Here is a 272,792-nt window from a genome sequence, read left to right on the forward strand (position 1 = left end):
ATGGTCTTCTGGTTCTCCAGAATCTTCTTCAATATTTCCTCCACTGATGGAGGTACCTGTGGCTCTGTTGGGGCTGAAGACTTTGCTGCAACAGCACTGGATATATCAGTCAGCTTTGTAGTAGCTGCCTGCATCCAGTTGTTGAGACTCGCCAATGTCTGGAAGACTCACAGCACAGTCTGAGGATATGTAGATAAAGCCGACATTGATAATGGTACTGATAGTCTATCAGAAGCAGGTGGTCCGGAAGATGAAGGTGGCATGGCTGTTGTCCCGGTAGAAGTACTGGCTGCGGTGGATGGCTCAACAGCTGAAGCAGTAACCACTGCCGCTGGCTCCTCAGACTGGCCAGTGGGGTAGTAGCTTTACCCTTGAATTTCGGGTTATTAACTCCCTGAAGTTGGTACCAAGAGAAAGGCTTCTTGGCCTTCACCTCGGTGTCATAATGCCTTAGCTCCACCCCTTGGTCCTTGAAGTACTCTGTGAGGAAGTTCGGGTACAGGTAGGACCTTTCATCATTTTGGACAGCCAGAGTGATGTTTTTGGACATGATAGCACCCACATTAATTGGGTAACCATCCATAATTGAGGCTACCAATGCTGCACGGGGAAGTGGAAGATTGTTCTCGTTGAGGCATGGATCAATACGGCTACATACAAATGTTTGCCACCCTTTTGCTTCAAAGTTTAGGGTGGCTCGGACCATTGGAACTCCTGCTGTGAGCCACGGAAGTGCTGACCCTTGAATAGCCAGAATCTCAGCTAGCCATGGGCGAGCTGCGTCACCCATAGCCAGCTTCTCCAGGTATTGGACTACCTCCACTTCCTCAAACCCCACATACTTGTTCAAGGTGTAGGCATCAAACTTGATTTTCAAATTTTGAACTTTTGTCACCTTGGTACCCTTTTTGATATGAGAGACATTGACATAGAATTCCTTGACCAAATACTCATTGGCATCCGTAACGCTGTGGGTGAACCATCTCCAACCTTTTCGCTCCTGGAAATGTCGGAGGACATTGGGGTTGTGCTTGTTTAGATCTTTCATCAAGAACGGCCGCTCAAGAGTTAGTGACCGTTGCGGCCACCATTCCCTAAATTTAGCAAAGGCAGCAGCACTGACGAATCTGTCCTCCCATAGCACTGGCCTCTTTGATCTCTCCAAACCTCCTACTGTAGTATCCCCCCATCTCCCATCGTCTGGGACATCATCATCATTGTCCACATTAATTGGATCAGCTGGAGCATGTAAGGAAGAGGGCTCAAAGGCTTGACTACCCTCTTCCGAACCATCAGAGGAACTGGATGAAGAACACGACTCATCTACTAGGTGGAATCTACCAGGAAATTATTGTGATTGGGCTTCCGGCTGTGATTGCACGGAGTTACCCTCATAAGCTTCCCTAGATGGGACATACTCACTGGTTTCCGAGGGTTCAGGAGGTCTGTTGACAGTAGCTTTCTTACTTATAATCCTTTGAAGTGCTAGAGGTAGGTTGCTTTTACCTCGACCTCGACCTCGAGAGGGTTCAGCCCTCCCTTGCGATGCATCTCCTCTACCACATGAGCGAACCATTGTCTACAATGCATAAGGATAAGAGTCAGTTAGATTTGTAAACCACTGGTGCATGCATAACAATTGCAGTAAAGCAGTATCAGAAAGGGCAATGCGGACTACATAAAAGTGAGTGCGGCCGCAAAACTACCCAATGCGGCCGCATAACCAAAAGTGCGGACCGCACAAAAGTGAGTGCAGCCGCATAGCCCCAGGTTTAGACTACCAGGGTCTCTGATCTTTCATCAGTGCGGACCACACAAAAATGAGTGCGGCCACACAAGTCCACTACGGACCGCACAATTTTGAGTGCGGACGCACAAATCATGCACACTGATACCCTAGTTCAAAGAACTGCGGACCGCACAAAAATATGTGCGGCCACAGAAGCTCATGGTGTGGCTGCACAATTTGAATTCAGGTAGTATTGACTTAGGCTTCATGGAATTTTATTTACAAATTACTCAAGTTTTTAGCAATTAAACATTATTAGTCACTTACCCAAACCCCAATTAACGTTTAAAAAAAAGAAGCTACCCACATGATTCTAAGCACAAATAACTAACCATTGACATATTTAGGCATGGAAATAACCCTAGCCAAAAGAATAAAATTAAGGAAAAATCTAAAGAATAAATTAGCATACCAGTAGTGAAGATGCAGGTGAGATTCAACACTGATGAAATGAGGAGAGATTGAAAACAATAAGGATATGCACTGTGCTAGCTTAGCTTCGGGTTTTAAAAGAGCGTAAAGTATAAAAAGTTGAGGGAGGCCCTATTTATACTTTTACCGTCGGGCCCACAATTTTACCTGGAGTGTGGCCGCACAATTTTGAGTGCGTTCCGCACTCATTACCCGCCCTTGTGAAGAATTGTTGTGGACCGCACAACAATGAGTGCGGTCGCAGAATTAGTGCGGACCACACAAAAATGGGTGCGACCGCATTTTGTTAAGGAATTTTGTCAGGCCAAACTTCAGAGACCATGTATTTTTCATCTCCCAGTTGTGCGACCACACACAAAATTGTGCGGCCGCAGAGTGGCAGTGCGGTCCACACTTTTGTGACACTTAGCCAAATTGTTCATGCTCGGTTCCTGTAATTCACATCCATTCCTGCATACATTTCAAAACTAGTTAGTACAAAACAAAGCCTATCTAATCTAAAGAAGAAAAACAAGAAAAATAAAAAGACACATGGGTTGCCTCCCAAGAAGCGCCTGATTTAATGTCGCGGCACGATGTATGTTATCATCAATCACTTGAAATAGAGTAACGCCACAATGTGGCCATCATCAACCTTGACTCTAAACACCTCATCATTCTTATTTTTCAAATCTAGAGCACCAAAGGGTGTTACATGTACAACTTCAAATGGGCCACTCCACTTTGATTTCAACTTTCCCAGAAACATCCGCAACCGAGAGTTGAACAAAAGCACAAGATCACCTTCTTTGAATTCTTTGTTCCAGATATACTTGTCATGAAGGTACTTCATCTTGTCCTTATACAAGGACAAACTGGAGTAGGTATGGAACCGAAACTCATCAAGTTCATTCAATTGCTCCACCCTAAGATTTGCAGCTACATCCTACTCAAGGTTAAGCTTCTTCAACGCCCACATAGCCTTATGCTCAAGTTCCAACGGAAGATGACAAGCTTTCCCGAACACTAACCGATACGGAGACATACCAATTGGTATTTTGTAAGCTTTTCTATTAGCCTAAAGAGCATCGTCAAGTTTCTTCGACTAATCTGTCCAGTTGGCATTCACAGTCTTTGACAGAATACTCTTGATCTCCCGGTTAGAGACTTCAACCTGCCCACTTGCTTGAGGATGATAGGGGGGTCGACACTTTGTGAGTGACACCATATTTGGAGAGTAAAGTATCAAAAGCTTTGTTGCAAAAGTGTGATCCCCCATCACTAATGATGGCCTTTAGAGTACCAAACCTTGTGAATATGTTCTTCTTCAAGAAAGCTACCACACTCTGAGCTTTATTGTTAGGCAAAGCCACAACTTCAACCCATTTGGACACGTAATCCACAGCTACCAATATATAGGTATTCCCACATTAGCTCACAAACAGACCCATAAAATCAATGCCCCAAACATAAAAAATATCAATCTCTAGAATGGTGGTAAGAGGCATCTCATTTTTCTTGGAGATCCTACCGGCCCTTTGGCGTTCATCACAATGGTTAACGAGATCGCTAGCGTCCTTGTAAAGGGTAGGCCAATAGAATCCACAGCTTAGCACCTTTGTAGCAGTTCTCGCTCCACCATGGTTACCACCATATGGCGAAGAGTGGCACGCTTCAAGAATACCCAATTGTTCCTCTTCTGGTACACATCTTCGGATAACACCATCAGTACAAATTTTGAAGAGATATGGCTCATTCCATTAGTATTCCAGGCAGTTCCGTTTGAGCTTCTTCCTTTGGTTTGAAGAGAACTCATTCGGAACAATGCCACTCACAAGATAGTTGGCCATATCGGCAAACCATGGCATCCTAGTCATAGAAATGGAAATGAGTTGTTCGTCAGGAAATGAAGCATTGATCTCAAGGCCATCATGTGGCCTCCCCTCCTCCTCAAATCGGGACAAGTGGTTTGCCACTTGATTCTCACTACCCGAATGGAATCCTCGAGAATGCAAAAGTGCTATAGGGATAAGTGAAAATGGTCTTCTCTTGGTCTTAAGGAGCAATAAGAATCTGGTTATACCCTGAATATCCATCAAGGAAGCAATAATAAGCACGTCCGGCTAACCTATCCAATATTTGATCAAGAAATGGAAGCGAAAAATGGTCTTTCCGAGTAACTTTGTTGAGTTTCCTATAATCCATTCACACTCTCCACCCGATGATAGTTCTAGTGGGGATCAATTCATTTTTGTCATTTGTTATCACAGTCATGCCCTTTTTATTTGGGACACATTGCACCGGCGAGATCCACGAACTATCAAAAATGGGGTAAACGACCCCGGCATCCAACCACTTGATGATCTCTTTCTTTACTACCTCTTGCATGGCCTCATTCAATCGTCTTTGATGTTTCAAGGAGGGTTTGGCATCCTCCTCCAAAATGATTTTGTGCATGCAAAAGGCAGGGCTTATACCCCGAATATCCGCCAATGTCCAACCTATTGCTTTCTTCCTCCTTTGGAACACCGCAAAGGTGGAATATACCTGTACGTTAGTTAAGTACGAGGAAAGAATAACAGGTAAAGTGGAACACGGGCCTAGAAACTCATACCTGAGGTGTTAAGGCAAAGGCTTTAACTCCAAGGTGGGAGGCTCCTCGATTGAGGGCTTTGTTGGTGGAGTCTTTTAGTTTTCGATATCCAATGAAACTTTTTGGGGTTCATAAGTATATGATCTCATTCCTTGCAAAGCATTGACACAATCTACAAAGCCTTCCGTCTCATCCTCATCATGAATCAACAACACAGCTTCCAAGTTATCTTCAACATTTATCACAGCACTTGTGTCATCAACAATTACTTCGGTCACAAGATCCACGAACGAACACACTTCGTTGCTATTTGGCTGCCTCATTGATTTACAAATATGGAACACCACTTTTTCATTGCCCACCTGGAAGGTGAGTTCGCCAGCTTCCACATCAACTAAGGCCTTCCCTGTAGCAAGGAAAGGTCTCCCCAAAATGATTGGCACCTCGTAGTCAACCTCACAGTCAAGTATCACAAAAGCTGCGGGGAGGATGAACTTGTCGACCCGAACTAACACATCATAAACTATACCCAATGGCCTTTTCATTGTCCGATCCGCCATTTGCAACCTCATGGATGTGGGTCTTGGTTGCCCAATCCCTAACACTTTGAACACAGAATAGGGCATCAAGTTAATGCTCCCCACATTTACAAGAGGACACATTATTTACCACATATTGATTTGTTGTGTTGATCCCCCTGTAGAAGGTCTATTGGATCATGGCTTCGGTCATATCATTTTTCGGGCATTCTTTGAGACATTATCATGAGGCGGTCGGCCTCGCCTATTTAATTGAGGCTCGGGATGAACCTCATCCACTTGATCATCATCTACCTCCTCCCCCAATGGTAAATTTTCGAGGGGCTCGTTGTTAAGGGCCATTTTGTACCTAAAAGCAATTCACAAACAAAATTAGTGACTCGGAAGGAAAGAAAGACAAAACACACAAATACCTAGATATATAGCTAAATCTGTTTAACTCCCCGGCAATGGCGCCAAAATTTGATCTCGGCCAAACCCACACCACAATTAAGTAGTGAGGCGGTCAATGCAATAATAAACCCAACGAAGGTCGGGATCGAATCCACAAGGAGTTAGAATATGGGATTAGGTGTATATCTAAGTTAATTGCAAGTTTTGGCTCCAATTACACTTCCACAAACTTGATTGGTGTTCTACTTCTACTTTACTCTATTGTTTGCAAGTATAAAACTAAGGACAATATTTTTGGTTTTGAGTTTTTCAAATGATTAAAAGGGACTAGGGTTCTGACTTCTACCTAGGTGGTTATCTAATGGGTTGTAAACTCTAGGAAAAATTTGATTAGTTGGGGTCATGATGTAGCAATCACATCCGGGTATTCACTCTATACCTCTCGGTAGTTTGAGTAATTTTTTCCAATTTGACTTTCTCAAGTCCAATTGGGTATTTGCACAATAGAAGTGATATTAGCTCAAGTCGGGTATTACTATCTCTAGGTTTAACCCTTTAATTGGGGCTATCAATTTCTTGAGTTCACCCCAATTTCTTGTTAGCCAAGTTTTTCTAGACTTAGTCTCTCTTTCTCAAGTAGAGGCTAAGTCAAATAGGCATGAATCAATGTTTGCAACCATTGATTCTAGGGTTCAATCATGAACAAGGCTAAATATCACTAACCCAATAAAAAATAAGCCCTAAATTAAACACCTATCAAATACCCACACTAGGGTTGGGTCACAACCCTAGATAAAGATTTAGCTACTCATGAAAAATACAGAAATCAAAGAAGTAATTAAGATAGAATGCATATTAATTGATTAGGGAAAGAAAATCTAATGTATAGATGTTAATTTAGTACAAAAATCCTCAAAATAGCAAAGAAAACGGCTTTGATGCTCTTCTCCAACGTCACTTAACCTAAAAATGATAAAACGTTCTATTTATACTAAGCGGAAAATATCTAACAAAACTGCCCTTGTTATGCGACCGCATAATTCTGGTGCGGTCCGCATTCTTGGAATTTTGGGCTTGGAACTTCGGGGCTTCTGCGGTCCGCAAAAAAATGAGTGCGGCCGCGCTTCTGATTGTGCGACCGCATAAAAATGATGCGGTTCGCACTCCTTGATTTTGAACTTGAATCCAACTCTCTGATTCTTCACTCCTGCGGACCGCATAATAGTGAGTGCGACCGCACTTGATATTCTGCGACCGCACAATTTTAGTTCGGTCCGCACTCCTTGAGCTTGCCCAAATACTATTCTCTGAATCTCCTCTCTGCGGCCGCACTAGAATTGTGCAGTCCGCACTGCTGGCCTTTTTGCCCTGTTTTGGTTCTTGTTCACTTTTGACTCCTTTATGAGTTGATTTTGACTTCTTTGGCTCATATCCCAATATTCCTGCAACTAAGCACACTTTGTTAGTTTCCGAGAATGCCTTTAAGCATTTTTGAGCTATATCGCAGTTAAAAGAGAGCAAATAATCGGTCAAAATCCTTACTTATCAATGATCCCTACAAAGTCACGACAGTGGCAAGAAAATGGTCATTCACACTAGAAACAATGGAAGGAAAGCGACTCCCAAACAATTGGAACATTACACACCTCAAGTACTTCAACTTTTAAAGGACGAGGTCCCCAAAGTCGCACTCTTTTTCCCTCAATCGAGTTTTGTCCCAATTGGGTTTTCTCGAGAAGGTTTTTAACGAGGTGAGGATGGGGATACTTCAGGATTGAGGTGCGCACACACGAGGGCACTGGACGACTAGTTCATTGCTCGATCTCTCACTATTTTTCTAGTTCGACCAATGAAGAGACTAGATAGACTGGGACTGGGACTGAACTACCAGCCAGCACCCGGAAAATATGTAAATCTCTCCAAGAATATGAATAAAGCACAAGCATATGAAGTTTATCCCAGCTCTCCGCAAGTAAAAGTTATATTCGATCTCGTTCGAATTAACACCTTTTCCTTTTCGGCCCACGACCTCAATTAAGTAAATGTTATATTCAACCTCGTTCGAATTAACACCTTTTCCTTTTCATCCCACGTCCTCAATTAAGTAAAGGTTATATTCGACCTCGTTCAAATTAACACCTTTTTGGCCCACGACCTCAATTCAGTAAGGGTTACATTCGACCTCGTTCGAATTAACACCTTTTCGGCCCACGGCCTCAAATAATTAAAGGTTATATTCGACCTCATTCGAATTAACACCTTTTCCGCCCACGACCTCAATTAAGTAAAGGTTATATTCGACCTTGTTCAAATTAACACCTTTACTACCCATGGCCTCAATTAAGTAAAGGTTATATTCGACCTCGTTCAAATTAACACCTTGATGGCCCACAACCTCAATTAAGTAAAGGTTATATTCGACCTCCTTCGAATTAATACCTTTTCGGCCCACAGCCTCAATTAAGTAAGGGTTACATTTGACCTCGTTCGAATTAATACCTTTTCGGCCCATGGCCTCAAATAATTAAAGGTTATATTCGACCTCATTCAAAGTAACACATTTTCGGTCTACAGCCTCAAATAATTAAAGGTTATGTTCGACCTCATTCGAATTAACATCTAAGAGGCCCATTGTCTTAATTAATATAAGGTTACATTCGACCTCGTTCGAATAAATACCTAATCGTCCCACGACCTCAATTAATATAAGGTTATATTCAACCTCGTTCGAATTAACACCTACTCGGCCCACGACCTCACTCAATTAATATAAGGTTACATTCGACCTCATTCGAATTAACACCTACTTGGCCCACATACTCATTTAATTAATATAAGGTTACATTCAACCTCGTTCGAATAAAAACCTATTCGGTCCACGACCTCAATTAATTTAAGCTTACATTCGACCTCGTTCAAATAAACAACTATTCGGCCCACCCAAACCAATTTGTTACGACAGAGGCAATCAAGCAACAAAATAAGAAAAGCGCACCAATCCGAACAAAGAAAAGCAGCCATGTACGAATAACAAAACTAACACTTCATACCTAGAATAGTTTTTATAAAGGTTGCACGCCTACAAAAAGTACACACGTCCACATCTAAAACAAAAATAAAAGAGAACTAATCACCACTCGGCTCAGCAACACCACCCGCTTGATCGCCCAGACCGTCTTCACCTATCTCATCGCCTTCACCAACAGGATATTCATCCTCATACCAAGCATCCTGTTCAATCCGATCCGTGCTCGCACCTTCCTCATCATCGCCAACTTTTGGTGTAGCGGGATCATAGCCACAAGAAAACCGAGTGTTACATGCCTTAACACGTGTTTCCTCGAAGACGGCTTCTAAAACAGCCCCCACCCCCATCAGATCCCTGAATATATCTAGCTGAGCCTAGGCGTGAATCCACTCCTCGTATAAATCCCAAGGAACATCAGGAAAAATAGAAGCGCGGGAGGAGGACGACTGAGCTAATAATTGCACCTTTTCGGCCTCAAGAGCGGCAACTTAATCGCTAAGGCCCGAAGCTTCTTTTTCTAACTCCCTTATATGCTCATCAAGTTGCTCCTCTATGATCCTAGTCGTCTCCAAAGCGCAATCCCGCTCGGAATGCAGAATGCGGATAACGACCTCTAAAGCCTCTATTTTCCTCGCAGCCGATAACTAGGCTAACTCCGCCTTCTCCAAACCCGCCACCTTTTTGGTGACCTCGCCACTCAAAGTGACCACTTGGAATCGACACTCCTCGAGCTCGGCGCGCAACGAGACTACTAGGGCTTGAAGGTCGGCATATTGGGCCTCAACCCCCCTACTCATCTCGAGCTCCTCTTCTTTGTCCCTCAACGCCACCTCGGGTTCACTACATTTTCCGATGACCCTCACCAACTCGTCATCCTTCTCCTTCAGTTCGTCTCGGAGGGCCCGAAAATTACTACTCCCACCAAGCCGCCTGCAAAGCTCGCGGTGCTTATCATGATATTCGCGATATTTTTGCTCCATCTTATGGAAAATGGCCTTACGCCTATCCTCTCGGTGGGCTCTCTCGATCTCCAAGATCATGTTCTGAAAGAAAGCCAGAGCGAGTAAGAACAAAACTGGATTCAACATACAAAATGAAGATCAAAGGTTTATCCTAAGAGCAAGTCCAGCTATGCTCCTCGACAAAGTAGCGTCCTTCAGTTTCTCAAGGGTCTTACCCTCCACATCAGAGCATTAGGGACCAAGAGAGGGGACCACGTCCTCTGTATTAACTAGCAGATCCCGGTCCAAAGGGATCACAATAGTCTGCGTGCTCCCCTCCAATCTTACCTTGAGCAAGGTGAGTCCTTCCGCTATCATCCTAACTTCCTGGGAGTCCACATCGGAGTCCGTCTTATAACCTTCTTCGGCTACACTTTTCCCCTTTGTGTCAACCCGGGAAGAAGGATCCTCGGCTGGTAATAAGGTCGATGACTCGTTCCCTCATAAGGTGTCAGGGACTCTCGCTGATGGCCCCTCAAAAGCCATTACGGCCTCAAGGAGTAACGAACATCCCTCGGCCTCTGACGACGGCGGGATCATGGGTGGAAACTCGGCACCATCTCCAAGGTCAATGGTTGCCATTTCTCATACGACAAAATCCTCTGTCACCGACCCCTCCGTACTGGAAGTTCTTTCGCCGATATCTACATATCTCCTTTTGCGGAGAAGCGAGTTATCGTCATTCGGAGATGATTCTTCCTCATCATCCTCATCTATTAGATGACGCATAAGGGAAGTCAAAAGCGCTGCTGCAGTAGTCGATGAACGAGCAGGTCTCGCAACCGTAGAAAGAATAGAATCGAACTTTCTCTTATGGAATGCCGGAGCGGGAGCCTTTTGCCTCCTCGAAGGTCCCCGGGCTGCAAAAGAAAAATTAAAGACTATCACGTCATGCTCAAAATTGTAATGAGCAGGAAACTAAGAGATCAAAATGACATGAACAAACTCACCGGTCGTTGAAAGCTTGAGCTCGAATTTCTTGATAAAAGTAGGCCCTTCGCGAACCCCCACCGTGTGAGGCAAGACCAGCCTGACCCAGTCATGAATATCTGCAACCAAAGGAGGGGGTGAAGTCTCGGCTAAGCGAGGAAAAGACGGAATGTTAGATTACAATTACATCGAGCAGAACAAATGGTTGGAAATAGGCACTTACGGGCATAGTTCCAAGCCTTGGGGAATCCACTCGCGTTGGCCACCACGTCCTCGATTTTGATAAAGAAGTAGCTGAGCCAGAATTGACGATTTGCTTTATCGTCTATCTTCACTACCAAATGTTTACTTCCTCGGTAACGAAGATGCAACATCGTCCCCCTATAGAAATTAGGTACCAAGAGGTGCATCAGGTGGCGAAGAGAGATCCCACGGCCAATTAATTCCGCGTATTTTGTCAACATGCAGATGAGTTTGTAGATGTAAGGTGAAAGTTGGGCCGGGCAAATGCCATAGTAGTAGAAACATTCCTCCGCCAATGGGAGAAGAGGTAAAGAGTAGCCAACATAGAATGGATATGCGTAGAACACACAGCATTCGGGATGATTTATCTACACCATATCACGCCCCACCGGGACCAGATTTATGTGGGCCGGGATTTTGAACCTCGCCCGAAAATCAGCAAGAACGACCTCGTTCATCATCGATTCATAGGCCTCAGGTTCCTCCTCGGGTAACTTCGAAAAATCAGATCTAGGCTTTTCACTTCGAGGATTTGTTTCCTCCATCATAGGAAATCTATCATCCTTGAGGTCATCAGAAGCATCGTCGGCGTGAGGAGGCATACGTACCGCCAATGGGGTAGGGTTAGACTCTATACCGGAACCAGAGGTTACTTTAACCATAGTCTTGAAGGAGGATGTCTTAAGCACAGAAATTGGAAGCAATGGTCACTAGAATCAGGAGAGTGGGCACGTAGCGATGAAGCAGAATGGAGAATAGGATTCAATATGGAAAATGAAAGAGCGAAATGCAAGGGGTTCGATATTAGATGAAAGCAAAACAAGCACAAATGGCCTCAGATCCCTATTTATAAGAGTTCAAGCGCCAAAACCAAGATATCAGACCATCATTATCCAACGCAGCTATCAAAACGGTAGAGGCACAAGAAACGACATAAAGCTTTGAGAAAATGCGTCATAATGATGCATGATGTCATGACGTCATTCTGAAACGAATCCCCAAAGTTTGCAACTTGCTAAAAGTCATGTTGTCACCTCGCCTAAAGCTCCTCTACCCAACTTGCTCACCCAATTTCTTCAAATAACGAAAAATAGAGTCCGCACACCAAGGTCGTCCGACCTCGGCCAAAAATCTGCCTTTGGAATATTTAACATAAAATGGCATTAAAAACGTCATCGGTCGAGCTCACCCAAGACATACCGATATTAATGGACGAGGTGTCGACATGAGCCGTAGTCGAGACATCAATAGAGATCGCGGTCAAGATGTCAACAAGGGTCGAGGTCGAGATTGACTACTAGTGATAAGACTTGTAACGGCTAATTTGTCAGAATAGGGTATTAAAAGGGGAATATTCTAGTGAATATTCTTGATGCTTGTACTATTAGGGTTTCTTAAGAAAAAAGCCTCATATATATAGAAAGAAGAGACAATGATAGGGTCATGTAATATGATTGCTGATAAGAACACTTTAGAGAAGAAAACTCTCTCTCATGCACAAACACAAAGATTACCTTTTTACAAAGATTCCTATTCATATTATTCCCTACTTTTCCATCAGATCCAAGGGTTGTTCATACGAATCTTGGATCCATCATTCATACACCGTTGTCAGGCAAAATATTCGTCATGTCCATTCATTATTGGGTGAATCATTCTCTTTATTTACATAAAGGTCATTTATTGACATTTATTGCTAGATATATCTCACTTAATGCTCTTGTTGTAAGAGTATTTTACATTTATTGTCATCAACCATATACGAAATTTGTCTCATCTACCGTCCCTCTTTGTGCTTAATATCTTGAGTTATTATTCTTAACTAGATTTAGCCCTTCATCATATAAATTTAATAGTTTAACCGGGAATTATATTTTTTGGTCAAACAATTGTTGCTGTTGTTTTCCAGTGGCTGGAGATTGCCTAGATTTTGTATTTAACTCATGACGAACCGGCTACCCTTCCTTCCCAAAATCTTCCAGAACTTGTTCATTCATCAAAGCCTCAAACGAGTTAGAAACAGTAACATGTTTTGATGCACTAGTCTGAGTTTTGTGAACTGGAACATTGTTTTTGCTAAGTGAGGACTGTGTACGATTTACCACTACCCAGTCTCTTACTTTTGACTGATCCTAAACTTGAGGAGTTGCTATTGAACCAGATGGTTGTTTGACTAAATCAACACATTCAGTAGTAGATTTAACCACCCCGGTAGTAGCTCGATCACTAGTTACCTTCAATGCAGCAGTAGCCTCCAACTTTGAACCTACCGGAGATCCACGATCATCTCCAACTATTTGATGATCCTTTAGCTATTCCCAGCATCCTTCATACCATTTTCATGTTCATTAACCAAAGCCTCAAACGATTTAGAACACCTAATGTTCTCTGCTGCAACATCCTGATTTTTATGAACTGAGGAGACCTTTTTGTTAGGTGATTGATGTATATCCGACCAATCTTTAGCTCTAGATTTACCTTGGTTGGCAATCACCTGCCTAGCTACAGCCTTCGTAATTCCATATCCCTTTTAAGATTTGTTTACTTTCTCTTGCTCATTCACAGATGCAGCTGCAGAAAGAACTGATTGTTGACCTGCTTCACAAGCAAACAGTGGTGCAGCAGATGTATTAATCTCAAAGTTGGAACGATCTTTTAACGGTTGTGAGTGTTCAGTTATTTTATCAATATTAACTTCCTGAGCACCAGTTTCACGACTTAACACAACACCTTCATCAATCTGTCGACCAATATTAACCCCAGGAGCAGTCCTACCAACATACACGTCTCCATTTTTCCTAGTGTGCTAAGATTATTCTTGATCGTGCTTCTGCCTCCAAACAATCTAAAGATCTAACTGACACTTCTGTTACATCTGTAGGCTTAGAGATTTCCATCCTTTGTTGTTTCTTGGCATTCAAAAAATCCCTTGCATCACCTTGTAACTTTTCAACAACATGATCATCTACGTCACCCATTTCATCCCCACCTTGAATTGTTTCTACTGCCTTTCCCCTTAATATACAACAATCAATTTCTTCATGTCCTTGGTGTTTACAATGACAACAATATGAGGGTAAATTATCATAGATAATTTCTTGTAACTCTTTGTCATTCTTACCAATTTTAGCATTAACATATTGAAGTCCAACCTTGCTAGGGTGTTTGTCTAGCAAATCAAGAATGACCTTGACTCTTGTCGTGCTGGGACGAGACCTTATTTGTGTGGCCTTGTCGATTGCAATTGAATTTCCAACTGCAGCTTCGATGGACACTAGAGCCTTGCACGCAAACAAATCAGGCGATAAGTTTGGCATCGAACTCCAAATAGCTGCCTTCGAGGTTTCTTCCTTTGGATTTGTTGGGAAATTTAACTCCCACATAAATAATATTCATGGTATACGACTATAATAAATGCGGGTTACTAAAATACTGTAACCAACGGTAATAATAAGATAAACAAGGACACCAAAATTTTTACGTGGAAAACCCTTCTGAATAAGGGAAACATCACGGCCCGAGAGGAGCAATTGATTTCACTATAGCGAGGATTTTACAATTTGTGGTGCTGAGTAAAGTACTCCAAGAACACTAAACACTCAAAAGAAATAACCCTCTTTTGATTTTTCCACCTCACTACAATACCGCTCAAACTCTCTATATTTTTCCTCACAGAGTATTTTGCTTCTTACTATGTAAATCACTATCTTTATCTTTGTTTTGGTATGATTACAAATGAAGGTAGAGGCACCTATTTATAGTTGAAGAATTCCCATATTGATGTATGCAATGACATCAATATTCACTTCAAAAGCTAGTTGCCCAAATTGAACTTCTAAAGTGGTTGGCTTGATAAAACCAAAAAGGAAGCTTCATCTTCTTTCACATGTGCCATAGGATGGACCCAATAAACATCCCCCTCCAGTCCCATGCATGTAAAGGAGGTAACACCGGAGTTTCTAGTTTGAGTGCATGCCGACAAGTTCTTTGCATAGCTCGAACTTGTCTCTTGGTACCACCTTTGTCAGCATATCCGTAGGATTCTCACTTACATGGATCTTCTTGACCTGCATAGATCCATCCTCTATCCTTTCTCAAATCCAGTGATATCTCACGTCGATATACTTCGTCCTTGTATGATACATGGTATTTTTGCTCAGGTCTATTGCACTTTGACTGTCACAATAGACAACACACTCCTTTTGATGTAATCCAAGCTCTCGAAGGAACCGTTTCTGCCAAACCATCTCCTTGCCAGCTTCAGTAGTGAAAATATACTCTGCTTCAGTTGTAGAGAGTGCAACACACTTCTGCAACTTCGACTGCCATGATATAGCTCCCCCTGAAAAAGTGAACAGGTATCCTATAGTAGATTTACGATTATCAAGATCACCAGCCATATCAGCATTCGTGTAGCCCTTCAAGACTGGATCTAATCTCCCAAAACACAAGCATTCATCTGAGGTTCCTTTTAGATACCTAAGAATCTACCTCACAACTTCCCAATGTTCTTTTCCAGGATTATCAAAAAACCTGCTAACAATACCGACAACATGAGCAATATCAGGTCTGGTACATACCATTGCATATATCAAACTCTCGACGGCAGAGGAATATCAAACTTTAGCCATACTTTCTTTATCTTCCTTTGTTGTAGGACACATTGTCTTGCTCAACTTCATATGACTAGCAATAGGCGTGCTAACTGGTTTAGCACTCATCATGTTGAAGCGTTTAAGTATACGTTAATATACTTATGTTGTGACAGCAACAACTTACTATTTGTCCTATCTCGGACAATCTCCATTCCTAGAATTTGTCGTGCTGGACCCAAGTCTTTCATGTCAAATGACTTGGACAAATCTTCCTTCAACTTGGCAATCAACTTCTTGTCTTGTCCTACAATCAGCATGTCATCCACATATAACAACAAGATGATAAAGTCATTGTTAGAGAATTTCTTATAGTATACGCATGGATCGGAAAAAGACTTTTGTGTACGTTTGACTTCTCATAAATGAGTCAAACTTCTTGTACCACTACCTAGGTGCTTGTTTTAGCCCATAAAGACTCTTTTTCAACTTGCACACCATGTGTTTCTTCGCCTTTACTTCAAAACCTTCTGGCTGCTCCATATATATTTCTTCTTCCAAATCTCCATGCAAAAATGCAATTTTCATGTCTAACTGCTCCACTTCAAGATCTAGGCTAGCTGTCAAGCTCAAGATTGTTCAAATAGAAGTCAATTTGACAACATGTGATAAAATTTCATCAAAATCAATACCTTTCTTCTGTTCGAAACCTTTTACCGCCAATCGAGCTTTGTGTCTGACCAGCTTGCCATTTCCATCTTACTTGCGCTTAAATACCCACTTGCACTTCAGTGGTCTTTTGCCTTTTGGAAGTTCAACCAGTTTGTATGTATCATTCTATTGAATTCATCTCTTCTTGCATGGATTCCATCTACTAGATTTGTTCCAGATGAGATATCAGCTCCTTTGAAATTCTCTGGCTCCCCCTCATCAGTGACGAGGATATACTCCGAAGAAGGATACTTTGTGGACTCTACCTTCTCTCTTTCAGATCTTCTCAAAGGTTTTTGTCCTTCTTGTTGTTGTTGTTGCTCTCCTTCTTCCTCTTATGGACTAAGGTGCTCCCCCTACTTAGAAACCTCTTCATCTACGCCTTCCGTGTTCCATTCTTCATCTGTAGAAGGATTACGAACAAGTATAGTAGGAGTAGTAACAAAGTTAGTAAATGTACCATTATCAGTTTTGGTCCTTGTTGATTGATCACTATCAGTCCCGACCACATCTTCTCTGAAGATCACATCTCTGCTTCTGATGATCTTTTTCCTTTCTGGGTCCCACAATCTGTAGCCGAACTCTTCATCTCTATAACCGATGAAGATGCAGGGAATAACTTTGTCATCCAGCTTCGTTCTCTTCTCCTTTAGTACATGTGCAAAAGCTTTACATCCAAACACTTTCATATGGGAGTAGGACACCTCTTTGTTGGTCCAGACATTCTCTGGAATGTCAAACTCCAATGGAACTGATGGGCTTCTGTTAATCAAGTAACATGTTGTGCGAGCTGCTTCACCCCAAAATGACTTAGGTAGTTTTGCCATTTTGAGCATACTTCTCACTTTTTCAACAATGGTGTGATTTATCCTTTCAGCTACACCATTGTGTTGTGGGATTCCAGGAACTGTCTTCTCATGTCTGATTCCATGGCTTAAGCAGTAGTCTTCAAACTCCTTTGAAGTATACTCTCCTCCATTGTGTGTCCTGAGACGCTTTAATTTTTGACCTGTCTCCCTTTCCACCAGAGTAGGGAATTTCTGAAATACTTGAAATACCTGGTCTTTGGTTCTCAAGAAATAAACCCACAATTTCCATAAAGCATCATCAGTAAATATGAGAAAATATTTGTTACCTCCCATTGATTCTACATACATTGGACCACAAACATCAGAATATACTAAATCAAGTATATTTGATTTTCTTCCATGAGTTGCTTGAAACAATACCCTGTGTTGTTTTCCAAATAAACAATAATCATAAGAATTCACAGTTGTACCTTTTGCAAATGAGATGAGTGATGTTTTGGATAGGATCTTCAGCCCCTTCTCACTCATATGACCTAATCTCCGGTGCCATAAATCTGTAGGCATATCATCTACAGCCGCATGTAATCCATCTTCACATATCTCAGTGGTTGTCTTGTACAATGTGTAGGGAGAAACTCCTTTAGCAATCACCAATGATCCATTGGTGAGTCTCCACTTCCTATTGGCAAAGTGATTCTCGTACCCATATCGATCTAGAGAGATCCTTGAAATCAAATTCATTCGCAGATCTTGTACGCGTTGCACATCTTTTAAAACTAATGTGCATCTGACATTTGTCTTGATACAAATGTCGCCAATCCCCACAATCTTTGAGTGACTGTCATTTCCCATCTTGACCATTCCAAAGTCTCCTGCTTTATACCTACCGAAGAATTCTCTTACCGGTGTGGGATGGTAGGATGCAACTGTATCAACCACCCATTTTGACTCTTGGCTTGCTAAGTGCATGCATTCCTCCTCCTCGTAAACGAAGAGAACCACTGAATCATCATTGTGCACTGCAGCAGTTGTGTTGTCATCATTCTTCTGGACATTGCTCTCGCCTCGACCTTTCTTTGGGCAATCTCTTTTGAAGTGACCGGGTTGACCGCAACTGTAGCAATTTCTACCCTTTGACCGGTTCCTGGACTTTCCATGAGCTTTGGATTTATCACGGCTACTCGATGCTCTATAAAAACTTCTTCCTCTGTTTTCCATGATAAGAGCATACCCCTGATTTTCGGGTTTTTTCCTCATCTTATCATTGAGTAGGATGGCTGATGTGACCTCCTTTAAATCGATGGTATCTCTACCATGCTGGATGGTTGTTGCCAAATTATCATAAGAAGATGGCAACGAGTTTAAAAGCATGATATCCTTATCTACTTCAGTGATTGTTTCTCCAAGGTTTGCTAGCTATGTGATTAATCCATTGAACATATTTAAATGGGACAAGAAATTTGTACCTTCACTCATATGGATGGCATAAAGTTGTTTTCTCAAAAACAATTTGTTTGTTAAGGATTTGGACATGTATAGACTTTCTAGTCTTTTCCAAATACCACATGCACTATTTTCATCCCCGACATTATTTAGTACTTCATCGGACAAGTGTAGTCTGATTGCACTAGCCGCCTTCTTATACATATCTGCCCATTCCTTGACTTTTATGGTTTCTGTCTTTGCCTCTTTTCCATCTAGTGCAATGTCGCCATATGGAGAAACCGTCATTACCGTTGAATCTTGTTACTTCATACTTTACTCCTCACATTTTTTTGTCACAGAGTAAAATTGACTATAAATAATATTTCTGTGAATGAGCAGAACCTGTGTTCTGATACCAGTTATTGGGAAAATTACCCCCCACAGAAATAATATTCACGGTATACGACTATAATAAATGAGGATTACTAAAATACTGTAACCAATGATAATAATAAGAGAAACAAGGACACCGAGATTTTTACGTGGAAAACCCTTCTGAAAAAGGGAAAAATCACGGCCTGAGAGGAGCAACTGATTTCACTATAGTGAGGATTTTACAATTTGTGGTACCGAGTAAAGTACTCCAAGACCACTAAACACTCAAAAGAAATAACCCTCTTTTGATTTTTCTACCTCACTACAATACCGCTCAAACTCTCTATATTTTTCCTCACAGGGTATTTTGCTTCTTACTTTGTAAATCACTCCCTTTCTCTTTGTTTTGGTGTGATTACAAATAAAAGTAGAGGCACCTATTTATAGTTGAAGAATGTCCATATTGATGCATGCAATGACATCAATATTCACTTCAAAAGCTAGTTGCCCAAATTGAATTTCTAAATTGGTTGGCTTGACAAAACCAAAAAGGAAGCTTCATCTTCTTTCACATGTGTCATGGGATGGACCCAATAGGATTAAATCCAATACTCCATGGAAACACCTTGTATTGGTGTTCTTTCACATTATGCTGGAAATAATTCACAGCCCTTGACAAAGATATCACGTAATATTTATACTGGTCGCAACGAATCAGCAATTGACGATCAGCAAGAAGACCTAATAAACAGTGACCTTTAATACCAAAGATTTTTGGCAGCATGGTCCTTAAAATCGGCAAGTCTGGTGCGCCAATGGATAATTTCACCATTGTTGCTTGATGCAATCCTTCTTCCAATGCAAAAACTTCATGTTCATCCATAGAGAATTGTAGGGTTGGTACTCCATGAATAATTTTAGTAGGTTTCAAGATGGTTTGTGTGAGAGGTACGATTGTTTGTGTGTTATTCAAACTGGACGCACATGTGATTGAGGTGTTAGGGATTATTGAATCTTCCTTAGGGTTTTGATTAGGATCTCCCACAGTCAAAGGCTGGGGAGAGATCGTGGCTACCATGGTCTCCATGAATTCCCCCAAAGAGAGGAGAGAGGAGAGAGCACGGGGTTTGGGTTTAGGGTTTAAGATCTAAGAAACTAACGGTGGGTTTTTTTTTTATTTTTATGTTTTTGTATTTTACTCCCTCCATTTCAATTTATGTGAACCTATTTTCGTTTTAGTCTATGCCAAAAATAATGACCTCTTTCCATAATTGGAAATAATTTACCTTTATGCAATGATTTATAGCCACACAAAATAAATGTATCTCATTTTACACCACAAGTGCAAAAGTCTTCTCTCTTTTCTTAAACTTCGTGCTCAGTCAAATAGGTTCACATAAATTAAAACAGAGGGAGTATTATTTTTTACCATTTCTAATTCATATTTTAATATTTTTAAATAAAATAATATAGTCCACATGCTTTTTCTGCGTGAGTAACACACATCTTGCCCACATCAGCTCGTTCATGATCAACGGTCATAATGGTTTATTATTATGCAAGTGATGAGCTGAGATGTTCAAATGGGAAAGATAAAAGTTCATATACCAGGATAAAAAATCGGTGCAAGTTTAAGTGGCTATGAGGTCGTTTTGTTAGATTTTATTTTCACAACTTTTTAAAATAGGGGCAAAATCTAAAATAGTGGCCTAAAAAGGGACATTTGCGTAAATCAGCATAGATACTCCCTCCTGTTAACCTATAATTAGTCTAATAGGATAAACTAATTAATTTGAATTTTAGGGCACCAACAATTAATTTAACATACTTTCCGAACTATGATCAGCAGGAAATAACGGAAATAACAAATAAGGTAACAAAAATAATAAGTAAAAGGGAAGAAAATTCTTATTAATCAAAATAGTTCCTCTTTCATATCTCTTTAAGCTTCAGTAGCTGAAAATATAAAGCTATAATTAGAGAGCGAAATAATAATTTTTCTAGATGAGGTGCAAAGCTTGAAAAAAGGGGTACAAACCATTTGAACACATCCCTATCATATTTTATCAAATGACCATCCAACCACTCACCGAGCCACAAATTCCACTCATAGGGACACTACCGGACATATAAGTCCAAAAGGTATATACTTACACAACTAAAATCCCCGTGCTTAAGCTACCGTCAAAATCCAGCCTCAAGTCCTCCAGACTGGCCCATCATCAGCACACAGAAATCACATCCCGCACCTCATCCATGGAATCACAAGCCGTCGACGCACAGCGAATACTGAGCATGCGCATACGAGTGTGTGGATGGAAGTCAAAGAGTTACGCTTCAAGCTGAATCAATGTCCCACGATAAGGAAAGAAAGATGGAAAGTTTATCCTAAATGCCCTATAGCCTCTCGAATATAGGTATGGACGTCATCATACCGATCCGCAAGACTCTACTAGACACTTGTACATGACTCGTACAACCTATGAACCTAGAGCTCTTACACCAACTTGTCATGAACCCAAAATCCAACTAGTCGTGATGGCACCTAACTCAACCCGCTAGGTAAGCCAATTAACAACTATCCAATTTAATGAGAATTATTGAGACAAATAAATGATAAAATAAATGAACCTTAATACATTTCCCAAGGACTGGTAGTACAAATCATGAGCTTCTAAGATTTAGATTTTTACAAGACTAAACTGAAATAATTACAACATATGTTTGAAGTATAAATGAACAGAATTCGAATCTAATGCTACCAAGGACAAGTGATAGAAATAACTGGAACGCAAGTACATCTTCAGATCCAGCTCCCATTGTACGCAGCAACAACAACATCCAACATCTGCACGCAAGGTGCAAAAGTGTAGTATGAGTACAACCGGCCCCATGTACGCAATAAGTAAAAAACCTAACTTTAGGTTGAAAGTAGTGGCGAGCTGGGACAAGGGATAAGAGTCCAACTCCAATAACCAGTACCAGTTCATAACAATCATAATAAAAATAGTGTAAGAAAAATAACCCAGAGGTACGATGCTCAACTCATTCACAGTTAGGGGAAAATAGGCATGTTTTTCAAATAAAACAATAAAACCCAAATCTTTTACCGAAAGAAACAAAATATGAGTAAGTTTGTAAAACCGTGATTTTCTTCCCAAAAACTTTCAACAGGTAAATGTTTCATTATCAAATGGCATGAGTAAAGTACATCTCTATGCCTACATGTCAATATGTAAGAGAAGTCACGAATGACGTGATATCGTACAACATGAGGAAAATGCATCTTTATGCATGTATCTCAAGTGTGCTTGTCGAATATAATACAACATAGTGAACAACCATATGCATACTCTCAGAGTATCAATCCACTTAGTTCTCCTAATCACTCAGTCCTCCTAATTACTCAGTCCTTATAGTCACTCAATCCCCGCAGTCACTCAATCCTCCCAATCGCTCGGCACTTGCGCTCAATAGGTACATGTGCCCACTGTGGATGTGCAGACTCTGAAAGGGCAATTCCAGCTCAAGCACTATAATAAGCCAAATCATGGCATGAATCAAATAAACATACTGCGGCGTGCAGCCCGATCCCATAAATATCCTCACAATCAGGCCCTCGGCCTCACTTAGTCATCAATCACTCCAGTCTCTCGGGATCACAAGAATCATGATAATCAGTCCAAACAATGATGATATGATGTATAAATAAAGGACAATAGAGACTGAGATATGATATGCAAATAATAATTGTGATTGAGTATAAATTTCAATTCAAGCAATTAATTCAACATGTAACACGACCTTTGTGGGTCCAAATAGTGCCAGCATATGGCCAAAGCATGATTTCTAACATGGATCACAACCCAATTACTCTAGTACGTAGAGATTTCATGGTTACAGATAATATTAGGTAACTACACATTACCACAGAAATAACTGAGTCACAATTCACGCGGTGCACGCCCACACGCCCGTCACCTAACATATGCGTCACCTTAATACAAAACACATATCACGCAAATTCTGGGGTTTATACCCTCAGCACCAAGTTTGGAAGTGTTACTTACCTCGAATGAGCCTCATCCAATACCGAGCAAGCCAAAGATCCTTCAAAAATGCCATCACGAGCGTACCGACCTCCAAACAGCTCGAAACTAGCCAAAAGCAACTCAAATACATCAAATAAAGCCTAAGCAAAACATTTCAAATGATAAAGGTCGAATCTTTACTCAAAAACCCCCAAATCCAAACCCGGGCCCACACATTGGAACCCGACAAAACTCACAAAATCCGACAACTCATTCAATTACGAGTTCAACCATACAAGTTTCATTCAAATCTGACTCTGAATCGATGATCAAAACTCAAAAATTCACTCTATAAAACTTTAGACAAAACCCCTAAATTTCACTCTTGAAACCCTCAATCAAATGCTAAAACCGAAGATAGATTCATGATATAAAATCAAAAATGAGTAGAGAACACTTACCCCTATCCACATGGTGAAAGTCACCTCAAAAATCGCTAAATCCCGAGGTCCCCAACTCAAAATATGGATAAATGGCTCAAAGGTCCGAAATTGGACATTAAGTCCACTGCCCAGGCTTCCTTTTTCACGATTGCGGACATCCCTTCGCCATTGTGATGAACAAATTCTTCAACAGCGTTTTCCAAACTCTTCCCAGATAGCCTATAGTATAATGATCATAACTTTTTGTACAAAACTCCAAATGACAAATGGTTTGATTTATGAACACTAGACATCAAGGGCTACAACTTTCATTTTTGGATCATCTCCAAATTTCTTATAGATCGCAAGATATAAGCTTCCAAAGTCAGCCATGTGCAACAGACATTTCTCCTACGCGATCGCGAAAAGGCTTACGCGATCGCGATTCTTAAGGCCTCAAACTGCAGTTTGCTCTTCGCGAACGCGATGCACACCTCTGTTGCTAAAAAACAGCAATTGAAAATGGCCTAAAATGGTCTGAAACCACCCCGAAACTCACCCGAGCCCTCGGGGCTCCACGCCATACATCCACACAAGTATAGAAACATCGTGCAAACTTGCTCGTGTGATCAAATCACCAAAATAAAACCCGAAACCATGAATCGGACATCAACACGCATGAAATTTGAAGGGAGAACTCAAGAACTTCTAGAATTGTAACCAAGCGTCTGAATGCTACCAAACCGACTTCGAACGACCCCGAATTTTCCAGGAAAGTTCCAAATCATAACGCAGAACTACTCGATGTATCATATCTCACTTAACAACATCAAAATCACAAATCGCACCTCAAATTGACTTAATGAAGTTAATGAACTTTCAAAATGCAAAACTAACGGCGAACAAGCCTAAACATCTCGGATTGATCTCAAATTTGGCACACAAGTCATAAATGACATAACATACCTACTATAACTTTCTAAATCGAAATCCAACCCCGATATCAAGAAAGTCAAACCTCGGTCAAACCTATAAACATTTTCAAACCTTCAAATTTCCAACTTTTGACAATTAGTACCAAAACCTTCTAGAATTATCCAAATGCAAATCCGGGCATACGCCGGAGTCCAAAATCACCATCTGGACCTAACAGGATCATCAAAACTCCGATTTAAGGTCAAATACTAAGAAGTCAAACTTGGTCAACTCTTCCAACTTAAAACTTTGACTATGAAATTCATTCTTCTAAACTAACTCCGAAACACCTGAAAACCAATGCCGACGATTCACACACGTCATAATATATCATATGAAGCTACTCAAGACTTCACATATCTGAACGAAATGCAAATGCTCAAAACAACCAGTCGGGTCACTATATTTTCCCCCACTTAAATATACGTTCGTCCTGGAACGTGCCAAGAGTTGTTCCAAATCCATCATACTGTCGTGTAACCTTACCACGTACATACCCGGGGGTGATCCCACGTCACCCTATTCCATATAGGCCTGACAACACAACATAATTGAAGATCATTACTTCAACCTTAACCCATAAACCACAGAATCCAATTTCCAACATCCGGAATTTCCTATAAGAACTGAATCTCGCATGTACACACTGTATAAGTTTGAACAAGATGTATCAAGCCATAGCCATAACCCAAGATGTAATCACATGATATACCGCATAACTCGTGTACTTGTAGCAATAACTTCTGACCACAATAACTGCTCAAAACAAACCCGGTACCGGTAATAAACCTCATATCAAGCAAGACCTCATTGTAAAACCTTTGTACACTGCCGATGATGAAAGAAACATACAGAAATTCGCAACCACTTATCAGATCAACCAATCATGGAACTCTCTCTCCTTCGACAAGATCTATAGCAAATTTCTAAGCCGATCAACGACATTATCCTTTCAAATATACAGCAATAAAATCCAATAGCACCCATTCTAGGTCCAATGACCTTACTTTATCAAGACCAACTATCCTATTGACATGCCACACCAATACTACCTAGAATCACAACATGTGCAATCCGTGCACCAATAAGCAACAACTCAAATGTATTCAAACATGGAAAAATGACTCAAATGAGAGGACCGTCCCGCGAGCTCGGCAAGTACCACCACAATGCAATGCTAAGAATGCATCACACACCATAAGACCACAACACATGAATCTAACACAAAGGATCATATCTCGACATAACCCAGCTGCAATGCGTGATCCCATCCAAACACTGGTCCATATGAAATACCTCAAGCCACCATGCTCAAAATCCACAACCACGCGTAATTCGAAATCAAGTACCCCAAGTGCGTGACCATAACCACGAAGGAGCCAATAACACAATACAACAGTCTGGAAAGATCATAACCAAATGCGCAATCGATAATTCAACACCCTAATATCTATCTCGCTCAAATTCCTCTATAAGGCCCAAATAGAACCGCACCATGTGTGCATATAGCCAACAAATCACAACCCTTCATAGCATAAAAGAGTAAAACATAGATCATATCAGAAGACGAATAAGCTCAACTCTAACCGAATGACACACCCCTCAACACTAACAGTTCTGAGCCAACAAATTCGACCCGGTGTAGGATACACATCCTCATTAGGCCTAATAATGGGCCCCCAAATCATCCCAGGTCATTCACAAGTAGATAAATAACCCTCCCAAAAGTCCACAATGATCTAAGCATAACACGTGCTACCATATAGCTAACTTTGGCCACATCTTCACAGTCCGCAACCCGGAAACAATCTATTTTCGAGAACTCCCAGTCTCCAAATCCATAGAACACATAAATCACCATAGTCGATCCCAACTCCACCACGCGAACGATTAATACATATCTCATACACAATCATCCCCACGAGAGATATTTCTAAAATTCTTCCGTGCCACATAGAAAATTTGAACATCAGCAGTCGATCAAACATGCGAGTACCACAATACCAATGAAGCATTTATAAGTCAACACACAGTGCGCCTTCTGAAATGCGCACCCTTCTCAGGAATTACCAAGTAGTTATAACATTCATCTAAATATGTGAAACTGTCCATGCTGTTCAAAATTTATGACTTTCCCTCCAAATATGAACTATGACCTTGAACATGCAAATCTCAATCCCACACAACACACCACTTCTATCATGCCATAATATGAAAAGTACGAGAATCTCATAATCAACTCTAAGTCACAAGTAGAATACCTACCGGTTAGTCGGAAACCTTCCATTTGATCTCACCTAGGAGAAAATCACAATACGCAACATGCTCCTCTCACTAGTAGGAAATATCCATCTCAAACCATGGTAGAAACCATCGAGAACTCTCCGAAAACCTTTTGCACATAACCAAACTATCAGAACTGAATATCTCTAACTCAACCAAGCCACGCAGGTCGCCAAATCCAAGAGTATTGTCGCCGAGCACCTGTAAAGACTCACCACATCATAAGTACCCAAAGCACCGATCATATCTATTACCTTGCTGATCCAACCTACTACTAAGTTATACTATTTCTCTGAGTTCCTTCCAAATTATCCTCAAGTTGACACTCCTCCTCGCCATAATACCATGATCCTCAACCAAAACTCACCCACGAGATCCTATAATAAAACCATACCGCCCTAAAGCCCATAAGCCATTGTATTCTTTATCAAACATCCCAAAAGTACCACAATCGAGACACCCGCTCCGAAGAGTCCTTATGTGAACCTGAAACTACTTCCTTTACCTTTCTGATACTGAAATGTAGAATCCATAGTGATACAGAAATACCGCGAGTCCTGACACTATCCGACGTAAATCTCGAAGTCTAGACATATACAAATCCGAATAAATTCTCAATTGCTATATATAAATCTTGAATCCATTAGATCCTTCTTGAGAGTCATCTACTCAACTCAAATCTCGACTTTACCACCCAAACGGTCCGAACGACTTGTGCCCCATTAGCACGACAACACCCAAATAAGTAACCTCGCCTTAACGCAACCGAGCAAATTCCTACTCCAAATGCGTACTACATCCGTCATGAATAATAACTCAAATCATTCCATGATTTCCATATACCCATAATGTGTAATATAATCCGTATTTAGAAATTCCCTTACTCGAGTCATCCTCGATCTCAACCTCTGCAAGTCATAACTGATTCACAAGTATGCCTCAAAACGAAACCAGCACAACACATAACAATGCAACAAAATCGATGATAGCAGACTCCCCCACTTGGCTCAAATCCATAGATCAAAACACTCTATAACTCACAATATACATACTCCATTACTGCTATAATATCGCAATGAGATTCAACTAAATCCTTCCTAAGCTCGGGTAACACAAACCATCTAATATCTCAAATCATCTGCAATTCTCATTCATCCTTGTGACAGTCAGGTCTACTTTCTCAACCAATCCGAACTCAAATCACAACACCTATACCCACTGGTAGAAAAGAAATCCTCCACACAATACCATAAGGATCACACATCTGTAGATTACCGCGCTAGTGATAACCCACATGCTTAGCCTCAAACTGACATCTCTCTATCCCCTTTCACGGCCACAACTACTATGCAATCGCTTAATCTTCCTGAGTCTGAAATCATCAACAAGACATGAAAATTTACTTCGTTCCTCAATTAACAACATGAAAGATCCGTCACCACACTCATACCTCGAGACTATACGTCATAACAAGACAAAAATCAAGCACCCAATAGTCCTTTTTACATCTCAAGCAAACTCTTTTCGTCACATTCAAACCATCTGAACACATCCCACAGTCACAACATATTTCATCATATAGTCATCCAACCACTCACCGAGCCATAAATTCCACTAATAGGGACACTACCAGACATATAAGTCCAAAAATCATATACTCACACAACTGAAATCCACGTGCTTAAGCTACCATCAAAATCCGGCCTCAAGTCCTCCAGACTGGCCCATCATCAGCACACAGATATCACATCCCGCACCTCATCCATGGAATCACAAGTCGTCGACGCATAATTGATATTGAGCATGCGCATACGAGTGCATGGATGGAATTTAAAGAGTTACGTTTCAAGCTGAATCAATGCCACAATAAGGAAAGAAAGGTGGGAAGTTTATCCTAAATGCCATGTAGCCTCCTGAAGATAGGTATGGATGTTATCATACCGATTCACAAGACTCTACTAGACACTTGCTCATGACTCGTACAACCTATGAACCTATAGCTCTGATATCAACTTGTCACGACCCCAAAATCCAACTAGTCGTAATGGCACCTAACCTAACCCGCTAGGTAAGCCAATTAACAACTATCCAATTTAATGAGATTTAATGAGACAAATAAATAATAAAATAAATGAACCTTAATACATTTCCCAAGGACTGGTAGTACAAATCATGAGCTTCTAAGAGTTAGATTTTTACAAGACTAAACTAAAATAATTACAACATCTATTTGAAGAGTAAATGAACAGAATTCGAATCTAATGCTACCAAGGACAAGTGATAGACATAACTGGAACGCAAGTACATCTTCAGATCCCGCTCCCACCGTACGCAGCAATAGCAACATCCAACATCTGCATGCAAGGTGCAAAAGTGTAGTATGAGTACAACCGACCCCATGTACTCAATAAGTAACAAACCTAATCTTAGGTTGAAAGTAGTGACGAGTTGGGACAAGGGTCAGAGTCCAACTCCAATAAGCAGCAACATTTCATAACAATCATAATAAAAATAGTACAAGAAAAATAACCCAGAGGTATGATGCTCAACTCTTTCACAGTTAAGGGAAAATAGGCATGTTTTTCAAATAAAACAGTAAAACCCAAATATTTTACCGAAAGCACCAAAATATGAGTAAGTTTGTAAAATTGTGATTTTCTTTCCAAAACCTTTCAATAGGTAAATGTTTCATTATCAAATGGCATGAGAAAAGTACATCTCTATGCCTACATGTCAATGTGTATGAGAAATCATGAATGATACCGTACAACATGAGGAATTACATCTCTATGCTTGTATGTCAAGTGTGCATGTCGAATGCAATACAACATAATGACCAACCATATGCATACTCTCAGAGTATCAATCCACTCAGTCCTTCCACTCAGTCCTCCAAATCACAAAGTCCTCACAGTCACTCAGCTCTCACTGTCACCCAATCCTCCCAATCGCTCGGCACTCGCACTCCATAGGTACCTGCACCCACTGTGGATGTGCAGACTTCGGAGGGGCAATTCCATCCCAAGCGCTATAATAAGTCAAATCATGGTATGAATCAAATAAATATACTGCAGTGTGCAGCCTGATCCCATAAATATCCTCACAATCAGGCCCTTGGCCTCACTCAGTCATCAATCTCTCCAGTCTATCGGGCTTACAAGAATCATGATAATCAGTCCAAACAGTGATGGGATGATATATAAATAAAGGACAATAGAGACTGAGATATGATATGCAAATAATAGTTGTGACTGAGTATAAATTTCAAATCAAGCATTTAATTCAACATGTAACATGACCTCTGTGGGTCCAAATAGTGCCAGCATGTGGCCAAATCATAATTTCTAACATGGATCACAGCCCAATTACTCTAGCACGTAGAGATTTTATGGTTACAGATAAGATTAGGTAACTATATAATACCACAGAAATAACTGAATCACAATTCACGCGGTGCATGCTCACACGCCCGTCACCTCGACACAAGATACATATCACGTATATTCAAGGGTCCATACCCTCAGCACCAAGTTTAAAAGTGTAACTTACCTCGAATGAACCAAATCAAATACCGAGCAAGCCAAATGATCCTTCAAAAATACCATCACGCGTGTACCGACCTTCGAATGGCTCGAAATTAGCCAAAAGCAACTCAAATACATCAAATAAATCCTAAGGAAACAATTCTGAATGATAAAGGTCTAATCTTTACTTAAAAACTCCAAAGTCAACCAATAGTCAAACCCGGGCCCGCTCCTTGGAACCCGACAAAACACACAAAATCCGATAACCCATTCAATTATGAGTTCAACCATACAAGTTTCATTCAAATCTGACTCTGTATCGATGTTCAAAACTCAAAAAATCATTCAATGAAACTTTAGACAAAAAACCCCAATTTCTCTCTTGAAACCCTCTATCAAATGCCATAAACGAAGATAGATTCATGATATAAAATAAAAATGAGTAGAGAACACTTACCCCAATCCACATGATGAAAATCGCTTCAAAATCGCTAAATCTCGAGGTCCCCAATTCAAAATATGGATAAATGGCTCAAAGGTCCGAAATTGGACATTAAATCCACTGCCCATGCTTCTTTCTTCGCGATCGCGGTGAACAAATTCTTCAACAATGATTTCCAAACTCTTCCCAGACAGCCTCTAGTATAATGGTCATAACATTTTGTACCAAACTCCAAATGACAAATAGTTTAATTTTCTAAAAACTAGATATCAAGGGATACAACTTTTATTTTTGTATCATCTCCAAATTTCTTATAGATTGCAAGATATAAGCTTCCAAAGTCAGTCCTGTATAGCAGAAATTTCTCCTACGCGATTCTCAAGTCCCCAAACTTCAGCTTGCTCTTTGCAAACACGACCAAATGTTCGTGATCACGATGCATACCTCTGTTGCCAAAAACCATCAACTGAAAATGGCCTAAAAATGGTCCAAAACCACCCCGAAAATCACCCGAGCCCTTGGGGATCCACGCCAAACATCCATAAAAGTCTATAAACATCATGCGTACTTTCTTGCGCGATCAAATCACCAAAGTAACACCCGAAACCATGAACCGGACATCAACACGCATGAAATTTGAAGGGAGAACTCAAGAACTTCTAGAATTGCAACCAAGCATCCGAATGCTATCAAACCGACTCCGAACGACCCCGAATTTTGCAGGCAAATTCCAAATCATAACGCAGACCTACTCGATATTTCAAATCTCACTTAACAACATCAAAATCACAAATCGCACCTCAAATCGACTTAATGAAGTTAATGAACTTTCAAAATTCAAAACTAACGGCGAGCAAGCCTAAACACCTCAGATTGATCTCAAATTTGGTACACAAGTCATAAATGACATAACAGACCTACTATAACTTCTGAAATCGAAATCTGACCCCGATATCAATAAAGTCAAACCTCGGTCAAACCTATGGATTTTTCCAAACCTTCAAATTTTTAACTTTCGCCAATTAGTACCGAAACCTTCTAGAATTATTCAAATGCAAATCCGGGCATACGCCCTAGTCCAAAATCACCATCCGAAACTAACGAAATCATCAAAACTCTGATCCGAGGTAGAATACTAAAAAGTCAAATTTGGTTAACTCTTCCAACTTAAAGCTTCAACTATAAAATTCATTCTTCCAAACTAATTCTGAAACACCTGAAAACCAACGCCGATGATTCACACACGTCATAATACATTATATGAAGCTACTCAAGACTTTAAATAGCTTAACAAAATACTCAAAATGACTGGTCGGGTCGTTACAGACACTTACTGAGTATATTTGGTCAGTTTTGCTCATACTATACTTCTGCACTTCTTGTGATGATCCTGACATTGGTTCCTGACATTGGTAGGAGCGGAGTCCCGAGAGGTACTTAGCAGATACCAAGCGATGATTCAAGGTAGAGCTGCATTCCGTTCGCATGGCTTAGAGTCATTATTCTGTTTTCATTGTGTTGTTTCTATTTTATTTCGGGCATTGTTTTATGTTTTCCAGAATATTGTATTTAGTTTGATCTAGAAGCACAAGTACTTTTGATCCAATATCTTGGGTTATTTGCGTTAGACGTCGATTTTAAACTTATGATATTCTTATCAGAGATTGTCTTTACGTCTTGTTATTATTATATTATCATTTTTAATAGCTTTTCTTCTTATGTGGGAATGTTAATCCATCTACAACTTCATTATTGAATGTGATATTCTCTCCATCTAGGGTTTTTCAGGTTTATTTTTCGTGTGCCATAGAGACTTTCACAAACGTTTTCATTGTTGTGAATGTTATCCCATTAATTTCTTCTCCTCCAGTGATAACATTTATCGTCCTTTTTGGCGAATAAGGTCTAGAGGTGGATCTTCATTCTTTTTATTCTTCATGTAAGTTTGTTTACCTTTCTCACTGAACAACTCGGTAAGATAACCCCCTTTCAAGAGATAATCAACCTCATTTTGCAAAAGACGATAATTTGTTGTTCTATAAACATGATAATTATGGAACTCACACCGAAATCCTGACTCTATTTGTTGGATCTGATCTTATTTTATTGGGCCATCTTATCTTATCCTCCAAATCTCTTAACGTCGCTACCAACTCAAAAGTATTTACATTGAAGTTGTAATCTACCAATTTCGACATAAAATGTGAATCACTAAGTTTTGACGTGTCTGAATCCTTCCTAATTCTTTGAGGAGAATGATATTATTTTGCTTGAATCCTTGATTAACTTGTGTTGATTCTGGCTTTCAATCGTGATCATACTGTATTGGACCAATACATGGCTCATATCGATTCCTCGAACTTATGCGATCAGATTTGGACCTCCTAGGGATTTCTTTTGTTTGTTTATTGAATCTGTTTCCAACTTTTGATTAAACCATAATATCTTTCTATATTCGAAGCTTTGTACTATATCGGTTATAAATATCGTTCCAAGTAGTCGGAGAAAATTCTCGAAGGCTTTCTTTTAGCCTTCCCGTAGCCTTTGAGCTTCTTTCGTTCAAATTCTTTGTAAAGCTACTGCTGCCCAATTATCATGGGTGGTAAAAGCATCATTTCCATTTGAAATCGATCCATGAACTCTATGGATAATTTCGTACTTTCTTATAACATTTTAAAGATGTTTTCCATTCGTTTTTCTACCTTTTGTCCCCCAGAATAGGCTTTAATGAAAGCATTTGCAAGTTCAGCAAATAAATCAATTGAATTTTCAGGGAGAGGAGAGTACCATGTTAGCAGTCCTTTAGTGAGAGTTTCCCTAAATTTATTCATCAACACAGACTTAATTTCCTGCTTAGTCAAGTTGTTGCCTTTGACTCCCATGGTGAATGCTATCACATGATCTTGTGGATCTAAAGTGCCATCGTACTTGAGAATATCATGCATTTTGATTTTTTTCGCGATCGGCAACGGCGTTATGCTAGGCTTCCAAGGTTGTTGAGAATACTTCTCCATATCCACACCTTTGATTATAGGCGGAACATAGGGGATCTGGTCTATCTTTTTGTTCTACTCCTTGATCTATTTCTGCAAGGTTACAACTAAATTTAGTAATTTAAAATTACCGGGTGTACCTGATTCACCTGCTTTGAAAGTATTTGGCAAGTCCCTAATTACAGAATTTCTAAGTCTCGAATTAGGGGTTTCCATGATCAGATTACCTCTTTGTTGCGGAGTTCGAGTTCCGGTTGCTGCATTGTTAGTTAAAGCTCTCAACACTTCCTCGATTTGACTATTTCACTGCTTTTGCTGAGTGATGAAACTTTTCAATTCATCCTCTAACCCTGGTTGTCCTCATCCTTGCTAGTAGATCTCATTGGTGATTTCTCTTGTAAGTGACGTGGAGAGTTCACCGATGTAAGATTTTGCGAAACATGTGGTGTTTCCCCTGCCGTCGCACCTTGTCCTACCTGCTGATTAGTAGCATTAACTTGATCTATCTGCTGGTTAGTAGGGTTAACTCAAGACATAATTATTTTTATAATTAAACTCAACAAATGTAAATCGCAGATAATTTGTTGGAATTGAAGCGAAATCGACAAAGATTTTTGAAGAGAAAATAAACGATTGTTAGGGCCTCATGGTGGCCGCCAAATTATTTAACTTAAAATTAGTCTAATAGGTTAAATAATAAATTTAAATTTTAAGTCATCAACAATCGATTTTACACACTTTCCCAACTATAATCAACACAAAATAATGGAAATAACGAATAAAGTAATAAAATAATAAAGTAAAAGGGAAGAGAATTCTTATTGACCAAAATAACTCCTCTTCCTTATCTCTTTAAGCTTCAGTTGTCGGAAATACAATGCTATGATTAGAGAGTCAAAAAATATTTTTTTCGGATGGGGTACATAGCGGGGGGGAAAGAGGGGTTTAAACAGTAAAATTGTCTGTAACTGCTCCTTTGATAGCTCGATCACCCGTTACACCCATTAATTGTACTTTATACCCGTTATGCTAAGAATGTGCAACGGTTCACGGAGTTATATCAAATCCTATTTTATTCGGGGTTAGACCGATTCTTCTCTTTTCCGTATCTACGAAAGATTTTTCGTGCTAGTAAATGAATGATGTTGTTGGGAGTGATTCCGGTACTAATAGTCACGATATCAAATTTATCAGTACTGATTCACCTTCAACTTCAAGTGATATCGAACTTTAACTACTCTATAATCCTATAATATTCTTGACACATGTCAAAATACAATTAGTCCACGTGATGAGTCAGGTATTTACCAATACACCTCCCCCGGTTCCACATTTTGGCACATTTATTATTTGAAGAGTCAAAGCCTCAAAGATATTCTTCTTTTACCATATTTCTCTTAAATGTTTTTATAATATTTTGAGTTATTAACTATTTTGAGTTATATATATATCGTACTTTTTATGTAGTTTACGTCTATAAAAATTTCATTTCAATAAATTTGTAAAGTCTGTGTTTGAAATCACATTGAAAATTACTAAGTATTTTGATGATTCATATTTCGAGTCATGCCAAACAAAGTGAAATGGAGGGATTATTAAAATTTCATTTAATTAAGAACCCTGACTTTTCTCAAGTCTCTTCTGGTAGAACCATGAGGAATAAATAACCTTTTGCTGACGAACTAAGCTGATATTTGAACTTGTCTTTCTTACAATGTGAACAAAGCCCTATGTCCACTATTTCTAAATTTAGAGTATTATTCAACAACTCCTTTTAACTATTCTACGCTCTCCTGCGCTCACCAACTCGGAGTTTTGGTAATATTTGAATGTTGAACCCTCAGCTGAATGACAAATATTGATGGCTACCTCATAAATATTCTCATGAACGCTACCTTTTGACTTTGTCTCTTGCAAAGTTCAATGGCTATCTCTAATATTTCCCACCATTGTTATATCTTCTGACTTTATATTATTTTATTCTGCCTTTGAGTTGAATACCTACGTGTTAATTTGTCTTTGATTCTTCGTTATTTAATTCAGCTTTCCTATTTAATTTCAGAACGGATAAGTTATTTCACTAAATATTTGTTTTCTGAAGGATTAACAACTCTGCACAACAATTAATAAAAGATAGTATCATATAGAGAGGTGGAACTATGATTTTCAATACATGAGTGCACTTAAGGAAAAAAATGTATTAAGTGAGAATTAATCTCTATTCCTCGTAGTAATAACTCAACTTTTAACTAAGTGGTTCACTCAATTTTTTTGGAGCATGTATATCAACAGTTAATATTATACAAATATCTAATTTTGAGGAGAGACTATGAGTTCACTTGCCCTATAATCTCCTCTATAAATCCGTTCCTGACTATATATAGTACTTAGTTCATTTATTGTTGTCGTACTCGGTATAGTCACGGTTTCAGAAGCGATAATTTTGGAGTATGATACAAACAATAGAAATTATTTTTCGTAAAATGTGTTTTACGTTATTATCTCTCACATTTCTTAGTGTTTGGTGTCTTATTATTTGTAAATACCTCGATATAAATACTATAATGCTGGGATGGACGCGTTGAGGTAGCATTTTGAGGACCATTTTGAGTATTAAAGAAATCCTTAGATATTGATTAAAATTAAACAAGTAAAATAAAAAAAAGAGTCGGGATAATATTGGGAAAAATTAACTTATGTTCATCAAGTTAATTTCTCCCATTTTGTATCGCTTTAATTTTTCCATTTAGGAAAATGTTTCTATCCAATATTTGACATATCTTATCAGAGAAATATTTAACGAAACCTTTTTCCATTAAAAAATGCACCCTTTTAGTAAATTTCTTGCTAAAATTATTACCTAATAAAATGATTTGAGAGATCATTATATACTCCTAATTAGCAGTTGGGAGAAAATTAATGTAATCATAAGAATGGTTCGGGTTAATGTGGCACTTCAATCAAAGTCTTACGTCGTCAGTAATAATCTTTGGCCAATTGCCAAGTCGCCAAGCAGGAGTAGTAATTTTCATTATTGAACACACTTGTATTTATTGTGCCATATTGACCCTAATTAAAAATTTAAAAAAAAGGCAACAATATTTCTAGGAAAGCAACCAACGAAATAAGAAAGGCGCGTGGCACAGTTGCATGTAATATGACGATAACATAACATACGCATTGCCAAATAATTAGGCATTTCTAATTAGATGCAAGTAAACCCTTATTCAAATATTTTAGCAACAGTTGTATTAGTTTAATATATATAACGGGATTATATTGTTTGTTAATTCATATTCCTCTCTGTCTTTCCCTCTTTCATATTCCTTCTTTAGTAATCTGTGGGAGAAGAAACAACTCAACAAGCTAAGACAAGGCAGAGATGAAGACGGCGGTGCCATGGACAATAAGCGGAAGAGGATTTGGTTTAAGCTTCTACTCCTCCGCCGTCATCGTCATGTTTAGTCTACTAGTGGAGATAGCTGTAGCTCAAAGAAACACAACCAATGTTACCACCACTAATCCTCCTGAAGGTTAGCTAGCTGCGGCACCCACTCCCCTGTTTTTCTATATCGATCAACGTAACTAGTACTCTGCTTAAATTTTCCTTTTTCTTATTTATTTGTTTCCCTCTCAACTTCTTACAATCCACTGATAATCTTCGATTTTGGTCCGCTAAGTTAGGATATTTAATCACTTATGCCAACTTGAATTTGTGGTTAATCATGTGGTTGAAATTACAGAAAGTCTACTCCTCACTTATCCACGTCAACCTAGCAAACAGAGGGGGAGATATATTTTATTAAGTAGTAACAAATACTCTATTTGTATGTAGTATTAACTAAATCAATGGCAAATTCAAAATCTATCAACTTTTAAAAAAAAACTACCTGCTCTATTTCATTTTTGGCCTTCAATTAGATTGAAGAAGATAAAGTCGAGACATCATACGGTAACTAGATCAAGCATCCAGTAGTCTTTAGGCTTGAGAAGAGAACACCACATTGTGTGATATGCCGGTTGGAGTTGGTCGTAGTAAGTTGTTTGTGGTTGGTGATGCTTGGTAACCAAGGTTAGTCTAAACCATAGTTGCAGTCGGTACATGGGTGAATACTTGGGTGTGATGTGCCAAAATTTACCCTCTCTTTGTATTGGCATAAAATACATTAATTATATATTCATACGAAATTAAATTATTTATTTTTCAAAAAAGAGCTAATTAAAGTAAGAGTGTATATTGAAGTAGGATTTTATTTTTATTGAAGTAACATATGTCTTGTCATGCATATCACAAATATCCGTTGGAAAAGTTTTGTTTTCTCTTGGTGGTGTGACCTGTTGGAAGGTGTGAGGACAGCGAAAATTTAGTATCTGTGAATTATTGTACGGAGTAATAGGGAGGGCAGTGGGATGGATAACGACAGCTGTGTTGGTTAGCTGGGTCAATGGCTCGTTTCTGTAAACCTGGTCAACTACTTAAAAAATCTTAAACTATATTTTTCTTACAAAAATTTTATAATCATTTGGATTATAAAATTCACTTTCTAGTATAAATTTTTTCGATTCCCAGAACTCAAATTCAAGACATAAAATTAAGGTGAAACAATCCTATTCATGATCCATCGCACCACAACGTTAGTGGTTTTTTTTGTTATACCACATGTTCCTTTGGATTGTATCTTTGATTGTTCTTAATTTCAATTCCAATATGTTTCTTTAGAATTAACTTTACTTCACTAATAATATTATTTCCTATAATTTTCACATTTAAAAAAAATATTCTATTCATTTAATCATTTACTAAATCTTAATTTCTCAAATAACTGCAGAGATTAATAGAAATCAGCATGGGCTAGTGAATAAGATAAACTGAACATGAATTAGGGATGGGAAGATTTGATAATAGTCAACATCGTGAGAATCTTAGAGATCGCATTACGGTAATAATAGAATGGACAACAGAAGAATAACTTTTAAAGGTCATTCAGAAAGACGCTTCCCTAAGGCAAGCACTATGAGCAGAGTTTAGCTTAAGGGGCTAAGTGTGCCAGTTACACTAGGTGTCACCCTCGTGCGTAAGAAATTCAGTTATCGTTGGTACAGAAGGGTTACCGTAAGGCGAGTAAGAGTCAGTAACGAGGTGAAAAAAAGCCAAAGATGAAGAGGTCACTATGAATAGTAAAACTTCGGGGGTGTGACTTTTCCTTCTAGTAATCACGTTGGAGTCACCAACTCATTTTTCGAAATGAGGATATGACTTTTATGGCTTATACTCTTTTATTGTCTCAAGGCCTGTCACCTCTCGTCTTTTCCTTCACTTGATGATAGACTCTGTCATGCTGTCATATTTTGATTTACCGTTATCACCCATTTATCACATCTTACTCATAATGGTTCAATTACTCTCTTCTTATTATCCTGTTAATATTTTTGACTATTACCTTATTCTGAAAACTTCAACAAAATATTCTTTTGCTTTTAGTTCCCCTTGCTCCATCCACTGGCTCGTCGGGTCGCCTAACATTCTCTCTTTACTAGGGATGGGAGCAATACTAAGGTAAATATTTATCCCTTTTAGGATTCCACTGCATATCTTATCAATTTTATGAACTTTATAGTATTCATATCCAATTGTACTATTTTAGAGAGCACCACCTAGGTGTCTCACAAAGAGAACTATTATCACGTTGGCAATATCCTTCAGAAATATCAGCCAACGCTAGCAATCCATCCACCATTTTTGGTTATCTAAACCACACATGGATCCTGATATCCCATCCCTCTCTTAAACTATATATGTTAGCTCCCATAGGGAATAACTGAGATAGGTGTGTCCAATTGTATATACCTCTATTAGTATTGAAGGTAACTAGGAATTCTTATATTTCTCTACCTGAATTGAAAATACTGATAATCTTCACTAACTGGGTACCTCGTACCCTTCTTCACCTTGTTTCTGTTACTTGTTGAAACTTATACTTTTACCTTCTGATACTCCCATGGCCTGCTATTCGCGGGTATGTTTGATACTCTCGTTATAGGGTCTTAAGCAGGAAATTCGCACATTTAGTATGCACGATTTGATAGGGCCTCAAACTGGGCCACGTTTTCAAGAACTCTCTCTCTATTAGTGCCCTTACCTGTTGCTATATTAGCCCTCTGTCTATCTATAATCTTGCTAATTGCAAATATCTCTGTATCATTAGAAAACATAAGTCCAGACTCAAACTCTTATGACTCAGCTCTATAGCACGATTTGGAATTGAAAGAAGGGTAACAGACTCCTAAATTCTTTGTAGATTCCTGTTTATATAATGTGGTGCACAACACATTTATAAACAAGGCTCTACTAGCCATGGGTTGTAGACTCCCTAGGATAAAACTGCTCTGATATCAAGTTTGTCATGCCCCAAATCTGGGGAGGCGTAGCCGACACCCGGTGCCAAGTTTGGCCCGAGCGTACCACTCTGTAACTGTGAACTCTGGAGGGGTAACCCTCAACTTAGGACAACGAGGCCTACCTTACAAATCAAGGCCAACGAGGCCCCTATGAATGTCGATAACCAGCAATACCAAACTAGTATGTACACAAGGCTGGCGAGGCCATAATACTGATATACAAAATATACAGGACTCATCTACAAGACTTTAGAGATAATTGAACTATATCATGGTCGGGATAGGGCCTCGACCTACACATCAAATCTGTATATATAAAATGGACTCCAAGGTGTAGACGTGGTAACTCCAAGAAAGTGGAGCTTACCAACTAAGCTGATGTTTAACTCTGTCTACTGGGAAGGTCTATCAGGACCTGCAGGCATGAAATGCAACATCCCTGGCAAAAAGGGATGTCAGTGCGAAATAATGTATCGAGTATGTAAGGCAATTAAAAACTGGACTGATAATATAATAACTGAAAGTAATTGAAGTGAGAGCAAAGCAAGCTCTAGTGGTGGGTTGGGGCCTTCCATGATTGTTGACCTGTCTTGGACTGGGGAAGAAGTCAAAGATAATATGAAGATATGCTTACTTATTGATACTGACTCAACTCTCTCAATATATTAAGTAAAATAGTTGTCCGGCCCTATAAGGCTCGGTATGTGTAACTGCTCTGCCGTTGTAGGCTCGCTCATAGGTGCCCGACAATACTAGGCTCTGTATCTTGGCCATTATGGGCTCTCATAATACTCGGTCATAGTAGGCTCGATATATAACTTACCATCTGATCAGAGGTTGTCCAATAGAGACCTGCCCACCGTTTATTGCTCGGAGGAGGTGAAAATACTGTAATACTACCCAATAGGGGCATGCCCATCGATTATAGTTAGATGGTGGTGAAAATACTGTAATACTGTATATATATATATATATATATATATATATATATATATATATATATATATATATATATATATATATATATATAGATTCACTTCCCATCATTTATTAAATCTTATTTTTTGATTTTTGTTTCTTTTAAAAAAATACTACCTTTTTAAACAATATATTGAGTTTTTCTCTTACTATTACGGTAGACGGTAGTACCATTTGAGTATTTCTAAGCATTCTGTCTAGTCTACATACGTCATATAAAATAGGATTAAGAGTAAATATTTGTTCAATACTTTAAGCTAATACATACTAATGCTTCTCCATTTCAAATGGAAGGTTTTATTTAATTTCGGATGGTAATTAAGAGAACCGAAAATTTGAATGTCTAGTGCGTGCTCCATTCTGATTTTGATAATCAAACGAGTTCTTTTTTACCATAATTTTTTCATATATTCTTTAAATATTTTGAATTGTTAATTATTGTAACTTATAGTATTTTTTACATAGTTTTCTTAAGGAAAAATATTTTATTGTAACTCTCTCCGAAGGATCTCTCTGCAATTCTTTACTTTTCTACACTTCTCTACACATAAAATAAGTTACCAATACCCCTATTTATAATAGTATTAAATCTATTTCAACTAGAAACATGAAAACATATTCCTATATAATTCTGACTACAAATCCTATTTAGATATATATTAAATAAACTAGCAAATATCAAATACTAAATAATTTTTGGTTTTCTATTACAATTTTGAATTAGTTTTTCAACATTCTCCCGTAATTCAAAGTTGTATATGTCTTTTTTTGTTGTTGTGCACTTGGAGCACTTCTCTCTAACTTCTACTTTTGTCGATTGCCACCAATAACCAATTTTGTTGAAACACCTATCTTCAACTCCCGTTGATTCACTTTGTCATTAACTCTCAATTTTGTTGAAACACTTGTCTCTAACCCCCCGTTGATGCACTTTGTCACCAACACCTAATTTTATTGAAACAACTGTCTCCAACTTCCGTTGATGCACTTTGTCACCAACGCTCTTTGTTGAAGCACATGTCTTCAACTCCCGTTGATATACTTTGTCACTAACATTCAATTGATGATATACATGTCATCACCTCCCAAATTATTGATTCACTTCTAATCAACTTCCAATTTTTTCTTAACCTCTCTCCAACTTTTAGAGAAGAGTTTCTTCTTCTTGCGTACAATTGCTTGCACCTTTTTAAAACTTGCAATATTGATTTTTTTTAATCCACGTCTCTCGAACCTTTAGAGAATTAAGATCTTTCTTCCTCTTGTCCATATTTGCTAATGTCTCTTTGAACTTGAATTTATTCTCAATCTTTCTTACTGTGATTGTTTCCATGCATATATCATTGGCCCCGACGTTTGCCAATATACTCAATAGCTAGACAGGCGGCACACATTGGCTAGTGCCGTCAGCCGGCAGCGGAAGCTATTTGATTATTTCCCAAGATCGTAGAAGCTTTGATATCAATATGAAGAAAAAATATATTTTATTATAAATATCTCTGAAGGATCTCTCTATAATACTTGGTTTCCTACTACAACTTTGATTTAGTTTTCCAACATTTTCATATTACAAATTTTATTTCAAAAAACTTAAAGATTTTATGTTTGAATTCATGGTTAAAATTAAAAAAATTTGACTTCTGAAATCAGAACTATGACCATACACAAGGACAGAGGGAGTTACTTCTTTTTTGGTTTCTCACCCGATGTCTGCACCCCCATTGCTACTCAACTAAATTCAAATTTGTAACGAGAAGTCCCACATTTGGGGTAATTGAAGTGCTTCCTACTAGAGGTGGGTCTATACCCAGGACTCCAACCCCAGACATCTGATTAAGAATGAAGAAGCGCTTACCGTTTAACAACAATACATACAGTGGGTCTATAAAATCCTTATTGGTGTGTGTATTACTATATACATACATGCAGTGTCCACATGTGATATTTTTTTTTTTTTATCACAATACTAAGAGAAAAGTTGCATTTGAATCCGTAAAGGTATATAGTCTCGTCTGATTTTATTTTATATACATATCATATGGTGTGTATAACAAGTTCCTCTTAAGACAATAGACACTAGTTGAAGACTTTAAAGTGAGGAGATTCACAACTTGTTTGGACGGTTGTTGTGCATCGTTTTATAATTTATCATATAATATTATATTGTATTATTTCGTTTTGATATATATAATGATTGGATAAATTGTATTGTTTGCCGCGTCATGCACCAATAATATGAAGATAAAACTTACAATATTATAAATAAAAAGGTAAGGTACGAGGTAGAATTATTATGTAAAAAGGTAGCAGGGCAAAAGATAAAATATGATTTTAATAATAAGGAAGAACAAGATGAGAGGAAAAAATAAGGAAACGACGTGACCACCAAATCGTTCTTTCCTTAAAGTGACACTTTTTCGTCGTTACGTAACAACAAATTTAACAATATAATACAAAAAATTTAAGTAACAATCAAAATAAATATTGTATTTAAAGTAACAAAATGATAATTAGGTAACAACCATCCAAACAAGGTGTGACAATTGAAATGGAAGTACTAGTTCGTATTGTATGAACTTTATTATGTGGGATGTTTTCACCATTCTTAAATTTGTATTGGTACTGCAATTAAGCATCATAAGGAGCCTTTGTAAATTTTGACTATAATATCATATTTGTGAATTGTTTTGCCTTGACATTAATAGATTTCTCACATTTGTGAGTACATGCTGATACTGCAGCCCGTGCTTTGAACTCAATCTTCCAAAAATGGGGAATTTCTGCAACAAATCAATGGAACATTAGTGGTGAGTTATGCAGTGGAGCCGCCATTGATTCTACTGAAATCCAAAATTTTAATCCGGCCATCAAATGCGATTGTTCCGACAACAACCGCACTCTTTGTCATATCACTGGCTTGTAAGTCACTCGTCTTCCCTACTCAATCCAACTCCTAGTTTTAGCCTATGCCTTTTTCTCACTCCTTAGTTCTTTTTTGTCCTCATTATTCACTTTAATGACATTTGTCTAAGAGATGAATCTAAGATTCAAAGGTAATAAGTGCTTCTTTTAATATATGTATCTTAGATGCCCGAGCAAATACTAGTTACATGTTGCATCCTCTACGTTGTATTTGAATTTATTTTAATATTAACCTCAAAGAATCTTAGTCTAAGATGCGGAATTTGAACTTAATGGTGATGCTTCTTCTTCATATTCATCTGTAATTTACTACCAACGTGCATTCAGGAAATTATTGGAATAGGATGTAGTGTTTGGGATATTTACTTGTCATGTAACTGTCACAGCTTCTCTTTTCAATTATTCTGTACAGGAGAGTTTATGCAATGGACGTCGTGAGTGAAATTCCAGATGAATTATGGAGCCTTACCTTCCTCAATGATCTGTACTTGCTTCCTCTTAAGTGTTGTTTTATCTTATACTGTTCATGTATTTTCTCCCCACTACTGATATTTTAGTTATAAATTGCAGGAATGTTGCCCAAAATTTCTTAACAGGCACACTGTCCCCATCCATTGCCAATCTGACTCGCATGCAATGGCTGTAAGTCTACTCTATTTCAGTTATTTATACTCGACCGTGATATTTTTGGAATAATTTTAAATGTTTGGTGTCTGCAGAAGCATTGGCATTAATGCTTTGTCAGGGGAGCTTCCAAAGGAACTTGGGTTGTTGACTGAATTAAAATCATTGTATGTTCTCATTATGTTCTTTGGACCCTTGGTTTTCATGATATATCATTGATGTATGAAGAGCATCTTCATCATTCTTCTGCATTTATTCATCTCAAAGGATGTAATTTTCCTGTGCTGCAGTGGTTTTGGCACAAACAATTTCTCTGGACCTCTGCCTTCAGAGCTTGGAAACTTAACAAAAATGACCCAAATGTAAGTTATAATGCTTTGTTTTGCATCTTAAAACTGCTATCATGTCAAATCTTAATTGTTAGAGTTTTGCATTTTAAATGGGAAATATTTTATCTGTTTATGAATATCATATTGTATTGCGTGGTTTTAATTTATACATCAAACACAAGGCCCTGAAATTGTATTAGTAGAAGCAGGAAGTTGTCAATGATGATCTAATGCTGTCTGTGTTGTGCTTGCTGTATTTTTCATGCTAGCGGAGGAGTGTAGGAGTTAAATCTTTCTCCGGTTTTCTGTATAAAGAAATCATTCCTTCTCTCAAGAGTATGATAAGCTGTTAATATTTGTGGCATGTCTCATGAATTACAAAAGATGCAGAATACAATATGGCCAAGACATATAACTCTCATTCTATGTACGTTAGTATTCATCTTCCTTGCCCCTCTTTCTTTTTGTTTCTCATTCCATTCCATATGTTTGAATCCTTAAAATTTAATTTGAACTTGCAACATACAGAAACAAAAAGGAAAGATAGTATAACTTGAAATATATAGCACACAGTTGAGACATAGCAGATGCCAAACATAAAACATAACAAAGACATGAGAGTTTCCATCAAACATAGGATCAGTGGCATTCTGGATATGTCTCCAACAGATCTCATGTCTCACACAGTATATAACATCGATATGATAACCACTTAGGAAAAGCATCATATATATGTGGACAATGAAAAGTTAAATTTTAGGTTTAAAGGTTATTTTCTCCTGAATAGGTCCTTCTTTGATAGACGAGATTTCTTATGTTCATTCTTTTTTGAGAAGTATGAAACTGCTTTTCTGATAACATGAATATGTTGCATCTTTTGTATTATTTTTATTTTTAGTTATTTGTTATCCTTTCTGTAGCTTTATTTATTTATTTTTTCCTGAAAAGAATATTGTTTCCTTGCGTAGTTATTTCGATAGTGCTGGTGTTAGTGGTCCAATACCATTGACGTTTGCAAAACTGCAGAACTTGGATACAGTGTAAGAGCTCTCTATCGCATGCTCCTTCTCTAGCTTCCCAATATTAACTTGGACAAATTTGTCTTTTAATAAATCCCACCGGAAAATTAACTATTCCGTCTTTCAGGTGGGCTGCAGATAATGATCTTACAGGAAGGATTCCTGATTTCATGGGAAGTTGGTCAAAGCTTACTACACTGTGAGATCACAGTTACTTGCACTATATATGTCCAATTAGTGTCTTACTTTTTCCGTTGCAGCATTGCTATAATGCTCATTACTGCACCTCCTCTCTAGCATAATATGTGATTGGTTTTTCTAATGCCACAGGAGGTTCCAAGGAAATTCTTTCGAGGGCCCAATACCAGCTTCCTTTTCCAACTTAACCTCTTTGACCGACCTGTGAGTCTTAATGACTGTCTTATATTCTGTTCATAGATTAAAATCCATTTTTCTACATTTAGCATAATCTGATATTTCCTTTTCTACATAACTAACAGGAGAATAAGTGATCTATCCAATGGGAGCTCTTCACTTGACTTCCTCAGGAATATGAAGTCTCTAAGCAAGCTGTAAGGAACATGACATAGCACCAAATGCTACAAAGCTTGATATTATATTTCTTTTCTTCTTCTCTTTGTGTTTTCAGAATCGACAGTCTGACCAACTAAATCTGGTATTTCCAGGGTTTTACGAAATAACAATATTTCAGGTTCCATCCCACCTAATATTGGAGAATATCAGAGCCTGTCACTACTGTAAGTTCTGAGCATGATAACGTTCTTATCAACTTTTTAAGCCCTCACTAGTGTGAATTGAACTCTGATTATTTCACTTATATGGCCATGGCATGATATACTTCTAACAAGCGTTGTGCTACTGTATTCAACTTGAACTTCAGTGGAAGACATTGAACTCTCATTGATCATTTACTACTCCTTTGGTCTTACTTTTATTTATCTTTTTCTCAGGGATTTGAGCTTCAACAATTTGAGCGGGCGCATTCCAGATGCACTTTTCAATCTGAGTTCTCTGACTCACTTGTAATAGATGATCTAATGTTTGCTTATTTTTTATACCACCTTAACCATGTTCTCATGTGGTAACTCCCTTTTAATCATCAGGTTTCTTGGTGATAACAAGCTAACAGGCGTCCTGCCAGCTCAGAAGAGCGGGCCCCTCCAGACTATGTGAGTAACTCTTGTTTTTATATGATTTCACTGTCAACTTTTCCCTTTTTCTTTTGGAATGAATATGCTGAACTTTCAAACGTTCTTTCAATCTTATTAAGCAAAATGAAGGACTATTTCCCTTATTTTATTTCAGCATATTCCTTATTGAAACTTTGAAGCCTTATTGGGGGTGACACGGTCAGCAAGAAAAGCATATTAAAGTTTAATTATTATTTCTTGAATGAGATAAATGCTTGACATTTTCAATATTTTGCGGTCAAAAATATCTGATATTCTTAGTAGTTGTTGCCTAACATCTCCCATCTTTCACATGTAGAGATTTATCATACAATGGGTTGTCTGGAAGCTTCCCTTCTTGGATCAATGAGCAAAATCTGCAATTGTATGTATGAGAAAGCTGAAATTCATATAATGCTCGCCTATTCCCTTTCCCCCTATCTTTGGATATCATCATCCTAACGCCGAGACCTTTGTGGAACTCAACTTGCAGAAATTTAGTTGGCAACAACTTAACAATGGAACAATCAGACAGCAGGTAATTAGTACATTTCAGTTAGATTTGTATCTTTGAGCTTGTCTCTGTCTTCGTAATATTTAATTATCATAAGGTGCGGTCCTTCTCCAGACCCTGCGTGAACGCGGGATGCTTTGTGCACTGAGATCCCAGGTCCCACTAATGGCTAACCAAGTTCATTCATTATTTGTATTAAGCTTTCCTTGTCTGAAATCTAAGATAAATCTTGTTTGTATACATTGTTGCAATTATAGTTGCATGTGTATTTGAAGAACTTAAATGGATGGATACCACTTTTGCTTTCAGTTCTCTGCCTTCCGGCTTAGATTGTCTTCAACGAAACTTCCCTTGCAATCGAGGATCTCCGAGATGTAAGTTCTTCATACAATTCCTGTCGACAAATATCCTACTTCAGCTTTCTGGTTCTACTAGCATGAATAAGTTTGAAAATCATTGTCCTACATTTTTTGTCTATAAACCACCATGTAAGAATGGTCAATATCCATTTAGTTGAAATCATCCGTTTAAGGTAATATATTTAAGGGTGGGGATAGTACTGTTGTCTCTAAACATGATTATGCTTGCCCAAAAATCCTTGCTGTTTACCAAGAAACAAGAAAGGGGAAGGTGAAGTAGGACATGTGTTACTCTACTCTACTGCTAGTGTTCTGATATAAAGCTGTTTTACTGGTTTCTTATCTTCTCATGCATGTGAGTTTCATTATTCACAGGGTCCAGCTTTGCAATTAAATGTGGGGGACCTCCAATTACATCAAGTAATCAGATATCGTATGAGATGGAGAACCAGACTATGGGTCCAGCAACATATTTCATGACCAGTACAGGGAGGTGGGCTGTTAGTAATGTTGGTCTGCCTTCTGACAATCCAGATCAGGACTTCACAAGCTTCTCCTCATCTCAGTTTATAAACACCTTGGACTCGGAGCTCTTCCAAACTGCACGAATTTCTGCAGGATCACTTAGATACTATGGTTTGGGCCTTGAGAATGGTAATTACACTGTAAACCTCCAATTTGCTGAGTCACAAATCTTAAATCCCCCAACTTGGCGTAGTCTTGGGAGGCGTGTATTTGACGTATATGTACAGGTATGCACTATTTTCTTTTATATTTATATCTATTTTTTAGATAACCATCAGCTTGACCGGTTTACAATTGGGAGGGAAAAGAAAATATCATCACTAAGATAATCATGAGTAGTTGCTTGGTGTTTTCTCCTCAAACAGTAGGTTGCTTTCATTCTCTATTGCATGGAGCTATCAAAACACAAGATTATGATGCTCCAATGCTAATCAGGTTTTGTTTCTGACTTGGACTGCTAAACACCTAAGATTTCAGTTCTAACCATGTCCGTCTTCTCTATAGTTCTCAACAGTGTCATATTTTAAGGCTATAGAGAAACCTTTATTTGCCTTAAAGACATATTATTCATAAACAAAGCAATATTGGAATGATTTGGGTCCGAAACGAGCAACACTTTGATTTTGAGGATTCATATAGCCGACCCCAACTTTGAGGAACAGTAGATTAATTGAATGATGTGGATATATTGTCATCTACTTTTACCATCCCTCCAAAAGAAAATCTCCACTTTATTTCACTGCTTTGAGCTATTTAATACTGCTCACAACAAAAATGCATGTTTAGTAGAAAGAACTTTTCCCCCTTTCCTACCTTCACATCATAATTGACTTAATAATTTTATGGTTATCTTTTTCCAGGGAATTCGGGAGTTGAAAGATTTTGACATACGGAAGGAGGCTGGAGGAATCTCCCTTAGAGCTGTTCAAAAGCAATTTAAAGTTCAGGTTTCTGAAAATCATCTTGAGATACATCTCTTCTGGGCTGGAAAAGGGACCTGCTGTGTACCTAGACAAGGCACATATGGACCTTCTATATCAGCAATTAGTGCAACCCCAGGTATCCATGAAATACAGACATTTAGATTCTGAAAAGTAGGCACTCAAAAACTGTATTGAGACTCCTAAGGTTTTCTACAGATTTTATTCCCACTGTTAGCAACCAGCCTCCTACTACAAAAAAGAATCGGACCGGTCTGATTGTGGGCATTGTTGTTGGTGTTGGAGTCATAAGCTTCATTTCTGTATTTGCTGTCTATTACCTAATTCAGAAAAGAAAACGACGGCAGGCTCTTGAGGATGAAGGTAAGAAACAAAAGCTGATCTAGAATGGTTCTTCTGTTTTTTTGACTTTTAAGTGATTCATCTTTCTTTAGTTCTAACTGGAAGCTCTCTAAGACTGGATCCTACAGGAAAGTCGGTTTAGCAACACTTCCTTTCAAGATTCTTTTTTGTAAAAGTTTTCTGGACATGTTTGTGGTTCATTTCTTGTTTTTGACACTTCGGTTTAGACAAAAGTTAAGAGTAATAAGCACGAATTGAGAGCAAGAGGTAATAAGAGGAGTCAGCTCAGGCATTCCTTCAGTTTATTCAGCTTATGAAATAATGTATATGTCTAGTGAGTGAGCTCCACAAATTGATTCATTTGACTTATTTAATGACATGTTTCCCTTCAAATCCGCAGAGTTCCTGGGAATAGATGCTAGACCCTACACTTTCAGCTATTCAGAACTTCGAGCCGCAACTGCTGACTTCAATCCTTCTAATAAGCTTGGAGAGGGAGGTTTTGGACCAGTTTACAAGGTAGTCTATTCGTCCATATGAAGTCCTGAAGTAAATAGTGTTTCCTTTTTTGCTATGTTTGTTGCACCTATAGCTAGCTCACAGGTTTCTCAAATAGGCCTTATTCTTTTCAACGCCTTTCTCTTGACTGATTTCAGTACTTCCATTTGTAGATATTGTGGCCTAACATAACTTTATATTCCAAAAACACATGAAACATTGTATAAAACAGCAAATAAATTATCTGCATCTTTGCTGTCTAGAAATGTTTTGTGGCTAAATACTTGTGCATTCTTGTTTGCTTTACTTTTGTTATGAATTACGGAAAACACGAAATGATTAGTGAAATTGTCTGAACGTTGAACCAACTTTTATGGTCCATAGGGTACACTTGAGGATGGGAGGGTTGTCGCCGTTAAACAACTGTCTGTGGCATCACATCAAGGGAAGAGTCAGTTTGTGGCAGAGATTGCCACTATATCAGCTGTACAGCACCGTAATCTTGTGAAACTCTATGGTTGCTGCATCGAGGGAGATAAACGGTCACTTGTTTATGAGTATCTTGAAAACAAGAGTCTTGATCAAGCACTATTTGGTACTAATGAATACAATATCTTAGAAATTCTGACTTCCCTCATATAAGAGAAGAAGAAGCACTTTTTTAACTTTACTGATATTGAGATTTTGGCTTCAATTGGGCAGGGAGTGGATCTTTATATCTTGACTGGCCAATACGCTTCCAGATATGCTTGGGAGTGGCCAAGGGTCTGGCGTATCTTCACGAGGAATCTCGGGTCCGTGTTGTCCATCGAGATGTCAAGGCCAGTAATATTCTGCTTGATTCAGACCTAAACCCTAAAATTTCAGATTTCGGGTTGGCAAAACTTTATGATGACAAAAAGACTCATATAAACACTCGTGTTGCAGGCACAATGTAAGATCCTCAAAATTGAGGATGTGTCATATTGTTTCACTCCTTTCCTATAGTTTTGTTTCATGAGTCTAGTGAATATTTTCTTGTAGAGGGTATCTTGCACCAGAATATGCCATGCGCGGACATCTGACAGAGAAGGCTGATGTGTTTGGCTTCGGAGTTGTAGCTCTAGAGATTGTCAGCGGTAGACCTAACTCTGACTCGAGCTTGGAAGAAGAGAGGATCTACCTTCTTGAGTGGGTAAAGTCCCTTCCTTCTTTGCTTGTAGTGAGGCATTAGAACAATGAAACATATGCATTTATCCTTGCTTGTCGCTAGATGGAAAGAAAGGAAGATTAACCACTTAGATTAACCAAACGGAAGAATTTTATCCTCTTCATTCATACTTCTTTTTCTCTATTATTTCTTAAAAGTTTGACTTATCGCATTGTCCTGGGATTCCTATACGCACCATTTAGTTCTAACCATACTTATCACTGACTCCTGTGTACACTGCTGTGCTTCTAGGCTTGGCAGCTTCATGAGAACAACCGCGAAACTGAAATAGTTGATGCAAATTTATCTGAATTTGATGAAAACGAAGTGAGAAAAGTAATAGGGATAGCCCTACTATGCACTCAAACATCCCCAGCACTACGACCCTCAATGTCCCGTGTAATTGCAATGCTTACAGGAGACGCTGAGGTTGCGACTGTTACTTCCAGACCTGGATACTTGACTGACTGGAAGTTTACAGATACGACGACCTTCATGAGTGATCATTCTTCGCGAATGCCCAATTCATCAGTGAGTACAAGTACGGCTGCTGATACAAATTATTCGCCATTAGCTGCTGACAGACCGATGCTCCATGACATCATCGGAGATGGTAGATGAATTTTTTTGTTTCTCAGTCAGAGATCCATGAATAATCTATTTTTGTCCCTTATATTTTCTTTCTGCATGTATATTACATGAACTGTTTGTGTAGAGATTTTCGTCCAAGTAAGGAATACTAACTCTATCATTTGAAAGGGGAATAATTCTTCAAGGACTCAAAAACTGTTATGACTAAACAGGAGGGAAGAGGGCAAGGTGATGGTGGTGTTGAGAAATGCATATGCCACCAAAAGCCAAATATTAGTACCGGCATCCGATGGATAAAAAAACAGAGTAGCTTCTTGCAAAAAAGTAAACCAGTGAGAGTGAAAGGAGTTGCAGGGACATTCTAAAAACTACACTTGCAGTGTTCCATAAACCGGAACTGCAAACAACAACAACACTAGCATTGTAGTCACACAAGTGGAGTCTGGGGAGGGTAGAGCGTAAGCAGACCTTACCCCCGCCTTTAAAAAGGCAACCCGGAACTGCAAGTTGGCAGAAACAATCAAGCAGAGGGAAATAGAAAGTACTACTAATACACAGTTCTACAGTTGTATTTATCCACTATTAACACCCCGAAAATGTTAAAAAAATTTATTGCCAAATAAGATTCTGTTAACTGGAATCATACAAAAAGAATACCCCAAATAACCAAAAAGCAGAACAGTATATTCTGCAACTTCCGTTTACCTCCCATTAATCAATTTTCTTCAACTACTACATGATTAGAAGCCAAAAGCTTCAGACTTTTCAGTTTACAACTTGGCAAGAAAGAAGGGTACAAATGTTGTAGAGCATAAAAGAGAAGATGCAGTCAATGTGGTATCCTGTGAATTTCAATCACACAAAATGAGCCTAGTTAGGGCGAGTACGAGGCAAGAAACAGAGAAGAAAAATAGAGACACAAAGTCTCTAGCAGACCATTTTTTAACAACCTTAGTTTCAACCCTCAAACTCTTAGCCCTCCTAAGAGCATCAACCTCTTTCAACAAATCAAACTCCACCCCTTTTCTCTTCAATTCCTCCACACACCTAGCCAATAGTTTCCCGTCCTCTTTCTCTCTCTCCAACAGTTTCTCTAAGTGACTCTCCGTATCCGTCTTGTACCTAACGGCCCAAATGATACCCAGAGAACAGAGCAGAGAACACAGAGATGGGATCCAAGAACGGTGGCAGAGCCCAGTTTTAGAAGCCCATTTCGAGGAGGCACTAAATAAAAGCATAAGTGAAATGGAGTGGAAGAGAAAAAAGATGCAGTAGAGCTGGGTGATTTCGTTGCGAACCGAATCGATTTGGGTTTCTTTGGCGGCGATTCTATTGAGGATGAGTTCTTCTTCTTTAAGCCATTGCTTGAGAAGCAACTTGTGAGTTGGGGTTTCTGCTATTTGGTGAAGTGGGTGTAAAGGCTTCGATTCCATTATTGAAGTGTTGTTGCTGTTCTGATCGGCCATTGAGATTGATGACAAGTTGCTTTTGGGTCAGGGGAGAAAGAAAAAGGGTGGAGAGCGGAAAAACAATTAAGGCGAGCCTCCTTTTTAACGGTCCTCTCGGATTTGAAATATTGTAACGGTCGACTTTGTCAAATGACTGTATTTCTAGATCTACGGCTCCTAGCTGGATCCCGATTCGTTCGATTTGGAAAGAATATTTTATATATGTATCTGTTTTCTTTTCTGGAGAAAATGGGATCCTAGAATTATTTTTATAAAGCTACTTACTATAGTTTATTTTTGAGTTAATACCTCAAAAATCCTCTAAACTATACCCATTTTGTGAGTTTCATACTCAAATCATGGGGATTCTAATTACCCCCTAAACTACAATATACCCATTGTAAAATACCCTCTGGAGTGCCATGTGTCAAAAAAAGTAGTTTAAATCTACGGCTAAAAGGCGCGTGAGAGCTTAAAATTTTCTCCACGAATGTCCAATAGCTAATTAGTACAGACAAATAATTTTTCCTGATAGTTTGTTTAAATAAATTCTTTATTTCTATATCTCTTTTCTCTCCTCTCCTTTCTTCTTCTTCTTCTTCTTCTTCTTCTTCTTCTTCTTCTTCTTCTTCTTCTTCTTCTTCTTCTTCATTTTTTTCTTTTTTTGGACGAATTCATCTGTCTTCTTCATTTTCCTTCTTTAACCCAAACTCAACTGAGTTTTAAAAATTATAAATTTCATCTTAAGTTTCTTCATCCATTTCTTCTTTATTCTTCTTCTTCCATTTTCCTAATTGTAGTAAGAACACCTTCTTCAATACCTTTTTTCTTAATTTGATTTCTTCTTCTTTGAAAACCCATCAATTTTTTGGGGATGGAAATGAAACCTTAATTTGGGATGAGAAGGTATAAAAGAAATTTGACAATCATTCAATAGAAAAGCTCTAAATTTTGGAAGACAATCCCGAACACTTGAAAATTTCTAAATATGTAAGAATCCGTAGTATCTCATCCCATATCAGTATGTTTGCAACACACACAAAAAAAAAATGAAAAATATTAAATAACCCTATGAAATTAATCCTTCAAGCGAACTTGAGATCCAAGGACAATCATTTATATTGTGCATAGTTAGGCTTTGTTTAATTAGTTTTTTTAAATAATGGAACTAAATTCTGTTAATAGAAATAAATTCTATTATGTAGTATCTCATATTCCTTCCAGGATATTTTATTAAGGGGTTCATTGTAGTTCAGGGGTAATGGAAACCTCCCATAATTTAAGTACGAAACTTGCAAAATTAGTATAGTTTAGGGAGTTTTGAGGTATTAACTCTTTATTTTTCCATTCTTTTCTTTTCTCTTGAGGTTTGGAAGGCTACACTAAAGAAATAGCACGTGCAACTTTCCATAGAAGTTCAAGATGCTTAAGCTAGTTTATTAGAGACATACTAACTTAACATTCAATGTTTACACTAAATTGCAGTTATTTAATATAATTAAGTGATAAATTAATATGTTGTTATTTATTAATGTAATGATTCAACCGGTCGTTTGAGTTCTAGCATTTGTTCTATGATTGGAGACTTTCCAAAGCTTCAGTTGGTGATTTATGACTTGCCGGTATGGTTGGTTCAGATCCTGAGAGTTTCGGGAAGTATTTTGGTTAATGTCACGATCCAAAATTCTCAACCGGTCGTAATGGCGCCTAACTCACTTTCTAGGCAAGTGAAACATAACAATAGCGAAACATGGATACTAAATTAATAGAAATAGTACAAGTCTAAAACCAATAACATAAAATAACTGCGTTGAAATACAATAATCCCCCAGAACTAGTAAATATAGTGTCATGAGCTCTAAACTGAAGTACAAGTCTAGAATACAAATAGCAATAATGTCTGAATGTAAATAACAATGCTAAAGGAAAAGAGATGCCAAGAATACGGTCGAGATGCAGCTCTACCTCGTCTCTCCAAAGTTAAACTCAACAACAACCCTCAGCTACTGGTGACTCGGTCTAACACCTTAATTTTCACAATTAAATGCAGAGTATAGTATGAGTACAAGCGACCCCATGTACTCAGCAAGTATCATAACTAACCTCGGCAAGGTAATAGAAGCAGGAATTATTAATAATACTCGCTATTCACCTGAACAATTCATAAATCTAACAAGTATAGAACAATAATATGATCAATCCAGGAACCACAGATAAAACCACCTTAGTGCACACATTAACTTAACATACCCTGCTTAGTCAACAATCTAGCATATAAAGAAAATATGCAAATAAAACAGGTAAATAACCAAGAAAATTACAAGTAAGGAAGAAATGCAATAACCAAATCAAACACTTGCCAGTCTATTCTCCTAAACATGATAACCGAACCAAACTACTAATCAGCTTTTCCCATACCGAGTGTACACCATCAAGAGAGAAACATGATAGGGTGACCCTAGGGGGATGGATCCTTATCCACATACTACACGGCATAATCACGTGCCATAAATATCAACCACACAGCATAGTCAAGTGCCAATAATCACTATCGTACGGCGTAGTCACATGCCAATTGTAACGATTCAACCGGTCATTTTGAGAGTATTTGCCCCGAACCTCTATTTATTGCTCCCTATATTTCATTTTGTGATTACGTGACTTGTCGAGAGGATTTATTTTTGGTTTCGGACTGAAATGGGACACATAGTCCTTAAATTTGGAGTTTAAATTCTAGGAATTGACCATAGTTTGATCTATATAAAGACGACCTCGGAATAGAGTTTCGGTGGTTCCAGTATCTTCGTAGGGTGATTTTGGTCTTAGGAGCGTGCTCGGATGTTGAATTGGAGATCCGTAGGTCATTTTAGTGTCAATTGGCGAAAGTTGAATAATTGAATAATTTTTGGGAAGTTTGATCGGGAGTGGACTTTTTGATATCGGGAGCAGATTTTAATTTCGGAAGTTGAAATAGTTCCGTAATATCAATTATGACTTGTGCACAAAATTTGAGGTCAATCGGACTTGATTTGGTAGGTTTCGACGTCGAATGTAGAAGTTTTATATTTTAAAGTTCATTAGGCTTGAATCGATGCGCGGTTTGTATTTTTAGCGTGGTTTGATGTGATTAAGAGGCTCGACTAACTCTGTATGATGTTTTGAGACTTGTTGGTATATTCAGGCGGGGTCCCGGAGGCCCCGGCTGTGATTCAGAATGAATCCGGAAAAAATTTGGACTTGTGAGAATGGCTGAAGTGCACCAGTTCTGGTGCAATCGTACCAGCGCAAGATTGACCATAGGTGTGAGCTCGCAGAAGCGATCAATTAAGTGTTGATGCGGGACTGGAGGAAGTGGCATGTGGTTGCAGGTGCGACATGAAGGATGCAGAAGCGGAGTCACTTCTGCGGAAGAATGAGCGCAGAAACGGAAAGGCCAGGGAGGCATGTTGATTGCCGATGCGGACGAGGTCCGCAGGAGCGTGTGTGCAGAAGCGCTCTTTGGCTACAGGAGCGAAAGCGCAGAGGCGCATTTGGATCCGTAGAAGGGGACGTGCCTGGACTAAGTTAGAACTGCACATGCGATGGAAATTCCGCAAGTGCGGAGCCGCAGATGCGACTGTGAGTTCGCAGGTGAGACTTCGCTGGGCAGAAAAGGGCCAATTCCGAGGGTTTAATTTCATTCTCCATTTTTTAACCTAGAGAGCTCAGATTGAGGCAAAATTTCGAGGGTTTTTCAGAGAAAACATTTGGATAAGGATTTTTGATTTATTTTCACTAAGATATCATTTATTCTTCATTTAATTAAGGATTTGGGTTGAGAAATTTATGAAAAAGGTGGAAAAATCCTTATGCCGAATTTTGAGGTTTCGATCGAGAATTTTGGATTGTATTTGAGTAATTTTGGTATGGGTGAACTCGATATCGAATGAGTGTTTGTATATTGTGACTTTTACCCGATTTCGAGACGTGGACTTGCGTCGACTTTTTGGGGCGATTTTTCTATTCTTTGTTAAAGTCATAGATTTATTATTTAAATTAGTTTCTTGTAGTTGTATTTATAGTATGAAATTGCTTTTGGCTAGATTTGGGCCGTTCAGAGTCAGAAAGTCGAGGTAAAGGCATTTTTATCGACTGATTGAGCGAGATTTGAGGTAAGTGATTTATGTAACCTTGTGTGGGGAAAATCACCTTAGGATTTGGTACTATTGTAAAAAATTATGATATGTGAGTTCCGTGTACGCGAGGTGACAAGTGCGTACATGGACTAAATATGGAAATTCCAGTTCTTGCTGAGTAGTCTTCTTTTAATTCCTTAACTGAGTTGCCTTATGATGTTTGGCTATAATTCCATATTTTTAGTGCATTAATAACTTTACATTTAGGTAATTTAATGCTAAACTATACTATATGTGTGCTTAATTGAGTTTATTTTATGTGTAAGTACATTGGAGATAAAATTAGAGCAAAGTAAATATTTAAAGTGTAATTCATGCACTAAACAATGGGCTTATGATTATATAATGATAAGGTAGTGATTGATGACAAAGAAAGAACAAATGAGGAAGAAGAAAGAACAAATGAGGACAAAGGAAGACAAAAGAAGTTAAGGCAAAGAATTGAAAAAAAGGTAAAGAATGAGAAACGAAGCAAAGAAGCAGCAGGCATAGCGAGCTACTTTGCTCGCGTAAGAGCAGGCGACGCGAGAGATTTTGCTGGCGACAGAGCTCGCGATGCGAGGTCTACAACGAGGTGTTCGCGGGTTTCGGGTTTTTAAAGCCTATTTTGTCTCCTATTTGGTTTTGGACTTGGTTATTTCACCTAGACTTTTATCCTACACATATAAATAATCCTTAAACACAATTTTTAGGAGAGAGACGTTTTAAGAGCATATTCGACCTAAGTGGATGTTTTTAGAGGGAATTTTAACCTACTGGGGATTCGACCTAAGGAGGCAAGAACACACTAGGAGCAAGGCGGAGAATTCTTCTACTAGTTTTTCACTTCCGTCTTTCTATTTTCATTATTGGTTATGATTCTAGTATTGTAGTTTTGCATACTAGTATGAATAGCTAATTTGTTATCTAGAGTTTTGATAGAACCTTTTGTAGGATAACTTCTTGTTATGTTTTTATATAATTGAGCCATTGGATTTCTCTACTTGTTCAACTACATGTTTATTGTTATTGGTTGAATGTCCATCAATTGACCGTGCCTATTTAGTATGTATTGCTTGGAAAAAGGTACACATTTAGGTAGTTGTTGAACAACATTACTCCTGACGTATGTGAGAAATCAATACGAAGGGTTCAAAGGTGGGATTAGAAATAACGAAATCTTGGTGCGATCTTAGTGAGCAGTAAACTAGTGCCAGCTAGCATAGTTCGGAAGAATATGTCTAGTAAATTGTGGTAGTTGCTCGGAAGAGAATTATGACACCTGAAGTACTCACGATCGGTAGAAAATACTTAGGCGAAATTATAGAAGGCTTAGCGGGAAGTATTCTGATAATTGGGGAAATCATAACTCTAGACCTCCTTAGTCTTGTCTAAAATTTCATCCTTGTTAGTTGATAATTTTATTGCTTTATAATAGTTGTTAGTTAATTAGTTAGAAATAAATATTATAATCTATATAATTAGGAAATTGTTTGGACTTGTGTTTCTTAGCAATATTGAACAACTGTATCTAATCCTTAGTTCTCTGTGGGATTCGACTTCGGACTTGTAAACCGGATTATATTTGCAACGACCGCTTAGTTCTTTTTATAAGGCATAGTTGGGCGTGATCAAATTTTGGCGCCATTGCCGGGGAACTAACGGTGTAGCTGTAGGTGTACATATTGCTAGGTTTCAAGTTTGAACTTTATTTTGTTTAATTGTTTTTGTTTTATTTTATTTTATTTTATTCTACTTGTTGATTTGAGAAACATGACATCTTAGAATTATGGGAGTTTAGGTGTTGGTAACTCTACTATTGATCCTTATGCATATTGTGGAGGAAACCACCTATTGCAAAATTATCAAAATATTTTCAAGAGCGAGTTATGTGCACAAACTCAATCTTATATGTGGAATGTGTGTGATATGTGTGATAGTCAAGATGGTCACTTTCATGGTTGTGCTTATATGTCTTATCCTCCTCCAACCCCTTACTTTGACGGTTCGTCGTTTTCTTGTGAAGTTAATAGGAATAAAGAACCTAGGGATGATGACCTGAAAGAGATCAAGGATATGCTAAAGTGCCTTGTGCAACAAAATGATGAGAAACCACTGCAGATACAAAGGCAAGAGGAAACTATTCACAATTTAGAGGCTCAAGCGAATAAACAAATTGAACCTTGTAAAGCACAACATGCTTACAGTGTGGATAATAGCGAAGAAGAGCATGAATTGGCTGTAGAAATTGCCATTATAATGGAGGAGTTGAGAAGAGAATATGACCAAACCAACCAACTAGAATTTGATGATGTCGATATGGAATAAGTAGTACTGGAGTCAACTGAGGACCTTATAAATACAATTTTAATTGATTCCAGTTTGTGGCAAGAAGAAGAGGTCGATAACAAGTTGAATTTTCAATTTGAGCGCATTGGTCCTTACTCAATATTTTTCGACATTGTGCTCGGAAGGAGGTATGAAAATTGATCTATATAAGCCAATGCAAGAGTCAAAGGAAGAGGTGGATGAGCCGTATATTCTGAAATTTTCAAGGCCATCTAGGCAGGGTGACACTCCTCGGTTGAAAGCCAAAAAGCGCATAAAGAATCACTTAATTTTTGGCTCGCAACAATTTGTATCGCCCCAAGAGCATGATCATAGAACAGAATCAAAACTTGGGGTCCAATTCATAAGTTCAAGGTGGAGGCAAAAAGTAGTTCAAGTCATGCCGCGACGTTAAATCAGGCGCTTGTTGGGAGGCAACCCATCTTTACTGCTTTCTTTATTTTTATTTTTTTTATTTTATTATTGTTGTAGTGTTTGTTTTTGTTTTTGTTTTGTAGGATTATAAGCATAGGAGGTAAAGCCATTGGAAGAGTGCAAAAGTGAGTTAGATGGTGAGAACTAAGTGTGGGGTGCCCACACAAAGGACCATGCTTGGGGGAAGTATGAGTACCCGTAAGCCGCTATTACATCGGCCTTTGGCCTTTCAGGGAGTTTCTTGTCCACCCTCCTTATTGTTTTGCTTAATTTGTGCACTGTGGACACCGCACTCTTTTAAGTGTGGGGTGGGGGAATTCTCTAGATAATTAGTAGTAGTATGTTAGAAAATGTTAACTTCTTATTTTTGTTTTCGTAGTTGTGTAGTATGTTAGTAGCTCCTAAGAAAAAAAAAAGTAGAAAAATGAACTTTTCCCGATGATGGATTTCCTAGACAGTTTTCTTGAGGGATTTAAGTCTAAAGAAAAAAAAAGATTTTCGTTGTAGGTAGTGTAATAATCCCCCGTGGTTTTTCTTTGTATCTCGGTTCTTTTCCATAGGATGTAGTTTGAACCAGGTCTTAGTTTTTTATTTTTAGAGTAGAATAGGATTTAGGGAATAAAAAAAAGAAGATGAAATTCCTAGGCGCTTTTTGACTTGTTTGATAGTAGCATATTTAGGCTCTAGCATGTGTATTACCTTTCCTATAGTTTGAAATTGCTTATGATGCCTTATTGAGTCAGATAGCAGGTCTATTGACGCCTATGTCTCATTTTCTTGGCTCGTGTTCACTTTGTGCTTAATGCTTAATATTTTGTGGCTCCGTGAATACTTGCAATTATTTGAGAATTGAATGGAACCGTCCTTAGTGAGTCATGTTCCATGTGTGGTGAGGAATTGTATAGTCCGTGTCATTGCATTAGAGTCTAAAACTTGTCCGGCATGTGAGTTGAAGCGAAATTTTAGGTTTTGCTCGATTTGAAAAATGATTTTAGGCTTTATTTGATTTTTTTGAACTTAATGCTTACCACGAATAAAAATTATCCCTAGTCAAACCTTTTGAGCCTATAGACTTTTATTTGGCAACCACATTATAATCATATACCCCTTTGTTCGAAATTTTTATTATTTTGATCCTTTTACCTCTTAAAGCACTTTAATTGTAAAATAAGCGTTAGAAGAAGTAAGGACTAAGTGTGGGGTGGCGTTCGAGTGGAACCAATGAAAGAAAGAAGGGTGCACTTATTTTTTTCAAAGTAATACACCATTAGCAGAAACGGAAAAGGGAAAAACAAAAGTAGAAAAAAAAAGAGAAGAAAAGAAGAAAAAATATAAATGAATAAATTATTGTCTTGTTCTTGCTAGTGGGATATAAAGTAAAGTAGTGCTTAAAGAAAGAGGGAATATTTTTGGGGTGTGATCTTGTTTGTGAAATTGAAGTGGATTGAGGAATTTGCGTTTAAAGTTATTATGTGATGTGTTAAAGTACTTGGGAGGATAAACCACTAATTCAAAATATATCTTAATATTCCCTTAGCCCACGTTACAACCATAAAAAAGTCCTAACTGATTTTAGATTGAGCAAGCCTACATTAGTGGAGGTTTACATAATGGGCAAGCCTATGGTACTTTGTGCATGCATGTGACTTCTTTATGAGAGTGAGGAATTTATTTGATTTATCTGAGTCCTTAATATATTTGAGCATTTGATTCGAATGTGTGGACTCAACTTACTCATTTGTTCTTGTTGTGAGGGCACATAATTTCGCGAGGTATAGGTGACGTTATTAGACTTCTCTCAACGATGTTGGGTGTTCAAGCCATGAGTGCATTGTGACATTGAGTCGGTTTTTGAGGCTAGGATTGTTAGAAGCATGTTTTCTTTATTGTGAATATTTGTGAAGTATGGCATAAGAAAAGGGAAGTGTATGTGATTGCATATGCTAAAGTTTAAGTGTTGTTATAAACCATGGTCATTGGTGTAGTGTGCTTCAAAAGTGTTAAATATGTTAAGTGCTCAAAGATAGTGTGAGTTGTTGGTTGACTCGAGGAAGAGCAACGTTTAAGTGTGGGGTAGTGATGTTTGGCTATAATTACATATTTTTAGTGCATTACTTACCTTACATTTAGGTGCTTTAATGCTAAACTATACTATATATGTGCTTAATTGGATTTATTTTATGTGTAGGTATATTGGATATGAAATTAGAGCAAAGTAAATATTTAAAGAGTAATTCATGCACTAAAACAATAGGCTTATGAGTATATAATGATAAGGTAATGATTGATGACAAAGAAAGAACAAATGAGGAAGAATAAAGAACGAATGAAGACAAAGAAAAACAAAAGAAGTTAAGGCAAAGAATTGAAAAGAAGGTACATAATGAGAAACGAAGCAAAGAAGCAGTAGGCGTAGCGAGCTACTTTTCTCGCGTAAGAGCAGGCGATGTGAGAGATTTTGCTCGTGACAGAGCTCACGCCGCGAGGTCTACAGCGAGGTGTTCGCGGGTTCCGGGTTTTTAACGCCTATTTTGTCTTCTATTTGGTTTTGAACTTGGTTATTTTGCCTAGACTTTTATCCTACACATATAAATAGTCCTTAAACATAATTTTTAGGAGAGAGACGTTTTTAGAGCATATTCGACCTAAGTGGACATTTTTTAGAGGGAATTTTGACCTACCGGGGATTCGACCTAAAGAGGCAAGAACACACTTGGAGCAAAGCGGAGAATTCTTCTACTAGTTTTTCACTTCCGTCTTTCTATTTCTATTATTGGTTATCAATTCTAGTATTGTAGTTTTGCATACTAGTATGAATAGCTAATTTGTTATCTAGAGTTTTGATAGAACCTTTTGTAGGATAACTTCTTGTTATGTTTTTATATAATTGAGCCATTGGATTTCTCTACTTGTTCAGCTACATGTTTATTATTATTGATTGAATGGCCATTAATTGACCGTGCCTATTTAATATGTATTACTTGGAAAAGGTACACATTTAGGTAGTTGTTGAACAACATCACTCCTGACGTATGTGAGGAATCAATACGAAGGGTTCAAAGGTGGGATTAGAAATAACGAAACCTGGGTGCGATCTTAGTGAGCAGTAAACTAGTGCCAGCTAGCGTAGTTCGGAAGAATATGTGTAGTAAATTGTGGTAGTTGCTCAAAAGAGAATTATAACACCTGAAGTACTCACGATCGGTAGAAAATACTTAGGCGAAATTATAGAAGGTTTAGCGGGAAGTATTCCGACAATTGGGGAAATCATAACTCTAGACCTCCTTAGTCTTGTCTAAAATTTCATCCTTGTTAGTTGATAATTTTACTGCTTTATAATAGTTGTTAGTTAATTAGATAGAAATAAATATTATAATCTATATAATTAGGAAATTGTTTGGACTTGTGTTTCATAGCAATATTGAACAGCTGTATCTAAGCCTTAGTTCTCTGTGGGATTCGGCTCCGGACTTGTAAAGTGGATTATATTTGCAACGACCGCTTAGTCCTTTTTATAAGGCATAGTTGGACGTGATCACCTTAGCATGTGTAGTTATCATGTTTAGCCTAGTATCACATGTCCACGTGTCTTAACTCTTACTTGAAATTTGTGCAACATGCTTAGTTGAATTATCTGCTTCTTTGATTTTATATTCAGTCTTTAACTGTAGGATTCCTTACTGTAAACTCGTTGTTCCATAAGTTATGAGTTGTGTATTTACTTTTGGGACTATGAGGCGGTACCTCGCGAGCTCCCCGTTGCATATTTACTTTTGGGACTACGAGGCGGTACCTCGGGAGCTCCCCATTGCATATTTACTTTTGGGACTACGAGGTGGTACCTCGGGAGGTCCCCGTTGCATATTTACTTTTGGGACTACGAGGAGGTACCTCAGGAGCTCCCTTATTGTATACTTACATTCGGGACTACGAGGCGGTACCTTGAGAGTGCCCCTGTTATTTACCTCTATTTGTTGTGTTGTTACCTTTATGTAATTCCTCATTGTTAAATTCTCAGTCGTTCATTATATAATTATATCTTCTACTTTGTTTCCTTTTTATTCCAGTAGGGCCCCGACCTGACCTCGTCACTACTATACTGAGGTTAGGCTTGGCACTTACTGAGTACCGTTGTGGTGTACTCATACTACACTTCTGTACATCGTTTTGTGCAGATCCAGGTACTGCATACCAGACCAGGTACCAGTGAGCTAGGCCGTACGTGGAGACTTCAAGGTATATCTTCCAGCGTCCGCAGACCTAGGAGTCCCCATCTATCTTTATGATGTTGTTTCCTTATTTTCATTAGACTCTGATGTATAAAGACACTTAGCATTTTATCTTTAGAGCTTGTGACTTATTTCTACCGGGTTTTGGGAGTTGTATTTATTTGATTCGCAATTTCTTTTTATATTTCATGTGTCGAGGTTTCAGTTCAGTTTAAATTCTGTTGTTCCGCACAAATATTAGGCTTACCTAGTCATAGAGACTAGGTGCCGTCACGACATCCTACAGAGAAAAATTTGGGTCGTGACACCAATAATCACTACCAGTACGGCGAAGTCACATTCCAATAATCACAACCCGCATGACATGTTCATGTGACAATAATCACAACAATAATCACAATTCGCACGTCATGTTCACGTGCCAATAATCATAATCCACACGACATGTTCACGCGCTAATAATCACAATCCATGTGATGTGTTCACGTGCTACCAGTTTAATTCATATCACACAGAAAGTAGATATACAAGATTACATATACATGATCAATAAATATCAAATTTCATATTCATAGACTAGTACAAGTGACATGCTAAGGTGTATGCATGTGCGAAGTGTGTTACCACAACTCAAATCAGGCAATTACATCACGAAATTAGTAATTATCAGGTTCAATCAGGAGATTAACCTCTATATATTCTCAAACATGGTTTAAATAGCTCTTAAAAGGATACAAATATAAGAAACATCACAGCTTGAACCTTAGCAATCAATTCAAGGCATAACATAGCCTAAGCACTATACCGAGCATGAATAATACCCCGGTGCTCGCACATGGGCTCAACCCGTCACATGTGTGTCACCCATAATACGTAGCTATCACAAACAACTCAAGCAACTAGTGCCTCAACCAGGTTTCGGTAAGATACTTACCTCAAGCAGGCTAAATCAGTACTCTAAGAAGCCCTTCCCATGTGAATCAAACTCTGGACGACTCGAATCTAGCCAAAATAACTTAATATCATCAACAAAAGCCATAAAAAACAAGCCCAAACAAAAAAAGCTAAGATCTTGGTTTAATTATGCAAAGTCAACCCAAAAAGTCAACCCTGGACTTGAACCCTGAAACTCGACAAAACTCACAAATTTCGAATACGCATTCCAATACGAGTCCAAATATATGTGTTTCATTAAAATCCAACCTCATATCGACCCTCAAATCATCAATTTTTACTTTAGAAAAGGTTTTACTAAAATTCCCAATTTCTTCACTTAGATTCATCAATCACTCGCTAAAATCAAGGTTGGAATCATAAATAATAAATAAATCTGAGTCAAAAATACTTACTCCAATCCAAATCATAAAAAGTTCCTCTAAAATCGCCCAAATCCGAGCTGTATTTCTCAAATATGATAAAATAATCAAATCCTTCAAAATAGAGTACTTAAATGATTTGCCTAGGCATACACATAGCGATCGCGGGACCTACATCGTGATCGTGAAGACAAATCCCACGCTCATCTGCTGACCCTTCTACGTGAATGCGAGACCACCCTCGCAAATGCGATGCTCAAACCTGTCAGGCATACGGGAATGCGAAGACCAACGCGTGCCATCACCCCCAGCCGACCTCCCTCTATGCAAACGCGACTCCCAGGTGGCGAATGCTAAGGCCACAACCCCTCATGCCCCGTGAACGCAATCATATCTTCGTGAATGTGAAGAAAAAATACCACCTGCCACTAAAATACCCTCCGCGATAACAATGCACCATCCGCAATCGCGAAGCACACCGAAATATTAGAAACAAGTAGTTCCAAAACAAAGAAAATGGTCTGAAACACACCCGAGGCCCCCGAGACCCCGTCCAATCACACCAACCAATCCAAAACCATAACACAGACCTACTAGAGGCCCCAAATCACACCAAAAAATATCACAATCACAAATCGCACCTCAATTCAAGCCTAAGGAACTAATCCAAGTTTCCAAATTCAAAACTTACGCCGAACATGCCTAAACAACTCGGAATGACCTTAAATTTTGCATGCAAGTACTAATGATACAATGGAACTATTCCAACTCCCAGAACCAAAATTCAAACCTGATATCAACAAAGTCTACTCTCGGTCAAACCTATTAACCTTCCAAACTTTCAACCTTCCAGCTTTCGCCAATTCAAGCCAAAATGAACTAGGAACCTCCAAATCCAAACGTACGCCTAAGTCCAAAATCACCATATGAAGATATTAAAACCATCAAAATACCATTCTGAAGTCGTCTACACAAATGTCAAACTCTGATAAACTCTTACAACTTAAGCCATCAACCAAGGGACTAAGTGTAAGGCCCCGTAAATTATTTTCTAAAAATCCGGATTCCGTGATGCCGAAGTAGGCGTAGAGGTTAATAATAGTAGAAATTCTTATGCGAACGCAGAACTACTCTGCAGACCACAGAATGGTCGCAGAGTGGAGAAGTCTTTTGGGCCATTTTTAATGTTATTTTGTGGCCTATTATGCAACCGCATGACCATTTTACGGGCCGCACTCTTGTCGCATATCCCTCTTTGGAATTTTTTGGAGGGAGGGCGGGCCGCATAGTGACTGCAGACCTGGTCAGTTCCTTTCCAATTTAGGCACCCAAATTTCGCGGACCGCATAATCATTATGTGGTCGTATATGCGACCGCAGAACCTGTTCCAGAGCTTTATTTTTGGGATTTTTAAACCCGACCCTATTTCGTTAAGACACATCCTATAGATCATTTTAAGCTTATTTTTGATACCTTTAGAGTGAGAGTCCTAGAGGGAGAAAGTGATCTTCATAAAAAATTTCTCTTCAATTCTTACTTAAACCTTTGAAGATTAGCAAGAGAAGTACTCTAGGTCTTCATCCCAAGAGGTAAGAATCTATGCCCCAGCTCTTAATTTAAAAAATTTACAAAAAATGAGATAATTAGGGAGACAATTATTGGGTGTGAGGGTTGTTGTCTTGCATGCATGTATTCTTGAAGTATGTGGGAAGGTTATGAGCTAAAAATGGTAGATAATGGGTTGGGGAATGATAGAATCTTCCACAAAGGGACTTAAAACATTGATGCTCACCTAGTGTTTGATAATATGCTCAAGTGAGTTAGAACCATGATCGTTTTCCTAATTTTTGGCTCAATTTTGCTATATTGCTAAAATAGATTGAAGTTGCTAATATTCCTGAACATCTTAGAGTTTTAAGAAGCTCAATTGAGGTATGTTGGCTAAACCCCCTCTTCTTAGAATTTAATCCCATGGTATTCATGAAATCGATGCAAGTTCCAAAATGAACATCCTAGAAATTGCTATTCCGAATGTGCTTGTTTTGAAAATATATGTGCAATATGTATTCCTGTGCTTTTTTCATGTTATCTCGTCATCTAAGGAAAATTTTAAAACTTAGAATATGTGCTAAAAATGCCTAGACTTCAAGTCAAATTCGATTAAAGACTGTTACGCCAAATTGTGTGAAAAGCCTCTATGTGCCTTGGATTCCAAATTGCTCATATATGAATTTAATGTCTTGCATGGGAAGCCTTATTGTTGTTGATGATAATAATAATGTTGGAATACGAAAATGAACTTGAATCATGAAATACGGCCAAGCGCCAAGAATAACTTTATAATTGATGCCACTCGTACCATTGTATTGAAAAGATGGGAAAGAAATACGAAGTGAGATGACTGATTGAAAAAGGGTGATGTCTCAAATGAGATGGCTTAGATGATCGGGCCAAGATTGGACTCCGTGTAAGAACACGATGGTATTGTGGATAAAATTGTAAATATGGTTGATGTCTCAAATGAGATGGCCTAGCCGATCGGGCCGAGAACGGACTCTGTGTAAGAACACGGTGGTATTGAGGATTGTGGCATATTAGCACTAAAAACCACCCAACCTAATATTGCGGGGATTGACTTAAAAATCTTTGTGATCCTTAACTTGATGTTTTCGTGTTATTTAAAGCTCATATAGCACTCTTGATTGATTCCCCATGTATTAGTGTTCATTATTGAGACAATGTTTTAGTTTTACATACTAGTACTAATTGACAGTACTAATGTCCCTTTTACCGAGGGCGCTGCATCTTTAAATGGACGCAGGTGGTTCCATAGCAAACAGTGTTGATCACAGATAGTACTGCATCCTCTTCTCAGCGGACTCGGTGAGCCCCATTTCATTTCGGGGTCATGTATTGTACCTTTTGTTTATATTGTGGTCACTTTTTGAGGTATAGCCGGGGCCTTGTTGCCGGCACCATCTTTACTCTATTTTGTATCTTTAGAGGCTCCGTAGACACTATGTGGGTTGTATATAGGTGTTAGAAAGGTCAACGGATCATGTTGTGTTTTGGGCTCTTATTCCGCTCAGTCATAAGGTTGTATGTATTTTGAGACTTAACAATGATGTAACAAAATGAAACGACTTAGTAATGTATATATGTATGAACTTTCTACTTCCTAACTAATGAGAGCATGCCTTCTCTGGGTCATAGGTGAGTCGGGTAGATAGTGTCTAATAGGCTTGCTTAACTGGGTCCACTCGATTGAGCATCGGTCGCGCTTCCCGAGGTTGGGGCGTGACAAACTTGGTATCAGAGCCTAAGGTTTTAAAGTGTCCTAGGATGTCTCGGAGCCATGTCTGGTAGAGTCCTTCTTATCAGTGTGTTGTCGACCACATCTATAAGTTGGAGGCTACTTGGACATTTAGGAACAATACCCTTCTTTGATATTCTGGATCGTGCGATGAAACTAATTGTGCAACTGTTCCTCTTCTAACTCGTACATTCCCTTAACTTTCAGTATATGGCACCTAAGAAGAGAGAAAGAACTGGCCAAGGGGCCAATGCTGCTACAAGAGTGGCAGTTGACCCTCTATTTGATGATGCGGGTGAATACCCGAGGGGTGAGGATAATCCCCCCACTGCTTCACTGCCTGATTCCACTATACCTTGCCAAGCCACACCAGTCCCTACACCTACTGAGGGTGCGGCGGTTCCTCCACCTGATATTCCGATTCCACCTCCAGCCCCAACTTCCGATTCTGGTATTTCTGATGGGGATCTTAGGGGAGCTATTCAAATGCTGACTCAGATAGTGGCTTCTCAGGCCCAAAGGTCTAATGTTGCACCCACACCTTCTAGCCCACAAGGGGATTCTACTAGTTCTAGGGTGAATAGGTTTTAATGGGAAGTTCATCTCTTTGGAAGGTGATCATGTTCTCTTCAACTATCTTCCCGATGGTCACTGCCAATGCCTCGCTCATAGTGTTTCTCGGCACACTCACTCTACTTAACACTTTCATCAGGGCGTCTTTATGACTGTCAGAACTCATTAGTAGATCCATGATTGATATTTGCCCAGGGGTTTTCTTTAATTGTTCCTCCACAGAGTATTATTTAGTTGACATCTTCTTCCAAAATTCTGCAACCTCCAGATCTATTATATTCCTTCTCTGAATCTATTCTCTTCCTAGATTCCCTGGGTTTACTTCCTCCGGAGCGTAACACCTCCCTGACCTGGTCATTCCATGAGTCGCTGCAGAATTCGTCATCTTGCCTTTTCTCTTTTTGTTGATATGTCCACAGAACTGTTTTGTATTCCTGATCCTCTTCATCCCTAACATCGACAATGGACTATTACTGGTACGTCTGGACCATCACTGTAGGTTTTAACTGTACGGTGATCATTGGAGTCCTTCGAGGTGGAATCCTTGTAGCTTCATTATTTTTGATTGTGATGATGGTTACTTTCAAATCATACTCTTCATCCAAGGAGATCATATTAGCTCTTGATTCCGATGGTTTGGCTATGGGTTACGGTTCACATTGGGCGGAGCTGGAGCTCATTGAATAGCTCCACTTTTGATCAGTTGACTCAATTTTATTTTTCAGCCTAAAGAAATTCTCGGTATCATGCCCTGGTACGTTTGAATGGTAGACGTATCGTTTGGTTGCATTAAAGTATTTTGAAGGATGCTTAGGAATCCTTCCTTCTATCGAATGTATTTAGTCAGCTCTCATCAGTCTTTCAAACAGTTGAGCCAAAAGGCTCATCAACCGGGGTGTAGTTTCTGGGACCTCTTTCTTCAAAATTTGGGCGAGGTCGGGGGTCAGTTTTGATGAGTGGTAGTTTGAACTGGAGCGTATGGCCGTGGTGGATTTGGATTTGTATGGGTGTGATGTTGGTTATATTGAGGTTGGGGATTGTAGTATGGTTATGTATTGTATACTGGAGCATAAGTAGGTGGGTGTGGGGAATGGGTATTTGGAGAGTAAGAGATGTTTCCATGGTGTGGATTGGACTGGTAATAGGGAACGATTGCCGATACCTCTTCATTTTTCTTCTTTCCTTTGCCTATTGAACCAGATTGAATCGCATTACTAGCTGCTTGCAATGCGGCCATAGATTGTATCTTGCTGGACTTTATGCCTTCCTCTAAAAAGTCTCCCATATTAACAAGTTCAGGGAACTTCTGCCCTATCATGCCCATCATTTTCTCAAAGTAGATTCCTTCCTGAGCTCTGATGAAATACTTACTCAATTCACTGTCATCTAACGAGTATTGTGCTCTGGTAGCCTCTGACCTCTATCGACATGCATATTTCTGAAATGATCCTGACGACTTCTTCTGCAAGTTTACTAGAGCGAACCTATCATGGGTAATTTCTGTGTTGAACCGAAAACTATTCATGAAATTTTCTGCCATATCCTGTTATTCCCTCAAATTTCTGGGATCTTGGTGAGTGTACCAATTAAGTGCCTCCCCTGTCAAACTCCTGTTGAATAGATTCATTTTCAACTACTCGTTTTTTCCTACTCCAACTAGCTTATCACAATAGGCTCTCAAGTGTGTATGTGGATCACCTGTCCCATCAAACTTCAGAGGCTTGTGCCCTATCGGCATGTCCACATCAAGGTGTATACACAAATCCTCATAATCTAGATCCTCATAGTCTAGACTTTCACTCCCTCGAGCGACCTGAAGGTTCTTCATTTGTTTCCTCAGTGCCCACAATTGTTCGGATACCGACTCTTTCTCCTTATACTTAGCTTCTCTTTCCATTTTGGCATATTAATCAACTTCGTAAGGCAGCCTGACCATGATGGGCACTGTGAAAGTGGGTTCTAAAATGGTGTATACTGGAGGAACATATCGCTCGTGTGAAGAGGTATGTGTCGTGGGTATGTGCTGGTTTTGGTTAGTGGGGAGGATAAACCATCACGAAGAGGGGTATGAACTGTGTTGGTAGTAGCTGGTGGATTTTAAGGTGTTTGAACGTAATTTGGTACATAAATGGGTGTGTATATGAGAGTTCGGTGGGTTTACAGGGGTTACTGGGGGTATAATTTGGGTAGTAGGGACTGAAGTCGGGGTATTGTTTGATTGGTGAGTAGTTGAAGGAAAGTGGTCGGGGATCGAATCAAGAGAAGGAAAATGGGGTGGTTATGGGAGCATCGTCACGGCCAGATGTGAAAATTCCCAAATGTGTTGTACTTCTTCCCTCAATGATTCCATCTCTTGGGCCATCCTGGCAACTTGTTCATCATTCCGTGTATCATCCTTCTCTCCCGATCGCCCCGGGCTATCATCTATTATTAGACCGTGTTCGGTCGGATTATTTATCGTAGATATCTTCCCTTTCGATCTCAAGTTGTAGGGTGGTTCCGCCAGTTTTTAGGTCTACACAAACCAACCTTTTCTTTTAGGGGAATAATAAAGTAATAAAAGAAGAGAAAAGAAAAGAAAAGAAAAGAAAAGAATAGAAGTTAGTTTCAGTGTTCGGACAAATATGGGCATACGGAGTAGTTAGTTCACGTACTCAAGCAAATGCATTTCCTAATGTTCGAGGGACCTCTCTTTGTCGGAGGTAGGCCTAAGTCACAAATTTTGATAAATAATTAGATTCGACACATTTAGATCCGAAGCAAATTTGGTTTTTATTAATAATATTTGGATTGTAGCAGGCGGGAGCAAATGTTACAATATTATTTTCAACATTCATAAGATTACATGGGCTCACAAAACTTGCCCTTAGGGAAAAAGGGAAAGGGGTGGAAGAGTTTGAGATAAAATATACAAGGCGGGAAAAGGGGTGAAATCAACCAGCTTCTAAAAACCATCCCCAGAAGCATTCCCAATTTCTTCTTCTTCTTCTTCCAGTTCCTCTTCCGGGTCTTTTTCAAACTCTTCTTCATCACCATTGAACTCTGGCTCTTCCTCTAGGTCTTCTTCTAGTTCTGTCTCAGTATCGATTTGTATACACTCAACTACTCGGTCGTCATCCTCGGGAGGTGGCAGCATATGATCGATTGATCTTGGGACCACTTGACGGTGCATGGAGGTGGTCACAAGGTAGTGCGAAAAAATCTCATGATAGATTTGCAAAGCCATAACTACTTCTTCAATCCAGGTTATTCCCTCCCTGCTTGGTCGGGCTAACTCATCCTCTTCATTGATCCAGATATAATATTCCGGAGTGTACCACGAATTCTGACCCATTGGCATCATGATTAGATCATTTCACTCCTCTTGAAGCCTCTCTATCCTTGGTATCAGGATCTGCCCATTGTATTCGTCTTCATGCAGTATCATTCTCGTCCAAAGAGTTACATCGTGAATCAACCTGATCTGCCTGAGAACTCGTAGGGTGCATATGGTTAGATGCCCTCGAGTCCTATCAGCTTGATGAAATACTTTTGGGGAGTCCTTAGAATTTCCATGCCGCTCAGCCATGATAGCTTCCAGTTTATCCACTCTCTGCTTAGGTTGGTCAAAATCTCCCTCCATTTTTCATGTCCATGCGAGGAGATGCAATGCCTTATTCTCTTGTTGTGACTTTGAATCATGTTTCTAACGCCCACAAAGTAATCAAATGTGGCCTCTCATTGTAAGAAGTGATCTGTGACCCATATTTGGAGCAACAAGTTGCAGTCCTTGAAGAAATCATACCCCCGGGAACATGCAGACAATGCTCTGAGAATTTCTGCTAACACCATAGGTACCAAGGTGGCTTAGAGGTTGCCCTTGAATGTTGCCAAGACCACGGGTAGCAAATTGATATCTATCCGTTCTCTCCTTTGCGGGAAAACCAGCAGTCCTAGCAGCACCAAAGAGAAGGTTATGGGTCAGAGACTTTCCCAAGTATCTTGATCGCACTGAAACTCCCCTAAGTACTATTTATAGCTCTCACGATGTCTAAACCTTCCGAACAATTGGTCTAGGCTTACCCATCCATCTTCATTGTTCCTTATGCTCGGACTACCCGCCAAACCTAAAGCATCGAAAAACCTGTAGTCGGGCATGGTGACCAGTAGTATCGGCTTCCTCCCTGTAAATGGCAACTCTAAGAAGCTGGTAACATTTTCCAACTTGGAACCAACTCACAATCAGCGAACTTGAAAGCTACTTTGGTCGGATCCCAAAACTCTATCAGTAAATGGGTGAGCACCCTATCGGCCTGGATGTTCAGTAAGGCAGTCAATGCTCCAGGTGCATCCTAATTTTTTCTCCATGCTCTCGGCAGATATTCTTCTACCATTGCTTTAGCTTGTGCGGTGCTCCCATGACCATATTGATTTCGGGGATGTTCTGGTTGATTTTCATTTCAGAAGATGGTATAGAAAAGAGTTTAATAAGTTTTTGCTTCAGATCTTTAGTGTCTCGTCATAATTGGTTCATCTTTCCACAAACGTCATGTCGTTGGGTGCATGACCCGTTGACATTAGGGTGGATTTCCTAATTGTGTGTCGATTCCAAGGACCGACTCACCTATGGTTTATGCAGTGTGACTTATGTTTGCTAGAGTAGAGTGTTTCCTAGCTTTGAGTTAGACTGAATACTGTGAGAAATTATGCCAGTTGACATGACAAAGCCATTCTCTAAAACTAAAGTGTTTTGAAAGAAGGTTCAGAGGGGTATAAAGGACAACCCTCACGTGCCAATGTATGTGATGATGTACGACCAAGACTCGATAGGAAAGAGTGTGATGATAGTATATATAAAGCAGTAAAAAATAGTGGGATGTTAGTAATTATATTTAAAGTAAGCAGGTAAGTACATAATGAACAAGTAATGCAGGTAAGCACATAGTTGCAAATTAAACATAGTTAAAGAAGTGTACAAACATTTCAAAATTCCAAATCCAGTCTAAGTCTACTAAGGCCAGAACCTAAGTGTGAATTCCCAGCAGAGTCGCCATGTTGTTGCACCCTATTTTGCAAGAGTCAAAGCAAGATTCAACTAGTGATTTTTCTGTTGATAATAAAAGAGAGTTGCCACCTAATGCTTAAAGGTATACTAGGGTACCTATTTTAGTCATTAAGATCATTATCCTATTGGTCTACTAACTAGTGAGATTCAGGTAAAGGTTCTTGTTCTTCTAAAGGGAAGGTGTTAGGCACCCCTTAAAATTTATCTGAGATAATTCTATAGGACTTAGACTAGGTTTAAGGAATTAACTGTCTATATTCTACTTAGTTAGTGCTTAAAAATATATGGTTTACCCTATGTCACGTTTAAAGCTTATTACTTGAAAATGATGTATGTAATTTGGAAAGGAGAGTGTAGTTTTCATTTGTAAAGCTTTGGAAAGTGTTCATATTCATGTAATTGAAAGAACTTTGATAGTAGGTCTATAAGGTTTTATTTGTAAGCTTTGTAAGTATGGCTAGGTTTAAAAATACTTTACTTTTAAAACAAAAATGGCTATTTGTGCAACCTTAGTGAAATAAGAGTTATAGGAGAAATGAGTTTAGATATACCTTGAAAACTCATTTCTAAATTCTGCATCACAGTCTTAGAAGAAAGCCATTTGAATTTCTTTGATCGCGAGTGTGTTCATTTGGTTTTTGTAGAAAACTTGACTTTGAAACCATTTTTCTGATTTTGGCTTTCAAGAAAGAAAATGCTTGCTTTTAAAATCTATCTTAATCTTCACAAAGCTTCATGAAAATGGTTAGTATGAGTGAAAAGGGAAAATTGTATAGAAGTAACTAAGCAAGTTGAAGTTATTTAATTACTGAAGAGATAGTACTTCCTTTAGTTACCTACTGTTTTTAGCTTGCCTAAGTTTCTGAAGAATCAAAGAATAATAAAGGATAACACATTCACTCAATATTGTTAGTCTTATATACATATAAAAGTAACAACATATTTATATAAAAGTAGTGAAAGAAAGGGAATTTGACTCATGATTTGGGCCTGAAGAAGGTTAGGCCCAGCAGGCGGCAACAACTTCAATATCTCCAACTCAAGCTAGAACTTGGGCCTGAGTTCTTTGAGAACTCAGCAGGCCAGTCCGGTCATACATAAAAAAAGAAAAGATACATTAGATACATGGCACAACATGATACTTAAGAATAAGTGATATCAATGCAATGGCCTAACAGAAATGCAAAAAGCATTAGGAGTCAGAAAAGCAAATAATTGTGTAACAAGATCACAGTGAAGCCTTTTTCTTCATTTAACACTAAACCCAAAGATATTAATAAGTGTTAATGATTAAGGGCTTAAGGTTAAATTCCATTCATATTGAACACGCCCTTTAGACCCCTGGCACTTCAGAGTTCACAAGGGTCTCAAGAACTCCGAGCAGTTCTTGTGTCAGGGAGAGTATCTTAGCCATAAACTAAATCTCACTCCTAAATACCCCTAATCACTCACATTTACTCTTCTTGATAGGTTTAAGTGTCAACGAGGCATTCATTGTGAGTTTTAATACAACTGTAACAATAATACACAGGTTCAAGCATATGCATTTCTAACATAAGCTAAACAGGATATTTCATTGAACATGTAATAATAGATAACATCAGGGAGATCACAATCCAATCTTCAGTGTATATTTCACTATTAAGAATTACTAATATGCAGGAGGATACTCAGGGGAACTAACTACATGTGCAGTTAAGGGAAAAGAACAGCAACAGGTTATTTTAGTAGTTCAAAACAATTGAGCCATGAAACTTAAGAAGTAGAAGCGATACACAGTTCAAGTTTACATGAGTCTTCAAACTCAACAGCCTATATGTAGGTTAGTCAGGGGTTCATACATAGACTGAATCTTGGTTTCTAATAGATGCATGAATTAACAGCTTCATGTGGGATTACTAAATAATATTAGGAGAGGCACTAAAGCAAGCAAGGTTGTCTCAATTTAACAAATGAACATTTTTCTCCTTAAATAGTTCCTAGCCTCATGAAGGTTCATTTAAGTCTATTAGTCAGTCCCAGTAAACCTATAGGGGTTTAGCAAGGTTCAGTGTTCTCTATGTGATAGTACATCATGGAAACATAAGCAAGAGTGTGAGAGATAAGCAGGAACTTTGTTTAAAAAGCAGGATAGAGCACAAAAAGTCAAAGAGATGATGTACATGCACACATATAAAACATTCTTTAGGAAGGCAAGACTACAAATAAAATAGAGTGTCAGATGCCATGTGGCTCAGATTATCAAACTAATTATAGGAGTTCAGAATAACAGACTGTTTCACATTGAGTAAACATGCTTCAGTTGTGCAGGTTAAGTATGAAATTAATCATGATGAAGTTCAATTTAGCATCCTAGCACAACAGATAAATCTTAACATCACAAATATAGGTTAATCAGGTTCCTAAAGCATAACTTAGATTAGGTGAATAGCAGCTATCAGAATACACATAAGAACAAGTGAAGACTCAGTAGGTACTAATCCAATTGATTCATAACATGTTCATATAATGGAATTCCAGATATGATTACATATTCATGAAGGTTTATAGAAAATCATCACAAGGATCTTTCAGAGTTATAGAATCATGGAGGTACATTAGAAGGAAGGGGTCAACTCATATATGACAATCTAATATACTTTAGGACTATGATGACAGCCTTATATTTTCCCCTTAAGTATTCATGACTACTATAGTTAAGCCTGTCAAGCAAATAACTTCAGATGCATAATACTAATTAACAGATCATCACTAAGATGAAGGTTAACAGAACAAATATAATAGTCATAGCAAAATTATAATGGAAGTATGAGGTCAAAACAGATATGCAAGATCATTAAAGTTTCATATTCCTCTCTTGACTTTAGTTTATTAGGTGGATAACCTTAAGCACCCTAAAACAAGTCAACAAGTAATACTAAGTAAGGACTAGTAGTATGAGTAAGAAAGCCATAATCAAAGGTTATCAGTGAGGTATAAAGGTCAAACAGATGCACATAGCTAGTAAGGCTCTTTGCTAAGCACACATAATATATTAATTGAGATTACAATTGATCGACTAGTATTAGTTTAATTTCTAATTACTGAGGAAGACAATACTAAAACAATAATGTCAAATATGAACTAATAACAACACATTACAAGCAAAAATGATCAACATAATTAATAACAATACATTATGAGCGAAACTAAATAATAGAAAACAAGAGAGTAGGCATGAATTCAACTAAACAGTCAAAGGAAATAAAGGTCGAAGATCACTGACCTTCCTTTGAGCAGCAAACCAAATGAAGATTTTGTTTTAAGCAGTTTAGAAACTCAAAGCTCAAACAATCACCAGAATGCAGAACTGCAAAGGGAAGAGATAAGAAATTGATTAAAACCTAGACTTTTGAAACTGTAAACTAAAAGCTTTATTTTATGTCATTTTTTGTGTATTTATTCTATTGTTTGGTGAGAGCATTGAAAGTCCAATTTATAGTGGCATACAATGCCTTAGGGTTTTAACATATTCAAAAATGATAGTGGAGAGTGACGAAACTCAGATGATGCACGCAAATGAGTGAAAATCAACGAAAATCAGAGGGAAGATGTGAGAAGATTTACCTTGAGTGGAAACAAGATGTTGCAGGCAAGAGACTATCGGATAAAACCCCAATGTCTAGAGGTCACTACGTTTGACCTCTGGACAAATAATAATAGTGATGATGATGAAGAAATAGCCATGCATGGCATGGATTTAATAGCGCATGAGAGAAATCTGGAGATTTGATGTTGCATCATTGAATCTAGGATTTCAGATTTGGGCATTTGAATTTTGAGTGATGAAACAGAAAGAGAATTGGCGAGAATCACGGATGGGGAGACAGAAGAGATGATTTTATGGTTGATTCATGACCTTGCACGAATTCGTGCAAGGTTTGTGATTGATTTGAGTTCTGTGAGTTGAGAGAATAGAGAGAGGAAAGGAAAAGGGGCGCGGAAAAGTCAATAGATAATGATTAGGGTTTTGGGTAGGTTTGGTCGTCTCTAAGAGTTAAGAGGGGTGGGGTGATCTTGGCCGTTCGATCTTTAGATCAACGACCCTGATAATTCAGGGATTAAAGGTTTAGAATGAGAAAAATCAGTGACCGTTGGATTTACGGGTTTCGAGGTAAGGATTAAATCTGGGGTGTATTTAAATTAAAGAGAAAACGAGATAAAATATGGGCCGTTGATCAGATGAATCAACGACTCAGATGGAATGTGCTTCTTGTTTGAGTGGTAGAGACAGGTGACGTGGCACGATCTGTTTAGTTCATGGAGGTAGGGGTGGATTGCCAAGGTGGATTAGAGGATTGTTTGGATTGGGTCAGATTATGATTGAGCTGCTTTTAGTTTAGGAAATAACTATTTCGTGTTTAATTGCACAATTACAAATGTAGCCAATTGATCTCTAACCTTTTACAAATAAATTTAATTAAACTTAAATAATTTATATAAAAATATAATAGAAATTAAGATCATCCAATATACTACTAATTACTATAAATTAGCTAATTAATTGTTAAATGTCCTATTTTCTATTTGTGACATTAATTTCGAATTTATTTTGAAATAGTTTGCTATTTTGCCAAAAATAAGGAACAATCTTATTAAATTAATTATAAACTTATGTAATGAATATTAAAATTATTTTAATAGTTTTAAAGGTAGTAAAATAGTGAAGATAATATTTTTTTTAAATTATATAATGACCAAATTACTAATTAACACCACTAATTACTTAAAAATAAGTATTATTAATTAGAAAATATCTTTAACATATTTATTGGAAATTAATAAGTGTAAACAAATTAATTTTTAAAAGGAGGATAAAAATTGGTCGTCAACACTTACCACACTAGTATAATAACAGAATTAAGAACTGAAATAGTAGATAATGTCATGAATAACAAGAATCACAGATATCGACAGTTGAAAGGTATTAAGCATGTTTTTTCAGTACAAAAATAATCATAACGATGCTTATATATGATAATAAAAGATAGCATGCTAAATTAATGGAGTCGGGACTCCCAACTAGCATATAAGAATGACAAATAACAATTAACGGTTAACTTAATATTTCTAAATGAGTCAATAATATGAATGCATGCTCAAACTAGTACAAGGCCCATGTACCTCGATACACTATCCATGTATCAACATAATCCGATACAAAATCTATGTATCGACCCAGTACAAAATTCACGTACCGATCACGCTCACTAGGCCCAAGGTTACATGGGTATTCACCAGACTTCGGAAGGACAGATCCAAATCCAAGCACAAAGAGGAGCATAACAGCATCACTCATAAATCAATATCCGATCTTCGTAACTTGTGTGCCATAACTGTATCTCATCCGCACGCTTTACCTTTCATGCCAAATTCCTTTGTCAAAATTAAGTATCCTTATTCAAAATTTATTCATATGCTCAAGAATTACAAATAAAATGTGCACAAGGAGTTAATAAAAATCATACAAATATGTGCTCATAGAATCTCTATATGATTACGGATATATTAAGCAACTCAACATATCAAGAATAAGTTCACATGCCTTCACAAATAATCATAAGCCTATGCATGATTTTTAACATGAATAAAAGAACAAACGTAGTCACATAAACACCCATTTTAATACGAGTCCAAATATATAAGTTTCATCCAAAATCGACTCCAAATCAGGTTTCAAATCTCAATTATTTACTTTTCAAAGGTTTTGCCAAAAACCACCCAAATTTCACTTTAAAATTCAAGCTTTTAGATGTAGAAATCCATAAAACAAATCATGATATAAAGTCAAATCCAAGTGTAAATTTCTTACCTCCAATGATTTAGTGAAATAGCTCTTCAAAATCTCCCACTCTCGAAACCTAGGGCACAAATTATGATAAAATGGATAAAAGTCCCGAAACTCCAACTTAAGTACTCTTCCTAGGTATATGCATCACGACCGCGGGACTTACACCACGATTGCGAAGACCAAAAATGCTCAACTTAAAACTCCCATTCGCGAATGCGAAGTCATACATACGAATGCGATCCTGCACCAGCTAAGCCTACGCGAACATATCCCCACACCCACGATCGCGAAGCAATCCTCCTATCTTACCATAAGACTCCGCGAACACGGCTCCTGAACACGGATGCAAAGTAACAGATCCAAGCCCTCCGCAAACGCAATCTGTCTCCCACGAAGGGTGAAACTTCACCTCTCTCTCCGCGATCACGAAGAAGCCTTCTTGCACTAGAAACCAACAATTCATAAATAAGGAGAAATGGTCTAAAACCACCCGAATCACACCCGAGCCCATAGAGACCCTGTCCAATCCTGCCAATAAGTTCCAATAGCTCATCCAACCTTGTCCATCATCTCAAAACACCACGAATAACATCGAAATCAAGAATTGACGACCAAAATCACTCTCTTAAAATTAAAAACTTCTAACTTGCAATCGAGTGTCTGATTCAAGCCTAACCGATTCAAATTACATCTAAACTTTGCATACAAGTCCCAAATGACTGTAACGACCTGACGGGTTATTTTAAAAATTTGTATTCCATTTGGTGGTCTGAGGCCTTAAATAGCTTCAAATGAGGTATTATGACTTGCGTGTGTGGTCGATTTTGGTTTTCGAGTGGTTCAGGATTGATTTGGAAGAATGATTCTCTTTTAAGAAGTAGACCTCGAATTAGAGTTTTTATGGTACTGTTAGGTCAGAATGGTGATTTTGGACTTGGGCGTATGCCCGTATTTGCATTTGGATATTTCTATAAGGTTTCGGCTTTATTTGGCGAAAGTTAAAAATTTGAAGGTTTGGAAAGTTCATAGATTTGACCGAAAGTTGACTTTGATATTATCGGGTTTGGATTGTTGTTCTGGGAGTTGAAATACATTCTTTGTATTATTTGGAACTTGTGTACAAAATTTGAGGTGATTCTGAGTTGTTTAAATGTGTTCAGACGTAAGTTTGGAATTTGGAAATTTGAAATAGTTCATTAAGCTTGAATTGAGGTACGATTCATGGTTTTGATTTTATTATGCGTGATTTGAGGCCTCGAGTAGGTTAGTGATATGTTTTGATACTTTTTATGTTCAGATGGGGTCCCGAGGGGCTCATGTGAGTTTCGAGACAGTTTCAGACCATTTTGTTACTTGTTGGTATTGCTGGTTTTCTGTTGGTTTTTTATGCTTCAAGTGTTCTTCGCGATTGCGAAGGTGTAGCCGCGATTGCGTAGTGTTCTGGGGTTAAGCTAGAAGTTCTTCTTCACATTCGCAAAGGGTTAAGATTTGTTATTCTTCATGTTTGTGCATATTGTGTCACGTTCGCGGTGCGTTGAGGGTCAGAGGTCAGCATGGGTCAATTTCGTGAAAGTTCATCTGCGTTTGCGGAGCTTGGGGCCAGTTGACCATCGCGTTCGCATTCATCAGACCGCATACGAAGTAGTTCCTGGAGAAGTGTAATATTTTATGCATCGCGATCGCGTAGGTATAACCGCGATCACGTAGGGTACTAATTGGCAGTGCATATAAGTTGTTAGTTTTGGTCTTTGAACTCATTTTTTGATATTTTGAGATTGGGAGTTCGGATTTGAGCGATTTTTAGGCGATTTTCTCCACTTAGATTGGGGAAAGTATTTTTGACTCAGTTTTGATTATTATTCATAATTCTATCTTCGATTTTGGTATTTGATTGGTGAATATATAAGAAAGATTGGGGGGTTTTGTTAAAAACTTTTCTAAAGTGAATATTTAAAATTTGAATATTGATTCAGAGTTGGATTTTTGCAAAACTAGTATGGTTTGACTCGTACTCGAATGGATTGTCCGAATGTTTATTTTTGTCGAGTTTTGGGGTGCGTGCCCACATTGATCTTTTGGTTGACTTTAAGTATTTGATTATAAGATTTGACCTTTATCGTTTGGGATTTTTTCCTATGGCATTATTTGATATTTTTGAGTTGCTTTTGGCTAGGCTGGAGCCGTTCGGAGGTCCATTCGTGTGGGATGGCGCTTCTAGAGTATCAATTTGGCTTACTTAAGGTAAGTATCTTACCTAAACTTGGTTGAGGCACTAGTTTCCTGAGTTATTTGTGATAGCTATGTTGTAATGACCCGACCGATCATTTTGGGCATTGTCACTTCGTTCGGTGGTTTGAGGGCATGAGTAGCTTCGTTTGTATTATGACTTATGTGTATCATCAGCTTCAATTTTGGGTGATTCGAAATTTGTTTGGAAGAATGATCTTTATGTTAAAAGCCTTAAGTTGAAAGAGTTGACCAATTTTGACTTTTTTGTATTTGACCTCGGATCGAAGTTTTGATGGTTCTGTTAGGTCCATATAGTGATTTTGGACTTGGACGTAGGCCCGGATTTACATTTGGATGTTTCTAGAAGGTTTCTGCGCTATTTGACGAAAGTTAAAAATTTGAAGATTTGGAATATTCATAAGTTTGACCGAGAGTTGACTTTAATGGTATCGAGCTCGATTTATTGTTCCGGGGGTTGGAATAGATTTGTTATGTCATTTGGAACTTGTGTGCAAAATTTGAGATTATTCCGGGTTGATTTGATATGATTCAGCACTAGTTTTGGAAGTTGAAAGTTCAAAAGTTTATTAAGTTTGATTTGAGGTGAGATTCATAGTTTTGATGTTTTTATGTGTGATTTGAGGACTCGAGTTGGTCCGTGTTATGTTTTAAGACTTGTTAGTATGTTCAGACGGGGTTCCAAGGGGCTCGGGTGAGTTGCGGACGTGTTTCGAATCATCTTTCATTCATGTGTGATGGCTAGTCTTTGTTGGACCTGGTGTGACCGCACCTGCAGAATATTAGGCGCAGGTGTGGAGCCACAAATGCGGTCATGTGGGCGTAGAAGCGAAGTATGACTGAGAGCAGGATTTCCACAGAAACAGTACGTGGACCGCATCTACGTTAGGGCAGGAGCAGAAGCAGTGATCACAGAAGCGAGGATGTGCGCAGAAGCGCGGTTTCTGTCGCACCTGCGCTTGCGCAGAAGCGGGGCTTGTTGCGTAGGTGCGAAAGATCGGACTTTCAGTGATTTTCTCAGAAGCGGAGTTTTTGTCGCAAAAGCGACGCCGCAGAAGCGGCCATTTTGTTCGCAAATGCAAAAATAGTTGGGCAAAAGTTATAAATTGAGGTTTTGTTCATTTTTACACATTTTGAGTTGGGGAGCTCGGATTTGGGCGATTTTGAAGGCGATTTTTTTCACATGGATTAGGGAAAGTATTTTCTACTCGATTTTGGTTATATTTCATGATTCTATCTTCGATTTTGGTATTTGGATTGTGAATTTTAAAGAGAAATTGGGGGGTTTTATCTAAATTTCCCTAAAGTAAATTTTTGAGTTTTGAACATCGATTTGGAGTCGGATTTGAGTGAAATTAGTATGGTTGGACTCGTAATTGAATGGGTTGTCGGATTTTGTGAGTTTTGTTGGGTTCTAAGGTGCGGGCCCGGATTTGACTTTTTGGTTGACTTTGAGTAAATGTGTAAAGATTCGACCTTTATCATTTGGAATAGTTTCCTTAGGCATTATTTGATGTTTTGAGTTGCTTTTGGATAGCTTCGAGTCGTTCGGAGATTAATACGTGCGTGATGGCATTTCTAGAGTATTGTTTGACTTGCTCGGTATTGAATTTGGCTTGATCAAGGTAAGTAACTTATCTACACTTGGATTTGAGGGTATTTAACCCTGGGAACTATGTTATAAGAGATGTATTGGGGTGATGCAAATGCCAAGAGATGAGCGTGTAGGCATGCACCTGGTAATCATGATCCAAGTTGAGTATTAGACTATGACCAGACTTGTTTTGCTGTTATATCTTGTTCTATATCTGAAATTCCTACTTGTTTGAGTAATTGAGCTGTGATTCTTGTTATAAATCATGTTTAGGCTATGTACTTATTTGGTTAAACTTAATGAGGCTATTTCTGTTATTTTGAGTTATCTGTTTTAACTGTAATTGTATACTCAGTCATGAATTTTTATTTGCATATCATATCTCAGTCTCTATTTATCATTCATTATTACATCACATGTTATCATTGATTGGGCTGAGTGGTACGAGATTCTGAGCCTTTGAGACATGAGAGATTGATGACTGAGATGGGCCTGAGAGCCATGTTGTGAGTGTTATTGTGGATCGGGTTGCACGTTGCAGCAGGCCATATTGACTTTGTAACTGTTAGTGATTATTGTGGATTGGGCTGCACACCACATCATGCCTTATTGGCTTATTTATTATTGTGGATCGGGCTGCACGCCGCAGCAGGCATTATAGGCTTTACATTAGCGCTCGGGCAGGATCCACCCCTCCGGAGTCTGACATACCAGCAGTGAACGCATGCACAATGATATGTATACATGTGCTTGGGTGAGGGGGTTATGAGCCAGGCACCCATACAATGCTGAGTGATTGTGTGATGAGGTAGGAATTTGAGACAGACAACTTGAGAATATTGAGAGTGATAGTACCTTGGGATATCACCGTGAGATCATTAATTTGACATGCATACTTGGCATGTAGGCATTGCGATGCAATTTTCCTCATGCTAGACGGTACTGTGACATTCATGATTTGACATGTACATTTGACATGTAGGCATAGAGATGTATATTCCTCATGTTAAACGGTATATGGTAATTGATGACTTGACATGTAGGCATAGAGACTACTTTCCTCATGCTAATTAGTAAATGGAAATTCTTGTATGGTGTTGTGAATTAGAAATACAGTTCTTTTGATAAACTCATGATTTGTTGATTTTCAGTTGTAATATCTGGACTTGACTGTTATACTTGGAAAACATGTCTACTTTTCCGTAACTGTGAACGAGCTGAGCATAATATCTTTTGAGTTATTACTTATACTGCTTTCATTATATCATTATGAGTTAATTTTGGTTATTGGTGTTGGACACTGACCTTCTTCCGATCTCGTCACTGCTTTCAACCTAAGGTTAGGTTTGTTACTTATTGAGTACATGAGGTCGGTTGTACTCATACTACACTTCTGCACCTTGCATGCAGATTTTGGAGCTGATGTAGATGTGGATGACGGGAGCTAACATTGAAGATGTACCTGCGTTCCAGTTATAGCTGCCTCTTGTTCTTGGTAGCTTTAGATTTATAAATTTGTTTATGTATATTTCGAACAAATGATGTATTTATTTCGTACCAACTTTGTAAATTCCAAGTCTTAGAAGCTCATGACTTGTACCACCAATCCTTGGGATTTTGTATAGAAAGCTCAGTTATTTTATTTAATAATTCATGTTATCCTATTTGAGTTGTGTCGTCTATCATTTGGATTACCTATCGGGTTGGGTTAGGTGCCATCACGACTAGCTGGATTTTGGATCGTGACATACGTGCTATCAGGGGCGAAGCTACAGTGTAGCAAGGGTGGTCAGTAAGGGTGGTCAACTGACCACCCTTCGTCGGAAAATTAACACTGTGTATATCGGTAAAATTTTGGATTTACATGCATGTAATACATATTGGACACCCTTACAACAATGAATAATCATAGCTCAGTGGCAAAGGGTGGTCAAGAGTGCCTCATGGTCGCGGGTTCGAGCTTCACTCTTCGCAATTTTTATTTTTCTTGTTCAAGTTTGAACACCCTTAAAATATTTTCTAGCTTCGCCACTGCGTGCTATGGGTGGCGCACATGTGTAGTGTTGAGCACATGTGCGTGCACCGTGGTACTTTTCAGGCTCGGGGTAGAGTTTAGGTTATGATATGCCTTGGATTGATTGCTAAGCTTCATGCTGTGATGGTTCTTATATTTGTACCCATGTTGTGAGCTATTTGATCCATGTTTGAGGTTACATAGAGGTTAATCTCCCGATCGAACCTGGCAATTGTTACTTTCGTGATGTATTTGCCTGATTTGAGCTATGATAGCACACTTTGCACATACATACACCTTAGCGTGTCACTTGTGCCAGTCCAGAATTATGAAATTTGATGTTCATTGATCATGTACATATATTCTTGTATATCTGCTTTCTGTGTGATATGGATTAGACTTGTAGCACGTGATCACGCCGTGTGGATTGTGATATTGAGCCTGTGACCATGCCAGGCAGATTGTGATATTGAGCCTTTGACCACGTCGGGCGGATTGTGATATTGAGCTTGTGACCATGCCAGACGGATTGTGATTTTGAGCATGTGACCACGCTGTGTGGGTTGTGATATTAAGCATGTGACCACGTCAGGCGGATTGTGATATTGATCATGTGACCACATTGGGCGGATTGGTGATTTTTAGCACGTGACCACGCCGTGCGGATTTGAGATATTGATATTTATGGCACGTGAATACGTCGTGCGGTTGTGATATGATAGCATGTGAGTTGTCCATGCAGCACGTGGATATGGATCCATCCCTCTAGTTGATGTGGACTTTGGAAAAGTTGATCAGTGGTTTGGTTCGATTATTGAAATTTTGAGGTGGGCTTTAGAGCTGTATTGTGATTGTTATTTGGATCGAGTTGCGCACCACAACGGATTGATATTTGGTTATTGCATTTCTTCTCTACTTGCAATTTCCTTGGATGTATACATGATTTTTGTTGCATCTCTTCTTTATTTGCTAGCTCCGGGTTATATACATGCCTTTGTGCATATCTTCTTTATATGTCACCTTACTTGATAAGATGAGACATGATACGTATCTTCCCTATATGTGAATCCGTGTGACTTCACTTGTTTAATCATGCATATTTTCTCTATATGCAAGTTTGAAGATTTAACGATATTGGACGCATATCTTCTCTATATGCTAGATTATTAATTGAAAAAGCGCATGTTACATTATCTTTGGGCACCAAGGAGGCTTTATCTGTGATTTATAACTTAATAACATTTTTGCGGTGTACTTGTGAGATATATGAACTAAACAGGTTATTAGCGAGTATCATTTATTATTCTTGCCAATATTACCTCGTCGAGGTTAGTTATGATACTTGCTGAGTACATGGGGTCGGTTGTACTCATACTACACTTTCGCACCTTGGTGTAGATCTTAGAGCTGAGATGTTATGGATGACAAGAGCTGACACTGAAGATGTACCTGCTTTCCGGATATAACTACCACTTGTCCTTGGTAATTTTAGATTTGAATTCTGTTTATGTACATTCCAAATATATGTTGTATTTATTTTTATACCAGCTTTGTAAATCTAAATTTTAGTGGCTCATGACTTGTACTCTCAATCTTTGGGTTATTGTATGGAAATTCAGTTATTTCACTTGTTGATTTCTTATTATTTTCATTAGAATTGGGTTGATTGTTATTTGGCTTACCTAGCGGGTTGGGTTAGGTGTCATCAAGACTAGGTGAATTTTGGGTCTTGATAAATTGGTATCAGAGCTCTAGGTTCATAGGTTCTACGAGTCATGAGCAAGTGTCTGGTAGAGTCTTGAAGATCGGTATGATGACGCCTATACCTATCTTCGAGAGGCTACATGGCATCTAGGAAAATCTCCCATCTTTTCTTCTTTATCTCGCGACATTGATTCATCTTAAAGCATTTCTCTTTGATTCTATTCCATCCACTCGTATGTTATGTGAGCACTCGGTATCAGCTGTGCATCGACGGGTAGTGATGCCATGGATGATGTGCGAGATGTGTTCTCTGTGATGTGGAGATAGGCCAGTCTAGGGGACCAGGTTCAGATCGCGGCTTAGGCTCAATGGTTTCAATTGTGTGAGTTTGTGCTTTTGGACTCATATGTACGGTAGTGTCCCTAGGAATGGGATTGATGGAGCAAGAGTGGTTGGATAGCTATATAATGAGTATTGTGTGATGACAGAATGTGCTTAGATGGTACGGATGTGACGAGGAGAATTTTTCTTGGGATGTGAAGGACTATGGATGCTCGAATTCTGTCTTGATGTGCTGTAAAGTCTTGAGTTATGAGTGTGTTAGGGATCTTTCAGTTGCTCATTGTGGGATAAAGTTTATTCTTATGTCTTATTGACGAATTTAGACTCGGGAGGATTAAGTGATTGCATAGTGATTGTGGCCATGAAAGGGCATAGCGAGATGCCAGTTTGAGGCTAAGCAGGTGGGTTAACTCCTGCGGGATGTTTTGAGGTTGTGTGATCCTTAAGATATTTTTGTGAAGAGTTTTCCTTCTACCCAGCGGGATGTATATGATGCATTTTGAGTCCGGATCTATAACACCCCAGAAAATTTCAAAGTACTTAAGTGTAAAGCCCGGTAAAATTTGCAAAGAAAATAATGTTTCATGGTGCAGGACTAGACTTACGTGTTTGAGGATTGTAGAAATTCTTGGAAAGTAAAGGAAAACTTTTTGCGGAAAAGTGCATTTCTGCAGTCCATTATGCGACCGCAGAATCACTCTATGGACCGCATAATGGCCGTAGAGTGAGGCAGTTATGCGGTGCACTATGCGACCGCAGAACAGTTATTCGGATCTCATAGTGACCGCATACACCGACAGTTCTTTTGGCTATTTTGTAACCAATTATGCGACCGATATGCGGTCTGCATATCGGTTATGCGATCACATACCTTGTTCCGGAGCTCCATTTTTGGGTTTTTAAAACCTGACCCTACTTCGTTAAATACACTATTTTGGCCATTTTTGAGCTATAATCTGACATTTTAGAGTGTGAGAGAGTGCCCTAGAGTGAGAAGGTGTTCTTCAATAATTGTTCTTCAATTCTTGCTCAAGTTTTGGAAGATTAGAAGGGAAACTCACTAGGTCTTCATCCTAGAGGTAAGATTCTACACCCTAACCCTCAATTTCAAATTTTATCTAGAAATGGGTAATTAGCAAGATAATTTTTGGGCATGAGAGTTGTTTATTTTACATGGATGTGTTATAAAATGGTGTAGAAAGATTGTTGAGCTAAAAATGGTTAAGATTGGGTTGTGGGATGATGGAATCCTCCATAAAAGGACCTTGAAACCTTATGCACACCTAGTGTTTGTTAAAATGCTCAAATGAGCTAGAACCATGATCATCTTCCTAATTTTAGTTCGATTTGTTATATTTCTAAAATAGATTGAAGTTGCTAAAAATTCTGTAACATTTAGAGTCTAAGGAAGCTCAAGTGAGGTATGTTGGCTAAACTCTTCTCTTATAATTGAATCCCACGATATTCATGTAAATTATGTAAGTCCCGAGTGGTTCATTATAAATTTGGTTATTTCGAGTAAGATTGGGTTGAAAAATATATGCTCAACAAGTATCTCAAATGCTTTATTCATGTTATGTTACCAATTGAGAATGTGTTAAAATATGTGTTGTGCATTAATAATGTTTCGACTTCAAGCCAAGTCCAAACGAAGGCTATTATGCCAAATTTTGTGAAATATCTCTATGTGCCTTAGACTCTAAATTGCTCACATGTGTACTACACACCTTGATTTGAATTGTATTTGTTGTTGTTGATGATGATGATAATTGAAATCGAAAAGGTGAGCATGAAATACTAAATATGGCCAACGTGCCAAGAATGATCTCATAATTATGGCCATTAGTGCCAATGAAATGAAAAGATGTGAAAGTAATATGAAATGCGATGATTGATATAAAAAGGTTGATGTCTCGAATAAGACAGCCTAGCGGTTGGGTTGTGATCGGATACCATGCCGCACACATGGTGGTGATTGTGCTGGAAATTGTAATTGAAATTGTGATTGTGGTCGATGTCCCTAATGGATAGCCTAGCCGATCGGGTCGTGATCGGACACCGTGTTAAAGACGATGGTATTGATATTGAGAGTAATTGTGGTTGATGTCTCTAATGAGATAGCCTAGCGGATCAGGTCATGATCGGACTCTGTGCTAAGAGTACGATGGTATTGGTATTGTGAATAATGGTATTGTGAAAAATGGAATATCGATATTAAAAATCTCCCAATGTGAGATATGAAAATTTATTTGAACACTGTCTTGATCCCAAATTGAGGTTTGATATTGATTAAGGATTCCATTGATATTATGATATTCTTGTTTGTATTATTTGGTCTATTGAGAGGGTGTTTAGTTATACATACTAGTGCTATTTGACGGTACTAATGTCCTTTTTTGCCGGGGAGCTGCATCTTTAAATGGATGCAGGTGGTTCCATAGTAGGAGATATTGATCAGTGATAGCAGTACACCTTCTTCCCAACTGACTTGGTGAGCCCCACTTCATCCAGGGGTCATGAATCTTTTGTACTTTGTGTATTCTATTTGAGGTATAGTCGAGGCCTTATTGCCGGCATTATCATCGTACTCTTCTTTACTATAGAGGCTCCGTAGACATAGTATGGGTTGTGTATTGATGCTGGGAAAGTCAAATATGTTATGTTGTGGTTGTATTACTTGTCCATTTGAGACTTTAAAAATGATGAAACTATTGGTAATGAATTGCTATTGTAGACATGAACACCTTTTTGTCTAATTAATGAAAATATGTATTATCTCCATTCATGGATGAGTTTGGGTAGAAGGAAATCTAGCAGGCTTGCTCGGTCGGGTTCACTCGGTTCAGCGCCTGTCGCGCTCCTCGGTTTTGGGGCATGACAGGATCACTTAAGGAAGATTGCATGACTGTCACAAGGATGGATATGCGCTTAGCAGAAGATATGAGATATTCTATGGTTGGTGCTACATGAGCGTATGAAGGATTTAGTTGAATTACAGTTCGGGATTATGGCAGTTATGAAGTAAGGGTATTGTGGGTTATCGGATGTTATGTTCTATGGCTTCGAGCCAAGTGGGGGAGTCTGCTATCGACGATCAGATTGCATGGTCATGTGTTATATTAGTTTTGGACTGAGGCATACTTGAGGATCAGATATGACTTGGAGAAGGCTGACTTCGAAGATGGTGCAGGAAGGAAATTATCGGATGCATGATGTACTATACTTTATGGGCATATGACATTTTGGAATGATTCTACTTGGTTATTCATTGTGGATGTAGTGTGCAAGGAGAAGGGATTCACTCGGTTGGTGAAAGGTGGGGGTTACTTCTTTAGGTGATTGTGTGCTAATAGAGCATAAATTGTTATGCTTGTTTCAGAGGTGCATTGGAGATTAGAACAAAGTGGATGACTCTCGAGAAAGTTCTAATGAGTTCAAGATTCATATGTGGTATTTGAGGATTTTTCGGATTTGTGAATGGCTAAGATATGAGATTTACATTGGATGGTGTCGGGACTTGCGATATTTCTGTATCATTGTGGATTCTATATTTCAGTATCACAGAGGTTAAAGAAACAACTTCAGATCCAAAGAAGGTCTCTTCAAAGTGGGCATTTCGGTTATGGTACTATTGGCTGCTTAAGAGGAGTGGATTATGGTCCTTACCACGTGGTTTCATGCTAAGATCTCTTGGAGGGAGATTTTGGTTAAGGATCGTAGTGTAATATCTCGGAGAAGTGCTAATTTGAAGGGAAGTCGAGAGGAACCCTAAGAAATGGGTCAGCTTGGTAGTGGTTTGGATCAGCAAAGCAATAGAAATGATCGATAATTTCAGTGCAGTGAGGCTTTAAAGGTGTTTTGTGGAAATACTCTTGGTCTCACCGACTTACATGACTTGGTTAAGTTAGAGGGATTCAGTTCTGATGGTTGGTTTGGGCTAATGGGTTTTGAAGAGTTCTTAATGATTTCGATCACAACCTGGGATGGATGTTTTTGACCTCTGTTTTAAAAGGCGTTTTTGGGGCGAACCCCGGGGCGAGGCGTACCAAAAACGCCCCGGGGCGATGGTGTGGGGCGAAAGTCCCAAGAGGCGCACGCCCCGCAAATTGGGGCATACACCCGAGCGTTCGGGGCGTACACCCAGGCGTTCGGGGGGCGTTTTTTTAGTAAGGAGTAAACTCTAGAGACTTTTTCAAATTAAAACAAAATTTGTTGAATTAGTCCTTCATATAATACCCAAATTCTCAAAAGTGAGTTTGGCAATTACTCAAAAGGTTTAAAAAGGAACTCAAAAGTATTAAATTTAAAAGTAAAGACCTTTTTATTGATTTAAGCCCTAATTCATGGTTTTCCCAAATTTTTATCTTGTCCGCTAGTCTGCTAATATCTCCCAAAAGCAACGAATATTTAATTTTTTTTACAAATACAAAGAGAACTACATTTTTCTTCATACCAGCAAATTCAAAGTTCAAATTGCAGGTTAATCATCCTTTTTGTTCCTCCATATAGAAAACTTTATTCTTTTAGACTCAAATTACTTGTGCTTATAAGTAACGTATAATAGATTATTTTGATTAGTTTTTTGTGGGGATGGAGCTCACATATATATAGTTTTCTTTAATTTTTATGCAGTTTTACCTGTTTATAAATATTAATTGTCATTATATTATTTTATAAAATATTAAAAATTAAATACCTATGGGGCTTACGCCTCGCAGAGGCATATGTAAAATGCCCCGCCTTACGCCCATGCCTTTTAAAACACTGGTTTTGACAAGCATGGGGAGTATATTGCGTGTTGTGATTTCTCTTGGATGGGAGTCAAGTGGAAGGATTCTGGCTGATGAAATGTGTATCCTGCTTGTGATTCAGGGTTGATAATGGGGTCTCGTATTTTCATATGATGGCATGATAGGTGCGGTACGATGTGCGGGATTGAGATTGCATGTACGATTTTGTGGTTCCGTTCGAAGGGAATGACATGAGTTCTAGACAATATGGAGGGTTTCAAATGTTTAGAAGAATGTCAGCACGATATGGTATACCTAAGAAGGGTGATTTCAGAAGGCGCATTATGTTTTTGACTTGAAGATGCTTGATTAGTATTACGGTAATCACCGGGTTGTTGGTTGCCGATGTTCAGATATTTGCTACGTTACGTAGAATATCCATGGGATTATTTCTCGTGAGAAGATTGTGTATGAGGGATGTGTCTGTCATTTGAGTGGGGGAGTTGGGATCGGACATGGAGATTCTTGTATTCTAGGGATTTTGAAGACTAGGATGGTTCTAAAAGGTAGATTGTTCCTTGGTTGCGGATGGTAAAAGTATATTAAGAGGTTGACGACTGATTGCATGTGTTATGCATAGATTATTGTGGACTTTTCGAAGGTTATCTACCTATTTCTGGAAGACCAAAATTGATTTGGAGGCCACTGGTAGGCCTAATGAGAATGTGTATTCTACATCGGGTCAGATTTTCTTACTCAGCACAGTTACTGTTAAGGGGTATGTCATTGGGTTAGAGTTGATCTTATTCATGTCTAATATGTTCCATTTGTTACTCTTCTATGCTACCATGGGTTGTGAGATTTTTAACTATTTACACATATGATGCGGTTCTGTTTGGGCCTTGTGACAGAATTCGAGCGAGATGGCTCTTGGGGTATTGAATGGTTGATTGAGCCTTGGTTATGGTCTTCCTGTTTGTGGTATATTGTGTTATCTGTTTTTCTATTGTTATGGTCATGCACTTCGCGTGTTTGTTGTTGATATGCATATGGTTGTTTTTTGTGAACATCATGGCATGAGGTATTCTATGTGGACCGGTGTATGGATTGGGTCACGCATAGCAGCGGGATATGATCCTTCGCACTTATTTTGTGTGTTTTGTTTCTTCTCTGTGAGATGGGTTCATAGCATTGCGCTTTGTGGTGGTATATGTTGAGCTTGCGGGACAGTTCTCTCATTTGATTCACTTTCCATCATTGGGTACATTCGAGTTGTTGCTTATTTGATGCACGGATTGCACGGTATGTGGCTCGAGGTGGTGCTGGTGTGGCGTGTCGGTCAAGTAGCTTGTACTGGATAAGATGAGATTATTGGACTTGAAATAAATGCTATCAGATTGGATTAAGGTAAGTTGGGAGAATAATGTCATTAGTCAGCTCAGAATTTGGCAATGGTTCTTATCGGGAAAGAGAGCTGCATGACTTATTAATCTGGTGGATCATTATGAGTTTATGCATGTGTCTTTCATCATTGCCAATGTACGAAGCTTCAAAATAAGGTTTTATTTGATATGAGATTTTTCATCGGTACCGGGTTTATTAATGAGCAGTTATGGTGGTCAAAAACTATTGCCATATATGTATAAGTTATGTGGTATATCATGTGATTATATATTTGAATATGGTTATGGATTGATAGAGCTTTTTTAGATTATATGCAGTGTGTAGATGCGAGAATCAGGTCTTATAATGAGTTTCGGATGTTGAAAATTGAGTTCTACAGTTTATGGACAAAGGTTGAAGTAAGGATCTTCAGTTAGGTTGTGTTGTCAGGCTTATATGGATTGGGGTGATATGGGATCACCCATGGGTATGTGCATGGTCAGTTTATGCAGTGATTTGATGGCTTTAGATTGACTCTTGGCACATTCGATGATGAACATATGTTTAAGTGGGGGAGAATTTAACGATCTGACCGGTCGTTTTGAGCATTTTTATTTCGTTCGGTGGTTTGAGGTCTTTAATAGCTTCAAATAAGGTATTATGACTTGTGTGTATGGTTGGTTTTGGAATTTGAGTGGTTCGAGATTGATTTGGAAGAATGATTCTTATTTTAGAAGTTGTAAGTTAGAAGAGTTAACCAAGTTTGACTTTAGCGAATTTGACCTCGAATTGGATTTTTTTGGTACTGTTAGGTCCGGATGGTGATTTTGTACTTGGTCGTATTCCCGTATTTGCATTGGGATGTTTCTATAAGGTTTCGGCTCTATTTGGTAAAAGTTGGCAATTTAAAGGTTTAAAAAGTGCATAGGTTTGACCGGGAGTTGACTTCGATGTTATTAAGTTCAGATTATTATTATGGTAGTTGGAATAGGTTTGTTATCTCATTTGGAACTTGTGTGCAAAATTTAAGGTGATTCTGAGTTGTTTAGACGTGTTCGTATGTTTGGAAATTGAAAATTTGAAATAGTTCATTAGTGCGATTAGTGGTTTTGATTTGAGGACTCGAGTAGGTCTATGTTATGTTTTGGGATTTGTTTGTATGTTCGAACGGAGTCCCGAGGGGCTCAGGTGAGTTTCAAGGTAGTTCCGGATCATTTTGTCTCTTGTTGTTATTGTTGGTTTTCTGCTAGTTTCTAATGCTTCGGTTTTCTTCGCGACCGCGAAGGTGTAGCCATGATTGCGTAGTGATCTGGGGGGCAGGTTGGAGGTTCTTCTTCGCATTCTCAAAGGGTGAAGCGCATTCATGGAGGATTGAGATTTTTTGTTCTTCGTGTTAGAGCAAATTGTGTCGCATTCGCTGTGCGTTAAAGGTCAGAGGTCAGTGTGGGTCTCATTCGTGACTGTTCATCCGTGTTCGCATAGCTTGGGGCCAGTTGGCCATTGCGTTCGCATTCATCAGGCCTCGTTCGCGAACTATTTCTGGAGTAGTGTAACATTTTGTGCATTGCGATCGAGTGGGTACAATCGTGATCGCGTAGGGTACTATTAGGCAGAGCATACAAGTTGTTAATTTCGGACTTTGAACTCATTTTATGATATTTTGAGATTGGGACCTCAGATATGGGTGATTTTGAGGTAATTTTCTCCACTTAGATTGGGGTAAGTATTCTTGACTCGGTTTTGATTATTATTAATGATTCTATCTTTGATTTTGATTTAATTGGTGAATCTAAAAGAGAAATTGAGGTTTTTATTTCAAATTTTTCTAAAGTGAATATCTGAGATTTGAACATCGATTTGGAGTTGGATTGAGTAAAACTAGTATGGTTGGACTCGTATTTGAATGGATTGTTGGAATTTATGAGTTTTGAATGGTACCGGGGTGCAGGCCCGGGTTGACTTTTGGGTTGACTTTGAGTATTTGATTAAAGATTTGACCTTTATCATTTGGGTTTGTTTACTATGATATTATTTGATATTTTTGAGTTGCTTTTGGCTAGTTTCGAGTCGTTCGAAAGTCGATTTGTGCGGGATGGTTCTTCTAGAGTTTCAATTTCTTGTTTGAGGTAAGTATCTTATCTAAACTTAGTTGAGGCACTAGTTGCCTGAGTTATTTGTGATAGCTACGTGCTATGGATGGCGCACATGTGTGGGGTTGATCCCATGTGCGTGCACCGGGATACTTTTCATGCTCGAGATAGTGTTTAGGCTATGATATTCCTTGGATTGATTGCTAACTTTATGATGTGATGATTCTTATATTTATACCCCCGTTGTGAGCTATTTGAGCCATGTTTGAAGTTACATAGAGGTTAATCTCTTGATTGAACCTTACAATTGCTACTTCCATGATGTATTTTCCCGATTTGAGCTATGATAGCACACTTTGCACATGCATACACCGTAGCGTGTCACTCATGTCAATCCAGAAGTGTGAAATTTGATGTTCATTGATCATCTACATGTATTCTTATATATCTGCTTTCTGTGTGATATGGATTAGACTAGTAGCACGTGACCACGCCGTGCGGATTGTGATATTGAGACTGTGACCACGCCGGGCGGATTGTGATATTGAGTCTGTGACCACACCGGGTGAATTGTGATTTTGAGCTTGTGACCATGCCGGGTGGATTGTGATTTTGAATATCTGACCATGCCATGTGGTTTGTGATATTAAGCTTGTGACCACGCCAGATGAATTGTGATATTGAGCACGTGACCACGCCGTGAGGATCCGAGATATTGATATTTATCGCACGTGAACATGTCGTGCGATTGTGATATGATAGCATGTGAGTTTTTTGTGCAGCGTGTGGATATCGATCCATCCCCCTAGGATCACCCTCTCATGTTCCTTCTTGATTGTGTACACGCGGATTATGAGAAACCAATGGGTTTCTAGTTGATATGGACTTTGAAACAGCTAATCAGTGGTTTGGTTTGGTTATTGAAAATCTGATATGGGCCTTAGATCCATATTGTGATTTCTATTTGGATCGGGTTATGTGCCGCAACAGATTGATATTTGGTTATTGCATTTCTTCTCTAACTTGCAATTTCCTTGGATGTATACATGATTTTTGCTGCATCTCTTCTTTATTTGCTAGCTCCGGGTTGTATATATGCCTTTGTGCATATCTTCTTTATATGCCACCTTAGTTGATAAGTTGAGACATGATACATATCTTCCCTATATGAGAATCAGTGTGACTTGACTTGTTTAATCACGCATATCTTCTCTATATGCATGTTTGATGATTTAATGATATTGAACGAATATCTTCTCTATATGCAAGTTTGATAATTTAATGATATTGGACATACATTTTCTTTGTATGCTAGATTATTAACTGAAAATGAGCATGTTACATTATCTTTGGGCGCCGAGGAGGCATCTGTGATTTATAACTTGATAATAGTTTTGATGTGTACTTGTGAGATATATGAATTGAACAGGTTATTAGCGAGTATCATTTATAATTCTTGCCACTATTACCTCGCCGAGGTTAGTTGTGATACTTGATGAGTACATGAGGTCGGTTGTACTCATACTACACTTTTGCACCTTGCGCGCAGATCTTGGAGTTGAGATGTTGTGGATGACGGGAGCTGGCACTGAAGATGTACCTTCTTTCCGGATATGGCTACTACTTGTCCTTGGTAGTTTTAGATTCTAATTCTATTTATGTACATTCCAAACATATATTGTATTTATTTTCATACCAGCTTTGTAAATCTATGTTTTAGCGGCTCGTGATTTGTATTACCAATTCTTGGGTTATTGTATGGAAATTGAGTTATTTTATTTATTGATTTCTTATTATTTTTATTAGAATTGTGTTGATTGTTATTTGGATTACCTAGCGTACTGGGTTATGTGCCATCATGACTAGGTAGATTTTGGGTCGTGACAATGACAAAATGAACATATCCCAACTTTCGGAACAACAACCTGACTCAATAACCTCAAAGTCAACCATCGGTCAAACTTATGAACTTCTATCCTATCAATTGTCAACTTTCGGCAAATAGCACCAAAATATACTAGAAACCTCCAAATCCAAATTCGAACATACACTTAAATCCAAAATTACCATACCAACCTATTGGAACCATCAAAACACCATTCTGAGGTTGTCTACTCAAAAGTCAAATCTAAGTGAATTCTTACAACTTAAGCTTTCAAAATGAGACTAAGTGTCTCAATTCATTCTCAAACATTCCCGAAGCCAAACCAACCAACCCCGCAAGTCACAAAATACAAACACGCATACATGAAATATTAAATAGGGGAACGAGGCTTAAATACACAAAATGGTCGGTCTGGATCATTACAGCTATCAGCAATACCTAGATCTGCACATGAAATACAATATAGTCAACCGATTACATGTACTTAATAAGTAGCAAGCCTAACCTTGGAGAAAGCAGTGACGAGGTTGTCAAAGTCCGATGCTCACTTTATACAACCAACAATAGTCACATCAAAATAATGACATATAAGAAAAAGCATCTCAAATAATAATAGGCCCAACTCTAACACAATAGGAGAAATAGGCATGCTTTTCAGGTATATTAGTCAAGGCATCAACTTTTCCACAGAAATCACTTAGACAAAGATTTGGCAAGGTAAACTGTAATTTCAATCTTTAAACATCAAGTAGAGATATCAAATATCAATTAGCATGAGTAAAATACAACTCTATGCCTGACATAAGTCCCTCACTAAGAACATCTTATGTGCCTGCACTCATATGACCCAAAATAATATGGTTATCACTTCATTCCGTAGGGGAGGATCCAAGCCCAAGCGTTGATCGGATCAAAGTCAACGATCACTATCACTCAGTCCAATATGGGGCCTTGAAGTAAGTGTCACCTCAATATCAATACCAACATGGCTCTATGGACTAAGATAAGTCATCAATCTCCTCAAGTATAAATATGCCACTATCTTACAGTATCATAATCAAAATACCGCATGGAATATACCAACGTACCACAACCCAGCTCAAACTCATGTCACATATAAGGACACTAACAAGATGTGAAATAATATATAAAGCGTACACAGAGACAGAGATATAACACGCAGAGATAATATCTTGACTGAAAAATATGACTACGGCTAAGGCAAATAGCTCAACATAGCAAAAATAGACATGTCATGTCTCAAACAGATAAACAAATAGTCTAGGCATGATTTTTAGCATGAATAATAGCTCACATAATCATACGAGTGGATAAAATGTGGTATCAAAGAGGCATAATAGAAAAACAAGGCATATAATAGCCTAAGATCTACTTGGATCATGAATAACCACGGTGCACACATATACGCTTGTCATCCCGCATATGCATCACCCCCAACATATAACAAACATCAGAGCATACGTGGAAATACCCTCAATCCAAGCCTAGACAAGATACTTAGCTCAAACGAGCAAAATTAATACTCCAAGAACGCCTTTCCTTTAGAAATCACCCCCAACCAGCTCAAAACTAGACAAAAATAACTCAATAATATCAAACAAAGTCATAGGAATCAACTCCAAACAACAAATCTTCAATCTTTATTCAATTTTCAAAAAGTCAACAAAAGTTAATCCGGGCCCACAAAGTCAAACTCTGAGTCAAGGGTAGAACCCGACTATCCATACTCTAATGAGTCCAAATATGTGATTAGTTTCTAAAACCAACTCCAAATTGACTCCCAAATCCCCAATTTATACTCTCCAAAATTATAGACAAAATCTCCATAATCTATGTGTAATAATTCATTGGAAACAAGATGTATAATCAAAATCAAGTAGTCTAGGGTTCATAATATGAGAGAATATGCTAAAATTCTGAAATAAGAACTTAAATTAATCTGTCCAGCACTACCCTTAGCGATCGTTATAGGCCCATCGCGATTGCGAAGGCTAAACTAGCCACTGCCTCAAGAACTTCTTCGCGTATGCAAATTATATTTTTCTAACTCTAAAAGATGAAATTTAGTAGTCGATTGACAGAAGAAAGTGAAAAAAGGTGGAAAAAAAGAATTGAGCACTACTAACTCTCGGTTGGTCAAATATGAATAAACGCATGATTTCAGTATACGTAGTGTCATAGGTTCGGATATTCAATGTGTGCCATATAATAAGAGCGTGTGTTTGAATCCCACGAAGGATGTCTCCCTGAACTAACGATGGATACGAAATTATGAATAGTTAGACAGAAACAAAATTTGGTAAAACAAGTTGATTAGCTCTCTTCTTTTTCATATAGTCTTTTAGCTCCTTACGAGTTAGGAGTTGGGCTTATTTACTTGTGTGATATCCCAATTAAGATTCTAAGATTGATCATGTTGTGTGGTCCTTCAAAACTGTGTGTCAATGGGCATCTCCTTAAAGTAAATGGTAGAGTGATACTTGTTCAGTCTGTTAAAAATGTATTGTTGATTGAGGTTTATGATAAGTTATTTATGCCGCAAAAATAGAAACTAATTTCTTATTCACGTGGAAAGATTGTCGTGGTGTAACTTAAATTATGCACAAATTAAAAGGCCGGGCAAATCACGTGTTCTTGAACCTCGATCTCTTAGTATTTTATTATTTCTCATGTTTCCTTATTTTTGATTGAACTAAGAGTCCCAAAGGTCAACGTGCTAACAAGCGCCGTTAAAATAAAATTGATAAGGTTCTATAAAGTGCTTGCATGATAATTGTGGCATTTTATTGTTCCTGTTATATGAAATATCAAATTATGGTGGATGTCTACTCTTCCTCACAAATGCTTAATGACATATTTAATGACATATTTTCTTTATTTTTCATGCCTATATAAAGACCTTGTAATAGATAGGAAAATACACACAATTGAAGAAGAAATAAGAATCTCTTCTCTCTTTCTTCATATATCTCTTAGCTTATTTTTCCTTGTTCCATATTATTACTTTGAGTTATATTTTATAACACGTTATCAGCACAAGACTCTACCGTCTCAAGAAGCTCTTTGAGAAGACTAAGGTATAACTTTTCTCCTCTTTTAATTATGACTGATATTATGAAAAGAAAGTTCGTTGCCCTTGAAATTTCGAGTAAGAACTATATGACATGGGTGTTGGATGCTGAAATCTATTTAGATGCAATGGCTCTTGGAGACGCCATTAAAGACAAAAATAAAGCATCTACCCAAGACTGCGCTAAGGACTTGATTTTCTTGCGCCATCACCTTGATGAAAGGTTGAAGATAGAATATCTCACAGTCAAAGATCCACTTATTTTATGGAATGGCTTAAAGGAAAGATATGACAACTTAAAGTTGGTCACTCTTCCACAAGCACGATATGATTGGGCTCATCTGAGGCTCCAAGACTTTAAGTCTGTTTCTGAATATAATTCTGCGATGTTCAGAATTACTTCTAAATTGAAACTCTGTGGAGATACTATCATTGATTATGATATGCTTGAAAAAACGTTCACAACGTTTCATGCCTCCAATATGGTCTTGCAACAGCAGCACAGAGAGAAAAGTTTCAAGAAGTATTCTGAGTTGATTTTTCTTCTCCTTGTGGCTGAACAAAACAATGACTTGCTCATGAGAAATCATGAAAATCGACCCACTGGGTCTACACCATTGCCTGAAGTGAATGAGGTATAATCCCATTATTCTAAGCGTGGAAAAGGTCGTGGCCCTGTTCGTGGTCGTGGTCGAGGCCGTGGCCGTGGCCAAGAAAGAAATTTTTCTGGTGTTAATCACCCCCCAAAGAAAAATAACCACCAAAAGTGGAAAGGGCCAAGGGCAAATGGTTCAGAAACTGAATGTTATCGTTGCGGTGGAAAAGGGCATTGACAAATATTTATCGCATACCAAAATATTTGGTTGAGTTTTATCAAGCATCTCTAAAGGATAAAGCTCCTGAAACTAATTTTGTCTATGACAATGAATTTGACATCACCCACTTGGATGTGGCAGATTTATTTGAGCACCCTGATGGAAAAATAAACCTCTCGATCGGTGATGAATCTATGGTTAAAGATGATTGAGCATTTTGATTTTTATGTTTTCCTATTCGTAGTATCTAATGAATAAACATCTTATAATATTTATTGCACTTAATAATACTTCTTATGTAGTTTTTAAAAATATATGTATTTCCTAAATTTCATAAATTTCACAAACAAGGAGTAATATTTAAGTAATTAGTGTCCTAGTCTCACTGATTTTTTAATTCCTTTTGATTTTCCTTTACGTTACTTTAATTTTCTTTAAGAAGAGGTTTACAAGCACCCTGGAACAACTTTTGTTACTTCACCCTTAATTTTTTTTCATGTACTTATAATTGTATTATTTTTGCTGCGTAATTATTTGTATAATAATTAGAATTTGCTAGAAAATGCATTAAAATGTCACTATTGAATTATTGGTTTAACTTTATTTCTTTTCCCTTTTCTCTAAAAATACTAATATTTATTCATATACTTCTTTTGTATGTCAAACCATGGGAAGAAAATATGGATATCTTTTAAAGCAAACTTGGATCAAAGTTCAATTGTAAAAATATTTGCTTAATTGATTCATGTACAACACATACAATATTCAAAGAGAAGAAATATTTCTTTCATTTAAGTATGTGTAAGGCAGATGTTACTATAATTTCTGGTAGTAGTAATCTAATTGAAGGCTCTGGAAGAGCTAATATAACTCTGCCTAAGGGAACAATACTTATCATAGAGAATGCAATGTTCTCCTCCAAGTCCAAGAGGAACTTGTTGAGTTTTAAAGGTATCCGTCGAAATAGATTTCATATTGAGACAATAGATGAGAATAATCTCGAATATCTCATTGTTACCAAGAATGTCTCTGGCCAGAAAAGGGTTATTGAGAAATTCCCATCTTTATCTTATGGCCTGTATTGGACAAGAATTAGTGCAATTGAGGCACATTCTATCGTAAACCAAAAGGTTTCTAATTCCAATACTTTTGTACTTTGGCATGATCGATTGGGACATCCTGGATCAATTATGAGACGAATTATAAAGAACTCAAATGGGCATCCATTAAAGAATTTAAAGATTCTTTTAAATAATAAGTTTTCTTGCACTTCTTGTTATCAAGGCAAGTTGATTATTAGACCATTACCAACAAAGGTTGGGATTGAGTCCCCTGCGTTTTTGGAACGTATACAAGGGGATATTTGTGGACCTATTCACCCACCTAGTGGGTCGTTTAGATATTTTATGGTCTTAATAGATGCATTTTCTAGATGATCTCATGTGTGCCTATTGTCATCTCGCAACCTGGCATTTGCAAAATTAATGGTACAAATAATTTAATTACGGGCACAGTTTCCCGATAATCCAGTTATGTCTATTCGACTTGATAATGCTGCTGAGTTTTCATCTCGAATATTTAATGATTATTGCTTATCAATTGGGATAAAAGTGGAACATCCTGTGGCTCATGTTCACACTCAAAATGGCCTTGCAGATTCTTTGATTAAACGTCTGCAATTGATAGCAAGACTGTTACTCATGAAAATGAAATTACCCACTTCTGTTTGGGGTCATGCCATTTTGCATGCAGCAATGCTAATTTATCTCAGACCGACAAATTATCATAAGTATTCTCCGTTGCAATTAATTTTGGGTCATGAACCTAATATATCCCATCTAAGAATTTTTGGATGCGATATATATGTGCCTGTAGCACCGCCATATCGCACCAACATGGGTCCCCAAAGAAGGTTAGGAATATATGTTGGGTTTGAATTGCCCTCCATTATTCGCTACCTCGAAACATTAACGGGAGATTTGTTCACTGCTCGATTTGCAGATTGTCGATTCGATGAGGTATTTTTCCCAAAATTAGGGGGAGAAATTGGTGAAATCAAACGGAAAATTTCGTGGAAAAATCCATCATTATCTCATCTTGATCCACGTGCCTCTATTTGTGAAAAAGATGTGCAAAAGATTATCCATTTGCAGAAAATAGCAAATCAAATTTCAGATGCATTTACGGATCTGAAAAGGATAACGAAATCACATATCCCTGCAGAGAATGTTCCAATCCGTATTGATGTCCCTGTTGGAAAATCTTCTAGTGTCATAGCTAATGAGTCAAAAGCACGCCTAAAGCATGGCAGACCATTGGGTTCTAAGAATCAAAATCCTAGAAAAAGGAAAATAAATGATCAAGATGATACTATGAACGAGTCTCATAAAGAAACCTATGATTTAACCAATCCTGAAATTCATGAGGATATCGATGAGCCTGAGACTCGAGAAAATAAGGAACTATCAACAAATCCAATTGGTATTGAGATAAATTTGAATCGATTGAATATAGTGGTGGATTATGTCTTTGCATACAATGTTGCATCTAGCATTATGCAAGATAATGAGGATCTTGAACCTCAATCTGTTGGAGAATGTAGACAAAGACGTGATTGGCCAAAATGGAAAGAATCAATCCAATCTGAGTTGGATTCACTTGCGAAACATGAATTTTTTGGGTTTATAGTCCAAACACCTAATGGTGTTAAACCTATTGGCTATAAATGGGTCTTTCTACGTAAAAGAAGTGAGAAAAATGAGGTACAAAGATATAAGGCACGCCTTGTTGCACAAGAATTTTCACAAAGGCCTGGTGTCGATTATGAAGAGACGTATTCTCCTGTTATGGATGCTATAACGTTTCGTTATCTCATTAGTCTTGCTGTCCATGAAAAGCATGACATGCATTTAATGGATGTGGTTACAGCCTACCTATACGGCTCACTTGATAATGAGATATACATGAAAATTCCCGAGGGATTTAAAATATCTGACGTACATAATTCAAAGTCCAGGAAAATATTTTCAATCAAATTGCAAAGATCTTTGTATGGTCTAAAGCAATCAAGAAGAATGTGGTATAACCGCCTTAGTGAATATTTATTAAAGGAGGGTTATATAAATGATTCCATTTGTCCATGTATTTTTATAAAGAAAACAACATCGGAGTTTGTTGTACTTGCCGTATATGTTGATGACATAAACCTTATTGGTACTCCTACAGAACTCCAAAAGGAAATTGATTATTTAAAGAAGGAATTCGAGATGAAAGATCTCGGAAAGACAAAATTATGTCTCGGTTTGAAAATTGAACATTTGGTAAACGGAATTTTTGTCCATCAATCTGCCTACATAGAAAAGGTATTGAAACGGTTTTACATGGATGGAGCACATCCATTAAGTATTCCGATGGTTGTTCGATCACTTGATGTGAATAAGGACCCGTTCCGACCTCAAGAAAAGAATGAAAAGCTTCTTAGTCCTGAAGTACCATATCTTAGTGCAATTGGTGCACTAATGTATCTTTCTAACACTACAAAGCATGACATAACTTTTTCAGTTAATGTCTTAGCAAGATATATCTCTTCTTCTACAAGGAGACATTGGAATGGAATCAAACACATATTGCGGTATCTAAAAGGGACTACCGATATGGGCTTATTTTATGTCAATGAATGTAGTCCCGATCTTGTTGGTTATGCCGATGCTGGGTATTTATCTGACCCACACAAGACTCGATCTCAAACTGGCTATGTGTTTACATATGGAGGCACTGCAATATCTTGGCGATCGACTAAGCAATCAATCGTGGCTACTTCATCTAATCATGCTGAGATAATTGCTATTCATGAAGCAAGTCGAGAATGTATATGGTTGAGGTCTGTAATATACCTAATTCGAGATAAATGTGGTTTGAAATATGACAAACTACTCATAATTTTGTATGAAGACAATGCAGCATGCATAGCTCAATTGAAGGGAGGATTCATAAAAGGAGATAGAACAAAACACATTTCACCAAAGTTCTTTTTTACATATGATCTTCAAAATAATGGTGATATAAATGTGCAACAGATCCGTTCAAGTGATAATATGGCTGATTTGTTTACCAAATCTCTACCGGCGTCAACCTTCAAGAAACTAGTGTACAAGATTGGGATGCGAAGGCTCAAGGATATGAATTGATGCTCTCATCAGGGGGAGTTAATACGCGGTGTACTCTTTTTCCTTTATAAGGTTTTGTCCCACTAGGTTTTCCTTGTAAGATTTTTAATGAGGCAACCAAAAAGCGTATTTCTAAACATGTGTACTCTTTTTCCTTCACTAGGATTTTTTTTCTCATAAGGTTTTAACAAGGCATATTATCTATGGAAATCCAAGGGGGAGTGTTATAAGAAATATTAAATTATGGTGGATGTTTACTCTTCCTGCATGATCTTCATCTCAAATGTTTAATGACATATTCAATGACATATTTACTATTTTTAATGATATATTCAATGACATATTTTCTTCACTTTTTATGCCTATATAAATGCCTTGTAATAGATAGGAAAATACACACAATTGAAAAAGAAATAAGAATCTCTTCTCTGTTTCTCCAAATATCTCTTAGCTTATTTTTCCTTGTTCCATATTATTACTTTGAGTTATATTTTATAACAGTTCATGTCTTTCTTATCTTTGATGTACATGTTATTATTATTTTTTTCTAAGTGAAAAATATTATTAATAAAAATTAGGTGTTACAGAATAAATTTGGGGACCAAAACCACCCCCTCAAAATTATCTACAAAAGCCATAAAAATAGCACGGACTTGCCAGTTTTTGGACTGGTAATTGAAAAATAGCCAGCGTTTGCAAAGTAATTAAAAAATAGCCACTATTTTACTGCAACACGGAAAGTTCCAGCATAATATATTGGAGATTGGTGCACATGTGTATGAACTTTCAGCATATTATGCTGGAACTCAGCACACGAAAAGTTTCAGCATAATATGCTGGAGATTGGAGCACCTGTGTATGAACTTCCAGCATATTATGTTGGACCAGTATATTATGCTGGAACTCTAGTATATTATGATGGAGTTCCAGTATATTTATATTAGAACTTCATCATAATATACTGGAGTTCCAGCATAGTATATTAGAACTCCAGTATATTATGCTGGAAGTTCACATGTAAAAAATTTGAACTCCAGTATATTATGCTGGAATATTTTTCTGATTTTGAACAGTGTTTTAGTTCAAAATTATCTTTACATGAAAAGTGGCTAAATTTTGATTACTTTTGAAACTGTGACTATTTTTCAATTACCAACTGTAAATCTGGCTATTTTTGAATTTCACCCACAAAAGCTGGTAAAACAGAAGAAAGAGGCCCATGAAAAATTTTCAAACTTCTGGAAACGGGGCTTTTGCATCTATACCCAGTTTAGGGTCAAATTGAACCTATACCCATTTTGTAAAGATATTTGCAAGCCTACCCACTTTACAATGTCTGAAATTAAAAAAAATAGTTTGAAGTGAAAAATTACACTTCAGATGCACTTAAGGCCAAATAGGTTTAAAGTGCAACAAATGGTTTCATGCACTTAAGGCCAATAAGTCTGAAGTGAAAAATTGCAAGTCAGATGCACTTAAGGCCAAAAGGTCTGAAGTGCAACAAACGTTTTCCTACACTTAAGGCCAATAAGTCTGAAGTGAAAAATTGCACTTCAGATGCACTTGAGGCCAAATATGTCTGAAGTGCAACCTAGGTTTCACGTACTTAAGGCCAATAAGTCTGAAATAAAAAATTGCACTTCAGATGCACTTAAGGCCAAAAGGTCTAAAGTGCAACAAACGTTTTCCTACACTTAAGGCTAATAAGTCTGAAGTAAAAAATTGTACTTCAGATGCACATAAGGCCAAAAGGTCTGAAGTGCAACCAACGTTTTCATGCACTTAAGGCCAAATAGGCATGAAGTGCAAATTGCCCAGAAACAAAAATTTGTTCTTCGAATTTTAACAATCCAATATATTATTTAATACCTAAATCTACTCCAAATGAGCTCAAATTTAAAACATAACCTCCAAATACCATCAAGAACAAACTCCAATCATCAATTTGTCAAAATAACAATAAATTTAACGAACTCATTTTGCAATTAAGAAAAATAAAACCTAAAAAATAGTAAAAAATAAAGCGTCATAACAGCTCACCACTGTAAAATATTATAAACTACCTTAAAATATGTTCACAAACACCATATAAAATCACTGTTACCCGAAGAAGAAGAAGACGAAGAAAAAGAAAAAGAAGAAAGAGGATAAAAAGAACTGAAATTGTTTGAACAATAGGTACAAGTTAAAAAAAATTAAAAAGTGGGTACAAGTTAAATGGGAGTGACCAAATAGGGCGCCACTGCAATTTTTACCTGAAAACGTTAGTGTTATTATTAGCGTGATGCTAAAACGAAACTGGAATTAATTAGCTACGAATTTCGCCGCTAATCTATCACTAAATCACTCATCGCTAACAGAACTTCTTGATAATCTATCGCTAATATATCGCTAAATCAGATTAGTGACGGATTTTTCTATCCATTACTAGTTTCTATTTTTTATTAGTGAATTTAACTATTTAAGGTTGAATATTGTTCGTGCCAAAATTATAGAATTATTTATAGTGAGAAATTATTCGGTAAATTATTATTTTTATTCCTACTTGTTCTCCAATTTGCTCTTGTGTATATATATATATATATATATATATATATATATATATATATATGGGGTTTATTCCTAAAACAAGGTAAAAAATACAATACACTAATTTATATTCTCTCCACATTCGCTGTCATGGTTAGGGGTGTACAAAGAAAATCGATAAATCACACCAAACCGATAATTCGAGTCAAACCGAAAAAAACTAATGTGATTTGGTTTGGTATTGAAAAATAAAACCCGACCATAATTGGTTTGGTTTGGTTTTACCTAAAACAAAAGTCAAACTGAAACCAAACCAACCCGATAGTACATTTATATAATTTTTAATTATATTTTATACATATAAGTATTTATTGTAATATAATTTATAAATATTTCTTAAACTTTTTCACACATTTATCTTTTAATGTATTATTTCAAGTTTAGACTTAACATTCTTGAATGGTAAATAAATTTTATAGCCCATAAATGTAGTAACTCAAACAAAGTTCAAATCAATATTAATGCTAACAAAAAAAATTTGATTCAATACTAGGAATGGCGATAGTGTTGGATAATTATTTTAGTTTTACATTGGTTTATAATGAAAATGCATAACTTAGTTTATCTTTTTCTTTAATGCTTAGTTATGTAATTAATATTAGTACTTATTAGCTATACTTATTTTAGCATGACCTATATTGTATTTTTAGATTATATTAATTTTTATTATGGCTTATTAATTAGCAACATTTATTTTATGTAATTTTATTATTTTATCTTTGTTATTGAATATTTTAGTATAATGCTATGATTTATCTCATATTATTGTGTTAGTTTCTTGAAAAATACATTATATAGTTGTATTTTACTAGGACTTAAGAAATATTTGGAGTACAAATTACATATTTTATGCAATGAAGACTTTACCGGGAAAAAATACGAAAAACCCGAGATTGAAAAACCCGACTTTGTTGGTTTGATTTGGTTTATACATTTAAAAATTTAACACTATTGATTTTGTTTGATAATTAAAAAATCTGAACCAACCCGACATATGTACATCCCTAGTCTTGGTATCGGATCCCAGTGTTATTGTCTCCGGTCCCTAAAATATGTCATTATTTTATATATGTTTTATCTTTCTTTCTAATATCTGCTCTGTGCCATTACCTCCTGTTACCAACAGTTCCTTCACCATGGACAAATCCGATGTTGTTAATACAATAACAAATATTTCGACTGGCACCAATAATTATAACCTTTGGGTTCAATATATGAAAAGTTTCCTTATTGGTTGTAAACTCTGCTGAATTGTTCAGGTGATATCACTAAACCTAGCAAACAGAAAAATGAAACTGATTCCAAATTTGCTGACCATCTTGAAGATTGAGATAGCAAAAATATCAGATTATCACTTGGCTCAGTAATACCCGTGTTCCATCTATTCATATTCAATCCACTGATAATGAAATTGCCAAGGAAGTATGAGATTTCTTAGCTAATCGATATTGCATTACTGGTCTTGCTCATTATTATCAATTGTGGACTACTCTTCATCATCTAAAGCAAGAATTTGGACAATCGATGAATGATTTTTTTCCGCAAGTTCAACCAATTTGGAATCAGTTATCTCAATCTCGAATCATCTCCATCTCATTCAGGTTTTTATAGCTCTTCGCCTGGAATATGAAGTTGTTCGAGCATCCTTGCTTCATCACAATCCTCTTCCAACACTAAATAATGTTGTTTACCCGAAAAATCGGATAACGTTAAATTTAGGTATGGTTCTAAGAATACGTAAATTTCTTTGATACAAAAATAACAATACTAATATTTTCACTATGAAAATGGGGATGATGAACAGGGAAACTGAATAAGTTGAGACGAAACAAGCACAAAGAAATCTCAATGTATGTGAGAAAAGGATGTGTTAATTGTCATGTGCCTTTAGCTTACAAGGATGCTCCCTTTTATAATAGAGGGTCATTGCTTTATCTATAACAACATAATAAAATAATGCATATAGTGGAGGACCCATGATGATATATATCTTCCTCGGTTCTCGCCAATATTCTCTCCCTTGGTGCGGTTATAACGGCTCTTGTCTGCGAGCTTGGTACTGGCTTGAGCTCGGTATTAGATCGAGCCCCCAGTTTTGGTTCGAGCTCGATTCTGCCTTGGGGCATCGATATTCGGGGCGAGTGTTGGTTGGTCTAGGCATCTTCGATGAACTATGAATTGTCTCGTAGTTCGATTTGGATATGGGCTTGATAATGATACCGAGTCTTGTCGTTGATCGGTCTATTGGCTCGAAGTTCGACGTCCCTACTTCGGAATTCGACCGAGCTCATCATGTAGATATCCTCCGATCGAAACGTCGTCGTCTCGACCGGTCTTTATGACTGAGGATCGGTTTTGACCATACACAGATAGTCCCCTCGTTTCTCAGAAAAGGATGTGGCGAGAAACAATATGATTTCCCTACGGCTCGATCAATTTTTATGCTGTCGTTTTTATCGATCCCAACCATGACGTATGTGATAGCTGTCCCATCGGCTTGGTTTTACCAAGGTATTTAATACGTGTCAAATGGTGGTCGGCCACCGCTGATACTGAACCGTCAAGCCTCAGTCTATAAATAGCCTTTCCATACAACCTTTACCACTTTGGCGCCTTCTCTTCTTCCAAATTCTCTTATTTATCCTCTTCATTTCGTTGCTTCAGAGCCGCCCACACCAGAGTTTTGGTGTTGTCAATTTTGCACTTTCCTTTGCATTCTTTCCTCTCGTACCAATGGCAAAAACTTCGTAAACCGTATCTCAGAAGGAGAAAGCTTCTTCCACACAGTCGTCCGATGATAAGGCGCTGGCGGAGCCGTCCGTTCATGACTATGTTCCTGGCCCGTGCACTCTGAAGATCGACTTTAAGGTTGAGAATCCTTCATCCCTTCCGGGTCGATGCAAGCACGTGTCGATGTATATGTGCTCTATAACAGAGGATCATCTCGAAGCCGTCAGAAAAGACTGCAACTTGGGTTCCGAGGTTGTATTGCAAATCCCATCTCCCGAAGAGAACGTCACCACTCATATGGAGGGGTTTTTAAGTGTTTACACTTATCCCTTCACATTGGGACCTGTCGACTTGGTGATTATTGACTTCTGTAAAAGATATCAGGTCACCCTCGGTCAAATTCATCCCTCTTTATGGCGTATAGTGATCTTACTGCGCTTCTTTTCTACCAAAGCCGGGGGTTGGATTTTTCTCTGAACCACCTCATACGATTGTACCGGCCTCAGATTTTCCGAGGACTAATCATACTTCATCGCCAAGCATCGAAGGCTTTAATGTCGAGCATCGATGAAGACAAGGATCGGGGTTGGATGGGTCGTTATATTCGAGTGAGGACCCGTGATCTTATTCCGGAAGAGAAGATGTCGCTCCCCGAAGAAAGGAATTTTGACCGTAAGTGATTCTTGTTTGCTTTTCGTGTCCTTTTTCGATTTTTTCTGATGTCTTTCCCTGATATTCAGCTACCCCTTGGATGCCACAAGCGGTGCCTCACCTCGAGGATTGGGTTCGAAAGTTAGCCTCGACTTTCTCTTATGCCGAACGCGCTTGGTGTGATTTAGCTAAAGGTAGATGGGAGGCCAAGAACCATGGTGAGGTTTGTTTCTTGTTTCCTTCGAAGTATTCTTTGCGTTCTATTTGTTACCGATTTCCTCTTGTGCAGGCGTAACCAGAGATGCCGCTTTGAGGCCTTCGAGTGGCGAAGAAGGAAACAAGTCCCTGGTCCCGCAACCGGGGAAGGGTAAGAAGCGAAGAGCTTCCTCTCGGTCTGAGGACCCCAAGCCCAAAACTCGGAGGGTGAGGAGAAAAGCAATTGCCCTCTCGATTGACTCGGTCCAACGACTGAAAGAAGAAGAAGAAGAAGATAACTCCTCGGCTTTGGTAATCCGATCTGCGGAGGCCATCGAGGTTGCTAGAGCTCCCAGACCGATGGCGGTTGTGCCTGTCGGGGTTGGTTCTGATGTCCCGAGTCTCGACCGGAGTGCTCCGAGTGATTTGCTCGGGGCTATGACAATAGGTCATTAGCCTTCTCTCCCAACTTTTTCTGAAGAGGCGTTAAAGGAAGCTCGAGAATTGAAGACTCCCGATATCGGGGCAGGCTCTGGTGTGGGGGAACCTTTTAGGGATTGCTTTACTGGAGTCGATGATACTTCCGATATCGGTGACGCTTCTCTTTTATTAGAGGAGGCTCAACATTTCATTACTGGGGTAATGATTCTTCCACACTTGGTTTCTTTGTTCTTTTCCATACTTGACTTGTGTTTCTTACTGTGCAGGCCATTAGTAGGTTTCGAGTCGATCTTAGCCAGTGTGAGGCCGAGCTCCGGAAGGTCTCAGGTGAGAGAGACACCCTGCGGCTTCTTTGCAGCCAAAAGGACGAGGCTATAAAGGATCTCCAAGCGGATTTGACTAAGGTTCGTGAAGAAAAGGTCGAGCTTGATAAACAGGTGAGCCTCGTTCTGTAAAAGTATGGGTCTGACTCAACTGTGGAAGTTAACCCTTCGTTGTCTCAGTTGCAACAAAAGATCGAAAAGATCGGGTTACTTCGAGAAGAAGTTGATCAAATCCGAGTTGAATGCAATCGGTGGAAGGAGACTATTGACCTCCTGGCTGCGGAAAAAGAAATCACCTTGACAAAATTATTATCGGCCAACGTTCAACTTCGAAGTGTCAAGCTAAAGGGGTCGGTTCAAGCTAAGAAGATCGATAAGCTTGAAACATGGCTTGCTGAGGCTAAGACGGAGGTTGAGTCGTCGAAAGTTTTGGCGGATAAGTCCATTGCTGTATATCGGGCTGATGTTGAGGCTGCTCAGATGGAGGCCCGGGAGGCGGCGAATACTACCGATGCTCGAGCTCATTGGGTTGCCGAACTTGCTAAATGTAGGTCTCGGAGGGAGACCCTTGAGGAGATACACGCTCGAGGCTTCGACCTTACTGAAGAGATAAAAAAGGCAAAAGAGCTCGAAGCGGAAGCTAAAGCCTTGGCTTCTGATGATGATGATGACGATGATAGCAAAAGCGGATCCGAGGATAGGGAAGAGCTCGACAGTAGAGTGAATGCTCTGGTAGGTGACCAGGAAGCTTAGTTTCTAATTCTTCACGTTTGTAAATTACATGCAGGCAATCTTGTATATAAATATAACAAGGTCGACTTGTTTTTGTTTTGTAAAGACCTTTAATCAAATGTTGATCTCGTAGTCTCTCTGATCGATTAGATTTGAAGTGATGTAGCCCTTAGGTTTGCTAGTTGAGTCGATGATTCAAACTTTGAAGAAACATAATCCATAGGTGTAATGGTTGAGTTAATGTAAACTCAGAGTAAAAGTAGCTTATTAATAGTCGAGTGAATGTTTCGAACTCGAAATAATGTAACCCGTAGGCGTAATGGTTGAGTGAGTGCTTGCTCGAACTCGTAATAAAAGTAGCTCGTAGGCTTAATAGTCGAGTAAATGTTTCGAACTTTCGAACTCGAAATAATGTGGCCCGTAGGCGTAATGGTCGAGTGAGTACTTGCTCGAGCTCGTAATAAAAGTAGCCCATAGGCTTAATAGTCGAGTGAATTTCTCGAAATAATGTAGCCCGTAGGCGTAATGGTCGAGTGAGTGCTTGCTCGAACTCGTAGTAAAAGTAGCCCGTAGGCTTAATAGTTGAGTGAGTGTTTCAAAGTCGAAACAATGTAGCCCATGGGCGTAATGGTCGAGTGAGTGCTTTCTCGAACTCGTAGTAAAAGTAGCCCGTAGGCTTAATAGTCGAGTGAATATTTCGCACTCAAAATAATGTAGCCCGTAGGCGTAATGGTCGAGTGAGTATTTGCTCGAACTCGTAATAAAAGTAGCCCGTAGGCTTAATAGTCGAGTGAATCTTAATTCTGGTTGCACAATAAATCTCAAGTCATAGTACATGTGGTCATGTTTTGTGCCTATGTTCAGGCCAATCTACATGAGCATGGTTCGTTTTGACCATTTTGGCTCTTACAATTTTTCCTGTTGGAGCCCTATTGTTGTGAAATGACTTTCTTGCATCTTAACTTGATGTATTTGAGGGCCTGATGCCCCTCGGTATTCGAGGTTGATTGGAAATAGGCCTCGGATACTGTTAAAAGTGCAGCACGATCGATGATTGCCTCATTAAAAAACCTTGCCGAAAAACCCATTTGGGATAAAACCGGTCTAAGGGAAAAAGAGTGCAACACGTGCCTTTAGGCAAAAGATCCACCTCAGCTCTTGTTCGAACTTCTGCAGGGGTCAGTTAAATGAATATTGAAAGGTCGTACCTTAGTAGTAGTACCGTTTTAGATGTGATACATTCCAACTGCTTGATAGCTGTTTGCCGTTTATGATGCCGAGCATGTATGATCCCTTTCCGACGTTCTCGAGCACCAGATATGGTCCTTCCTAGTTCGGTCCTAATTTTCCTTCGTTTGGGTTTCGGGTATTGACGGTGACTTTTCTTAACACTAAGTCCCCGAGCTTGAAATGGCGAAGTTTAGTTCTTCGATTATAATACCTTTCGATTCGTTGCTTTTGGGCGGCCAATCGGACGAGGGCAGCTTCTCGTCCTTCGTCCGATAATTCAAGGCTGGTGTTCATAGCCTCGTTATTTGATTCTTCCGTCATGAATCGAAATCTGTGACTAGGTTCACCGACTTCGACTGGTATCAATGCTTCGGAACCATATACTAAGGAGAATGGGGTCACCCCCGTAATGGATTTTGATGTTGTCCGGTATGCCCAAAGGACTTCGGGAAGGATTTCTCTCCATTTCCCCTTAGCGACGTTCAACCTCTTCTTCAGGTTTTGAAGAATAGTCTTGTTCATTGATTCGGCTTGTCCGTTCCCACTGGGGTGGTATGGCGTTGATAGTATCCTTCTTATTTTGTGATCTTCGAAGAATTTTGTGACTTTGCATCCAACGAATTGCTTCCCATTGTCGTATACTATCTCGGCGGGTATCCCGAATCGGCATATGATATGATCCCAAATGAAGTCTATAACTTCTTTATCCCTTATTTTCTCGAACGCCTACGCTTCAACTCATTTAGAAAAATAGTCAGTCATAAATAAAATGAATTTGGCTTTACCTGGGGTCGATGGTAGAGGGCCGACGATGTCCATTCCCCATTTCATGAACGGCCATGGGGATAGGACCGAGTGAAGTTTCTCTCCGGGTTGATGGATCATCGGTGCAAACCTTTGACATTTATCACATTTACGAACAAATTATTTCACATATTTGCCCATATCGATCCAATAATACCCCGCTCTGATCACTTTTCGAACTAATGCGTCGGCACCGGAGTGATTCCCACAAGTGCCCTCGTGTACTTCCCGTAGGATGTACTTGGTATCTCCCGGACCCAAGCATACTGCCATTGGCCCATCGAATGTCCTTCGATATAGTGTTCCGTCTGTGGCCAACGTAAATCGAGCAGCTTTAGTCTGTAGGGTCCTGGAATCTTTATGGTCTGGTGGGAGCTTTCCGTTTTTTAAGTATTCAATATACTTGTTTCTCCAATCCCAGGTTAAGCTAGTAGAATTTACCTCTGTATGCCCATCTTCGATTACCGATCTTGAAAGTTGAACGACAGTCCCCGAGTTCGAATCATCTACCTCGACTGACGATCCCAAATCCGCAAGCGCATCGGCCTCATTATTTCGTTCTCGTGGAACATGCTGTAAAGTCCATTGTTTGAAATGGTGCAAAGTGATAAGTAGTTTGTCCAAATACCTTTGCATTCTACTTTCCCGGACTTCGAAGGTTTTGTTTACTTGACTCACCACCAGCAAAGAGTCACAATTAGCCTCAATGACCTCTGCTCCCAAGTTTCTAGCTAGCTCGAGACATGCAATCATGGCTTCATACTCGGCCTCGTTGTTAGTTAACCTGATAGTTTTAATAGCTTGCCTAATTATGTTGCCCGTGGGGGGGTTCAAAACTATGCCTATCCCGGACCCCTTTTCGTTCGAAGCCCCGGCCGTAAAAAGGATCCATACCCCTAATGATATACCTAATTTTAACAGGAGTTCTTTTTCGGCTTCGGGTATGAGGGTTGGCGTGAAGTCAGCCACGAAGTCTGCTAAAATTTGAGACTTGACGGCTGTACGCGGTTGATATTCGATATCGTACCCGTTGAGTTCGATGGCCCATTTGGCCAATCGGCCTGATAGTTCGGGCCTATGTAAAATATTACGAAGTGGGCAGGAGGTCAATACGCTTATGGGGTGACATTGAAAATACGGTCTTAACTTTCTAGAGGCGCTTATCAGCGCAAGTGCCAATTTTTCTAAGTGAGGATACCTAGTTTCTGCTTCTCCTAGGGTCCGACTTACGTAATAAACGGGAAATTGCGTACCTTGCTCTTCTCGAACTAGGACACTGCTTACGGCGACTTTCAATACCGCCAAGTACAATTAAAGTTTTTCGTTGGTTTTAGGAGTGTGAAGCAGTGGTGGGCTCGATAGATATCGCTTCAATTCCTGTAATGCTTGTTGGCATTCCGGTGTCCAAGCGAAGTCGTTCTTCTTTTTTAGTAGAGAGAAAAATTTGTGACTTCGATCTGATGATCTTGAAATGAATCGGCCTAAGGCTGCAATTCTTCCTGTTAACCTTTGTACGGCTTTCATGCTGTCCACGATGGTGATGTCCTCGATGGCCTTGATTTTGTCGGGGTTGATCTCGATTCCCTGATTTGACACCATGAAGCCAAGGAACTTGCCCGAACCGATCCCGAAAGCGCATTTTTCGGGGTTGAGCTTCATGTTGTATTTCCTCAGAATCTCGAACGTTTCCTGCAAATGGGCCAAATGGTCCTCTGTGCGCAGGGACTTAACTAGCATGTCATCAATATAGACTTCCATCGATTCACCTATTTGTTCTTCGAACATTTTATTTACTAAGCGTTGATAAGTAACTCCTGCATTGTTTAGCCCGAAGGGCATTACATTATAACAATATGTTTCATATCTGGTTACAAATGAAGTCTTTTCCTGGTCCTCCGGGTTCATCTGAATTTGATTATACCCGGAATAGGTATCGAGAAAGGTGAGGATCTCGTGGCCGGCCGTGACATGGATCATGCGATCGATGTTGGGCAGTGGAAAGGAATCTTTGGGGCATGCTTTGTTCAAGTCCTTATAGTCCACACACATTCTAAGTTTGTTCCCGTTTTTAGGCACTACAACCACATTGGCTAACCATTCGAGGTATTTCACCTCTGGAATGGACCCTATTTTAAGAAGTTTGGTTACCTCATCCTTTATGAATGCGTGCTTTACCTCTGATTGGGGTCTTCTTTTTTGCTTCACCAGTCTGAACCTAGGGTCCAAGCTCAGCCGATGCGTCGTTATGTCTGGTGGTATCCCTATTATATCTAAATGGGACCAGGCAAAACAGTCGATCTTATCGATAAGAAATTGAGTGAGTTTCTTCCTAAGTCCAGGGCTCAAACCCGTTCCCAGGTATACCTTTCGTTCGTGCCAATGTTCGATTAGTATGATCTGCTCCAGTTCCTCAATTGTTGATTTAGTGGCATCGGAATCATCGGGGGTCACGAAGGATCGAGGGATCCATTGATCATCATCTTCTTCGACGTTCTGCTTACCTGGCCGGGTCGAAGCCGATGTCTGTGATTGCTATTTGGCGTTCTGTTCTTCTATTGTATATCCTTCTGAACCCGTTCCTTTTATCGGTGAAGACGAAGATATTGATTTTGCTTCCTCGACGGCGAACATTTCCTTTACGGCAGGTTGTTCTCCATACACTATTTTGACACCTCCCGATGTAGGGAATTTGAGGACCTGGAGTAGGGTCGAAGGTACATCTCTCATGTTGTGGATCCATGGCCTTCCGAAAAGGGAGTTATATCTCATATCGCCTTCGATCATGTGAAACTTTGTTTCCTGGATGGTTCTGGCCACGTTTATTGGTAGGGTTATCTCGCCATTGGTGGTTTAACATGCCATATTGAATCCGTTTAGAACCAGAGTTGCGGGTACGACCTGGTTCTGCAGGCCGAGCTATTCTATGACCCTCGATCTGATGATATTGGCCGAGCTACCTAGATCAATTAACACACACTTAATTTTAGTTTTATTCATGAGTACGGATATTACCAGTGCATAGTTATGGGGTTGTATGATTCCCTCTGCATCTTCATCATTGAAAGACAAAGTCCTTATGGGTGTGTAATCTTGAGTTCGAGATCGCTTTTCCCTCACAATCGATATTTTAGTGCGTTTAAGCACTGATCCCTGAGGGGTATTGACGCCACCGATGATCATGTGAATGACATGTTGTGGTTCTTCTAGCTCGTTTTGCTTGTCGAAGTACTTGTTCTTGAAATGATTCTTCGTCCTATCACTCAGAAATTCCCGAAGGTGCCCTTTGTTAAATAAGCGGGCTACTTTCTCTCTTAATTGCCTGCAATCTTCCGTTCTGTGGCCATAGGTGCCATGATATTCGCACATTTGATTGGGATTCCTTTGGGCAGGATCGGTCTGCATGGGTCGAGGACACCTGGTATCTTTGATGCGTCCGATAGCCGACACGATGGCGGATGCATCAATGTTGAAGTTATATTCCGATAATTGAGGAACGTCTATAGGATCGGCATATTTATCAAAGCCGCTCTTGCTCATAAGTCCCCGAGAATTTTGCCCTCTATCAGTCCTTCGACTGTTCTGAACTGTATCACGTGCTGAACCGTTGTTCACCCGATCTGTGACGTACGGTTGATATCGGTCTCTGTTCGACCTTGGTTCTCTGTTGATCTCCCTCTGGTTTTTAGTGGTTGTGTGGTTCTATGCATGGGTCCATACGGAGCTCCCAATTGATCGTCCTCGACCCTGATTTTTGATTGATAACGGTTGTGTACATCTACCCAAGTTATTGCTGGGTACTCGATCAAATTCTGTTTCAGCCAACATGATGCTGTTGAACTTCGTTCGTTCAACCCTTGGGTGAAAGCTTGTATGGACCAATCATCTATGACCGGTGGCAAATCCATACGTTCCATTTGAAATCGGGATATGAATTCTCTCAGCATTTCGTTACCCCTTTGTTTTACTTTGAAGAGGTCTGATTTCCTTGTTGCAACTTTTATGGCACCAGCATGTGCTTTTATGAACGAATCTGCTAACATGGTAAAAAAATCGATAGAATTTGGTGGTAAGTTGTGATACGAGATCATTGCTCCCTTTGCGAGGGTCTCTCCGAATTTTTTCAACAACACGGATTCGATCTCATCGTCCTCCAAATCGTTGCCTTTGATGGCACATGTGTAGGAGGTGACATGTTCGTTAGGATCGGTCATACCGTTTTATTTGGGAATTTCGGGCATACAAAATTTTTTGGGGATCGGTTTTGGGGCCGCGCTCGAGGGAAAAGGCTTTTGTATGACTTTTTTCGAATCAAGCCCTTTTATCATTGGCGGAGCCCCCGGGATTTGATCGACCCTAGCATTATATGTTTCCACTTTCTTGTCGTTGGCTTCGACCCGTTTTGTGAGTTCTTCGAGCAATTTAGCAATTTCAGGAGCAGTCCCCGATTCTTGCTCGTTTGATTTCACTATGGCGGGCTCCGTTCTGGGGGTGACTTCTCGAAGAAGTGGATTGGAGTTCGGCCTGCTTTGCATATAAGTTTGGCTCTGCAACTGAGCTATCACTCCTTGTTGGGCTTGTAGCATTTCAAAAATCGTACGTAAGCTGACCCCGATTTCCCCCATGTTGTGGGTGTCTCGGGCTATGGGTCGAGCACCGCCCTGAACGCTTCTTTTCGGTTCGGAACGCTGATTCGCCTTTAGAGCTATTTGTGAATTGACATCCAATGGTACTTCGGCTCGAATTTCGGGTTCTTCGATTCGAGCCTCATTGCCATCGTTAGGTAACCTTCCGACCCCGGGCGCCAAGTTGTTGGTTTCATCTTAAAAGCCGACTTCAAGATCGATAGGTAGGGCTATTGCTGACTTGAAGTTGTTTGCTGGAGTGTACTGTAGATTTATATCAAACAATCACTGTTACCCTTAGCCCTACGGTGGGCGCCAAACTGTTTACCCGAAAAATCGGATAACGTTAAATTTAGGTATGGTTCTATGGATACGCAAATTTCTTTGAAACAAAAATAACAATACTAATAGAGGGTGAGACGAAACTGAATAAGTTGAGACGAAACAAGCACAGAGAAATCTCAATGTATGTGAGAAAAGGATGTGTTAATTGCCATGTGCCTTTAGCTTATAAGGATGCTCCCTTTCATAATAGAGGGTCATTGCTTTATCTATAATAACATAATAAAATAATGCATATAGTGGAGGACCCATGATGATTTGTCTCTTCCTCGGTTCTCGCCAAGATTCTCTCCCTTGGTGCGGTTGTAACGGCTCTTGTCTGCGAGCTTGGTACTGACTCGGTATTCGATCGAGCCCCCGGTCTTGGTTCGAGCTCGATTCTGCCTTGGGGCATCGATATTCGGGGCGAGTGTTGGTCGGTCTAGGCATCTTCGATGAACTATGAATTGTCTCGTAGTTCGATTTGGATATGGGCTCGATAATGATACCGAGTCTTGTCGTTGATCGGTCTATTGGCTCGAAGCTCGACGTCCCTACTTCGTAATTCGACCGAGCTCATCATGTAGATATCCTCCGATCGAAACGTCATCGTCTCGACCGGTCTTTATGACTGAGGATCGGTTTTGACCGTACACAAATGCTATTTAAAAAATTATTTTTGAAGAAAATCGTTTTGGCTTGGACAAAACTGTGCATTCTGAAGTTGCTCTTGTGACTACTCATTCTCTATCTAATGCTCAAAAATCAGGTATTGTCCTACTATGGAATGCAGGTATTGCCATAGTATTGGACATATTCTTGAAAATTGTCCTGCTTGACCTCTTCGATCAAAGAGTGGTTCTTTCAAGCCTAAGAATGCGTCGAATATGGATCTTCTTCTATTGAAACTGTTGCTATTTGAAATTGTCCTGCTTGACCTCTTCTTGGCTATTTGACTCTGCATGTTGTAATCATATGACCTTTGATGCTAAAATTTTATCAAATTCAACCATGTTTCCACCTCGCTTACTCTTAACATCGCCAATGGCACCACAATGAATATGACTTGTAATGGCCATGCTTTTACTTCATACCTTCGCCTTTAAAATACCTATCATGTCTCTAGTTTTGACATTAAATCTTAGTAGTAGCATATCTTTTGGCCAACTATGTGAAATAAACTAAATATAAATCTTTCTCTTATTGATTGTCAGGTTCAGGATCCACATGCAGACAGGGCAGGTTCTTGGGATGAATCGCAGAGTGGGCAGATTATTTAAGCTCTCATCTCTCCATATTCCTCATCAATTTGTGTCAGCTGAAATCGCTCCTTCCACTCTCTATCAGTGGCATCTTTGTTCTTGGTCATACTTATGACAGCAAGCTTCAACCTTTAATTCTCGTGGTCTACTAGGAAATATTAAGTTTGATTCTTTCCGTTTGTTTACGCTGTCAACTTGGGAAACAACCAACTTTCTCTTGTAATCAAAGTTCTGTATAAAATATTTTATTTGGTTTTATCCATTCTCATGTTTGGGTCTGTCTCCTGTTCCTTCTGTTAATGGTTATGGATATTTTGTATTATTTATTGATAATTATTCTCGTTTCACTTGGATATTTTTTAAAAGCATCACTCCGAATTACCAAAACTATATATTAAGTTTTCCACTATAATTAAAAATTTAGTTCTCTCACATCCTTCGAGCTGGTTATGCCATAGAATATCAAGAATGTTCTTTGCTTCAGTTCCTTATGTTAGTATTACTGTGTTCAATATCAGAAAATCAGATAAGCAAACAAATCGTTAGTTCAATAAACAAAATATAAAATAATTCCGAGCCAACTTTTGGTCCGTAATTAAAAGTGTTCAATATCCACCGGAAATAAAACAAACGTTAGTTCAATATCTATAACCTTTTGGTCCGATTGCATTTTGGTGTGGGGTACTTGTGAGATGAAGAGATGCAATTTAAAAGGTCCTCTTCCATTTCTCATTCACACCCATTCACAAAATCTAACAATCTCCCATATGAATGGGGAATGGCAATATGCTTAAAAAACATGCAAAAAACTTGGGTGATTCGCAAGTAAGGATTAATCGCATCTAGATAAGTAGATTTCTCTTTGAACTTTCCGTAGTGAACTTATGTCGGATATACTCGGTCAATCGGTAGATTTGATATCTTTGAACCGTCGAACTTTAGTGTATACCTAGACAACCATAAGTCACACAATCAACCCTTAACCGTCTTTGGTTCTCATTGTTGTGTTCGTTCAGCCATGAATACCGCCTCGTTTCCTAACTGCATAGAGAATTGGCCTTACAGAATCCTCCTTGAAGCGACTTACACTTCACACTTACATAGGTGATTCTTAAATGTGTTATCCCGTAGATACACTATTTTATATACTCCGTATCAAACTTAGAAACCATTAAAAAGTCGTAACGCTTTATCCTTGGTACTTAACATTGCCTCATCACGAGAATGGACCCAAAAAAAAAATTATTTGACAATGTTGAACCATCATTAATGACTTTGTTTGAGCTCTTTGAACCTAGATCTTGGGATCTCCAGTTTTATAGGTAGAGTCACCGCCACAATGACTTGTCCTCGTCCATAGTCCCATTCCCCTCGATGAACTTTCAACTACCTCTCTAGTTAGGCATTTCGTAAGTGGATCCAACACATTATTACTTGACTTTACGTAGTCAATCGTGATAATTCCCCTAGAGTGTAGTTTTCTAATGGTTTTATGTCTTTGTCCTATATGACGAGACTTCCCATTATATATAATGCTCCCAGTCCTTCCTATTGCCACCTGACTATCGCAATGTATGCATATAGGTGCTAACAGTTTGGGCCAAAATAGAATATCTTCAAGAAATTTCGGAGCCATTCTGCTTCTTCAACGGCCTTGTCTAAGGCTATAATCTTAACCTCCACTGTAGAGCGTGCAATGCACATTTATTTGGATGATTTTCAAGACACCGTTCCTCCACCGACTGTGAAAATATGTCCACATATGGATTTAGAAGCAATCGAACTGGTGATTTAATTTGCATCACTATACCCTCCGTTACCGCGGGATACTTATGTAGTTAAATCATAATTTTGAGTATATTTCAAATATCTCAAAACTCGTTTCATTGTCAGGATAGTTCAATGCAAACTTCCTTTTGTCGTAGACTAATACGTCTCGACTTTCTATTGCATATCAGAATATTGACTACACTTAATGTAGCAACAAACAGTTGGAATGGTTACATCAGTTGTGGCCACAACCTTTTATTATCTAACACATTTCACAACCACTTTGCCTTTTGCTATTTATTCTTATTCCTTAATGGAATACAAGTTTATATGATATGCAAATAGACTTTATTCATGATACAAATCCAATTTGCTATGTATTTTTTGTTATTTTCATCCGTTATTTTACCTTATATAGTCCAACATATATAAAAACGTATAGACGCACCTTTTCATGAAAAGTCACTGCATTCCAAGTGATTTACCATGAAGCGGTGCATGGCTTTGCAAAATCGGGTTTAAGCATGTCAAATTATTTTCTGGTAAATTGCAGCAAAGTAATATTTACTTTACGAAAGAAGGTATTACAACTTACATATTTCTTATTTGGAGAGGTTGGATCAGTATGACAACCAAAATCGGGTTTTACTTTCTCTATTTATTCTTTAACTTTTCTGTCCTTTGTGATTTATAAAATATTTTTATAAATATTAGGATAGATGATAATGTGATTATCTCATATTACAAATCAAGAGTTATATGCATGATTAGGAAAAACATATGTTTGTGATTAATTTTGCTATTCCTTTATCCAAATTATTAGTGGTTGATATATAATTTGGTAGCATGCTTAGTATATTCAAGGTTGTAAGATATGAATTAGGCTTGCATTGATACTTGAAAAAATTCTTGAGATCATGAATGTAATATATGTAAATATGTACATATATTTGTTTTATTAGAGTACGAGATCAAACTATTTAACTGTTGTAATGGTTTATGTGGAGAGCCATTTAAAAGGAAAGTTAAAATCATTGCTATTTTCTATTCTCGTTATAGAGACTAAAATCTTCGTGATTCTTACTCCTGCTTCGAGATCAAAATCTGCATGTTATTTTACTCGTTCGTTGAGATTAAAGTTTTCGTGACTTTCTACTCATTTGTCGGAAATTAAAGTCTTAGTGACTTTATACTCGCTTTGGAGATTAAAATCTTAGTGATTTTCTACTCTAATTTATTCATTCGATTCGAAGATTAAAAATTTTATCGTTTATTAAAATTAAATGTATCACGTATTACTCGATTTGAATATAAAAAACTTCCCTGTTTATTAATTCTGAATGTGTCAGATTGGTTTGAAGATTAAAAATATCACCATTTATTAATTATGGCTCTGTCGTGACACAAACAATAGTTCTTGTGATTGGCTCTACAACATAATAGGGGAGGCGAATATAAATTTACTTTTGAAGAAAATATATTTGGAATATGAAATTATTCACCAAACCACTGCCCCTTAGTCACCGCAATCTAATGGAATTGCGAAAAAAAGTATAACGTCAAAGGAGATGATTAATGCCTAGTTGATAATTTTTGGTTTATCCCAAATTTGTGGAAGAGAAGCTATGCTTACAGCTAACTGAATATTCAATCGAGTTCCCCATAGAAAAATACAATCTATTCCGTATGAAAAATGAAAAGAAAGAAAACCCAACTTGAATTACTTTAAAGTATGGGGGTGTTTGGCAAAAATGCAAGTTCCTAAACCCAAATGGGTGAAGATAGGATTGAAAACCGTTGATTGAGTTTTCATGGGATATACAACCAATAGTAAAGCATATCGATTTTTGGTTCATAAATTAGAAAATCCCGACATTCATAATAATACGGTTATAGACTCAGATAATGCTGAATTTTAAAAAAATATATATCCATATAAAAGAAAATGTGAGTCGATTGGTAAAGGATCCAAACGACCTCGGGAAGAAACAAAAGAAAGTACATTTAATGAGGAGGATCCAAGATGAAGTAAACGACAAAAAACGTCTACTTCATTTGGACTAGATTTTATAACTTTTTTATTGGAAAATGAGCCTCAAACATTAAAGAAGCTATGTCTTCTTCTGAATTATTATTTTAGAAAGAGGCGGTCAATAGTGAAATAGGATCCATATTGAACAATCATACATGTGAATTGGTTGATCTTCCTCCCAGTAACAAACTGTTAGGTTCTAAATGGATATTTAAAAGGAAAAAAAGATGATGCCACTATTGACATGTATAAGACAAGATTTATTGTCAAAGGGTATAGACAATGAAAAGGTCTTCATGTTCTCGTAAAAGTGATGCCCTACATCGCACACGCAAGTATACCCGGTCAATTAAGTAATAAAGAGTTATAAAGTATTGTTCTTTGTTATATACTAATATATAACAAGATATGTTTCTTGCTAGGAATGGTCATGGTTATATACTAATTATAGATACACATATGATGATTTTCAAATTAATTTGGAAGATTTGTATTCGTTTGCACAGTTTGAGGGACATTTATTATCCAAGAAAATTTGGAATGAACTTAATTACTAAATATTTAGTTTATCACAATTATTTGCGCTAGGTACATTTCAATTAGTACATTCTTGATTCAACCAGGTGATTTTGCTCAAGAAGAGAAAAAACCCAAAAGATAAAAAGGCCATAGCAAACCAAAGAAAGTAAAGGTTATACATAATAGGAAATAAGATGTTTTATTGTGTGAATAGTAAACGGACAAGCATATGTTTCGCTCTAAGTAATTTAGGAGGATATTGTATCATTAACATGGCAATGTTTTTGTCAAAAATATTATTAATCTAAAATGAAAATATGTACGTATTAGATATTACTGCAGCGAGGGCAAGTAGGAATTGTCAATCGTGGATTATCATATTTATTTCTGCTTGACAATTTTACAAAAAATGATTCAATTGTTAAGGGAAAAAATATGAATGATTTTTGTTTTATTCTTGCATTACAGCTATATTTTTATTTTTCTATTCTTCAATGTGCCTTTTTATTTATTTATTAAAGTCCATACTTTAACTGTACAGCGCGCTTAATAAAACCCAATAGAACTGGAGAGCTTATTTAAATTTTTGCCTTTAAATATTAATGATAGATGTGATAGAAGATACATTAGAGCAATATATTTTAACACGTTCTCGTCGGTTATGAGTATTACGTACATATGGATATTAGTAGCATTGGCTACCGCGTACGGTCTTGAAAGCCATTAAATAGATGTGAAGAAAATAATATTGTCAAATGGAGTGTAAACAAATATGTTTAGTTGAATACATCAAATCATATAGTCATTGTTTGATTATATGTGGATCATATGTTGATGAAATATTTAAAATGTGGGGGCTTTTAGCTTATGCATGACAAAAACTAGTGTTAGACGTAATGTCTAAATGATATAATTTTTGAACCCTACCCATCCTTAGTGGATATTGATATGATAATCGGTGAATTCATTACTTGTTCAGTCATAGTGATGACTAGTGATTAAACTACAAGTTCAAAAGTTGTTTACGTGCCTTTCCAGAAATGATTTGTTCTTTCTTGAATATTTATAATATTTATCTCTTTTATGAAAGGGTGTCACCTGGAAGGCTGTGATTTTTCATGAAAAGTGTGTTTGTATGTTTTGTATAAACATGACCGTTCATGAACGAATATATTAATACATTGGTCTATAATGAGGTGAATCAACCGATGAAAATGACCAAAATCCATTGCAAGTTGGATTTGTTTCATGAATGAAGGTGCTATAATTTGCATATCATATAGACGTATGAATAAATAGCATACAAATGCTTGAAAATGGCAGAGTGATTACGAAATGTGTTATATATTAAAAGGTTCTGGCCACAACTGATGCCAATCATTACAGCTATTGTTATTGTTACATTAAGTGTAGTCAATAATTTGATATGCAATAGAAAGTCGAGACGTTTTAGTCTACAACATAAGGAAGTTCGCATTGAACTGTCATAACAATAAAATGAGTTTGGAATATTTGAAATATATCCATGACTATGCATTGCACTATAATAAGTATCTTGCGGGTATTGAGGGGTATAGTGATGCAAATTGAATCACCGGATCAACCTAAACTAAATCCACAAGTGGATATATTTTTACAATCAGTGGAGGAGCAGTGTCTTGAAAATTGTCCAAACAAACGTATATTTCCACTTTACAATGAAGGCTGAGTTTATAGCCTTAAACAAGGCCGGTGAAGAAGTTGAATGGCTCCGAAATTTTTTGAAGAAATTCTATCCTAGTCCAAAATGGCACCTATATGCATACATTGTGATGGTCAAGCAACAATAGGAAGGGTTGGGAGCATTATGTATAACGAAAAATCTTGTCAAAAACGACGAAGAAATACAATCGTTAGGCAACTACTCTCTAGGGGAATTATCATAATTGACTACGTAAAGTCAAGAGATAATGTGTCGGATCCACTTATGAAATGCTTAACTAGAGAGGTAGTTGAAAGTTCATCGAGGGGAATGGGACTATGGCCGAGGACAAGTCATTGTGGCGATAACTCTACCTAGAAGACTGGAGATCCCAAGATCTAGGTTCAAGGAGCTCAAACAAAGTCATTAATGACGGTTCAACATTGTCAAATATAATTTCCTTTTTGTCCATTATCGTGATGAGACAATGTTCAGTAACAAGGATAAAGTGTTAAGGCTTTTTAATGGTTTCTAAGTTTGATACGGGGTATATCAAATAGTGTATCTACGGAATAACACATTTAGAAATCACCTATGTAAGTGTAAAGTGTTAGTCGCTTCAAGGAGAGTTCTGTAAGGCCAATTCTCTGTGCACTTATGAAACCAGGCAGTGTTCATGGCTGAAACGAATACAACAATGAGAACCAAAGACAGTTAAGGGTTGATTGTGTGACTTATGGTTGTCTAGGTATACAACAAAGTTAGACGGTTCAAAGATATCAAATCTACCGATTGACCGAGTATATCCGACATAAGTTCACTACGGAAAGTTCAAAGAAAAATCTATTTATCCAGATATGATTAATCCTTACTTGCGAATCACTCAACTTTTATGCATGTTTTTTAAATATGGTCATTCCTTATTCATGTGGGGGATTGTTGGGTTATTTCTAAAGGGTGTGAATGGGAAATGGAAGAGGCACCTCTTGGATTGAACCTCTTCATCTTATCCTTTCATTGCCTATAAATTTAGAAGCTTGGCCTCAGTTTTCATACATGAAAAATCTAAAATCTTCTCCCATTTTTTCTACATTGTTGCATTATTTTCTAAATAAATATAAGTGTCAATTGTGATTTGCTTCGTTTGTTGAGTTCGCTGATGTTCTGTGATTTGTAGTGCCGCTATCACATAATAGTTATTCCGTTCTATCCTAAGAGGAATTAATCCAAAACCTTGGGCAACAGTCAGGGGATTAAATTTCTTAAGGACACACAAGCAACTTGTGGGTTCGGAATTATTGTATGTTTTGTTTATTGAACTAACGTTTGTTTGCTTCTCTGATTTTCTGATTTTGAACACAGTAATACTAACACCTTAGTCAGCGAACTATTATTCAGCATTCTTGTCCTTACATTTCTCAGGAAAAAAGGGAAAACTGAACACAACTATCGTCACATTCTTGATTATGTTGCTCTTCTTCTTTCTGCCTCTTGTCCTAAAAACATTTAGGGTGAAGAATATCTCTATTTATGTTATTAACCATCTTCCTACTTTAATACTTCGAATCTCCCCCCTTTTGAATGTTTGTTTGGTAAGTGTTTACGTAAAACAGTACCGTTGAATTTATAGTGTGGTTTATAGACAAGCGAATCGATTTGATCCCAAAATGATAAATAAATTAAATAAAATGCAGGACTTAACATTGAAATAGAGATTTAATAATAGATAGCTTGGTTCCGGGAGCAAGGTTTCCGAAGGCAGCAATAAAAATAATGTTAGACAGAAAATAAAGTATTATATAGCTTTGAATAATGTGTACCATAAGTTTGTTAGATATTTGGTGTGTTATAATGGTTGTTGAAGCCATTATTTATAGCTATACCTAGGGAACAAGATCCTAGGATCAAGCCCCTCTTAAATGACAATAATGGGAGTCATTGATCAATATATAACGGCAGACCATGAATGCCAAAATTCTCTGCAATAGCCGTGTTATTTAATATTGAGGAATATTCTTCATTAAATATCATCTGGGGACAAATATTCATTCACTCTCGTTGATTACGTTCCCTTCGGGATCTACCCGGTGTCAACTGAGGTTGTTGTCCTCGGTCTTACTTTCCACTCGCTTCATCTTTCATCGGCCTCCGGTTCCACGTGTCACGCGATTATTCGAGCATTTAATATAAACTGATTTTATACTATATAGATAGTCCCCCTTCTTTTTGGTGGCATATCTTTGTGCCACCGGGAAGTTGGTGAAGATTTCTTTCTTGGCGGGAAATGTTTTGAACCCTTCTGAAAAGTTTCTAACGCTTGATAAGACGCACGTCTCCTCGCATTTAATACCCTGAATACGTGTTACTTCATGATTTAGCAATATTTCTGCCGGTTCTAGTGGTAATCATGGCCACAATTTTAGCTTCCTATTTCTTTACTTATACACCTCATTCTACTTATTTTACACTTAAAAGTTTCACAAAACTCTCCCAACTTCTTTTCATTCAACTCTTTTCTGCTTTCATTTTTCTTTAATCTTCTGCAAAACAACCCTATCATCTTCTGCTGATTATGGCTTCTTTCACTAACTCTTCCAAGAACTTCGGACTTCTCTTTGGTGGGGGCCCGAAGAGGAGCAAAGACAAAGAAGTCGATGTTGATCCTCCTATGGTGAGCACCATCATCCCCAAACATCTCAATACATCCAAGGACTTCGAAGAGAAGTTCCCTACTTCAAACCCTCGTACTTGGGCCATTGGCAAATTCCCTTCTTCTATTCTCCCTTCCAGCATTCCTGCTATGAAGGAGGACTATGATTGTCGGGACTTAAACATCATTGCTCCCGATCTGGTGGAGTGAGTAACCTTCACTAAGAAGCGCTTCATGTACATTTACATGTAACCCTTCACTTTGGGTGCGTTTTCTTTGGGCGGAGACTTGTCCCCGCGATTTTGGAACTGTGCCATCGGTACCAGGTCTGTTTGGCATAGGTGGGCCCTTTGGTGTGGCGAATGGTGGCCTGTATATGGCGACTGTGCCAGGAAACGAAGGAGGACCTTACCTTGGCTCATATGATGAACCTCTACTCCCCCAAGGTTTTTCGTGGGGGAGTAATAAATATCAGAAAGTGTGGCTACCATGCTTTGCTCACCAACATGGATGACGACAACGACCGTGGGTGGATGGAGTGATTTGTCATTATTGCCACCAGGGACATCATCCTGGCTATAACTCTGTCTTTCAACGAATCCTGGACTCGTCCACATAAGTTTACAACTTATCTTTTTCTCCAAAAATATAGGTTGTTTCATGTCATTGTTAATCTTTCTTCATTCATTATTTCAGCAACTCGGTAGACACCTCAAGGGTTGAAGGCTTGGATCGGTGGGTTCAAAAGATTCTGGACATCACTACGCCCAATACCCACCGGTGGAAGGAATTTCCCCCCAAATACGGATGGAGGGCCAAAAACCATGATAAACTAACTTGTAGAACTGATTCTGCCTTCATTTCATCTTTGTACACAAGAAATCTGGATAACCCTTCCTTTTTGTTTGATTCAGGTATCCCTCAGGGTTCTATCTCTGCCCCTGAGAAAAATGTTTTGGTCGATCCCACAGAGGCTACGAGGTTGTTGCAGGAGGTTCTCGCCCGAATAGGTTCCCTCGAGTCTGCGTCTGGTGTAGGTGCTTCTTTTCAGAGTCCCCGTCCAGAGAACAAGCAACCAAAAAGGCGGCGTTCTTCCTCGGTCAAGGATAAAAATAAGAAAGTGAAGAAAGCCGCTCCTGAATGAGCCATAGCCATTGTGGTTATTGACGATGATTGGGAAGCCAGTGATGAAGAGGCTTACCTTCAAAGGAGACAACGATCTTCATCAGCTTAACAAAATGCTTAATCTGAAGAGCTTAGAACCCCAACTGAGGATGATACCCGAGCTCTCTAAGGATAATTTGACTTAATGGAGAATTCAAACTCTCTTTTTCTGGTCCCAGATGCTGCTCCTGATAATATGAGGCTGAGTATCGGGCCTTTGCCTTCCTCGGTTGGAGAGTAACCCACAAACAACATTGCCTCTGCCGCAGCTGCTTCATAACCTGTAACACCATCAGCTTCATTTCCTTCTACACCGGTCATACCTTCATCACCAGCAACTGCTACATCTCCCCCACCGGCCGCAGACGCCCGAGAGAAGGATGTCCCTCCTCCACAGTCCCCTGACCACAGGAATTTCGAGCACAACTACTCGCCCCCTTCTGTAGGTCCCCAGGGGAGGAGGAATGTCTCCCTTTTGGTATCCACGGAGTTCCATCTGCTGTTCCGGCTGGTGAAACTCGCCAATTATCTGAAGCCACTGGCTTCAGAGAAAGATAAGAAGAAAATACACTCTTTTTCGGAGGAGTGTATGATAAAAAAATACCATGCACAATGCAACAGCGGTATTGTATTTGTTCCATTTACTGTTTGTTTCTTCTTGACTTGTTATGACAGGGTTTCTAACTTGGGTTTTTTCATCGCAGGCCAACTACCTTGCTTCCGAGGGACTTCAGAAATTAATCCTCGATAAATAAGGGCTCAAGTCCGAGCGGAATCAACTGTTGGATGCAAGGGACCAACTCGTCGCGCACCTCCCAGTATTAGAAGTGAAGGCCACCGAAGCGAGTGAACTCGAGGACTTCCTGCAGATTAGCGAGCAGGTGGTAGTGGCCCCTAGCCAAGAAGATTCTCAATTACATGTTCAATTCCAAGAAGCTAAGGCTAAGTAGTCTGAAGTTCAAGATATTGTGCTTGCTACTGCCGAGCGCGAGACTGACTCTGTTGAGCGAGTGAATAACTTGGAGGCAACCTTGAATTCCATGACTGCAGAGGCTGCTGCTACCGAAGAGAAGTGTGCCCAGATAGAAGATAGGTATAAGAAGATCATGCAATATAATAAGGTTCATATAACTACTATAAGTTATCTTGATCTTAGCCTCAGTGCCATGAGATCCGAGCGGGATGGCCTTCTAACCGAGGTTGATAGGCTTAAATCAGAACTTCAGCACCGAGCGGATTCCCTCATCATCAAAAAACACATTCTATGTATAATATGTGGAGGAAAACCTTGGAAGAGGCCAAAGAGGTCATCATTGATATTGACGACGAGATCGCCAAGGCCCGAGCGCTAGAGTTAACTGCTCGAGGATGCCTCCCAGCTCAGCCTATTGCAACTGACTCTTCTGGTTTTGGTTTCGAGTTCTCAGGAACCGAGGAGGAACTTGAAGATAATAACGATGAAGGCCAAGATCCTGAGCTGATGGTATATCCTCTTACTTATCCTTGGGGCGCTTATGTTTCTCTTCCCCCGAGTTCTAGTGGCGACGTAGTTTAACGTTTTGCTTTCTTTTCGTATGTTATTTTCCTTTTGTATTTTTGTACTTGTTCTGCTTGGCACATTTGATAAATAAAAGTGCTTTTTATTTAAGCATTGCGCAAAGTTTATTATTTTTGCATCGAATTATGCAGGGCTTTGGGTGCATTTTTCCCCGATAGCATTTGGGTTCCGGGCATAAACTCTTCCGGAACCAACCTTTAACCATGAGGGTTTCATAAGAGAGGGCCCTCTTATGTTTGTGGTGCTCTTGAAGAGGGTGTTTCTTGTTCATTCCGACAATAATATTTGAAGTACTTGATTAACTTTCAAGTGATAAAATCAATTCATCGTTTGGTCAAGAAATAAGATAAAAAATAAAAGGACTTTATTTTATTCCTTCTATCTTCAAAAGTACATAAGTATATGTTTACTGAAAGAAAAGAAATTGTCATTTTGTGTGGCTAATTTGTACAACTTATTTCTACGGGGTTAGTTGTGCAGTCCCCGATCCTGATGAGACATTTTTGTATTCGGGTCTCGTAGTCACGATTTTCGTGGCAAGAAGGTTGCCGTATTCTCATGCTATCCCCTCCAGTGTTCAAATGCGAAGAAGGCAAATTGGAATACTGGATGTCTTTCTCCTTTGAGGAAGAACACTAGTGAATTGTTGGATAATCTTTGTTTTGATAGCAAGCTTCATTTCCCATTAGGAACTTTTCTATTGAGCAAAAGATTATCTAACCACTTCCTAGTGGCTTGTAAGAAAGAACACTCGTGAACGGTTGAATAGTATTTGGTCTGATGGCAAGTTTTGCTTCCCATTAGGAATTTGGCACCAAGCCAAAGACTATCTAACCATCCCGCAGTGGCTTGTTGTTTCAATGCATTTTCATTTAAAGGTCTTGTCTCTGTTTATGACGTTTCCTTTGTAGTATGCTTTCCATTGTTGTCTCATTAAAAACCTTGCCAGAAAAACCCATTTGGGACAAAACCTGGGCGAAGGAAAAAAGAGTACAACACATACTTCCGGTACAAGCAGTGCCCATCAATAGTAATACCTTTTGAGGTGAGTCGCGTTCCAGTTGCTCGGCAATTTGACTCCGTCTTGGTTTTCTAGTTCGTATGATCTCTTTTCGGTGATAGCTGAAACTCGGTAGGGGACTTCCTATGTTGGCCCCAGCTTTCCTGCATCGAGCTCCCTAGTGTTTTGAGTCACTTTCCTCAAAACCAAGTCTCCCACTTTGAAATAATGGGGATTGGCCCTTCGATTATAGTACCGTTCCATTCTTCATTTCTGGGCCACCATCCTTATGTTCGCTGATAGTCAGCCAAAAATGCATATATTTATCCATTGTTGCCTCATATTCTAGTATTTTTAATCTTCTTTCGAGTATTAATTATATTACTTTATACTTAATATTATATTTAACTGTGTAGGAATAAAGCGATATGAAGATGAAGAGATTTGGAGCAAATTGAATAAAATACGAAAGGAAAAAAAAAAAAAAAAAACAAAAAAGACAAATGGGGGACACCCTTTGGTGTTTGTTCCCCCAAATGTAGGACAATAAAAAGGGAAACCTAATTTAAGAAACTAACGGAATTGAAAGCAAGCAAAACTGCAAATTGCTCACTGCCTCAAGCGCTAGGGCCAGCGCGACGCGCTGGCCTGGATCCTGCATTGTGGGATTTGTTTTCCTATATCGTCCGGAACAAGGTTATTTCGGTTCTACACGGTCCCAACTCGTATAAAAGGGGTTCTAAACTTAATTTGGAGGGGATCTAACAGACTTTGAATGAGAATTTACGTGGAGGAACACACACCATGCTTGGAGGAAGCTTCTAACTAGTTTTCCTTCTCTTCTCTTCTTTTAATCTCATAGTTTATTAGTTCTAGAATTTTGGGTGCTACATGAACGTTGTAGTTTGAAGCTTGAATTGTTCTTATTATTTTATCATATTATTTTATTTATTCAATATTGCGCTTAATTATTTGATTGCTTGATCACCAATTGAATACTATTTACGAATCTAGGATTGAACTTGGGAGAGGGAATTCTAGATTGAATATAAGATTGAGTAGAGCGAGATTATGAACTTGATTATCGGGAACGGATTTGCGGTTAGGATAGGGATATACCTAATCGCCTTGCTTGGTTATTATGAGGTAATTATTAATGCATTCTTGTTAATCCTAATTCCATAGGAATATATGTGTTAGGTTAACTTTAATAGGCGAGTAGTACTTCGGGAGAAGGCTACGAGTAATATTAACCTTGTCAATCAATAAACCAGATAAATTAATTAGACAATTTAAGTGGAAGACTCAACGGTATTGTTAGCTAACTCATAGATCTAGAATATCGTCTTGCATTGAATTCGTGTCTAATTTTGCCACCTTGTTCCTTTAATCTCTTTGTTTGCTACTCTAGATTAGTTGTAGTTAATTAATCATACTTTCGAAAATCGCTTGAATAGATTAAAGGTCTTAGTTTAATTTCGTTGATAGTTAATCACAAGTCCCTGTGGGTACGATATCTGAACATCCAATCCTATATTACTTGTCGACCACGTATAGTTATGTGTGCGTATGGGAGCAACATGCGCCAAGTCCCTGCGTTCGTCGAGCAGCTCCAATTTGACCAGTAATGCTTCATTGTTTGTTTCTTTATCTGCCCAGAAGTACCGCAAGGTCGGTTCTCCTACTTCCACCGGGGTCAGAGCTTCTGCACCGTATACGAGAGAGAAATGTGTCTCTCCCGTGCTTGATTTGGCCATCATCCGGTATGCCCACAACACTCCCGGTAACTCTTCGGGCCACTTGCCTTTGGCTGCTTCCAACCTCTTTTTGAGTTTTTGAATAATCACCTTATTGGTTGATTTTTCTTGTCCATTTGCGCTCGGATGGTATGGCGAAGACGTGATTCTTTTAATTTTCAAGTCTTCAAGGAATTTTGTGACCTTTGAGCCTATGAACTGTGCCCCGTTGTCGCAGGCAATCTCCTTCGGTATTTCGAATTGGCAAATTACGTTTTCCCATAGGAAATTTACCACTCCGCACTCGCTGATTTTCTGATAAGGACCTGCTTCAACCCACTTAGTAAATTAATCAGTTAAAGATAAAAGTAATCTTACCTTCTCGGGAGCCGGTGGCAGCGGTCCGACTATATCCATCCCCCATTTCATGAATGGCCATGGGGATAGTATCGAATGCAGTAATTCTGCCGGTTGGTGCACTAACGGTGCATGGCGTTGACACTTGTCGCATTTCTGAACGAATGCCTTAGCGTATTGTTCCATCCGGAGCCAGTAGTATCCTACCCTAACTAGTTTTAACACCAATGAATCTGCACCTGAATGATTACCAAAAATTCCTTCGTAAACCTCTCTCGTGATGTAATTAGCCTCGGAAGAACTTAAGCATCGGACCAACGGGCCTTGGAATGACCTTCTGTATAACTAACCTCCCTAGAAACTGTAACGAGCTGCTTTGGTGCAGAGTGCTCGGGATGCCTTCGGGTCTTCGGGCAGCTTGCCAGGCACAAGGTAGTCGATGATCTCATTCCTCCAGTCCCAGACTAGGTTAGTTGTATTTACTTCATAATAATCATCCACATCCAATACCGAATGCATGAGCTGAACGACGGTATCGAAATATGATCCCTTCATTTTTGTGGATGATCCCAAATTGGCCAATGCATCCGTTTCTGCATTTTCTTCTCTCGGGGATATGGGTGATCGACCATTCCCTGAACCTTGCAAGCAAAGATTGAACCTTAACCACATATTGCTGCATGCACTCATCGTTGGTATCGAAGATTCCATATACTTGATCTACCACTGATTGGGAATCACATTTGATTTCAATGACCTCGGAATCTAGTCCCCGGGCCAATTCGAGTCCTGCTATCAAAGCCTCAGACTCAGCTTCATTATTAGTCAAGGGAACAGTTTTTATGGCCTGCCTCAAAACTTCTCCCCAGGGCATGATTAAGACCACCCCGAACCCAGACCATTTCACGTTGAGGATCCGTTCGTCAACAAGGTCGAAACTCCTGATGTAATTTCCGACACCATCACCGCTTCCTTTGTGGCCAAAGACAGTAGCCCGGGACTACAATCAGCCACGAAGTCGGCCAAAACTTGTGATTTGATCGTAGTCCTGGGCTTATATGTAATATTAAATTAACAAATTTCAACTTCCCATTTGGCCAGTCGACCTGACAACTCAGGTTTGTGAAGTACATTCTGTAGGGGAAAAGTTGTCACCACGGCTATCAGGTGGCATTGGAAATAAGGCCTAAGCTTTCGAGAGGAAACTATGAGATCTAAGGCCAGTTTTTTGAGATGCAGATGATGAGTTTCCACTCCCGATAAATTTTGCTAATGCAATAGATAGGATATTGTGTACCTTTGTCCTCCCGGACTAGAACGGCACTTACCGCTACCTCCGAGACCGCTAAGTATATTAGCAACTATTTGCCTTCCTTCGGTTTTGATAGTAACGGAGGGCTTGATAGATATCGTTTTAGGGTTTTTAGAGCCTATTGGAATTTTGGAGTCCATTCGAAGTTGTTCTTCCTCTTCAGAAGTGAGAAGAAGTGATGACATTTTTTCAAACATCGAGAAATGAACCTGCATAGTGCGGAGTCTCCCAGTTAGTCTTTGGACTTCTTTCACATTTGTCAGCTAGTTTGGAATATCCTCGATAGCTTTAATCATGTCGGGGATGACTTCGATCCCCCTTTGTGATACTAGGAAATCAAAATTTTTACCGGAGCTAACTCACATAATTTTTGGGGTTAAGCTTCATTTTGTGCTTTTTTAAGATATCGAAGGTTTCCTGGAGGTGTTTCAAATGGTCACCTGCATTCAAAGACTTAAACAACATATCATCTATGTACACTTCCATTGTTTTCCAGTAACGACTCGACCGGTGTTTCGGGCATTTGCATTCCGTTCACCTATTTGAAGTCTTGAACAGCATCGTATGATGCATTATGACCTATGTGAATCATCGATTTTGGTTTTCGGGTTATTCAGAATCGATGTAGAAGAATAAATATCATGAATTAAGCTTTAAAGTTGGACGAATTGACCAAGTTTGACTTTTTAGTATTTGACCTCGGATTGGAGTTTTAATGATTCCATTTGGTCCGGATGGTGATTTTGGACTCGGGGCCCGGATTTGCATTTCGATATTATTAGAAGGTTTCGGTGCTAATTGGTGAAAGTTGAAAATTTCAAGGTTTGAAAAGTTTATAAGTTTGAGCGAGAGTTGTCTTTGAGGATATCAGATTTGGATTATGGTTCCGGGAATTTGGAATAGCTTCGTTATGTCATTTGGGACTTGTGTGCAAAATTTGAGTTCATTCCGAGTTGATTTGATATGTTTCGGCGCGAGTTTTGGAAATTGAAAGTTCAAAGTTCACTAAGTTTGATTTGAGGTGCGATTCATGTGAACGCAGAAGCGAAGTAAAGCTAGAGCAGGACTTCCACAGAAGCGAGGTAGTGGACCACATATGTGGTAGCGCAGAAGCGGAAGGCGTGATCGCAGAAGAGGGGATGTGCACAGGAGCACAGCTTGTGTCGCACCTACGCTTGCGTAGAAGCGGGTCATGTTGCGCAGGTGCGGAAGGGCGGAGTTCCGGAAAACATGCAAAAGCGGAGGTTTGTTGCAAAAGCGACGCCACAGAAACGGCTCTTTTGTTCGCAAATGCGAAATTGCTAGGCATATTCTATATATTTTGAGGTTTTGTTTCTTTTATCATATTTTGAGATTTGAGGCTCGGATTGAGGCAATTTTTGAAGAAATTTTCACCACATGGATCGGGGTAAGTGTTCTCTACTCGGTTTTAATTTTATTTCATGAATCTATCTTCGGAGTCGGATTCAAGTGAAACTAGTATGGTTGAACTCGTAATTGAATGGGTTGTTAGATTTTGGGAGTTTTGTCAGGTTTCGAGGTGCGGGCCCGGGTTTGACTTTTTGGTTGAATTTGGGCTTTTGATTAAAGATTGAGCAAAATTTATTTATAGCCTATCGGCCCAAACATATATCACCCGGTAGCCCAAAATTGTAATATACATTTTATAACCCAAAAGTAAGTTTAGTGGCTAGCCACAAGATCTGTTTCGTCAGCGGCAGAATGCCTTCATGAGCGACGTCGACCTCTCTCCTCAACGACCAAAGAAAAAATATATGTCCACACAAATTGTTCAAAACCTTTAAAACAGATCTTAGTTGTATCACTATTGCTGAAAAGTGGCTGAAAGAATAAGATTGGAAGGATGGGAGGAGGAAGCAGAACTAACATGGCCGAAAAATTGAATTTTCTGACAAAATCCGGCACAAATAGTTGTTGTAGTTCAATATAGAGCAATTTCACGCGAAAGAGACACGTTTAAGTTTGAACAGTGTTTAAAGTCAATGCTTAGCATAGAAGTATGGAACATAGACTCTCGCTATACAAAATTAATAATAAATAGACTATCACTATACAACATATATACAAAATAGACTGTCACTATATAAAAAATATACAAAATAGACTGTCATTGTAAAATTTATATACAATAGACTGTCACTATACAAAAAATATACAAAATAGACTGTCACTATAGAAAATATATACTAAATAGACTGTCATTATACAATATATATACAAAATAGACTGTCACTATATAAAAAATATATAAAATAGACTATCATTATACAAAACATATACAAAATAGACATTTCGGGCTATTAGATGTAATATGTTTGGGCCGAAAGGCCATTTCGTGTAAGTGGGAAAAAATATGGGCTATTAAAATTTTGAGGGGCTATAGAGAGTAGTTTTCTCTTAAAGATTCGACCTTTATCATTTGGAATTTTTTCCTTAGGCATTATTTGATGTATTTGAGTTGCTTTTGGCTAGTTTCGAGTCGTTCGGAGGTCAGTACACGCGGGATGGCATATTTGGAGTATTGTTTGGCTTGCTCAGTATTGGATTTGGCTTGTTCAACGTAAGTAACACTTCTAAACTTGGTGTTGAGAGTATAAACCCATGAATATACATGTTATGTGTTTGGTGTTGAGGTGACGCCCATGATAAGTGACGGGCGTGTGGGCGTGCACCACGTGAATTATGACTCGGTTGATTCTGTGGTATTGTGTAGTTACCTAATCTTGTTTTTATCCATAAAAATTCTACGTGCTAGAGTAATGGAACTGTGATTCATGTTAGAAATAATGTTTAGGCTACATGCTTATCCTGTTGGAACCCACGGAGGTCATTTCTACTATTGAGTTATTTGCTTAAATTGCATTTACATACTCAGTCATATTCATTCATTGGCATATCATATCTCAGTCTTTGTTATCAGTTGGTGTCACATCATGTTATCACTGTTTGAGCTATTTGACATGAGATTTGTGAGCTCGAGAGACTAGAGAGATTTAATAGTGAGGAATATTCTTCATTCAATATCATCTGGTGACATATATTCATTCGCTCTCGTTGATTACGTTCCCTTCGGGATCTACCCGGTATCAACTGAGGCTATTAAATTTCGATAACATATTCAGATTCATGTCCAACCATGAATCGATGTTCAAAATCCAATTATCCACTCGAGAAATGTTTTTCCAAAAACCCCGCCAATATGCACTTTCTTATTTTTCAAGCCAAAACCCTCTTTTCTTCTTTAAGATTCCTTGATTTAGAGCCAAAATTAATAATAGATTTATGTTATAATCATAAATTCAAGTTAGGTTTACTTACCCAATGGAGTAGATGAAAACCCCTCAAATATCTTCTCATCCCGAGCTCCAAAATTTTGTGAGAGAAAGTGACTAAATTTCAAAACAAATAAAAGAAAATACAGCAGTTGTCCCAGCTCGAATCAAATTCTAGATGATCCTGAAACTCATATTTAATAATTCCAATAAAATCCTTGCGAGATTACACCCAAGACAGCCTTTTGAATCACCCAATTTGACCATAAAATGAGGGAGATATGATGTTTTGAAGTTTTAAAGGAGGTTTGAAAATTTCAGGGACATAACTGGTATTTTCATAATTATTGCACCAGAAAATCAGCAATCACAAAATCTTCGTTTTAGCACCAAAACTCATTTGGAATCTCCCGGACACAAATAATATATGCATTTCAATCATAAAATACACTACAAAATTGCTCGCGCACTCAAAATATTGAAAGAGGTCTTCTTGACCCGATATTAACCGCGATCAATTCCAAATCCTTAACTTAACTAGTCTCTTAATCAATGATCCAAAACACAATCGAGCCCCTCGGGACCCCATCAAATCATACTAACAAGTACAAATATATTATCTAAACTTATCCAAATGCTCAAAACACCCATGGAAACATCACAACAAAGAATCGAGGCTCAAACCAAATAGAATTTTTCCTAAGTTATTAAATCTTCGTTCTTTGAAAAGAGTATTTGAATCATACTTACCCACTTCGGATTACTTCCAAACTTTGCAAACAAGTTCAACTCAATTATATAAACCTATCCAAAGTCTCGGAACACTAATTGGTGTCCAATAACTTCAAAGTACTCTTAATCAAACTTATGAACTCTTAAGTTCTTCAAATTGCCAACTTTCGACAAATAGTGTCGAATTCTTCTAAGAACCTCTAAAACCAAATCCGAACATACGTACAAGTCCAGAATCATCATATGAACCTATCTGGACCATCAAATCCCGATTCCGAGTCCGTTTACCCAAAAGTTAAACATTGGTCAAATCTTCCAACTTAAAGCTTCTAAATTGAGAATCATTTTTTCAAATCAATCCCGAACCACTCGAAAACCAAAACTGACCATATACGCAAGTCATAATACATTATCTAAAGTTACTAAAAGTCTCAAACTATCCAAGAACTTTAAAGCTCATAATGACGTCTTTCATGAGCAAAATAAATATACTGAGATTAATTGTCATTTTGTTTGCTAGCATGTTCATCATGGTACCCTGAAATTGTTCTATGTTACCTCTGCCAATCAAACAACTGACATCAGGTCTCATTGTTCTAATTGATTCCACGATTTACTGAGCAAACTCAAGTTGACATCCACTATCGCACCTTGCGTTTGGTAAGGGTGTCAGCACGATTTACCTATTTATGGTAGGATATTATTTGTACCAAAATTCCAAATTATTTATTGTAAGATATTATTTTGTATATTTTCTTCCTTCATTCCTATGACTGTTCTTTGAGTTTGCTCTTGTATATACATACATATATATACATACAAACACACTTACAAAATAATATCTTACTATAAATAAGATATTTATCTTACTATATATATAGGATCTATTTCTTGTACAAGGTACAGAAATACAAAATACTAAATTATATTCTCTCCGAGTCCATTGTAGTTGTCACATGCTTTGCTAATTCATCAGCAATATTGTTTCCCTCCCCGTATATATGATTAATGTTCGTGTTGTCTGCTCTCGCTCAACGTATCAATTCGATTTGATATGTTGCCCGCAGAAAAGTTGCAATAATCGATTAAGTAAGCATATGGTTTGATGTTATTGTCACGGCCCAAATTCCACCTAGTCGTGATGGCACCTAACTCAACCTGCTAGGTAATTCAAACAACAGTTACACGATTCTAATGAAGATCATAAATAATCAATAAATGAAATAGCTAAACTTTTCATATAAGATCCCAAAGATTGGTAGTACAAATCATGAGCCTCTAAGACTTAGATTTACAAGGCTGATATGAAAATAAGTACAACATCTGTTTGAAATATACATAAACAGAATACGAATCTAAAACTATTAAGGACAAGTGGTAGCTATGTCCGGAAAGCAGGTACATCTTCAATTCCACCTCCCGCCATACACAGCAGCATCAACTCCAAAATCTGCACGCAAGGTGCAGAAGTGTAGTATGAGTACAACCAACTCCATGTACTCAATAAGTAACAAACCTAACCTCAAGATAAAAGTAGTGACGAACTCGGAAGAAGGTCAGTGTCCAACACCAATAATCAATAACAATACATGATATAATGATGACACTAAAAAAAGTAAACAACTAAAGAGATATCATGATCAACTCGTGCACAAATACGAAAAATTAAATATGCTTTCCAAGTATAATAGTCAAAGCCCAATCTTTCACCGAAATTTCAAAAATGAGAGTTCATCGAGGAAGCTGTGATTTTCCAAACTTTCAACAACAAATAAGACATTTCATTTACCAACTAGCATGAGAAAAATATATCTCAATGCCTATATGTCAAATATACATGGAAAGTCAATAACATCATAGTGAAGCCATCAAGTATACTCACACTCGGGCACGCTCATGCTGCCTGGCACAAATGTACTTCATTATCACACACACGACCACACTCAGCACTGTACGGGTGCCTGACATAAATGCCCCTCACCAAAGCGCGCACGCGCGCGCGCGCACACACACACACACACACACACACACATATATATATATATATATATATATATATATATATATATATATATATATATATATTTGTGCCTGCGCTCACTATGAATACCAGACTCTGGAGGGGTGGATCCTTGCCCAAGCACTAATCAATAATCAATATCACATAGCCCAGCATAGGTCCTGGTGCACGCGTCGCCCTTAAACATTACCACTTAGCCCAATGTGGGGCATGGCATGCACGTCACTTCAATACCAATAACACTCGGCCCAAAACGGGACCTCGACGCAAGCGTCGCCTCACTATCAATCACCATGTCTCTATGGCCCACATGATTCATCAATCCGCTCAAGTCTCCATATGCCAACATCTCTCGGAAACATAATCCAATTATACAACATGAAATATCACAATGTGCCACAAATTCAGCTTAAACCTCATGTCACGTACAAGGACACTACTAACATATGAGACAGCATATCAAAAGTGCACAGAGACATAGATATAATATGTGAATATAACTATCATGACTGAACAGTATGACTACGGCTAAGGCAAGTAGCCCTATCATGTCTCAAACAATTAAGCAGATAGCCTAGACATAATTTCTAGAATGAATAACAACTCACGTAGTCATACAAATGAAGAAAACATGATATCAAAACAAGGCATAAAATAGCCTAAGAACTACTCGGATGATGAATACCCCGGTGCACGCGCACACGTCTGTCACCTAGCACGTGCATCACCCCCAACACATCTCAAATATCATAGTTCTTAGGGATAATTACCCTCAAATTCAAGTTTAGATATGTTACTTACCTCAAAATGCGGGAATCAATAATCCAAGAAGCCCTTCCCATGCGAATCGACCTCCGAACAACTCGAATCTAGCCAAAATAACTTAATATCATCAAAAAAATCATAGAAAACAAGCCTAAACAATAAAGTTATGATCTTGAATCAATTATGTAAAGTCAACTCCGCGCTTACCCCCGGGAACCAGACAAAACTCAAACAAATTCGAATATCCATTTCGCTATGAGTCCAAATATATGTGTTTCATCCAATTTCAACCTCAAATCGACCCTCAAATCATCAATTCTCACTTTCCAAGATCATAGTCCAAAACTCCACAAATCTCACCTTTAATTCACATAAACTAGGTGTAATAATCCGTGACTAATCAATATCTAACATCAAAATTAAGTAAACTTCACTTACCTTTTCAATTCTAGTGAAACGTCTCTCAAAAATCTCCTCCAACCGAGCTCCACAACTCCAAATAATGAAAAATGACCAAACACTCGAAATATAATAAACTGCTAGTGATTCCGCATTTGCGAACAATCCGCTGCATTTGCGGCTCCGCTTCTGTGGTCAAAGGCCTGCATCTGTAGATCTGCTTCTGTGGTCAAAGGCAAGTATCTGCGATCCTCACGTAAGTCCCAACCTCCTGCTTCTACGGCCTCAAGCTCGTACCTGCACACCAACTTCTGCTGTCTCTCATAGCAAGTGCGGTCACGCTTCTGCGCTAAGAGTTCCGCATCTGCAGACACAACTCCTCCATCCCATTCTCGCATCTGCGCCCTCAGGGCCGCATCAGCAGCGTCACATCTGCGACCAGTCTTCCGCAGGTGCGAAAGCATTACACTCGGCAAACCTTCGGTAATGCAACACAATTTAAAATAAGCCGAAACCAATCTGAAACACACTCGAGCCCCTCGGGACCCCATCCAAACATGCCAACAAGTCCCAAAATATAACACGGACCTACTCGAGGCCTCAAATCCCACAAGATAACATCATAACCACGAATCGCACATCAATTCAAGCCAAATGTACTGACGAACTTTCAACTTCCAAAACTCAAGTCGAACCATATCAAATCAACTAGGAATGACCTCAAATTTTGCATACAAGTCCCAAATGGTACAACGGACCTATTCTAACTCCTGGGACCACAATCCAAACACGATATCAACAAAGTCAACTTCCGATCAAACCTATGAACTTTCCAAACCTTCAACTTTTGCCAAAAAGCACCAAATCAACCTATGAACCTCCAAATCCAAATTCGGTCATACGCCTAAGTCCAAAATCATCATACGAATCTATTAGAACTATCAAAACACCATTCTCGGGTCGTCTACACAAAAGTCAAACTTCGGCTAACCCTAACATCTTAAACACCCAACCTTGAGACTAAGTGTCCCAATTTACTCACAGACTTCCCCAAAACAAAACCAGCCACCCCGCAAGTCACGTAATCATAAATACACATATGTAAAGCATCAAATAAGGGGGAACATGACTAAAATGCTCAAAACGACATCGGGTCGTTACATTCTCCCCCACTTAATCATATGTTTGTCCTTGAACGCGCCAAGAGTCGTTCTAAAGCCATCAAATCACTGTATAAACTCACCATACACATGGGTGATTTCACGTCACCTCAATCCATATAAGCCCAACAACACAACCTAATTGAAGTTTCTTACTTCAACCTTAGTCCATAAACCTTAGAACCCAATCTCCAACATCCGGAATTCATTATAATACCTTATTCTCACATATATACACTGTATAAGTCTGAACAAGTTTTATCAAGCCATAACCATAACCCATAATATAATCACATGATATACCACATAACTCAGATACTCAAAGCAATAGCTTTCGACCACAATAGCTACTTAATAACAAAACCGGCACCGGTAATAAATCTCATATCAAATAAAACCTTGTTCTAAACCTTCGTACACTGCCCATGATGAATGAAACACACAGAAACTCATAACCACTTATCAGATCAACAAGTCGTGGAGCTCTCTTGCCCGATAAGAACTATTGCCAAAATCTAAGTTGACTAATGACATTATTCTCCCAACTCACCTTAATCAAATCCGATAACATTCATTCCAGGTCCAATAACCCCATCTCATCTGGTACAAGCTGCTCGACTGACACGCCAAACCAGCACCACCTCAAGTCACATACTGTGCAATGCGTGCACCAAACAAGCAACAACTCGAATGTACCTAATGATGGAAAGAGAATAAAATGAGAGAACTATCGGACAAGCTCAACAGATACCACCACAAAGCACAATGCTATGAACCCATCTCACAGAGAAGAAATAAAACACACGAAATAAGAACGAAGGACCATATCCCAACATAACTCAGCTGCATGTGTGACCCAATCCATACATCGATCCACATGTAATACCTAGAGCCATGATGCCCACAATCAACAACCATATGCATATCAAAAACAAGCACGCGAAGTGCATGACCATAACTTTGGAGAAACGTATAACACAATATATCACAAACATGAATACCATAACAAAGGCGTAATCCATCATTCAACACCTCAAGAACCGTCTCGCTCGAATTTTGCCACAAAGACCAAACAAAACCGCGTCATGTGCAAATAGTCAACAGTCTCACAACCCATCGTAGCTTAGGAGAGTAACACATGGAACATATAAGAACACAAATAAGATCAACTCTAGCTGATGGCACACCTCTCAACACTAGTTGTGCGGAGTAAACAAACCCGATCTAAAATACACATTCTCAGTAGGCCTAACAATGGGCCCCCAAATCAACTTTGATCATCTACAATCAGGTAAATAACCTTCACAAAGTCCATAGTAACCTAACCATAACACATACAATTAGCCGTCAAACTCTTAACATATCTTCACCGTCCACAATCAAGGAACAATCTACCTCTAAGAACTCCCACTCTTTAAATCCCAAAAATACAAGAATCTCCACATCCGAACCCAACTCCACCACTCAAATAACTAACATGTTCCTCATACACAATCATCTCACGAGAAAAACTCCCATGAATCTTTCGCTCCATGAAGCAAAATTTGAACATCAACAGTCGATCAACCAGGCGATTACCATAATAGCAGCAAGAATCCGCAAGTCAAAACATAGTGCGCCTTCTGAAATATGCACCCTTCTCAGGTGATACCAGATAGTGCCAACATTCTTCTAAGCATCTGAAATCGTCCATTCTGTCTAGAACTCATGACTTTCCCTTCGAACGGAACTGCAACCTTGTACATGCAAACCTCATTCCCATACGTCGCTCCGCATCTATCATGCCATCGTATGAAAACACGAAAACCCCATTATAAACCTTGAACCACAAGTAGAATACATATTCCATCAGCCAAAAACCTTCTACTTGACCCCTATCCTAGAGAAAATCACAACATGCAACATACTCCTCATGTCTGTCGAAAACATATGTCCCAAGACGTGGTCAAAATTACCGAGAACTCTTCGAACCCATTATCACAAAACCAAGACATCAGAACTAAATCCCTCTAACTCAACGAAGTCACGCAGGTCGCCAAACCCAAGAGTATTTTCTACAAAACACCTATAGAGTCTCACCACCAAAGGAACTGATCACTTCTATTACTATGATGATCCAAACCTCTACCGAGCTGACATATTTCTTCGAGTCCCTCTCAACTTGACTTCAAGGTAACACTTCTCCTCGCCATTACACAATGATCCTTAACCCCCAAGCTCACCACAAGTGATCCTAGCATGAAACCACATCGTCTTAAGGTCCATAAGCCATTTTATTCCCTCTTAAGCACCTAATAGTACTGCAACCGAGATACCTACTCTGAAGAGACCTTCTGTGAAATTGAAGCTATTTCTTCAACCTCTCTAATACTAAAATGGAGAATTAACAATGATACATAAACACCGCAAGTCTCAGCACCATCCAATGCAATCTCAGATCTTAGCCATATACAATTTCGGGGAATCCTCAAATACCACAAATGAATCTTGATCTCATTAGAATCTTTTTTAGAGTCATCCACTCCGCTCTAAGCTCCAATCCACCGCCCAAATGAGCCGAGTGACTTGTTCCCCATTAGAACACAAACACTGAAAGAAGTAACCCCTACATTATAAGCAACCGAGTGAATCCCTACTCCATGCACACTACATTCACCACGAATAACAAACACGAATCATTCCAAGATTCAAATATGCCTATAAAGTATAACACATCATGCATCCAGCAATTCCTTTGCTTAGGCCATCCTCGAAATCACCCTCTTCAAGTCAAAACCGATCCTCAAATATGCCTCAGACACAAACTAATATAACACATGACCATGCAATCCGCACTTGGCTCGAAATAGAACACCATATCTAATAACCCACAATACCCGTACTCCTTAAATTCCATGACCTCGCACTATAATTCAATTAAATCCTTCATGAACTCATGTAGCCCTAATCATAAGATACCTCAAATCATCTGCTAAGCGCATATCCATCATCATGACAGTTGTGTGAACTCCCTTAGCAATCTTAACTCTAAGTGTAGCACACACACCCTACTGGTAGAACATAAACTCTTCACATAAACATCATAGGGATTACATAACCTTAGAACAACCCGCAGGAGATAACCTACCTGCTTAGCCTCAAACTAGAATTTCTCTATGCCCTATCATGGTCACAACCATTAAGCAATCACTAAATCCTGAGCCTGAACTCATCAACAAGACATAAAAATCTACTTAATTTCACAAATGAGCAACTGAACCATCCACTAATAAATCCATATCTCGAAACGATGTGGCACATCCAGATAGGAATCAAGCATCCATAACCTTTTCGCATCCCAAGCAAAATTCTTCTCGTCATACCTAAACCATCTAAGCACATTCTACAACCATATAATACTCATCATATAACTATCCAACCACTCACGGAGCCATCAGTCTCACTCCTAGGGACACTATCGGGCATATAAGTCTAAAAGCGCATACTCACACAACTAAAATCACCGAGCCCAAGCTGTAGTCTGAACCTGGCCTCAAGTCCTCCAGACTGGCCTATCTCCTCAACACAAAGAACACATCTCACACCTCATCCATGATATCACAAGTCGTCGATGCACAGATGATATTGAGTGCTCAACATAACATACGAGCGGATGGAAGAAATTAAAAGAGATACCCTTCAAGCTGAATCAATGTCGCACGATAAGGAAAGAAAGATGGGAAATTTCCCTACATGCCATGTAGGCTCTCGAAGATAAGTATGGACGTCATCATACTGATCTTTAAGACTCTACTAGACACTTGGTCATGACTCGCAGAACCTAGGCAACCTAGTGCTCTGATACCAACTTGTCACAATTCAAATTCCACCTAGTCGTGATGGCACCTAACCCAACCCGCTAGGTAAGCCAAATAACAGTTACACGATTCTATTGAATATCATAAATAAAAAACAAATGAAATAGCTAAACTTTCCATATAACATCCCAAGGATCGGTACAAGGCTGATATGAAAATAAGTCAACATCTGTTTAGAATATACATAAACAGAATACGAATCTAAAACTACCAAGGACAAGTGGTAGCTATGTCCAGAAAGTAGGTACATCTTCAATGCCAACTCTCACCATATACCGCAATATCAACACCAAAATATTCATGCAAGATGCAGAAGTATAGTATGAGTACAACCGACCCTATGTACGCAATAAGTAACAAACTTCACCTCAGACTGAAAGCAGTGACGAACTCGGAAGAAGGTCAGTGTCCAACACCAATAATGAATAAAAATACATAATATAATGATGACAGTAAAAAAATGAAAACAACTAAAAAGATATCATGATCAACTCGTTCACAAATACGGAACATTAGACATGCTTTCCAAGTATAACAGTCAAAGCCCAATCTTTCACCGAAATTTCAAAAATGAGAGTTCATCAAGAAAACTGCGATTTTCCAAACTTTCAAATACAGATAAGACATTTCATTTACCAGCTAGCATAAGGAAAACGCATCTCCAAATATACATGTCAAGTCAAAAACATCATAGTGAAGCCATCAACTATACTCACACTCAGCATGCTCACGGTGTATGGCACAAATGCCACTCACAATCACATAAACAACCACACTCAGCATTTTACGGGTGACTGGCACCAATGTCCCTCACCAAAACACATATATATCTATGTGCTTGCACTCACTGTGAATACCAGACTCTAGAAGGGCGGATCATTGCTCAAGCACTAATCAATAATCAATATTACATAGCCCAGCATGGGACCTGGTACACGCGTCGCCCCTAAACAGTACCACTTAGCCCAACGTGGGGCCTGGTGTATGCGTCACCTCAATACCAATAACACTCAGCCCAATACAGAGCCTTGATGCAAGCTTCGCCTCACTATCAATCACCACGGCTCTATGGCCCACATTAGTCATCAATCTACTCAAGTCTCCATATGCCAATATCTCACGACAACATAATCCAATTATACAACACGAAATATCACAAATGTGCCACAAATTCAATTTAACACTCGTGTCACGTACAAGGACACCAATAACATGTGAGACATCATATCAAAAGTGCACAAAGACAGTGATATAACATGCGAATATGACTATCATGACTGAACAGTATGACTACGCTTAAGGCAAATAGATCAATATGGCAAAATAGCCCTATCATTACTCAAACAATTAAGTAGATAGACTAGACATGATTTCTAGCATGAATAACAACTCATGTAGTCATACAAATGAAGAAAGCATGATATCAAAGAACCATGATAGCAAAACAAGACATATAATAGCCTAAGAACAACCTGAATTATAAATACCCCGGTGCACGCAAATATCATAGTTCTCAGGGATAATTGTCCTCAAATATAAGTTTAGATATGTTACTTACCTTAAAACATGGGAATCAATACTCCAAGAAGCCCTTCCCATGCGAATCGACCTTCGAACGACTCGAATCTAGCCAAAACAACTTAATATCATCAATAATAGTCATAGAAAATAAGCCCAAATAATAAAGCTATGATCTTGAATCAATTAGCAAAGTCAACCCCAGGCCCGCATCCCAAAACCCGACAAAATTCATAAATTTCGACCACCCATTCTTATACGAGTCCAAATATATACGTTTCATCCATTTCCAAACTCAAATCGACCCTCGAATCATCAATTCTCACTTTTCAAAATCATAGTCCAAAAAATCCCAAATCCCACCTTTAATTTACATAAATTAGGTGTAATAATCCATGTGTAATCAATATTTAACATCAAAATTAAGTAAACTGAACTTACCTCTTCAATTGTATTGAAAAGTCTCCCAAATATTGCCTCCAATCGAGCTCCACAACTCCAAAGAGTGAAAAATGAAACCACTCTCGAAATATAATAAGTTGCCCAGTGATTCCGCATTTGCGGACAATTTGCCGCATCTGCGGCTCCACTTATACGGTTAAAGGCCCATATTTATGGTCCCCACTTAAGTTTCAACCTCCCGCTTCTGCGGCCTCAAGCTCGCATATGCGCACCCGCTTATGTAGTCTCTCATCACTGGTGTGGTCACGCTTCTGCGTCAAGAGTTTCGCATCTGCGGACACAACTCCTCCATCCCTTTCTCGTATCTGTGCCCTCATGGCTGCATCTGCGACGTCGCATCTGTGACTAGTATCCGCAGATGCGAAAGCATTAGACTCAGCAAAACTCCAGCAATGCAACACAATCCAAAATAAGTCGAAACCAATCCGAAACACACCCGATCCCCTCGGGTCCCCCTCCGAACATACCAACAAGTTCCAAAATATAACACGGACCTACTCGAGGCCTCAATTCCCACATGATAACATCAAAACCACGAATCGCACCACAATTGAAGCCTAATGAACTTTCAACTTCTAAAACTCATGTCGAATCATCAAATCAACTCGGAATGACATATATTTTGCATACAAATCCCATATGACACAACTGGCTTATTATAACTCTCAGGACCACAATCCGAACCTGATATTAACAAAGTCAACTTTCGGTCAAACGTATGAACCTTCCAAACGTTCTACTTACCAACTTAAGCCAAAAAGCACCAAATTCACCTACGAACCTCTAAATCCAAATTCAATCATACGCCTAAGTCCAAAATCATCATACGAATCTATAGGAATAATCAAAATACTATTTCGGGGTCGTCTACATAAAACTCAAACTCTGACCAACCCTAACAACTTAAGCACCCAACCTTGAGACTAAGTGTCCCAATTTACTCCCAAACTTCCCCGAAAATAAATCAACCACCCGGCAAGTCACGTAACCATAAATACACATATGTAAAGCATCAAATAGAGAGAAAACAGAGCGAAAATACTCAAAATGACCGATCGGGTCATTGCAATTATTTTGCGAAATATTTATTACTTCCATGGAATGCGTTTCGATAAGCAATGATGTAAGTGTTGGATGTACATCTTCACATGCAATTGGAAAGGCTTGGAGATGAGTTGATGTACATGATTTTCAGGAATTACTTTTTGACTTTTGTTGCCATTTCATTATCTGTTATGAATACCCCATGTAAAGAACAATCTTGACATGCTATTGTGAAGATTAGAAAAATTTCTACTTTGACCTTTGGCGATGCTTGGGATGGGCCTGAGCCGGGCTTGGTGATCTCGGACCCATTCCCTTATCCCAAACAAACGGGAAAAAATTAGAAATAACTTGATTTACAACTGGTAATTAAAAAATAGTCACCCTTTCAAAAGTAATCGAAATTTAGCCAATTATTTACGTAAAGATAAAATATGAACAAAAACACCCTCAAAATTCGAAGAAATTCAACATAACATGTTATTTTTTTTACATATGAGATTCTAGCACAATGTGCTGGAGTTTCAATATAATATGTTGGAAACTTATACGCAAGAGCTCCAAAATCCAGCATATTATGCTGGAACTTTTTGTGTTTCAGCTAGGGTATTTTTGTCCAGATTTTATCTCCGCATAAAATAGTGGCTATTTTTCAATGACTTTGCAAACACTGCTATTCTTTTATTACCAATCCGAAAACTGGTTAGCCCATACTATTTTCACCAAACAAACACAACAACGTAATGATAGTAAGATTATATGAAATAGTTTGAAAGTATTTTGTCTAAAAAATTAATTAAATAAATGTATTGCATCAAGTTGATATATTTAAAAATAGAGATGGAAGGAATAGAAGTGAACAAAATTGGTTCCTTGAAAAACATTGTTTTTTTGGGTGAAGAATTTTTTTATTAATCTCTACGAACAATAACAATTTCTTCGACCACGTACAATCTTCTTTTAAGAATATCTACCCCCTATATCTACTTTCTATATATAAATTTACACATTTATCTATCTACTAGAAACATGTAATGTGAACTATGGCCCCTATAAGAGAAAATCATCCAATTCTACTTAAGTATGTTGTTTAACCAGTCTCTTTACTTGTTACTCTACTTCATGCTCAAGAACATGTTCCTTCACAGTTTGCACTCTTGTCATATTTATTCAATCACAAGTTCAGGTTGTGGTAGTTTGAGATCCCAATAAGCATTGTTTCTTGCTTTCCAGATACGATATACTAGTGCTTCCAAGGTTGCAATGACAAAAGCCCTGCAACTTCTTTCTTCAGTACTTCTAGCCAGCCTCCTCTATATCCAATTAATGTCTGTGTGTTATACTCCTCTCCCTGTCCATTTAAGGATCCCTTGTAGGCAATTCATGGAGAAAGCACACTCAAAGAATAGATGCTTTACAGTCTCCATATTAGCACCACACATTATACATCTATTATTTTGGCTAATACCCTGTCTATGTAGTCTATCTTTGGTTAATAGTCGCCTATGCAGAACCAACCAACATATGAAATTATGCTTTCATATTTCTTCTACTCCATACTCATCTCAATCAGGGTGAATCCTCTTGTTCCCCTATTCTCCATTTGTACCCACTATTAACTGAATATTGCCCTTGGACTTTAGCCATCCATTCTCAACAAAGCTAGGTGCAAAGGTGTCTCTCGTAGTGCATACCTTTTTCCAGTACCAACAACAATCCTGTGATTGTGAGTACTGCCACCAGTCATTGTCTTTTAAGCAAACATTATTGATCCACTTTACCCAAAGATTATCAGCTTTTTGGGCAATGTTTCATATATACTTAGCTATAGCAGCTTTATTTCATCTGATATACTCAGTTATTCCCAATCCCCCTTCCCTCTTTGGTCTGCATACCAGGTCTCATGCCATAAGTGGGGATCTATTTGTGGCCACTTTTCCATCCCATAGGAAGTTTCTACAAATTGCAGTAATACCTTTGAGCCCCAATTTTGGGAGAATAAATATGGAAGCCCGATAGCTATGAATGTGGAGTAAAACTGAGTTTACTAGCATTACTCCCCCAACATACGAGAGGTGTCTAGAATCCCAGCTTCTTACTCGTGATGTAAGTTTCTCAATCAGAACATCATAATCCATTTTAGATAGCTTTCTAGCTGAGATTGGTACCCCCTAAGTATCTGAAAGGTAATGTCTCTTCAGCATATCCAGTTAGCTTTATTAGGTCCGCCTCACATTGAGGCATGCTTACACAGAATATGTTGGATTTGGATGAATTTGGGCATAAACCAGAAGCATTTGAGAATGTCTTCAAACCCTTTAGTATTAGTAGGACAGATTGGGAAATCCTATTTACTAAACAACAGTACATCATCTGCAAAGCAAAGACAATTCAGCCTTAAGGTCTTGCATTTTGCATGAAACCCAAATCCCTGATGTTTTTCCACCTGACTTATTATACTTGTAAAGCATTCCATGCATATAATAAATAGTATGTGAGATATGGGGTCACCTTGTATGAGCCCTCTCTTGCCTGTTATATTTCCATATAGACCCTCATTGATAGCTATGGAGTACTTGACAGTAGTAGTACAGTTTATAACCCATTTAATGAACTGGTGTGGGAAATTCAAAGCATGCAGCATCTCTTCAACAGACTCTCATTCGATTATATCATATGCTTTCTTCAAAATAATCTTTATCAAGCAATTACTAGTGGCTTGCTTTCTGTTGTATAACCTGACCAGATCTTGGTAAATAAGGAAATTCTGGGCAATAGATCTCCTTGCCACAAATGTACTCTAATTGACTGAAATTATATCTGGTAACACTTTTTTCAATATGATAGACAGCATTTTGGATACTATATTGTAGATAGTGTAACAACAGGCTATTGGTCTATAATCTCCAACAGTTTCAGCATGATCCTTCTTAGGTATTAAGGTAAGTACTGTGGCATTCCATATCTTTAAAATTCTTCCGAACTTGAAAAATTCCATCACACCAGCTAAGAGGACTTCTTTGATGATATCCCAACAATCTTTGAAGAACTGACTATTGTACCTATCTGGCCCTGGAGCTTTGTCTCCTACTGTTACCCATAGAGATGTTTTTATCTTTATTTTTGTGAAATCTTCTATTAGCAGCTTCCTATGCTCAGTTGATATCATTGGACCCTCCTTCACAGTTGCACTGTAGACTCTAGTCCTTTCAGAACTTGAGGTTTCAAGTAGGGAAGTATAGAAATCCATAAAGCTTTGTGCTATCCCTGGTAGTTCATTGATAATGTTCCCATTATTATTTCTGATTGTAAAGATCCTATTAGTATTCTTCCTAGCCTTGAGTATACTATGGAAGAGTTTGGTATTCAGATCCTCATAATTCAACCACTGGATCTTACATTTCTGTTTAAAGTATTGATCTCCAGCCACCTTCCAATTGTGATATTCTTCAGCTAGTCTTGCTTCATGTTCTATCAGTTGTAGATTCCTTGGGTCTTTTTGTAGTTTACTTTGGCATTCATCCAGTTACACCTTGATTTTGTTAGTATTAACTTCTATATCACTGAAGTTAGTTTTGTTGATGCCCTAAAGAGTTGCCTTGAGTCTATTAAATTTGCCCACCAGTCCAAACATTTTGGATCCAACTATGTTTCTCTCCCAGCTAAGTTTTACTTCCTGCTGGAAATTTGGTGCCTGACTCCACATATTGAAATATTTGAATCTATGTTGGTTAGTCCCTTGCCCACTATCCCAATTAATTATAGCTGGGCAGTGGTATCATATTCCTTAATTCCCAAAGTGTGCTTCAGAGCTTGGTGTGATGACCCAAAAATATCATCTTTAAATTTAATAATTAATTATGTAATCTAAAAATTATTTATCATTACTCGACTTGCGTGTGCAATCCGTAAAAAATTTTCAGAAAGTTTTCAGGTGAAGAATGGATTAAAATATGAATTAGATGTTTAAAACACAACTGAGTTGACTTTGGTCAATATTTTGAGCAAACGGACTCGGATAAATATTTTGACAGTTCCGGTAGGTCCGTATCATGAATTGGGACTTGGGCGTATGCCCGGAATCAAATTTCGAGGTCCCTAGCCCAAGATATGAAATTTTGATAAAAAATTAAAAGTTTAAGTTCAAATAGTGACCGGATGTCAAATTATGTGTAAACGACCCCGGAATAGAATTTTGATGATTCCAACAGCTCCGTATGGTGATTTGGACATAGGAGCGCGATCGGAATTTTATTTGGAAGTCCGTAGTGGAATTAGGCTTGAAATGCCGAAAGTTGAATTTTTGGGAAGTTTGACCGAGGGGTTGACTTTTTGATATCGGGGTCGAAATCCGATTCTGAAAATTTTCATAGCTCAGTTATGTCATTTATGACTTGTGTGCAAAATTTGAAGTCATTCCGAATTGATTTGATGTGTTTCGACACAAGATATAGAATTTAAAAGTTCAAAGTTCATTAATTTTGATTTGAGGTGCGATTCGTCGTTTTGATGTTGTTTGATGTAGTTTGAAGTTTTGACTAAGTTCGTATGGTATTTTGGGACATGTTGGAATAATTGGTTAAGGTCCCGAGGGTCTCGGATGGATTTCGGAAGGTAAACGGAATGGATTTCGGACAAAGAGTGCTGGAAATTTCTGTTGCAAAAATTTCGTGCATGGAGCCAACTTTGGAAACTTATATCTCGCCATTCATAAGGAATCAGAACATTTTATAAACATGAAAGTTATAGTCGTTTGATTATAGTTTCCATAAAGTTAAACCATTCATTATTTGGACATTTGTACAAAAAGTTATGACGGATTGAATGAAGGCTGGTAGAGCAGTTTCGCCAGAAATTTCACCAGAAATTCTGGTGCATGCAGCCGACTTTGGGAGCTTATATCTCGTAATGCATAAGGAATCAGAACAATTGCAAAACATAAAAATTGTAGTCGGTGGATTCTAGTTTCCAGAAAGTTAAACCATTTATCATTTGGACAATTGTACATAAAGTTATGATCAATTGAAGTAAGTTTGGTAGAGTTGTTTCTGGTGGACTTTTAGTGACGAAAAATGGACTTTTAGTGACGGAAAATGGACTTTTAGTGACGGATTGGCAGAAACTTAAGGACCAAAAATGGTCATTTCATTCATTTCGTTTTGGATTTTTGGAGCACGGTTCTTAGGCGATTTTTGGGCGATTTTCACGGGAAAACATTGGGGTAAGTGTTCCTTATCCTATATTGATTATATTTCATGATTCCATACTCATTTACATCATGAATCAGTGAATTTATGGAAGAAATAACAAGATTTTTGCAAAATCTTTCAAAAACGAAAATTTAAGATTTGGAGGTCGAGTTGTTATCGGATTTTGATAAAATTTGTATGGGTGGACTCGTAATTGAATGGGTTGTCGGATTTTATAAGTTTCGCCGGATTCCGAGATGTGGGCCCCACGGGCAAATTTTGAGCTAATTTCAGATTTTAATGAAAATATAATATTTTCTTATGAAATTGATTACTATAATTTTTGTTGACTGTATCGAATTAATTATGACTAGATACGAGTCGATCGGAGTCGGAAAATCGAGGAAAAAGCATAATACTTGGTTAAATTGGAGCAAGTCGAGGTAAGTGACTTGTCTAACCTTGTGTGGGGGAAATTTTCCCTAGGATTAATATTAATGTGATTTTTGAATTGTGTTGAAAGTCATGTACACGAGGTGACGAGCGTGTACACGAGCTAAATTTGAAGAATTTTATTTTTAAATTGTGTAAATCATTGTTGTGCATTTATTAAAATATTCTATGTTGTTATATTCTTCATCATTGATTAAATATTTATATTTTAAATTTGTTTGATCTTCTCCTGCTAATTATTTTATCTATTTAGTTGGAACTTGGTTTCTTTTATTCTGTGCATTAGTTGAAGGTTGATTTTCTCTAAATTAAACATTATTAATTTAAAGTATTCGGCATTTTAAAACTTGATATTGAAACAACGTGTTAAAGATTTTAAAATATTATTTTCCTGAATTATTTACTCCTGAATATTTTTGTAAGATTTCTGTACTGATTGTGATGGAGCAGTGAGCTCTTTATTGTGGAAAAAATATTGTTGTTGAATTATTTGGCAAGTTAAATTATTTGAGCACTTATGGTGCAAATTGTGATATATTGTGATATTGATACGCATGCGGTGGTATAAGGTCTGGGTGTTAAAACGCATGCGGTGAGATAAGGGTGGCTTGATACGCGTGGCTAGTAAGGGTAACTACTAGAAGTCATGCGGTGTGATAAGGGTGGCTAAAACGTGGGATGCTCTTTCGGAAAAAATATTTTCTTTAAATAAATTGTGAAGGCTCCCGCGGTGATATAAGAAAATGAGATATTGTGAATTTATTTATGATTTGGGACTACGAGGTGGTACCTCGGTAGTGCCCCTGTTGATATTGATTTATGGTCATAGTTGCCTTCGATTAATTGTTGTGATTGTCATAAAGCTGAAAGAAAATTTCGTTTTGACTCCACGAGATATTATTTGCAATTAATTGGTGTCATTAAATGTGACATACTATTTGATTCATTTCCATGTCATTATCTATTCTCCAGTAGGGCCTGACCTGACCTCGTCACTAGTCTATTGAGGTTAGGCTTGGCACTTACTGGGTACCGCTGTGGTATACTCATACTACACTTCTGCACATCTTTTTGTGCAGATCCAGATACATCTTACCAGTTTAGACGTCAGTGAAGCTACCTGCGCTCGGAGACTTCGAGGTATATCTGCCAGGGTCCGCAGACTCCGGAGTCCCCTTCTATCATTTTATGTTGCTTCCTTATATTTTATTTAGAACTTGACATATAGAGACATTGAGAATAAATTCTTAGAAGCTTGTGACTTATTTCTATCGGGTTTTGGGAGTTGAAATTGTTTGAATTATATTTTATTTATTTCAGATATTTATTATTATTTTGCATTGATAGGCTTACCTAGTCTTAGAGACTAGGTGCCATCACGACATCCTACGGAGGGAATTTGGGGTCGTGACAAGTTGGTATCAGAGTACTAGGTTCATAGGTATTATTAGTCACAAGCAGGTTTAGTAGAGTCTTGTGGATCGGTACGGAGACGTCTGTACTTATCTTCGAGAGGCTATGGGACTGTTAGGAAATATTCACTTCTTTGATTCCTTATCGTGCGCCTTTGTTGATTTCAAAGTTCTAAACAATTGTCTTTCTATTCTCTCACAGATGGTGAGGACACGTACAACTGGATCTGATGATCAGACACTCGCGCCCCCTGTTGGAGCCACAAGAGGCCGGGGTCGGGGCAGAGGCCAAGCCAGAGGCTGAGGAAGACCACGTGGTGCAGCCAGAGCATCTGCATGAACTGCTGCACCAGAGCCACCAGTAGCCCCAGTTGGAGAGCAGGCACCTGAGACGCCTGTTACTACTCCTACACTTCAGGAGACTTTTGCCCAGTTTTTTAGCATGTTTGGCACTCTAGCTCAGGCAGGGTTAATTCCACTTGCTCCTGCCATATCTCAGGCCGGGGGAGGAGCACAGACTCCCGCCGCCCGTACTCCAGAACCACGAGCCCAAGTTGACCATGCCCCAGAGGTTATACCAGTGCAGCCAATTATCCCAGTTCGGCCTGAGATTAGGACAGTAGTTTCAGAGGGAGAGCAGCTCAGGCTCGAGAGGTATAAGAAGTACCACCCTCCCACTTTGAGCGGTCTAGCTTCAGAGGATGCTCAGGGTTTTCTGGAGGAATGTCACTGTATCCTTCGTACTATGGGTATTGTGGATTCTAGTGGAGTTTCTTTCACGGCATTCCAGTTTAGAGGAGCAGCCTACCAGTGGTGGCGGGCATATGAGTTGGATAGTCCGGCTGAGGCAGCTTCACTTACTTGGACTCAATTTTCAGATATGTTCTTGAAGGAGTATGTTCCTCAGAGTCTTAGGGATGCTTGGCGCACAGAGTTTGAGCAGCTGCGCCAGGGTTCTATGACCGTGTCAGAATATGCGGTCCGATTCAGTGATTTGGCTAGGCATGCACCAGCCTTAGTTGCTACTGTTCGAGAGAGGGTTCGTAGGTTTATTGAGGGTCTTCACCCTAGTACCAGATACAGTATGGCCCGAGAGCTAGAGATGGACATCACATACCAACAGGTGGTGTCAATTGCTAGAAGATTGGAAGGTATGCGGACTTGGGAGAGGGAAGAGAGGGAAGCTAAGAGACCCCGAGATTCTGGCACATATAATAATTCTCGTGCCCCAGTTACAGCCCGACATGGTAGAGGTTATGTGAGTCATCCTATTCATTCAGCACTTCCAGCTTCCGGTGGTATTCCGACTACTCCCAGACCTCAGGTTCCATATTATGCACCACCAGTGTCTTCTGTACCTCCTGTACAGGGTGCTTTCAGCGGACAATCTAGTCGATCAGGCCCGAGCCAGTCCCAGCAGCCACATCCTCCGAGGGCTAGTTTTGAGTGTGGTGACACTCGCCATATTATGAGAGATTGCCCCAGATTTAGGAGGGGTGCAGCTCCACAGATTTCTCAGGCCCCACCTATTCCACAGGGTCCTCCGGCTTCTCAGGCCATGATTTCTGCACCAGTTGCCACTCCACCTGCACAGCTAGCTAGAGGTGGAGGTCGGGCAGGTAGAGGTCGCCCTAGAGGGGGAGGCCAGGCCAGATATTATGCCCTTCCTACTAGGACAGATGTTGTTGCATATGATTCTGTTATCACAGGTATTATTCCGGTCTATCATAGAGATGCGTCAGTCTTATTTGATCCAGGCTCCACTTATTCTTATGTGTCATCTTATTTTGCCTCGTATTTGGGCGTACCACGTGATTCCTTGAGTTCTTCTGTTTATGTATCTACACCTGTGGGTGAATCTATTATTGTGGATCGTGTGTATCGGTCGTGTTTAATTATTATCAGTGGTTTTGAGACCAGAGCTGATTTATTATTGCTCAGTATGGTGGATTTCGATATCATTTTGGGCATAGACTGGTTGTCTCCCTATCACGTTATTCTTGATTGTTACGCTAAGACGGTGACGTTGGCTATGCCAGGTCTACCGCGGCTAGAGTGGAGAGGTACCTCAGATCATGTTCCTAGCAGGGTTGTTTCATTTCTTAAAACTCAACGAATGGTTGAGAAGGGGTGTGATGCGTATCTGGCCTATGTGAGGGATGTTAGTATTGATACTCCTAATGTGGAGTCAGTTCCTGTAGTAATGGATTTTCTTGATGTATTTTCAGCGGATCTTCCGGGTATGCCGCCCGACAGGGATGTTGACTTTGGCATTGATTTGTTACCGGGCACTCAGCCCATTTCTATTCCACCATATCGTATGGCCCCAGCAGAGTTGAAAAAATTAAAAGAACAGTTACAGGAGTTGCTTGATAAGGGTTTCATTCGGCCCAGTGTATCGCCTTGGGGTGCTCCTCTCTTATTTGTAAAGAAGAAGGATGGTTCTATGCGGATGTGTATTGATTACCGCCAGCTGAACAAGATTACAGTGAAGAACAGGTATCCATTGCCGCGTATTGATGACCTATTTGATCAGCTTCAGGGTGCCAGGGTATTCTCAAAAATTGACTTGCGTTCAGGCTATCATCAGTTGAAGATTCGAGATCCAGATATCCCGAAGACTGCTTTCAAGACTCGATACGGTCATTAAGAGTTCCTTGTGATGTCTTTTGGGCTGACCAATGCCCCAGCAGCATTTATGCACTTAATGAATAGTGTATTTCAGCCCTATCTTGATTCGTTCATCATTGTGTTTATTGACGACATTCTGGTGTATTCCCGGAGTCAGGAAGAACATGAACAACACCTGAGGACTGTGCTTCAGATTTTGAGAGAAAAGAAGTTATATGCAAAATTTTCAAAGTGTGATTTCTGGCTTGATTCAGTGGGATTTTTGGGTCATATAGTTTCGTGCGAGGGGATCAAGGTAGATCCAAAGAAGATTGAAGCAGTGCAGAGTTGGTCCAGACCGTCCTCAGTTACGGAAATCCGGAGTTTCCTTGGTTTGGCTGGGTATTATCACCGATTTGTAAAGGGTTTCTCTTCTATTGCTGCATCTATGACCAAATTGACCCAGAAGAGTGCTCCGTTCAGGTGGACCGAGGAATGTGAGGAAAGCTTCCAAAAGCTCAAGACAGCTTTGACTACAGCCCCAGTATTGGTATTACCTACAGGTACAGGATCTTATATTGTGTATTGTGACGTGTCGCGTATTGGTCTCGGCGCAGTGTTGATGCAAGACGGTAGTGTGATTGCTTACGCGTCCAGACAGTTAAAGGTGCATGAAAAGAATTATCATGTACATGACCTGGAGTTAGCAGCTATTGTTCATGACTTAAAAATTTGGCGGCATTATTTGTACGGTGTCCATTGTGAAATCTACACCGATCACCGGAGTCTACAGCATCTGTTTAAACATAAGGATCTTAATTTGCGGCAGCGGAGATGGTTGGAGTTGCTTAAGGATTATGATATCACCATTCTCTATCATCCGGAGAAGGCCAATGTGATGGCCGATGCCTTGAGTCGTAAGGCAGAGAGTTTGGGCAGCTTAGCATATTTACCGGTAGTAGAGAGGCCTTTAGCCATGGATGTTCAGGCCTTGGCCAACCAGTTTGTTAGATTGGATATTTCCGAGCCGAGTCGGATTTTGGCTTGCGTGGTTTCTCAGTCTTCACTTTATGATCGTATCAGGGAACGTCAGTATGATGACCCCCCATCTGCTTGTCCTTAAGGATACAGTTCAACACGGTGATGCCAAGAAAGTCACTATTAGAGATGACGATGTATTACGGATGCAGGGCAGGCTATGTGTGCCTAATGTGGATGGCTTACATGAGTTGATTCTCCAGGAGGCTCACAGTTCGCGGTACTCTATTCATCCGGGTGCTGCAAAGATGTATCAGGACTTGAGACAACACTATTGGTGGAGGCGGATGAAGAAAGACATAGTGGGGTATGTATCTCGGTGTCTAAATTGTCAACAGGTGAAATATAAGCATCAACGACCGGTGGATTACTTCAGAAGTTAGAGATTCCAGAATGGAAATGGGAGCGGATCACTATGGATTTCGTTGTTGGGCTCCCACGGACTCAGCGGAAGTTGGACGTAGTTTGGGTGATTGTGGATAGGCTGACCAAATCAGCTCATTTCATTCTTGTGATTACTACTTACTCTTCAGAGCAGCTAACTCAGGTATATATTCGCGAGATTGTCAGACTTCACGGTGTACCAGTATCTATCATCTCTGACCGGGGTACACAGTTTACCTCACGGTTTGGGAGGGCAGTAGAGCATGAGTTGGGTACCCGGGTAGAGTTGAGTACAGCATTTCACCCTCAGACGAACGGTCAGTCCGAACGCACTATTCAGATACTGGAGAATATGCTCCGTGCGTGTGTGTTAGATTTTGGGGGTGCTTGGGATCAGTTCTTACCACTTGCGGAGTTCGCTTACAACAACAGTTACCAATCAAGCATTCAGATGGCTCCGTATGAGGCCTTGTATGGTAGGCGGTGCCGGTCTCCAGTGGGTTGGTTCGAACCAGGTGAGGCTAGACTTTTGGGTACAGACTTGGTTCAGGATGCCTTGGAAAAGGTTAAGTTAATTCAGGATCGACTTCGTACAGCCCAATCTAGACAGAAGAGTTATGCGGATCGGAAGGTTCGTGATGTTGCATTCATGGTTGGTGAGCGGGTATTGCTCCGGGTTTCGCCTATGAAGGGTGTGATGAGGTTCGGGAAGAAGGGCAAGTTGAGCCCTAGGTATATTGGGCCTTTTGAGATTCTTGAGAGAGTTGGAGAGGTGGCTTACAGACTTGCACTACCACCTAGTCTTTCTGCGGTTCATCCGGTATTCCATGTTTCTATGCTTCGAAAATATCACGGCGATCCGTCTCATGTGTTAGACTTCAATTCGGTTCAGTTGGACAAGGATCTATCTTATGCTGAGGAACCAATGGCTATTTTAGATAGGCAGGTTCGAAAGCTGAGGTCAAAGAACATTGCTTCCGTAAGGGTTCAGTGGAGGGGTCATCCGGTCGAGGAGGCGACTTAGGAGGTCGAGAATGATTTACACAGCTGTTATCCACACTTATTCACCAGCTCGGGTACTTTTTCTAACTCCGTTCGAGGACGAACGTTTGTTTTAGAGGTGGAGAATATGATGACCCAAAAATATCATCTTTAAATTTAATGATTAATTATGTGATCTAAGCACTATTTATCATTACTCGACTTGTGTGTGCAGTCCGTAAAAATTTTCCAGAAAGTTTTCAGGTGAAGAATGGATTAAAATATGAATTAGATGTTTAAAACATAACTGAGTTGACTTTGGTCAACATTTTGAGCAAACAGACTCGGATAAATATTTTGACAGTTCCGGTAGGTCCGTATCGTGAATTGGGACTTGGGCGTATGCCCGGAATCAAATTCCGAGGTCCTTATCCCAAGATATGGAATTTTGATGAAAAATTAAAAGTTTAAGTTCAAATAGTGACCGGATGTCAAATTATGAGTAAACGACCCCGGAATAGAACTTTGATGATTCCAACAGCTCCGTATGGTGATTTGGACTTAGGAGCATGATCGGAATTTTATTTGGAAGGCCGTAGTGGAATTAGGCTTGAAATGCCGAAAGTTGAATTTTTGGGAAGTTTGACCGAGGAGTTGACTTTTTGATATCGGGGTCGAAATCCGATTCTGAAAATTTTCATAGCTCAGTTATGTCATTTATGACTTGTGTGCAAAATTTGAAGTCATTCCGAATTGATTTGATGTGTTTCGACACAAGATATAGAATTTGAAAGTTCAAAGTTCATTAATTTTGATTTGAGGTGTGATTCGTCGTTTTGATATTGTTTGATGTAGTTTGAAGCCTCGACTAAGTTCGTATGGTATTTTGGGACATGTTGGAATAATTGGTTAAGGTCCCGAGGGTCTCGGATGGATTTCGGAAGGTAAACGGAATGGATTTCGGACAGAGTGCTGGAAATTTCTGTTGCAGAAATTTCGTGCGTGGAGCCAACTTTGGAAGCTTATATCTCGCCATAAGGAATCAGAACATTTTCAAAACATGAAAGTTGTAGTCGTTTGATTATAGTTTCCATAAAGTTAAACCATTCATTATTTGGACATTTGTACAGAAAGTTATGACGGATTGAATGAAGGCTGGTAGAGCAGTTTCGCCAGAAATTTCGCCAGAAATTCTGATGCATGCAGCCGACTTTGGGAGCTTATATCTCGTAATGCATAAGGAATCAGAATAATTGCAAAACATGAAAGTTGTAGTCGGTGGATTCTAGTTTCCAGAAAGTTAAACCATTTATCATTTGGACATTTGTACATAGAGTTATGATCAATTGAAGTAAGTCTAGTAGAGCTATTTCTGGTGGACTTTTAGTGACGGAAAATGGACTTTTAGTGACGGATTGGCAGAAACTTAAGGACCAAAAATGGTCATTTCATTCATTTCATTTTGGATTTTTGGAGCACGGTTCTTGGGCGATTTTCACGGGAAAACATTGGGGTAAGTGTTCCTTATCCTATATTGATTATATTTCATGATTCCATACTCATTTACATCATGAATCCGTGAATTTATGGAAGAAAAATCAAGATTTTTGCAAAATCTTCCAAAAACGAAAATTTAAGATTTGGAGGTCGAGTTGTTATCGGATTTTGATAAAATTGGTATGGGTGGACTCGTAATTGAATGGGTTGTCGGATTTTATAAGTTTCGCCGGATTCCGAGATGTGGGCCCCACGGGTAAATTTTGAGCTAATTTCGAATTTTAATGAAAATATAATATTTTCTTATGAAATTGATTACTATATTTTTTGTTGGCTGTATCGAATTAATTATGACTAGATACGAGTCGATCGGAGTCGGAAAATCGAGGAAAAAGCATAATACTTGGTTAAATTGGAGCAAGTCGAGGTAAGTGACTTGTCTAACCTTGTGTGGGGGAAATTTTCCCTAGGATTGATATTAATGTAATTTTTGAATTGTGTTGAAAGTCGTGTACACGAGGTGACAAGTGTGTACACGGGCTAAATTTGAAGAATTTTATTTTTAAATTGTGTAAATCATTATTGTGCATTTATTAAAATATTCTATGTTATTATATTCTTCATCATTAATTAAATGTTTATATTTTAAATTTGTTTGATCTTCTTCTGCTAATTTTTTTATCTGTTTAGTTGGAACTTGGTTTTTTTTATTCTGTACATTATTTGAAGGTTGATTTTCTCTAAATTAAACATTATTAATTTGAAGTATTCGGCATTTTAAAACTTGATATTGAAGCAATGTGTTAAACATTTTAAAATATTATTTTTCTGAATTATTTACTCCTGAATATTTTTGTAAGATTTTCGTACTGATTGTGATGGAGCAGTGAGCTCTTTATTGTGGAAAAAATATTATTGTTGAATTATTTGGCAAGTTAAATTATTTGAGCACTTGAGGTGCAAATTGTGATATATTGTGATATTGATACGCATGCGGTGGTATAAGGTCTGGGTGTTAAAACGCATGCGGTGAGATAAGGGTGGCTTGATACGCGTGGCTAGTAGGGGTAACTACTAGAAGTCATGCGGTGTGATAAGGTGGCTAAAACGCGGGATGCTATTTCGGAAAAAATATTTTCTTTAAATAAATTGTGAAGACTCCCGCGGTGATATAAGGAAATGAGATATTATGAATTTACTTATGATTTGGGACTACGAGGTGGTACCTTGGTAGTGCCCTTGTTGATATTGATTTATGGTCATAGTTGCCTTCGATTAATTGTTGTGATTGTCATAAAGCTGAAAGAAAATTCTGTTTTGACTCCACGAGATATTATTTGTAATTAATTGGTGTCATTAAATGTGACATACTATTTGATTCATTTCCATGTCATTATCTATTCTCCAGTAGGGCCTGACCTGACCTCGTCACTACTCTATTGAGGTTAGGCTTGGCACTTACTGGGTATCACTGTGGTGTACTCATACTACACTTCTGCACATCTTTTTGTGCAGATCCAGGTACATCTTACCAGTTTAGACGTCAGTGAAGCTACCTGCGCTCGGAGACTTCGAGGTATATCTACCAGCGTCAGCAGACTCCGAAGTCCCCTTCTATTATTTTATGTTGCTTCCTTATATTTTATTTAGACCTTGACATATAGAGACATTGAGAATAAATTCTTAGAAGCTTGTGACTTATTTCTACCGGATTTTGGGAGTTGAAATTGTTTGAATTGTATTTTATTTATTTCAGATATTTATTATTATTCCGCATTGATAGGCTTACCTAGTCTTAGAGACTAGGTGCCATCACGACATCCTACGGAGGAAATTTGGGGGTCGTGACACTTGGCAAACTAGTAATCAAGTCACTATTCACCAGTAATCTGTCAATTTTACTAGGGACACAAGACTACCAATTATCTCAAATCCTTTAAAGAGCATACTCCAACACAATGCTTAAATTCTCTTGTTTCAGATAGGGACACAAGACTACCTATTATCTCATCTCTGTTAAGTATACAATTAAAAACTCCCATTACTGTCCATGCCCCTTGAATTGTACCATGAATCCTCTCAATTTTCTACCATAGTTCTCTTCTTAAGGCATGATCAATGAAACCATATACTAGTGTCACCTGGAACATCAGTTTGGTACCTTTATGTACCACCTCATAGTGTATCAGTTGTGAGGTCATTAACATTATGTTGACATTTAAAATCAAAGGCTTCCAGAGTAACCAAATCCTACCACCAAGGTGGTGACTAGGATTTGTGGTGAAAGACCATTCACTACATAGGTTAATGGTCGTTGCTTGTACTTTGTGGCTCTTAACCTTAGTTTCCAAGAGCCCAAATAGACCAACTTTATAGTTGTGCATAAACAAATTCATTTCTCTGCTTATCCTGTCTATTTAAGCCCCCGGTGTTCCAAAATCCAATTTTATCTAGCATGAGGGAGGTCTCCCCCACCCCTCCATGTACCTGAACTCACACCTGTTATGCTAGTCATATTGCTAGTTGAGGCCTTTGCCTGACTCAAACTAGTCCCCAGGCCTGTACTAGTAGCAATCTCAATTTGTTTCATATTTGCTCTTGAGTCATCCTTTGTAGGTGTTCCAGCTGAATTGTTGTTCATCATTGAACTATTTTTCTTCCCAAGGGAAGGGAAGCAAAAGAGTTACTGGTAGTCACAACTACCTCTTTGTATTGTAACTGTTGTTTAGGTCTTCTTAGGCTATGCTGCATCTCCTTTACTTTATCACTTTCTAGCAATTTCTTCTCAACTGGTACCTTACCTTTCTACAAGTTATTCACCTGATTTGTGTGGGTTCCTTCTATCTGCTTGGTCAGCTTCCTATAGTATTGCTTGTCATGTACAAATATTTTGTAGTGGTCACACAAGATTGGTTTTCATTCATACTCAACTGGTTGCTTGATTATCTGCCTAGTTTCACTCTAAAACATGATTGTATCTGGATATGTTTGGTTCAACTGAACCTTAACCAAAACTCTAACACACATCAGTTTTTCCTTCATAGTTGTAGTTGTATTAGCTTTCACAGGTTTCCCTACCAACCCCGCAATTTTTGTTAGTGTTGTTTGTCCCCAATACTTTAAGCCAAGCCCTATCAATTTGATCCAGATGAGGACCTTTTCAACCATCACCTTGTTCATCTCAACATCTGGTCTCCATAGCTTCACAATCACTGGTTTCCTATCAAAAGTTTGGATCCCCTCTTCAATAGCATTAGTTCGAATCTCCACAATGTGGAATCGAACAAGGAATACACCTTTGCTAGTTTGTGCCACTTTGTCTATTCCCAGGGCTCCCTAAATGCGTTTGAAATACCCTTCTATAACTGTTAAAAGAGGGTTCGATCCTAGTATATAGCATACTACATCAGAATACCAATATTCCACCTCCTTCTTAGTACCATCCATCGTAATTTAAACATTAGTAACAGGTGATTCTGCTGCTACTAAGTCAAACCCCTCTCTAAATTGTCTCCATGATTTGGGATTAGATTCAAAGTTTTGTGTTGTACCTTTTCCATTGGTGAATTTCTCCTTAGCATCAACCAGATCTGCCTAGGATGTCTTGCCAGTGCTCTGTTCGTCATTTTGCCCAGTGACCACATTTGGTGATCTATTTTTCCTGCTAGTTGTCATTAGTGTCACCATCAACGGCGGGATTTGCTTCAATTCCAGTGGAATTACCCCCTGAATCACATTCACACCTTTTGTTTTCTTTGCATTCTCTGATTGGGGAATCCCCATTTTCCCATGTTTAGCACCGTCAAATTTCCTTTCGTTCCTTGCCCTCTCCCTTTAGTCTTCAATTTCCTTGTCATCTAGCCTTAGCTGAGAGGAGCTCTCGTCCTGGAGAGAGTTTTTTAATAATGTTCCTTGAAAAACTTCAGTAATATGAAAATGACTTAAAATGTTAGTAGGACTTTGGGAGAGGTGAGTCATACTCTATCTATTTTAACTGATTCTTTTTTATAAAATTTAAAAAGATATTTTATATGACAATTTCAATTTGAGAATTCAATTTTTTTTACCTCAAACTACAGTTCTTATACATTTTAAATCATAAAAAATATAATTTTATAAATTTTCAATTATATTTTAAAATATTAATCAATGGCTGACCTGAGGCCCTGATAGTATACGAACTTTGACTCTAGTAAACAGAATAAACTTTTTTTGGGAGCATTCGGAAGAGGGGTGGACCCGTAAATTTGCTCCCGCTCAGACGCGCAATGCCGCTTACCCGCTGACCGCTATTTGCCCCGAGTATCGCTTACTTATCTCCTACTGTTTGATTTGTTTCGAAATCAATTCTACAAATTTTCAAATTCAAGTCACTGTTACCTGTTTAATCCGATTCAATATCTTGCTCAAATATCGAATTAGACATATATACAAACAAACATGGCATCATCAGGTACCATGAACAAGATCGAGAGAGCACACCTGATGTACAGAGAAGGCAAATACGCGGAAGCCCTGGGTTTTTATACAGACGCGCTTTCTTTGACCAAGACCAAGTCCCAAAAGATCGCTCTCCACAGCAATCGCGCTGCTTGTTTCCTCAAACTTCACGATTTCAAAAAGGTCAGATCTATCATCGATAATTACAAAGCAGAAATATGTTGAATTCGATATAAAAAACTTGAAACCTCAAATCTTGATACTCCTACTTTGGAACCTGATGCTTTCAGCTTTCAAATGGGAACTTCTTGCTGCTATGGTTCGTGAGAGTAAATGGTTACTCTTTTGGGAAATTGCTTGAAGATTAGCCTTTTACTGAATTCAGCATGACTATAAAGTTTTTCCTTTTCATTAATAACATAGTGCAAATGAAACAAAAAAGGATTTTCTCTTTTAAGTTAATGTTGACCCTACTTGTAGGGCTTTAAGTTCCAATTCAATAAATCATCTTTTTCAATTTACGTGCACCCGGCGTTTATACCAAACCAATGATAGCATGACATGTGTCTTCTGCATACTCTTTTATCACTTAAAAAAAGGGCAGTCTGGTGCACTAAGCTCCCGCTATGCGCGGGATTCGGGGAAGGGCCGGACCATAAGGTTCTATCATACGCAGTCTTATCCTGCATTTCTGCAAGAGGCTGTTTCTGCAAGGGTCTTTTATCACTTAATTATGGTTAATTAATGTGCATCACCTCTTTATTACTTAATCATAGTAAAGTACATTAGTTTGCTGTAAACACCGGATGAGGGTAAGTTTTTACCCAGGCTGTGTACATAAATTCAAACCGGGTAGCTGCGGACTTTTGTCTATCCATTGTGTTCGTGATACCAGAATACTGCCAAAAGTTTCTGAATACGTTATTTATTAATCACGAAAGTCGAAAATAGCATATTGGTTTTCCTATTAGAAATATCCACGTAAGCTTGGTCGTTGTCTTTTTATTTTAGGTTTTCCCTATATAAGAATGTAATACCATACTGACATATCAAGGATATAAGTCAGCTGAAGAAGAGAAGATCGGTCAGTCTCCCTTTTGGTAAACTGTTAAACTGATGATGGTACTAACAATGAGGGCCAGTATTCCAACAGCGTTGAACATGTTCTCTACCAGATATATATGGCCTGCTTTCTGTGCAAATTTTTTATTGAAAAGTTGAGCACTGTTTCTGTAGTTTGTGTTGATGAAGTATACTCTATTTTCTGCTTGGTGCTATTAGAAAGATAAAATAGGGAGGAAAGGGAGGATAAGCATTATCTCTCTTCAGCGCTTGTTTTAATCCTATTGTTGGGTATTGCCTTGTGCTGCAGGCAGCGGATGAATGTACATTGGTGCTTGAACTAGATCAGAAACACACAGGTGCGCTGATGTTGCGCGCTCAAACCTTAGTCACCCTCAAGGAGTACCATTCAGCACTTTTCGATGTCAATAGGCTGATTGAGTTGAATCCATCATCAGAAATGTATCAAAATCTTCATTCCCGTTTGAAGACACAACTGGTAGTTATTTTGCTTTTTTGTTGCGTTTCCTTTTTATATTTGTTTTTAACTTTTTTACCAGCTCCCGTCTATGTCTCTGCATATGGCTTAACTGTATATTAGCCTGTGTTTTTTCAACAATGTATTTGTTTGTTTTCATTTACTTTAACAAAATGTCATAATTAAAGCATTCGTCCTTGCTATCTTTGGGGGAATCAACCACTAAATTAAGACAGAGTTGAGGCATAAGTTAGTCAAGCAAATGAATGGACTCTCATTATATCCTGGTTTTCATACAGCTATTCATAAATTGAGTCACCATAGAGTCTAGTTTAAGTGCTCATATAGAGTAATGGTTTCATGATTCTTTGTTCCCGGCCAAAAGAGTTCGAGGTATACAAGATTGTTTTCCTTGCCATCTGTCCCTTTTTACAGATTTTAATTTGAGACGTTTCTTCTTTTGTTCAAGGAAAGTCACTTGCTCCAATACCTGAAGCTGAAGTAGAGTTCGAAGAAGATGAGAATGAAGATGAGGAAGAACAATGTACTAATAAAGAAACCAATGAAGGTGATGTAGGGAAAGACGACAGAGATGTCATGGAAGCAAGCGCAGGAGAAGCTGAGTCTGGAACTGTCGAACTGACAACTGAAGTTGGTGATGCTCAGACAGCTGAAAAATCATCTGAACAACAGTCCACTAGCTGGGAAGCAATTCCACAGCCAAAGGGACATTCACGGCTTGACTATTCTAGATGGGACAGGGTGGAAGATGAGTCTAGTGAAGATGACCATGACGATGACGATGACGATGAAGAGGATTCTCAGCCGCAATTTAGACTCCGCTTCAAGACTACTGGTGTGCGAGCTGTTAAGTAAAATGAAAAAAATATTTAATGCAAGTTGCATAAATTGGGCTACATCATTCTTTATTGTTTCATACGAAGAGAGCTGAAAGTTCATTGGGATTAGAATGATGGTAACTTGTTTCATTCAGCATCATATGTGGAAGTCTCTGGTAGGCTCTATTCCTCGAGCCACTTATTGAAGCTCCAGGTCATGTTGATAGTTGCTTTTTCTGTGAGCACAGAATCAATGTACATCTTATATGAAGTGATTGAGCAACAGAAAATGAGATAATCGCTGGCAAAGTGAGATTTGTGTTGCTTCTGGCAGTGTTACTTCGACTCTATAGTGCTATTTTGATTGGTTCCCTATGTCTGAAGACTGGAGTCCATGCTGCTGGCTGTACGGTCTCCTTTGGTGGCACGAATGTAGATTTACGTCTTTGGATGCATGATTCTGCTGAATGAATGAATTGTAAGATCCCCATAATGCTCTTTCCTATTTCATTGGCTACCGATAGATCAAAGATCAGCAATAGGAAGAGGAACATACCTTTTCTTTTATTTTTTATTTTTTATTTTTTGGGGGTTATGTTGTAGTATCTTTTTACATTAGCAAATGTAACATATCTTGTATTGTTAATGAATCATGAATTATAATGTTCCCGTTAAATTACTAATAATATCTGCAGACAGCTTTGGGTAATAAGCTGTCTCCATTTTACCTCTTTATTTCAGAGTATACTTGTCGAGAATTAAGGTGGAAGATTGACAGTAGTTATTAGTTTCTTAGTCTTATACTCTTATCAGTAGTACTAGTACTATATTTGTATTTTTTTCTTATTCCTGGTTCTTTATATTACATGTTGTGCCATTTGTTCTTATTATATTGTTGTTGCTACTGTTTATTACTTTATTTTCACTGTTTCTTGAGCCGAGGGTATATCGGAAACAACCTCTCTACCTCTGCGTACACACTACCCTCCCCATACCCCACATGTAGGATTACACTGGGTTTGTTGTTGTTGTCTTTCAGAGTATACCTGAAGTTGAAACACTGACCATCCCCCTTCACGCAGGAATCTACTCTTTCAGCCTTTTTCTGCGACATAGATGAATGGAAGAGTTAAATTTTAAGCGCATCATACCATATTTTAGATGAGTGGGCTTTGTTACCCTTCTCTAGAAAGCTATAAATAGATGGACTAAGACTAACAATACTAACAAAGAGAAGGAAAAGAAATCAAGTTGAAGTGGCAGCATGAGTTGAGTTTACACGGATTCTACTGTTTTTGACAAATTCTAAATGCAAGTCTTTCGGAGTATGTGCTAAGTTTGTGATTTGATTGAATTTTCTCTTATAGTTGATTCAATTTTATCTCTAATTCAAATTATGTAAATGAAACTAATTGCATATTTGAAGTTCAAATCCCCTTGTTTATCCCCAAAATCGGATAACAATTGAATTTATACGTGGTTTTAAGGATATGTGATCTAATTTTAACCTATAAAGTTCAAATCCCCTTGTTTACCCCCAAAATCGGATAACAATTGAATTTATACGTGGTTTTAAGGATATGTGATCTAATTTGATACAAAGCGGGAAATCGGATTTAATGGGAAAGAATAAGTAGAAAAATAAATACAAATCATGCAGATTGAACAACTTAAGACTCGCAAGGTTAACTTCCTACGAATTTAGATGTGATCTTATTGAAACCAGAATAATATGAACAAAGCTCGAAAAAATAGTATCTTGTGCTTTTAAGTATGTTACAACGTGCCTCATGAATTACTCAATTTCCTTTTTATATATCGAGGGAGATGAATCCTTTAAAATATTATTTTATAAGAAATTATGCATACCGTTGGTTTCCCTTTTTACCTAATCCCGTAATTTCTGCCATAATGATAGGTTAATGGCGATAATCATGGATCCTTGTCGGATGAGTTGGCAAAGCTTTTCTTCAAGGCCGTTAGAAGCAGGGTCGGTCGTGCCCTCGTTAAACTCGAGGGCAAATCTGATGATCTTGTCCGAACTTCGATCCTCGATATCGAGCTCGGTTATATCTGCAACTTCGATCTCTTATGTATGTACCGAGCCTTGACCTATTGTTCCAGATACTCGATCAAGCGTCGAGTTCGGCTATACCCGTATACAGATAGTCCCCTCGTTTTTTGGAGAGTAATCGATAGAAAACGATATGAACCTTCGGTCCTCACTTCGATAAATCATGATGATGGGTATATGACGTAGGTGATAAGAATAGTGGAAACATCCCGCCAGTCCGATCTTCGATGCATTAAATGTGTGTCAGTTGACGGTCGACTACCTCGGGAGATGAATCGCTGCTTGAGGAACCTATAAATACCCTTTAATCTGTTTGTTAGAACTTTTACGCTTAAATCCTTCTTGTGTTCTAAGAAAACTTCACTTTCTTCATCTTCTAGTTTTCTCATTGTTAACCTCAAAGCTTCCCCTTATCAACAATCTCTTTCCTTCGTTTTTTATAAAAATGACAAAGACTTCAAAGTTTGTTCCTAAAAAAGAAGCACCTTCTTTTTCAAAGCCTTCTGAAAACTTTTTTCACGCTGCTACTGAGAAACCTTCTCTGAGATCATATATCCCTACTGGGTGCCCTATAATGGCTGACTTCAAGGTTGAGAATACGCCCATGGTACCGGGTCGATATGAACCGGTCTCGAGGTACATATGTACGATTACGGACAACATCCTCGATAAAGTTAAAGAGGACTGCAACTGGGTAGGCAACCTCGTAATAGTTCCTGCCCCTGAAGAATCAATCACCACCTACGTGGAGGGTTTCTTAAGTGTTTATACTTACCCTTTCACGATGGGTCCTGTAGACCCGGTCATCATAGCCTTTTGCAAAAGGTATGATGTGACGCTCGGGCAGATACATCCTTCATTTTGGAGGATCGTTATTCTTCTTCGATTCTTTGTGAGCATGGTCGAAGGATGTCCATTGTATAACCCTCGACTTTACCGAGGAGGGTTAATTAAGCTTGCACGCCGAGCCACCAAGACCTTGTTCTCGAGTATCGACGAGGATCGAGACCGGGGCTGGTTCGGTCGATTTATTCGAGTGAGGACCTCAGACTTAATCCCGGCTGCGGACATGCCATTTCCTGAGAAATGGAACATGAAACGTAAGTTTAGCTGTGCCTTCGGTATTCCTTTTATTGCTTTTCATTAAGTTGATTTCTCATCGATGTTATATGATACAGTTGTCGCCCAAATGTCGAACCCCGTTCCTAAACTTAAAGAGTGGGTCGAGGGAATTGCAACACAAAGACCTTACTCCGAGCGTTGATGGTGTGAGCTCTCAAAGGGCCGATGAGAGGCCCGTAATCATGGTAAGAGGTTTTCCCTAATAATATATCTGATCTCATTTTTTCATCATCCGTCTCTGATCCATTGTATTTTCATTTTGTAGGTTTACCAAAGAAAAGAAAATCCTCAAGTCCCTCGGACCTTGAAAAGAAAAAGCCGAGGAAGCGGCCGGCGTATAAACCTAAGAAAGATGGATCCCGAGAACTCTCATCGAACTTACTTAACCGGTTGAGGGATGAGTCCTAAGAAGAAAAAAATTATGAGTTGGTGGCCCGCGTGAGAAGCGGCTCCAAAATGCCTCGAGCCATGGAGGTCGTAGAAGAAATAGTGGTTGGAGTCTCCGAGAGGGTCGAGACCGATTTGGCCCGAGCCGATGAGGTCGTAAAAGAAAATGTGACCGGTACATCTCGGTTAGAAGATAATGTACCCAAAGAGGCGCTTGGGGTGATTGACCTTCCTCGGTCGCCTTCGTTTACAAATTCTATGATAAACGAGGCTTAGGCGTTGAAAGGTAACCTCAGCGAAGGGGCCCAAGGAGCAGCTGATTCTTTCCATAATATTTTTTGGCGGCCTGGACTCTACTACTTCGGAGGATGTTACCAGTTTGGGCGACTTACCGGTGCCAAGGAAGATACCGTCCCCGGGAGCTGGCGGGTCTTCTTCGAGCCCGAAATTAGTGAACCGGTTCCCTACTTCGAGTGTTGATCCTACTTGGAGACGTATAGTTTTTATGTCCGTTCCGTAGGATGCCCGGGTTCTTTCTGCCCTGGTGCTAGTTACCTTCGATGCTTGGTGACCGAAGAGGATCAAATCAAAATGAACGAGGTAGAGGTGCCCTACCTTTTCAATGAAGCTCAACAGGCGTTGAATCGGGTAATTTCGCATATCCCTTCACTATATACTTAGATTCAATAATGACTAGTCCTAACATCTTCCCTAACATCTTCCTTTGTGTTTGCAGGCTTCGGTGCTTCATCATGAGGCCTTTCTCCGATACCGGCGGAAGTTCAAGCATTACGAGTCCGAGACTCGGGAGCTTGCCAAGAAGAAGGATACTTACAAGCTTCTTAGTGAGAAGCTTCAGGCCGAGTTAGAAGCGGCTCAGAAGGAGCATGCCAGTTTGGTCGAGCAAGTAATACGAATATTCAATCTTAGTGATGATGATTCAGACACTTTGGCTAACTACCCGAAACTATAGGCTCGAAAAAGACTTGACCAGGTCGGGCAGCTTCAGGTAGAGATGGACGCGGTGAAGGCCGAGGCCGAATAATGGAAGAATAATATGGACTCTCTAGCCTCGGAAAAAGAAACTGCCCGGACACAGTTGGCTTATGCTGAGGTTCAGCTTTGGACTGCAAAGGAGAAGAACTTGGCACAAGCCAAAATGATCGAGGAACTCCAATCTCAGTTGAGCTCAGCTATTTCTGGCCAAGAGAATCTGGCCAAAGAGCTCAAGGCTGCCATGTCAGAAGTTATTACGGCCCGGAACGAAGCTCATAAAAGGGTGGCCCAACTTAAAGTTGATGCCGAAGCTATCCAGGAGCAGGCAAACAATATGATGAAACATGCATGGTAGGAATCCCGAAGGGAGACCCTCGAGGGAGTTCATGCCCAGAATTTTGACATATTGATCGAAATCGAGAACGCCAAGACATGCGAAGCCAATGCTCGGAGTCTAGCTTTTTTCGAGGAGGATTCCAAGGCGTCCAAAGAGTCGGGTGAGTCTGGTGGCGAAGAAGACCCCGAAGGTGATGGCGCAGCCCCTGGTGAAGATTAGGCTGTTCAAAAAAAATTATACTGTCTTTTTTATCGAGGCATTGTGACCTTTGTATATAACATGTAACGGGGTTATTCAACCTTTGTAAAGAAAATTTTGATATATATATATAAGGCTTTTCCCTTTCGTAGCTTTCGAATTTCTCCTTTGCTTTACTTGTATTCGCAGAAGTCGATGTGCCTTAGTATGAAATAATAAGGTTGTGTTCGAAGGTTCGAACCTTGCCTTTAACGAACTTTTCCTTTGCTTTATTATTTGTTCTTGCAAAAGGTCGAGATGCCTTAGCATGAGATAATTAGGCTATGTTCGAAGGTTCGAACAAACCTTACTTTTATCGCCATTATGGGTTAAGGCTTTGTAGGGGTTCGGCGTTACCGATAATTTCCCCCTGAAATATCTTAGGTTTATAGCTTTGCCGAGGGAAGCCTTTTGAATCGGTTATAAGAGTTTTTTAAAGGCCTTGCTTTTGTTACGAGCCTCGGACGTCTCCGAGTCGTGTTAATATGGCCATGGCCTTTTCAGTTCGGGCGCTGCCAAATAAGCTTTTATGCCCTCGAGTGTTTTTAACTCGGAACGGCCTTAGCCTTTAGATTCGGGCAATTCCAAATAAGCTTTTATGCCCTCGAGTATTTTTAACTCGAACGGCCTTAGCCTTTAAATTCGGGCAATGCCAAATAAGCTTTTATGCCCTTGAGTGTTTTTAACTCAGAACGGCCTTAGCCTTTAGATTCGGGCAATGTCAGATAAGCTTTTATGCCCCCGAGTGTTTTATTAACTCGGAATGACCTTATCCTTTAGATTCGGGCAATGCCAGATAAGCTTTATGCCCTCGAATTTTATTAACTCGGAACGACCTTAACTTTTAGATTCGGGCAATGCCAGATAAGCTTTTATGCCCCCGAGTCTTTTATTAACTAAGAACGGCCTTAGCCTTTAGATTCGGGCAATTCTAGATAAGCTTTTATGCCCTCGAGTTTTATTAACTCGGAACGACCTTAGCCTTTAAATTCGGGCAATGCCAAATAAGCTTTTATGCCCTTGTAATCTGGTATTTTGGAACGTCCGAGATTGTTTTTTGATCGGCAGTCCTCGAGTGAATGTTCGAACTCAGATTTTAAGATTGCCCTCAGGCTCGATGTCTAGTCCCCGAGTGAATGTTCGAACTCGGATTAAGGTTTCCCTTAGGCTTGATATCTTTAGCTGTAGGGAATTCCTTGAAAAATGCAAGAAACGTTTTTGAGAACGAGATTTTTATATGCAAAGGAGGCTCTTTTATTCTTGCACATAATAGTTGTACATGTATACATGGTTAGTTCCAAGAGTCGATTGATTTGAGCGGGCACGGTTATTTCGGCCGTTTGGCCCTTACAATAAACCCTAATAATCGAGGCCCTTTAATCTCGAAGTCGAAATGCCATGTTAAGTTCGATATCCCCGAGGATCTTGTCCCCCAGTGTTTGAGGTTGACCAAAGAGAGGCCTCGAATGTTGTTGTGATCATTTGCAATCGGTTCATAGCCAGTCTTCGATTCTAAGTTAGCACGATTTACTTGTTGCTTCATTAAAAGCTTGTCAAAAAACCCATTTGGGACAAAACCAGTCGAAGGGAAAAATAGTGCAACGCGTGCTTTCAGGCCTAGTATCTCGTATTATCCTTTGTAGGTTGCTTGCAATTGTCAGTTTGGAATGTAAACAAAATGAAAGAAAGAATTGGGGCCATACCTTAGCAATAATATCGCTTTAAGTGAGTTATATTCCAGTTGTTATGTAATTTATCGTCGTTCATTGTTCCGAGCTTGTAGGATCCCTTTCCTGTGATCTCGATAATCTGGTACGGTCCTTCCTAATTTAGGACCAATTTCCCTTCGTTCAGAGTTCGGATGCTTAGCGTAACTTTTCTTAGTACCAAGTCCCGACATTGAATTATTGAAGGTTAGCCCTTCGATTGTAATACCTCTCGATCCGCTTCTTCTGGGCAGCCAATCGAACAAGGGTGGCTTCACGTCTTTCATCCAATAGCTTCAGGCTCGTATTCATGGCCTCGTCATTTGATTCTTTTGTTGCATGTTGGAATCTGATACTTGGCTCCCCGACCTCAACCGGTATTAAAGCTTCGGTGCCATAAACTAAAGAGAACGGAGTGGCCTCGGTACTGGATTTCGAGGTTGTGCGATATGCCCATTGAACCTCAGGTAACATTTCCTTTTGCGTCGGTTAACCTTTCTTTAAGGCTTTTGAGTATGGTTTTGTTGGTAGACTCAGCTTGTCCATTCCCACTAGGGTGATAGGGAGTGGATAATATTCTTTTGATCTTATGGTCTTCGAGAAACTTACTTACTTTGCTGCCAATAAATTGTTTTCCATTGTCGCACACAATCTCGGCCGGTATCCCGAATCGGCATACGATGTGGTCCCAGAAAAAATCAATGACTTCGTTTTCCCTGATTTTCTCATATGCCTGTGCTTCCACCCATTTAGAGAAATAGTTAGTCATAAATAAAATAAACTGAGCCTTACCGGGTGCCCGAGAGAGGGGGCCGACGATGTCCATCCCCCATTTCATGAAAGGCCATGGTGACAACCAATGCAGCGGCTCCCTAGGTCGATGGATCATCGAAGCATGCCTTTGGCATTCATCACATCTTCGAACGAACTCCTTTGCATCTTTTTCCATGTTGATCCAATAATAACCGGCTCTGATTATTTTTTGAACCAGTGATTCGGCGCCTAAATGATTTCCGCAAGTACCCTCGTGGATTTCCCTCGGAAGGTACTCAGTATACCCCGGCCCTAGACATTTTGCAAGTGGACCATCGAATGTTCTTCTGAACAAGGTTTTGTCTTCGGCCAGGCTACATCGGGCTTCTTTTGTACGCAGGGCCCTCGATTCTTTTGGGTCCGAGGGAAAATTCCCGGTCCTGAGATACTCCACGTACTTGTTCCTCCAGTCCCAAGTTAGGCTTATCGAGTTGATCTCGGTGTGGCCTTCTTCCACCACTAATCTCATAAGCTGCACGACTTCTCCTGAATTGAACTCGTTATCTTCGACCGACGATCCCAAGTTAGCGAGGGCATCGACTTCGTTGTTTTGATCCCGAGGTACATGTTGCAAAGTCCATTCTTTGAAATGATGTAATGTCACCTATAACTTGTCTAAGTATCTCATCATTCGCTCTTCTTTAACCTTAAATGTTCCGTTAACTTGGTTTACCACAAGGAGGGAGTCGCACTTGGCTTAGATCACCTCTGCACCCAAGCTTTTGGCTAATTCAAGGCCTGCAATCATGGCCTCATATTCGGGCTCGTTGTTAGTCAATTTCACAGTCTTAATAAACTGTCTAATTATATTACCTGTTGATAGCTTTAGTACGATACAAAGTTCGGACCCTTTGGCGTTCGAGGCCCCGTCTGTAAAGAGGGTCCAGATTCCCGAAGATGTCCCTGAGTTAACCAATAACTCTCTTTCGACATCATGTATCAGGGCCGGTGTAAAGTCGGCCACGAAGTCTGCCAATATTTGTGACTTAATGGCGGTCCGAGGTCGATATTCAATATCGTACCCACTTACTTCCATGACCCATTTGGCCAATCGGCCCGAGAGTTCGGGTTTATGTATAACGTTCCTTAACGGGTAAGTAGTTATGACACATATGGGGTGACATTAGAAGTATGGTTTTATCTTCCTCTAGGCACTTAGCAAAGAGAGCGCCAATCTTTCCAGGTAAGGGTATCTAGTTTCGGCTCACCCAAGGTCCGGCTAACATAATAAATCGAAAATTGCGTACCTTGTTCTTCCCGGACTAGGACTCCACTTACCGCTATCTCCGATGTTGCCAAATACAAGTATAGTTATTCGTCTGCCCTTGGTGTGTGAAGTAGTGGCAGGCTCGATAAATACCGCTTAAGTTCTTCCAGGGCATGTTGGCATTCCGGGGTCCATGTGAAGTTGCTTTTCTTCTTCAACAACGAGAAAAATCGATGACTCTTATCGGAGGACCTCAAGATGAATCGTCCTAGGGCGTCAATACGCCCGATTAGCCTTTGCACGGCCTTCACGTTGTCCACTATCGTGATATCTTCGATAGCTTTGATCTTGTCGGGGTTGATCTCGATTTGGTCGTGTCGGAGTCATCGGGGATTATAAAAGATCGGAGAACTCCGTAATCATCGTCTTTGTAGGTCTTTTGCTTATCTGATTAGATCGTTACCGGAATCGGTAATTGCTATTTGGCCTCTAGGTCGGCACCAAAATTTGGTTCCTTCGGTGTTGTGAGCGTTGATATCAGAACCACTTCTTCGATGGCAAACATCTCTTTTGCGGCCGGTTGTGTCCCCGTAGATTGTCTTGGTCCCTCCTGGGACTGGAAATTTTAACACTTGGTAAAGAGTTGAGGGTACTGCCCTTATGTGGTAGATCCATAGCCTTCCGAGAAGCGCATTGTATCTCATGTCCCCCTCGATTACATAAAACTTGGCCTCTCGTACGATTCTGATGGTATTGACCAGTAATGTTATCTCCCATTTGGTGGCTTCACATGCCATGTTGAACCCCTTTAGGACTCGGACTGCTGGCACGATCCTGTCTTATAGACCGAGCTGTTCTACGACCTTCGATCGAATAATGTTGATCGAGTTACCTGGATCAATTAACACACGTTTGATTCTAGTTTTATTTACGAGTACAGATATTACTAGTGCATCATTGTAAGGTTGTATGATCCCTTTCGTGTCCTCGTCGCTGAAGGATAAGGCTCCTTCAGGTATGTAGTCTCGAGTTCGTTTCTCCCTGGTGACGGAGATTCTGATGCGTTTCAACATTGGCCCTTGTGGGATGTCGACTCCACCGATGATCATATTTATGACATGTTGAGTTTCAGTATCTTCTTGTCCTGTTTGTTTGTTAGAATCTTTGTTTCTAAAGTGGTTCTTGGCTCGGTCGCTCAAGAATTCTTGAAGGTGCCCATTGTTGAATAAAATGGCTACTTTTTCTCTCAAATATCGACAATCTTACGTTCTATGACCGTGAGTGCCATGATATTTGCACATCTGGTTAGGGTCCATTTGAGTTGGATCGGATTGTAAAGGTCGAGGCCATTTGGTATCACTGATGCGCCCGATAGCAAATACGATGGCGGCAGCATCGCTATAAAGCTGTATTCTGATAACCTCGATGCTTCTTTAGGCCCGATGGACTTGTCGAAGCCATTTTTGGTCATGAGTCCCCAATTGCTTTGACCTTGATCACTTCTCTTGTCGTTTCTTACGGGGTTCCGCCCCGACCCACTGCTCATTCGATCTCCATTATAGGGCTGATATCGATCCCCATTTGATCCCGGTTCATGATCGATGTCCCTCTTGGCTCTATCGAGAGTCATGGCAGGATATATAGACTTCGAAGGTGCCCCGAGTTGATCATCTTTGACTCTGATTTTTGATTGATACCGATTGTGTACATCGGTCCAAGTAATGCCAGGGTATTCTATCAGACTTTGCTTTAATTGTTGCGAAGCCACCGAGCTTCGAATATTGAGTCCCTGAGTGAAATCCTGAACAACCCAATCATGAGCGACCGGCGGCAGATCCATTCGTTCTATTTGAAAATGGGACACGAACTCCCTAAGCATCTCATTCTCCTTCTGTTTGATTTAAAGGTCCGATTTCCTGGTTTCGACCTTGATGGTGCCGACATGTGCTTTTACGAAAGAGTCTTCAATATCGGGGGTGCTCCTGGGATTTGATCTACCGTGGAATTATAGGTTTCAACCTTTTTATCATTCGCTTCGATCTTCTTTTCCCCTGACTCTATCCTCTTTGTCAACTCCTCGAGCATTTTTATAATTTCGGGGTTAGTCCTCGACTCTTGTTCATTCGACCTTACCACGGTCGGTTCCGTTCTGCGGGTGACTTCTTGAGGCGGATTGGGTTCAACCCTGCTCGGTGCCTGGGTTTGGCTCTACGATTGATCTATTGCCACCTGTTGAGCTTGCAACGTTTCGAAGATCATGCGTAGGCTAATCCCGTCTTCTTCAATGTTTTGTGTGTTTCGAGCTGCAGATCATGCTCCACCAGACGCTATTTTCAGGGTCAGTATGCAAGTTCGCGTAGATGGCCACGTGTCAATTTACATCAATTGGATCCGCAATCTGAATTCCAATGACATCAGCGGGTGGCCCCGCATTAGCGGGCGCCATGTTGTTATTCTCACCTTGATGACCGGCCTCATTGTCGATATGTAGAGGTGCTAATAGAGAGTTTGTCATTTTTGGCCTGAAATCAAAGATACTTCAAAGAGAAAGTGTAAAGTAGTGTGTGTTATGAAGATTTGTATCAAATAACCACTATTATCCTTAGCCCCACGGTGGACGCCAAACTGTTTACCCCAAAAATCGGATAACAATTGAATTTATACGCAGTTTAAGAATATGTGATCTAATTTGATACAAAGCGGGAAATCAGATTTAGTATGGAAGAATAAGTAAAAAAATAAATGCAAACCATGTAGATTGAACAACTTAAGACTCGCAAGGTTAACTTTCTTCAAATTTAGATGTGATCTTATTAAAGCCAGAATAATATGAACAAAGCTTGAAAAAATAGTATCTTGTGCTTTTAAGTATGTTACAATGTACCTCATGAATTACTCAATTCCCTTTATATATCTAGGGAGATGAAGCCTTTAAGACATTATTTTATAAAAAATTATGCAGATCATTGACTCCCTTTTTGACCTAATCCCGTAATTTCTGCCATAATGATAGGTTAATGGCGAGAATCACGGATCCTTGTCGGATGAGTTGGCAAAGCTTTTCTTCGAGGCCGTTAGAAGTAGGGTCGGTCGTGCCCTCGATAAACTCGAGGGCAAATCTGATGATCTTATCCGAACTTCGATCCTCGATATCGAGCTTGGTTACATCTATAATTTCGATCTCTCACGTATGTGCCGAGTTTTGACCTATTGTTTCAGATGCTCGATCAAGCGTCGAGCTCGGTTCTACCCGTATACACCCCCAAAAATTCTTTTTTTTCCTAGTTCACGAGCACTCTATTTCAGAAAGAAAAAGAAAAAATTATGTGTTCGGGAATTTAGGCTAGAGCTACACGAGTTATTATTGGTCTCTCTATTTCATTTTATGTGATAGTAACTTTTTTATCTGTTTAAAACTTAAAAATAGTTTAGTATGAGAAAAAAGGCATAGATCTGAAAAGGTCTTTCAGCTCCAGTCTGGTCTGGGGCCTGGACCCAAAAAGAAAAGGACCCCCAAACCTTCGGAGGGAAATCCAATAAAATTTCAAACTCAGGTCCCTTTTAGAAGCAAAATGAAAACAAAAGTAAAAGAGAGAACATAAACGTCGTGTGCATAGCTGACGAATATTTCCTCCATTCCAAACCCTTGGAGAGGATTTCTCTTCAATTTCCGAAATTTAGGGGTTGGAATTCGGAATATGTCGGAGAGTAGCAGCCGGAATGGCGGGCCGGACTTTCACCTCCCCGATGAAATACTTTCGGTCATTCCGACAGACCCGTATGACCAATTGGATGTAGCCCGGAAGATCACCTCTATGGCAATCGCTTCTCGTGTTACGAATCTGGAGTCTGATATGGGTAGGCTCCGTCAAAAGCTTCACGACAAGGATCGCGTGATCCTCGACCTCGAAGACAAGGTCTCTCAGCTCGAGCAGGCCTCTCACGCCGCCGAATTGCGATTGAACATCACTCTCCAAGATAATGTATTAAACAAAATCTATTCTTTTATTCCCCTAGCTTTTGCTTTTCATTTCTATTTAACCGGAATTAATATTTTTTGTTTTACTTTTCTGGAATAACAAAAGGTGAAACTTTCCAAAGAGAGGGATTCTCTGGCTTTGACTGCAAAGAAGCTTGCTCGCGACTTAGCAAAGGTTATATTTCTTTTGTTTCTTATTGAATTCTTCAAGTGTTATCTTATGCTTTTTGTTTATCTCTATTATGCTTTAGAAGAATCCTTTTACTTGATTTCAGCTAAAATTGTTATATTATACTTGCTAACTACTCCAAGCGACTGTGATAAGTGTTTCCCTAATAAGTCATACATAATACTCTTAATTGGAGCATGTTTGCTCTCTAATTTCTGCTTTGTAATTGCTTTTCTGCTTTATATGTTTTTTGCTTTGCTCCTGGTATTGCGGTAGTCTTCCTATCTTCCCTGTAAAGATTGAATAATGAATGTGGAAATTCTTGGGCACTATTTATCTGTTATTTCCATTGCAGCGGCATAAACTTACTTTTCTTTCTTTCAACAGTTGGAGACCTTTAAAAGGCAATTGGTGCAGTCTTTGAGTGATGATGACTCATCTGTAAGATTACATAATCTTCTAGTTTTGGGCATTTCTTTATATTATTGAGAGGGTAACAAGAATTTGCAATAAGAAATTTTGGGTATAACCTTTTTTTATAAGGTAAATAAAATTTTAAAATGTTTGGGCACAATAACGCTCGTATACTAGAAGTAAACCAAAAAGTAGGAATCCTACAAAAATTATTATGGGTATAATCTTTAAAATTCCTAAATAGGAATGAGTGTGATTTCCAATTGACATGTAGGACTGTACAAAAACTTGAGGCACAATCGTTTCCTTTCTAGAACACATGTTTCCCTTTAAGAATTATCCTCTCTTCTTTATTGACTATGGCGATCCTTTTTCTATCTTGGCAGCAAGCTGAAACTGTTGATATTGGCACTTACGATCAATCTGTTCACAGGTCATATCCTGTAATAGGTAACTTTAACATTGCCTTTATTAATCTGTCCTTGATTTTGTTTGCTTTTCATGTTCAAGATATTATCTGAGTTGCTTCTTCAAGCTCGGAGACCTGATGTTTTGAATTTGATCTTGATAATTTTATTTGCAGAGGAGGTGAATGGCTACACAATGCATCATTCTTTCAGTGGGTCAATGGATGGCAGAGGCAGTTACGATGATGGTAATTGACTCTATGTGTTTTTTACAAGATAATTTTAGAATGTAGCAAAAGTTGTTTAATTTCTATTCATATTTTTCTTTTTGTATCCAGCCTCAAAGCAAGCTGTGCAAAGATTTTCCATCCCTTACATAACACCACGGCTTACTCCAACTGACACACCAAAAACAACTTCTGCTAGTGTATCCCCCAGAAGATTTTCTGCTGCTGTATCTCCTCAGAGGACATCTGGCAGCAGCACTCCAACAAACCCTCAATTTCAAGGCCGAGGTTCAGTGTCATCATTCTATCCTTCGAGTCAACAGTCCTCAGCAGCTAACTCTCCTCCAAGAGCACGCGCAAAACCAGGTTCGTGAGCTCTGCTAATGTTACTGCATCAGCTATGCACTTCTGTCGTCACACATACAAGGGAACTTTTCTTTGCATGAGATGCAAACGTGTGTTGCAACCAATGTTTTTATTACATTCACAAGTTCACTTACATTTAAGAATGATTCTACACACATATGACAACATATTCGGCTGTCTTTTTATTTAGCTAATATCATATTCATTCGAATGGTACTGATTAGTGCATGTGTGAATTGTCAGCTCAAACTCCTCGAGTTGATGGGAAGGAGTTTTTCCGTCAAGCCAGGTATCTATTTTTCGTTTTTAACTTTTGTTCTGTTTGACTTTTTCGAGTAAAAGATCTTTCACCTGATGATCTGCATATTGTTGATTCAGGAGTCGTCTGTCTTATGAGCAGTTCAGTGCATTTCTAGCTAACATAAAGGAATTAAATGCTCAAAAGCAATCTCGCGAGGTGGATAATATAATCTTAGTTATGGTAGAATATCCTGTATTACCTTGTAGTTCTGTTCAATATCTAAATGCTTTTCTGCTTTTCCTTTTTGTCCATTATAATAATCCAGGAAACTTTGAAAAAAGCAGAAGAGATTTTTGGGACAGATAACAAAGATCTCTATCTATCATTCCAAGGGATGCTTAACCGCGGTGTTCGTTAAAAGTACGGAAAATCTGGGGTATATATGATTTCCCATATTATGGTAGCTCAAACATTTAACAGAGTCTTAGCTTAGTGGCTGTTGTTTTGCGTGTGTCTAAAGTTGACCGATGGGCATGTGGAACTCGTGGAGCTGTGCTCCAACTTTAGGTACAGATTGTCAATCATCAACTGAGAAATCTTTCGAGCTTTAAACCTTCTGGTAGTGCAAAGAATTCGGATTGTTGTAGATTATGCTAGACTATGAGTCATGCGGTCAATAATATGTAAATTGAAAGGTACTATTGATTTTTAGCATCCAGAACTAGCAGTCAAAACTCTGATGTTGTCGTTGTATCTACTCTAAGGGGTCGTTTGGTACGCGGACTAAATTATCCCGGAATTATACCACATTTGATGGGATAAGGTGGGATAAGATGGGATATCCTGGATTAAGTCATCCTACATCTTATCCCACCTTATACCTCATACCAAACGACCCCTAAGAATTTAATTCAACACTGTCTGTTTGTAAGTATGTAATTGAATGGCAGGAATGTATGGTCATATCTCTGAACCTTGTATCGTACATTGGTATTTCTCAAATTTGTTTTTTCTCCGCTTGTTCTTCGGAATGAATATAGTAATACAATCCCAAGCGCAAGAGCTAGTGAATCTAAATAGTTTTTAAGTTCATATGTCCTGGGAATTGAGTATTCCTGGCTGGGATACAACTTGTATCAGATCTACTTTGTCATTACTATCTGGATTTTATTGGTGTTGAATGAAAAAGGTAGCATTTGCATGTGGACTGGTAAAGCAGTTGATCCTTACTTTTGACAAGATAGGCATGCCTTGATAATAGCGTGCAAAGAATTGGATACATGTACATCAAAGTTTGGACAAATCGACGAACCAAAGGATCTCAGATTCTCAAGATTGCTTAGCTAGGGAAAACAAAAGCTAGTGCTCTGTTAAACAAGAATACTGCTGTACGATATTTGTTGATCGTCTCCACCAAAAGAAAGGTGGCACTGTTTTAGGATCGCTGTTAAATCAATGGATTAAACTTTATTAAAGCAGAAAAAGTGACCCAAAATCTGCAGCTATCTTATACTGTCATTTAACAAGATTTCTTCTTTTTCTTGTTCAAAGAAAGAAACGAATAAAAACATGTATTCCATCAACAAGCAGTGAATTTTTCTACGAGATCAAAACTGACGAAATAGTAGCTGTAAAGAGAAAGGCTAGAAGGAACAAGAACTAGTCAAAGAGTCAAATCAAAAAGGATCAAATCCTTGTGCTTGATCGAATGGCACTTGTTTGTAGTACATGTATACATGATTAATGAATAGTAAAATGTTTACATCAGAATGGATTTACTTACAAAGCATATATATGGCTAGGCAATTTGGAGCATAAGTACTGGTCCCAACTTCCAACTTGTTCTTGAGAGTGTCTTCTTTTCCAAAGGATAGCAAGCCCTGAAATCCTAGCACCTGATACTTGGCGCTTTTCACTTTCGGTATCGGAATTTTTTCCTGCATGTCTTTTGCGGCAAATAGCCTGGTAATGAAAGATAATATTTTTCCTCTCTTGCCGTATTATTTTGTTTTCTCTTTTGCTAATTTTTGGTATTCGGAACAGATTCTTATATCCATTTTGATTCTTTTCTAAAATTACATACACGTGTTGTTGTTTCCACCTTTAACTATTGAGTATTACACTCTTACATTATGACAATTGTTTCCTTACGCTGGTAATCCACATCTAGTAACTTAAAATTTGGGATCCACTTCGTTTTAGGAGTGTTCATGTGCAGAGTTAGCAAAAAGAGATATACTTAATTATCCTAATTCAGAATCAGCCATGCTTGCATCAGGTTAGACTATATACCTTTTGGAGAGCGGTCCTTTCTGTATATGGTAAAATACGCTATGACACGTGGCCGTTCAAAAAAGGGATACGTGGAACCCAAGACGGGGATGACCAAAGACCGAAGGCAAATGTTTCGCTTATCACCGGAAAGAATAACACTCATAAAGAAGTGATAAATGCCCTTCGCCCGACAACATTTAATAAAGAATATTCCGTGGCATTAAGAGTGATTACCCGTTACAGAGAATTTGGCATTTATGTTCAGCGTTACATCTTCATCAATGACTCTTATAATTGACATTAAAAAGGGGACGATCCTAAGACCTCATTCCCTAGACATAACTATAAATAGTGAGCTCAGTTATCATTATAAAGGATACGAATTTTCTGGCAAACTTACGCTACATTTTATACAAAGCTTGATACAATCTTTATCTTCTTGCTTTTTGATTTCGTTGTTATTGTGCCTGGAAATTCTGTTCTCGGAACTGTTGCTTCTGCTATTTCGTCTAAATCATAAGGCTAAGTATTGCATAATTCTTCGATTGTTCTATTATTTCACAATCAAATTAATTCACTTGTCTAGAAACCATGTATAAATTTAACTGTATTATTTTACGGGTAAACAGTCTGGCGCCCACCGTGTGGCCTAGACACCCGTGCAATTAAATTGATCCTTGCCTTTTTTACTAACGTATTTTGATTATTTTGTCTTAGAAAAAATCATAAGAAATGACAGATAACACTGTTAACAATACGCACAACCTCGAGATTCGAGGGGATCAGCCTCATTTCGAGGACTCAATCAGTGACACCTACAATAAGGGTAATGGCGCCACACCGGTGCATGACAGGCAATATCCTCGGCATGTTCGGGAGACAAATCTCGATGATGCTGACGAGGAACATGTCGTTGACGCGGTAAGGGTCTTGCAAGAGCAATAAGTTATCATTCTAGGCCACCTCATGCGACATGATAAGGTTATGAAGGAGTTGAAGCAGGCGCTGTCGGGGGCTACGAATAATGCAAACTGACGAGATCCGATTCCTCCCTGGGGCCCCGGAAATCAAACAACGCAGAGGGTCGAAAATAACATTCCTAGGGGTGAAGATGGCTTCGATGGGGCAGGAGGGAGCGAATACGGCCTCAATAACGAGAATGATCCTTTCAAGAATGAACTTTTACGATTTATGATGGAAGTGAACACCCGCATGGACCACATCCCGGGCGCGCCACCAGTGCTGAAAAGTCCGGACTCAAAAATGTATACTCAATTGCCATATAAACCAAGTGCGAAACTAGAGTTAATCCCAAAGCGGTTCAAAATGCATGAAGTGCCAAAGTATGACAGAACTTCAGACTCCCAGGAGCATATTACCACTTACACAATGGCGGTGATGGGAAATGATTTAGCTCCTCACGAAATTGAATCTGTATTGCTAAAGAAATTTGGACAAACCCTCATAAGGGGATCCTTGATGTGGTATTCGATGTTACCCAAGCATTCTATAGACTCCTTTGAAATGCTCGCGGACTCTTTCATCAAGGCTCATCCTAGAGCCACTTATCAACGGCTCGTGAATAGGATGTTTGAAAAACAAATAGGAAAAAATATGGAAGTTTATATAGACGATATGCTCGTTAAGTATTTAAATATAGCTGATCATCTTAAACATCTGCAAGAAACTTTCGACATCCTAAGGAAGCATAATATGAAACTTAATCCTGAGTAATGCGCGTTCGGGGTCAGCTCTGGTAAGTTTCTGGGATTTTTAGTATCGCAAAGGGGAATTGAGGTAAACCCCGATAAGATCAAGGCCATAGAAGACATCCCAGACCAACTATCACACGTGAAGGAAGTACAAAGGCTTATGGGAGATTGATAACTTTGAGCAGGTTTATTTCCTGGTCATCAGAAAAGTGTCATCGTTTCTTCGCACTACTCAAAAAGGAAAATAATTTTAAATGGACCCCGAAGTTCTAATAGGATTTGAGGGATTTAAAGAAGTACTTGTCAAGCCCTCCGTTGCTTTCAAAACCAAAAGAAGGTGAAATGTTGCTAGTTTACCTCGCAGTCTTGGAAGTTACGGTAGGTGCGGTTTTAGTCCGAGAGGACGAAGATACGCAATCTCCCATTTATTATGTTAGTAAAATTTTAACGGGAGCAGAAACTCGATACCCACATTTGGAGAAATTGGCCTTAGCTCTCGTAGTAGCCGCTCGGAAATCGAGGCCCTACTTTTAATGCCACCTGATAGTCGTGGTGACTATTTTCCCTTTGCGGAACATCCTTCACAAACCCGAGCTCTCGGGTAGATTGGCCAAATGGGCCGTCGAAATGAGTGAATTCGACATAGAATATAAAACCAAGGACTGCAATTAAGTCGCAAGTCTTGGCTGACTTCGTGACCGATTTCAGTATGGGATTATTGCCTTTGGCAACCAAGGAGGCAGTAATGGTGTCGGAACCGACATCGGGGGTTGGAGCTTATTTACGGGCAAAGCTTCCAACGTAAAAGGATCCGGGCTCGGTATAGTCTTAATCACACCTTCGGGGAAAACCCTAAGGCTAGCCATCAGAACGGTCCTTTTAACTAACAATGAAGCAGAGTATGAAGCTTTGATTTCAGGGTTCGAATTGGCCTGGGAACTTGACTCCAAGGTCATCGAAATCAAATGCGACTCACAGTTGGTGGCAAATCAGGTATACGGGATCTTCGAAACCAAAGAGGAGCACATGCAACAATACACGGTGAAGGTTCAGGATCTATTGACGCGATTCCGGGAGTGGTCAGTTACTCATATCCCAAGGGAAGATAACACAGAAGCAGACACATTGGCAAACCTAGGATCATCGATGAAAATAAAGGGATCAGAGTCTGGGACGGTAGTACAACTGATGAACTCAGCCCTGGATACAAATGATTACTATAAGGTAAATTTGACTAATTTGGTCTGGGACTGGAGAAATGAAATCATCGATTATCTCGAGCATGGGAAGCTACCTGAATAACCCAAAGCATCCCGGGTGCTGCACACCAAAGCAGCGCGATATAGCTTCAAGAGAGGCCAATTGTATAGAAAATAATTTTAAGGCCCGCTGGCCCGATGCTTAGGGACATCCGAAGCTAACTATATCATGAGAGAGGTTCACGAAGGGTTATGCGAAAACCACTCGGGCGCAGATTCCTTAGTGCTGAATTTGGTAAGGGCAGGATATTATTGGCCCCACATGGAACAAGGCGCCAAAGACTTCGTACGAAAATGTGATAAGTGCCAATGCTACGCACCTCTGGTGAATCAACCGGCAGAACCCTTACATTCGGTTATGTCTCCATGACCGTTCATGAAATGGGGGATGGCCAAAGATCGAAGGCAAGTATTTCGTTTATCACCAAAAAGAATAACGCTCATAAAGATGTGATAAATGCTCTTCGCCCGGCAGCACTTAATAAAGAATATTCTGTGGCATTGTGATTACCCGTTACAGGGAATTTGGTATTTATGTTCACGATTACATCTTCATCAATGATCCTCATAATTGACATTAAAGAAGGGAACGATCCTAGGACCTTCTTTCCTAGACATAGCTATAAATAGTGAGCTCAGTTATCATTGTAAATGACATGAATTTTCTGGCAAACTTATGCTACATTCTATACAAATCTTGATACAATCTTATCTTCTTGATTTTTGATTTCGTTGTTATTGTGCCCAGAAATCCCGTTCCCGGAACTGTTGCTTCTGCTGTTTCGTCTAAATCATAAGGCTAAGTATTGCATAATTCTTCAATTATTTTATTATTTTAGAATCAAGTTAATTCACTTGTTTAGAAACTGCGTATAAATTCAATTGTATCATTTTATGGGTAAATAGTTTGGCGCCCACCATGGGGGATGGACATCGTCGGACCACTGCCACCGGCTCCCGGAAAGGTAAGATTTTTTTAAATTTTGACTGACTATTTTTCTAAGTGGGTGGAAGCAGGTCCTTACTAGAAGATCGGAGAATGCGAAGTGGTAGATTTCTTATGGAAAAATATAATTTGCAAGTTCGGAATACCGAAAGAGATAACATGCGACAATGGGCCAAAGTTACAAAGTTCCTCGAAGATTTAAAAATAAAGAGGATCATTTCTTCACCCTATCATCCGAGCGCAAACGGTCAAGCGGAGTCAACGAACAAAGTGATTATTCAAAACCTCAAGAAAATGTTGGAAGCGGCCAAGGGTAATCGGCCCAAGGAATTACCCGAAGTTCTATGGGCATACCAAACAACAGCCAAGGGGAAACTCCATTTTCCCTCGTGTACGGTGTAGAAGCTTTAATCCCGATGGAAATAGGGGAACCCACCTTGAGAAATTTCTAGGCAGATGAAGAATCAAACAACGAAGTAATGTTAGTCAACTTGGAGCTGCTCGATGAACGCAGGGACTTGGCGTATGTAAGAATGGCAGCTCAAAAAGCAGAGAATGGAGAGGAATTGTAATCGAAGATCCAACCTCCGTTATTTTAAAGTAGGTGACTTGGTCCTAAGGAAAGTAACTCAAAATACCCGGGAGCTCAACGCGGGAAAACTATGTCTAATGTGGAAAGGCCCCTACCAGGTGTCAGCTATCTCCAGGAAAGGTTCATACGAGTTGGAGAACCAAAATGGAGAAAAGTTGCCTAGCAATTGGAACGTGGCACACCTCAAAAGATATTATTGCTGATAAACATTATCTGATCAGAATGTATGTGTCGCACTCTTTTTTCCTTCGTTCAGTTTTTGTCCCAATTGGGGTTTTCTAGCAAGGTTTTTAGCGAGGCAGCAACATAAAGCATACTACGAAGACAACAACAATAAGACCTTTAATAGCAAGGCACACAAGCAAAGATCCACTCGGGGACGGTTAGATAATCTTTTGCTCTATAGAAAATTTCCACCGGGAAGTTAAGTTTGCTATTGAGCAAAGGTTACCCGACCATTCACGAGCAAAAACCACTAGAGGGTTGTTAGATAATCCTTCGCTCGATTGCATAAATTCCTGATGGGAAGTAAAGTGTGTTACCAAGTTAAGGATTATCTAGCAATTCATTAGTGGAATCTTCGAAGATACAAGACTTTCAATGTTCCAATTCGCACTCTTCGCATTCGAACACTGGGGGGATGATATGAGGATACTGCAACAATGACTGTCACGTCAACTAGGAATTGAAAAACCAGAAATATAATTGCATCATCGGGACCGGGGACTGCGCGACCAGCCTCGCAGAAACAAGTTGTACAAGTTAGCCACAAGTAATGGCAATTTCTTTTAGCATAGCAAATGCTTATGTACTCTTTGAAAATATAAGGAATAAAATGAACTGAAATCCTTCTGTTTTTATATTATTTCTTGTCTGAACGATGAATTTACTTTGTCATTTGAAAGTTAAACAAGTACTTCAAATGCTAGTGCCGTAATGAACATGAGACGTCCTCATCAAGAACACCGTAAACATAAGAGGGCGCTCTCTTATAAAAACCCTCACATTAAAGGTTTGGTTTCGGAAGAATTTATACCCGGAATCAAAATGCTTTCCGGGAAAGATACACCCGAAGTCGTATACGAAAGGACGCAAAAAGTAAACTTGCGCAAATACTTATCAAAGCCCTCATGAAAAAGGGCTGATGCCCAGAGCCAAAAATGCTTTCGGGGATAATACACCCAAGGCTTCATATAATAAGACGCAAAACAGAAAAGCTTGCACAAAATTCTTAAGCAAAAGGAAGAAAATGCAAAGATTAAAGACTTTCATGAATATTCAAATTAAAGGAAAACTCAAACAATACTTGAGCAAGAGATGTTTTTATTTACAAAAACATGCCAAAACGGCACATGTACAAGAATTGGAAAAAGAAAAGAAAAGCTAAACTGCAGTATCTTTGGAACTAGGAGGAAGAGAAGTGTCCGCTCCCCCGAGAGAAGTAGATGGATCCACCGATGGCTCAACATTTCACCAGTTTGGCCTTCAGCATCATCATCCTTCGATTCTTCTACAGTTCCCGAGAACTTGGAATCGAAACCAGAAGGACCAGGAGCATCAGACCTCGCTGGGAGCCCACTTTTAGCAGCTAACTCAAGCTCACGGTCCTTAGCAATTTTGGCATCAAAAACAATGATACCAGTTTTGGCCTCTTCCAAGGTTCTCTCCTCATGTTGTACATAGCGTAAGTTTTCTCAACAATGAGAGAAGCCGCTCGGCGCTTAAGTTCTTCTTTAAGTTGGGTTACCTCGGCAGTAAGGCTTTCCCAGGCAGACCTAATAGATCTGAGACTAACATCAAGGTCACAGACAGTTAAACTAAAGAGCCTATTATGCTCGATAATCTTCGTGTACTTCTCTTCCAGCTAGGTATGTTTCGTCCCCGCAGCAGCAAGCTCTTCAATTTTGGAGTTCAAGGCTGCCTCTAAGTCAGTCACTCTTTTAGTAGAGGCAACCTCGTGTTCAGTTGCAGCAAAAACGACGTTATGGACTTCAGCCCATTTGGCCCTGGGTTCGTCAAATCTAACCCCCAGCGGGCCAATTTCTTGGCAAAGGGTTACCACTTCTTGCTCGCTGATATTTAGCTTAAAGTATATATATATATTTATATGTATACACCTCATGTTTTAGTCGTGTTTCATGGATTTCGGATGAAAAATGTTTTGATTTTTTGTTAATTTATGGTGTTTTTATATGTAGGCATCATCCGGAGGCAGTAGGGGGCGAAATGTGCGAGATTAGAGCCAAAACGGAGGAATAATGGAAAATGTTGAATTCCAGCGCCACAGCAGTGCCCCACGCCACTTGTGTCGCCATTTACAGAATGTTCAGGAGGCCAGCATCATGGCCAGCACCCCACGCTGCCCTGGACACTGGTGACGGAAATTTCTCCAACTTTTGCCCGGGAAAAGGTTATTTCGGCCCTAGACCTACCCAACTCGTATAAAAGCAAGACTAAGCCTATTTTGAGAGGGAAGACGCCACTTTGAAGGAAAAATACACACGAGAAACATTCGGTAGAGAGGATATCTCAGTTCTCTTCATCGTTTCTTAGTATTTTCAATTATCCAACACTTATGAAATTATTTGATATTATCATGAGTGGCTAAAACCCATAGTTCTGGGGTTGTGATTTAGCCATGAATATTTTTGTTTAACGTGGACTTAACCTTAATTATAATTCACCAACATATGGTTGTTTTTCAATTCTATGATTAATTACTTAATTGTCTGGCCAACAGTTAGATTCTATTTACTATCTATGCTATGCTTAGGAAAGCCATGTTTAGATTAGAGAAGAATTGAAGAGAGCACGATCTTAACTCTAAGGGGGGCGGATTTGTGGTTAGGATATGAATATACCTAGTCACCATGCTTAATTAAATATCGTAATCTTAATGTGTTCTTAATAGATTTATTTCATTGGAATATAGACGTTAATCTATTTTGAATAGGCGAGTAGTACTTCTGGAGAAGGTTACGAGAGCAATTGTTCGATTAATTAGCAACCATGAGTGAATTGTATGAAAGAGAGAGTTAACTAGAACACAATAGGATTGGTGAATCGATCACAACCCTGGAGTATTCGTCTCTACTGAATACACAACAACCATTTTGCTGTTTGATAATTTAGTTACTAGTTATAATTATTGTTTAGTATAATCACACTTTTGAACTCGAATTGACTCGACTGAATAACAATCTTGGTAAATTTAGTGGGTAGTTAATACAAATCCTTGTGGGTTCGACACTCGACTTATCATTTTATTACTTGTCTACCACGTATACTTGTGTGTGTGTTTGGAAGAAACACTCGCTTTGCTGCAAACAAGCCTCCAATACAACAACCTCAGCAGCTTTGGCTTCCAGTTTCGAAAGGCGAGCGATATGTTTGCTCCTGCTATGCTAAAAGCTAATCCCGTGCGGAGTTAATCTCTTCCTTCTTACGAATCAACCTTTGAAGGCCCTCGGAAGCAAGAAAGTTGGCCTACAAAGCAAGAAGGATAAAATTTATGATATGTTCATACCAAAAATAGAAGAAATAATAAAGGAAGAAAGGAACGTACCGATGCGGCGTTGTGCATAGCGTTGTTCAACAAACACTCTCCCAAGAGTGCCTGAATCTTTTTCCAATCTTTCTCTGAAGCCAAAGGCTTTAGATAATTAGCAAGCTCCACCGGCTAGGATAGAAAGTTGCATCCGGTAGAGACCGAAAGAGTAACATTCCTCCTCCTTTGTGGATCTTCAGAAGGGGCAACATAATTTTTCCCCAAATTCCCATGAACTAGGGACTGGGGAGATGGAATAACTTCTTCGTGGTCAGGTGAGGCAGGTGTAGATGATGTAGCAGTTGCTGGTAGAATAGTGGATGAAGATGGAAGTGATGTAGCAGTTGCTGGTGTTGGTGAAGATGGAGATGAAGTTGATGGAGTTAAAGAGTGAGAAGCAGCTGCATCAAATGCAGTGTTGGTTATTGGATGCCCGCCAACCAAAGACGGCAGGGACCCGATACTCAGCCCCACAGTACCGGGCACAACAATTGGGGCTCGAAGACGGGAGTTGGCATTATCTACCAAATCAAACTCTCCCCAAAGCGTCGAGGCATCGTCCTCAGTTGGTGTAACTATCTCAACAGGTCGAGCATCCTGTTGAGATGATGAGGATCATCGTCTTTAATGTAGAGAAGCTCCCTCATCACAAGCTTCTTTATCATCGTCGATCATCACAATGTGTATGACCGGCCCGAAAGGAGGGCCAGTCACCATCGCTACCGGAGATGACTCGAGGGCATCGGTCTTCGCCCTCTTATTCATTTCACCGGCCGCGGAGGAGCATCTTCTATTTGATTGTTTTTTCATCCGGCCGGATACTCCGTAAAGAAACATTTGTGCTTGAAGCAGACACGGAGACACCTGTTCGAGTAAGCACCTCTTGAAGCAGCCTTGCTGCATCAGCAGGATCAAACAAGATGTCCTTCTCGGGAATAACAACAGAGCCCGCAGGTAGACTTAATTTCATAGACAAGTTATAAGGGATCAATCAAGTTCCTCACATGAAAAATTGAAACAAGGTGAGTTTGAATTATCATGATTTTGGTCTTCCACCCGTATTTAGGGGCCAACTCTTTCCACAAGCGAGTTTCGGGCGTCGTAACGTCCAAGATCTTCTGGACCCACCGGTCCAAACCGTCAACCACCAGTGGGATCCATCGAGTTGCTGAAATAGGCGAAGGATGGAGGATCAATACGGCTATGGAAGAATATTTTGTAAAAGGAAATATTAAAGAGAAAATGCATAAATACCCCATTCAACTTGTCCTGGAAAATCACTTATACACCTAAACTTTACGGGTGTCCTAACACCCCACTATTGTTAAAAAAAATTATATTTATTTACTCCCTCCTAAGCCCTGGCCCAACTATATTAATTTGAGTGGGAAACATGCATTTTATTAGTAAGCCACGTAATTAACATGGATGACACTCAACAAACTGTCTTTCCTCTATCTAATCTCCATAGCACGTTATATATTTCTGTGTCATCTTCATATCTTTTCTCCTCAATTCAAGAATTCCAAATACCAATTTATTTCCTACTGAAATTTCAGAAAAATGCATTACATAAAAATCAAGAAAAAAATAGTGTTCAATTCAATGGAAAAATCTTGTTATGGGCGTGATGGAATATACAGAATATACCTCCTCTGTTTCTTCCAAAAAAACAAAATCTTTCTATGGTCTCTTTTGTCTTCAGAAATATTTCATCTTTTCCTGAAAACCCAACTCTTTTTATGTTGATTCTAGTCAAACTTTGACTTTTTCTCAATTCAAAATGTCTAGTAAAATAAAAATAACAATCTCTAAACGAGCCTTATTTATCCCATCAGTTAAAAATTTCCAAATTGAAGAACCCTAATGCCCAACCATTGAAAATTCTTCTTGCCTCACCAAAATCGATTTGCTTGAACAAAATCGAAGTGACCGGTTGCAAAATCCTTCGATTTCATTGTAATTCAGAGTTCCTGACGAGTTGGAGGAAGACCCGTTCGAAGCCGAAGTTCTTTGAAGAATTAAGCTCAAACATTGAAGTTGAATTATCTATGAAACATTATTACGTTTGGAGGAGAAAAATTAACCTTTGTTTTCAAAGATCAAAACATCAAAGAGCAATTTGATGCAATTTCGGCAGAATTTAGATGAAGAAGAAATTAGGGTTCTTCAATTGGGTTTGGTAAAATATTGGGGAATAATGGATTTTACTGTTGGTTGGGGTTATATTGAAGTTAAAAATTTAATTTTTTTTTCTTTTTTTGGGGGTGTTTTTAACGATTAAAAGAGAGCAAAGACGCGCTCAATTGCGTTGTCTAAGACGCGCGGCTGGCCAGGACTTAGGAAAAAGTAAATAAATACAATTATTTTAACAATAGTGGGGTGTTAGGACACCCGTAAAGTTTAGGTGTGTAAATAATTTTCCAGAACAAGTTGAATGGGGTCTTTATGTATTTTCTCAATATTAAAAAAAGAGTTTACGTGTGCGGTTCCAAGCGGCTGGAAAGGATGAAGCCGTTGCCGGAATGATGTCGTTGGTGGCAACTGCAACGAACCGTTCCATCCACCCACGGTCGTTGTCATCATCCATGCTAGACAATAGATCATGATGGCCACGCTTGCAGAGGTTTATCATTCCCCTGCGGAAGATCTTGGGAGAATAGAGATTTATCATATGAGCTAAGGTTAGCACTTCTCCAGTCTTCTGGCACAAACACCGAAGGCAAGCAACCGTCCTCCACACATAAGGACTTACTTGTTCCAAACACACTTGGTAGCAGAGGCAAAACTCCGCTATCATGGAGTCAACTTCTCCGCTCAAAGAAAACGCACCCAAAGTAAAGGGATACATGTAGAAATATGTAAAAACCTCCTTGGGTAAGGTCACTTGCTCCGATAAATTAGGAGCAATAATATCCAAATCATGGCATCGGCAGTCTTCCTGCACAGCAGGCATGCTAGAAGGACGGATGGAAGAAGGGTACCTACTGACGGCCCATGTACGAGAGTTAGCAGTAGAGAATTTCTCTTCAAAGTCTTTAGTGGTAACAAGACTTCTAGGGATGATGGAGCCCACTATTGGAGGAGCAGAGTCCTCGGCCTTGTTCTTCTTCTTTGAAGAACTGGTACACTTTGAGGAAGAAGCCATTATACGGAAGAAAGAGAAAATTTTTGTTTGAAGAGAATTAGAGAAAAGATGAAGAGCAAGATGTAAGTCAGATAATGGAAGCTTGAAAAATTATTGAGTTTAAGGGAGAAGGTTGATGCGTATAAGTAAAAGTTTTGGCGGCTAAATTCATGTCCATGATTACCTTGATAATCGGCAAAAGCTGCGTGAAATCGTGGGATGACGCGTGTTCGGGGCATTAAATGCGGAGAGATGTGCGTCTAATCAACCGTTAGAAGCCTTCAGAGGGAATTATAGTAATTTCCGCCAAAAGAGTATTTCTACCAACTTTCCGGTAACACAAAGTTATGTCACCGGAAAGCACGGGGACTATCTGTATAGGGTAAAATATGCTATGACACGTGGCCGTCCAAAAAAGGGATACGTGAAACCCAATACGTGGGGATGGCCAAAGGCCGAAGGCAATTATTTTGTTTATCACCGGAAAGAATAACGCTCATAAAGATGTGATAACTGCTCTTCGCCCGATAATATTTAATAAAGAATATTCCGTGGCATTAAAAGCGATTATCCGTTATAGAAAATTTGTCATTTATGTTCACCGTTACATCACCATCAATGACTCTCATAATTGACATTAAAGAAGGGCACGATCCTAAGACCTCCTTCTCTAGACATAGCTATAAATAGTGAGCTCAGTTATTATTATAAAGATCACGAATTTCCTGACAAACTTACGCTACATTTTATACAAAGTTTAATACAATCTTATCTTCTTGCTTTTTGATTTCGTTGTTATTGTGCCCGGAAATCCTGTTCCCAGAACTATTGATTCTGCTGCTTCGTCTACATCATAAGTCTAAGTATGGCATAATTCTTCGATTAGTTTATTATTTCAGGATTAAATTAATTTATTTGTCTAAAAATCACGTATAAATTCAACTGTACTATTTTATGGGTAAATACTTTCCTAGACTATGCATGATCGCGGGATGCTTCATGCACAACACTGCTTTTTTGATAGCACATATATAGACATGACTTAAGTCTAATTCCATGCAGGTTAGGGGTCGTTTGATAGGATGCATTAGATAAAATAATACATGCATTAACTTTGTGTATTAATAATACCTTGTTTGGTACACTTTTTGAACCTATGCATTAGTTATAAACTCTATTTGGTATTATCCTATGCATAACTAATGCATAAAAATCATGGTATTAACAATGCAATGGGTTTTATTGCATGCATTATCTTAGTTAAAGATAACATTGTCCTTCAAAATTTATGCTTGATTAAAATATACTATTATATTAATGCAAGTTTGAAATAATCCAAGAAAGTGGAAAATAAAATTATATCCCTAGTAAATAAATAAATAGTTAATATATTTTCTTTTTTATATATATAAATATTCATTTCTATACTACAATATAGGTAGACAAATCAAATAATTTTTTTAAAACCTTTTTCATATAAAAATATTTTTCAACATATGTTTCTTTTAAAAAGATAAAGTGATGGACTGGTTATGAGTGTATTTTTGTAAACGAACAATTCTTTTAGAAATTGTGCAATGCTTTAATACATCAAATCAAACAATGGATAAGAAATATGTCTGCATAACTAATACAAGCATAACTAATACCAGCATTACTAATATACCGTATTCAGCACTATACTTATAAACTCTACCAAACGACCCCTTAGTTTTATGGTTGGTTAACGTGAACGAATGCTCCTATGTATGTAAAAAGAGGAAATAAACACCAAAGTGAAGATATACAGTACTAAATGATATCCAAAATCATAAGATGGGCATATATAAAAGAATTTTGCGCATGATAGGTATATATTGTACGTTGATAAATCTTGGGCTAGACCCATGTGTTAGATTCTAAGCCTATACAATAGGTCAGATCTTCACTAGTTAGAAGCAAATTAGTGCAAAGCTTTTCAACAGCATCAGAATAGTAACCACATGAGGCCCTCTCTTTTGGTCTTCCACCTTTCTGTTCTTTGAGTTGCCACAAGAATTTCTTTTCAAGACTTAAGTATATATTTTTTATCTTTTTTTCTATCTTGACCACTTTTTGCATGCACTATTAACAAATTGATACCTTAATGGAATTTTTATGCAGCTTATATATGTTGCTTAACCCAAAGCTTTTAATGTGACCCTTCTAAAACTATACCTACATAATATCCTGGGCCGGATCAACGGTGTCTACTATAGGTTTATGTGAACCAAGTAGCTTTTGCTAAGATCCAATATATGTATTAAGAAATCTACATAAACTTTAAATCTTGGATCTATATTAACAAAAATATACTTGATTGTATATTTAATAAGAAATCTATGGAGATATATATTAAAAAATCTACAGAAATATTTGTTCAGCACTGTATATGTGTTAAGACTACATAAATGCTTGACTAAGAACCTAATTATTATTATATACAAATAACTTGAGATTGCTACAGAAACCCATAAACTTTAAATCTTGAATCCCTCTCTGCCTACATGCTTCAAACATGAAGAAAAATTTACTATTCATGAAACACTCTTTCTTTTCCTGTTTTAATTATTTTTCCTTTTAAGTTTGGACATTAAAGTTAACTGGACATTTACCCAAAGCTTATTCACCTTTTTTGTGAAATAAGCAACTGATTTAGAAATGACTCTTATGATTTCCCATGCTATCAACGACACTTTTCCATTAATTTAAGGCCATTGTACTGTTCTAATAAAGTTTCCTTTAAGAATTCTGTGTATTTCTTGCGCACTATATGTTCGTTAATAAATAGCATAAAATTGGAGAGAAAATGGAAAATTTCGTAGAGCCGAGAAGAATCTTCTTCTCTTTTCCCCTTGGTAAAAGGCTACCCCACTATGTGCACTACACTGTAGAAATATATTCAAATCAATGTTACTTACCTGTAATATTTTTGCCCATAATGAGTAACTATAGTGCTTCAACATTAACTTCTATTTGTAATAATGACTCTTCACAAGTAACACAACGGAGTATTAGGTATTTCAATTCAAACTATATCACAGAAATTAGAACGGAAGAAGTATATTGAACCTCCTCACCATATAATTGAACGCATGAATTAGAATCAAGGCATGAATATTTTAACGGAAAAGGGATAATGCCTCTAAACTATTGGAAAAAGTTTTAAAATACCCTTCACCTACCTATTGGGTTAAAAATAGCCCTCCATCCACCTTTTTAGTTCACTTATGTCTTTTAACCGTTAGGTCAATGCTGAATTAAAAATAATAATTATTTAAATTTCAAGTGATCACTTTTTATTGGTCGAAATTAAAACATTAACCTATTAGAAAGACTCACCCATATTTACCCGTTTTTCGGACTAACCCACCCCAAACACTAACTCGACCCGAATAAAAAGTTCAACTAAAAAAAGACAGCCCCACTTCCATCTAACTCCGGGTTAACTGCTGCAAAAAACACATTAGGAAACAAGGAGATCATAATTATGCTTCACTAGTGGACTTTCTTGACCAATCTGGGAAACTACAAGAGGCAGAGAAAGTCGTTGAATAATGCCAATGCAACAAACAGAATTAGCACTGAATTGGAGAAAATAAATTTCCAGCTTATGTGGGTGATAGGGCTTATTAGTTAGGATCTGTTAGCCCTGATGTAATGTTACTGCTAATATATATATATCAAGAAGATACAAACCTAGGAAAATGCTTACTCACCAACATATTGAGATAAAGATATTTCACACAGATGCAATGCTACTGCTTATAGTTGTTGGAAGTTCGCACCAGCATAACTGATGGAAATTGTCACTCCTATTATATCATTTCTTTCAACTTTTAGTGGCATAAAGGTGGACAAACAGCATGGTGAAAATAGTAAGGGTTATTGCTGTCATCCTTCCATCTAACTCGGAGTTAGATGGAAGTGGGACGACTTTTTTGTAGTTGAACTTTTTTATTCGGGCCGGGTTAGTGTTTGGGGCGAGTTAGTCCGAAAAATGGGTAGATATGGGTGGGTCTTTCTAATAGGTTAGATGTTTTAACTTCGACCAATAAAAAGTTGTCACGTGAAATTTAAATAATTATTATTTTTAATTCATTATTGACCTTAACGGTCAAATGGCATAAGTGAACCAAAAAAGTGAATGAAGGGATATTTTTAGCCCAATAAATAGATGAAGGGTATTTTTAAATATTTTTCAATAGTTTAGGGGCATTTTTAACCCTTCTCCGATATTTTAATTAGAAGCCTTATTAGAAAGCAATTTAAGTGACATCTGTACAACAATTTGTAGGTTAGTAATTAGAATAGACAGTAGATTATAGAATGTGAATGAACTTTTTTTTTTAAAATGTGTGCAAGGAAGCAAATGAGAAAGTATTTCGTTCTTTGTGGAGAAAGTTTATTTCGCTTTCAAAGACTTACTGTGTATTTCACAACAAATCATAGAATATAAATGGAAAAAAGTTGATTATCATAATTCACTAAAAACAATTAATATAATACTCAGATTATCAGGAACAAACAAAATAAAACTGGAAATGGGGGGAAAAAAAGGAAAAGGTAAGAGACAAGAAACATAGAGAATACAGCTAGAGCAAGTTGCGTATAAGCTTTAGTAGCTATAAATAGTTAAGGGCACAAAATCCATATCGACAAACCAAGCCAAAATTGACTGACATTCACTAAATAAAAGGCTTATTAATTATTAGCATACGAAATTTCTTGAATGGCTTTCACTCCTCAATACTATAGCCACATCTTTTCCAATGAATTCAACTCTTCTCTCCCTGCAGGCGAAGGCGAAGGCGTTAGCGCCTTACAAATATGCAATTCCCAAGTAACCCCGTCATCAGTACTTTATGATAATAATAATATTGAGGCGCAGTTACTCAACATTAATTCACTGCCTGACCATTATGTCCCTCCATCAATTTCAAATTCAATGATGCCATGGTTCCCTGAACGACTTGGCGTAGTTTCAGACATGACCGTGCCCGCTCTACTACCCGCGCCGGCCTCCTCTTCTGATACGTTTTCTAGCGACTATTCTTTCAATAGTACTACTACTCATCACGTTTATGCAGCCGACCAACATGAGGCTTGTGAATCTTGTTGGGACGAAACTACTACTCGTCTCGATCATCACTCCAGCTTCAATAATTGGTCCCGTTGTCCTCTCGCTACCTCCAATAATTGGGTACATTTCCGGACGTCGTCCTTTGCTTCATCTATTTTAATTTGTTGAAGTCTATGATCAACTCATTATCCAAAAACTTAAGCTGGAGAACATTTTTATTTACTTAATTATGTTTTCAAAACTAGGCTTGATTTTCTTATGAGACAGCACATGTGATTTTTTTTTATATTGAATGGTGCTGAGAATCAAATCCAAAATCTTACTCTGTACTAAAACCATGTTAAATTGTGTGAATGCTACCAATTCATCTAAAAGTTTAAACTATTAAAGTGAGCATAACTTTATCCACTTGATCATGTGTCTTGAACATATTTCTCATAGATCACACACAAATTAGCTACTCTAACATTTTATGCATGGCAAGTTAACAAAACAAAGAAAATACTTTAAGTTTCAGCTGAGAGACTCAGACAGATTTTTTAAACTGTTGTTGTCAGGGGCCTCAAAGGGAGACAAGCCCAAAAGTCAAAGAAACGCCAGCAATGAAGATCGGAAGGTATTCAGAAGAGGAGAGGAAGGACAGAATTCTCCGATATCTTAAGAAAAGAAATCAAAGGAACTTCAACAAAACCATTAAGGTTTCTACATCTCTTTCTTTTTATATATGCATGTGTTAATTTTACATATGATTTGTTCAATCTATTGCTACTTTTTGTGAACATTAATTACGTTAAATATATACGGGCATGCAGTATGCTTGTCGCAAAACCCTAGCCGACAAACGTGTTCGAGTTCGTGGAAGATTTGCTAAGAATAATGAAGTATGCGATGATGAGAAAGGGATTAATGATATTTGCCATGGATCCAAGGATGCACGCTATGATAATCCGTTCCAGGTTAGTTTGCACTTTTGATTTATGTGACTCATTTTCCTTATTAGTCTGCATTTATGTATTTGAAATTAATTATTAGACTTTAAACTTTTCATTTGACTAATTTGATAGCCATACAAATTGAAAGCTACATAAAAGCTCTTACCTTTTAGGCTTAATCACAAGTGTCAAAAGTCTTTTTTTTTTCCCTTAAACTGCGTCCCGTACCTCACATAAATTAAAACAGAGAGAGTATTTTACTTAACGATCGATCTTTGTCTTCTCTGCCTGAATGTTTTTTAGGAGTCTCATGATTCGTTTCTGTTTGTTGTTTTTGCAGATGAAACATCCTGATCAGTATGAAGAGAATTGGTTAGAAGAGGCTATCACAAATCTTATGTATATACCTTACATAGGTAGCTCCTATGATCATGGAGGAATGTCAGTCGAACGTTTCATGAGCTGATGTTCAGCCATTTGTTTAGTTACTTACTAAAATAGTTTATGTATTATTATTTATATTTACGAGAAGTATCGTTTCCATCTAGATAGTTAAGGTCCACTTCTTTATTATAAACAGTTCCTCCCCCTAAAAAAGAATGATGGCACAAAACATACTACTAGTCTCTCTTTTTGACATGGTGAAAATACTGTATCAACTGGCTACACTTCTCACTTGGAAATTCGATCTTAGAAATAAAAATTAAATTTCATGGTCTTGATAATGTTCACTCTATAAAGGGTCTCTAATTAGTGAGTACATTTACTCCAAGCATGTGCTAATGGGATGCAGTAGGTATATTCGATGAAAATTTAGATAGACGTAAACAAGTCCAAGCACAATGTTAAAAGATATATAGAATTATTTTTTAAATAAAGGGACTCTAATTGGCTATCTTAAAGTTCTGTATAGCTCTACACAATTTAAGCACGTCATTAACATCTGAAATCTGTATATATCCTAATTAAGCAGCACAAAAAGGCTGCTGGCTTTATATTATACTCCAGTTATATGCCTAATGCGTCCATGTGATCCAAATAGTAGATTATAACAAAATGTTGTAAGGAAAAAGAAAAGCTTATATATATAGAATCTAACTAAAAGTTTCAGGCTTTGATTACCTTAAAGAATCAAAACGTTTTTTCAACGTTAGCATCAATGCTCTTATCCAGCGATTATTGGCAGTCATTGGGGTCTTGCCTAGTTACTTTTGTAAGGTACCGTTATAGCATCTTGTGGTACTTACCAAGAAAGACCATCATAATTATAACGTTGAAGGGAATTTTATACTCTAGCTTGCTTTCTTTGAAAAAGATGGACAGGCTTGATAAAGAGAAGAAAAGAATAAGGGAAGAGAAAACTTGGACAATAGGGAATAACTCTAATTTCTTTCGACATATTAAGTACAAATAATATGAATATATATCTAAGAGCTGATATGGTGTTTTGTTCTTTATTCTTCTGGACTAAAGTTTAGATTAGGAAGCATTTTCAGGTGGCCGTGCATGCGACAAAGAACAAGTTGTTTCATGATGTTTATAACAGCCACGGCTGGAACATTTGGAGTTCACAACAATGAAATACTACGTGATTTACTTATATACATCAATAAGTAATTAAATTTATTTTTTCCACTAGCAAGTTAACTTAATAGATTTTTGCAAGTAATCTTCCGTCAGATCGAAGTACCAAGATTTATAATCTTGAATTGCTACAATATGTAAGGTGATCGATAGTGCAAAAGTTCTTTACACTATTGATAGTTTAACTCATATTACGTTGATGCGCGATAGCAGAGGATGTATTTGATATGACTGTAAAATATTTTTCTGAAAACATTTTTCATAAGAAGTTACTGTCTACTATCCAACGCTTCCTAAATTTGGAAAACAATTAAGTAGAGAAAATGTTTTCTTTCATCCAAACACACCCGTAATGTTTATTCATATATCATGAACAAGAAAGTCAAGAAAGAATTTGGTAGCAAAAACTGTTTGTCTCTCTTGAACACTATGATTAAACTCTTTATAGTTCGTTAAGAAATAGTTCTTAAAAAACAGCTACTATCTCAAACTTTTGAATTAAAAAAGCAAAACAATCAATTAATTTCTTGAATTGCTGCCCCACTGTGTTTCTCCGTATATATATCCACATTTGACTGCGTATTTAATAAAGTATAATGATTTCCAAATATATCGCCGAGGCATAATATTCCACTAAAATATTTTCTTTTTTTTTCTGTATGTGAAAAAGAGGCTTCCTTGCGCTCTCCAGTTGTAGAAGAGAATCTTATTTGAACTATATTTTTAGAGAAATAACGTGCAGGCCAATGTACTGGCGAAAGAGTCAAGCTATCGCTTAGAACTAAAGGATCCTTAGTTCCCCAAGACTAAAGTGAGTTAGTTTTTCTTCTTTTTTTTTTTTTGGGGGGGGGGGGGGGGGGGGGGCTAAACATGAATATTTGTTGTGTTAAATATTTACTGGTATATAAGAAAGCAACCGTTTTTTGGAAGTACAGAGAGAAAAATAACCACAGATTCTCTTGACTGGTAATTTTATGTTTCTTTTCGGCCTTTGCCTTTCTATCAGCTTTTTATTACATTAGAAGTGTAGTCAGGATCAGTCTTTGTGCGTCAAACGAAAATGATTAAAATCAATCCGATTAGAATTTGTTCTTTAATTGTGGATGTTGAGCCCATCTGATCTTGATTTTACATTTGAGAACTTGAAAATGAAACATGCCTAATAATACAATGGGACGTGAAGCCGGGGCAATGGTAGAATCCAATAAAACCTAATAACTTTTATTCAAACAACGTATTTGTGTTAATAAGTTTATTAAATATGTATATACATATTAAATTTAGAATCTATATATTAACACGTTAATCTAAAATTAAAATTTTGATTTCATCTGATCTGATATCAAGAGGGAGCTAGAGTAATCAACCCCTTGTGCTATTGACATTTGATTGAACTAAAAGGAAAATGTAGGTATAGAGATGGGGATCACAAGCAGGAATTCTTCCAATCGTAAGAAAGCACTAAAATTGAAGTGACCCCAATATATGAATGAAGTGTCCCAATCAGCGTAGAGCCACCCCTTCAAGTCTTCAAACCCCACTCATTTCCCCCCACACCCGGGAAAATGAAATTAAAAGGAATAAAAGTAGGAGTGCTGATTTTAGTAAAATTAATTTGATTCATCATTCATAGCCAAATATGGTCATTTTCAAGGTGATACCTAAATGATTACACTAAACTAAGTAACCAACACAACTCTGGGAGCTGGGTTAAGTAGTACGTTTCTCAATGGGATCAAACAATTACTAGCTACAGTAACACTGCTAGCTAGTAAATCTTGTTCTGAAAATCTTTGATTACTCCACTCCATGATCATTATATATAGTACTTTTTCATGAACTGTGACTAAAAATGGGTAATGCAATTTGCATGGCAATCAACATCAGATATATAGAGGATCAGTTCAGTATCCCCCTAAGATTTGTCGGTATAATTTTGACCCACAAAGACAATATGTATGAAGCTGCAACTCTAGAGCCACATCATATATATATAATATAATCTCCATGCTTTTGGTAATTTGGTTTCTTGGATCGGCCAGTACTACTATTTGAACAATCAGTTGACCCTGTGCTGTGTGTTTGTTTACCTGATCGATATGATATATTCCGAAATGGGAACGTGGGGACTGTCCGTGAAAAGCTTCTCCCTATTATGACACCTTTGACAATTTTATGTGGAGTAGTAGTTTCTGTCTTCTACTAGTCGTACTACTTTTCTGGCCATTTAGAGATTTGCTCTCATTCTATCCAAGGGTTAATTCTGCCATACTTCTTCATCATTTAATTAGTTTCTAAATGACCCAAAACTCAATGCCATCAAACTGATGACCCGAATAAACTATTGGTATTATTTTCCCTTAAAACAAGTTCAAACTGGTTGGGTCAACTTCATCTTTTATATGGCAGACGCAGTATACTATATTAAAAGCAAAGGGCTTTAGCTTCATACTCCCCCTTTTTTTATCATGTGTCTTAGCCTGTTTTACCAAGCTTATGAGAAGTCAAATTTTTTTTTTTAAATTTTAAATAGTGCTTATGTTTTTTTAAAGTGATTATTTTAGAGAGTTTGAGGTGTTTGACCATGCTTTTTGGAAAAAAATAAGTACTTTTGATTGGTAGCAAAAACTATTTTTTAGTAGCTGAAAAAAAATAACTTCTTCCTAAAAGTGCCTTTTAAAACAGTGGCCTACCACGAATTGTTGTTTTAAAATTGGTAAAAGTTCTTTTTAAATTGATTAGCGAAACATAAACTACTCTCCAAAAATACTTTTTCGAGAAACACTTCTAATAAAAATACTTTTTAAAAATAAACAGATTTTGAAAGTTTAGCCAAACAGGTAGTTTGACTGGGCACAAAATTTAAAAATGTAAAAAGAAGTGTAAATCTTGTGGTCTTAAACTAAATGTACCATATAGTATACCAAAAGTACCATTTGAATCTTGTGCTCTTAAACATGTCATGTTATTCCTATATAGGAGTCACTACTCACTAATTATGACTAAATGAGAATATTGGAATTAAAACATACCAAAGATAAAAATGTGACCTTTTTTTTAAACATATTAAAAGGAAAATAAAATATTGAAATTGAAACGAGAGGAAATATATAATATATTCAAGTTTAAGAAAGTGATAAGCTTTTCTCTTGTTATTCAACTCTTGAATTCCCTAAAAGTCTAGACCTGCAATATAAAATATTTTATGCAGAAAAAATTTATCAAAAAAGATTTTACCGAAGAAAATTATTTCCTAAATAATTTATCAACGGTGTTAGTGCATCTTAAAATGTTTCACATTTGATTGATAGAATGGGTTTGTTTTCTTATGTGATTTTGGGCAATAACCTCACAAGTTAGTTTATGGAATTGAATTAGCTAGACTCTTTCAAAGTTTCTTTGCAGTTAGTTAGACAGAAAGTTAGCCGGTAAAAGGTGAGTTAAGACATTGATATAGTATTTAGTGATGATCATGTGAAGTAAAGAGCAAAGGAAATATTTGCATATATAGACTATGTAAACATATCAGTAGCTTATACCCATAACAAATGTGAGTTGTTTTTAATTTCCCCTAGTGTGAAATTATCATTTTTAGCAATAATTTCAGGAAACCAAACATCAGAATATGTTTTGATTTTAATATATCGTATGGACAATGAAATTCACCATATTTTAGTTTTAAGCAAAAGAATCTCAGAAATTCAACTATGCCATTTAAACACGACTCACAGACGATATAATGTTGATTTTTTTTGGGAAATTTACCTAGCTATACTACAATATAAACTTATTTATCACTTTTATTTAGGTTCGTACTTAATTATATTCTATATCTATATTTACCATGTATGTAAAAGAAGAAAATAGAAGCAACAACAATAACAACAACAACCCAGTAAAATTCCACAAGTGGGGTCTAGGGAGGGTAGTGTGTACGCAGACCTTACCCCTACTCTGGAGGATTAGAGAGGTTGTTTTCGATAGACCCTCGGCACAATAAGATGAAACGAGATAATATAGCAGTAACAACAAAGGAATCCATAAAGATAACACCAGCAACATAATAACCGGAAGATAGAGAGAAAAGTAATAACACTAAGCAGTAACAATGACACGGTACTACAGACATGATGGAATAATACGGACCAACAAGAGCCACTAACATCCTAAGACAAAACACTTCCAGAGCTTCCTACAACCTAACTTACAACCTTAATGAAGTACTAAGGACACAACTGGAGCCACTAGCAGCCTAAAACAAAACACTATCAGACTAGCCTCTTATCTCCTAACCTACAACCTTAATGCTCGACCTCCACAACTTTCTATCAAGGGCCATGTCCTCAAAAATCTGCAGTCGCACCATGTCCTACCTGATCACCTTTCCCCAATATTTATTAGGCCGCCCTTTACCTCTCCTCCTGCCCGTCAAGGCCAGCCGTACACACCTCCTTACCGGGGCATCCAGGCTTCTCCTCTGCACGTGCCTGAACTATCTAAGCCTAGCTTCCTGCATCTCGTCTTCCATGGGAGCCACGCCCACCTTCACCTGGATATTTGACTATCGCGCACAATGCAACCTCAAAACAAGGTATGAAACTGTCGATTGCAATTATAGTAACTAACGAAGAGTCGGAATCGAATCCACAGGGAGTTAGATGGGAGTTAGGAGTATATATTCTAATGCGTGAATTTGAACTATCTTAATTTGCACTTTCACAAAATGGTTTTGTTTCTATTTCAATTTTAAAACTAAAGATTGCAAAGTAAAGAAATAAAACTAGGATAATTGTTTTTGTTATTTTTTTAGTTTGTAAAAAGCCTAGGGCTATGACCATCACCTAGGTGTTCGTCTAATGGGATAAAAATCTTAATACTTGGTTTGCTGATTAGAGTATATTATAGCTATCAACTCTCAAATACACACTCAATACCTCTCGGTCAAAGAGTGGTTTTGCCCAATTTGGCTTTTTCAAGTCCAAACGGGTATCACACAAAACGGTTGATAAAAGTTCAAGTCGAGTTATTATTATCTCTAGGTTGAACCCTTTAATTGGGTTGATCAATCTCTTGATTAACCAAATTTCTTGTTAGCCAAGTTTTCCTAGACTAAGTCTCTCTTTCTCAAGTAGAGACTAAGTCAAATACGCATGAACTAATATTTTCAACCATTAATTCCACAAATTAAAGTATAAACAAGGCTAAATAATAAATACTCAATCATAAACAAGCACTAAATTAGATACCCATAAGGTTTACACACTAGGGTTGCGTCACAACCCTAGTAAAAATCTAGGTACTCATGCTTGAAATTGAAGAAAAAGAAGAATACTAATTAAACTCAAATTGTAAAGTTACAATGACAAAATCTATAGTAAAATACTCTAAAATATAGAAAACTTCCAAAAGAGGCAAAGAAAAACGGCTACAGTACTTGCTGATGTCAAAAGTTGACCTAATTTTATGAAATTCGTCTATTTATACAAGGCTGGATATTTCAACAAAAATGCCATTTGGGAGGTTCTGCGGCCGCACAATTCCATGTGCGGTCCGCATAATTCTTCATCTTACGGGAGCTGGGATTCCGCGGCCGCACAATTCTGCATTGTGGCCGCCAGACAACATTTCTGCAGTCCGCAGATTTAGAACCGCGGCCGCAACCTAGTCTTCTGCGGTCCGCACTTTTATGTCTGTGTCCACAAGGCACTTCTCTTGCGGCTGCACAATTCTTGTGCGGTCCGCAATTATGAGGGACTTGGAACTTGAAAATTTGCACACCCTCTGAAGTTGATCTCAAGCTCTTCTTTTGCGGCCGCACAGTTCCTGTGCGGTCCGCAGTTTGCTAGAAAGTCTGCTGGGATTTCCTTCGTTGTTTGCGGCCGCAGATGGAATTATATGGACCACTTTGTATGCTTCTGTACCCTTTTGTTTCCTTGATCTCAGACTACTCCCTTTTGAGTCGGATTTCATCTCGGGAGTCCAACTTCCAACATTCCTGCAATTTTGAAATTTTTATTAGCTTTGGGAACACAATTCAATGCTTTTAGACTAAAATAAAAGTAAAAAAGGCGCTAATAAGTAGTCAAAATCCCCACTTATCAACTCCCCCAAACTTAAGTCTTTGCTTGTGCTCAAGCAAACAGAATAGTTCCCAACTCCACAATTTGAGGGTCATTTCAGCCAATCAAAGGTGAGCCATTCACACATCAGTTGGGACCAACAATTACCCACACTACTTATGTATTATCAACAAGGAGACAAGTTGAACATTTATGCACATATAGTTCTAATGTGACAGTTGAGCATCAAGAGTTGACCTTATTCATCAAGGAAGCTCGCTCTCTCATGTAGGTCATTGTGGATTATAAACTCCTTCTCCTCTACTCTCCGTTTGCATAGCCCACTTAAGAATTTTAGCACTCAATCCAAAGGCTTATGAAATGTTCACTCATCTCTCTCAAGAGAATGTCGCAAGTACGGCTTCAAGTACCATAGGCTTGCCCCTCATGTAGATCGCCACTAATGTAAGCTTACTTGGCTTGAAATCAGGTAGGACTTCTTTCGGGATGTAATGAAGGCTTTTGGGTTAGGGTTGTCACACCTCCTTTTTCCCGAGGGGATATGGAGTTTTTTCAATTAAAGTGACATTAATCGAAATGGGATTATTTATTTGATCAGAGTCGCCACTTGAAATAATTTGTGGTGTCCCAAGTCACCGGTTTGTTTTAAATCCCAAATCGAGAAAATTTGACTCTATTTAAAGTCTGCGAAAACCAGAAGACCGGGTAAGAAATTCTGTTAACGCGGGAGAAGGTGTGAGGCACTCCCGAATTCCGTGGTTTTAGCATGGTTGCTCAATTATTAATAATTGGCTTAATTATCTGATTTAATGCATATTTGAAGCCTATGGTGCATTTTTACGTTTTAACCGCTTTTAATTATTTATGAAATTATTTCTGGAACAAGTCACGATGTCGTGCACTTGTCGTTTTGATACACATTGCAAACCGCGCCACATGAAATGCATCCGCAATTTACGACATGTTGATTTTTATTATTATTTTAAGTTATGGTCGAGTTACGTAAAACGCACACTCGAGTTGGGATTTACGTATCGTGACCATGCCACAGGAACGGTACCCATAGCCATGATGATTTATTAATCGCGCTTAAAAAAAACTACGATGTTCAAGAGTTAACTAATTTTCTAAGTTTGAGATTGTTGTGAGGCCATGAATTATGGAGTACTTGAGCCGTTTAAGACGTGAAGATCCTTAAAATATCGATGTGTCATTTTTCTATGTGTTGTTACTAAGTGAGATTTGCAAAAGATGAAAAATGAAACAAACTACTCTGACCCAGCCTACAAGAATGCCATTTTAATATTATAAAAGATTAAGAAAAACTTGGACCTAAATACTTTAAAACAGACTCAGATATCAGACAAAATAAGCTTCAAAAATACTTGGCTAAATTTGGACTCAAACAGAAATGGGATAACTCAAAGAGAAAATTCATGAACTTACTTCCAATTAGGAAACTAAAACAAAATTCACGGGGAGAACTAGCAGACATATTCTACTGACTCAAATTGAAAGGATAATCTAAGAACATGTTATGAACATGATATGATACATACTAACGGATCCCAACAACTATGAATCAATTTGCGCGAATATAATGACTTCATCTTACTTCAAAAAAATCTAGGAGATTATCCAAAACTTATACCCATTTTAGAGTTTAAAAAAAATTGAAGAAAGACAATTAAGCTAATATGTTATCGGTTCCTCAGAATACTAACCGAACATTTAACACAAATTAAGCATAGTAGTTACGGAAAAATGGACATAAAAATATGCGTTCAACTTGTTATGACCAATCAACAGAAGAGACTTAAGAAGAAAATTAATACAACTAATGTGATTCAAACCAAAAAATTAAACGAACCCCCAACTATCGCTAATTAATTTGATCTATATTGGCTCATCTGAGGCTTAACTCACATAAATAAGATTAAAACAAAGACTATAGGAGTAGAGATGAACCTGTTAAGTACTTCTCTTTTAATATGTAAAGAAAGTTTCTGCAACAGATTCAATAAAATGAAGTCCCGAAGAAAATATAGCAACCATATGAAGCAGGAACCGCGAACTAAAACTGAGAAACGATCTCGAACAGAAACTCTGAATCGAATACCCACTTCAACTTGAATCCATTCTTGAAACCAAATTCCGAAATTGAGAAGATGAAAGTAAAGGAAAGAAAAAACATAATATATCTTCTTTTTTATATTTTTCTTGAAAATTTGACTTAAGCTCAAAATCTAGAAGAAGCCACAAAATCAGAAGATCTATCCGAAAATCTCCCCCTATTTTTGGGTTCTTTTCTTTTAGATCTGTATTTCTCTCTTTCTTTTTAGTTCCATCCGTCTATGTGTGTGTATTTGAGAGAAGAGAGTGTGGAGGTAAGCTTGTCGTTTCGTGAGAGATGAGTGAGGTGAGAGAGAAGAAAGAGATGGGTGGTGACTGACTGAGAGAGGAGGGGATCCGGTCTTCTGTTAATGGTGATGGAGAGGGGAACTAGGATGTATTTTAGAGATGAGGGGAGATATTGGGCCGGCGGGTAGTGGGCTAGGGCGAATGGAAGGAAAATGGGCCACTAGAAGAACCTGGCCCAAAGATATAATGAGACCCCATAGCCTTCTCTTTTCTTTCTTTGTATTTTGCAAGACTAATCAATTTATTTAACACTCCTAATTCTAACTAATTTGTAGAATTAACCTAATGACCTATTTTTCTATAATTAACTAATTTATTTAGCTAACCAATGCATGTAGAGTTACTAATGTAGTTTTTGGTATTTTACTGTTTTACAAATGCAATTGATTATGCAATTAAAATCTAAAAAATGTAAAAATTAAAAATATTTTTGTATTTTCTTTAGGATTTAAAATACAACCTAAAAATGCATCAAACATGAATATATACAAAGCAAACTAAGTAAAATATAGAAAAATAATTTAAAGCTATTTTTTTAGATTTTTTAGGAGTAATTTTATATTAGGGAAAAAATTAGGTGCTCACAAGGGTTGGATACAATATGGTTGAGTGGTTACACCTTTCCTTAAGCACTCCATCTTTTTATTCTCGGCTCATACCTTGCCAATTCTTTGAGGCATGTTCTTTTCCTTGGGGGACTCGAGGGGCTTAACATCACTCTTTCTTGATCATTACACTCATATTTCTCCATGTGTGGGCTCATTGCCTTTCTTTGAATCCCTTCAACTCTTCTATTTATTGATTTTTGTTGCAATTTTCTTTTTATCCTTTCCTTTTCTTTGCCTTTTCTTCTCATCATTTCTTTTTCTCTTTTTGTGCCTTGATACCCTTTTTCAATTTCCTCATCTCTCCCCCAAACATATGTTTTTTGCCATTTGTTTTACATGAGTGTTAAGGAAAGTCTGGGTGCCAAGAGAGGGTCACAATAGAACGGGTAAAGGCTTGTAACATAGTTTTCAAATGAGAAAGGCTAAAGGCTCGAAGAGGTTAACTAGGGATGGCATCATTGGTAGGCAGTAGAGAAATCAAACGGGCCAAGGAAAGCCTACAATCACTTCTCAAGCCAAGCAAAACTTAGGGTTTCGTCTTGAAACACATTCGGGGCAAGTTCTAGACCTTTCACATGTGTACTTGGACTAACAACAAAGCATCTCACCCCTGATGCAACTGGATTGTTAAAGAGGAAAGAGTCGATGGCCCACAACAACCACATTCAAGATTGAAAATCACTATGATTTGATTAAACCACTCGATGGTTGCCTAAGTCAACACAAGAGTCACAAAGTCACTAACTAGAGCTATTTCTTTCAAAAACCTTGTTTCTAAGCATAAGCACGTAGTTAAGTATGTTGGTACCAAGTAAAGCATGTTTGACTCTTCGAGCATGACTTAATTAAGTCTCTTTCATTACCACTACTATTATTACCTAAACACTAAAAACTGACTCAGTCCCTTAAGAAGGTTGTCATGCCATCCATCGTTGGGAAGAGTCACCCGGTTCACACAAAAACTACATTTGGAAATAACCATGGCATTAAGAAAACCAAAGGTTTATTGCCTACAAAAACATAAAAAAGAAGCTACTAAATCAAGAAGGAGCTACTAATTCAAAAAGAAGCTAGAAGCTACTCACTTAGACACTAACTAATAAGAAAAGAAACATCGAAAGCATGATGAATATACATAATGAGGGAGAATGAGAAGATATATACACAATGAGAGAAGAAGAGAGAATATATACAAAATAGGGAAAGATAAGAAAATATTATCAAGTTATTACAAACCAATTGTCTCAGAATCATCAAATATAATCAAATAAACTCCCCCCCCCCCGAATAAATATAAGCATTGTCCCCAATGCTTAACAAAATAAGAGTAAAGAAAGGGTAGGAGTGAAGAAAGATCCCTATGGCTCCTTGGCCATCTCTGTGTCCACAGTAACATCATCGACCTCAGTCTCATCCAACCGGATCTCATCATCCTCAACTCTGGGAGTGACTGGGTTGGTGGACATCTGACGCACTACCTCGGCAGTGTCAGCAACAAGGTCTGGCTCCGCATACTAGCCAGCAAGTGTTGTAGGTGCTGTTGGATCTGGGCTTGGATGGTGTGGGTCAATTAGCATATCAAATGGAATATCTCTGGCTGCAACAAGCTTGGTAACCTATCTTCGGAGCTTGTCCACTGACTTCTTGGAAGCCTGGGACTTTCTCATTTTCTTAACTTCTTTTCCTAGCTCTTCGATCACTGACCCATGCTACACCAATGTAGCCATTATAGTGTTCTGGTTATCCAGGAGCTTCTTCAGAGTGTCCTCCACTGATGGGGGAATCCGAGGTGCCGATATAGAGGACTGTGCTGTAATAGTACTGGATAAGTCAAACAGCTTTGCGGTGGCTATCTGCATCCAGTAGTTAAGGCTCGCCAATGTTTGGGAGACTCGCAGCGCAGAGAGTGGAGCAGTAGGCATAGGCACCGGCCTCAAAGCCGGGGCATAACCTATGGCAAGAGCTACTGTGGGAACTGAGGATGGTTTCTTAGGCATAGCTGCAGCACTAGATGATGGCTCGATCGAAGTGGATGGAATATCAACTACCTCTGCAACTACCACCGGTGGCTCAAAAGACTGGCCTGTGGTGGTAGACGACTGACCCTTTTTCTTAGGGTTGTGTGCATCCATCAGTGAGTATCATGAGAAGGGCTTCTTCGGCCTCACCTTTGTGTCAAAGTCCCTCGGATCTACCCTCGCATCCGTGATATACTCTGTAATGGTGTTGGGATACAGGTAGGATGTGTCAGTTTGCCGAGCAACCACAGAGATATTGGCCGACATCACGGCTCCCACATTGATGGGGTACCCAGCCATGATGGAAGCCACTATAAATGCCCGCAGGATAGGAAGATATGTCTCATTCTGGCTCGGGACTATTTGGATGCATACAAAGGTCTACCACCCCTTTGCCTCAAAGCTCAGCGTACTTCTGTGAATAGAAAAACCTGTTGTGATCCATGGTGGTGGTGGCCCAGGAGATGCTAAAATCTCAGCTAGCCAAGGACGAGTTGCATCCCCAAGTGCACATTTCTCTAAGTACTATGTAGGCTCGACATCATCAAAACCCAAGTAAGTGTTCAATGTGTGCTGATCAAATCTCACCTTGAGGTTCCTTACTTTAGTCACCTTTGTCCCTTTCTTTATATGCACCACATTGGCGTAGAATTCCCGGACAAGGTATTCCTTCACATCTACCATGCTCTCAAAAATGTCTTAATACTGCAGGGTTATACCTCTTAAGATCTTTCAACTGAAATTGTCGCTCAAGAGTGAGCGACTTCACTGGCCATCATTCATGAAAATTGGTGAAGGCAACGAAACTGACAAACAGGTCCTCCCACGCCTCTTTCTTCTTCGACCTCTCGAGGCCGGTAATAGTAGCATCTCCCCCTCTTCCATCATCGGGGATGTCCTGAATTGATGTCTATGGTGCTTGGGGGACAGGTGTAGTAGACGGCTCAGAAGCCTGACTAGCACTCTCCGACCCCTCGGAAGTGATTTGTGATGTGGATGACTCGTCCCTGAGCTGATACCTTTGGCGGCCTTGACTGGACAACCAATTGCTCATGTACAAAGGCTGAGTTGCCCTCTGATGTTTCCCTAGATAAGGCATAAGAGCTGGTCTCGGAAAGGTCTACACCTCTCCCTCTGCCGGCTGATGTCTTCTTTATGATTTCATGTCGTTGGGCACTAGGCACCCCTTCCTTTAAAAGTGTCGCCTCGGCCTCTAGATTGAACCATTTTCTGTACCAAGCAAAGGCAATTGTTAGTTGCAGTTCAAGTTCAGACATAGAATGAATATAGGGACACACTAGAAGGTACAATGAGAAACACAGTAGAAACATGCTTGCAGGGTAGGGAGTTGCGGTCCGCAGAATGGGCATTGCGTACCGCACAATATTTCTTTGCGGCCATAGAATTGGATTGTGGTCCACACGTTTCTCATGGAGACCGCAATTCAGATACCACCAACATGCCAACTCTCTAGTAACAGAGAATTGGTTGTTTTGCGGCCGTAACCAGTTTTCTACGGTCCGCACAAATTTTCTTGTGGCCGTACTTGAGAGTGACCAATTTGACAACTCTCTGGTCACAGGAATTAAGTTGTTCTGCGGCCGCAATGGGGTTTCTGTGGTTCGCACATTTTTCATTACAGCCGCAGGACCATGCCTTACTAAAGTACCCTAGACTTTAACTTCTTCGGACCGCACAATTTCTTGTGCGGCCGCAGATCCAACCAATTACGAACATATGGTCATTTTTACTAGGGCTTGAAAGTTTTGCACAATTTTTATATGGAAACAACATCTAAGCATGAAAATCGATTTACCCATTCCCCTTAGAGCACTTTTCCAGTCTACCCACTACATATTTACCCCCACATAGTTGTTCAAATAGATTCACAGACAAATGGTCTAAATTTTCACTAAAAATCTAAAAATTAAATAAAATTAACAAGATGATGAAGCGTACCAGATGTGAATGAGTACAAGAGATGAGTGATCAACAATTTCTAGGCTTGTGAGTAGAGAATTTAACAAGAAATTTCAAGTTGGTGCAATTTGTGAGCTCAGTGAGGGGAAAGGGAAACAATGCCCTAACCTCTCTATTTATACCAAACGATTTCTACCAAGGGAAAGAGACGTGAGTGCGGCTGTAAAATTCCAATTGCGGTCCGCACTCTGTTACCTGAGGGCCCAGTTGCCCTTGCATTTTGCGGTCCGCAGAATTTGGTGTGCGGCCGCAGATTTTGTTACGGACCGTAGAATTTGCCTTACGGCTGCAGATTGGCCATTTTTCTAACATACCAACTTTAGAGAGTTGTTATTTTCCACCTTTATTTATGCGGTCCGCAATGTAATTGTGCGGCCGTAGAGCACCTTTTACTGTAGCAACCATAATTGTGCGGTCCACATATTACAATTGTGGTCCGCAATTCTTTCCACACTTAACCAATTTTTTGGGCACAATTCCTGTAAAGTACGCACATCCCTGCAACACACTTTTAATCCAGTTAGCACAAAATAGAACACCTAACTACAAAAGACGAAAAGAAAAAAAAAAGAAACGTGGGTTGCCTCCCAAGAAACCCCCGATTTAAGGTCGCAGCACGACGCAGATTACCATCATTTGAAATGAATCACTACCACGACGTGGCCATCACCAACTTTTCCTAAATAATGCTTCACTCGGTGACCATTGACTCGGAATACCTCATTATTTTTGTTCTTCAAGTCCAATGCACCAAAAGGCGTCACACCCACAATTTCAAAGGGACCAGACCACTCAATTTAGACTTTAGCTTTCTGGGAAACATCCGCAACCGTGAGTTGAACAACAGAACAAGATCACCCACTTTGAACTCTTTGTTCCAAATGTATTTGTCATACAAATATTTCATTTTTTCTTTGTACAAGGACGAACATGCATGGTACCGGAACTCATCCAATTCATTCAAATGTGCAACCCTCAAATTAGCGGCTACATCCCAATCATGATTCAACTTCTTTAGAGCCCACATGGCTTTGTGCTCAAGTTCCACTGGGAGATGATAAGCTTTTTCGAATACCAACTGGTATGGAGACATTTTGATAGGTGTTTTGTAAGCCGTCCGATAAGCCCATAATGCGTCATCAAGCTTCTTGGACCAATTCGTTCGGTTAGCATTCACTGTTTTGGATAAGATACTTTTTATCTCCCGATTGGAGACTTCCACTTGACTGTTATCTTGTGGATGATAGGGAGTCGTAACTTTATGAGTAACACCGTACTTGCTAAGTAAAGTGTCAAAAGCCTTGTTACAAAATTGTGACCCCCCATCGCTTATGATTGCCCGCAGAGTACCAAACCTTGTGAAAATATTATTCTTCAAGAACGCCACCACACTTCTCGCTTCATTGTTGGGTAGAGCAATGGCCTCAACCCATTTAAACACATAATCAACCGCGACCAAGATGTAGGTGTTTTCACAAGAACTCACAAAAGGACCCATGAAATCAATACCCACACATCAAAGATATCAATCTCTAAAATTGTAGCACCCCAGAAAATTTCTAAGTACTTAAGAGCTATTAAGAAAGTTGAAGTGTGCTAATTATTTTATTTTGTGTGCAGACGAGGACTATTAATATGATGGATACCAATTGGATATGATAATAAGTGTACAAGGAATATTATAAGTGGTATGGGGTCTAAGGATAGGCCTAAGTCCAAGTCAAGTTGAAAATTACATGATAGACTAAAGTTCTAAATGAGTACGCACATGACCTAACTTTGGATGAGCATATATATATATATATATATATATATATATATATATATATATATATATATATATATATATATATATATATATATATATATATATATATAAGGAGTTGTGTGTAGTAACACATATCAAATGAAAGTTCTTTGAGTTTAGTTTCTAATGTTTTAAACCATTCGTCATTTGGACATTCCTACAAGAAGTTATGATCAAATTACCGAAGGATGGCAGTGAAGTGCTGCCATAGCGTCCGACTCCGCATCCGAGCTTCGAAGAGGAGTGAATTGGGGATGCGAAGCATCCGGGGACGCATCCGAAACCCAAAAATATGGGCCTATAAATACAAAATCGGGGGAAGATAGTATTTTTGTTCTTCAAGTCCAATGCACCAAAAGGCATCACACCCACAATTTCAAAGGGACCAGACCACTCAATTTAGACTTTAGCTTTCTGGGAAACATCCTCAACCGCTAGTTGAACAACAGAACAAGATCACCCACTTTGAACTCTTTGTTCCAGAACTCTTTGCATAGTACCAGAACTCATCCAATTCATTCAAATGTGCAACCCTCAAATTAGCGGCTACATCCCAATCATGATTCAACTTCTTTAGAGCCCACATGGCTTTGTGCTCAAGTTCCACTGGGAGAAGCTTTTTCGAACACCAACTGGTATGGAGATATTTTGATAGGTGTTTTGTAAGCCGTCTGATAAACCCATAATGCGTCATCGAGCTTCTTGGACCAATCCGTCCGGTTAGCATTCACTGTTTTGGATAAGATACTCTTTATCTCTCAGTTGGAGACTTCCACTTAACTGTTATCTTGTGGATGATAGGGAGTCATAACTTTATGAGTAACACCGTACTTGCTAAGTAAAGTGTCAAAAGCCTTGTTGCAAAAATGCGACCCCCCATCGCTTATGATTGCCCGCAGAGTACCAAACCTTGTGAAAATATTATTCTTCAAGAACGCCACCACACTTCTCGCTTCATTGTTGGGTAGAGCAATGGACTCAACCCATTTAAACACATAATCAACCACGACCAAGATGTAGGTGTTTCTATAAGAACTCACAAAAGGACCCATGAAATCAATACCCACACATCAAAGATATCAATCTCTAAAATTGTAGCACCCCAGAAAATTTCTAAGTACTTAAGCGCTATTAAGAAAGTTGAAGTGTGCTAATTATTTTATTTTGTGTGCAGATGAGGACTATTAATATGATGGATACCAATTGGATATGATAATAAGTGTACAAGGCGTATTATAAGTGGTATGGGGTCTAAGGATAGGCCTAAGTCCAAGTCAAGTTGGAAATTACATGTTAGACTAAAGTTCTAAATGAGTACGCACATGACCTAACTTTGGATGAGCATATATATATATATATATATATATATATATATATATATATATATATATATATATATATATATATATATAAGGATTTATGTGGAGTAACACATATCAAATGAAAGGTCTTTGAGTTTAGTTTCTAACGCTTTAAACCGTTCGTCATTTGGACATTCCTACAAGAAGTTATGATCAAATTACTGAAGGATGGCAGTGAAGTGCTGCCATAGCGTCCGACTCCGCATCCGAGCTTCGAAGAGGAGTGAATTGGGGATGCAAAGCATCCGAGGATGCATCCGAAACCCAGAAATATGGGCCTATAAATACAAAATCAGGGGAAGATAGTATTTTGTGTATTGGGGGTTAGGGTTCTTGAGGTGAAGAGACTATTTTGAGCTCAAATCAAGTCCAATCAACTAAGGTAAGTTATTAATGATGTTTTGGGTTGATTCTTACTCAATATACTTGAGTTCTAACATCATTATTACACCCAAATACTAGATTTCATTATCAAATCCTCAAGAACACAAAAATCACCAAAGTTGTGATTTTTCAAGATTGTTCTACTAGAGGTAATTCCAATGCTTCAAACTCGTTTATTTTGAGTAGTTAGAAGTATTTGAAGCATTTGTTACAAGTTTTAATGGTTGAAAGATTGGATTATAAAACTCTAGTTCATGGGATGAATAGTACTTTTGAAAAAATAAGAGAGAAGATGAATGGTAATCTTGGCGATGAAATTTATGAATACAATGAACCTATGGAATAATTTGTTAGCAAAAGATGGAAGTGATCAATTAAGTTATCACCCGAATTGTATATTTTGCAAGTGTTGATTATTGAAGACGATGAATAGTAACTTGGTGGTAATGGACAATTGATGTAGTATCATTAATGATTTCGAATGGATATTAAAACATAAGAATGAAGTTGAATGGTCTAGCATGTAAAACTATTTGGCAATTTGAGTTGTTGGAGGCTTGTAGCCAACTTATGAGCCATATATGGATGTTGATCAATAGCTTAGGTCATATTTTAATGTAATTAAGATATCTAATTGTAGATATCGACTTGTTGGTGATGTTGAGCATTTTAATCAACATTGGAATGATGGAGGAGGATTAAAAGCTTGTGAATGTTAATAAAGCGAAAGTGAGTTAAGTTGATTAAAACTTACTCTTCTTGAGGGACTTTTTCTAAAAGCATGTTTCGAGTTAATACTTAAGTTGTTTGCAAATGTACTTTCGTGCTTGTGGGGACAAACAAGTACGGATGTCTCCATGTATTAAAATATTATGTTGCATATGTAGTGTCATGTTGTTTTATATAATTTTATTTTAAATCTTGTTGGCAAAATGACACTCAAGGTAAATGTTGTAAGTTTTTATCAAAACTTACGTATTGACAAGAGTATACATATTTGAGTGCTAAAGATAAGTTTTCATGAAAAGTATTTTTCTTGGATATTGATGAGCAGAATAATACTTGTGGTATATTTTAAAGATTGATGTTAAATTGCTAAAAGATTTAGCATGTAAAAAGTTATTTATTTAAATTTTGTTCAAATGATTTAGATTTTCTATAAATGCTATGATTTGATAAAAATATATCCTTTGACGCTACAATGCTATGAATCTATTTTTGAAGTATCAAATATTTTGGGAGTTACTTGTGTTCACCGAGATTGACTTTGGATATATCGCATTCGTTGTCATGAAACTACACGTGTTGGTGTACGCGTAGATGGCCATTTTGTGGTATAGACTACGACAGAGCGCTCTCCCTCGAGAGGGTACTATTTTGTGCTATTATTAGCATGGCTGAGTTGATTCGTATGGCACTACGATAAGATGACCTGAGCAAGTAGGGTATATGATACTTGCCGCTAGGTACATAACCTAGTTGACCTTCTTATGTCGGTGATGGTATAGTACTCCTAGTGAAAGGTAAGGATGATTTTCCTATGTTTAGGCCTAAGGAGCCGAAAGTGATTTCAATGACTTAAAGCAAACATAATGATTTTGTATGATTTTATCCAAAATCTTGGGTTGATCTAAATGTTTTAAAAGTTTATATTATGGGTTATATTTCACTTGGTTGTTATTTAAAATGACAAGGGTCATGAATTGATAAAATTTCTTATCGTTTTATATCAAATATTGGTGCATTATTTTTATAAAATTTATCCCAAGAACTTAAGTTATAGAGAGTCTATGACACTTATTGAGTACCGATATGGTGTACTCAACCCTTAGGGCCCCCCCTCCAGGGTCCCACTTACTTTACATGTTTCAGGATGAGGTATGATACGTGGCATGCGGTCAGGGCTAGGATGACTCTCTTCCTGAGGTATATGGTGAGGCACCAATCCTATTTCATGGTAGATATCATGTTGTTTTATTAATTTACGTTAGTTGGGTATTAACCCAAGTGTTTAATTCTATTCTTTGGTATAGAGGCTCCATAGATAGTTGTGAAAGGTTGTAGTAACGGGGTTGTACATGACATACATGAAAGTATATTTATTTTACTTAGTCCCATTGTTATTATCATGAAAGATGTCATGTGTGATTTTGAAATGGATAATATTTTATCATTTAACTTGAAAATGTATATGATTTTCAAGGAGCTTACGCAGTTAAATTGGTTTTCATGCATATGATTTGGGTAGATCACATGGTTTGGTCCGCTCGGGTCATGTAGCGTGTCGGGTGCCTGTCACGCCCCAAAACCGAGGAGCGCGACTGGTGCTCAACCGAGTGAACCCGACTGAGCAAGCCTGTTAGATTTCATTCTACCCAAATTCATTCGTGAATAAACAGGAGATGTACTCCGTTAATCAAATACTGAAGAGATTTCATTAATCGCTTCCATTTCATTCCCATTAACAGCATCATTCAATATTTCCAAAACAGTACGAATTTATAGATTTAATGAAAAACATGTTGGCAAATACCAATAGTTCTAATCCAATTCCCAACATCAAATACCACCCACAACCTGTCTACGGAGCCTCTAAGTACAACTGATGAGTAATATGGAAATACCAGCAACAAGGCCCCCGCTATACCTCAACCACAAGTACATGAGAAACAAAAGATACATGACCCCGAAATGAAGTGGGGCTCACCAAATCGGCTGAAAGGAGTGTACTATTATCACTGGTCAATGCCACCTATTGTAGAACCACCTGCATCCATTAAAGATGCAGCGCCCCCGGCAAAAGGGACGTTAGTATTGTTGAATAGCACTAGTATGTATAGCTAGAAATCCTCTTTCAAAATAGAATGCCCATATGATCTATACGTGGAACACATAATATAATGTAATTGAAACAACCTGTACAAACAAGGACAAAAAAGGGAGCACCTATTGTCTGCATTAATAATGTGTCTCATTAGACCGTCCTTAGTGTTCACATATCATATTATACACTTATGCGTTTCATAGACCATCCATAGTGTTTATTCATACCGTACATCTATACCTCTTATACACAATGCACCTATGTGTTTTATTGACCGTCCACAGGATTTCATATCACATTGAATTTCATACCACAATGTACTTATGCGTTCATAGACCGTCCACAGGATTTCATATCACAATGTACCTATGCGTTCATAGACCGTCCACAGGATTTCATAACACAATGTACCTATGCGTTTCATAAACTGTCCACAGGATTTCATAACACAATATACCTATGTGTTTCATAGACCGTCCATAGGGTTTCATAACACAATATACCTATGCGTTTCATAGACCGTCTATAGGGTTTCATAACATAATATACCTATGAATTTCATAGACCGTCCATAGGGTTTCATAACACAATATACCTATGCGTTTCACAGACTGTCAATAGGGTTTCATAACACAATATACCTATGTATTTCATAGACTGTCCATAGGGTTTCATAACACAATATACCTATACATTTCATAGACCATCCATAGGGTTTCATAACATATTGGAAACAAAAGTACAAATATGTACATCTCATAACCTTTCACACCACATATCACCTAATCCGTACTTTCAACCACTTACAATATTATTATTTCATTGGCTCTCTTGGCCATACATATGATTCTTTATTCATGGAGCAATGGCCGTATTTCATATTCCACACTTTCATTTCTTCCCTTTCATAGATCGTCATCATAATTATCAACAAGTAGAATATTCCGGAAATCACAACTTTAAATTCATTAGTAATGAAGGCTTTTAAACACAGTCGGTTTCTTTCCAATAATTGGAGTAAAATGATTGGCAATCGAAGTACAAGTTAAGATCATACACAATTTCCACTCACGAATATGTAAGAACGCAAAACACATTGAAAGTTACTTACAAAGCATAGCATTAGCCAAAACAGCTACATATGGGCATCACTTGAGTTCATAAACTTTTAGCCGATAATATTGTCAAAGTCAATTTTGGAATAGTTGAGTCAAAGCTCATTTCATAATCTTTCTCACATTATTTTATTTCATTGGCACCGTTGGTCACAATTATAACTTTCACTATTGGCACGTTGGCCACACTTTATTTTTCCAATCAAGACTTTAGGTACACATATGAGCAATTAAGAGTCTTAAGAATATTGAGTTTTTCTCACAAAATTTGGCATACTAGCTTTCATTTAAAATACGATTCAAGACACCACATTTTAATATACAACCCAAGAGAGAAAGTTTTACTCCAATTACTACAACCCAAGAGAGAAAGTTTAGCCAACATACCTCAATTGAGCTTTCCTTAAATTACTACAACGTTCCGGAAATTCTAGCAATCCCAATCTATTTGAGACATAACAAAATTGAACCATAATTAGGAAGATATTCATGGTCTCAGCTCATTTGAGCATTTTATCAAACACTAAGTGTGGATTAAGGTTCAAGGTCCTTTTATGGAGGCTTCCATCATCCCACAACCCAATCTTTACCATTTTTAGCTCAACAATCTTTCTACACCCTTTGATAACACATGCATGTAAAATAAACAACCCTCTTGCCCAGAAATTTTCTTGCTTATTACCCATTTCTAGACAAAATTCGAAATTGAGGTTTAGGGTGTAGAATCTTACCTCTAGGATGAAGACCTAGTGAGTTTCCCTCCTTAATCTTCCAAAACTTGAGCAGGAATTGAAGAATCAATTATTGAGGAACACCTTCTCACTCTAGGGAACTCTCTCTCACTCTAAAATATCAGATTATACCTCAAAAATGACCTAAAGAGTGTATTTAATGAAATAGGGTCGGGTTTTAAAAACCCAAAAATGCAGCTCCGAAACAGGTTCTGCGGTCGCATATGCGACCGCATAATGGTTATGCGGACTACATATCGGTCGCATAATTGGTGTCCAAAATGACCAAAAAGCTGCCTGAGTCTGCGGTCACTATGCGGTCCGCATAAATGTTATGCGGTCGCATAGTACACCGCATAACAGTTATGCGGTCGCATAGTCGACCGCATAATTTCTTCCAACTGACCCAATCAACTGCCTCACTCTACGGCCATTATGCGGTCCGCAGAGTGAATCTGCGGTCGCATAATGGACCGCAGAAATGCACCTTTTCGCCAAATAATTTCCTTTACTTTCTCGTGCATTGTTCAACCCAAATGGTCTGAGCCGGCACCATGAAACATTATCCTCAAAAACGTAATCCTAGTCCGGCACCATAAAACATTATTTTCTTTGCAAATTTTATCGGGCTTTACACTTAAGTTCTTCAAAATATTTCAGGGTGTTACAGTCCCCCGGTCACATGGTTTTGGGTTATGACAAATTTGGTATCAGAGCACTAGGTTATAAGTCGAGTCCTAGGATGTCTATGGATCCGTGTCAAGTAGAGTCTCGTTTATCGGTGTGTTGCCGGCTACACTTATATCGGGGAGGCTACAATGACATCTAGGGTGTCACTTTCTTCATACTACAAATCGTGCGCTTGTGCCTGAAGTGAGAGTACGGATTCTCGATCGTATTAATTACTTGTTATGGAATATATAGAAGTGATGAGAATAAAGCTCAAGGTTCAATTTATAATACAAGATATTTGGGCTAATAGCCCGAAAGTGTAAGAATTGTTCAAATGGAAAGATAAGTCGAGAATGGATTGAGACTGCTATAGTCAACACGTATGACTTTGGTGAATTAGAATTTTCAAATGAATATTGATGGCTCATGGAAAAGAGATTGAGATTTCGATGTCAGCAAGTGCTTTCAGAATAGAGCCATAGCGTACAAAAGATTATATTAGAGGAGTGAAAGAGGGAACCTCAAAAGAGTAAGGCCCTAATCTAGAATTTTGATTTTTAGTCAAGATATTAAAACGATCGATCACTGTGACTGTCATCACTAATGAGTACGTCAAAGTTACAAAGAAGAAAACACAATAGTTCCAAGATAAATGGTAAGAGAATGTGAATCAACCAAGTTCATAGAAATCACATTGTCACTTATAAGAATGAAGGCTTATTTGGGATAATATCAAGAATGATCAACAGCATCTGGGGGGGGGAGGGGGTAAGGAAATCCTCAAGACTTTTAGAAAGTGGACAAGTCAAGAAACAAGAGATGATTCACACTCTCGCTATGGATTGGGAGACTCTCGACATGACGAAGTTGTCATTATGGTAATGTCATATGTAAGGAAGTAAATTATAGAAATAAAGTGTCACGTGTGGGTACAAATTCAAGGTATTCAAAGTATATCATAAGTATGAGAAGGGTAGGTGAACTGTGAATGCCTCACAGTTAACGAATGAGATAGTAACATATGCTAACATTCAATGATGCATACCAATGTATGCGTGGATGATATAGGTGGACTTAAATGGGTAAGTAAGTAAAATTAAGGCATGATATACACAAAGGTGTACCTTAAAAAGGTACAAGAAGCAACATAGGTTACCAGAGGAGGTAAAATGATGTGGAATGACAACCTTGGGTTTGACTAGTTAAGATTCGTCCTTTTGAACTTGTGGGAATTGAGAATTTTCAAATGTAAGCTCCAAAGTACTTATGCATGTGTCAAGTGAAGCGATTAAATTAGGATTTGATGGACCCTTATGAATTATGAGAAATGAATTTTCGAAATAATGTATGAGGCAAAGTAATCATTTATGACAAGTTGTCAATACTATATATGTTGTGGGAACTGGGCTCCAAACTATAAGAGTTTACTTTTACCTTTCTCAGGGCAATCTGATCGCTTAAGGCCTAAGAGCTTAAAATTGGTAAGGGTGCGTGTGTGAGTTGAGAGTTTACAAGTGTCCAAATGTTATAGAGTGATGCATTAGGAATCCCTGCCATATTATGCATGGGGATGGGATTGAAGATACTATGGAGGTACAAAAGAAATTACTGTACGATGATCGGGTACCCACGAACTAGATTCCATGAATAATGGAAATCATACAAGTAATTATATTAATTGCACGAAGCATGATGATGTAAAGATAGGATATTAACTATAGTTAAAAAACATTGCTAAGATAACGACATGAAGATGGATTGTACGGTTCTTACATATAGCATTCTGAAAGTGGTGTATGTTATGGGAAATTGTATGAATGTTATATGGGTTTGGTATGAAGGAGTCGTACTTGTTAAAATACATAATCATGGACTACGAGGTGTAAGGTAGTCGTAATTGCTAGAAAGGTATTTCAACATGGATTAAAGGGTATAATGTCACAAAACGGATTTTGAAGATGAAACGAACTTGAAAGGTGATATGCTAACGATATTATTGTTGTAAGAGCAGGAAATGATGATACTTAGCAACATGAATTGCGGTTAGAAGTATCATGATACTTTAGTATGGAAAGGAATAAGGAAATGTTTAACAAGAATAATCATTCTATCCTATTTTCAAAACAAAAGGCAATACAAGTGTAATGACGAAATAAGGTTGGGGTTTGATGAAAAAGAAATGGTGAAATGAGATTTCGAGTTGGGGAATAAAAAAGAACTTGTGGCAGCATGTGAGCATGTATATGATTAGATATAAGTTTACCTACGAGGTAAGAATTTAATGAAGTTTTGGAGTGTTAGGTTCGAGCTTAAGAATTGGGTTTTATTCTTAAGTGGGGAGCGTCAGAGCAAGTAAGAGTAACCTTAAGGGTATGGTTTGAGAAATAAGATACTTTATTTACTAGAGTCAAGATGAACAGAAAACATTCGGTAACTTCATGATGGAATGAGTACAATTACCATGAAGTATTTGTAAGGAATCAAACTCATTACGAGCAATAGTTACGATGTTCTGCATCAGGGATGTTGAAAGTTATGTTTGATAGTCAAGGATTTAATGGGCAACTCGAATGTATTTCTACAACTTGGGAACATGTGCGATTTGAATTAAATTCAAGTATTAGTGGAGAACAAGGAAGTACTTTGAATTGTACATGGGATTAAGTGGAATAAGAGGGTATTTTAATGTGTACACACTTAGCGCGAAATGAAATAGAAAAGAGTAATGTAATGTGCATTCCTGAATGAGAAATGACTCTTGTACACCAAAAACGAAGTATGCTAGTAAAAAGCATGGGTTTAAGAAAGGGCACTAATCTCAAAAGATGTAAGTGTCATCGTGATAGCATTGATACACGAGTGTTGGAAGCTTACGGGCTATGGTAGTATATCTATGGTGCACCCATAAATAAATGAAATCTCAAATTTTTGTTAGAGAGCCATCACAACGAACTCAATAGAGTTAAGGAGTTGGTTAAAGTTAAGAAATGGAAACTTGAACCTTGGAATTCGAGAATGGCTGGCAAAGTAGTATCGTAAAATGAATGAAACTGGGATGAATATTGTTGATACCCAATTTTGCCCTCACATTTTTAAAATAGTATATATATATTTGAAATGTCAATTTTGCATCATTATTTGATTTACAAGATTTATACAAGTACTTTCCATAATATTCTGCAATTTTTAAAGTTTTAAAATTAATTTTCTTGCATTTAAATTACTTAAATATTATCCCTTTAAATTATATATGATGATTTAATCATCCAAATTTATCATTTTATATCCACGTGTGTGTTTAATAATATTTTACTTCATTTTATATAATTACATCTATATTTTAGTTATTTATGTAATTTTTACAATAATAGCCTATGTTCATGCTCAATTGCGTTTTTATTACATTATTCGTTCCAAAATAGTATTTTATATTTTTATAATGCTAAATTATTATTTTCAATCATTTTACTACATAAGTAATATTTTTACTATTTATTAATTACTTTTATAAATTATTTGTTTATAAATTTTGTGTATTTAAACTATGGCCCAATGTTAAGCCAATTTCGGACCAAATTTGGCCCAAATCCTCAGCCCAACAACCCCAGCCCAAGCCAAACGACCCTTTACTAAAACCCGGTCGCAACCCACTTCAAACGACCCACCCGTTCAATTGTTTATCCTGGCCATTGATCTCTCAAGATCAACGGCCCTCGTTTATTCCCCCTTTTAATTAACCCAACCTAAACCCTAATCCTCATTTCCCACCTAAGAGCTGCTGCTGAAACCTCTCCACTCCACTCGTCTCTGAGAAACCCTAGCCTCCATACCCTTAATCCTTTCCGATTCCAACCTAAACATGGAATCAATCAATGATCTACTTACCTAATTTGTGATACTATACTATTGTGTGTGTGTGTGTGTCTGTGGTGTTACTTATTTCTTGCCCTATTTTTGGCAAGAACTACCTTTCAAGAGCATGCCTGATTAACTCAGATTTTGTGAAGATCTGGACGATCTTTCATCTATATACACTCTATAATGAACGATTCTTGCATTATTGGTTCAATTCAAGATCGTTGGACCCAACTAGGGTTTGAGATTTTCCTTTTTCCTTACTGATTTTGATTGCATGTGATATATTCTTTCCTTTCTTGTGTTTGACTGATGATTTTCCATGTTCGTCTGCTCCAATTGAACACTATATAAACCCTTCCCCAATTTCCCCTCGAGGGAGACTTAATTTTCACTGCTAGTACATTCCCTACACTCTTCTCTCACTCGTTCACTTCTTCTGAGATACTTGAATATTTTCTGGTATCGTTGAATCCTTGGCCAACTGAAAGCCAAGGCCATAATATTGTTAAACCAATCTCCTCCGGTACAAGCACTGCTCGGAGCCCTTCTCGAGGCTATTGTGAACTCTGAAGCATCGGGGATCTGGGGTTCTTTTGCTACCAGTAGTCTAACTCCTCATTCTTTTGTTCGTTTAAATTTGCTACTGGTTAGTGTCCTTAACTCTTGCAATTTTAACTATTTTACTTTCTATTTATATATGACATATGTGTTCTATGTTTTGATGTTATTTAAATTCTATAAGCATGACTCGGTTTCCCTGTTATTCATGGATCCCTTATATTGTACTGCTATGATATTGTTTTATAATCCCATGCAATTCCATGTTTTTTATTAGTTGAATTCAGTAGGTTTTAGCTGGTGTTTCTAGACTCATGTGGTTCTCTACTTTGTCCTGTATTTCTATGTTTGTATTCTAGACCTTGTAGAGTTATTCTTACCCAATATGATAGATCTCTGAGACTGTATCAATTATCTAGAGCATGTTTCTATTTAAGTTTTGTTGCATGTTTGGTTTAGAATAGCTTATAGGGAAAATTGCTATGTTAATTTCTCTTTCGCCTAGGTAATTGGTACGAATGGTCATGTCTGCCTGTCTCATTCCCTTTTAAGTGATCATGAGTGAGGACACTGATGAGGTTTATGGTAAACCACGCCATTAGTTTGTTTCTATGCTGCTTATGGTCATCTTCATATGAAATTGCATATCCCTCTAACTGTGATTGTTTTGAATAAGGCTCACCTGTTTAAAATCGTTTTCCGACATTTTGGTTAATGTCTTGTGCTAAACTTGATTTCTGAGAAACTAGTATATGTGTTGTGTGTGTTTGTCCCGTCAACTCTATAGACTTTCCTCTTCAGTCTTCTTAATGTATAACTATGCTCATTATGGTATATTGTTGAATAATTGTTCAATATGGTGTTAGTTCTTCTATGTCAAACTCGATATGCCAAAGTTGTCTACCCAGTTGGTATGCTCAAGCCCTCTTGTTTAACCAATCTTGTTCCCTTAACTTCTAAGAATTATGAGCACTGTTAATAGGCTTTAGGAATGTCAATTGCTTATCATGTATGGTTTCCCCCTTTAAGCTTGGTATGAGTTTGTATATGGCCCTCGATTGTGTAGACGATACATTCTCACTTTGAAATATGTTGGGTCTTGGGTTCAGTGTTCGTGTGAAAGGAGAAGCTTGCTGAAGGCCCAGGTGTTACTGGGTTATATTCTTTTGGGCCTATTCTGTGTATTGGGCATGTAGCCTTTTAATATATAATATTCACACTTGTATTCATTATTCTGGGGTCTGTAATAATTTGTGAACAAAAATATATGGGAAGATTAGTAAAGGATGGGTAGGGTACTCTAATTCTCACATAAATGGGTAGAAAGCATGCATATAGAATCTATGTGATTTATTCGCTATTTGCTTCACATGTTTAACTTCATGAGTAGAAAGCCTGCCTATAGGAGACATCTGCACACACATCACTTAACTGGCCAATGCATGCTATTTCAAGTATTTGTTGTACTAGTCCCCACTACTGTGCTTTCTTAGATAATATGACTATAAGGCGTAGCAATGCAATATTCTACTTACCTAGGTGCCATGCCTATAGGACTTCAAATGATTAATCTATCTGTTGCATCAATTATCATTGTACTGCTCATGTCTATGGGTTTAATAATCAGCTGCACATATCGTTTGTATTGCTCATCGATAAATCATGCCTATAGGTTTTTGTAATCTGCAAAACCGTTGCATGTATATTGCTGAAATTAGAATCACTTAGAAATCATGTCTATAGGACTTATAATGATTTAATCTATACGTTAGCCTAAAATGCAGCATTGCCTGTTTGATATTGGAATCATTTTAAGATCATTCATATAGGACCAAAAGATTCTGAGCCTCAAGTTCGAAACATTCTATAGCTTAATCTGAAAACCAATCTGCGTGCTTCTCTATTTATGTGTGGAGGATAACATGAGCCACTCTTTGCTATTATGTGCAGTCCTCTTTGTTTTTTGAATGCCCGATTAGTTTTATCATTTTGAGCAGCCTAAGTAAGTTTAGAACCACCCAAATAGAGATCCAAAGCCTCCTAGACCATAGGCATGGGACGGGTAGTGCACGCATAGGACGTGACTTGGAATTGAATTAGAATGCTTTAGGTAAACAACTTCAACATAGTAATCGGGTAGCAGGAGATGATAGTCTGTGTCTGCTGAATAATATGAGCAACTCCTATCTAAAGGAGTTACGAAGTATTATTTATGTTGCACGGGGTGATCCTTTAGGCTAAAAAACATAGGACCCCCCTTTCCTTTATACGCTTAGTCATTTAACATAGACCAATGTAGTGGTATCCTTATAATCATTAAAGATTAGTACCAATTCCATTTGTGTTATAATAAAATTATTCAACTTTTTATATTTCTTTGTTTATTTGATCACCTAGCCTAATCCACATAGTTTTAAGCTCGCCAGGGACCTACAGTTGTGGACCTCGAAGAGTGCCTAACACCTTCTCTTTGAGGTAATTTGAGCCCTTACCCGATCTTTGGTGGCGTTGACTAGTCAAACAGAGTTACTTGCATAATAGGTGCCCTAACGCACCTTTAAACCGTTAGGTGATGACTCTTCTCTTTTAATACCCTCCCTCAAAAGAGTTGTCACACGTCGAAGCCAGATTTCACGAGAAAAAAGGGTGTGACAGCATGGCGACTCAGCTGGGGATTTACACTTAGGCTCTTACCATAATGAACTTGGCTTATGTGGATTACTTTCATTGTTACATGCACATCCTTTCCCCTACTCACCTTTATTTGTTTAAATCCACTACGACATGCACATCCCTTCCCATACTCACATTTATTTGTTTAAACTTGCTATGACATGCACATCCCTTCCCCCTATTCACCTTTACTTGCTATGACCGCTCTTTTATCTTGTCAAAATTGCTATATCATGCCTACATCCTTGCTTACTTTATTGCATTCTTGAATATATTCTACGAACTAAACTGACTTCTTCCTTTTGTCTTTCTTTTCTATTCTTTCCATGATTACTTTTGCTATCTTATTTACTGATTTTACATATTTTATCATGCAAATACTTGGCAACGTATTATTATCTTTGCATAAAGCATGCTCCACATAATACTCCACTCGTGCTAATTATAAACATAGCGGTGCTTGATGAGTGTCCGCGTTCTTCCAAAACTACCCTTTTAAAATCGGAAAGGCTTATTTGCGGTAGACTAGTCGATCTGCGGTGCAATCGATGGTCACATGCCTTTCCCTCTAAAGTTGTCCACTTGGGAGTACCAGTCTAGACCATTCTAGAAACCCTACTCGAACTTAAAATGTACATGCATCATGCTAAACCTATTGGAGCGTTATTAATGTAACAACCCGCTAAGATAAACCTTGTCCAAAGTCCGACGGGATTTTCATAATCCCAATGGACACTATCATATTATGTGCATTTCTTGGAGAAAATAAGCCAATGTATTGATCATTATTGCGTTAATAGTCAAATCTGGAGGGGGAAATAGGCTAACTTTTGTTTGTTTGCAGAAAATGAGGTACGAAGTCCCCAGGTTTGGTATGGTCGAAAACATCCCACCTTTGCTACTTGACTGGTGGAAAGACCTTGCACCTTGCAACAAGAACTATGTGAGAAGAGTAATTGTAACCTGCCATCCTTGCTGAGCATTTAGCCAAATAGGTCATTGATTGAGGCCGCTACCATGTTCTGGGATGAGGAAAGGACCGTCTTTCAATTTGGCGACATAGAAAGGACTCATCTCCTGGAAGAAATAGGAGGCTTCTCTAAGTTGCCATGGGATAGTCCAGGATTACTAGTGCCAGAGAATTGCACCCCCGCAGTTTTCTACAGATGCTGGGTTTCAAGAAAAATGATGAGCTGCTCTGTTTAAAGAAGTCATACATCCCTTTCAAATTTCTTTACGAACGGTATGGGCATAGCAAGTCATATCGTCTTTATCATGATGAACTTGCCATTACTTCCTTGGGTTGGATGCACCGCCGGGTTTATGTGTTCATCGTCTACTTCTTGGGGTTGTTGATATTTCCAATGAAAGGGGGAATGATCCATACTCGCTTAACAATGGTCGCTAGAACTTTGATGGAAGGCATCGAAGGACAAACTTATACCATCGTCCCTATGATATACCGCGCTCTAGATCGATGCAAGCAGGGATTTGGAAGGACACTTCGAAGGTTATAATCCGTTACTACAAGTTTGGCTATTGGAAGACTTTCAGAGAGGAGAATATCGTCAAGAGCTTCTGTGACGGCCGTTGAATGACCACATAGTTTACCATCACCCAAAAAAAATGACATTTATCCCAGACAGGTTTGCACAACCTGGAAATGCTGTAAGTTGGGTGCGTTTCTTCAAAAATCTAACAGGCGAGCAAGTACTTTGGATGTTCGAGTGGTTTCCTAGTAGTGAGTTCATCATCAAGTCACGAGAGACTACTCATCTAGTACTGATAGGGTTGCGAGTCATCTATCCTTATAATCCTATAAGGGTAATGAGACAAGCAAGAAGAAAATAGGTCATACCTCGGGTTTCCAACATTGTCCAATAAAAGGCAGATTTCAAAGGGGACGTCATTCCATTCAAGTTCGAGGTGCAACATATGTGGAACCAGAAGATCATTATGGAAAAAGAAATCATTGAGCCAGACAGGTATCATGTCAGTCATGTGTACTTCTATCCACCGTGGTTGGTGGATGATATAGCGGGAGACGTCAAGCCAGGAGTCAATATGAAAGACAGGATCATACATGACACTACTGAGGCACAGGTTAAGTATAGAAGGTTGTGCAGAAGGGTTTTCGAGTCTGAAGCTAAACATTTAGAACAACACAAAGTGAATATGGAAGCAATAAAAGAATGGAAAGAAATTGCCACTAAGTCAATAGAGAGGTTGGAATACTTGGAACAAGGATTGATGGAGCTTGAAGGAAAGATGAGGAAGATACTCTCAGATTGTCAAAGCACGGATGGCAGTTAAAGAGGGCATCTAGAAAAGGCTTACTTACTGTTGGATATGCGCGATCTGGGGAACCTGATTGATGGAGTCAAGAGAGCCATGCACGGGGAAGGTCCTTCAGGGGACCAAGTAGACTAGGAAATGATATTCTTTACTGCTTTCTAGATTAGCTTTAGATTTTGATTCTAATAAGGCTAAATTCCATTAGTAACTTTATTATTATTGTTGATTTAGTAAAGGTTTGGCTCATTTTTTGCATTAATGAAATGACGCAATTATTGGCATCGATTTTCTCCAAGTCTATGTGTCGCTTAGGCCTACCTCAGGTATAATGAGGTCCCCCAAATTAGGATGTGAATTATTGCATGACTTTGAAAAACATGTTTTAATACTGCAAGCATTCTTTCAATATTTCTTACTGACTTGGCTACCTTTTGTTTTGTTTTTCTTTTCATTTGATTATTTTCATTCCCCAAGGTTGGTTCGTGCATACTGGCATCGTCAGCATATCACACAAGATCCAGAAGTCCTCAACCTCCTCCTCCACCAAGTGATCCCAAAGGCAAAGGAAAAGGGAAGATGGATGATTTGAGTGGTATCAGAAAAGACAATGCTATCGTGGCAAAAAATGTTGAAACCTCGAATGGTCGAAGTACTCCGGCGCATAATGAATTGGTCTTATATCTAGAATAGAAAAACTTGGAACTACAAGGTGAACTTAAGCATGTCCGAAACTTGGCGAACCATTCCCTCACTCTCAATGTCCCCGACATTAACCAGAAAAATCCGACTACCCAGAACTAGACACCACCACAAAACACACAAAACCAAAACCCACCACCAAATCCTCATGCACCACACTACTATCCCACACCTCCTCAGAACCTTAATCCTTCACCAGTGCCAACTCCTCAACAACACCCTCATCATCCAGCTCAATACCCACAAACCACTACTTATCACACTCCCTACCTACTCTTGATCCCCAAAACTCAACAAATAACCACCCTTATACCCAAGTTCCCAGAGTCTACCAAAGTAAGCCGATATATGTGGAAACTTTACCCCATACTTCGCAACAAGCCCTATACATCCCCGAATCGACCGAAAAAGACATGCTCATTAATAACATGGTGGAGGAACTCAAGAAGCTCACTGGTAGAGTTCAGAATATTGAAGTCGGTAAAGGCGTTGAAGGTATAAACTATGAGGACCTATGTATTCATCCGGATGTGGAACTGCCAGAGGGTTACAAACCTCCCAAGTTCGAAATGTTCGATGGGACTGGTGATCCGAAAGTGCATCTAAGAACATATTGTGATAAACTTATAGGAGTGGGCAAGAATGAACAAATTCGTATGAAGTTGTTTATGCAAAGCCTCACAGGAGATGCTTTGTCTTGGTACATCAGTCAAGACCCGAAGAAGTGGGTTAGTTGGGTAAGCATGGCATCAGACTTCATGGACAGCTTTAGATTCAACACGAAAAATGCGCCAGACATTTTCTACATTCAAAACTTCAAGAAGAAGCCAACAGAAACCTTCCGGGAATATGCTACTCGTTGGAGATCAGAAGCCGCGAAAGTAAGGCCAGCACTTGAAGAAGAACAAATGAATAAGTTCTTCATCAGAGTTCAAGACCCGCAGTATTATGAAAGGTTAATGGTTATTGAAAATCACAAATTCTTCGACATCATCAAGCTAGGAGAAAGAATAGAAGAAGGGATAAAGAGTGGGATGGTAACCAACTTTGAAGCATTGCAGGCCATGAAAAAAGCTTTGAAATCGGGAGGTATTTCGAAAAAGAAAGAAGTAGGTGCCGTAATGGTAGCCCAGGGTCCCAAGTCTCCTCTCACATACCAAACACCTCAACCCACATACCAACCCTCACCCCCCAGATACCAACAACTTGCTACAACCTATCATGCCTATAATACTCAACCCACATATTACCACTCTCCACCACCCGCCCTCCAAAACTACCAAATCCCACAACCACATTTTGACTGAATACCACCTAAACAATACACCCCAATTGTCGAACCCATAGACCAACTGTATGAGAGGCTAAAGGCTGTTGGTTATGTCACTCCTATTCTTGTCGTTGCTATGGATAATTCTTCCCAGTTGATCAACCCCAACAAGATATGTGCCTATCATTCAGGCATGAAGGGTCATACCATTGATGAGTGCTGCACATTAAAAGATAAAATTCAGGCATTGATCGACACTAAGGTCATACAAGCAAAGGAAGTTGCACCAAATGTTCGTAACAATCCTCTCCTGGATCATAGAGGTGAGGGAGTGAATGTGATAGAGACAGATGAAAAATGGGACTCGGAAGGGTCAATAGTACTCATTCGAGAGGGAGATGCTCCTAAAACGTCTCCAGTCACCCTCATGCCGGTTGTGGTCCAAACCCAGACGCCTTTTGAAGTTGAGCTATCTACACCTTTCACCATGATGGTAGCTCCCATGCCATCCTACCAGTCTGATATCATCCCATGGGACTATGTTGTGGAAGCAAGGAGAAAGGGAAAAGGAAAAATAGAGGAAATAGGGGCAACACAAGGTATTACTAGAACTGGTCGAGTTTACACACCTGAGAACCTGGGAGGAACAAGCAAGGAAGTTGCATCTAAGCCGCCTATTGTCGAGACTGGCAATGATGATCTTTGTAGGAAGGTGCAAGCAAGAGAGTACTCTGTTGTTGACCACTTGAACAAAACTCCCGCTCAGATATCCATCTTGTCACTGCTGCAAAACTCAGACACACACAGGAATGCTTTGATGAAGGTGTTGAGTGAAGCTTATGTACCTACCAATATCAGTAATGGGGAGATGGCTAACATGGTCGGACAAGTATTGGAGAGCCACAGAATCACCTTTCATGAAGTTGAATTACCCCCAGAAGGATTGAGTCACAACATGGCACTACACATCACAATGCGATTTGAGGATAAGTTCATTGCCAGGGTCCTGATAGATGGGGGGTTCAAGTCTCAACATATGCCCACTGACTACTCTGAAAATATTAGGTAAAGGCCTGCACGGGATACAGATGGGAAGCGTGAATGTGAAAGCATTTGATAGATCTCAGAGAGCTACCATTGGAGAGATCAACCTCAGTTTACTGATGGGCCCGACTTGGTTTGATGTCGAGTTTTAGGTGCTGGATATATCTGCTACTTACAATATATTATTGGGACGACCATGGATATATGTTGCTGATGCAGTAGCTTCAACCTTGCATCAGGCTGTGAAATTTGAACGGAATCATCGGGAGGTGATCATTCATGGAGATGGAAGTAACTCCATCTACACCAATCTGACTGTTCCAGTCATAGAAAATAGAAAGAAGCTGGGTGGAGAAACTTACCATCGCATTGAGCGAGTCAACGCAATTGAAAAGGACCGATGGTGGAGCAACAAAATAGAAAGCATACTGCTATGGACAAGGTATGAACTCGGCAAGGGACTCGACAAAAATCTCCAAGGGATCACCAAACCCGTTCAACCACATCGGCATGAAACGACCTTTGGACTCAGAGATGAATACACATGATTGGAGTACTAGGATTAGTCACCACCATGGCGTGGTCATTATTATCCACTGGAACAACCGGTACCACCTTTGCACCAGACATTCTATCTAGCTGACATGATGTGGGGATCCAAGGAAGATGAAGTTTTAGCGGGCATGAGGAAGTTATTTCTAGACGAAGAGGATATGGACTATAGTGCAATAGTTGAGGAGGAGCAGGAGGAGGAAGACCTTACTATTCAGACCGTGGAGAAAGAAGTTGTTCTCAAGAACTAGACTGCTGCACCATCCCGAGTCCGTCGAATTCCTGGGTAGCCTGGCAAATTAGCATGAATTATTTTTACAAAATAGTTTTGAGAATTTGAGGCATTTTTCAGTATTTTGTTTTGAAATAATTGCTCGAGTCATCGAGCCGTACTTGTTGATGTTTTAATATTTTATTAATGCATTACTGCTTTTCGTATTTACTATTATTCTTTACATTTTCTTTTTCAGCATTATTGTTACTTATCCCGATGAACCTACGACTGTGACATATAATGAGACAACGCGATATAAGAATAGTGATTCAGAGGATCTGAAAGATGATATAATACCTGAGGAAATCATCAGAGAAGTGGAAAACTTTGAAAATAAACCAAAGTCTAATTTGGAGGAAACTGAGACCGTTAACTTAGGGGATTCCGAAACGGCCAAGGAAACACGTATAAGCATTCATCTATCACCATCAGAGCAGGAAAAGTATATCATATTCCTAAAAGAATATGAAGATATCTTTGCATGGTCCGACGACGATGTGACTGGTTTGAGCACATCTATAGTGGCTCACAGGCTACCCACTAATCCCATGTGTCCACCAGTAAAGCAGAAGCTTAGAAAGTTCAAGTCGGATATGAGTTTGAAGATAAAAGAAGAGGTCACCAAGCAAATCAAAGCCAAGGTTCTTAGAGTGGTCGAATACCCGACCTGGTTGGCCAACATTGTGCCTGTTCCGAAGAAAGACGGGAAAGTTAGAGTATGTGTTGATTACCGAGATCTAAACAGAGCATGTCTCAAAGATTATTTCCCGTTGCCCAATATAGACATACTGATTGACAATTATGCCAAGCATGAACTCCAATCCTTTGTGGATTGTTTCGCAGGATACCATCAGATCTGGATGGATGAAGAGGATGATGAAAAGACGGCCTTCATCACACCATGGGGGATATGTTGTTACAAAATGATTACGTTTGGTTTGAAGAACGCTTGAGCCACCTACATGAGAACCATGACAACCATCTTCCACGACATGATACATAAGAAAATAGAGGTGTACGTGGATGACGTTATCTTCAAATCTAAAAGGAGTTCGGATCATATAGGAGACTTGAAGAAGTTTTTTGACCGGCTTCGAAAATACAAATTGAAGTTGAATCCTACAAAATGCGCCTTCGGAGTCCCTGCAGGAAAATTGTTAGGATTTATCGTCAGTCACCGAGGGATTGAGATGGACCCATCAAAGGTCAAAGCTATCCAAGACCTACCACCTCCAAAGAATAAGAAAGATGTGATGAGAGTTTTAGGGCGTCTCAATTACATCAGCCGCTTCATAGCACAGTCAACTGTGATATGTGAGCCAATCTTCAGGATGCTGAGGAAAAATGCTGCAACAAGTTGGACTGAAGAATGCTAGAAAGCCTTCGACAAAATCAAGGAGTATTTATCTAAACCACATGTTGTGGTCCCACCAGAACCAGGAAGGCCTCTGCTGCTTTATTTGTCCGTATTGGATGGAGCTTTTGGTTGTGTTTTGGGACAACATGATGAAACAGGAAGAAAGGAGCATGCGATATATTATCTGAGCAAAAAATTCACGCCTTACGAAACCCGGTACTCTTTGCTGGAATGCACCTGCTGTGCTCTGACGTGGATAGTTCAAAAACAGAGGCATTATTTCTGTGCATACACTACATATCTCATATCAAGGATGGATCCGCTAAAATACATCTTTCAAAAACCCATGCCTACGGGTAAGTTAGCAAAGTGAAAAATACTGTTGAGCAAGTTTGACATTGTCTTTGTAACTCAGAAGGTAGTCAAAGGGCAAGCATTGGCAAATCATCTGGCAGGAAATCCCGTAGACGGAGAATACGAACCATTGAAAACGTATTTTCTCGATGATGAGGTATAATTTGTAGGAGAAGATATCACCGAGGCATATGATGGTTGAATAATGTTCTTCGACGGAGCAGAAAACTTCAAAGGCGTAGGTATCGGGGCTGTCTTAGTATCAAAAACTAGCCAACACTATCCGATATCCACAAAACTTAGGTTTCTATGCACCAACAATATGGCAGAATATGAGGCTTGTATCTCGGGGCTCAGGTTGTCCATTGACATGAACGTTCAGGAGCTGCTGGTAATCAGAGATTCAAATCTTTTGGTGCACCAGGTTCTAGGGGAATGGGCTACGAAGAACTCCAAAATATTGCCATATTTGCACTATGTACAAGAGCTGATCAAGAGGTTCACACCGATAGAATTCAAACATGTTCCGAGGATTCATAATGAGTTTGCAGATGTGTTAGCTACTTTGTCTTCCATGATACAACACCCGGACAAGAATTTCATTGATCCTATCCCAATAGGGATTCATAAACAGCCCGCTTATTGTGCTCATGTTGAAGAAGAGATTGATGGAAATCCATGGTTCCACGACATCAGGAAGTTCCTAGAAAATGGAGAATACCCAGAGACTACTACCCATACTCAGAAGCGCACGCTTCAAAGATTAGCCAGCCATTTCTTTCAAAGCAGGGGAATTCTATGTAGAAGAACTCCTGACTTGGGTTACTACGGTGTGTCAATGCCAAGGAGGCATCCAGATTGCTCGAGGAAATACATGCCGGAACTTGCGAACCTCACATGAATGGTTTCACCTTAGCCAAGAAGATATTAAGAGCAGGGTATTTCTGGATGACTATGGAAACAGACTGCATCAAGTATGTTCAGAAGTGTCACCAATGCCAGATACATGCTAACATGATACGAGTACCACCCAATGAACTCAACGCAACAAGTTTGCCTTGGCCTTTATCCGCTTGGGGTTTAGATGTCATCGACCCAATCGAATTTGCTGCTTCAAATGGGCATAGGTTCATTCTGGTAGACATAGACTACTTCACAAAATGGGTTGAAGCTGCATCTTATACAACTGTAACTAAGAAGGTTGTAGCGGATTTTGTTCGGGACCACATTGTTTGTAAATTTGGAGTACCAGAGTCAATCATTACTGACAATGCCACCAATCTCAATATCTATTTGATGAATGCCATGTGTGAAACATTCAAGATCAAGCATAGAAACTCCACAACATACAAGTCGTAAATGAACGGAGTCGTAGAAGCCGCCAACAAGAACATCAAGAAGATATTGAGAAAAATGGTGGACAATTACAAACAATGGCACGAGAAGTTGACATTTGCTTTGGTTGGATATCATACCACAGTTCGCACATCAACTGGGGCAACTCCCTATCTACTTGTTTATGGTACTGAAGCAGTTATTCCTGCCGAAGTAGAAATCCTTCTCTAAGAATTATACAAGAAGCTGAGCAAAGCGATGCTAAAAAGGGTACAGAGAATCTATGAACAACTAGCTCTCATTGATGGGAAAAGAATGAATGCAGTATGTAATAGTCAACTCTACCAGAACAGAATGACAAGGGCCTTCAACAAAAAGGTCAGGCCAAGGCAGTTCACACCGAGGCAATTGGTGCTAAAGTGAATCTTCCCCCGTCATGATGAAGCCAAGGGGAAGTTCTCACCCAACTGACAAGGTCCATACATGGTTCATCGAGTACTAACAGAAGGAGCAATTATACTTGCGAAAATGGACTGAGAGATTTGGCCGAAACCTATCAATTCAGAAGTTGTCAAGAGATACTATGTTTAAGATTGTTTGCATTTTTCTATTTGATAGAACTGAACTACGCTTGACCTGATTCCCGTTTAAGAGGGGATACGTAGGCAGCCCTATGGGTTCGGTCACATCCTAATAAAATCTTCATTTCCCCATGATAAGAAACTGGGGTAGGATATCGAGTTTGTCCGATTTCATCACGTGTATAACATCCAAGGGATGTATTATCAGGAGTATGCATTTAAACTGGGACAGAATTTTGAAGAGGAACCTCAAAATTCTAAAGCAAAGAGGTTGCAATGTCTCTAAATGTGTCGCAGTCACCGGTTCATCTAAATTATTTGATCTCATGCATTATCATATATTTCAAAACAACTACACTTTTGCAAATAATTTTATCAAGTGCATACATGCTTTTTGAAAACTTTGTTTCTGCGGCAGCCAAATGTTACCCAGGGTAACTCAAGAAGAACCCCCAAGACAGGAATGAAGGCAAAGCAGGGAATCAAGAGCAAGAACCAACCGTCCCCTGCAAAAACTCACAATTTTCCTTTGAATGCAGGTACGATAGACACAATAGTAATATTCGCAGATACTTACGCACGGCGAAATCACTGCCTTCATGACGACAAGTTGCTAAACGCAAACACATCAAGCTAAGAAATACTTTACTCCCTCGCAGTTGATCATTGTTTTTCTTGCATAAGGCTAAGCACTGCCTTTCTTTGCATGAGACTAAGCAATGTCTCCATTTCCAGCATGAGGTTAAGCATTGCCCCCGTAATCGCAAAAGGCTAAGCACTGCCTTTCTTTGCATGAGACTAAGCATTGTCTCCATTTCCTGCATGAGGTTAAGTATTGCCTCCGTAATCGCATAAGGCTAAGCACTTCCTTTCCTTGCATGGGACTAAGCACTGTCTCTATTTCTTGCATGAGGCTAAGCATTGCCTCCGTAATTGCATAAGGCTAAGCACTGCCTTTCATTGCATAAAGATAAGTACTGCCTTTCATTGCATGGGACTAAGCATTGTCTCTATTTTTTGCATGAGGCTAAGCATTGCCTCCGTAATTGCATAAGGTTAAGCACTGCCTTTCATTGCATAAGGCTAAGCACTGCCTTTCCTTGCATGGGACTAAGCACTATCTCCACTTCTCGCATGAGGCTAAGCATTGCCTCCGTAATTGTATAAGGCTAAGCACTGCCTTTTCTTTGCATGAGACTAAGCATTGTCTCCCTTCCTTTGCATGAGATTAAGCTTTGTCTCTATCCCTTGCATGAGGCTAAGCATTGCCTTTCCTTGTCAAAGACTAAGCATTGTCTCATTTCCTTACATGAGACTAAACAGTGTCTCCACTTCACTGCATAAGGCTAAGCATTATCCACTTCCTTCGCATAGGGCTAAGCACTGCCCTAATCTCATATAAGACTAATCCTTGTCTTGTCTCATTCTCGCATACAACTAAGCATTATATCTTTGCATTTCATAGGCTGAAATATCGCCATTTGGTCCGAAGGCACCATCCTCATATCCAGGAGACATCATTCCATGGCCTAAGGATCTCTCGAAACTGCACGTTATTATTCAAAGGCTTCATAGTCCAGAGGCATCATCCTCATGGACCGAGGATACCATTTTATGGCCTGCGAATCCCTTATCATACGCTTCATGGCCCAGGACATCATGGTCTAAGGACATCATCCTCATCATCCGAACACATGGTCCTAAGGGAATTTGCATCATGTTTAAATTGTCGCAATGACCCATATATGTTCGCATGCACTGTATTTTATGTTTTGCAGGTAATTCGGGAGGTAACTGTTCTACAAACGGGAGCAATCTTCACTTCAGTTTCCGTTCACAACGTTCAAATCCTTTGACTACCTCGAACGTAACCAACTACCAATAATTGACTACCTTTTACTCCATGACCGTTCGAATATCTGCCTCATACACCCGTAACATCCAAAATTTGCATTCATGACTCCATCTAAAATTGTCTGTAACTTACAACACTATCCTACCCAAAAGAACCTCTTCGAAACATACGACCATTCTTATAACAACTCTGTCGGTTTTGTTCGTCGTTGGATCCAGAACTACACACAGCCTGATTCCCGTAACACCAGGGATATGTAGGCAACTCGAGAACCAGAGTTCGTCCCCCATTTTTCAATCACATCATTCCCCACTCAATTCGGCCAATATTGGTCATCATTTTTTTTTACCCGACAACTCTTTCATCATTCCCGAGTAAAGATGGGCAGTTGTTGATACCCAATTTTGCCCTCATATTTTTTCAAATAGTATATATATTTTTGAAATGTCAATTTTGCAGCATTATTTGATTTACAAGATTTATACAAGTACTTTCCATAATTTTCTGTAATTTTTAGAGTTTTAAAATTAATTTTCTTGCATTTAAATTACTTAAATATTATCCCTTTAAATTATCTATAATGACTTAATCATACAAATTTATCATTTTATATCCACGTGTGTGTTTAATAATATTTTACTTCATTTTATATACTTACATCTATATTTTAGTTATTTGTGTAATTTTTGCAATAATAACCTATGTTCATGCATAATTGCATTTTTATAACATTATTTGTGCCAAAATAGTATTTTATATTTTTATAATGCTAAATTTTTATTTCCAATCATTTTACTACATAAGTAATATTTTTACTATTTATTAATTACTTTTATAAATTATTTGTTTTTATAAATTTTGTGTATTTAAACTATGGCCCAATTTTAAGCCAATTTCGGACCAAATTTGGCCAAAATCCTCAGCACAACAACCCCAGCCCAAGCCAAACGATCCTTTACTAGAACCCGGTCACAACCCACTTCAAAAGACCCACCCGTTCAATTTTTTATCCTGGTTGTTGATCTCTCAAGATCAACGGCCCTCGTTCATTCCCCTCTTTTAATTAACCCAACCTAAACCATAATCCTCATTTACCACCTAATACCCTCCACTGAAACCTCTCCACTCCACTCGTCTCTGAGAAACCCTAGCCGACATACCCTTAATCCTCTCCGATTCCAACCTAAACATGGAATCAATCCATGATCTACTTACCTAATTTGTGATAATTTACTATTATGTGCGTGTCTGTGGTGTTACTTAATTCTTGCCCTATTTTTGGCAAGAACTACCTTTCAAGAGTAGGCATGATTGACTCTGATTTTGTGAAGATCTGGACGATTTTTCATCTATATACACTCTACAATGAACGATTCTTGCATTATTGATTCAATTCAAGACCGTTGGACCTAACTAGGGTTTAAGATTTTCCTTTTTCCTTACTGATTTTGATTGCATGTGATATATTCTTTCCTTTCTTGTGTTTGATTGATGATTTTCCATGTTCGTCCACTCCATTTGAACATTATATAAACCCCTCCCAAATTTCATTGCTAGTACATTCGCTACACTCTTCTCTCACTCATTCACTTCTTCTAAGATACTTAAATATTTTCTGGAATCATTGAATCATTGGCCGGCTAAAAGCCAAGGCCATAATATTGTTAAAACAACTTACTCCGGTGCAAGCACTGCCCGGAGCCCTTCTCGAGACTCTTGTGAACTCTAAAGCATCGGGGATCTAGGGTTCTTTTGCCACCAGTATTTTAACTCCTCATTCTTTTGTTCATTTAACTTTGCTACTAGTTAGTGTCCTTAACTCTTGTAATGTTAACAATTTTACTTTCTGTTGATGTTGTTTTAACAGTTTTAACAGTTTTGATGTTGTTTAAATTCTATAAGCATGACTCGATTTCCCTATTATTCATGGATCCCTGATATTGTACTGCTATGACATTGTTTTATAATCCCATGCAATTCCATGTTCTTTATTAGTTGAATTTAGTAGGTTTCAGCACATGTAAGATGCTTTTATTATTGGAATGGATTCTAGCTTTATTAGGTGTTTCTAGACTCATGTGGTTCTCTACTTTGTCCTGTATTTCTATGTTTCTATTCTAGACCTTGTTGAGTTCTTCTTGCCCAATATGATAGATATCTGAGACTGTATCAATTATCTAGAGCATGTCTCCATTTAAGTTTTGTTGCATGTTTGGTTTAGAATGGCTTATAGGGCAAATTGCTATGTTAGTTTCTCTTTCGCCTACGTAATTGGTACGAATGGTTATGTCTTCTTGTCTCATTCCCTTTTAAGTGATCATGAGTGAGGACACTGATGTGGTTTATGGTAAACCATGCCATTAGTTTGTTTCTATGCTGCTTATGGTCATCTTCATGTGAAATTGCATATCCCTATAACTGTGATTGTTTTGAATAAGGCTCACCTGTTTAAAATCATTTTCCGACATTTTGGTTAATGTCTTGTGCTAAACTTGATTTCTGAGAAATTAGTATATGTGTGTGTGTTTGTCCCGTCAACTCTATAGACTTTCCTCTTCCGTCTTCTTAATGTATAACTATGCTCAGTATGGTATATTGTTGAATAATTGTTCAATATGGTGTTAGTTCTTCTATGTCAAACTCGCTATGCCAAAGTTGTCTACCCAGTTGTTATGCTCAAGCCCTCTTGTTTAACCAATCTTGTTCCCTTATCTTCTAAGAATTATGACCACTGTTAATAGGCTTTAGGACTGTCAATTGGTTATCATATATGGTTTCCCCCTTTAAGCTTGGTATGAGTTTGTATATGGCCCTCAGTTGTGTAGATGATACATTCTCACTCTGAAACATGTTGGGTCTTGGGTTTACTGTTCGTGTGAAAGGAGAAGCTTGCTGAAGGCCCAGGTATTACTGGGTTATATTCTTTTAGCCAATTCACATTTGTTTTCATTATTGTGGGGTCTGTAATAATTTGTGAACAAAAACAGATGGGGAGATTAGTAAAAGTGGGGTAGGGTACTCTAATTCTCACATAAATGGGTAGAAAGCATGCCTATAGGATCTATGTGATTTATTCACTATTTGCTTCACATGTTTAACTTCATGAGTAGAAAGCCTGCCTATAGGAGTCACACGCATACACATCACTTAGCTGGCCAACGCGTGCCATTTCAAGTATCTGTTGTACTAGTCTCCACTGCTGTATTTTCTTAGATAACATGACTATAGGGCATAGCAATGCAATATTATACTTACCTAGGTGCCATGCCTATAGGACTTCGAATGATTAATCTTTCTGTTGCATCAATTATCATTGTACTGCTCATGCCTATAGGTTTAATAATCATCTGCCCATATCGTTTGTATTGCTCGTCTAGAAATCATGGCTATAGGTTTTTGTAATCTGCAAATCTGTTGCCTATATATTGCTAAAATCATAATCACTTAGAAACCATGTCTATAGGACTTATAACGATTTAATCTGTACGTTAGCCTAAAATGCAGCATTGCCTGTTTGATATTGGAATCATTTTAAGATCATTTATATAGGACCAAAATATTCTGAGCCTCAAGTTCAAAACGTTCTATAGCTTAATCTGAAAATCAATCTGCATGCTTCTCTGTTTATGTGTGGAGGCTAACATGAGCCACTCTTTGCTATTAGGTGCAGTCTTCTTTGTTTTTTGAATGCCCGATTAGTTTTATCATTTTGAGCAGCCTAAGTAAGTTTAGAACCACCCAAATAGAGATCCAAAGCCTCCTAGACCATAGGCATGGGACGGGTAGTGCACGCATAGGACGTGACTTGGAATTGAATTAGAATGCTTTAGGTAAACAACTTCAACATAGTAATCGGGTAGCAGGAGATGATAGTCTGTGTCTGCTGAATAATATGAGCAACTCCTATCTAAAGGAGTTACGAAGTATTATTTATGTTGCACGGGGTGATCCTTTAGGCTAAAAAACATAGGACCCCCCTTTCCTTTATACGCTTAGTCATTTAACATAGACCAATGTAGTGGTATCCTTATAATCATTAAAGATTAGTACCAATTCCATTTGTGTTATAATAAAATTATTCAACTTTTTATATTTCTTTGTTTATTTGATCACCTAGCCTAATCCACATAGTTTTAATTTCGTTCGGGACCCACAGTTGTGGACCTCGAAGAATGCCTAACACCTTCTCTTTGAGGTAATTTGATCCCTTACCCAATCTTTGGTGGTGTTGACTAGTCAAACAGAGTTATTTGCATAATAGGTACCCTAAGGCATCTTAAAACCATTAGGTTATGACTCTTCTCGTTTACATCTTAAAAGAGTTGTCACACGTCGAAGTCCGATTTCGCTAGAAAAAGGGGCGCGACAAATATATTTTTTTCCATAGAGCAAATTTGTAAGCAATAATAGTTAGCAAGTTGGGATCTTCGGGAACTCCAAAAATCACTAGTGAAAGTGGGGTTATTAATTGTTATATGATGGATGAATTTAGGACAAATATCTTATTAGTCTTTGGAAGGAACGTAAGAACATTCTAGAATAATTTTAACAATTATAGGTCATCAAGAGTCCTAAGTGGGAAAAATCATGTATGGAAACAAGAATCGTGAAAGGCAACAGATTTATTTGAAAGTACTATTTTTTTTTAAAAATCCAAGACTACGAGTGGTAATGAACAAGTTTTGCAGATACCAAGTGGGCAATATAACTTCGATCTCATAAACTATGAGATATTGCCTTGATCAAGCTATGAAATTAAGGGGGCATGAAAATAAGTTATTGTTTATTAAGGAAGTCCAATCACAGGGAGATTTTTAATTTATTTGAAGATACTTTTGAGGTACAACTTGACGTATGCATGAATAAAGAAATTGCACGCATGTATAATAGTGATATGGGAGCTATGTATAGTAGCAATTATTGATATTTAATGGTATTCATATATTTTACAAGTTAAAAGTTTTAAAGATTTACATTTGATGCACTTATGGTATATGTACGACATAGTGGGGTCAAGATGGTACATTATATTGTGTATTGTTGGTTGTTTAGCAATATTGTTATTGGTGCCCGTGTGGGGGATTGTTCTGGACATGTTAAAGTTTTTGGATAGTCCTAGTTATAAGAAAAACTTATAACGACCCAACCGGTCGTTTTATTTTTTAGAACTCCGTTCCCCTAAATAAGGCTCCCCGTACGTGTTTTTAATGTTTTATTACTTGCGGGGATGGTTAGTTTGGGATTTGGAAGGGTTCGGATTGAAATCGGAACAATTGGTTCCTTAAGGTTGGCCAAAAAGGCTAAGTTAGACTTCAGTCAATATTTTGAGTAAACGACCTCGGAATCGGGATTTGACGATTCCAATAGGTTCGTATATTGATTTCGTACTTGGGCGTATGTTCGGATCGGGTTTTGGATGATCCGGGAGCATTTCGGTGCCTAATAGTGAAAGTTGGTTCTTTGAAGGTTCTTGAAATTCTTTGTTGGTATATTTGGAAGGGGCCTCGGGGACCCCGGATGCCATTCGGACAGTGCGCAGATTGAGTCAAGACTAAAAAGGGGCTGCTGGTGCAATAGTTCTGGTGTGCCAGCACCTACGGGTTTTTGGCCGCAGGTGCGAGGGTTGCACCACAGAAGTGGTTCTAGAGCGTATGGACATGGACCACAGATGCAAATTTTTGTGCTCACCCGCGAACGTGTAGGTGCGATGAGGAAGAGCGCAGAAGCGGACTCAACTGCAGAAGCGGCACGCTTTCCACAGAAGTGGGACCGCAGAAGCAAGATCTCGTCCACAGAAGCGGCCCTCGCTAGGATTTAAGATCTCCGTAGAAGCTGACAATGCACCGCAGGTGCAGTACCGTAAATGCGGCTAAGGCACCGCAGGTGCGATAATCGCTGGGGGAAGAATCCTCATTTAATGACGGGACTTAGGCATTTTATCTCACTTATTTCATTTGTTTGGACGATTCTTGGAACTCTTAGAGAGAGGATTTCACCTAGCACTTTGAGGTAAGTAATTTCTACACAACGTGAGTTAAATACATAGTTTATGGGTAGATTATAACATATAAATTAGTGAAAATCATGGGTTTAGGTGAAAACCTAGGTTTTTGATAAAAATGAGATTTAACCATGGAATTTGATTTGGAATTTAGTGAAAATGATATATTTGATTTCATGAGTTTATGGGTAACAACTTTCTTCAATGATTTCCGGAATCTGGGCACGTGGGCCTGGGGTGAATTTTAGGAATCCTACATTTGGGGTTGGGGTAATCACTCTAATAGTTAGAATATGAACTTTTGAACATGTATTGATCGTTTTATATAACATTTGACTAGTTTCGAGTCATTTGGCACCGAATTGAAGGTTTGAGCACAATCTTGGACTGGAAAGTAGGCTTTGAGACGAGGTAAGTCTCTTTTCTAACCTTGTAAGAGAGAATTAACCCATAGGTGAATTGATTAATATGTGCTCCTATTTGTGGGGACTACGTACACATGAGGTGACGAGAGTCCGTACGTAGTTACGATTTTTGCTATTTTTCGGATAGTCTAGGACCCATACCACGCTATATTTACGATGTTTGCACCACTTGTTAACTTAATCACTTAAATCATGCTGGAACTTGATCAGGGAATGGCAGGAGGCTAAATTTCACTTACTTAAATACTTGAACGGGCCACTCGACTGTTATTGAGGATTGGTGTTTCTTTAAATAATTGCCTCTTAATAAATTGTGAATTGACTGTTATAAAGTATTTTCTCTTTCGTGGAGCGGGCCGAACTCCTCGGTAGCAGATAGATGCATCTATGGTTCCTGTCGTTCGACCCTCAAAAGTGCACAGTTTAAATATTTTTGTGTTGAATCGGGTCGTACGACCTCGACATAAATTGCGCATTATAAATCTTTGGAATCAATTATAATTGATATTGTTTTGTTGACTTGAGACATAAATTGTAAAATGATGGAAATTGAACTTGGGACATACTATTAGCAAAGGGATTGTTTACTATTCCTGTTATTGAGTTTTAGATATGTATATATTTCTGTAATCCATGCTTAGTTAGTGTCTTGACTTTTTATTGATAGCCGATAGTAAGTGTCAAAGTCGACCCCTCGTCACTACTTCTTCGAGGTTAGACTGGATACTTACTGGGTACATGTTGTTTATGTACTCACACTACACTTCTGCACTTAATGTGCATGACCTGAGGCAGGTGCATCTGGATATCAATCTGGCGCGCACACTTGATCTCTTTTACTAGACTACACAGTGTGTTGCCTTCCGAACCGTTCCGCAGCAGCCGAAGTCTTTTCTTTTGCTTGTATTTTCTGTCTATTTCATTTCAGACAGTAGCGTAAAACTCTTTTGTATATCCTACTAGTTGCTCGTACACTTGTGACACCAGGTCTTTGGGTTTAAGCTAGTAGACACGTGATGATTTTTGGGTTATCTTATTTATCTCACTGCTTTAAAAATCTTGACATCTAATTTATTTTATTAAATGCTTACTTCTTAACTAAGCACAAAACAAAAAAATCAACAATTTCAAATCTTTAAATGAACGGATCACAGAGTTAGTCCACTATCGGCTTGCCTAGCGATAACGTTGGGCGCCATCATGGCCTATATGAGAAATTGGGTCTTAACAAGATGGTATCAGAGTTCTAGGTTCACGTAGGTCTCACAAGTTATGAGAATGCCTAATAGAGTCTTGCGGATCGGTGCAGAGGTATCTGTACTTATCTTCGAGAGGCTATAGGGTATTAGGAAACTACTCTTTCTTCATCTCATATCGTGCAATAGATGCTATACTAAGTGTATTTCTCTTATTCTCTAGAAGATGGTGAGAACACATACGATGGATGTTCCAGACCAGGGAGAAGCTGCTCCCCTGTTGCCAGAGGCAGAGGCAGAGGCCGGGAAATGGCTCCAGCTCAAGGTAGGGGACGAGGACATCCTAGAGTTGCCCCAACTATACCACCGGCAGATCCAATAGAGGATCCCCCTATTTAGGAGTATGGTGAGGTGCCTGCAGTAGAGCCAGCCCCGGTAGATTTCATGTCAGCACCGGGCTTTCAGGAAGTTATGGGTCGTATGTTGCGGTTCATGGATACTATGACCCAGGCTGGTTTATTTCCAGCGGACCCATCCATATCTCAGGCGGGAGGGGGAGCATAGACCCCTACTTCTCAGGCTCCGGGACAAGCAGTTGTCGTATATCAGACCTCGGGTGCACTACCTATGGGCGGAGCCCAACTGGCTACAGCAACTGTATCTGAGCCTAGACCAGCTGTAGTCGGCGAGCCGCATAAGTTATTGGATAGATGGACCAGGCTTCACCCTCCTGTCTTCGGAGGTAAGAGACATGAGGACCCACAGGACTTCATTGATAGGTGTAGGGACAGAATGCACAACATGAGTATATTAGACTCCCACGAGGTGGATTTCACTACTTTCCAGTTTGAGGGCAGGGCCCGGAGGTAGTGGCAGTCTCATCTTCTCGGTAGACCAGCAGGTTCTCCTCCCATAACTTGGGATCAGTTTACATGCCTTTTCTTGGATAGGTATATTCCACCCTCCCAGAGGGAAGAGTTGCGGTTTCAGTTTGAGCAGCTCCAGCAGGGTCAAATGTCAGTGACCAATTATGAGGCGAGGTTCTCTGAGTTGTCTCGTCATGCCCTTATGATACTTCCCACTGACGCGGAGAGAGTGCAGAGGTTTGTTGCGGGGTTGCACTCAGGTATTCAGGCCACTACGGCCCCGAAGGTCGAGATGGGGACTTCTTATCAGCTAGTAGTAGAGATAGCTCAGAGGATTGAGGGTTACAGTCAGAGAGGTAGAGAGAAGATGCAGCGGGACAAGCAGGTCCGTTATTCCTGAGAGTTTAGAGGTGCCCCGACTAGGGGGAGAGGTCAGTTCATGAGGGTTCAGCCCGGCAGTCCCACATATCCAGCACCACCGCCTCCTCGAGGTGCTCCAGTGCGACCATATTTCAGTGTCATGCCAGAGAGTTCTTATTGCCTACCAGCTATTCAGGGTCCTTCTAGTGGGTATCCAGGCCATTAGGGTCAGACTTCAGGTCAGCAGCCCTTCATATCGAGAGGTTGTTTCGAGTGAGGGGATTTCAGCCACGTGCAGAGGTTCTACTCCAAGCTTCTGGGCAAGGCAGTGCAACAAGGTTCTTAGCCTATGATTACAACACCAGTCGTCCAACCTCCCAGAGGCATAGGGCAGATGGGTAGGGGTCGTCCAAGAGGTGGAGGCCAGGCAGGGAGATGTCAGCCAGTTATTATTCAGTCAAGCGGAGGCCAGCCAGTCGGTGCTCCAACTAGACTCTATGATTTCCCGGCCAGACCAGATGTAGTGGCCTCAGATGTCGTGATCAAAGGTACTATTTCAGTCTGCGGTAAGGATGCTTCTGTATTATTTGATCAAGGGTCTACCTATTCAAACGTGTCATCTCTGCCTAGCGATAACGTTGGGCGCCATCACTTCCCATAAAAGAAATTGGGTCGTGACAAAACTCTGCCGAAATTTTTAAGAATTTGTAAAGATAGACAAATTTTGAGGACCATAAGTAAGTTGAGATTTTGGAAAGGAAGTATAAGACCCATGTAGTCATAAGGCCTATGCATAATGGTTGGAGATAAAAGGATGGTAGCTCTATTCTTATAAGTGACTTGTAAAACATTCGAGGACGAATGTTCTTAAGTGGGGGAGAATGTAGCACCCCAGAAAGTTTTGAAGTACTTAAGCGCTATTAAGAAAGTTGATGTGTGCTAATTATTTTATTTTGTGTGCAGACAAGGACTATTAATATGATGGATATCAATTGGATATGATAATAAGTGTACGAGGTATATTATAAGTGGTGTGGGGTCTAAGGATAGCCCAAAGTCCAACTCAAGGTTGAAATTACATGATAGACTAAAGTTCCAAATGAGTACGCATATGACCTAAACTAGGATGAGCATATATATATATATATATATATATATATATATATATATATATATATATATATATAGGACTTATGTGGAGTACAACCAATCAAATGAAAGGTTTTTGAGTTTAGTTTCAAACGGATCAAACCGTTCGCCATTTGGACATTCCTATAAGAAGTTATGATCAAATTACCGAAGACTAGCAATGAAGTACTACCATAGCGTCCGAGTCCGCATCCGAGCTTCGAAGAGGAGTGAAATGGGGATGCGAAGCATCCTGGGCGGCATCCGAAACCCAGAAATCTGGGCCTATAAATACAAAATCGGGGGAAGAGACTATTTTGTGTATTGGGGGTTAGGGTTCTTGAAGTGAAGAGACGATTTTGAGCTCAAATCAAGTCCAATCAACTAAGGTAAGTTGTTAATGATGTTTTGGGTTGATTCTTACTCAATATACATGAGTTATAATATCATTGTTACATCCAAATACTGGATTTCCTCATCAAATCCTCAAGAACACAAAAATCACCAAAGTTGTGATATTTCAAGATTGATCTACTAGAGGTAATTCCAATGCTTCAAACTCGTTTATTATGAGTAGTTAGAAGTATTTGAAGCATTTGTTACAAGTTTAATGGTTAAAAGATTGGATTATAAAGCGCTAGTTCATGGCATGAATAGTACATTTGAGAAATAAGAGAGATGATGAATGGTAATCTTGGCAATGAAATTTATGAATACAATGAACCTATGGAATTATTTGTTAGCAAAAGATGGAAGTGATCAACTAAGTTATCACCCGAATTGTATATTTTGCAAGTGTTGATTATGGAAGATAATGAATAGTAACTTGGTGGCAATGGACAATTGATATAGTATCACTAATGACTTCGAATGAGAATTAAAAGATAAGAATGAGTTGAATGGTCTAGCATGTAAAACTATTTGGCGATTTGAGTTGTTGGAGGCTTGTAGCCAACTTATGAGCCATATATGGATGTTGATCAATACCTTAGGCCTATTTTGATGTAATTAGGATATCTAATTGTAGATATCGACTTGTTGGTAATGTTGAGCATTTTAATCAACATTGTAATGATAGAGGAGGATTGAAAGCTTGTGAATGTTAATAAAGTGAAAGCGAGGTAAGTGGATTAAAACTTACTCCTCTTGAGGGACATTGTCTAAAAGCATGTTTCGAGTTAATACTTAAGTTATTTGCAAATGTGCTTTCGTGCTTGTGGGGACAAACAAGTACGGATGTCTCCATGTATTAAAATATTATGTTGCATATGTAGTGTCATATTGTTTTTAAAGTTTTATTTCAAATCTTGTTGGCAAAATGACACTCAAGGTAAATGTTATAAGTTTTTATCAAAACATACGTATTAACAAGAGTATACATATTTGAGTGCTAAAGATAAGTTTTCATGGAAAGTATTTCTTTTGGAAATTGATGAGCAGAACAACACTTGTGGTATCTTTTAAAGATTGATGTTAATTTGCTAAAAGCTTTATCATGTAAAATTCTAGTCAGGTATTAACCCAAGTGTTTAATTCTATTCTTTGGTATAGAGGCTCCATAGATAGTTGTGAAAGGTTGTAGTAACGGGGTTGTACACGACATATATGAAAGTATATTTATTTTACTTAGTCTCATTGTTATTACAATGAAAGACATCGTGTGTGATTTTAAATTGGAAAATATTATCATTTAACTTGAAAATGTATATGATTTTCAAGGAGCTTCCGTAGTTAAATTGATTTTCATGCATATGATTTGGGTGCATCACATGGTTTGGTTTGATCGGGTCGGGTAGTGTGCCGGGTGCCGGTCACGTGGTTTTGGGTCGTAACAAAAATAGTAATGAGAGGCATTTCATTATTCTTTGAGATTCCACCGGCACTTTGACATTCATCACATCATTTCACTAAATCACTTGCATCTTTGTAAAGAGTGGGCCAATAAAAACCGCAACTTAGCACTTTGGCCGCCGTTCTTGCTCCACCAAGGTGATCACCATATGGCGAAGAATGACAAGCCTCAAGAATATCACTTTGCTCTTATTCTGGTACACATCTTCTAGTTACCCCATCCGTACAAATCCGGAAAAGGTATGGCTCATCCCAATAGTAATCTTGACAATCACGTTTGAGCTTCTTCCTTTGGTTTGAAGAGAACTCATCCGGGATAATTTCACACACAAGGAAATTTTCTAGATCCGCGAACCATGACACCTCCTTAATTGAAATAGCCAAGAGTTTCTCATTGGGGAAGGAGTCATTGATTTCAAGGTCATCATGCGGCCTCCCCTCCTCCTCCAAACGAGACAAGTGGTCCGCCACTTGATTTTCACTCCCTCTTCGATCTTGGATGTCAATATCAAACTCTTACAACAAAAGCACCCATCTCATCAACCGAGCTTTGGAATCTTTCTTGCTCATAAGTTAGCGAAGTGCCGCATGATCCGTGTGGACAATAACTTTCGCACCTATCAAGTACGGGCGGAACTTCTCAATTGCGAACATAATGGCAAGGAGCTCTTTCTCTGTAACGGTGTAGTTGACTTGGGTATAATTCATGGTCTTACTATCATAGTAGACCAGATGAAAACTCTTGTTGATGCGTTTCCCCAAAACAGCTCCAACCACTACGTCACTAGCATCGCACATGAGCTCAAAAGGGATACTCCAATTAGGAACGGTGATAATGGGAGTGGTTGTCAACTTGAACTTTAATAATTCAAAGGCTCTCATGAAATCATCATTGAAGTGAAACTTAGCATCTTTATCTAAAATCTTGCACAACGGGTTCACCACTTTAGAGAAATCCTTGATGAAACGTCGGTAAAACCCCACGTGGCCTAAGAAACTTTGCACGCCTTTCACCGAAGTTGGAGGTGGAAGTTTAGAAATCACCTTAATCTTTTCCTTGCCGACTTCAATGGCATTCTTAGAGATCTTGTGTCCAAGGACAATGCCTTCCTCGACCATGAAATGACACTTCTCCCAATTTAGCACCAAATTCATTTCTTCACATATTGCCAATACTTTATCCAAATTTTCCAAGCAATCATCAAAGAAATCCCCAACCACCGAGAAGTCATCCATGAAAATTTCAAGGTAGTCCTCCACCATGTCCATGAAGATAGCCATCATACACCTTTTAAAAGTCGTCGGTGCATTACATAAACCGAATAGCATCCGCTTGAATGCGAAAGTACCATAGGGACATGTAAAAGTTATTTTCTCTTGATCTTCTGAAGCAATAAGGATTTGGTTGTAGCCAGAATATCCATCTAGAAAGCAATAGAAAGCACGACCGGCCAACCTATCAAGTATTTGGTCAAGGAAGGGAAGTGGAAAATGATACTTCCTTATGACTTTGTTGAGCTTGCGATAGTCCATACACACTCTCCACCCGGTCACCATTCTTGTGGTAATCAACTCATTCTTATCATTGGTGACCACTATCATGCCGCCCTTCTTTGGGACGCATTTCACTGGAGAAGTCCACAAACTATCGAAAATGGGGTAGACGACCCCGGCATCCAACCACTTGATAATCTCCTTTTTTACCACTTCTTGTATAGCCTCATTGAGTCTCCTTTGATATTAAATACATGGTTTGGTATCTTCTTCCAAGTTTATCCTGTGCATGCAAAATACGGGGCTTATTCCCCAAATATCCGCCAATGTTCATCCAATAGCCTTCCTCCTCTTATGTAGCACCACCAATGTGGATTCAACATGCATGTTAGTCAAACAAGAGGAAAGAATAACCGGTAAAGTAGAACAAGGGCCAAGAAATTCATACCGAAGATGTGGAGGCAATGGCTTCAACTCCAAGGTCGGAGGCTCTTCAATTGAAGGCTTTGTAGGAGGAGTTTTCCTATTTTCAAGATCCAATGAGAGTTTTCGGGGTGCATAGTTGTATGACCACATTCCTTGCAAAGAATTCACACATTCCATGAGCCATCTATCTCATCATCGTCAAAGTTTAACAAGACGGCCTCCAACATATCACCCACATTGATCGTGGAACTTTTACCATCAACAATCACATCAGTCATCAAGTCCACAAAAGAACACACTTCATTGCTATTAGGCTGTCGCATAGATTTGCACACGTGGAATATTACATTGTCATCACCCACTCGGAAAGTGAGCTCTTCGGCTTCCACATCAACAAGAGCCTTTCCCATAGCAAGGAAATACCTTTCAAGAATAATCGGCACCTCATAGTCCACTTCACAATCAAGAATGACAAAATCCGCCGGAAGAATGAATTTATCAACACGAACCAATACCTCTTCAATCGCTCCCAACGGTATCTTCCTAGTAAGATAGTCCATTTGTAATCTCAAAGATGTGGGTCTTGGATGCCCAATTCCAAAAAGTCTTGAAAATCGAATAGGGCATCAAATTGATACTTGCCCCAAGATCACAAAGAGCTTTAGCAAACTCGGCACTTCCAATGGTACAAGGGATTGTGAAAGCGTCGGGATCTTCCAATTTAGGAGCCATTGAATGCACAATTGCACTCACTTGATGAGTGACCTTGATAGTTTCAAAATTCAGCTTCTTTGTTACCAAATCCTTCATAAACCTTGCATAACCGGGCATTTACTCCAAAGCTTCAACTAATGGAACATTGATCGAGAGACTCTTCATCATGTCAATGAACTTTTGAATTGATTCTCGCCCTTTTTCTTGGAAAGCCTTCGAGTATATGGAGGAGGAGGCTTAGGCAATAGTGCCTTAGCCTTTTGCACTACCAATTCCGGTATGTCAATAACATGATCCCTAGACGGGTTGACTTCCTCTAGAGTCTCTTCCACATTGTCATCAATATCAATCCGCCCTTCATCATGTGCTTGCACCATATTGTTCGGGATCTCTTCTTCTTGTACTACTTGCTCATCATCCACAAGTTGCATTTGACTAGAGGTGGGTGGATTCCCACCTCTTCCACTTCTTGTAGTAATGGCCATGACATGCCCCGTGTTGTTCCCACCCTTTGGGTTCACCACTATGTCACTTGGTAGTGCCCCATTAGGACGAGAATATAGAGCTTGAGAGATTTGCCTCATTTGCACTTCTAAGTTGCGAATCGATGTGTTGTGTGAGGCAAGTTGAGCATCGGAATCGCCATTCTTCTCCATCATTTGCTTGAACATGTTCTCAATACGCCCCATTTCATTATTGGAAGAACTAGGACCATGGGAAGGATAAGGAGGATGGTTGTGTGGTTGTTGATACATCAGGGGCCTTTGAAAACCCGACCCTCAGTTGCCTTGATTATTGTTCCATCCACCTTGATTGTTACCACCCCAATTACCTTGATTATTTCCATTCCAATTTCCTTGATTGTTGTTGTTATGCCAATTCCCTTGATTGTTTCCATCACTCCAATTACCTTGGTTGTTAGAATTCTAATTGCCTTGATTGTTTTGAGGTCGCCATTGTTGTTGATTTGGGCCTTGGAAATTGTTTCGTTGCCCTTGAAAGTTGTTCACATATTGCCCCTCCTCTTCTTGGTCATTGTAAGAATCATCTTGATCAAACCCACTATCTTCTTGCACAAAATTGTCCACTCATTGTTGCACTTGTGGACCCTTAGTTTTTCGTTTCTTCACCATCATATTTACTCCCTCTATGGTATTGACTTGCCTAGGATTTTGCACTTGTTGAAGTTGAGCCTTTGCTAGTTGATTCATGGTGGTAGTCAATTCGGTTATAGCTTGATCATGGTCACGCAACTCTTTGTGGAGGTGCATCATATTGGGATCACCTTGTGGAACATTAGCCCGAGATTTCTATGCCGATGATGTGTCCGCCATTTCATCTAAGATCCCACACGCCTCCGCATAAGGCATAGTCATGAAGTTCCCACTGGCAAGTTGATTCACTACACATTAGTTGGTTGTGTTGATCCCACGATAGAAAGTTTGTTGAATCATGTTCTCCATCATATCATTATTGGGACATTCTTTAACCATTGTTCTATATCACTCCCATATCTCGTGTAGTGGTTTATTGAGCTCTTGCTCGAATGCTAGAATTTCATATCTAAGTATAGCCATGTGCCCCGGAGAGAAGTACTTAGAAATAAACTTTTCCGCCAATTCATCCCAAGTATGAATGGAATGGTTTGGCAAACGTTCTAACCAATCTAAAGTTTTCCCCCGTAAAGATAAGGGAAAAAGCTTAGCCTCAATGCATCCTCGGAGACATTTTACTCCCCCAACACGTGTCCACAAACCCCTTCAAATGTTTATATGCATTTTGACCTGGAGCACCGGTGAAGAAGCCTCGTTGCTGTAGCAAAGTGGGCATCACATTGGTTATTTGAAAGTTGCTCATCCTAATACGTGGCAGGACTATTGCGCTTGCATATCCTTCATTGGGCAACACCCGGTGTGGAGCCGCCCGTGGTGGATGTGGGGGTGGAACAGGCACATTGTCATGAGGCACTCGACCTCTCCTATTGGCTTGAGGTTCAAGAGGAACCTCATCCACTTGATCATCATCAATGTCCACACCCTCAAAGCAATATTTCCGAGCTCATTGTTTGACATGGTTGAACCTACAATTTTCCAACACATTAGTAACATGGAAGGAAAAGAGGATATTCCAAAAACACACCCAAATATATAGCTAACATCGTTTGTAACTCCCCGACAACTGCGCTAAAAATTGACTATCGCGCACAATGCACACCTCAAAACAAGGTATGAAAAAGTCGACTGCAATTATATTAACCCAACGAAGAGTCGGGACCGAATACACAGGGAGCTAGATGGTAGTTAGGAATATATATTCTAATGTGTGAATTTGAACTATCGTAATTTGCACATCCACAAAATGGTTTTGTTGCTATTTCTATTTTAAAACTAAAGATAGCAAAGTAAAGACAAAAAACTAGGATAATTGTTCTTATTGTTTTTTAAGTTTGTAAAAAACCTAGGGCGATGACCATCACCTAGGTGTTCGCCTAATGGGATAAAAACCTTAATGCTTGTTTTGCTGATCAGGGTGTACTATAACTATCAACTCTCAAATACCCACTCAATACCTCTCAGTCAGAGAGTGTTTTGCCCAATTTGTCTTTTTCAAGTCCAAATGGATATCACACAAAGCGGTTGATAAAAACTTAAGTCGAGTTATTGCTATCTCTTGGTTGAACCCTTTAATTGGGTTAATCAATCTCTCGATTGACCTAATTTCTTGTTAGCCAAGTTTTCCTAGACTAAAAGCCCATTTGGACAAAAAAATAATTTCAATTTTTTTCGAAACCGGTGTTTGGCCATAAAATTTTTAATTTTCACATGAAGATGAATTTTGTAATTTTTCGAAAATTTAAAAAAATCTAAAAAATTGTTTTTCAAAATTTTCACTCAAATCAGTCACAAAACTTCAAAAACAACCCAAAATAATATCCATGTCCAAACACAACTCTAATTTTCAAATATCATTTTCACTTGAAAATTATTTTCAATTTCGTTTTGGAATTTTACAATTCTTATGTCCAAACGCCCACTAAGTCTCTCTTTCTGAAGTAGAGACTAAGTCAAATAGGCATGAACTAATGTTTAAAACCATTAATTACACAAGTTAAAGCATAAACAAGGCTAAATAATAAATACTCAATCATAAATAAATACTAAATTAGATACCCATAAGGTTTACACACTAGGGTTGGGTCATAACCCTAGTAAAAATCTAGCTACTCATGCTTGAAATTGAAGAAGAAATACTAATTAAACTCATATTGTAAAGTTAAAATGATAAAATCTATAGTAAAATACTCTAAAATATAGAACACTTCCAAAAGAGGCAAAGAAAATAGGCTATAGGACTTGCTCATGTCAAACGTTGACCTAATTTTATGAAACTCGTCTATTTATACAAGGCTAAAAATTTCGGACAAAAATGCCCTTCGGGAGGTTCTACGGCCGCACAATTCCATGTTGCGGTCTGCAGAATTCTTCATCTTGCATGAGCTAGGATTCTGCAGCCGCAGAATTCTACACTACGGCCGCGAGACAATATTTTTGAGGTCCGCAGATTTAGAACTGCAGCCACAACCTAGTCTTCTGCGGTCCGCACTTTTATGTCTGCGGCCGCAAATCACTTCTCTTACAGCCGCATAATTCTTGTGTGGTCCGCAATTCTGAGAGAATTGGAACTTGAAATTTACACACCTTCTGAAGTTGATCTCAAGCTCTTCTTTTGCGGCCGGATAATTCCTGTGCGGTGTGCAGTTTTCTAGAAAGTCTGCTAGGATTTCCTTCGTTGTTTGTGGCTGCAGATGGAATTCTGCGGACCACAATTTGTTCTGCGGTCACAGAATTTCTTTTGCGGATCGTACTTTGTATGCTTCTGCGGTCACAGATGGGGTATGATTCTTGGTTTCGTTGTTGTTTTTCGCATTTTGAGAATTCGAGCAAGTCCATATTATGATTACAGACCTGTTAGTACCTTTGGAAGGGGTCCCGAGTGGCTCGGATGAGTTTCGGACCCCTCGGAGCAATATGCAAGAAACCAGAAATGCCCAGTTCTGGTTTCCTTCTACGCGAACGCGAAGGGACTATCGCGTTCGTGTAGAATGAGTTGGGGCTGGGGAGAAATATGCTACGCGTTCGCGATAGCTAGTCCGCATTCGTGAAGGTCTTGGCCGGTGACCTTCACGTTCGCGTGAGGTGACTAGCGTTCGCGTAGAGTAGCTGGGCTGGGCTGGGTTGGGGGCCGCTTTGTTCTTCGCGTTCGCGAAGGGTAGGCCAAGCCATCCTCCGCTTTGGCGAGACCTTGGTCGCGTTCACGATGAAGGGTCTTCAGAGGGCCTGAGTTAATTGCCTTCACGAACGCGAGGCCCTTTTCGCGTTCGTGGAGAAGGGGAGCAGCTAGGCAGTGAGTTTAAAATCAGGACTTAGGCATTTTTGGGGTCATTTATTACACTCTTGGGCGATTTGGGAGCTCTTAAGGAGGGGATTTCGACCTAGCTTTGTGAGATAAGTAATTTCTACCTAATGTGAGTTTAATACATAGTTTATGGGTAGATTATAACATGTAAATTAGTGAAAATCATGGGTTTAGAGGAAAACCTAGGTTTTTGATAAAAATGGAGCTTTACCACGAAAATGGTTATGGAACTTAATGAAAATCATATATTTATGTTCCTAAGGTTATGGGTAACAACTTTCTTTGAAAATTTTCGGAATCCGGGCACGTGGGCCTGAGGGTGAATTTTAGGAATCTTGCATTTAGAGTTGAGAAATTACTTAAATAGTAGGGATATGAACTTTTAAGCCTATATTGATTAGTTTCTACACTATTTGGATAGATTTGGATTGTTCGGCACCAAATTAAGGGTTTGGGCATAAGCTTGGACCGGAAAATAGGCCTTAAAGCGAGGTAAGTCTCTTTTCTAAACTTGTAAGAGGGAAATTTTTCCATAGGTGAACTTAATTAATATATGATTATTTGTGGGGGCTACGTACGTACGAAGTGACGAGAGTTCGTACGTAGCTACTATTCTTGTTATGTCCGGGTAGTTCTAGACTTACACCATGCTTTGGTGGGTACCATTATCTGAACATAATTATTTATTTGCATTGAATGGAACTAAGTTGAGGATTTTAGGATTTCAAAGGTTTTAAGTAAATTAATATTTTGAAAAGAATTGAGAAATATTACGTTATATTTATATTTAACCGCGTCGCAAGTATATTCCGTGAGCGGGATGACTATTTCCACTACTCTCATGGGAGCGGGCCATTCGCCTCGGCAGGTTAATAGATGAATCTATGGTTCCCGCCATTCGACCCTCGGCAATGCACAGTATATATTTTTATGTTGGATCGGGCCGAACGTCCTCGGTGGAATTTGTGTGTGATAATAGAAGTGGAAGCCCTTTTTTTATAATTGGTATAAATTTACTGTTTTAGAGATCGTTTGTTTAAAATAAAGGAAGTATTTTGGTTTCTTAGATATGATGGAAGAACTGTATAGTTATTTCTTGTTCTGAGTTTATTGTTAGTTCTGTGTATCATGCTTATTTAGAATCACATATTATTATATTATTGGCCCTAGTGAGTGTCGAAGTCGACCCCTCGTCACTACTTCTTCGAGGTTAGACTAGATACTAACTGGGTACATATTTTTATGTACTCACGCTACACTTCTGTACTTGATTGTACAACATTTGAGGCAGATGCATCTAGCCACCAGTCCGGTGCATAGACTGATTTCCCAGCTCGAGACTTCCCGGTGAGTTGTCCTTTCGAGTCGTTCTGCAGTAGTTGGAGTCTCTATTATATTCTTTTATTTTATGTCTATTTCCTTTCAGACAGAGGCTAGCATTGTTTTGTATATTCTACTAGATTGCCCACATACTTGTGACACCGGGTCTTGGCACACACACTAGTCGACTTATGATTTTTGTTTGCTCATATGATTATGATTAGTACTAATTGCTTCCATTTATTTATGTTAAAATTGCAAAATCCTAAATCATTTTTTTAAATAAGGAAAAAGCTATCGTTTACAAATTTATCTAAGCGAGAAATCACTAGTTGATCAGTGTTGGATTGCCTAATAACGGTGTTGGGCGCCATCACGACCTATAATGGAATTGGGTCGTGATAGATACATTTAATTATGATACAATTAATTTTTAGGTATTGATGTATCGGATACAATTCTGATACAATTGTGATATAATTATTATACAATTAACATACAATTCCTATAACTTCTTCTTCTTCTTCGAGTTTCACTCAGAAATTTCACTTGAAACCACCTCTATACTTAACCAATCTCCCTCTGTCACGACCCAAATCTCACATGGCGTGATGGCGCCTATCACACTACTTGGCAAGCCGACAATCACAATAAATCATGCATCTTTAAATTTGAAAATATAATAAAACAAGCTTAAGAGTAAAATCTCATAAATAACTGATAAAAACATACCGCGACTCAATGCAATATCCCCCAAAATCTGAGTGTCACTGAGTACATGAGCATCTAACTGACAACATAGTATGCTTGATAAACACTATCTACAAAGATAGAACATTACAAATAACTAAAAAGAAGGAGAATAAAGGTCTGTGGACGCCAAGGCAACAACCTCAAAAGTCTCCGATAGATAAAGCTCAAAAGCTAGCAATCGCCGTGTAGTATAAGTATAACCGACCCAATATACTTAATAAGTAACAAGACTAACTTTGGGCTGAAAGCGGTGACGAGCTCAACTGATATAGTCCAATTACAGATTTTTAAACAGTGTAGATATGACAGAAAATATGACAATAATATCTCAGAGAACCTCATAATCTAGTGGTACACAGTACAAGAATGTGCACATGCTTTCAAGTTTAACAGTTAAACTCAACACATATAAAATATGCCAAGTATGACTGATATGAGGAATATCACATCTATATATCTACATGTCAATGTGCATATCATATGTGATGCAACACAATGAAAGCCTCACGTACTCACACTCTCAAATTACTTAATTTGAGTGTTTCAATTCTCGCTCATCACACTTAATCACTCAGCACTCTACCGTACCTACGCTCACTGCTGGTATGTCAGACTCCGGAGGGGAGGATCCTTCCCAAGCGCTAATATAAAGCCAATCTGGCCTGCTACGACATGCATCCCAATCCCATAATAATAAAGCCTAAAGGCATATTGTGGCATACAACCTGATCCATATAATAATAATGTATATAAATCCATAAGGAATATTGCGGTGTGCAGCCCGATCCACAAATCTCACTCACAACACGGCTCTTATGCCAAAACTCAGTCATAAATCTCTCCAATCTCTCGGGCTTACAAATCTCATGCCAATCATCCCAAACAATGATATACGATACAATAATAAATAGTAACAGAGACTGAGATATGATATGCAAATGATGGATGTGACTGAATACAAAATTGTCATCTAAGCAAATAATTCAACAACATAAATGACCCTAGTGGGTCTCAACCGGATAAGCATAAAGCCTAACATGATTTCTAACGTGGATTGCAGCTCAATTACTCTAACATATAGGGATCACATGAATAGAAACAAGGTTTGATGACTACACAGTACCACATAATCGACCGGGTCACAATTACCACGGTGCGCGCCCGCACCTAGAATGTGTGTCACCTCAACACCAACCACATAACAAGAAATTCAGGGATTCATACCCTCAGAACCAAGTTTAGAAGTGTTACTTACCTCAAACCGTGCAATCTCTAATCCAATAAGCCATTGCCTCGCGAATCGGCCTCTGAACGCCTTAAATCTAGCCACAAATAACTTGATACAATCAACACAAGCTATAGGAATCAATTCCATATGATAAATCTAAGTTCTTAAGCAAAAGTCAAA

General features: G+C 38.7%; 7 protein-coding genes and 1 long non-coding RNA gene across 13 annotated transcripts; 6 read left to right on the top strand and 2 right to left on the bottom strand.

The window, feature by feature from the left end:
* Window positions 1-36,770: 36,770 nt before the first annotated feature.
* Window positions 36,771-52,096, top strand: LOC104102498 (probable LRR receptor-like serine/threonine-protein kinase At1g56140). 2 transcript variants are annotated; one of them, XM_070187883.1, is made up of 25 exons: window positions 36,914-37,042; window positions 38,992-39,066; window positions 43,628-43,805; window positions 44,221-44,292; window positions 44,379-44,450; window positions 44,528-44,599; window positions 44,723-44,794; window positions 45,730-45,801; window positions 45,908-45,979; window positions 46,111-46,182; window positions 46,281-46,352; window positions 46,467-46,538; window positions 46,752-46,823; window positions 46,905-46,970; window positions 47,290-47,355; window positions 47,464-47,508; window positions 47,794-47,858; window positions 48,219-48,595; window positions 49,229-49,427; window positions 49,508-49,672; window positions 50,052-50,170; window positions 50,534-50,744; window positions 50,852-51,083; window positions 51,173-51,323; window positions 51,591-52,096. In XM_070187883.1, the coding sequence occupies exons 4-25, from the start codon at window positions 44,234-44,236 to the stop codon at window positions 51,957-51,959; spliced, it is 2,772 nt and encodes a 923-aa protein (XP_070043984.1). In that variant the 5' UTR covers window positions 36,914-37,042; window positions 38,992-39,066; window positions 43,628-43,805; window positions 44,221-44,233; the 3' UTR covers window positions 51,960-52,096. The 2 variants fall into 2 exon arrangements, with proteins under 2 accessions (XP_009608510.1, XP_070043984.1); XM_009610215.4 differs by lacking the exon at window positions 38,992-39,066 and having other exon boundaries at window positions 36,771-37,042.
* Window positions 52,097-52,495: 399 nt separating this feature from the next.
* On the bottom strand, window positions 52,496-53,695 carry LOC104102500 (uncharacterized). The gene has a single exon (XM_009610216.4). The coding sequence runs from the start codon at window positions 53,393-53,395 to the stop codon at window positions 52,781-52,783; it is 615 nt and encodes a 204-aa protein (XP_009608511.3). The 5' UTR covers window positions 53,396-53,695; the 3' UTR covers window positions 52,496-52,780.
* A 12,773-nt stretch (window positions 53,696-66,468) lies between these two features.
* On the bottom strand, window positions 66,469-172,650 carry LOC104102502 (uncharacterized). Of its 4 annotated transcripts, none has more exons than XR_011412374.1 (6): window positions 172,530-172,650; window positions 171,842-172,043; window positions 171,636-171,758; window positions 152,124-152,191; window positions 146,258-147,404; window positions 66,469-66,549 (listed from the first exon to the last, which is right to left on the bottom strand). It is a non-coding gene; the product is annotated as an uncharacterized lncRNA (long non-coding RNA). The 4 variants fall into 4 exon arrangements; XR_011412373.1 differs by lacking the exons at window positions 66,469-66,549; window positions 146,258-147,404 and adding exons at window positions 143,573-143,814; window positions 145,186-145,253; XR_011412375.1 differs by lacking the exons at window positions 66,469-66,549; window positions 146,258-147,404 and adding exons at window positions 143,573-143,814; window positions 170,705-171,038.
* Window positions 171,361-174,707, top strand: LOC104102501 (uncharacterized). 2 transcript variants are annotated; one of them, XM_009610218.4, is made up of 4 exons: window positions 171,361-171,455; window positions 171,607-171,776; window positions 172,966-173,154; window positions 173,608-174,707. In XM_009610218.4, exons 2-4 carry the CDS (start codon window positions 171,612-171,614, stop codon window positions 174,007-174,009), a joined length of 756 nt encoding a protein of 251 aa, XP_009608513.1. In that variant the 5' UTR covers window positions 171,361-171,455; window positions 171,607-171,611; the 3' UTR covers window positions 174,010-174,707. The 2 variants fall into 2 exon arrangements, with proteins under 2 accessions (XP_009608513.1, XP_009608512.1); XM_009610217.4 differs by having other exon boundaries at window positions 171,361-171,776.
* An 11,635-nt stretch (window positions 174,708-186,342) lies between these two features.
* LOC104102503 (uncharacterized protein At4g15545) lies at window positions 186,343-189,673 on the top strand. Its single transcript, XM_009610220.4, has 9 exons — window positions 186,343-186,834; window positions 186,937-187,005; window positions 187,387-187,440; window positions 187,800-187,863; window positions 187,997-188,068; window positions 188,159-188,413; window positions 188,657-188,702; window positions 188,792-188,870; window positions 188,980-189,673. The coding sequence occupies exons 1-9, from the start codon at window positions 186,550-186,552 to the stop codon at window positions 189,070-189,072; spliced, it is 1,017 nt and encodes a 338-aa protein (XP_009608515.1). The 5' UTR covers window positions 186,343-186,549; the 3' UTR covers window positions 189,073-189,673.
* A 17,113-nt stretch (window positions 189,674-206,786) lies between these two features.
* On the top strand, window positions 206,787-208,869 carry LOC104102504 (uncharacterized). The gene is made up of 4 exons (XM_009610221.4): window positions 206,787-207,332; window positions 207,770-207,910; window positions 208,025-208,168; window positions 208,485-208,869. Exons 1-4 carry the CDS (start codon window positions 206,862-206,864, stop codon window positions 208,608-208,610), a joined length of 882 nt encoding a protein of 293 aa, XP_009608516.1. The 5' UTR covers window positions 206,787-206,861; the 3' UTR covers window positions 208,611-208,869.
* A 33,371-nt stretch (window positions 208,870-242,240) lies between these two features.
* On the top strand, window positions 242,241-245,905 carry LOC138901609 (uncharacterized). The gene is made up of 5 exons (XM_070189387.1): window positions 242,241-242,901; window positions 243,160-244,085; window positions 244,279-244,568; window positions 245,149-245,269; window positions 245,390-245,905. The coding sequence occupies exons 1-5, from the start codon at window positions 242,241-242,243 to the stop codon at window positions 245,903-245,905; spliced, it is 2,514 nt and encodes an 837-aa protein (XP_070045488.1).
* A 1,080-nt stretch (window positions 245,906-246,985) lies between these two features.
* Window positions 246,986-247,564, top strand: LOC138901610 (uncharacterized). Its single transcript, XM_070189388.1, has one exon. The coding sequence runs from the start codon at window positions 246,986-246,988 to the stop codon at window positions 247,562-247,564; it is 579 nt and encodes a 192-aa protein (XP_070045489.1).
* The last annotated feature ends 25,228 nt before the right edge of the window (window positions 247,565-272,792 follow it).

This window comes from Nicotiana tomentosiformis, chromosome 11 (genome assembly GCF_000390325.3).
Source record: "Nicotiana tomentosiformis chromosome 11, ASM39032v3, whole genome shotgun sequence".
Classification (NCBI taxonomy): Eukaryota; Viridiplantae; Streptophyta; class Magnoliopsida; order Solanales; family Solanaceae; genus Nicotiana; species Nicotiana tomentosiformis.

Excerpts from the sequence above, each read along its gene's own strand:
- LOC104102498 (XM_009610215.4), top strand. The coding sequence starts at position 36,892 with ATGAAGACGGCGGTGCCATGGACAATAAGCGGAAGAGGATTTGGTTTA. Across the intron at positions 46,971-47,289 it reads AGCGGGCCCCTCCAGACTAT|AGATTTATCATACAATGGGT; the intron begins GTGAGTAACTCT and ends TTTCACATGTAG. Across the intron at positions 47,356-47,463 it reads AATGAGCAAAATCTGCAATT|AAATTTAGTTGGCAACAACT; the intron begins GTATGTATGAGA and ends CTCAACTTGCAG.
- LOC104102500 (XM_009610216.4), bottom strand. The coding sequence starts at position 53,395 with ATGGCCGATCAGAACAGCAACAACACTTCAATAATGGAATCGAAGCCT.
- LOC104102501 (XM_009610217.4), top strand. The coding sequence starts at position 171,594 with ATGGCATCATCAGGTACCATGAACAAGATCGAGAGAGCACACCTGATG. Across the intron at positions 171,777-172,965 it reads AACTTCACGATTTCAAAAAG|GCAGCGGATGAATGTACATT; the intron begins GTCAGATCTATC and ends CTTGTGCTGCAG. Across the intron at positions 173,155-173,607 it reads CCCGTTTGAAGACACAACTG|TCACTTGCTCCAATACCTGA; the intron begins GTAGTTATTTTG and ends GTTCAAGGAAAG.
- LOC104102503 (XM_009610220.4), top strand. The coding sequence starts at position 186,550 with ATGTCGGAGAGTAGCAGCCGGAATGGCGGGCCGGACTTTCACCTCCCC. Across the intron at positions 188,069-188,158 it reads CAGAGGCAGTTACGATGATG|CCTCAAAGCAAGCTGTGCAA; the intron begins GTAATTGACTCT and ends TTTTGTATCCAG. Across the intron at positions 188,703-188,791 it reads GAGTTTTTCCGTCAAGCCAG|GAGTCGTCTGTCTTATGAGC; the intron begins GTATCTATTTTT and ends TTGTTGATTCAG.
- LOC104102504 (XM_009610221.4), top strand. The coding sequence starts at position 206,862 with ATGGCTTTCACTCCTCAATACTATAGCCACATCTTTTCCAATGAATTC. Across the intron at positions 207,911-208,024 it reads ACTTCAACAAAACCATTAAG|TATGCTTGTCGCAAAACCCT; the intron begins GTTTCTACATCT and ends ACGGGCATGCAG. Across the intron at positions 208,169-208,484 it reads GCTATGATAATCCGTTCCAG|ATGAAACATCCTGATCAGTA; the intron begins GTTAGTTTGCAC and ends TTGTTTTTGCAG.
- LOC138901609 (XM_070189387.1), top strand. The coding sequence starts at position 242,241 with ATGGTGGAGGAACTCAAGAAGCTCACTGGTAGAGTTCAGAATATTGAA. Across the intron at positions 244,086-244,278 it reads AGGATAAGTTCATTGCCAGG|GTGCTGGATATATCTGCTAC; the intron begins GTCCTGATAGAT and ends GTCGAGTTTTAG. Across the intron at positions 244,569-245,148 it reads AGCATACTGCTATGGACAAG|CATTATTGTTACTTATCCCG; the intron begins GTATGAACTCGG and ends TTTCTTTTTCAG.
- LOC138901610 (XM_070189388.1), top strand. The coding sequence starts at position 246,986 with ATGGCAGAATATGAGGCTTGTATCTCGGGGCTCAGGTTGTCCATTGAC.